General features: G+C 44.4%; 2 protein-coding genes across 9 annotated transcripts; both read right to left on the reverse strand.

Moving 5' to 3' along the window:
* Positions 1-22,818: 22,818 nt before the first annotated feature.
* PHKA2 (phosphorylase kinase regulatory subunit alpha 2) lies at positions 22,819-90,553 on the reverse strand. 8 transcript variants are annotated; one of them, XM_029929984.1, is made up of 34 exons: positions 90,385-90,553; positions 89,734-89,935; positions 72,275-72,433; positions 68,519-68,566; positions 67,238-67,406; positions 64,911-64,993; positions 62,342-62,422; positions 60,176-60,274; positions 57,795-57,941; positions 56,238-56,291; positions 55,508-55,630; positions 52,031-52,126; positions 50,286-50,393; positions 48,575-48,653; positions 45,897-46,031; positions 45,155-45,264; positions 43,832-43,976; positions 43,486-43,564; positions 40,359-40,546; positions 39,632-39,805; positions 36,557-36,645; positions 35,475-35,608; positions 34,904-35,060; positions 34,031-34,110; positions 33,722-33,800; positions 33,487-33,616; positions 32,814-32,915; positions 30,604-30,722; positions 29,852-29,881; positions 28,406-28,459; positions 26,475-26,645; positions 24,808-24,861; positions 24,000-24,200; positions 22,819-23,455 (listed from the first exon to the last, which is right to left on the reverse strand). In XM_029929984.1, the coding sequence occupies exons 2-34, from the start codon at positions 89,809-89,811 to the stop codon at positions 23,285-23,287; spliced, it is 3,726 nt and encodes a 1,241-aa protein (XP_029785844.1). In that variant the 5' UTR covers positions 89,812-89,935; positions 90,385-90,553; the 3' UTR covers positions 22,819-23,284. The 8 variants fall into 8 exon arrangements, with proteins under 8 accessions (XP_029785844.1, XP_029785846.1, XP_029785850.1 ...); XM_029929986.1 differs by having other exon boundaries at positions 40,383-40,546; positions 90,385-90,552; XM_029929990.1 differs by lacking the exon at positions 45,897-46,031.
* A 3,718-nt stretch (positions 90,554-94,271) lies between these two features.
* ADGRG2 (adhesion G protein-coupled receptor G2) lies at positions 94,272-163,583 on the reverse strand. The gene is made up of 26 exons (XM_029929620.1): positions 163,466-163,583; positions 138,148-138,183; positions 134,913-134,936; positions 133,466-133,504; positions 131,526-131,567; positions 129,201-129,254; positions 125,944-125,996; positions 125,052-125,107; positions 122,747-122,786; positions 122,225-122,262; positions 120,927-121,021; positions 120,341-120,407; positions 115,384-115,772; positions 112,827-112,998; positions 112,469-112,625; positions 111,692-111,835; positions 110,736-110,858; positions 110,034-110,079; positions 109,817-109,920; positions 108,917-109,038; positions 107,305-107,573; positions 104,103-104,202; positions 103,045-103,328; positions 100,716-100,817; positions 98,895-99,047; positions 94,272-96,009 (listed from the first exon to the last, which is right to left on the reverse strand). The coding sequence occupies exons 1-26, from the start codon at positions 163,581-163,583 to the stop codon at positions 95,831-95,833; spliced, it is 3,006 nt and encodes a 1,001-aa protein (XP_029785480.1). The 3' UTR covers positions 94,272-95,830.
* Positions 163,584-217,932: the final 54,349 nt, after the last annotated feature.

Genomic DNA, 217,932 nt, shown 5'->3' on the forward strand with positions numbered 1-217,932 from the left:
GGGGGGGGGGGGGGGTAGAAGTTGGTCACCATCTGATGGCAGGAGGCCTCGCAAAACCCGCCTTAACCTCACAAGGAGTTTTCTCAATTTAGTGAGTTCAGAAGTGGCTCCCAACAGTGGATGATCTTTCCATTGATGTAAGTAGAATGTTAAAGTCCCCTACTATTATTATATTACCATAAATTTCTCTTTATGTCCATTAATATTTACTTTATGTATTTAGATGCTCTAGTGTTAAGTGCATAGATATTTAAAATTGTTGTATACTCTTGTTGGATTTATCCTTTTATCATTATGTAATGTCCTGCTTTGTCTCTAGTTATGGTCTTTGTTTTAAAGCTTATTTTGTCTGATACAAGTATTGATACCCTAGCTTTCCCCCCCCCCATTTACATGGTAAATATTTTTCCATTCCTTCACTTTCAGTCTGTATGTGACTTTTTAATTAAATTTTTAAAATGTTTATTTTTGAAAGAGAAAGAGAAAGAACATGAACAAGAACACGAGTGAGGGAGGGTCAGAGAGAGGGAGACACAGAATTCGAAGCAGGCTCCAGGCTCTGAGCTAGCCATCAGCACAGAGCCTGACATGGGGCTTGAACCTACAAGCTATTAGACCATGATCTGAGCTGAAGCCTGATGCTTAACTGACTGAGCCACCCAGGGGACCCCAGTCTGAATGTTTATTTAGGTTTGAGGTGAGTTTGTTGTAGGCAGTATAGAGATGCATTTTGTTTTTTTTAATCCCCTTCACCACCCTGTGTCTTTTGATTTGAGCATTTATGTCATTTATATTTGAAGTAATTATTCATAGTCAAGTGCTTACTGCCATTTTGTTATTTGTTTTCTGGTTGCTTTTGTAGTTCTTCTCTGTTCTTTTTTTCTCTTGCTCTCTTTTTTGTACTTGATGAATTGCTTTAGTGCTATGTTTGGCTTTCTTTTTATTTTTTGTGGTTCCTATATTACATCCTAAGTAAATCATCTATGTTAGTTTAGTGCCATTTAAGTTCAAATACATTCTCAAAAAAAAAAAAAAACGCCAAAAACAAAACACAGAAAAAAGTTTTCTTTTTCCCCTTCTTTTCCTTTTTAATCCCTCCTCTGTTTTATGTATATGTTGTCATATTTTATATCCTTTTATTCATAATTTTTTGTTTAATTACAGACATTTCTTTTTCACTTAAAGAAATCCCTGTAAGGGCTGCTTAGGCGTGATAATCTCCCTCATCTTTTGTTGGTCTAGGAGAACTGTATCTCTTCTTCAGACCTGAATGATAGCTTTGCCAGGTAGAGTATTCTTAGTTGTAGGGTTTTTCCCTTTCAGCTCTTTGAATATATCTTGCCACTCCCTTCTGGCTTGCCAAGTTTTTGCTGAGAAATCAGCTGATGGTTATATGGGGTTGTCACTTGATGGTAACTTTTTGTTTTTTCTCTTGCTGATTGCAAAATTCTCTATCTTCAACCTTTGACATTTTAATTATTATGTATAATGGTCTGGACCTCCTCAGCTTCATCTTGTTTGGAACTCTGGTGCTTCCTAGACTTGGATGTCCTTTTCCTTCCCTAGGTTGGGGAGGTTTTCAGCTATTATTTCTTCAAATAAGTTTCCTATTCCTTTCTCTCATCTGTGCCCCCCACCCCCTCCCTCCATAGTGCAAATGTTGGTCTGTTTCGTGTCCAAGAGTTCCCTTAATATCCTCATTTTTAAAAATTCTTTTCTCTCTTTCCTGTTCAGCTTGGGTGCTTTCCATTACTGTCTTCCAGATTGCTGATACATTCTTCCACATCCGCTTATTGACTGTTAATTTCCTCTAGTGTTTTTATTTTTATCTTTTTTACTGTATTCTTCAACTCGGATTCTTTTTATATTTTCTATCTCATTATTGGAGGTCTCACTGAATTCTTACACTCTTCTCTCTGACACACAGAGTATATGACCTTTAAATTGTTTATCAGGTACATTTCTTTGCTCTGTTTCATTTAGTTTTTCTGAGGTTTATTTATTTATTTTTTTTGGAACATAGTTTTCTGTCTCCCTATTTTGCTTGACTTGCTGTATTTGTTTCTATGGCTTAGGTGGAATGGCTATTTCTCCTAAACTTGAAGGAATGGTCTTGTGTTTGGTCATCTCCTATATCAGCTGTGTGCGCTTGGTGACTTTTGCTGGGTGGCTGGAGCTGAGGCTGGCATGGGTCGGGGCCGGGGGGTGGGGGTTCCCTGTAGCAGGTGCCTGGTCAAAGCTGTTAAAACTGACATGGACGCATGCCGCAGCATCCAAGGGATCTGTTGGCCGAGGGCACTCTAGCAGGATAGTTAAAGCTGAACTAGGTACAAGCTGGAGTGTTCCATGGTGCTCCATGCAAGGGGTGTCTTGGTGGGGTGGCTGGAGCTGACGGGTGTGGGCTAGGCGTCCCTGAGCTCTCTGTGCAGAGGTGCCCTGCTGGGATAGCTGACACTAAAGTGGGGGCTAGCTGGGGGGAGCCCGGGGCTCTGCACACAGAGGGCACCTTGGCTAGATGGCAGGAGCCAAACTGGCTATACACCAGGGTGTTCTTGGACTCTGCACAGAGATGGCTCCGAAGGGGTGGCTGGAACTGAGGTAACAGGTTGGGAGGTCCTGGGGTGCTTTGCATGGGGGGTCCCCGGCAGGACAGCTAACGCTGAAATGGGCCTGCGCTGCTGTGATCCCTGGACTCTCCTTATAAAATGTGCCCTCATGGGATGGCTGAAGCTCAACTGGGCACAAGCCAGGGGGGTCCCAGGGTCTTTTGAGCAGCAGATGCGCTTGTTCAGCAGCTAGACCGGTACGGGTGACAGGGTTCCGAGGCACTCTACACAGGGGCACCCTAGCGGTGTGGCTGAAACTGATGCCAGCACAGGCCTGGGCCGCCCGGGCCGCTCAGTGCCGCTGGATCAGAGGCTCATGCAGCTGCGCTGTTGGGGAGCGCCCTACTTCAGGGGTGCCCAGCAAGCCCTCTGAAGCCAAAGAGGTGTGGGCCTGGAGTATTCCAGGGTACTTTGCGCCTGTGTCACATTTGTGTGAAGGCTAGGCCTGTAGTCAGTGCTAACCAGGGGTACCCCGTGTGCCCTGCTCTGTGGGCACCTTGGGGCAGCTGGCATTCGTGTCAGCTAGAGGCCCAGGCTTTGCTCAAGTGGCAGGCCAGTTAGGGTGCCTAGAGTGGGCATTGGTCGGTGCTGTCAAGGTAGAAGGGGAGTATAAACCATGTCCATGTCCGTGAGCCCTCCCACCCAGAGTGTTCCAGGGCTCCCCCACCATTGGGTGGAGCTCGAGGGCTGACTTTTATATGCTGGCTGCTCTTTTTCTTTCTTTCTTTTTTTTTTTTTTTTTTTTTTTTTTTTTTTTTTTTTTTTTTGAGAGCGAGCCAGAGCATGTGAGTGCAAGGGCACGGCGCTCTAGTGCCCGCAGGAGAGCAGGGGAGAGGCCGAGGGCGAGAGGACATCCTGAGCAGGCCTCCTGCGCAGCCCGGAGCCTCCCGCGGGGCTTCATCTCCTGACTGCGCGGTCGTCGTGACCTGAGCTGAGACGGAGAGCCGGACACAGCCGGCGGAGCCACCCCGGTGCCCTGCTGGTTGCTCTTCTAACTTGCGGCTCTTGAGAGAAAGAAAACAATAATTATATAATCAAAAAGAAAGAAAAAACAGCAAAACCAAACAAGACAAAAAACTCCTATGGCTTATTTTCTATACTCCAGCGCTAGTGGGGCTGGTGTGGGCTGGCCAACCTGGGTTATTTGCTGTCATAACTTCTGTAACTGCAAAGGGTCTCCTTCTCTCTAGATGATATTTTTAGTCTCTTGGATTTTCTTGCAAGATTTTTATTTTTTGCATTGAAGTTCTTATGTTCAGGACTTTGTTTTATATACTATAATCTATTGTTTATTTGTATGTTCTTCCATATAGAGGCCCCATCATTCCAGTCTTTATTGAATAGGCCATGCTTTGCTATTGAATTGATCACACATGTCATACACTAATTTCTCAAATATCCCAACATTCTAGATTTTCTAGATGTTTCCATTAATTTTTGTTTTCATACTAATGTTAAATTGATTTTTGTTTTTTACAGCATCCCCTCATTTGTGTTAAGGCCCCTCCACTGTTCTTCGCGTCCTTCTTAGCTCTTCTCATTGATTTCTCTATATGAACCTTAGGACAGCTTTATATAATTATAAGAAAAGTACTGTTAAGATTCTAATTGAAATTGAATGCAATTTATGTATTACATTTGGGAAATTTAACATTTTTAAGTATTCCTATCTAAGAACAATTCTAACTTCCCATTTGTTCATAAATTGTTTTCTGTCTCTTAATAGGGTATTCTAGGTTTTCATTTGTGGGTCTTCTGTGTCTCCTATAAACTTTATTCCTGAATATTTTATAGTTTTTTGCCACTATTATAAATGAAAAACTTATCCCCATTTGCATTTCTAGGTAATTATTGTTAGAGTAAAGAAAGCTGCTTGTTGTAATATGTTTGGTATCTAACCTTGTTACCAAATCTTGTTAATAGTTTTAAGTGTTTTAATAGGGTCTCTTGCATTTTCAAGGTAGATAGTTCTGTTTGCTGATGCTATAATTAACTTTTCTTTCCAGATTACTAGACATAGCAAAAAAGATATAGAATGCCCAGCTAAATACGAATTTCAGATAAGCAATGAATAATTTTTTCAGGATAAGTATGTCCCATGCAATATTTGGGATATACTTATCCTAGAAAATGATTCATTGTTTGGGGCACCTGGGTGGCTCAGTCAGTTAAGCATCTGACTCTTGACTTCAGCTCAGGTCATGATCTCAGGTCATGATCAGGTCATGAGTTTGAGCCCCAGGCTGGGCTCTGTGCTGACAGTGCAGAGTCAGCTTGGGACTCTGTCTCTCCCAAGATATAAATAAATTTTAAAAAATTATTCATCTTTCTTTCGAAATTCTGCATTTTATCTGGCAACTCCACTTCTTTCCCAATGATTATACCCACTCTTTTACTTTCTTATTTATTTAAAAAACTTTAATGTTTATTTTTGAGAAAGAGCAGGGGAAGGGCCGACAGAGAGGGCGACACAGAATGTGAAGCAGGCTCCAGGCTCAGCACTGACAGTGCAGAGCCCAAAGTGGGGCTCAGACTCAGTGGACTGTGAGGTCATGACCTGAGCCAAAGTCAGATGCTCAACGGACTGAGCCACCCAGGAGCTCCTATTTATTTTAAATGTTTATTATATTTTGAAAGAGAGAACATGCACACACAAGCAGGGGAAGGGCAGAGAAAGAGGAGGATAGAGGATCTGAAGCAGGCTTTGCACTGACAGCAAACATCTTGATGTGGGGCTCGAACTCAGGAACTGAGAGACCAAAACCTGAGCTGAAGTCTGATACTTAACTGACTGAGCCACCCAGGTGCCCCTGTTTTATTTTCTTTTCCTGTTGCATTTGTTGAGGCCTCTGAAACTGTACTCATTCTCCAAGTTGCGTATGAACATAAACCAGGAAGGATTATTTGTTTTTTGGGGTTTTTTTTTTTTTTTGGTTTGTCTTTTTTTGGTGAGGCCCTATGGTTTTCTTAAAAATTTTTTTTAATGTTTTATAAATTTTTTAAATGTTTACTGTGTTTTTGATAAAGACAGAGTATGAGCAGGGGAGGGGCAGAGAAAGAGGGAGACACAGAACCCGAAGCAGGCTCCAGGCTCCGAGGGGTCAGCACAGAGCCCGACGTGGGGCTTGAACTCATAAACTGCGAGAGCCTAACCTGAGCCGAAGTCAGGTGCTTAACCAACTAGGCCACCCAGGTGCCCCTGTGGTTTTCTTTTTAACAGATTTAGTAAAATTTTCTTTGTGGTCATGTATCTGATCTATTTCTGTAAATATTTCATGGAAAAAGTCTGTATTTTCGATTTTGAAGTCAGTCTCTTTATGTATTTGTTACCCAAAATTATTAATTGTATTAATCCTTTCATCTATACTCCTGCTGATTTTTAGCTTATTAGATATATCCAATTCTGAAAGAGGTGAATTAAAACATCCCTCCAACATTGTATTTTTATTCTATTTTCATTTCTAGAGGGTTTTGCCTTATGATTTTGGCATATATGTTGTTGAGTGCACATAAGTTTATGAATGTTATATTGCTTAACTATATTTTTATCGTATACAGTGTCCTGTTTGATCTTATTTAGTGTTTGGAGCATTAATTTTTCTCTTTACCTCTGTTTTTCCTTTCCTCTTATTATCATTTTTTGTATATCTTTTTGGTGTTTTATTTTCTGTCTTTGTCACTTTATATATTTCTTCTAAGCAGCATATATCTGGAGTTTTATTTTTTAGCTCTGAAAGCCTTTGTTTTTTATTGGGTAAATTCAGTTTAGCCAATTTTGGTGAATTGACTAATATGCTTGATTTTACTTTACTCACATTACTCTATTAAGCTGTTTGGAGTTTTTTCCCTTTATTTGTTCTAGTTGGATTAAGTTGCCATAGATTCTATTTCCCCCTGCATTAATAGTGACTATAGAGTTTTAATGGAACGTGTAGATATATAGTTCTCTTGTTTTTGTGTGTTTTTGTAAGTTGTTCATGAGAATTTTTGTTAAGTTTATTTATTTTTAAAGAGAGAGAGCATGCGCCAGGGAGGGGCAGGGGTGGGGAGACAGAATCCCAAGCAGGCTCTGTGCCCAATCTCATGAACCTCGAAATCATAACCTAAGCCAAAATCAAGAGTTGGGTGCTTGGGGAGCCTGGGTGGCTTAGTCCGTTAAGCATCTGGCTTTGGCTCAGGTCATGATCTCACAGTTCATGGGGTTCGAGCCCCACATCAGGCTCTGTGCTGATGGCTAACTCAGAGCCTGAAGCCTGCTTCAGATTCTGTATCTCCCTCTCTCTCTGACCCTCCCCTGCTTGCGCGCTCTCTGTCTCTCAAAAATAAATAAAAAAAAATTAAAAAAAAAAAAAAGAGTTGAATGTTTAATCAACTGAGTCACCCAGGTGCCCCTCACATGAGAATTTTAAGTGACAAAGTGGCAGAGATCATTCATGGAACTGAAAGTCAAACCAATGTCCTTGTAACTCAGTCCCAGTGATCTTCCCACAGTAGCAGGGATTCGGAGCCAAGCATTTCTAACTAAATAAACTGGGTTCATGTTTAGATCAGCTTATGGTCAGTCTGTCCCTCTCTCCTGGGGCACATTGGTGAGGGTCTCTAGTGAGCCAGAACTGAGTATCTCTGGTAAGAATGGCGGATCCTCAGTGCCGCACGGCTTCATGGGCCTGGCGCGGCCACAATCCAAGGCCTGTTAGCTTTGTTCTTCAAGGGGCCCTGTGGGAGGGGCCTGGACTTCCTGCCCCTTTAGGAATGTATCTTTACCAGTAGAGAGTTAATACCTTTTAATTCTGAGCATCTCAGGGCAGGGACACATGTTTGGGTTCTCCAGCGGTTCAGGGAGGTGGCATTCTGAGGGCCCCTATGGCTTTTAGCGCTATCCCCAAGGGAGGAAGGCTCTGACTCCTCAGAATGGATAGTCTCTGCCTCAAACACAGGCTGGAAGCCCTATTCCCTTCATTTAGGTCCCTTCCTGTCCTGCACTGCGGCCTCCTTGGGTCTTTGCCCAACCATTATCCCCAGGGAGACTGCCCTGGCGGAGTCAGAGCCCGTGACTCCCCTCCTGGTGTCCTTGGGCCTCCTGAGACGGCTGTCATCTTAATAGGAGTCCATTAGATGTCATTTTATAAAGCTCTCCAGAGACTGTTCATGGTGCTTCAGTAAGATATCTTGGGCCAACAAAACTGTCACATTTGTTTGCTTTTGGCAGGAGTCCCAGAGGCTCCTCAGCTTGGGAACACCATTTATCCTTGCTGAACAGAAGCTTCATTTGGCCATTATGTTGGTTTCCAATTAATAAATTACAGGAGAACAAATTGATTTACTTATCACTTGCTGCTTGGTAGATAAAATCCTTTCAAAACATAGGGAACATGGGGTGATAATAAAAACATCCCTGTTGGAAAAAAGTCGGGGATTCCTGAGGCCACTTGCATGTTGGCTCTGAGTCGATCGGAGAGCTGCCGCAGACTCTGACACAGGGCGGGAGCCAGCCCCCCGCCCCCCGCCCCCTGCCCCACTAGCCTGGGGCCGGCGGGAGGCCCTGGAGGAGAGGACCGAGTGGGAACTCGCCGTGGCCTGAGCGTGGGTGAGGAAGGCGGTCGTGTCATGGTTGCGGGGACCCTGCTGACCGAGCCTGGGGTGGCTCAAAGTGGCAGACGGTCCCTCAACACCCCCCTGCTCGGCAAGTCTCCTGACATGGAGACCCGCCGCCCCTCTCCAAGAATGGCAGAGCGGCAGGAGCCTCGTGAAAGAGCCCCAGATGGGGGTGCGAAGACAGTCCTGGTCCTGCTTGGCTGCTGTCACGAGGGACACGGGGCTTGTGTTTCCTCACCTGCAGCCAACGTGCCTGGGCCAGGACTGCAGGCAGGCCCCCAGCCTGTGGACGCTGCCGCCAGCTGTCCCTCGCACGGCTGTCCGTAAAGCTGTGGCTCTGCTCCCTCCATGATGTCACCAAAGGTCTGATGACCGTGGTGGCGGCAGTGAAAATGAAGGCTTGCCCACTTCACGCTTCCTCTAGGCCAAGCACTGTTCTAAGTGGCGCCTGCGTGTTACCCTGTTCACCTTCAGGGCCACCAAGGAGGTAAAGGCTGTTATCATGACTCCTATTTTACAGACGCAGAGACCCAGCCACTTGCCCGAGCTCATGCTTCTGGGGCGCCATGGAGAGGGCTGCCAGGCCGGCGTCTGCGTGCTCACTGGGCAGTGCTGTCTGGTAGCGGTCCTGGGAACCAAGTTAGGCGAAAACTACACAGGGATCAGGAAACTCCATTTTATTTTATTAAAAAAAATTTTTTTAATGTTTTACTTAGTTTTGAGAGAGCCAGACAGAGCATGAGTCAGGGAGGGGCAGAGAGAACAGGAGACACAGAATCCCAAGCAACTCCAGGCTCCGAAGAGCTGTCACCACAGAGCCCAATGCAGGGCTTGAACCCACAGACCACATGATCATGACCTGACCCCAAACAGGCACTTAACCAACTGAGCCACTCAGGTGCCCCAGGAAACTCCATTTTACCCTTGAGCTTCAACCTCTTCACTCTCACCAAGTTTTACTTCAAAACAAAACAAGACACCAAACTGACCCCACAGATACTAGCAATGGTGGAAATGGCTGGATTCCCCCTCCTTCTCTTTCCCGGGGGCCCGGAGGCATCCGCCCCTGGTGCCGGGGTGCCGGGGAGCGGGAGAGGACTGGCTCGCTGCGGCCCGGCCTCCGGCCCCCTCCTGCCGGCCCGCTGACCCCCAGCCCGCTTTCTCCCCACCAGGGAGAATGAATGCAGGGGAGAGGGCCCGGGATCTTGAAACAATGTATAAAGACCCCGAACGAAGGAGATCTAAATGGAAACTCTGAGGCTGTGTGATTCACTCGCCATCGTGACTCACACTCGGCTAAGGGTTCCGTGAACAATATGTTCACAGTCTGATTTAATTATAGCTCCGATTCCCTGCTGCCTCGGTGAGCTTCCAAGCGCACCCCCTGCTTCCCTCCGCCGCCGCTGCTGCGGCACGAGCTGCAATGCCTCCCCCGGGGGCAGGGGTGGGGGCACTGCAAACGGTTTGCTGCCACTGCCCGTGGCTCACATCCCGCGTGGTGGACAGCACTTGGGGGGGACCTCGGCAAGGAGGGCAGCCGCCTCAAACGAGCCGTCCAAGCTTCGTGGTTGGTCTCAAGCCCACTGGGGTGTCTGCCTCTTGGGCTTCCCCTTCTTGCAGAGGCTGGGGCTGGTGTGTGGGTGCAAGTGACGGACCGAGGGAGGGAGAGGATGGCGGGAAGCCCAAGGCTGCTGCCAAGCGCGGGACGATGCCTGCCCCGCCCCCCCCCCCCCTTCTGGGCTCTGCGCCAGCACTTGGAGCTTCCACATCTGAAGAGTATTGACTCACAAGCGGAGAGATGCGCCCCCCAGTTATAGCCCTGCTGCCCCTCGGGGTAACCAGTAGTCCTGTAGCCCCTACTCCACCCCGTCCGCCACCAAGCACCAAGGCCACAGGGTGCATTTCCGTGGGAAAGGAGCGTGTGCTCGGGTATCTGGTATTTCGAGTAATCAACACCCCTGGCGACTGCCTGCTGAGCGGGGAATGGGACGCAGGCCAGCTGACCCCAAGGCTTCAGGGCTGTCCGAGAAAATACAGGACACCCAGTTACCTTCGAATTCCAGATGATGCGAAATTGTTCACCCTCAGCACACCCTAAACATTAACTGGGAGGTGCTTACGCTCAAAACGTATTGGTTGTTTACCTGAAATTCCAATTTCAGTGGGCATCCTGTGTTTTTTCATTTGCTGACTCCGGCCACCCTACAAGGCCTTTGAAGTCCCACAACTTCTGCCTCTCTGCCACCAAGGGGCCGCGAAACTCTGGACAATTACTTGAGCTTTTGGAGCCCTCTGCGTCTTGTCCTGCAAAATGACAGTCACTCAGTGCAGAGCCAGGAACTGCAGCACAGATGAGAGGGTGCGCAAAGTGGCTGCAGCGACCGCTACTGGGAGCCACCCCCGTCCCTGTTGTGGCCGATGCGCCCACCCTCCAGCTTCTGGGACTGCTGGGTGCTGACCACTCAGCCGCCCCCTTTCTCCCTAAATTGCCCAAGGCTGAGAGGAGGCACCCACCTAGGAGGTCATAACGCCCCTCAGCTCCCCCCCCCACTGCACCCCCTGCAGCAGCCAGTGGCTGATGGTCCCAGCCCCTCCGTTCAAGGCACCACTGACCCTCAGGGCTCCCCAGGGGGTTACGCTAAAGCTAGTCTCCATCTCCATGCACATCCTTTCTCAGCAAATTGCTCTGTTCTAGTTTTCTTCTCTTACTTGATTACAGGTAGGTCTCCCCTGAGAACAAGCCCTCAGTATATCACTTGCCCAACAGTCTTCCACATAGGGCACCAGAACTACGGTTAGGCACACTGGTTAACCGTGTTTGCCTAACGCGGTGGCCTTTCAGTGCTAGAGCCCAGGGCTTGCTCAGGCCCTGAGCTTGGGGACATGCCGGGGGCACGTGGTTTGTGGCGTAGGGTACAGTGCTGGGCACAGCGAAGGCACTGGTCTCCTGGGTGAAGTCAGGAAATGGAGAGGTGGGCCTCAGGCTTGGAGTCCTCTCCACAGTGCGGGCAGGGGCCTTCCTGTCTCTTCTCTGGGAGCCAGGCTGAGGAGGCCACTGGCCCAGGGACACCTTGCCAGGACCTGATGACATTCGAAGAAGCGCAGGGAGCTGAAGGGCCCGGCTGGGTGCCCGTGAACTCCCATCTCTGCAGCACCGCCCCACCCCCCCACGGGCTTTGGCTGCTCTGCTTTAATGTTTTTTATTTATTTGTGAGCAGGGGAGGGTCAGAGAGAGAAGGAGATACAGAATCTGAAGACAGGCTCCAGGCTCTGAGCTAGCTGTCACAGAGCCCCATGCGGGGCTCGAACCCACAAACCTTGAGATCATGACCTGAGTTGCAGCTGGACACTTAACCAACTGAGCCACCCAGGCGTCCCGGCTGCTCTGCTTTAAAAAGAAGCCGTGGGAAGGCCAAGTCCTCAGGAGAAGGTGCAACGTTGTAAAAGAGCAAGGCCTGGCTCGGAACCTCCGCTCGGCTGCTTGTGTACAGGCTCCGGAATCCGGTTCGGTGCTCTGGCCGTCAGGTTCCCTCCTCCCCTCAGAGGGGGTGGTGGGGTCCGGGAGGCGTCCATCCCTGCTCTTTGGGCAGAAAAGTTGCTCTTCCAACATGAATCTCGAAATGGGAGGACATCATGGGGCCCATGAAGAGAGGGCCACTTGACAATGAGGTTTTACTTTTGACGTTTGGGATGCGGCTCCTTGCTGCTTTCACTGCGGCCAGGACTTTAAGGGCCGCAGGGAGCAGGCCTGGCCCCGGGAGCATTGGGGACGATGGTTAGGGCGCTGCTGGGAGATTTGGAACTCCGGATGGACATTGGGGGAAGCCAGAGTTTGGGGTTGGTGACCCTTGGAGCCCCTTCTGAGGAAAGTGCATCCTTTGCATGGGCGAGCAGCACAGGGCACAGAGGCAGGCGCCTTGGGACGCCCATGAGGTCCCTGGGGAGGGAGAGGAGGCCACAGCTGTCCTGGAAACTGTCCCCAAGGCTGCTGCCTCTGTCAGCGCCTCCCAGGGACTTGGCACCTGTGCCTCCTTGCTCTGCCGAGGTCCGTGTGGGAGGAAACAACCTATGGGTGATCGGTGAGACATCAGTAAGAGGACAGGGCGTCCAAGCCTGTCAGGGGGCACCAGCCGGCCTGGAAGAGCGCCCCCCCAGCAGCCCCTGGCCTCCTGACCCGGGGCCTGCCCATTAGCCACCTATCTGCGCGGCTCCCGGAGTCTGGAAGCGTTGGCCTGGCCACCCTGCCAAGCACAGGTAGCTTTTCTCATTCCATTGCCTGGTGTGGTACAGACTCAGCAGCCACTTCGTGCTCAGTCAACAGCCCGCTGTGGCTTCACACAGCAGCGCAGTCCCTTTTGCATTCAGAAAAACAGGCCGGGTGCCCATCACGGGCAAGCTGTCTGTCGACACACTGGATGAGTCGGAACAAGCAGATCCTTGGCTCCCAATTTCAAAATGTCAGTGACCTTTCTAAATGCGGACTGTGTTGGGGCTTCTCACTGAGTGACAGGGCAGCAATTCTGCTGGGAAATGTAGTAGGATCCTCATAAGGCCCCAGTGCACAACTCCTCCCCCCACTAGAGGGGCCACACCAAGCTGGGACACGGGTTGGCCTTGACATGGGTCCCAGTTCCTGTCAGCAGCCAGGGCCACATTGTCCTTCCAGCTCCTCAAGTGAAACCCCTTGTGTCTGCCCCACCTCATTCTTCACGACCCACCTTGTCTGTCCGCAAGTCATCTTGCCTCTATCTTCCATAGGCCTCCAGAATCTGACCCTTCTCACCAGGCCGTCGGCCACCACCCTGAGTCAAGGTACCATCATTTCTGCCCAGGATGACTGTGTCCCCTCTGACCAGGTCTCTCTGCTTCTCTCAGCCACCCAAGGTGACCCTCTTTAAAACCTAAGTTATCTTGGGTCATAGCTCTGCACAGAACTCCATACTGGTTTCTGGTTTCAGAGTCCAAGTCCAAGTCCTTGCAGTGGTCTCTAAGGCCCTAGGTGGTCTGCCCCCGTGGGCTTTCTGGCCTCATGGCTGCCGCTTCCCACTCTGTCTCCTTCCACTTGGTCACAACAGACCCCCGTGGGTCACTCAGCTCGCACAGTGTGTGCCCTCGCCTTCAGGCCCTTGCTCTGGCCATCTTCCTGGCTTGGGATGCTCTCTCCAGTCACCTCGTGCTGTCCAGCAATGCTTTCACAAATTTGCTCAAATCTGTCCCTAATGACACCTAACCCCGGCACCCTATTTGATACTGCAGCCAGACTCCTGTACTGTGGCCTTTCTCCTGTCTGTGGCTCAGAGCAGGCCTCCTTGTCTAACATACTTTATAACACTTCTTTTTTGCGATTATTGTTTATGGTCGGTCTCTGCTGGAAGTTAGGCTCCCAGAGGGGAGGAGCTGCCGTCTCGTTGGCTGATGCATCCCGTGTGTCCAGCCCAGTGCCTGGCACGTAGTGGGCGCTCACTAAATATGTGTCCAGTAGAATGACCAAGAAAACGGGCCTGAAGTGGTTCAGTAACCTGCCCAGGTCACACAGCTCCCTGGGGACAGAGCAAGGATTCAAGCCCAGAGTCTAGCCCAGGTCCAGGCCTTTAACTCTTGAACTCTACCGCCCACCCAGGGACATGCCACGTCCTTGCCAGGGTCTCAGCAGGCTGAGCCTGCACCCTGCAGCCTCTTCTCTGTCCTCCCAGGCTGATGTCTGGATTCTCCCTGGGGCTCCTGCTCCTGCCTGTGTCCCCTTGAGGAAGCAGACTGGGCTGTGGGCTCCCTCCGGCCGCTGCCCTGCGTGCCAGCCACCCCTCAGAGGTCAGGAGGCAGGCAGGCAGGCCTCCACAGTGACCTCTGAACCTCGGCCTGGCCTAGCTGGTGGCAAACAGCTATCGGGGTGGCTCTTGATGGGAGAGACATGTGCGTGCTTTTCTGCAGCTCCCTGTGGCCTGTCCCCTGGTCCTTGTACCCTTGGGCCAGTCCTGCCATCACCAGGCTCCTCGTCTCCGGCACTTAGTGTTGTATCAGGCGCCACACAAGAGGCATCACCTGCGGGGCCTGAGCCAGGGGAGCACAAGGCACCTCCCCCCGCCCCCCCCCCCCCAGCGGAGCCGCATCAGCTCTGTCCAGGTCCTAGAGTCTGGGCTGAAAGTGACCGTGGAGACAGATTCGTGATCTTTTCTCCAGTCAACCTGTGCTCCTCAGTGGCTCAGCGTGACCCTCTTGGATTGAATTCATTATTTAGCTATTTTTTACTGTTACCTACGAGAAAACCCACTGCCCCAAACAAAAAGCCAGGACCCCAATGGTAACTTTCCACCTACAGGTGGCTCCCCCCACTACGCCCTCCCATCTCCCCAGCCACGTGCTTTGTTCTCCACCTGCTTTTCTATCATATTGTGGCATCTGTAGGTGTTCCTAGAAAGCACACGTATATGTGATTTTATTTTATGGAAAGGGTGTTCTCTTGTCTGTGGTCATCTTGGACATCCTGCTCTCTTGCTAAGATTCATCCATGCATTGCATGTCACAGTGGTTCATTTGTTTGGAATCCCTCAGAAAATCCCACAGGAGGGATACGTTTTGTTTTTTTAAGTGTTTTATCTATTTAATTTGTACCCAACGTGGGGCTCAAGCTCACGACCTCTAGATTAAGAGTCACATTCCCTTGTGACCAAGCCAACCAGGCCCCTGAAGGGATGCATTCTTGCCCACAGATGGGTGAAGACCTCCTAAGCCTCGTCCTTTGTGAAAAGCAGGCCGTGAGCATGGCCGAGCCCTCTTCTCGTCTCAGTTGCAAACTTGCTGCCATGGAGTTGAATTTGCTGGTGTTCTTTTATTTATTTATTTTTTTTAACATCTAGTGTTTCTGTAGCACTGTCCCCCTTTCTCTCCATGATATTTTGAGCAACTCTGACAGACGTTTACCTATTTTGTTACTTTTCCTAAAAAGGTAACCTTTGGCGTGGTCCATCTCTTGTATCTTGACTAACCTGTGCTTATTTTTATTGTCTTTGGTCTTTTCCTAATTTCTTAAAATGGAAACCTTGCATATTAATCTGGAGGCTCTCATCTTTTCTAATGTAAGTATTTAAGGTTATAAGTTTTTCCTCAGAGTGCTAGGGTTTTGTATCTCACAAGCTTTGATACATAATAGTTTAATTTTCATTCACTTCTAGGTATTTTATTTTTATTTATTTAAAACTTTTTTGTTTATTTTTGAGACAGACAAAGCATGAGCAGGGAAGGGGCAGAGAGAAAGGGAGACACAGAATTTGAAGCAGGCTCCAGGTCTGAGCTGTCAGCACAGAGCCCAACGCAGGGCTCGAACCCACAAACAGTGAGATCATGACTTGACCTGAAATCGGAAGCTTAACCGACTAAGCCACCCAGGCGCCCCCAATTCTGGGTATTTTAAAGGCTTCATATGATTTCCTTAGTTTATGAGTCATTTAGCAATTCAAACAATATTTCCAAACGAATTGGCATTATTTACCTTTGTAAAGGTCAGAGATTGTGGCATATTTATTTATCTTCAACTAGTTCCTTATGGGCTTAGTGTGTAAACAAAATTCTACTGTTCCAAGTGTGCTTGGAGAAGCTAAGTGTGTATTCTCATATTGTTGCATTGGCCTGTCTACATGTCCAGTAGATAAAGGTTGTTAATTGCGTCATTTGGATCTTCTGTCTTTGACGACCTGGTGGTCGGCTTGATTTATCACTAGTCTCAAGACAGGTGTTCAAATCTCCCATTGCGAAGACAGATTCATCAGTCCCTCCTTGTAGTTCTCTTGCTGTTGCCTGTACGTATTCTGAAGTGGTTTTATTGGGTATGTACGCGTGTAAACCGGCAATCTCTTCTCGGTGAATTAACCTTTTATCCTCATGTAGTCCCCCTTCTCATCCCTAATACTACTTTTTGTCCTGAAGTCTGTTTTAGCTAATGTCACCCCAGCTTGCTTTTGGGTAGCATCTGCCTGACCAGGATTTTTTCACCCTTTTTCGTTCACCCTTCATGTTCACAGGCTCATAAATAGCACACATCTCTTTGTATTCATCCAATTGGCCTATCTTTTAACTGGTGGTCTGGATCGTTTGATCATCGCTCTCTCTAGCTGCCTCGGAAAGTGCCCTCAGGCTGCTTTCTTCTAACCCTTCCACAAGAAGAGTCTCTCAAAGGAAACACAGACAGACGCTGGAGTGAGGACAGAAGGGGAGATAAAGCATTTGGGGGCTGTTTTTAAACAGGAACTCATTGAGTGGTTAACCTTCATTACCTAATTTTTTAATCAAGCAAACATTCATTGAGCACTTCCTTTGGTGCCGAGGGGTGCCCGAGCCCTTGAAGAATGCTCCTATCATTAATCTCTGCAACAAGTGAATGAGGCGGAAGGGCTGTGCTAGCCCGGGTTGGCGGAGCAGTTGGGCCTGGCGGGCCAGGGCTCTGAGCCCGGCTGGACTCAGCTCTCGTGGTCTCGGGCAAAACAGCGCTGCGCCCCAAACCTTCTCTGGCTGCTGTCCCCGTGGGGCTGAGGGGAATGCCCGTGTGGCCCGAGGATCCGGGAGGCCCTGCCCCTGGGTGTGCTGCGCAGGGACATGCCTGCCTCGGGCGCTTTCTTCTCCACGGGCAGCGGCCCCTCTCCCAAGTAAGCCGTCGGGCTCCGGACCTCTCTATTTCACCAGGCCCTGGGTGACAGGTTCTAACAGGAAGAAGGAATTCAGAAGTAGATGAAAATAGGGCTTTGAAGATCGATCTTCCTCCTTCCAAAAGCACCATTCTCTTCCTCTGTCTACCCTGCTTCATCCTTGGTCCACAGCAGAACAGAGGATAGGAACCTTGACCTCTCTGGAGTGTTCGTAACAGATGTCTGAATTGAGCTAACCCAACGTTTCCCAGGTTGCAGTTCTGATAGACTGCTCTTGATTTTTTTTTTTTTTAAATTCTCATGCTCTAATTGTCAGTGGTCCTCCAGACTCGTACATATTCGTAAGCACCTGGGCTGCCTCCCATGGGGATCAGCAGTGTAGACCTAAGTGGGGGTGCCATCATAGCAGAGTGGGGGTGGGGGTAACTGTGACCGTGGTCTACTGTGCTTCTCCTATTCTCCAGGGGCTTATGTATGTTATCAGACGTTGTTATATCTATGTTTTTATTACATACTTTATCCAGTATTTGGTAATGCCCAGTGACAACAATTGATGCAATTCCCACCCCATTTCAGAGGAGGGAGCTGCAGCAACCAAGAGGCTGCATATAATGCAGGGGCACCTCCCTCTAAGCAGCAGTGTTGGGATCTAACTCTAGGCCCGACTCACCCCAGAGCACCTGGCAAGAGAAAGGGCCGCGGGGCCCAAGAGGTGGTCAAAGTGACGTGTGACACCTTAAGCCAAACACTGCCTCCCTTAAAACTTTGCAGAAGTCTGGCCATCTGGTCAAGGTCTCTAGGGTGGCAGGGTCTACATGAGCACATACTCGAGTTAAGAGCCTTGCAGTTTCCAAAGCACAGACTACATTTCTTCTGATTTGAAACGGAGCCCTAGAGAGAACGGAGCAGGCCCCAGCCTTCCCGCGTGAGCCGGGGAGCCACGGGCCCCGTAGTGGCTTGCCCAGGACTGAGCCCAGAGCGCCGGTGGTCCGGCCCTGACTTGGACACACACTCCGAGCGCACGCTGATGCCTCCTCGGGGGTGTGTGTCTGAGTCCTGAGTTGGGAGGGCTGCTTGGTGCGGCATCGGGCTGCCCATTTGCAACCGGGATTTGGATCATCCTAGGCTGCCTTGGGCTTTTTAAATCCCTTTATGCTAAACTGAGAACTCCTGTCCCCTGCCGTCCTCCCCATACGTACCATCCAAACCTTGTGTCACCCAAGGAAATGAGTCTCTCATGAGGTAGGTTTGTAAAGGCAGGGTAGTGTTCTTTGCCCACATATAGGTAAACATGGAGTCTTGAAGCACAGGCTTTAGTCTTGATCTAAAGCAAGAGGACATACGCAATTCACCTGTTTTTGGCCTCAGTTTCCTCATCTGTAAAATCCTGATGCTGATAACGGTCAAGTAGCCAAGCAAATGTACACTTAGTACAGGTTCGTTCTTTACTAACACCTGAGGGATGCACCGGCTCTAGTTTAAATCTCTGCTCGCGGCTTCCGTCTTTTCAGCGCACATGAGGTTAGCAGAAGTAAGGCCCTCGGAAGACAGTCACTTATTCTAGAGACTCCTCAGAGCTAGGCCGGTTGGCCTCAGCTCTTCCCCCCATATTTCCACTCTCTCCCCTTTAAGGTACCCGTCCCCCCCCCCCCCAGCCTCCTGTAACGTTCTCCTGACTGCTTTCTCTGATCAGGGAGCTGCTTCCTCCCGAGAATGAGTCACTACGTATCTTGCTTGCTCGCTTTCCACTGTGCTTTTTTTAAGTTCAAAAAAAGAAATGTGTCAAATTTGAAACTCAGCACAGCACATCTATTTAAAGTGCAGAGGAAGCAGCCTTTGAGCGACTTGCAGAACGTGAAGCCTTTAGAGCCTAGAAGGCCTAAGCCCCAGTCTTTCCTGTGCTTCCTAAATCTGGAAAGGCAGGCGAGTGCCCTGGTCGGAGCCCTCTGGGCTGGGGTGGGGAGAAACCTCTCTGCAGGGGCAGGCGATGGTCCCCAGCCAGTGCCCCTCTGCGGCCCACGAGACGCGGGAGTCAGGCCCCATCTCCGGAAGTGTCCCAGGCAGAGGCAGGCGACAGCTGTGTGCGCACATGTGCATGTTTGCTTGAAGCCGGTCTGAGGACCGCAGGGGGGCTGAGGCCGGCGCGGGGGTGGAGGTTTGCGGAAGGAACAGGAATAGCTCCTCGCAGTCATCTGACCGCCTCTACTTTCCAGCTTCCCTGATGCGCGCCCCTGAATGGTAGCAAGCGGGGGCTGCTCCAGGAGCTGGTTGGCATCTCAAAAGGAGTGGAGGAAGTTCAGTTCCTTCCCTCTGCCTCCCAGACACAGTCCCCCTGGACCTGCTGTACCATGAAACCCTCCTCCCCTCCGCCTGAGCTCCTGCCAGTGGCCCTGCCTCCCTCTACAGCAAACCTCTCGGAACTCACGTGCCGGAGACAGGAATGACAGCTAGCAGATGTCCTGGGGGGGCCTGTGCTGGGACTGTGTCCCAGCACGTTGGACAGCATCCTTCCTCGGAGGTCTTCACGAAGGAGAGGGCTTTTCGTCCCACCACGCTTGTCTGTGTTCCTGCGAGCCGAGCAATGCCTAGCCTGAAGTAGGCCCCAGAAAATGCTTTCTGAGCAGTTCATTTTTCACAATAGTTGACATATTGCAAGAAGGCAGAGGGACGCATCACATGACTGCAGAGTTCATTGGTTCCGATGATCCCACTCCTTCTAAGAAGGTGTTTTTGCCAAAAGTGCACATATGTTCCTTAAAAACACACATAGTTGTTTTCTGGTGGAATCGTTCCCTCTCCCAAACCATCAGACACTCCATGTGTTTGACTCCAGAATAGTCTCTTGTGGTTTCAGTTCTTCTCCTGCCTCCGAGAACTCTCAGTAACTCAAGGACGTGCCTTTTCCTAACCGGCTTTCTGAAGAGGGCAAAGGGACACTGGGCTCTAAGAGGGTGACAGCACCGTTCTGCTTTCCCTTCACAAGCCAAGGGGTCAGTGGCCAAGTCCCAGAGAACAGAAGGCATTCTGGGACCATGCAAAGTGCAAAGACACACAGAACAGATGGCAGGGACTTCAAAAGCATAAGAGTCACCTTGAAAGACAATGGCGCCGAGGGAGGGGGGAGACTTTGTACCCTCTGACAACAAGGAAGCACAGAAGACAAAAGCTATTTGCCAGACTTGCGTGCGTGTCTATAGAATTGAGGGATGCTTCTGCTCTAATTTACATCAAGGGAGGCCGAGCCTCCTGTCGTCTTGTCCAGAAATAAATGGTATCAATCAGCTGACAAACTGTTTCTCTTGCCTCCTGATCTTCTGGTCTTTTTTCTTTCTCCCCCCCCCCTTTTTTTTTTTAAACAGGGAGAATTTACATTTTTCTCTATCCAGGCAGCTAATGTGCAACAGTCCCCAGCCATTCCCTAGGCCCAAGACGAGTGGCAGAAATTTTTACTTCCTGACACCCCCCCACCCCCATCAGACACTGGCATGACCCAGAAATGCCCCTGCCCCCAGCCCTTGTCCTGGCTGGGGCCGCCACTGGGCAAATCTGGATTCTTGTGAATGAGGAGCTGCAGGTTGCAACTGCGGGAGGCTGAGACAGAAGAGGAGCCCCTGTGATCCCCTCACACTTAGCCCCGTGCCAGAGTGCAGGACTCGTGTGCATGTGACAGATGGGGAAACTGGGGTGCACAGAGGTGGGATGGAAGGCCAGTCTGCCTCGGGCACAGAACCTTCCTCCTTGCTGTTGGCTTCACCTGGGTCAAAGCAGGGCGAGCAGCAGGTGGGGTGGCCGACAGATTTTCAATGGATGTTAAAAGAAATGTTTGTTCCCGGCTCTGAAAAAGAATGCGCTAACCCCCCCCCCCGCCCCCCCATGCCCCGGCAAAGGTCAGAGCTGGCCTTTCTGCTCCGAGGAGGGATAAAGGAAAAGAGCAGCGGGGGCTGCTGGCCGCTCTCTCCTGGCAGGGCAACCCCGTGTGCCAAGGCCAGGATGGCGGTGGCTGGGGGCCTCTACCCTCCCCCTTGAGCATCTGTCCCTCACTGCTCGGAAGCCTGTTCTCCTTCTTTGAAGCTGACAGCTTGATGCCTGTGGAAATGCAATACTATTTCAGGATTTCATTTGAAAGAGGCTTCAAAAGATTGAATCGAAGTCTCTGCTGAACGGCTTTATTATGGGCCTGCTCCTGGCCCGTATCGCGGCTGGTGAGCCCGAACGCGGCATCTGTGGGTCTGCACGTCACATGCAGGCAGGTGATGTTCTAAATTAGCAGCTGGCTCATTCTGGAGGGCTGTAACTCTTCTTGAGCTTTCTCCCAAGAAGCAACCAGGACGTTCACAGCTGGTACCTTTCTTACATTGTCTGTTTCAAATGATTCTCTAGGAAGTCTAGCAGGTGAACCACACGATCCTTGTTTATGTCAAGCATGTCTTAAAGACACCGAAAATCAAGGCTATGAAAATGCTAGTCTGAAACCAGGGTGACTGTGGGCCCCCTCCCAACCCCAGACCCTCAAAGGCAAATGAGACCAAACAGGATTCCAGAAACGATGGGGGCATGGACAGCCAGCGCTCGGGGGAAGCGTGGCTCGAGGCCATGTGCCGCGTGGGCAGGAGTGGTTGGCCAGGCCGCCTGCACGGTCCCCGATCCGTGCCGCTGCCAGTGTTCTGGGCAGGCCCCACCTTCTGGTCCTATCCCGCGTTGTCTCTGTAACACCACCCCCGCCACCCTAAAGCGTGCTCGCCTTTTCACACCAGCCTGCCTTGCCGGGGTGAGGTCCTTGAGCACCGAGTCACGTCTCCTGCATCTTTGTGTCCCACACCTGGCACAGAGAAAGTGTTCAACATGTGCTGACATTAATAGGGAAGATAGGGAAGGGAACGAAGAGGAGTCCACTGAAATGGAAAGTGACAGATTCCCGGGCTTTCCTTTATGTAACTACACTGTGCCTGAGCAAAGAAAGTGTTGTGGTTTCAAGAACAGGAAACTAAAGTCGCAAAATGGCCTGTGCAGGGAGAACCCGCATAGGGAGCACGGAGACATGAGTTCCTAGACCATCTCTGCCCTAACCTAAGACTGGAAGGAGGCTCTTCAGCAGGACACCGTAGAAACCCAAAGCCACCCGGCCTTTCCTGCTTTAGGAACGACAATCAGCACTGCGTCTGGACTCTGTATGGGGCCGGGCACCCTGTGTCCCCTCAAAGCAGCCAGAGCATCGGCATTCCCACCGTCATGCAAACCCCTGAGCCAACAACCTGATGGCTGCCGTCACCCTCGGGAGGCAGAGCCGCCTCAGCTCTACCCCACTGCTGTCCAGCAGCCGGGGCTCACTGCTTTACCATCGGGTATCTGCTTGTCCTCCAAAGAACATTCTTCATGCAAAGCGTTCCCCTGGTGTTGCCCCCTCCACCCCCGCAAGGTAAGACGAAGCCTAGAGAGAAGCCCCCTTCACCAGAACATTGACCCAACACTGCGAGGCCCTGTCCTGTGAGGATGGGTCCTGGCTCGACATTCAAGGCCCCAAAGCACTCCTATGAGAGAGCTGAGCGGAAAATGCTTCCAGAAAGGCTCGGGTCAGCAGCCTGGCTCTCCACTAAGCTGGAAGCCCCGTGTACTCCTCGTGTGGCTCCCCGTCCACCGGCCAGGGCGGTCACCCCATGTAGGCGTGTCGGGGGTCCAGGCCTTCCAGAGGGACGCCCTGCTGCTCCACCCCCACAACAACAGTTGGCCCAGCTAGAGGAAGTCTGGCACCTCTCCTGCCCTTCCCACCCCCCCGCCCCCCACTATATTCCAGAAGATGGATTTTTTTTTTAATACAGCAGAAGAAATCTTTAAATCATAAGTGGCGAGGATAAAATCCTTGATAAAAATCCTTGGCCCACGAGCCAAGTTAACTGTGAGCAATTTTCTAAATCTCAGCAAGAGAGGTAGCTATGCCAATAAAATGAGGCCTAGAAAGAAAACAAGGCCTAAGAAAACCAAACTTGCATGGAAAGAGTTGTTCTATTTGGTAAGCAGTTTGGTCCACAGACAGGCTGTTACGATGTCCCCCTTGTCAAGGTCCACGCGTCCGGCGCCTGCTGCTTTACATGTGGCACTAGCACAGCTGACTCCTTCGGGAACTCTCGGTGAGAGCCAATTTACGCTGGCTTCTCTGTTCACACTGCGCTACAAACAGGCCAGTTCCTCAGGCCTCTTCAGACTCCCAGAGACCAGATGTTGTGGCAAATGTCACAAAGAAGTGAACCTAGACAGTGACCTGTAGCACTCCCTGGGGGAGCATAGGACCCGTCGGCTCTGTGGCTTGGACATGCACTGTTGTCAGTTCAGGCTGCCACCTCCTCCCTGCCAGGGTTTCTGATGGGACATGCTTTTGTGACAACACCGGGGATCTTGGAGAATGGAAGAATGAGGTTAGGGGGCAAGTGACAGACTCAGAGCATGGAGGCCCTACTGCATCTGGCAGCCTGAATTGGGCAGCAGTTCCTGCAAATGAGAAGCCACTGCCTTTGTCAAGTAAGTCATTGTCCCATAAGCCCCACTTGGAGCGCTGTCATAGAAAAAGTGGCAGATGCCCGTGGCTTGGTCTTTCTCCAGCGCGTCCGTCGCTCCAATTGACATCTACAACAGGAAAAGACACAGGCAAAGAATGAGGAGCACCCCACCTCCTGGCCCTATGGTGGCTGTGTGCTGGAGGCCGGCAGCCCCCAGGGAGGGGCGTCAAGCCCCAGGGCCAGAGTCCAGAGTGCCCGGGGACGGCCGGCAGCCTCTCCTCCATCGATCACCCTGTGTCCCCACACAGCCGCCTCTGTAGTGCATTGCGTCTCTGTAACGGGAGCGCGGTTTCTCCCCCCTCAGCTCTGCCTGCTGGGCAGGCAGTCTGCTTGTCTGGAGCAAGAGTGGTGTTCACACTAAAACCGAAGCCAAAACGAGTCTATCCAATTCCAAAGATCTTTAGATTTCCCAAGTGGCCATTGTGCCATTTTCTAACCAAATGGCTTTTTTTTTTTTTTTTTTTAAACCATCTGTGATGACATTTTCTTCGTTTGAGAATATTCTTTTCTACTGGACACAGAATCCTCCACCTCAACAGAAATAAAGGCCAGCCAGCCTGCCCCTTTGCCCCTCTCCCCACCTTGGCTGTGGGATGACTGGACACACCCACCTGATCCTGCAGGAACAGCTGGTTGGCCATCTGCACGATGTGGTCCACGTGGATGATGCCCCCAATGCTGCTCATGTCCGCGTCTGAGAGCAGCGTCAGCACCATGATGGCCTCCACCAGCAGCTGCCGGTACTCGGGCTGCGGCACGCGGTTCAGCACCGACTCAACATGGACAGCGAACTTGATCTCCTGTGGGGTCATCTGCCAAAGGGACCAGCAGGGGGTCAGGAGTGGCTGAGGAGAGACAGCCCTCCAACGTGGACTGCAGCACCAACTGGGCTCATGGCTCAGCTCCAAAATGCTGCCTCCTTCCCGGCCACATTGATTCCACCAGCTGGAACCCTCTGAAGCATGAGGCCGGAACTCTGCTGTGGGGGTGAGCTGGTCTTGTCCTAGCTCTATGTACCTATGCCACTGGACTGGGCCATCCAGGGGGCAGGCCCTTTTCTTGTTCCTCTTTCTTCCTGGTCACTCCTTGTACCATAAAGCATGGTGTCTTGGGGCGGGGGGGGGCGGGGATAGGAATTGAAAATTCAATTTGCAAAAGAAAGACTCAGAGAAAGGAAACCAGGAAGGTGAGTGTTCTCAGTGGAGGGGCTGGAGGAGTCTGCAAGAGCACTCAAGGAGGGGGTGAGCAGCTCTACTCGTTTAATAGCACTTTAAAGGGCAAATGTAAAGATCTTGAACGTAAGAACTGCGGTTTCTGAGGGGACAAAGAAAAAGTGATGAAAGCAGCGGGAGTGGAGTAGTCGTGGTCAGAGCCCTGGGGGGGGGGTGTGGGGGGCTAGGAACGGGGTTTCCATCATACCTCTCTTGTTGTGGAGGATGGGAGCACATAACCGTCGATGGACAGCCCGTGGCACTAGAGGCAGAACACACACAGCATGGTTCAGATTCCAGAAGCTGATCAGTACGGATGCACACACGCTTGTACACGCCAGACCGTCCGAGTTATTTTCAGAGAGCTCGTCCCCACTGCCCCCGGCGGCTCTCGGTGGAGCGGCTCTGGCGAAGCAGCAGGTGCCTGGTGCGAACATGGCCCCAGGGAGCCGTGCAGCCTCCTCTGCGGCTGCTCTGCCGTTCACTTAGCAACCAGGCCCCGGTGGCTGCGAGGCCCCCTCTGGGGCCGTATAAAGGGTGATTTTCACAGCTCCTGCTGGCGAAGTGATACTTCTGTGCCTTTGCAGGCATCTATTTTTGAGATTTCTATAATAAGCACCAATCACAAAAGACTTGAGCACATGCACAGACATGCACACGCACACCCATGTATATAAATATCCAGCGCCGGCTAACACAAAATGCTGCTTTTTCATAATAAAAGTGTCTTGGTATTGAACTAGTGGAAGTCTGGATGGAGTGGATGATGCCCCAGCAAGAATGGGGAGATTTTCTAGGAAGTGTGTTCTTATCTAACCGGCCACCTCCAAAGTCCTGGGGCGCGGGAGGACGGAAGACAGCGGGGCAGCACCGCCTGAGCAGACACCCAGGCGGGACCAGCAGCAGAAGGACAGGCCCCACTCGGCCCTCCCCGTCCACCCAGCAGTGAGGCGTGGCGCCTCAGGGAAGGGGGTGTAGTGTGTGCGCACTTGGGATTCCCTCCTCTCCTCTCCCACGGTGCAATGAATGAGCTCACAAAAATAGTTTGAATAAAAAGCCGGTCCTGCCTGTAGTTCTTAATTTGCACAGCTTTTAACCAAGGCAGAGTGCCGGAGTGCGAGGAAGGCCGAGGGCCAGGCTGCGGCAGGGGGAGTGGACAGCAGAGAGGCACAGCCTCCCCTGCTGATGCCCCTCGGGGCCAGGCACTCGGGGTGCGTGGCGCAGTCTGTAGCTCCACCTTCCATGTCTCTGGTGGCCTCTGCAGACACTTTCACACACTCAGGCAGCCAGCAAACGCAGTCCTGATGGCCACAGAGGGTTCGTGCCTCAGGGCAGACCCGGTGCTCTGCAGACAGGGTGCTCGATTGTGTGGCTGAACAATGGGGACAGCACCCTGGCTGGAACATGCAGAAGGCCACGGCCTGGGGGTGCCATTCCAGGCCCTCTATGTCACCGCATTTTCATCCAAAGCGTTCCCTGCCTTCCCCAGGTTTTGTCGATCTTCTGACTTTTCTATGTTCCTAAAATACACCACAGGGGTCCCCTAACACGTAGGCTGCTGCCTTATCTAACTTGCTGTGGTTCCAGCTGGCAGTTCTCAACCGGGATGACTTGCTGCGCAGGGGACACCTGGCAATGTCCAGATACCTCTGCGGTTGTCCCAGCTGCGGGTGGGAGCTCGGGATGCCACTGAGCATCCTGCATACACAGGACCCCTCCACAGATGAAGAATCGCCCTGTCCCAAATGTCAGAGGTGGAGAAACCCTGCTCTAGGCTGGGACTCCCCAAGCTCAGGGACTGGCCACCTGATCCCTGTAGGTGCTGCCATGCCTCTCGAAGCAGGTGTCCAGCCCCAGCAACAGGGCCAAGCTTACCTTCTGAAGGATCTTCCACACCTTCTGGTAGAATCCCATGGGGACCCTGTTGATAGCTCCGTCCAGCCGCCTCCTGCGTAGCCATTGGCCCTGCCGCTCCCCCCAGCCGATGTGATGCCCGCCAGAGTCTGACGATGATGTGCCAGTGGGCGAGGAGGGGGTGCTGGATCTCTGCAAGACAGACAGCACACGGCCTTCAGATACCTCAGCGCCAGTGGCCCCAGGGACTGCTGGCCGTCAAGTGGGGGGGACTCTGGGAGCTAGGTGAAATACCAGACCACGTGTCCAGAAAGGAACATAGTTCCATAATTTAACTTGGGCATTTCTTAAATGTAGATTTCCAGTACTAGTCTGGTTATGAGTCTCCTCCTGTGCGTTCTTTCCAGCCTTCAAGAGGTGGTATGGCACCAAGGACCCTACCTGATGGCGAGGCCGAGCAGGTAAGAGTGAGGGCTCCAGGATCAGGCTGTGAATCCCACTTGCCACAGCTACCTCAATTCTGAACACCTGCTCCGGGCCTCGGCTTCATCTGCACAACGGGCCACGGTGGGACCTGCTTCAGGGAGCTGTGAGCACTCACTGAAGACGCAGGAGACCCCGAGAGCACACCTGGCTTGTGGTAAGTGCTCCTAGGCGGCACCTGTCACCACCGAGGCCCTCTGGCACTGTTGTAGGAGAGCTGAGAGAGAGAGAGGCCGGGCTCTCTCAGAGTTGCTGTAGCCCAAGGAGAGAAATGCCCTACTGCCCACTGGTGCAGTACCACTGGGAGGCAGGGGTCCCCTCCCTGTACTGCAGGTGCCACAGAGAATGCAGCACATAACGTAGGGGCAGGGGAGAGGGATTGTTCTGGAGCAGAAGATGAAAAGTAAGGCTGGGATTCCATATTTAGTAGTGGGACCTCTGAGATCAGGGTATATCCACCTGGCCGTTGGCTCGCTTTGTCTTCTGCCTGTTCTCAGCCCGGGGTGGGGTGCTCCCTGGGGCTGTGATAGCCTCTGAGCCAGACCGCTTGCTGGGCGTCCTCCTGTTTCTTCCCCCCACACCCGAGGCCACTCACTTTGGCCCCCAGGAGGGAGGTGCTGGCACAAGGCCAGGGTAGGGCCCACAACACCACAAGGCAGATGCAGTGCAGAGAGGCTCCCCGGGGGGCCTGGACCAGGGGACTGGGGCCTGAGCACGGGGGCAGGGCCAGGCCGGGCCGGTCAGCTCCTACCTGGGCCTGCTTTCTGCTTCTAACCTATCTACAGGGCAGGAAAGGGCTAACCTCCATCCTTACACGTCTGGTTCCAGACTACCTGGCACTTTACTGCTCAACACACATCCCACTTCAAGGTTTCAAAATGAAGTCCAAGTGGTAAGTGTGCCAGCAGAGCGGGGGACACGAGTGTTCCCTATGTGCTCATTGTGACTCCATCAGATCTTATTTTGAAGAGGCTGTGAGGCTGGGTTATTCCACTGGGCTCATTACCGCCATTTAAATACTGCGACAATTAGATACAAATAAAAGTAATTACAGCTGCACTCATCAATGACTCAGCTGGTTTTCTCCTAGTTTCAAGAGGAAGATTAAGACTCACTTCTGCAATTAGAACATTTCTTAGTCCTCCACTTGATCTGGGGCCTCAAGCCAAGCTGGGGCATTATGAGTACAAGATGCTCATCACTGTGTGGGGCTCAACTTCAGAGCTCAAAAGAAAGGCACAGAACCAATGCCTCACAGGTTCCAGAAGTTCCTGGGTGAACAAAGCTCAATTCAAGAACTTCTTGGCTTGCTTTCTAGATGCTCCCCATAAGGACTATCAAATAAAACCACTTAAACCTGTTCAACTCTGTGGGCGTTAGGAACGCGGTGGGTGCACGACAAGGACAAGAGGACTCAGACACCACACACGAGGAGGCGGTGAGGACAACAAGTGGGGTGCATGGTTTACCGCAGACTTGGAGGAATGCGCGCTGCTGGACACGGCCTGGCTCACAGAAAAGAGCTACAAAACAAAGAGAGTCCACTCAGTCACGGGCAGGGACACCAAAAGGACACAAGCAGAGGGGGGGATGTACAAGGATCGGAAGGCATCCCGTGGGAAGAAGGTGCAGACGGCGTGGGGCACAGAAGTGCTCACTCACCATCCCAGCAAATGGCCCCAGATGCTGAGCTCTGGGGCTCCATGCAGTGGAGAACTGAGGAAATTCTCCTTTTCCAAGTATGACATGTCACCCAGTCTAGTCCTATGTGGATGTGCCTCATCAAGTTAGGACACAACTTATTTTCCAAAGTCATAACCACAAAATGCTAATCTTTTATGTGAAGGGTCTCTGCAGAGACCAATAAAATACCTACCCAGAACCAGCATTGAGCATCTGGCCCCTACTGGCATTAAATAGATATTTGTTAAATGAACAAATAAGATCAGGCTGACGACCTCTGGCCAAACAAGCATGTCTTCATTTAAACATCTATGTGTATCTGTAACTTGCAGGCAGACAGGGCCTGCGCACAAACGGTGTGGCCATGGTGTTCTTGCAGAAGCAAAGAGAAATTTTAAATGCCAGGACTTCTGTAACATTTTGGACAGAGACTATATTTCCTTGATGTAAGTGGCCAAAAATAAGACTTGTACTGGCTGAATCTAAACCTATCAAAGTGGATCATTTTGTCCCTGTAGGATGTAACGATGGTATTAACTGGAGGCAGAAGGAGCCACCCAAATCCCTGACAGTGAGCCACTCCTGGGATAGGGTGCCACCGAGTGGCTGGCAAAGGGAGGTTTCTGAAAACAGAGCATACATTAGCAGGGGAGACGACATACAGAACATGCATGTCACTATACGACTCCTCTAAGCTCTCTTAGCCACGCCCCTGAAATCAGGCACGTGCTTTCAACTTTCTGGAGGGACGAGCAGCAAGGATGTCCCAAGGGTGATGTGGAAGAGTGGTATCCTGACACTGTTTTCCTTCCAGGGTTCAATTCCCCCAGGCAATCTGGGGACAGGGACAGCAGTATTCTTTCTACTCATATAATCAAGGACCACATTTTACTTTTCCCTATTTACTTCCCTTTTTTGGAACAGAAACTCCTGCCAAGGCAGAGCCCAGAACCAGCTCTTTCACAAAGCATCCTGTAAAACCCAAGAGCTTGATAAATGGACTTTTTAAAGGCATGGGGCAATGCCATTTCTCCTGCACTCGAGTCTGGCACTCTGCCTGTCCCCAGGGCTGCCCACCACAGTCCGAAGAGTCACCTCCATCCAAGCGCATCTGATGGGCAAAACCACTCTCCACGCAATCACTCTCCATATTCTCAGCCTCGCCTTCCACTTGCAAGCCAGAAAGGACACGAAACACACACGAGCAGGACAGAACAAGACAGAGGTTTCACCTGTTCATCAGCACTAAATCGCCTAGTCATCTGAAAGTAAAAATACATCAAGAAATAAACAAAAGCCAGCTTTGACCCAAGGATGCCCTACCTCTTCTGTCTAGAAAATCCAGGGAAGTGTTGGCCCAACTGCTGGGTGTGCCCCATTAGCATCTGTGGACTCAGTCCTGTGAGTCACCATTTGAAATGGAGACGAAAACCTGAGTCCACTTCTCACTCAGGTCATGGTCAGAAGGAAACTCTCCTTCCTCCTATAGATCAGTCAAGTCCTAGCCCCTAGGTACCTGGCCCATTAGTACTAAAGAGCTGCTGCCTTGCGGTCCTGCGGCGTCAGTTCAGAAGGAATTTGCTATGAAATAAAAAGTGAACAAGGAAAAGACACCTGTAGATGGTGGCAAATACGGGTTTCAGGAGCATTCCATGCTATTTCTACATTCTTCTTGCTATTTTGTTTGAAGGACACATTTGGTGGAGAGGTGACTCGGTTACATTTCGCACAACTCTACGTTTGGAATAGCTGTGGCCCACCACTGAGAAACATGGTTCTCAGCAACACAAATATGGGTAAGGATGTTTTCTGGAATGTTCACCTAGTTTCTGGATGTCTGGGTACAGTACGTTCAGATTTTACAACAGAAGGGATCTCACGTCCTCTGCACTCTGCATGCCCTGGGTTTCCAGCACTTCCTGACGGGAGCCCAGCTCTGAAAACCTCTTCTTTCCCAGCACCGCCCCCAAGAGTTCTGTCTTACCTGTTTCATCTCGCTCCTCAGCCTGTTAATGCCACTCCTCTCGGTTTTGGTGACTCCTGTGTGTCCCACCTCATGGATGGAGATGGCAGGGCTGGAGGTGGAGGAATGGATGGGTCGCACTAGAGGGGAAACGCACACACAGCTCTTAGATACTGTTAGCATCCGCCCTGGGGGAGGAATGCATGCGATGTGCTCATTTTTATACACCTCTAGCCCATTTGATTCTAAACTCCATTAGAAGAGAGCTTCATCTGCCCTGGCCAGTGCTCTGTCTCTAGCACTTGGAACAGCACCTGCTCCCCAGGTGTCCAGCGAACGGGTGAAAGAGTGAGCATGGCTTGAGCAGCATGTAAAAACAAAACAAAAACAACCCAGCGGCCATAAAACCCTTTAACAAATTATTTTTTGAAAAAATAATTTCTTCTCCAAAAGCACACCTTCCTGTAGAAAACAGAGACCATTCAAATAAGGGATCTCGGGGCTGAGGGGGGGAAGGCCTGGGAGAACAAGCGGCCCGAGGGCTGCAAGTGGAGAAGACCTGGCCACCTGAGAAGCCTCGCACCCCTGCCATTGCAAGACAGGGCGGGGAGGCCTCCATCACCTCCCTTCCAACCTGCTGTAGCGGCCTCCAGACTCAGGCCTGTCTGTGCCCTGCCCGTCCCCGCTGACCAGTTCTCTGTGCTTCAGTCACAGCTATTATTGGAAAGGGCAAGTGTGATCATGTCACTGCACACTTGGAATCCTTCGAGGCCTAGCTCTATCTTCAGGACAAAGTCTGCCTGGCTTGAGTCCCACCTACCCCTCAGAGCTCTGCACTCCTAGCCGGGTAACAGTGTTGAGCACTTGTACATGCCTGCCTCCCATCCCACCTGCTCCCCTCTACCAGGCACACCTTCTCCTTCTGCAAACCCAGCTCAAAGGTCACTTCTTAGACTAGCTTTCCCTGGGCGCCCGGACACCAACATTTAAAGATAGCAAGAAGAGACTCACAAAGATTAATTGGAGAGTGAGGAAGGACACCGGGAGAGTGGAAAACAGAAGGGGTCTGGGAAGCTACCAGTAGGGCCTGTATAGGGTGAGCAGTAGCTAGAAGTATCTCTGCCATCTCAGAATTTAATAAAAATTCTAAGACTATTTGAGTTTCCTGACTTCTAAAAACTGAACTACGACAGGAGATAATTAAATGGTGTTAGATGTAAGAAGACGGACCTCTTCTGGCCTTGCTTGCAATTAGACATTTATAGCTTTCCAGTGACATTGCTCTCTTCTCAATTTTGTAATCATCTACAGCTTTGTATCTAGTAACAAATTTCAGTAATTATCTGCATCAAACCATGTATATGATTCTGATGAACAGAACACATAAAATATTTATCTCGCATATTTACATTTCAAGGACTGTGCATTTGAAAGAACTGGAAATGACTTTTGGAAAAGAATCTTGAGCACTCCTCCTTCAGGAAAGGAGAAAAGCGACCAAAACACATCTGATTGCATGATGCTGCCTTTGTTTGCTGGCTGGTGCACACTCGGGGGAAAAATACGAAGTACCCGATGTCCTTCTTATTAAATAAAAAGGATGACAACCCACATGGCATTTTTTTGGCGTGATGAAATAAATTTGCCAATGTGTCTGCAAATCATTTTGCTTTATTATGAGTAGGAGAAATGATAATTGCTTCAATTATAATTAGGGAGCATTTGAGAACAGAATTCCACTAGGACTCGGGTGATTACACTTCCTAGCACAGCAGAGCGTTCTGGTACAGATCAAAACTGAGTGATACAAGATGGAGTGAAGCTCACTCTCTCAGCAGGAAGGTACTGAGAGCCTGTGGAGGACGCTGTGCCCCTGAAGGGTAACGGGAGTCTGGCTTAGTGAGAGCGTGTCTACCCAAGCCCAAGGTGGGGCACTCAGGCGATAGCCCTTCCACCCCTATGCCCTGCTCACACCTGTGCATGGGCCAGCGGAAGGAGGGAGGGCACAGAGGGGTGCATGCCACACCCACACGTGACAACACTACTCTGCGCAAGCCTGCGAGGGGTCACAAAGGCCTACAAGCCCCCATCTTGAACCTAGGACTCCCTGTCTCCATAAAGCAGGAAGCCTACCCTCGTCTATGCCATTCACAGTGGCGGTCCTAGGCGACCCTGGCCACAGTCGGCCCACTGGGCCACCACCTCTGGAAGTGAACTGAGCATTTACTTACCGCTTCTTTCAACGCCAAATTCTTTTCCACTCAGAATATGGTGTAGAAGGTTTTTCATGTCAAAAGGGCTGAGGTTCATCAAACTTTCAGAAGCTTCTTCCCCTACAAACAAACATGTCTCTGACACAGGGCTGGTGGTACAGAGAGTCAGGTGGCCTTGAGGAGGGGTAACAAAGGATACTGTAGAGGCCTGCCCACTCAGGATGGCCTCACCACCGTGTCAGGGCTGAAATGCACTGCTCCTCAGTGATCCTAAACGCTGCAGTTTAAATTGTGTCTGTTTTTAACACTCGGACACATCATTTTTCACACTGTGCTGATTCCCAATGTTGGAATGCATCTTCTATTTACATATTTAAATTGGTAGGATTTCTCCCAACAGAGGTGTTATGAAATGCGGGATGATATCTCATCACAAGGAGCTACAGTAAGGAACTGAGCTATCCGGAGCAGGGCACGTGATTCTAGTACCCCCTCCCTGACATCTGACATTGAACGCCCTGTGTTGGCTGGCGTGAAGGAAGCTGCATCTAAATGAGAGAACCCGGCAAAGTGTGAGCACACGCAATGGCTTGGAAGCCCTGGTTCCAGAAGGCTTGGGCAGGCTCCCGAGGGGGCAGGGAGGGGGGTGCAGGAACCCCCCCCCCCACCAAGCCTAGCTGCATACATCTACCTGAGCAGTTCAGGCTCCGTGCCAGCTCCGTGGCCATCACCTGAATGATCAGTCCGATCCGGAGCCTGAGCATCTCCACGAAGAGGCTGGGCTGTGCCCTGACGTACATGGCCAGGTAAACCACGATCTCCTGATGCAGACACACATGGAGACAGCGTTTCAGAGACTGGCTGCTGGCAAAGAGGCCTGTGCACTCTGTGGAAGGCTGTGGCCCTGCCCCCCACCCCCCAGTGACCTGTGTGAGGACGGCGATGCTGATGTCCTGCCCACTGGCCTCATAGATGAGCTGTGTGAGCTCCTCGGGGGGGAGGGGCCTAGAAAGATGCATCAGGACATGAACAGTGTGAAAGGTGCCTAGGAGCGGGGCTTCTTCGCCCTCCACGTAAGAGCCTTATTTTCCTGCCAGAAGCTCCCGACTGACAGTGTTTTTAAAAAGACCCTGACAGTGTTTCTAAAAAGACTCTATTTCCAAATGGCGGGCGGCACTGATGTTTTCCCCACAGCCCCCCACAAAGCTAAGCCCCACACCAGGCTGAGGACTTACGCAGAGATGGTCTTCTCCCGGGGCTCCGGTGGCAGGCCCACTGTCAGCTGCTTCTGGTGCGACAGCAGGTCCGTGCAGGCCTTCTCATTTAGAGAAAAGGGTGAGGGCCACAGCAACGACAGGAGGAGGGGGGTAGATTAGCAAGGCTAGCAGGGAAAGGCCACTACCACTAGAATCATAAATTTACCTTTACAAACTTCATGACCCATGTTGTTCTTTATTTGAAAATTCATATATAGACCTCATACTGAACAACTCAGGCAAGGCTGGGTCCCTGTGATCTTTGTGGCCTGGGCCTGGCTCTGCAGGGCCCATTAGAGTATTTAATGCCTATCCACTGTGGCAAACATATTGGATCCCTGGCTACCCTACATGGGAGATGAGCTGTCATGAGTCCTAAGATACCAATGTTAAGGGTTAATGACTATTACAGTCTTAAGTTGCTAGTTTCGCCATTATTCACATAGAATAAATACCATCATCTTCCCATAACACTGAACTCTTAATGTCTTAGAAAGCAGTTCTGGATTTTGCAGGGCCTCAGGTTTAAAATGGTAATGATATTATACTGCAGACAGGCAGAAATAAGAAAGCTCTGTTTAAGGGTGCCAGGCCACAGAGCATTTTCATTTTATTTCTTGGGAAACCTTTTTCTGCAGCTAAAAAGGAACAAGACTAATCAACTTGAATTCCATTTCCTCTGTTTGCCTTCTAAGAGCAGTGGGAGGTCAGGAGAGGAGTGCCTCTTCCATCCATGTATTAAATAACTGGTTTCCTTTACAAATTTGAGGTGCTTGCCTCCAGCTTTCCTAACAGAAAGAGGACAGGGGGCTAGAAAGAACAAATGGACTGCCCAGGCGTGCTTGCTCTGACCTCTGCCAGGACCTCCACTTTCTTCCTGAGCAGGCCAGAGATGTAGCGGATCAAACCCCACTCCTGGTTCAAGCCAGCTTTCCCATAGAGCTCGCTGAGGAGGTTGTGAACGGTAACACCATGCTGTCCAGAGAGATTTGTGTCCCAGTTGGGGCCCCTGTCAGAAGATAGAAAGCCCCAGAAGTACGACCTGGAATGCTCAGAGCCTGGGTCCTCTTGTAGCACAGCTTACTTGGCAGGGAGGGCAATGAATCGCTGTATATTCTGCCAAGTTTTGGGGGCCCTCCCAGTGCCTCTGAGTCTCGCCAAGAGGGTTCCAGCTTACCAAAGCAACCCTTCTATTTGAAATAGAAGCCTAATGTAAGGAAACAGTGAGATCCTGGCCACACTCAGCCGTGGCATCCTGGGAGGCCAGAGCTAGGGGGCAGAGGAGACAGAAGTCTGTTCACGGTGGTCCTGGGTCATCTGGGTGAATATAATCATGACCTGGTTTGCTGGAAGGCCAAGAAAACTAAGACAAAGAGTCTAGGAGAATGGAGAAGGCTTGAGCTAGTGAAGACCATAAACTTACTTTATCACATACAGAATGTACAGCACGTCTGCTTGGTCCTGGAGGTTTGAACAATCTTTCAGCCGCTCCACCAGCTTGTCACAGTCCACATCACCACGGTCATCTCTGGGCCACTGGAAGTCGTCTTCAGGGGCCTGGGCATACAAAAACCAAAAACGAGGGAGAGGGGCTGAGCATGTGAACTTCCAGAAGACCAGGAAGTGACACACCAACTGCATCTTGGAACCCTGTCACGGCTGTGCTCCCGGGCATCAGTGAGTCTTCTGTGGCTTTTTATTTATATGTTTTACTATTTCTGATCAGTGAATCCCTGAGTTAGTCAATGTTTGCAAGAGTCCAGACCGAACAGATTAAACTGTGTGTGTTTTCTTTATGCAAAGTTCAAAAACAGGTAAAAACGAAGCCCTGGCATTTGAACGCAGGCTAGCAGCTACCACTGGAGTGGAGGGAAGAAGTAACTGGGAAGGCACAGAGGGTGGCGTTTACACCGGTCTCCGCACTCTGTCCTTTATGCCTTTCTCTGTGTGTGCTGTGCTGCGAGGAAAGATCTTTTTGAAAGCAAAACACAAAAAATATGTAAGTTTTAGACAACCTATAGTTGAAGTTAGGCTAAAATATTCTTCAGTGGACACTGAATCTTTCTATTCATATAGGAGAAAATCATAGGTAAACTCCTAGATAAAATGAATTATAGGAACTAGTGGGAACACCCTGACATTTTCTTCTCTTTACAGATCTTTTTCTAGTGTTGTACCCTGCTCTGCAACTGGCCTGGCCTTGGCTAGCTGCCACAGATAGGACAGGGCTAGGCAGTGAGCTAGTCTAGTGAGACAGATTCAGATGGGTAGGGAATGCAAAATATCAAGGTTTGCATCATATGCATTGTGGACACTAACATGAGGCAGACTGCAGAGAACTCAGTGAGTGGGTTCCCACTGAAACCTAGAACTTTCAATCCCAAAGGTCCGGGACATCAAAAAATACTCTTTTGAGTTCAACTTCAACCATGTACAAGAGTTCTTGGGAGTAACACCAACATCCAAAAACATTATATTAAAAAAAAGTGATCCTAAACACTTTACCTTTTTTAGGAGTGGCTGAGGAGAATCGACAAGATTCAGTGATTTACGGTGCACACTTAGAACTTTAGTTGGCAAAGTCATGGGAACAACTGGAAAACAAAAGAATAAAGAAAGCCCTTATGAGGAGGAAGAAGGATAAGGCACTTCTTTTGAGCGTTACAGCAGTTATTCCTTAACCAATACAACCTGACTAAAGGGATGATTACATATTTAAATGAATTTCAGCAAGAATTTACCATGTCGCCACATCATATGCTAGATCTGGGGACAAGAGGTGGGCAGGACATGGATCTTGCTTTTCCCTCCTGGAAAGGAGGGGAATGACACAGCATCTGAGGACTGGAAGGCGCCTTAGAAATGACAGAGGCAGACCTCTGTCCTTCAGATGAGGAAACTGGGAACGAGAGAAGGAAGAGCATGTGTCCAGGGTCACTGGTCTCCTCATAATTAAGGTGTCGGCTTCTGGGAGTCCAGTGTGCATTTCACGTTGCCAGTGCCAGATGTGACAGCTTCTGGTGTTTCACCACCTTTGGATGCCATTGTTACTAGTTATTTATTCATCAAGCCATCTATGTCTTCTAGGCTAGGTCATGTCATCTTGGGAAAATGGGAAGTTTTCAAGACAGAGATGGGGCATATTTATAAGGCAACTTATAGACCTCCAGCTTACACTAGTAAATTAAACACACATTTTAATTTTACTTCCTCTCAACCTACCACTCACCCTGTAGAAAATAATTGTTTTTTTAAAAAAGGACAAATCCTCAAGAATGAGGAAAAGCAGGAGAGAGAAGAGAGTAGTAAGGACATGTTGCAAGTGGGGAAGCTGATGGATGAGAGATAACTAACTGACTTAGCAGACTGAAGGCAACGAAAGCCCAGGCCTGTGGTGGGAAAAACCAACAGCCAGTTAGATCTGTATCAGAGACTCGTCATAAGTCTCTCTTGCTGCACTATATACGTCTGGAATTGGGTTCCAGAAGGCGGGGTCCAAACCTAAGGAAGACTGCAGAAAAGCCGTCTGAGAAGCAGTGAGCTCCCTGGATCCCTTCCTCAAGTCCATGCAGCTGGGCAACTGCCGTGCTCACACTGACACAAGTCTAGGGGGTATCAGTGAAGAGGTTAAACCCAGAGGTGGGGTATGTGGCACATCTAAAGGATGTGCACAGCCCTTAGGTGGAGAGAGTGACTATATAGCTCCAAGCATCCAGACCCTTACCTGTCAAAAAGGAGACTGAAAAAGGGACAGTGGAGTGTCTCTGGGAAATCTACCCAGCCGACACCCGCCAAGCCAGCAGGCCCCACCTACGCACTTAGACACTATCGGGCACAAGCTGGTAACCGGGGAGCACCCAACACTGGAGGAAACACTCGCATGTGGAAGATAGAAGCCGAAACAGGAAAAATTGACGTGGGGGACCGGAAAACCATTTAAGGAGAAGAAAACATAAAAACAAAACCTTTAGCCCTGCTGTTAATATTCTTAGAGGAATGAGAAATTGCATGCCTGAAACAAGAATGGGTGCAATTCAGAGAACAAAGACTTAAAACATGGTAGCAAAAGTGAACACGCTCAACTTAGGGGGTGGAACATAAAGTTGAAGCAACTGCCCTCAGAAGAGAGCCCAAGCCAGAGAACCGGAAGACAGCCAGGGAACGACAGACTCTGAGAGGGTGCCAGTGGGTTCCCACATGCGAGAGAAAACAGAGAAAATGTAAGGAAGGAAGCGAGTCAGGCCACTGTCCAGAAAAACTTTACAGGACTGAAAAACATAAATTCCCAGGATTGAAAGGGCTCCCTGAGCATCCAACACAGGAGACCAAAATATACCCATATCGAGGCACATCCCTGAAATGTCACAACCCAGGAACAAAGAAGATCCTGAAAAGAATTTCAAAGAGAAAAACAATTTATATTTGAAGGATCAAATATTAGAATGGGTTTGGATGTCTCAATAGCAACACTGAAAGCGAAAAGACAGCAAAGCAATGATTTCAGAATTCTGATGAAAAACTGATTTTCAATCTAGAATTCTATAACCAAACTCTCAAATGGATACACAGAATATGCGTAGATATTTTCAGACTTGCAAGGTCTTGACAATTCTCCTAACCAAGCAATGTTTCTCAGGACACTATTGGATGTCTTCCACCAAAATAAGAGTGTAAGTTAAGAAAAAGGAAAAGGAGAGATACAGGAAACAGGACAGCCGGCCTAGGAGACAAAAAAGTCTCAAGGAGCTCTCCAGGATTCCCACCAAAGGAAGACATCAAGAAGAACATGCCAAACTCAGGAAACAGGGAGGCCAACTGAAGATTAGATAAGCCAAGGAGATTCCCAAGATTACAGTAAAGAGAAGTCCCAGGACGCCAGGTGTGCAAAAGGCCCAGAGCACACCCAGGCAGACAGAGGAGACTGGGGGGCTCTGAGAAAAGTCGTCCAACTGAGAGACCCACAGACATGACTGACTTTGTGGAAATTTGTACTGTGGGCCATTGGAAGGTACAGAAAGGAAGCAAAGCAAATGGAAAACATAGAGCAACTTTGAATAAATAGTATTCGTGACTTTTAAAGTTAATAATGGTATTAACTATAGAATAACTAAAAACGGTAATACATTCACAATATGCTATAATGCGCAGTTCAGAATACCTGCATACGTACCTACATATATCTGCATACATACGCATAAAGACCGAATACTGATTAGACTAAACTTTAATACAATTACCAGCATGAGGCTATGGGAAGCGAAGCGAAAAAGTGATGATTTAACATGGCTAAATCCTCATGTACAGAAGAAGGAGCCAACAGATTATGAATAAAAGTAACACATCACATCAAGACAGCAGGATACACACATCGGTTTAGAAAAGAGGTCTGTAACTGCCAGAAGAAACAGCTACGAGTACAAAGTGGTTGCCTTGAAGTAGAAGGACTGGTCAATGGGGAGGCGGAAGGAGGCAGGAGATCTCTTCATTTTGTTGTCTTTTAGAATTCTGACTTCTAAATCATGCTCGTGTATGACTTCGAGAAGTAATTTTAACAGGCAGACAAGAGTTTTGATAACGTACATGGAATTTCCAAACCCTTTGCTTTTGCCATCACGGAAAGTATATCCCGAGTGGAGTGGATGGCACTGAAAACATGGCTGTCTTCTGTCTTCTTAGAAAGAGGAGGCAGATAGCACTTCGTGGATGTGCTTTGTAGGAGGTGGTTGATATACTGGTCAAGTTCATCCTCACTTTCTGTAATCGGATAGACGAGAGAAAGAGCCAGTGAAAAGAAGCTGCAGAAATATTCTAAATGTGTAACAGTGACATAACATGCAGCACCGAGGAGATTTCGTGGGAGATGATGTTCTGATCTTTTTTTTTTGTTTTGTCATGAGTGAGCTAAGCATTAGGGAATGCCCAGCCCCAAAAACTGCAGGTCCCTTCAACCCAAAACCTTGTTTAATTTGAAAAATGTTACATATTTAGGATTTCATCACTTATGTCCAACCAAATCTACAAACCTAGATCACCCTACCATTCTTTTGAAAATTCAAGCAGTGAGTTTCTCTCATTAGAATATATTTTGTGAAAAATCCTCATTCCTGAAACTCTTTGTCCCTCTAGGTTTAGAAAAAGCCCCACTTTTGCAAGGTTAGGTTTTTAAACCGGCATTTTACTCATTTTAATACACGAGAGAGTTTCCAAAGCCTCTTTTTTGTTGTGTTAATGACCGATCACTTGGTGTGCTTGAGTCTCAGGGCAATTTTATCACAATGCCAAGGTTTAAGTAAATTCAATAAACCACCTGCAGGGGCATTCCAAGCCACACCTTGACGATAGGTATCTTCCAAATATCCTCCCAAATCGGAATCAGGACTGAAGCTCCCTTCGGTGTCATCATCAAACAACTTCTCATCGCAGTCTGGATCCAGGAAGGTCAGATATGTGTAGAAAGACGTGGTAAGAAATTCCGAAAGGCTCCCTAATTTTACTCTGCCAAGGAGAGACTATGTTAGACATACAGGTGCGTGTGGACAAACTTCCACTATGAATCATGGGGGATCTTTTCAACAACGAGATGGTGCTTTTGCCAGAATCGATAAATACATCACTCTGCAGACTGCCCCACATAAGTAGTCAGTCAAGGAATTAAAAGGAAAACTCAATACCAAGTGTAAAGTGAGAGCACGTAGCATATTAAAAGCCAAAATGAATGATGCTGATTTCTTACTCCCAAACCCAACACAAAGAGAAATCTATTTTACTGAACCAACCGAACTTTTACAAAACAGACTGAGCAAACCATTTGTAACCAGAACCAAACCACACCTTGGGGGTGTCTCTGCCCTCAAACAGCTGGACCAGAAGAAAATCTACATGCAATATGCTCACGCGGGCACAGGTATATGACAGGAGAGGTAGGCTCAGAGACAAAGTTCCTTCTAGAAGGAATGCCATGGGGGACCATCCACAGACCAGAGCACATGCCCAGAGTGGCCTTATTTTCAGGCTGGGAAAAGTCCCACTGAAAACTGGAAGCTGGGTTTGGCAGTGTGGGGTCCCGGGCTCAGGGAGCACAAGGGAGGGGCCGCCCCCTGCAGAGAGCCATCACCGTGTGCTTCTTAAATTGTTAGCTCCAGAGGCACAAGACAGTAGGATCCTGGTAGCTACGAGCATCAGATTAGGACATCGGATCAGCATCAGCTTAGCAGCTGAAAGGACTGAGAAGAACGTTTAAGGAACACATTGAACTACAAGTGAATCATGGGTGCTTGGGGCTTCAGTGAACAAATGGATGACATTAAGAAAGACGGCCTGAGGGAAAGAAAGAGAAGCCTTTCTTTTAATAAAGTAAAATCCTTTTCCCACTAGGGTCTTGGGGCCAGCTCTAATGATTCTTTTGCCTTGAGATTGGAGCCAGGAAGAGGGGAGGTGGAGCATGGAAAGTTTCCCTCTGAGGAAGTTGAAAGGAGTCAAGTCAAAGGTAGAATGGCAGTAATTTTAAAAGGCATATGATTGCCAGCTACCCCAGGAGGGTCCAGAGGGAAACTCCAGCGTCCAGGGTGAATTCATCTTTTTTAAAGACACTCAGACCTAAAGGAAAAGCCAAAATGAGATTGAGTTTTAATTCTTTCCTTAATAGGAAAGGTAGCCTATGGAGCCAGGGCATTCCTGTTTCTTTGCACGGGTCTCTGAATCGTTTGCCACACTCTATCAACAGGCGGCCCTCCTGACTCTTGTCTGCCCTCGTCTGGTTCAGCATGAAGGTCAGAGTCTGGTTTCTGGGTTCACACAGAGCTTCTGCACCTATTCACCTCGAGCCCCTCGCTCTCTGAGCCTACGGCTCCTGGTAAGTAAAACAGGAATACAGCCCATGATACAAAGTGAAGACTAAATCAGACAGTGCATTCAAAGCAACAAAGAAGGCACTGCAAGTGAGCAATTAACTGCGGACGGTATCCTTTTTGACAATTATTAGATTTCAATTAAAGAGTTTATTTTGCAAAATAGTTAATCCTGAGCCTACGGTATTTTTGCCTGGCTATGATGCCGTACACCAGGTGGTAACTTCTCCAAACCACAGGTGAAGCCTTCAAAAGTGGGCGTCTGCTGTACTGCCAGCTCTTGCGCTGCAAATGCAGATGGCAAAATGCTGGGGATGGTCTCGCTGATGCTCCAGGAGAAGCTCTGAGAGGGGGCATTCAAGGGTATAGCCAAGCCTACCGCAAGCTCTGGGAGCAGAGGTGGCAACCCAGCACTGAGAAACACAGTGACCCAACTCTAAGGATGCGAGGCTAAGTGAAATCTGCCAGTTACAAAAAGATACTGGATGGATGAGTCCCGTTAGATGAGATACCTAGAGACAAAGCAGAAGTGGGGGTGCCAGGGGCTGGGGCAGGGAGAACTGGGAGTAGAGATCTTCAGTTCTGCAGATGAAGAGAGTCCTGGAGATGGGTTGCACAACAATGTAAATGTACTTAATGTTACTGAACCACACAGTTTAAAATGGCTAAGACGGTAAATTTTAGGTTATGTGCATTTTACCACAGTTTTAAAAACCACTGCAGTGGCAGCAGGGCCCCTAGTGTGGGGAGATGTGAGAAGGGCCGAATTCAAGCCCAAACACTTGGAGACTGGCATTCTATCAGGAAACCAACAGAAGACTCCAGAGCTCGGAAAGGGTCACACCTCACTAAGGGCCAGCTGTACAGTGAGGTTCTCCTGGAAGCCTTCTGGCATATTTCAAGGGATTTGGAGATCAGGGTATAGATGCTATAGAGAAAATTTCTGCCTTGTGACAGTCAGAGGGTACAATGATGGAACGGGTTTTTCCAGGAGGGAGGCCCTCCATCCCCCAAGATGCTTAAGCATCATACTTGGGGGCATCTGTCGCAGTGGGGGCCTGCAAACTGGAATGGGTATCACTCTGCTGAGGATGAGGGGACAATGGTCTAGGCAGGCCCATTCAGGTGCTCTGCTCTGAGGGCCCCCTAAGGAATCTGTAAAGTTCTAAGAATTAGTCTTTAGGTCATAGCACACTCAAGTCAATTCCAGGACTGTTCACTGGGCACCTGCTAGATCTTAGGCACTGGGTGCTTTTCCTCCAGGCCTTTTACTAGAGACAGACACTGCATTCTGTACATGCATTCCAAGAATACCACTTCAGAGAGACTCGACATGTTCACCTGTCTATGCCCCAGGCCTCCTGGCACTTGCAGAAGTGTCCCAAACACCCCCCGAAGCTGCTGTAGAGAGGATTCCACCTTCTCGTGAGTGAATGATTAAGTTTTAACCTCTTTTTTAGTCTAAAGCTCCATGCTTATACGTTCACTGATTCATAGGAAAAGTGGACAAGGGCAGCAAAAGACTCTTTAAGAAAGGTAACTGATACCTAAAAAAAAAAATAAATAAATGTAAAACCCACAAATTACCTGGCCCCTCCAAAATACCCATCTTCCAGTTTCCTGATTGTAGAAAGGACGGCAGGATGGATATCTGAGCCATCATTTGCTAAGGGGGGAGGGGAGGAAGAAAAGACCCATTAGTTTATTTAATCTGGGAATACTGTTTGGTTTTCTGGGCATGTGCTGAAATGTTTTCATCAACACCATCTAATTAAAATTCTTATGGCATAGAAGGCTCCTGACCTAAGAAAGCAAACTGCTGAGAACCCCCTTCAGTACTTAGCTTTGTCTGTGAGACTCATTTTAAACATTTTGAAAAGGGCCCAAACCAACAGTGGGACATGAATCAGACAGATTGAGTTCACGGAGTTACTGAGCATGGTGTGGGTGATGGGGAAGGTGAGCGTGGGTCTGCCCGTCATCCGCCAGCAGGTGCACAGGTAGGCCAGCTCGATCCTCAGCATCTCCACGATCATCTCGTTGTCCAGGGCCAGGTAGAAATGATGCTGGTCGGTAAACTGTAAGTTAGATCAGGCCAAGTAAAAAGCTGTCCTCCATTCCCTGGACACAACCCTGGTTGTCACTCATAGCAGTACTAATCCTTGCATTTTGTTTCCAGAGAAGGAGTTCAATCCTGGCTGTAATCCTCCCCTATCACGGGGCTGTCTCTGCAATCAGACAAAAATCGATCTGTCACCTGCCTGGGAGCTGTAGCTACGTGAGCACGGAAGGGAAAGGTGCGCGGCTAGATCCATTTATAGCTCCTCAGATGCGGATTTAAGCACCTGGCCCAATGCCACGGTCTCTGAAAGGAAATCAATAACTCCTTAATTCCTAGTCATTCTAAGGCTGCTGGGCTTGGAGAAGATGTCCAAGTTAGGGGAGTGAGGGCACTGAGAGCCGGTGAGATGTGGAGACTGTGTTTACCTGATAGACGGCCTGGTAAATGTGAGCTAAAGGCACTACGGCCTGGTGTCGCTGAAAAGCAAACTGTTCTCCTAGCCTCTGGCCCGGTGCACTCTCAGCTGTGGTCTGTAATTTGTTACCAAGTGAAATCACTCACAAGACTGAAGTGAACAACATGAGCAAGGGTGAAAATGAACAACTTGGGGCTACTGACCCATGACTCCATGGATGACAGTACACCCAGGTGGTGGGGTGCTGGGCCCATGGTGACAAAGTGAGCCCACAGCTGATCTTACTAGCTGGCCAAATGGATGAAAAACATTTGGTTTGGGTTCCACGGGACTACCTTCCTTTGTAAACTAAATCTCTGGAAAAGCAGCTCTGTAATCAGTATACTTAGGATCTCATCAAGTGGGTTGGGGCCTGAAAATCAGACTGGTTGTGTGCTGCACTGGCTATGTGCTGCACAGAGGGTCTAAGGACAACCTAAGCGAGGGTTAGGGACGATTGCAATTACGGGCACAAGGGCTGCAAGTCAAGTGACATGCCACTAGTGAATGTGGAAAGTGTAGTGAATTTCACTACTACTCATGACTGGAAGTGACAGCACACTCACTCACTGAGCACCTCCTAGGGATAAAGAATTGTACTAGGTACTCGGCGTCACAGCATCTACTTCTGTTTGAACACGTGCATGTACGCTCTGCCTCATTCAAAGCAGCTCACCAGGAAGAAGAGGGAACCTAATCAAAGGGTGCGTGTGACTTTGCTACTGGCCTGCTTTCCTCACCTGGGGTGTAAAAGTAAAAATTTGGTTCCTAATCACATATAGCTTAGATGTTCCAAGGACGCCAATGTGCCGATATGGTCGCCCACTCAATTTCATATTCTTATTTCTTCCTATTTGAAAAATAAGAGAAATCAGAGTTAGGACCAATATAGTAACATCTAATCTAAATGACTCTGGCTAAGACTGGGCTTATTTTCACCTTAACCCACTTTGTGGTTTGGCGTTTCTAATATCATCAATACTTCTTTAAAATGGGACAAGGATGAATTACAAACAAATCCCACCACCTTTTCATGCATGTATACAAATGGCACCAGATTCAGCATCTCCATGGAGTCAAATTATTGTCAGAACTTTATTAAATGCTTATTCTAATTTTAGTATTGAGCCATAATAGTAAGCAATGTTAGATTTTAGAAAAAGAGAACCCCCTCCCCCATTTTAATGGGTAAATGAGCATTTTCTGAGAATATAGATAAAAATCAGAACCACAGCAAGACACAGACTGTCCCAATTGCACATTTTCAGAGGCAGTGCCTTCTTTTCCAGTGGATCTGGTGAAGGGCACAGCCAAGTTCTGGCGACCTCTGCTGAGCAAGTTTCAGAATGTGCTTGTCTGCCATTCCTCTTCACCACAGCTCCGGTGCCTTGCACAATTCTTCACAATTCATGCCTACTTGTCTTCCCCACGCCCAAAACCTAGAAGCATGATGCCCCCAGCCTGCTATTTTCCCAAACCTACCAAGCTTGGCATATATGTGACTAAGAATCCGGCCTGGCCGGACTCGGACGGGATGAATGTCAGCAATACTCTGGACGCTCACCCCGTGCTTCCTCAACAAGTCTTTAATGTGGTGGTCTTCTGCCAGAACGGTAACTATGAACAAGAGCGTACAATCTGCATTAGACTGCGGCCCTGCATCTCTTCACATGGAGAACATATTACTGACCGGTCTCTTCTTGGGCCTATGACACATACGTTAGCATGCTTTCCACATCCCGGGTGGCTCTGAACATGACAGCGATTGTCCTGCCACTCTTCCTGGTTCTCTCTAGCCTCACCTCCTCAACCCCCATGACACATTTTTATTAAGTGCCCTCAATGTGTAGGAGTCTGACGAGAGACTTTTAGAAAGGGCCTTCAATAGGTCCCAAGCCAAATACCCCATCTCAAATGATGTCTTGCCTCCCTGTGGGTCTGCGTTTATTCTAAACTCGTCTTGTGTTCTTTTCACACGGAGTGAGACGTGGAACAGCTCTGCATGGGGGGTACCAGGAGAAGCCTGTGCTCGTGCCCTCAGAGAAGAGAAAAGAGCACTACTGTGGTGTGTGCTAGCAGAGGATGCGATGACCGAGGGAGAGGCAGGGTGGGGGTGGGGTGGGGGGGGTGTCTCCATCCAGAGAGAAGGACAAGTGCGCCCGCTGGTGGGCGGTGGTTCAGTCTGGCCCACCTGGACGCACAGCACAGGGTCTCGCTGGTGGTGAAGAGCCACCCCGGAGCTGGGCCTGTACCCCCAGGGGGCCAGCCTGGGCCCCATCTCTGGTGAGTGAGGCTGGACATCTGGCTTTCCAGCATGCAGGGAACTCAGAGTGCCTGGGATGTGGGGACCTGAGTGGGGACTCAGACCCTTGCACCTCTTGTACCAGTCCTGCTTTGAATGTGGCTTTTAGGAGAAGAGCAGTGTTTTGGCAAAGGGAAGGAGTCCCGGGAAGGGGATTTCTGGCCACCCAGTTGGTGGTATTGGGTCCAGCTGCAGCAGAGCCTGCTGGGAACTGGGGGGGTTGGGGGTGGCGCTCGGGCTGGAAGAAGACTAGATTACTGTTATGGTAGCCCATTGAGCCCCACCACTGTACCCACAGGCTGGTGGCACTGGAATGTACAATATACATAAATGCCACTGAGACCTGGAGGTCATGTCCTTATTTACATAGCACACGATACTTTCTCAAAGTATTTTAATATCTGTGATCTCATCTGAGCTTCACAACAAGGTCCTGTGGGGAAGGCTCGCACTAACTGGTCCACGGCGGCCAGTCCCGGGAAACGGCAACTTGAGCCATGCAGGACAGGGTGTGTGGCTTCCCTGAGCACATGTGTCTTCCGAAGCTCCCAACGCCACGCAGAGATGAGCAGCTCACCTGAGAAGCATGAGCCTGTGATTGGACACGGCTGGATGTGGAGGAGTTTCTAAAACTGTACTTGTGCTTCCTCTAGCCCAGACCTTCTGATATTTTCTATTCTGTTCTATTCTATTACCTTAAAAAAAACGTCACTGCTGAAAAGCCATCAGCGAGTCCCAGCCCAGCCATCAGCTGGCAAAGCAGCCGGTGGATATAAGGGCTCACTTAGCAGCATGTGTTGTAGTCAAGTGCAGACTGTGGAGTCAGGCTAGATCAGACCACATGGACGTGAGAGCAGAGTTCGTGCCTCCAGCCGTCTGCTCTGGGTCCCTGAGTGAGCTAACCTGTGGGCCTCGTGTGTAAGACGTGGATGAGAATCACAATCATCGTAATTTCTATGTGATCACAGTATTGTGACAGCTGGGTGTGTCCCTGGGGTCCTGGAGTACAGGGTCGAAGCAGGGCCTCTTGCTGCATCACAGGCAGGTGCACGGAAACCAGTCCATGGCCACAAAGAGGGCCGCCTTTCATCCGTTCAATGATTGTTTCTAACTGATCAAGTGACTGTCAATCAACACAGAAGCTGCAAAAACAATATGGGCCTTGTCCTGAAGAAACGTACAGTGTCACTGAGAGGAAAGGAGGCATATACATTGCGTGCTCAGACACTAGCTGGTACAAAAGTTGCTCTCTGAGGCATGCAAGCTCCCCACAAGTCCGCTCTGGGAGGGAGGGGGATTGGGGAGCCAGGAGCCCCACTGATGGCTTTCCTGGTGACAACTGCAGTGCATCTCAGGACCACGCTGTGAGGGGGCACCGCTTATGATTACCCCGAGGCACAGGGCGGTGAAAGCACGTGGCTCAGCAGAGCCAGCACTGTGGCAGTCCAGGCTGGCCTTCCACCTCTCTGCAAGAATTGCTGGCTGGACTGGAGGGGAGGCAGGTGAAAATATAGGCCCACAACTCTGGAGAGAAGTCACATCTCAAAGGAAGCAACGAGTGAACCTTCTGTTCTGAATTTTCACCAGGGTCATGTTCTACCTTTTAAAGAATTGCAGGAAGGAAAAATGATGTGCAGTGAATCACTTGTGTCCCAATTGCAATCAAGATTTAGAGTCAAGAAAATAACTGCTTTGTAGAAAGTAACTTTGTGGTTGGGAAGAATATTGTTGCTTTTTGGGAACTAGTGAGTTATAGAAGGTAAGTCACGGCACTGATAGATGCTAGAGCGCACATACATACTTTTTAAAAAGTGGAAGAGGAAACTAGGGAATAGGAACAGTAAACATGCTCACCAACCTTGTACTACAACATCAGGTTTGATGGAAGTGGAAAATCTTCTATTTAAGGGATCAATTTCCCCAGTGGCAAGGAATCCCTAGGAAAAGAGGAGAATTACTGCTATAAAATACAAATGAATTTCACCTTAAACCCAACTTTGAGAATGAAATCTTTTGGGGCTCAAAACATCCAGTATTTTATTCCTTTATGTTTTTTAAATCAATTGCTTATCTTCTCTGAAACACAGTATGCCACTTAGATGGCCACTGATAAACGTTAGTGTTTTCAGCATCCAGCTCTCTAAGCTAATCAGACACGCCAGTGTCTTGTGCAACTGTCAAGAACAATGGTGACTAATACTTCCCAAGTCCTCACTGCTCGCCGGGCCCTGGGCTGAGCCCCTCTTCATGCATGGCTACATTCAGACCTCCAAACAGGGAGGCTACTACGATGATCATTTTACAGGTGGAGAAACCGAGGTAATGCACTTAAGGGAAGTGGCAGAGAGGGGAACTTGGCCCTGGGGTGACACTCCTGAAACACAAAGCTCCTGTCCCTGCTTGCAAAGAGTGCTGTTTGTAAAAGGATCTCGTCACATCTCTACCAAGGACTGGAGCCCTCAGCAAGGGGATCCAGGTGGGCTGGGAGTTTGTAGGAGGAATCGGACCTAATGCGGGGCCTAAATGAAGGTCCCCACACGGAGGAGGAAGAAACAGCTGTTTGTTCCCCATCTCACCGACACAGACATAGGGGCTAGACAGTGATGCAGAAATGATCAAGCCCAACGTCTTCACTTTACAGATGAGGAAATCGAGGCTCGTGAGGCCAGAGAGCTAGTAAGAAGCAGATGAAGCACAGTCCCTACCCCCAAGGACGTGGCCATGGAATGGAGGAGGCAGTCACACCCATGACAGAGCGGCCTCACCTCAGCACTGGTAGCTCTGCTGTGGTATCTTTACTTTTGGTATTTGGCACACTAGGAACCTCAGTGGTATTGGACCCACTACTCAACCCTCCCCCACAACTTCTAGAGTCTGACAGAATACACAGGACTGGGCCAGCCTTACAGGCCTGGGCTCCTAGCTCTTCACCCTGGGCTCTTTCCTCCACACCCCTCCCTGGGGGCCCAGAGTACTGAGCTGGGCAGGAGCCTCTGAGGACAGACGAACCTGTCCAATAACATTGTCCACACATCATCTAAGCCTGGGGACAAGAGAACATTTAACAAGATGAAAGGAGACAGAGGCAGTAGACCTTCTACGTAAGGCTGTTGGGGGCTGAGGGAACACCTGACAAAAATTCGCCACAGAAAAACCAGCCCCTGCCCCTTCAAGTGGAGCGACTATACAGTCACGCTATGTCCTGTGTCCAGGACTGTGCCAGGGGTAGCTGGAAGCCGACTGCTCCAAACCTGTATCTTTCACACATGTGCTGATCCTGACTGGGAAGCTTCTAGTGTCCGGCTGACCGTCAACCAGGTTCCAGCCACAGATCAGGAATGTGAGGGTGGGGTGGGAGAGCCTGGCAGGCAGCGGAATGGGAAGTGGCTTGGCTTAGTCAACATGTGCACACAAGCCCCGGAGGCAGGTCGCAGGGCCCACCCAGTCCGGCTGCCTTCACAGCTCTGAGCTGCCAAAGTCATTCACAGCTACATGGGGCAGAGCCCATAAGAGTCCCCGCTACCTCAAATCAGATGGCTTCCAGTCGGTGAAGTCCCCAAGTCCCCTACCTCTGCCAGCAGCGAGCTGAGGATGTACAAGGACTGACCCCACAGATGGGGCAGCTTCCCCAGAGGAACTCTGTCCACTGTGTGGGGGTTCTTATACTCTTCATCCACCTGCCAGAGAGAAATCCCAAAGTCAGAATGTCCGAGGATAAGGAGGCCAGCGTCACTGTACACTAGGAAACACCACTCATTTGACCCCCCAGGCCAGTCCTGTGTGAGCGCTGGGACAGGGAGGCTGAGGGGCTAAGGTCTCTGTGTGGGGCCACATGGCTACACGCAGCCGAAGCGGAACTGAAATCCAGGCCTGACTCCAGGCCAGCGCCCCTCCCACAAGCACCCTGATGGCAGAAGGCAGAGGCCTAGACTGCCTTCCGTGAGCACAGCTGTGCGTAGCAGTTTCACAGCTCATGCTTACACTCATCTATACTACGGGTACAATGACCTGAAGCGCTGCCCTATCGCCACAGCAATGCATGGCTAAGTCACGTTCTGCCTGTCTCCTTATCCCCCGGGACTCACACTCTTGCGTGCCTATGCAAGATTACCAGAAGGTGGCACTGTTTGTTGAGGAAAAACAGTACTGTATTATGAGATTGCTAATTTTCCGTTGGGAATCAATAAGCGGGACCCACTGGGGGCTTCTGACTCATCAAAATAAGCCACAGTTTTTTTTCAGACAGACAGGGCTGCATATACATTGTACAACTTACCCTGCAATATTCTCTGTTGTAAACTCCATGCTGACCTTTGGATTTAATTTTTTTAAGTAAACTCTACCCCCATCATAGGGCTCACACTCACAACCCCGAGATCACGAGTCACATGTTCAGCCAGGTACCCCTGACCTTTGGGTTTTTAGCCATTATAACGCTGGTTGGGGGTAATGTTAGTGACCACGTTTTTCCTCCAGAAAACAAAGCAATCGAAGAAAATGGATTTCCCCAAAAATGGATTTTTCCCCAAAAGGGAAAAATCACACCACGAGGGGAGTCGCACTCTGTGGATTAATCAGTGATGTTATTAATAAATTGTTAAATTTGCTGCCATAGTAAACATTAAGAAAACCTTAAAGTCATAAACTGAACAGAATTAACCATGTCAGTAATCAAGCCAACAAGATCATAGTGTGGAAGTAGATTCTCCAAAATGTCAGAGTTATCTTTGGTAGAAAGTTTGGTTATCTTTGGGTAATAAGAGTAGAGATAAATATTTTCTTCTTCCTACAGATTCCTGGATGTCTTGCAGCGTACAGGACTGCTTTCACAATCAGATTGTACGTTAAGGCTATTTGAAATGTAAGTAGGGTTAAGAAAGACTGTAAAGATCTGGAATGAGAAACACTTGGTGCAAAGAACAGAAGGCAGAGTGTCTGGATCAAAGGACGGCTTGGCTCTGGCCTCCCCCCACCCATAGGCCAGCTTCTGCGTCCCGGTGGAGGTGTCACGTCTCTTGCCCCCTCTCCACCCCAGGACTCCTATCTGCTTGCGGGTCCTCTAACGCACTAGGTCTTTGCAGCGCCGTTCCCATGTCCACCCTCCATTCCCCAGACCAGCTCCGCGAGCGACCCCCCACTAGACTGCAACCCTAACAGAGACAGAGCTGGCACTGTACTGCTTTCTGCCCCGTCCCTAGCTTGGTGCTTTAGAAATCACCTCTGGAGAAAAGGTGTTAGGTCTGAAAGGGGGATGAGGAATACCAAAAGGTTAAGCATGCACTCACTTCGTTCGAGATAAGCAGCCCTTGGTTACCTTGTTGGGCGGGATGGCATACAGTTCTGGCACCAGATGGATCCCATTCTTGCCTCTGATTAATATTCCCTCCAGGGCCTCTCGGTACTCTTGGACCTGGAAGATAGTGCCATCCCCCAGCATGAAAGAGGCATCACTAATACCGTAACAGAAGTGCAACACAGAAAAACACCTCTCTTGGCAACAGATTATTAGTAGGACACAGGGCCGAGCAATGTGCGAATTCCTTCCGCTTCAGGAGTACAGGAGGAACTAGGGCTCTCGCTGACAGCGAAGGCTAGAAGGAGCTAAATGTGTTGAGCTTTTCAGTATTGTCTTCTCTCATGACTTCAATATTCCACCCTTAACTTCTCACATCGGTGAATTTTGTCTCACCAGCCAGACTGTATAAACTTATTGGAGTGGAGGCCAGATCTTAAGCAGGGCATCCTATTTCTACCTACCCGTTTGCCACTTTAAAAGCCCTCATTCAAACATTTACTGCTCAAGAAATACTTGTGAAATGAACCTGATGTGAGGAAAAGGAAATGTATGTACTACAATCCATGTACCTGATTCTTAGAGATGTACTGCTCAATATAATAAAAGCTGCTGATGTAAACATTTCCATTAAATTAAAAAGGCAGTGATAAAACACCTATGTATGAAAAGGAAAAAGATAAAAAGGTAAAAAATATCCTTAACCAGTCACCCAGTATTCAATACCTCTCATCTTTGGAAAGCCTAATCAAATGATTTCTAGATCTCATTTTCTTTACTTTTGGTATTTGTGGACAGCAAAGTCTGATCAGGGGTGTGTCACTTTTCAAATGTCATTGGGCAGCAAGTGGAAGAGACAGAATAGGTGTAGGAGTAGTAAATTCTATAAGGCCTAGAAAATAAGGTCCTAAACCACATTCTTTTTTGTCTTCTTGGCTTTTTGTTTCTAATACTGTCAGATTTCATCACAACTGAAATTCCAACTCAATTCTTTTAAGACCTTTCAATTCTGGGATAAAAAGACAGAAAACTTAAGGCCCAAGATAATCACCAAAGCATAACAGTAAGAATAAACAATGGGGGAACACTGGGGCTCCTGGGTGGCTCAGTCGGTTAAGCATTCAGCTTCGGCTCAGGTCATGATGTCATGGTTCGTGGGTTTGAGCCCCACGTCGGGCTCTGTGCTGACAGCTAGCTCCGAGCCTGGAGCCTGTCTTGGGATTGTGTGTCTTCCTCTCTCTCTGACCTTCCCCTGCTCACACTGTCTCTCTCTCTCAAAAATAAATAAAATATTTTAAAAAAACACAATGGGGGAACATTAACATTTCAGCTTATTGCCAAATTGGGAAGGAAGAATTTCCTCTGCCCTTCAAGGTCTTTCTAGATGGACTAAGAGTCAAATGGACATGAGACAGATTAACACGAGAAAATCAAATTTAATTACATATGTATGGGGAATCCACACAGACAGGAAATTCCAAAGACAGTGAGACAACATGAGGCTTATCTGACATCCTGAGCATGGGAGAGGGATAGGGGTCTAAGGACACAAGAGGAAGACCATTTGCAGGAAGGTGAGAGAAGATGTTTGGAAGACAAAGGTTGCCTGGCTACGCACATAAGTTTCTAAGGTAAAGAGGAATCTTTGTCAGTAGCTCTCTTCCTGGCATAGGCAGCTGAGAGGTAGATAAGAGTTTTTCTGTAATCTACTGGGTTTTGATTACTTTTCACTCAAAATAATGTTCATGCCAAAGTGGCCCATCTTGGGGTGGCCTGCTGTTGGCCCCTACACCCAGTTCTTAAACCCCTCTCAGAATTTCTGAGCAGAGACAGCTTTCAAAACTAAAATCAGGGGCGCCTGGGTGGCTCAGTTGGTTAAGTGTCCGACTTCGGCTCAGGTCATGATCTCATGGTTAGTAGGTTTGAGCCCCGCATCAGGCTCTGTGCTGACAGCTAGCTCAGAGCCTGGAGCCTGCTTCGGATTCTGTGTCTTCCTCTCTCTCTGACCCTCCCCTGCTCGCGCTGTCTCTCTCTGTCTCTCAAAAATAAATTTAAAAACATTTAAAAAAAAACCCTAAAATCAATATTTGGTTGCTCATTTCACCCCAAGCACATGTAGTCTGAACAGGTTAAGAAAACAGTAAGGCATCAGAGTTTGTCAGTCATTCACATAAGGTTCACGAGGATATGTCTGTTCTGCTTACCAAAGTGTGCACAGCAGTGAACCCGAAAGAAATCTGTCTTGAAGAAATGAATGCCGCATTAACAGATCTTTATTCAGCACGTACTATATAAACTAGGCACAGGGAATATATTAGTGAACTGGACAAAGACCACCTCTACCAGGGTGCTGTGACAGGTAAGAGGGAGATAAAATACAGTTACAGGTGCCATCGTGTTATAAGCACTGTGGGACATAGAAAAGGGGCCTTGATCCAGTTTTTAGGATCAGAGAAGGCTTTCTGAAAACACAGACCTTGACAATGAATCAAGTGAGGGAGAGAGGAGTGACTGGGGGAGAAAAGCAGGACCTGGGTACTTGAGAAGAGTGGAGATAGCACGGCTGTTCAAAAGGCAGAGAGGGTTTTAGGGCGCTAGCATCCCAGAACTCAAGAAAGTCAACAGTAAGAAATCAGTCTACAGTGTTTGAATATGAGGGCCAGATTTTATGAGACCCCACAAAAGATGTGATGACCTTGTACCAAGAGAAATCGGGAGCTTTTCGAAGCTCTTAGGCCAAGCAGCAGCTAACCTAATTTGTCTTTTAATAAGATGCCGTGGTAGTAGTATAGAGACCAGCAGGGAGGTAGGCTGGAGGCTGTTACATTAAATATGTTAGCAGAGCATACTCTTGCGCTAGAGCTGAAGGCAGCAGAAACCTAGGATGGTGTGAAAAAAACATAACTAAACCTGTGTGGGGGCCAAGGTGGTCCCCGGTGAACCCCGCCTCCCATTTCTCATGCCTTTGTGTAATCTCCTACCCTTGAATATGGCACGACCCTTTAAACAAGACAGTGCAACAACGGCAGCACTGCGGGTTCCAGGTCTAGGCCTTAAGAAGGCCTGGCAGCGTTCGCCTTTGCATTCTGGAGGAAGACGACCCCCATGGAAAAAGCCTAAGTGCTCAGAGACTACACTTCTGTGAGAAGCAACGCCGGGGCCCACAAGCCCAGCTGAGCCCACAGCCAGCGTCAAACTGCCAGCCAGGTGGGGGAGGCCATCTCGGAAGCCAATCCTCCAGCCCCAGTGGACCAGGTGACACCAAGTGAAGCAGAGACAACCCATCCCTGCCGAGCCCTGACCAAACTGGACACTCGTGAGCAAACAGACAAAGCAGTTGTTGCTTTAATTCACTACACTGTGGGAAAGCTTTTTAAGTGGCAACAGATAACTGAAAGTGTCCTCAGTTCTCACATAACCTTCTATTCTAATACTAATCGGCACACCAATGGAATGGAAATGCTGATTATCAACACAACACCCAGCATCTTCTCTCACCTGAACGGCATCACCGTTGAAGACCCCATCTATTATGAAATATGTCCAGAACACAGGCCATTCACATTCAATGTTTTCAAAGAGCTTGAGTTCAGCAGGGTCATAATGCAATCGGTTCGGGTCCTGGAATCAAAGAGGAAACTGTCTAAAAGGTGAGGTCAGACCGCATACATAACACCATCGTACCTTACTGGGTTTCCCTCACTTTCTGATTCAATGCAGCTTTGTGGCTGGTATGATTAGGAGCCTGCTATGATGAGGACATGCTATTTTTGGCAGTTTTCTGTGGAAAAATTTCAGGAAAGTCAATCATAAATGTTTACAAGACTCCTTACTAGTTTATATTAAGCTTCCCATTTCCCTAACAAATAAATAAAGAGCAACTGGCCGATCACGGTGCTCGGCAGACTATCTGTTTTATGGAAATCACTGTATCGGTCACTATGGCAAAGAAACTCAAGAGGGAGGCCACAGTTTCTCTTTAAAGCACTGTGGGAGCCATGGAACGGTTCGTCCTCCTCTGCAGGCTGGTTTGAAACCCCCAGCCTGCTGTCCTCCCCATGACCTTACTCTTCTTTTGCCTAACTCCAGTCTCGCTGTCTCCACAATGAAGACTTCCCTTTCCAATATTCCAACGTGTAATTTTATAATCAAGGAGGGGAGAACACCACAGTGGTGACTTAAATATGAAGCAGTTAAGGAACCCTTAGAAACAGTATTTAAATACAACCTCTCTTGGGGTTTTATAACCATCTCGAAGGAAGCGACAGCATCCGTAACGCCCCTAAGGAGATAAAGGGGAAAAAAAAGTGCATTTGATGAAACAGAAGAACTTCTTTGCCTTTCTATTTTGATTCATGTCAGCCCTTCACCCCCATTCCCATGAATCTTTTAGTAGTGAATGAAATGTGTACCAAGTGCTTTTTGTTTTCAATGCAAAAAGTATTATTTTTAAGTAATAAGCAAAGTAAATTCAGGTTTGACCAGTGCCAAGAAGGGAATGCCGAACCTTTCCGTGAGACTATCAGGGCTGGGAGAGTAATTACTGAGAGTTCACAGAGTGACCAGCCTTTCATTCTGGGTGGCTGTATCACACAAAGATGCAAAGGGCCCCACACTGCTTGCAAAAGCCACTAAGGGAGACTCTGGGCCTGGAGTACTTCTACTTGAAAGACTAGAAAGCAGAAAGGACATTTCAGATTCTTCACAATTAGGCTCAGGAGGCAAAGAAGTAGGGCAGCGATGTGGGGATGGGGTCAGTGGCGGGGTGGGTGGGGCTTCCCAGGGCTCAGGGCTGTTGCTGCCAGGTTTCCTGCTGCAGGCTCCGATACTGGTCCTGAGCTTCCTGGGTGTTAGAAAGAAGGGCAATGGCACGTGCTCTTGACACGCCTGCCTCCCTGATCCCAGGATCGAAGTGCTGGGTGCGTTCCCCAGGGGGTGCTGCGTTGGCTCCCTGCGGCCAGCTCCCAGCTCCAAACTGTTCTGGGAGTGGTGGGGAGGCCCAGCCCAGCACCAGGTCCCGTTTAAACACTCTATTCCCTTCATTATCCCCCTGACTACTGGGAGGAGCTACAATAGCTTCCTTTCTCTCCAGGAAACTGTGAGACAGCTTCTTTGGTGACGACTGGGGACCCTTTAACCCCTATGAATCCAAGGGGTAAAATCATTTTTACAGAATTTAAGCAGGATCATCAACATGAAGATTTTGGCTTAGGAAACTTAAACATTTTAAGGAAACTTACATTCTTCATCATTTTACTGATAAATTCAGTTGCCTGGACTATTTCATAACATTCTCAGTTTGGTATATTGTATCATAGTTCCTGCATTTCACCTCAGGGCAGGGATGTTTTTAACCTCAATTTAACCTGGGGATGGCCAAGTCCTCAGAAATCCTGTGTGATGTTGGAAGATACTGGGACATGAGCGTTTTTTTTTCTCTGGCAGGGACTTTAGAGCTTTCATGAGATTCTCAAAGAAGTCTGTGACCTCTAAGGGGTTAAGAAGCTCTGCTTTAGAAGTCCAGAAGAGATACAAATTGGGGTTCAAAGGTGTCAGCTTAGAGGTTTGAGCTCAAGCTCTGCTATCAGAAAAGAACTTAGATACTTGATCACTCTGAGCCTTTGTTTTCTCACCTGTAGACCTGGCTTTGGATGCTCTGAGTCCACTTAGATAAACCAAGCCACTGGCCTCATGGAGAACCAAGCCTGGGTGAGCTGCTCCATGCCATCATATGAAATGGGCACACAACACAGGCTGGAAGGGCACCAGCAGGATTAATGCTTACCTGGAGCTTGGAAATAATTTCATTTTTGGTCACATTCACAAGGTTCATATCTTCCACTGCAAAGGCCGGGAAAGAGATAATGGAAAGAAGTCCAGCATCAATCTCCTTAGACGTTGATGCTCTTGGCAGCATGGAGAACAGAATAGACTGAATGAGAAACAGAGAGGTGGCTTTAACCTGGGAAGCACAAATAGTTACTTACAGTATCTAGAGACCATGACCTTAGCCCCAAGGAGCATCCGAATGAGTTTGCCAATTTTGAGTAGAGCTTTTTCCTATCAATAGGGCCCCCGCCGGGGGACCTCACCTACCCAGCCAAAGATTCCTGTCCCTGTGGGAGAGAAGGGGCTTGGGAAGAGCACAGCACTGCCTGAAGCCCTTGCTGAGAACTCCTGGTCTCCCTCCCTCAGGTACCTTCTGCAGACTGTGCGGTGTCTTTAGGACTCACAGGGGAGGAACTAAGGGCTACTGTGTCAGCAGACCAGGGTGTGCGAGCTGTGAAGATAGAGACAGAAAAGAACACATATACAGGGCCCAGCATGGAGAAATGTCTGGCTTCTTTGGAATGTGACTGGGTGGACTGGGTGATCTAGAACCCACTTGAAGAGGGAATCCAATCCAAGAGACCACACAAACACTCAGGCAAAATGGTAAATAACAGAATTACTTTAGTCCTAGAACTAGGGTACTTAGTGGCACTATTATGTGGCCTCAATTGTAAGGTGGTTGGACTAGGCACTGTAAACTAAAGGAAGGTGAAATAGTAAGGAAAAGTTTGGGAGGGGAAGTTAGCTAACACCGGGATCTAACGTGAACAGGCATGGGGCTAGACCCCTGCGATCATAAGCTTACTAAATCTCATAACAACATGGTATGCTACACTAATTGATTTTTAGATGTTAAACCAATTTTGCATTCCCGGAATAAATCCCATTTGGTTGTTTAAAAAATATTTTTTTCTATTTTCTATTTGTTTATTACAAAAAATTTTTTTACATTTTTATTTTACTTTTGAGAGAGACAGACAGAATATGAGCAGGGGAGAAACAGACAGAGAGAGAGGGAGACACAGAATCTGAAGCAGGCTCCAGGCTCTGAGCTGTTGGCCTGAAGTCTGATGCGGGACTCAGACTCACAGACTGTGAGACCATAACCTGAATTGAAGTCAGACACTTAACTGACTGAGCCACCCAGGTGCCCCTCTATTTTATAAAAAAGGAATTGGGATACTGTGCCCAGGGCACACATGAGGGCTCTGAGACTCAGACACAGAGACTCATGTGACAGAACTAGGATTCCAACTGAGGCCCAGCTGGCTATAAAGCTCACACAGTTTCACTAGGGACCATGCATTATTAAGATGTATCATCAGCTTGGCTCTGTTAAACCGTTAGCTCAAGAAGTAGCAGATTCCCCATTTAGGACTACTGAATGTGGGGAAACAGAGTGAGCTGGAAGGTGGGTAAAGACAGGAGAACCTTCAGCTTCAGAATAAAGCTTCATTTTCTCAAGCGAACGGACCCCCAAGCCCAGTTCTGTAACCAGTCGCTTACTCCTAGGCTCTCTGCCTGGAAACACGGACTTTCCCCCAGAAGCTCTCTGCGTACAAGGTGATACTTCCACAGCCCTGGCACAGCACCTGGTACAGAGTGGGCCCTCACCTTTGCTGCCTGACCAGCAATTGGTGTCCTACTGTCTGCTTAATGGAGTCCCCTAATCTGCAACACATCACTCCTTTCTCTGACCTGTATTTCATGCAGTTTCTACTAATTTTGCCATTTCTCCTAACCCATCTCTTCTCCACTATCCATTCCCCCCTCCCCATCCCTCCCCAAGTGAACTACTGCTTGCTAGTCATTCAGTTTGGTGGCACCATGAAATAAACTTGGGAGAAAACCAGCTATATGCTCAAAAAACATTTTGCCTCCAGCGAAAGAAGGTTGCGGTGATTGTTGACCCCATGTATACATCTTGCGGCCATAGTGTCCTATGTTTACATAGTACTTTTTAGCGTATAGAGTGCTCTGGCAAACTAGGTTGATTTGCTCTCATCCTTACAACCACCTTGTGCGACAGGAGGGGATGGTGCCAGTATGCCCATTTTATGGATGAAGGAACTGAAACTCAAAGAAGCCAAGTAACCACCAAGCTGGAAAGGTGAGGAATGTGGGCTGCCTGGCTGGCTCAGTCAGTAGAGCATACGACTCTTGATCTAGGGGTTGTAAGTTCGAGCCCCATGTTAGAAGTATATTGCTTAAGAATAAAAATCTTAAAAAAAGAACAAGAAAGAGAGAAAGGTGAGGAATGTGACCTGGAGCCCAGGTCTTCCATTCCATCAGTCTCCTTCCCTCTTGTGTGGATGGAGAGGCTGGAGCTGTTACCTGGCAGTGCTCGACATCGTCCGGCAGGACGTGGATCACCGACTTGCGTCCTCCGTGGGCTCCAAAAAGGTCCAGTTCGTCAATTGCCTCAAGGGCTGCCTACAAGCACAGGCGTGAATCACTTTTTCTTCCTAGTAAACATACACTCTCATGTCGACCTTTACCATTAAGCAATCTAGCGTAAATGTTGTCCCCAAGGTGATGAAACATATCTTTAAAATTCAGCTATGGTGTCCTGTAGGCATGTCCTATCCTTATTTTCAGTGGAATCAGACCTTTCCTGTATGTTGCTGCTCTTTGTAGAAACAAGAAAGAAAAGATAGACAAACATTTCCTCAAATGAAGTTAGTATTTCACCAAACACACGAAATATTAATGAGTTTATAACATTGTGTGTGGGGGGGGGACACTAAATTCACAGACAGCTTTTCTTTCACCTGTTTGTGTTAATTTTAACATTAGCAAGTCTGCCACTTAAGAAACTTAATTCTTTTAGTATTAAGTATGCTTTTTGTCAGTTGACCATAACAGAACATATTTATCGTTGCTTTGAAAATTCTAGCCCTGGAGTCTTTATTCTATCTAAAAATATACTTCAGTCTTGAGCAAGGAAGCACATTAAATGTCTAGGGCATAAGATATAAACTTGTGACTAGCAGACTGAATCTAGCCCACAGATGTGTTCTGTTTGGCCTGAAGAAGTTTTATTATTATTATTATTATTATTATTATTATTTTAATGTTTATTTTTGAAGGAGAGAGAAGGGCAGAGTGTGAATTGGGGATGGCCAGAGAGAGAGGGAGACAAAGAATCTGAAGCAGGCTCCAGGCTCTGAGCTGTCAGCACAGAGCCCAACGTGGAACTCAAACACATGAACATGAGATCATGACCTGAGCTGAAGCTGGATGCCCAACTGATTGAGCCACCCAGGTGCCCCAAGGCCTGAAGAAGTTTTAAAAATGATTTTGACTGAAATACCTTTAGAGAAAGTTCCCAGTGTCTCTAATACCCCTCAACATTTTTCAACCTGGCCAGCTTCATTTGTTTATGTTACTTGCCCAACCTGATCCCACAGACTTTTGAACACGTAAGTCCTGTCCTACAAAGTGGTCATGTTCTTCACCCTCTTTCTGACCCAGAAAAGAAAACTGGACATCATACATCCAGATGCTGGGACAACAGCAAGAGCTTAGGCCTGTGGGTGGTAATAATGAGGAAGGAGGGCACTTATTTTCGGGCAGAGGCACATTTCAGTGTAAGAATCCTATATCCTTTCCCTATAATCTCAGTATGTGTGCCACTTGAATTTCATATTTTTGGCTGACTTTTGAAATATATGCTCATTAGATTAAATCCATCCCCCTCACACTGGTCAGAGTGGCTAAAATGAACAAATCAGGAGACTATAGATGCTGGCGAGGGTGTGTAGAGACGGGCACCCTCCTACACTGCTGGTGGGAATGTAAACTGGTACAGCCACTTGGGAAAACAGTGTGGAGGTTTCTCAAAAAACTATTAGTGGAACTCCCCTAAGACGCAGCAATAGCACTGCTAGGGATTTACCCAAGGGATACAGAAGTGCTGATGCATAGGAGCACATGTACCCCAATGTTCATAGCAGCACTTTCAACAATAGCCAAATCATGGAAAGAGCTTAAATGTCTATCAACTGATGAATGGATCAAGAAGATGTGGTTTATGTATACAATGGAATACTACATGGCAATGAGAAAGAATGAAATCTGGCCATTTGTGGCAACGTGGATGGAACTGGAGGGTGTCATGCTAAGCGAAATAAGTCAGGCAGAGGACAGATACCATATGTTTTCACTCATAAGTGGAACAGGAGAAACTTAACAGAGGACCATGGGGGAGGGGAAGGAGGCAAACCATGGGAGACTCTTAGATACTGAGAACAAACTGAGGGTGGATGGGAGTGGGGGAGAGTAGAAAATGGGTGATGGGCATGGAGGAGGCACTTGTTTGGATGAGCACTTGGTGTTATATGGAAACCAACTTGACAATAAACTATAAAAAAATTAAAAATAAAAAAATTTGTTGAAGCTTTAAAAAATAAATAAATAAATCCAACCCCCTAAAGATGAGTACCAAATCAAAGCAGTAAAAATGCACAGAATGAAGAACAAACAGGTCAAGACCATCACCTTGGCCATTCCTACAGAGCTTGCATTCAATTCCGGAATGCCCTGATTAGTCTTATCTCCGCGCTCCCACATTCCATAATCCTGAGGAAGAAAAAGTAATCAGAGCAGGGAAAAGAGGTATAGGCAGTGCTATGGAAACATAATTCTTTTACATAACCATAGGCAAAATGGCAAGAATATTCCTTCTCAAAGGTTACCAGATTCGTGGCTGTGCTCGTCCTCAATTTCACTTCATTTGACCTCTGTGGAGAATTTTGCAAGTAAATACTCAAGAGGAACAAAAATGCATGCAAAAACACTCTCAATTTTCTTATTCCTAAAAGTTATCAATTTGTAAGAAATTCTTGATTTGTAGTGAACAAAATGCTTTATTTCTCTTCAAATGAAATGCTGCCCCTCTATTTAGCTAATCCCTTTGAACTTAAATTGTAAGATAGAATAAAGAAACTTTAACAGATGCATTATAACTAGTTGAAGCCAACTAAACCATTTAAAATAATTTAATACCTATTTCTAGCATTACCTTTTGGGAAAAAGAGCTGAGCAAGAAACCAAAGCCAAAATCAAGTGAGGCACCGAATACTGAACTTTCCCGGTCTTTTAAAACAGATTAACATGAATTGACTCAGAACACGCCACCCACGTAGAGGCTGTGATCCATGCATACCTAACTTTGATAATTCATATTTTCACGTAAGAGATGCAAGCACTGGACATGGTTCTGAAATAATGCTACATGTGCTGAAAAGTGACAACCCATCAAGAACAGGACCAGTACCAAACTTTCAGCATTTATTATTTGATCTTCAAAGGTGAACATTTTCAAAATGTGCAAATTTAGGGGCGCCTGGGTGGTTCAGTTGGTTGAGTGTCTTCGGCTCAGGTCATGATCTCATGGTTCGTGGGTTCGAGCCCTGCACTCCGCATCAGACTCTGTGCTGACAGCTAGCTCAGAGCCTGGAGCTTGTCTTCAGATTCTGTATCTCCCTCTCTCTCTGACCCTCCCCTGCTCACACCGTCTTTCTCTCTCAAAAATAAATAAAAACATTTTTAAAAATGTGCAAATTTAGACTTAGACACACCAGAGCGCCTTTCGACCCTTCCCTGCTGGCACATCTTGTAGCTGAGCCCCAGGACTCCTTCCTTCAGTGCTCCTCACATCTGGACCTTTCCACATTGCCCATCATTCTCACTCCAAACCTGGAGCCAAGTGACTCATCCTCAACAACTGCTTTCATTAGTTCACTCCCCTGTGTAAGACTCTAAAATGACAAACCATTTATTCCCCAGCGGCTCATGGTCTATCCCTCTCTCTGGCTGGCGACACACCTGTTATCTGGTCTCTGCCCCCCTGCCCACCCACAAGCAGACCCTGCTTGTCTCCAATACTCTGCTTTCAAGCTGTCTCCTCCTTCCCCCTGAGCCCATTGTCCCCAAGGGCCCCTCCCACATTCAGAGCCCACTCCTGTGCATTGCTGCACATACCCTTCCCGCACCCTTCTGCCCATCTGAACCCCACCCACCCTCCCAGGTCTGCCTCAAGTCCCACCCTTTCCACAAGGACTTCTCTGGTTTCTTTAGACACTGGCTCTGGCTCTGGCGACAGTTTGAGTGGATCACGCTTTATTATGGTGGAAAGTTCAGCAGGATTCCTCACCTCCGCTCATTAGGTGCCAGCAGCCACCTCCCAGTGTGACAAGCAAAATTGTTTACAGATGTTGCCAAATGTCCCCTGGGAGGGGAAGACTGCCCCTTGTTGAGAATTGCCTCTTTAGACCCGGGGTACACCTTGGACCAAACCTAGTTTGCCACGTATTTTTGTAAACATGGTCTATGTGGGACACAGCCAAGGTCACATGTTCACTCATGCATGTGCTGTCTAGGGCTGCCTTTCTGCCACAATGGCAGATTGAGTAGAGGTAACAGGGACCGTAGGGACTGAAAAGCTGAAAATATTTACTGTCTGGCCCGTTACAGAAAATGTTCGCCAACACTTGCTCTAGACCATACTGGCGTTTTTGTTGTTGTTGTTGTTGTTTTTGAAAACAAACTCTCCCTTTTCTTTACTTCTCTTATATTCGGCTTTGCAGTTTCCTTGTTTGCTGAGAAGTGCACCAGGTGCTGCCTTCCACACCAGAGAGAAGCCTGGAGGACCTGGGATTTGTGCACTTTCACATCCAGCCTGGGGCACACATGTGGCACTGGCCCCTGGGTCTGTGTGCTGCGTGGGGCAGTCCCCACTGTGTGGCAGTTCCTCCCCGCACGGCGATGCTGCTGCCGTCACCCTGGGTCAGGCTGGCCCAGGACATGCCATGGGACATGTTTCAAACTTATTTCAAATAAGCATACTGGGTTCGAATAGAGCAGGGGCTGCATTCCAAATGCACCAAGTCCCCAACCACATTCCAGGACAAAATCATGCACTTTGTGTGCAGAGGGGATAGCCACCAAGCTCTCATCTTGCTAACCTTCTGATCAGCCCCAAAGAGTCTGGCCCTCCAAAAACGGTAAGAGTTTTATTATTGTTCTTAACTGGACACCTGAAAAAAGTACTGGGGTTGATACTTACAGCAACTTTATATGCAGCTTCTATGTAAAAAACAAGATTCTGTACGAAGGCCACCTCATCAAGGGTAAAAATAATACGTAAACCTAGTAGAGGAAAACAAACAACAAAGTTATGGAGTTATGTTGTGAAGACAGGGCTGCCAATTACCAAATACAAATGTCACACCAGGAAACAAATCCTGGTACCCTGATTTTCATTTTTCTTCCTAGGGCATCAAAAATCAAGTCTGTGGTATGGGGCGCCTGGGTGGCTCAGTCGGTTGAGCATCTGACTTCGGCTCAGGTCACGATCTAACGGTTTCTGAGTTTGAGCCCCACACTGAGCCTGCTGCTGTCACCCTATCAGCATCGAGCCTGCTTCAGATCCTCTGTCCTCCTCGCCCTCTGCCCCTCCCCCACTCATGTTCTCTCTCAAAAAATAAAACATTAAAAATATTTTTCATTAAGTCTGAAGTAAAATGAAACAGTTAATGCCTAATCTCAGAAAGAGAAAGGAAAGGAGGAGTGTGTGCCTACAGGTAGAAAAAAAGGAAAGAAAAGGTGTGGGGTCTTTGGTAATGTTGGATTTGTGCAAAGAAGTTTCCAACGAAACATGAATTTTAGCCCAGAGCAACCAGACACCATTCTCATCCTGGAGTGAGCCAAAGGGTGGGGACCTTTTCCCAGTGGCGGCCAGGGAGAGCAGAGCCTCCAACTTCATGAGACAGCCCTTACCCTCGTGGAAAAGTGAGCTCCCCGGACCTCCCCAGGGAGCTGTACTCACACACTGGCGCAGGCACTGACCAAGAGAGCTGGATTTTCACTTCGGCCCTTGAATGTTTAGTTGATTATGACAAATACACATACTTTTAAAGTATGAATTATGGAAGCTGGTAGAAGTATGGTGTGATAGAACGCTAATATCAATGGGGAGAGTTTAACTAGTAAACTGTCCTGAAAACAGCTTGGTAATATATAGAAGTAGCCTTTGAATGACACCCAACAGGGGTGCCTGGGTGGTTCAGTTGGTTGAGCATCCGACTTCAGCTCAGGTCATGATCTCCCCGTTCGTGGGTTCAAGCCCCGCGTTGGGCTCTGTGCTGACAGCTCAGAGCCTGCAGCCTGCTTTGGATTCTGTGTCTCCCTCTCTCTCTGCTCCTCCCCCACTCACACTCTCTCTCTCAAAAATGAATAAATGTTAAAAAAATAATTAAAAAAAAAGGAATGACCCGAACAGAAGGAAGCAAACAGAGAAGGGGTCAAAGTTGGTATTGCTACATTTGTTATAATAGGGGAAAAGGAAAAAAGGAATAGTTTGATTATAACATGTCCATTGATAAAGTCAGTAAAATTATGTTTATGAAGGGCTTGTAAGATCGTGGGGAAAATGCTTACGTTACAATGCTATATAATAAAGATTATTATTTATGCGAACAATAAGACCTTAAAAAAATAGACTTGGAGAAGACACATTCAAATGAAAATTGACAGTGAAATTTTTTTCTTTGTATTTTGTTATATTTTCCAAACTACTTATAGTGAATTCATATTAATTTTCACAGCCAAGAAGTATTTTTTATAAGTGCCTGGTTTTTTCACAAAGCTATGACAATATTATTTATGGGTTTCTGCTATCTTAAGAGTTTCACACTTGCAGCCTGAAGTACATGGACGCTCTACCTCCGAAGGTCAGTTCACTAGACTGGTGACGAGAACTTGGGGATGCAGCAGCTCAAGCACCTAGGCCTGGGGGCCACAGCAGCAGGCTCTGTCATGGGAGGGACCATCTGGTCGCTGCAGTCTGAAGCCCAGGAGGCCTGGTGTCCAAGCTGCCATGGAAGCCAATGGCCTGGGCCGAGGAGCACTGCTCATGGTCGGGAGTTTGGGGCCCGCTCCTGGCACGGGTGCTATAGACTCACCACTCAGGGCAGAGAGCCGTGCTCTAGAAATTACACTATTTGGATGTAACTCAGGTAAATGAGGGTGAATCTAGAAGGGGGTGACCCAGGTAGGGAGAGGAAAAGGTGAAGGGCCCAGGCCTGCTGATACTAGAGAAAATCCTAACAAGGAGGCTTGACACTGTCTGCAGATATTCAAGCTGTCAGAAGTAGATGTGATCTAGGCTGCTCCCGTAAATGGTGACAGCAAGGGAGCTTTGGGACCAACAGCCCTTTGTCCGACAGGTCCTTAGAAGGCTGGCTGTGAGCATGTCACAGAATCAATGCACATAATGTTATCAAGAGCATACTTTTTTTCTTTACAGAAATAAATTACTTTGAGTTCTGACCAATGCCTGTCCCGCCCCACACCCTTCTCTCTGTACAATGGGCTCAGGCGACCCTGGCTCACCAGAGGCAGTCATCTGGGCCAGGTACAGGAGGAAGAGGGAGGTGGCATCCACCTGGAGGTGGCCCCACTCGTCGTCCCCCACCACAGTGCTGCAGGTGGCGGTGTTGTACTTGGCGTGCAGGCTGTCCTTGGTACTCTGAGTGTGCTTGAACTTCTCCACTTTATCTACCTGAGGGAAAAAGCAAGTGGGCTCTGCACAGTTAAGGGGTTGACGGCCGGTGGAGGCCATACCCAAAGTCCATCTCTTGGTTCCAGATCTCTTATCAGCTACCTCTGGGAGCCAGCGCGATGGAAGGCAGCACATGTTCCCTAGGGAGCACCACGCAGAGGGGCTGTGTGCAGGATCCATCCCGTCAGCGCCAGAAATGGCCCAGCCCAGTGGGATTTTAACAAGCTCTGCGGGGCGATGGGTCAAACCAAAGGGCTTCTCTGTCTGCATATGCCCAGCAGGAGCTGTGACACACGGTAGGCGCACAATATGAGAGAGAGGGGACAGAGGACCTGTTTCAACTTCAACTTCTTGTTTCCTTATGTCCCGAGGAGAAGGGCAGCTAGGTCTTTGAAGATACACCAGGCAGATGCTGCTGAAGGGGGTGGGGGTAGTATCATTCACCTTGGGATGTGTGCAGATCCTAGTAGGATGTTCTGGACACAGTACAAGTTCAATTAATTGTTTTATTTACTCCTCACCGAAAATACCAGTAAATAGTAAGGTCAAGTTTTAAAAACTCAAGCATTTCAACTCAAATGAAAAGAAACCCTTTTATAAACTCAACAAAATAAACAGTACTACGTGGCTGTCTGGGAGTGCCTTTAAAAAACAATGATTTCTGGGGCGCCTGGGTGGCTCAGTTGATTAAGCATCCAACTCTTGATTTTGGCTCAGGTCATGATCTCATGGTTCGTGGGATCAAGCCCCATGTTGGGCTCCACGCTGTCAGGTTGGGATTCTCTCTCTCCCTCTCTCTCTCTCACTCTATCTCAAAATAAATAAATATTTAAAATAAATATATAAATAAAGGTTTCTTCCCCATTTAACAAAAGGGCACGTTCTCCTTCTACACAAGTAACTCTTCAAAAGAGATTGTGAGTAACAAGGCCCTTTGAGTCTGGGTCCTTAATGAAGGTAATTTAAAAGGACAAAGTAAGTAAAATATTTCCTATTTCTCTTCCACTTGAGAAGAAAAGCTCAAAATGCTTTAGGAATGTTAGCTGTCACCACGGAAGTGACAAAATACCCCCTCAGATGACCTGAAAACACATTTGTCATTTTCTGCGTACCTGTCTCATCATGCACTGGAGAAGACCCCGCATCAGTTTCACCACGTTCTGCAGAAATAAAGCAGCATGAGTGATGAGGCCGGCTTCCCAGCCCCACAAAACCACCTCCTCACCCCACAGCCGGTGCACCAGGGCTGCTGGACACGTCCCTGAGAAGGCACATCTGGACCGGATACATGTCTCTGGTGGCTCAGATTATCTCCAATCCAGCACAAAGAAAGAACATCTCGATGCAGCGACTCATCTCAAATAAAGGGGTCGGACCAGATATCACCTCCAGTCCTGACATCCATGGACTCCTCACAGGCATTTTAGCAAAACAGTGTTTATGAGCCTAGTACCCTGATGTTTAATTCTGATGTCACAATTCTCACTAATTCATTTTTGTTATGCTAAAGATGAATTAAGTCCACCATGCTTGCCCCAAAGCAATGACACTTTGCCAAAGAGGCATTTGTGACACCATCACTGGATTATTGAGTAAAGTTCTTACAAAATGCAAGTAGCCACCAAGGTTTCTCAATAATACGTATTGCAGCCAACTATTATAATTATCATTATAACCAATAACAATAGTACAATGATAATCAGACACTGTGTCCGGGAACTGTATAAGACGCTTTACCTGGATTTTGTGTAATTCTTGCAAAGAAGCTTATGAGGTGGGTGTCGTTATTACCCCACTGTATAGATGAGGAACCCAATGCTGACACAGATGAGGCGACATTGCTAAAGTCACCCAGCTGACAGGCGGTGGAGCAAAGACAGAGCCCAGGCCTCTGACTCTAGAGTTTGGGCTGTTAGTCAATACATTAATTTGCCTCCCACTTTCTTCACAGTTCAGGCCCATCAAAAGGCTGCTCTTAACATGTCCTATTAGAAACACTATAAAACGAATTCAAGAGTGGTTACAGAAGGGGATATTTTGTAGGTCAAAGTAGACTGGCCGGAAGAAGTCCCCACCCAGGACCGTGAGCATCTCCTGTCTTGGAGAATGTACATCGTTTGCAGGGGAGGAATGTAGTGAAAGGCTGTGAAAGTTAATTACCAGAGAAAAATCTGGAATTAATTATCCTTCAGATCCTTCTGCCGCTGAAATCCTAGGATTCTAGAATACACTTTCACTTTATGTCATCAACTCTTTTGAGGCAGAAAATGTTACCTCATGATAAGGTTATAACACATTGTTATAATTAACACTTCCTGCAGTGTATAGCATAAATATCTGTCAGCTGATTTCCCCTCAAGTAAAAAAAAAAAGTTATTTTCCATTAGGAAAAAGCATAGTGGTTCCCAACGGGGGTGGGGGGCATTCCTATCCTTCACGGGGGGGGGGGGATCTGGAAATGCAAGGCCAGAAGCATTTTTATTGTCACCAAGATAACGGTGGGGACGGCCAAAATTTAGTGAGTAGGGACCAAGGAGCCCAAGAGTCCTGCAATGCATGGGACAGTCTCACACAATGAATGACTGTGCTTCCTAAGCCCCAAATGCAATAGCATCCCTGTTGAGGATCACTGGAAGATCCCATGTTATCTTCCATAATCAAGGGAAATGTTTCTCTTTACTTATTAGCCACACTCAACAAAACAATGCACCCTATTTGTGCCTCGCTATCATCAGTCACAGAGCAGCAAATCTAGTCAACTCTAGGCTGCATCAGAATATGCTTATAGAGGGGGCGCCTGGGTGGCTCAGTTGGTTAAGTGTCTGACTTAGGCTCAGGTCGTGATCTTACCATTCATGAGTTCGAGCCCCACTTTAGATCCTCTATCTCCCTGTCTCTCTGCCCCTCCCCTACTTACACTGTGTCTCTCAAAACTAATTTTTTTTTGTTTTTTTTTTAATATTTTATTGTCAAATTGATTTCCATACAACACCCAGTGCTCTTCCCCACAAGTGCCCTCCTCCATCACCACCACCTCTTTTCCCCCTCCCTCCCCCTTTGCCTTCAACCCTTAGTTCATCTTCAGCATTCAATAGTCTCTCAAGTTTTGCATCCCTCTCTCTCCCCAACTCTGTTTCCCTCTTCCCCTCCCCCTGGTCCTCCATTAGGTTTCTCCTGTTTTCCTGTTAGACCTATGAGTGCAAACATATGGTATCTGTCCTTCTCCGCCTGACTTATTTCGCTTAGCATGACATCCTCAAGGTCCATCCCCTTTCCTACAAATGGCCATATGTCATTCTTTCTCATTGCCATTGTGTATATATACCACATCTTCTTGATCCATTCATCAGGCGATGGACATTTAGGCTCTTTCCATGTTTTGGTTATTGTTGACATTGCTGCTATGAACATTGGGGTACATGTGCTCCTATGCATCAGCATCGCTGTATCTCTTGGGTAAATCCCCAGCAATGCTATTGCTGGGTCATAAGGGAGTTCTATGGATAGTTTTTTGAGGAACCTCCACACTGTTTTCCAGAGCGGCTGCACCAGTTTACATTGCCACCAACAGTGTAGGAGGGTGCCCATCTCCCCACACCCTCAAAACTAAATATTTAGAAAATTGAAAAAAAAATTGAAAATGCTTACAGAGGAGAGGTACACAGTGTGTGTGTATGTGTATAGACAGGCAGGCTTTACTTTGATTTTGTCTCAAAGGAGGATGGGGTGTTTGATGAATATCCACATTAAATTATTACACTGCTAACAACGGCTCACTTACGTGATAGCTATCCAACTTCTTGGAGGAGCACTCGGTGCTTGCCGGGAACATTTTTTTACAACTACCTCTTGTCCTACCTCCAAGACTTGGTGATTTTATCGCCTCACACTCAGCAGTGTCTAGTCAAATCAAACCATCCTTCCCCTGCTCCCACAGACAGGCTTCCTGTCTTAAGTCTCCCCACTGTCATCAAGGCTGCCCAGCACTCCTGCCCACTTCGGTTGCTATGACAAGCACTGACTAGGCTGTAAGAACTCTCCCTGAATCTGACAATCTACTGGCTGGGAGGCCAATGGGGAACATATGAATCAAAAATAAATTCACGAGGGTCTCCTGCTAAGAGAACTACATGTCAATGCTCTCTACTTCAACGCTGTCACTCAAAATACTCTGAAAATACCTCCTGTGCTCAAAGGGCAGAATATTTTCTTACATACTCACTGATGGCAAATCTTTGCTTTGGTGAGTATGTCAGTTTCTGATTTTAGAAATCAATAAGAGAACTTCATAGTGCTGTATGGTAACATAGGCACAAATATTGGACAATACCAATGTGGTTCAAAATTAAAAGGTAACTATAAATTAATAAGACAGCTTTGGAACACCTCAAACTAGAAAGGGATTTCTGAAGGAAACTCCAGAAGTGTTTTAAGCAATATCAATACTGTTTAGATAAATACCCTTTCAACATGACTACTAGGGAGTATATACTTTGGAATGTATATTTCTGGTGTGCTGACTCTTTAAAAACAATCATTATATTAGTTTATGATGGCATTTTGTATATAAGTAGTATATATAAAATTGACACAGCATGTGTGAGAGAAATGTAGCTAGTTAGAAATTTGGATGCTTTCTTTTCCTACTGGGAATAGTATGATGCTTGTTTTTTTAAGGAAGGAATAAATCTCAAAGAGAAAGACCAATGAGAGGTTGAGGCTAACTACATGCCTCCCTAAAATATTCCATAGCAGAAATGGACATGACACGTACACCAAACTGTTCTATGCAGACAGCTACTTCCTTGTAGGCTTTCCAGTTCAGGGGAAAGGGGCTGAGCAGCCAACATGGCTGCCGTAGGCATTACCTGCTCCAGCTCGTAGGCCTTGGCCTTGTCCTCATCACGGTCAGCATTCTTGCGGTAGGCCATGCCCAGGCCCCACACGGCCAGAATGCTGTAGATGTTGTCCCGCACCCAAGCGTCCTTCTGTTCGTGACTGGCTGACAGCAGTCCTGTGACCGGATTCTATTAGAGAAGAGACACAAAACGACTGAGCGCCACCTTCCCTCAACTCCTGGCAAACGAATGCCTGCGCTGAGGGGACACAACGAGGGCTAGGATGAGGAGTGGACATCTATTAGTCCTTGCTCTGCCACCAACAGCATGATCTTGAGTGAGAGGTGACAAACCTTCTCTAGGCTTTGGTTTCCTCATCTATATAACAGAAACATCAGACTAGAAAGCCTCTAGGGCACCTTCTAATGCTGAAATTCTTGTTCTTGTGCTTTTAAACCAGATCATACTGTTGTGACAGACAAAAGAAGCACCTATGAGAGTGTTACACATCTGTGCACTGCAGGCTTTAGGTCTTCTTCTGCCTGCATGTTTCCACACCAGCTGGTGAAACACTGAACCTGGAGCAAGAGACCCAGATGTGGGGCCCCACTCCACCAGTCCAGCTCTGTGTGCCAGGGGAAGCTGCCCACCCTGTCTGGGCCTCCACGGCCTTGTCTGTAATCCAGACGTTCCACGTGCCCAATAAGGACACACTAAGCAAGAGGGGATCAAGGGTCCTATTTGGCTATGATATTTAAATTTTTTTTAATGCTTACTTATTTTTGAGAGAGACAGAGACAGAATGAGAGCAGGGGTGAGACAGAGAGAGAGGGAGGCACAGAATCGGAAGCTGAGCCTGACATGGGGCTCGAACCCATGAACTGTGAGATCATGATCTGAACTGAAGTTGGATACTTAACAGAGTGAGCCACCCAGGTGCTCTTAGATTTGATATTTAAAAGGGTAGCTGACTAAGAAGCCAGATCTTCACACACAAAAAAGTATACACAATATTCATAACAGCATTAGTCATAATAATCCAAAAGTGGAGACAACCCAAATGCCCATTAACTGATGAATGAACAAAATGTAATCCATACAATGAAATAATAGTCAGCAATAAACAGGAATGAAGTATTAATACATGCTACAGCATGGGTGAACCTTGCAAACATAATGCTAAGTAAAAATTTAAAAAAGCTGGTCATAAAAGACCACATATTGTATCATTCCACTTATATGAAATGTCCGGAATAGGCTAATCTGTAGAGATAGAAAGATTAGTGGTTGTCTAGGGCGGGGGTTAGGGGAGGGTAGAAGGAAATGGGGTGTGACTGTAAACAGATTCCTTTCTGGGGTTGATCAAATTGTTCCCAAATTGATCATGGTGATGATGCATGACTCTGTAAATATACTAAAAATCATTACATTGTTTACTTTGAATAGATGAAGTGGATGATAAGTAAATTATACCCCAATAAGGCTACTATTTTTTTTTAAAAAACTGGTGCTAATAAACTAGAAATACAATGGATAAGATAGAAAAAGAATCACATAAAGATAAAGGCTTGTTGACTTTACCTGAAAATATGCAAAGAAATACATATCTAATAAAATACATCCAATAAAATACAGAGCCTTGCCAGATTAAAAAAAATTACTCAAAAGGGGACTAAATTACTTAAAGGAGGCTCATGAAAAAACTTGGGTACTTTCAAAGTGACACTGCTATAGTTATCAGGTTAAAAAAAAAAAGAACAAAAAAAATACCAGAAGAGTTCCAAATTCCTCCCACGTGAGGAATTATATATTGGACTTTCTTCTTTAACTAACCTATGCCCTCTTTATAAACCTCTAAAACTCAACTGAAACCACCCACAGGGGCAACACCGTTTTGTATTCTGATACAGTTCCATACCCAACAATTACACAGCAATCATTTTACAGAACTGAAGTCTAGAAATGGCTGAAAGTACAAGTTTTATTCCAACACTGGACAACCGGAGTTTTTAAAAAAAATCGCTATGAACCAACAGCGTGTAACATAAGCAACTTTACTGAGGCCAGCTGGCTAATCCCAGGACAGCAGTCATCAGGAGAGTCAGAGAAAGAAATGAGCCCCTTCCCCAAATATCCATCAACTGTGAGTCCACAGAGACAAACAGCCTTCTGATGACACAGCTGTGACCACTTACACATGGTGCCAAGTGTGGTTTGGATTATGAAATGTCACTGTCCTGTTAACTGACAGTTACTTCTTTGGTTCTTTAGTTTGGGCCTGTTGAAGCGGATTAGTTTATCCCCACCCAGAGCTAGAATGTTTGAACCCCTCGTTTCACTACGGAGATACAGTCTGGGAGCCACGGTGGGAAAAGCTTTCTTTTCACAGAGGCCACCGCTCTAAAACAATACAGCCTGCGGCTGCCACAGGCCACCGCTGCCACCGCGTGGGGCGAGCCTGCCAGAGAATAAATAAAGCCCACTCCAAGTCAGAGAAGCCCGGGCAATGCAAAGAGACGTACTTGATCATTTGAGGTCCTGCTTCTGGCCACACCTGAATCCAGAACAATCCCTAGGACTTTACAGTTATTCGAGCAATAGGTTCACTTTTGTGTTGAAAGGTGGTTTGAGGCAGGTTTTGGTCATTTATGCCTGATAGAATCCTGACAAACACAATCACAAATGTTTACATGGCCAAAGTGTAACATTTATTTGATGCTATTAAAGACATCCAAGGTTGAGGCAATATCAAAGCACATACCTCACAGTACTTAACAATGTGCAATTCAGTTTCTAGCTGGAGGCCACAGAGATGAATGTGGTCTACGCACCAAAACTGGCGGAGTATAAATTCCCTCCTGCCCTACCTCTGTTCCACGAGAAGATTGGCAGAGCTCCTTACTCTTGTACTGCCTATTGTACTGCCTCTTGTACTGGTCCCTTCCAATCCATCCTCCACAAAGGAAGGTCACAGAAAGAACTAGAATCTCAATCACTGCCCTGCTCAGGATTCTCCAATCCTACAAAAGAGAATGCGAGTCCCTCAGACTGCCACATGAAGTACACCACACGCAGACTCTTCCTTGCACGTCTGGCCTAACCAATGTTCCTTCCTTCGCCCCTACCCCCAAGCAGTTTAGTTTCCTACAAGCACTCTGCTCTCACACTTCTGAGCCCCTGGGCCTATAATGCCCTCATGCCAAATGGCTTTCCACACACTTGCTCCTCTGGGAGGCCTCCCTGCTTGCCCGGGTGAGAGGCTTCCAGCTAATCCCTGCCCTCTGTCCTTTTTCCTTTAGATTAAGAATGGGTAAGGGCACCTGGGTGGCTCAGCTGAATAAGCGTTCGCCTTCAGCTCAGGTCATTATCTCACATTCATGGGTTCGAGCCCCACATCGGGCTCTCGGCTGAAAGCTTAGAGTTTGGAGCCTGCTTCAAATTCTGTGTCTTTCTCTCTCTCTGCCCCTCCCCTGCCCATGCTCTGTTAAAAAAAAAAAAAAAAAGAATGGCTAAGTACATGTCATTGCCTTGCTCAGTTCCAAGGAAGAAAAGTACAATTTGATTATTCAAATTAAATACCTAGAAGAAACTAGGACAAATATTGAAAATACATGATTATTCACTATCACTCCCCCCATCCCAACCTCATGTTGGAAAGCAAGAAACAGAAAAATTCTGATATAAAAACTCCAAAAGCTGGTTAAATTCATTTGTTGGGCTAATATTTTATTCTAGCAACTACCATTTAAAATATTAAAAGGGCTGGGGAAGGGCAATGCCTTGGACTTATGAGTTTTTTTTTAAAGTGGGAATTCCAATAGGCATGTGGGGTACCTAGCTAGCTCAGTCAAATGAGTGTGTGACTCTTAATCTCAGGGTCATGAGTTCAAGCCCCACATTGGGCATGGAACTTACTTAAAATAATAAATTAAAAAATAAAATGTTAAAAAATAAAAAAGATTACATCTCTAATTGAGACTACAGGCTGTGTAACACTTCTTTCTCTCTCAGTTTAAAGAATAGGCTTTGTATAATTTGATATGTAAACCTTGGGCATTCAGAGAATAATGCTGAAAATTTAAACTCTAATATGCAGCAGCCTCATGCTTTTACCTAAGGAGATCACAGGTGTGCAACTTTCACTTTCAATCCATGTCTTTTTCTAAATTTCTGCCTATCAGATTGTCCTCTCTGGGTTTACAAATAACACACAAGCTCAAGGTGGCCTGGGCCTAGGCATTTGCACCATCTCTTCTGACTGAAGGAGGGCTTAGAGGGAAATAAACTGGGTCAGAAGCCAAGTACTATAGGCACCCTCTTCAATCCAGTTTTGTTCCAGCTTCATTCCAGATCCCAATGCTCATCTCAAAACTTTCAAAACACACAGACACTGTCTGGGCCCCTTAGCTACAATGAACAAATGATTTTACCACCATCTTAGGATTTTTTATTTCTTTGCCTCTCTCGCTGATCCCTGTAGTAAGGTGGGGGATTATGGAGACATTAGTCCAGACCCAGTTGTGAAAACTGAGTGTACAAACACAGTGCGGTTGCTGGGATCCTCTTGGCCAACATCTGAAGCCTGAGGTATCAGGGATTGCCGGGTGCCATGCTAGCAATATTTTCCCCCAACACAAGAGTTGTGGGGCTCACTATTTATTTGCACCCCTTAGCCTGACTTTTATTCCATTAGGTTCAGGTCCAGAACACCAAGGTACCACAAGTCACTCCGAATCTGCACTCTCTGGAGGATCTACTAGGAGTTGACTGATGGGCTTTGGGGGACAGGGAGGTGGAGGTCCACGAGACTGCTGGAAATTCTTCATGAGCTTTTTTCTCAGGAGACAATAAAACATTCAGCTTTCATCAAATTCCCAAATGGCTCTGTAACTCATTTGATTAGGAACCACTACTCTACATGTATGTCACAAACATTAATTATGCTCTCTCCACCCAGTGTGAGGCAGACGTGATATTTATTTCACTCTTTTACTAATAGAGTGAAATAAATAAAACGCCTGCGTCATAGTATTTAAAGAAAGGGCCGATGAAAGTTTCACTATTTTACCAGGCAAAAAATAAGGAGAATGCAACTTTAATTGCTTTTCACAGAAATCTGGTTTATCTAAAGTATTTCTCTCCATTCCTCTCATCACAGGGCTGTCAGCTCACCAGAAGGATGGCCTTGAAAAATGTCCCCTCAACTCTCCTGGCTAAAGTCTTTAACTGTAAAAAGAAACTAGTTGATCTAACTAGATGATCTTTTGGATTCCTGCAAAACTTGAAACAATTCTAAATCTCACCCGTGCATGGGTTATTATAGTCCTCTATTATATGGAAGATTCAATGACTTTTTTTTCATTCAATTACTCAAATGTTTTTATCTGGCACTAAAATATTTAAAAGCTGTGCTGTAAAGGGCACAGCAAAAGCCCTCCCCCTGGCACCCAAAAACAGCTGAAGCAGGAGGTGGCAAAAGGCAGGGCCCTGACTTCCGTGAAGGAAAAGAGGTCATCCATTCAGTGCTTTCTTTCTCCAATCAACACACAGAGCAGACAACCATCTATCAGCCCTAAGAGGGCTCCAGGATCCTAAGGGGTCTGGGGGACCACACACCTGAGAACCGCTATAGTACTTCAAAGCACGAGTGGGTTTTTCCTGCCCATGTTTTAGAAATTCTTACAAGTATGTGTCCCTAAGTCAGGAAGAATATTATTTGGGGGTGCTTTTAAAGTTGTACATACACAGTAGCATGCCATACTTATTCTTCTATAATTTGTTTTCACTCAACTTTAAGTTTCTGAGGACTATCCAGTTTGATACATGTAAATCTAGGCCAGTCATTTTAAGTGCTTAGAGCGTGTGTGGCTATTGTGTAGCTAGATCTCTATTTGTCCTTTCCCAAGGTGATGAACATTTAGATTGTTTCTAATTTTTTCCTTTTACAAAAAAATGTCTCAACAAATGTCCTTGTACATGTCTCCTTGGGTAATGGGTAAGAGCACATCATTAGTATATATAACTACATATGGACCTCCTGGATCACGTGATATGCATAGTTTCAATTTCGCCAATAGCTCCAAACTGTTTTCCAAGGTGACTGTACCACTTAACAGTCTGTAACTTACATTCTAAGGCACAGACTCCTAGCTAATCACTAATTGGATTTCCTCTTCTTCTTAGGCCTTCAGCTATACTACATTTCCCATCTTCCCCTGTAGTTAGATGTGACCATGTGTTTGAGTTCTAGCCAAAGGAGTGTGAGTGAAAGTGAAGCACACAACTGCCAAGCCTTGGCCGTAAAACTCTCCCGTGAACAATCTTCTGTACTCTTTCCGGATCCCCCAGCTGGCGGTCAATATGCAGAGGGGCCTTAGGAGCTGCGCTCTGAAGATGGCAGAAACACTTCCCTAGATGACACCCCACTGACCTGGCCCCACACTGGGTTGTTACATGAGTGAGAAATAAACTTCTGTGCTTATTCAATGAAACTTTGGGCTTTGTTAGGTCTATCTTAACTAGTGCCTCTTCCCATGAGTGGTGCATGAGAACTGCCCCTTCTCTACAACCTTGTCAACACTTAGGATTATGCTTCCAAACTGCTGCCAATCTGTCAGGGTATATGGTTTTGATCTGGTCGAGTTCGAGACACTAGAGAGGTTGAGCCATCATTTCACGTATTTATTAATTTCCTCTTCTGTGAACTGCTTGTTTATATTAATTATAGACTACAATCACGGAAATAATATACATAAAATTTCTATAAATGAGAAAGGGAATCAATTTAATTAAAGGGAAACTGAAGCCGAACACTTAGACTTAAAATATTTTTGTTATTTTGGAACTTCTCTTTGTTGGTAAGAGAAATAATGAAAGGAGAACATTTACAAACACAGAAGCTAAACAATAGTGTCAACTGTTATCTAATCAAATTGAAACAAGCTCTATAGTAAAAACTGAAACATAAATCAATCAATTATAAGTGTCTGGTTCCCTAAAGACTCTTTTAGGATTAAGCTTCTGTATTCGTTATTTATTAATCACCCTAAAACTTACTCTAAAATTCAGAGAACTCTAGTTTGAGTAGTTTGGGGTTTCCTATGGCATTTATATCTGCAAATATCATCTCTATCCTGCTCATTTTTTTTTCACCTCTGTTATATGGGTCACAACTGCAGTGCTGAATAGAAGGAATGATAGTGGTGATCCTTGATGTACCTGACTTTAAAGATACTCTTCCCAATTTTTGCCAACATATCAGTTAGATTTGTAGATTTTTTTTAAACAATTGTCCTTTATCAGGATAATACAATTCCCTGGAAAGCCTAGTTTGCTAAGAGGTGTCTGTAATAAATCATTCCAGATGTTGAATTTTATCAAATGCTTTTCTACACCTATTGAGATGATCACACTGTTTTCTCCTTTAATTTATTAATGTGGCAAGTTGTATTAGATTCTCTTAAATTTTCTTGTATTCCTAAGTAAACTCCAGTTGATTGTGATGCATTTTTTAAACAAATAATTGGACTTTAAAAAAAAATATTTATTTTTGAGAGAGAGAGCACACAAGCAGGGGAGGGACGGGGGCGGGGGGGACAGAGGATCTGAAGCAGACTATGTGATGACAGCAGAGAGCCCCAGGAGAGAGAGAGGATGACATGGGGCTGGAATTCACAAACTGTGAGATCAAGACCTGAGCTGAAGTCAGACACTTAAACAACGGAGCCACCCAGGAGTCCTTGTGATGCATTTTTAATACATTGCTGGATTCATTTTATTAGTATTTTACTTTGTATTTCACATCAATATTCATAAGTGAATTTCCTCCATAAATATTATTTCTCATTGTCTTGTTTGCCTATGGTATCTTGGGATATTGGCCATCTAAGAGGAGTTAAGAATTACTCCTCTTTATCTTTCATCTGAAACAGTTTAAGATAGAAGTTGTCTGTTAATCCTTTGCACCAACCTCCCCTCACTCCACTGTATTCACTGGGCAAAGCCCCCCCCTCCAGTTAAATCTGACCCTTTGCCTACTCTGGGGGTACACCCAAGCAGCTGAATGTGGCTGGAGAAAACACAGCCATACTGACACAACTCACTGAAAATTAATGCCCCCCGCCCCCGCCAGTGCTGGCCAACAATCGTATTAGAAATCCCTGGTTTCCTTGAGAAGGAAGGACTATTTTATACCTGCTCCTCTCTCTTCAGTCCTCCAATAATTCCTCCCCATCTGTACTCTTGGCTGATGACCGTGCCTTATGTTTCACCAAGAAGGTAGAAACAATAAAAGAGAACATGGTACCCATGTACCCTGCCTTGCTTCTTGTTTTGGTGAATAAACAATCTGTGCTCCTCTTTAAGGTTACCCCCACGTGTGTGCTACACTCCAGCCCTCTCTCTCTCACTCAAGGACTTTGCTCCAATGCTTTTCACTCTGCCTCTCCCCAGTCTTCCTTGGCAGTTGGTCATCTTCTGGATCTCTCTAATTCTGTAAAGCTCCTCTTTGAACATCATCTTTTCTCTGTCTACACTCACTCCTGTAATCTCATCCAGCCTCACGACCTTTTAAACACCACATATATACCAATATAACTTCCAGATTTTTATGTCCACCTCAGACCCCTCCTTGACATATCATAGTGAAATTGGCAAAATATAAAGATAAAGAGAGAATTCTGAAAGCAGCTAGGGATAAAAGGGCCCTAACATACAAAGGGAAGCCTATCAGAGTGGTTACAGACCTATCTACTGAAACTTGGCAGGCCAGATCTTCAATGTGATGAACAGGAAAAATATGCAGCCAAGAATCCTTTATCCAGCGAGCCTGTCATTCAAAATAGAAGGAGAGATAAAGGTGTTCCCAAATAAACAAAAATTGAGAGAATTCATCACCACCAAGCCAGCCCTACAAGAAATCCTAAGAGGGACTCTATGAGAGAAATGTAGCAAGGAATATAAGTCACCAGAGACATCACTATAAACATGAACTCTACAAACACAATGAATCTAAACACACATTTTTCAATAATAACATTGAATGTAAATGGACTGAACGCTCCAATCAAACAACACAGAGTAGCAGAATGGATAAAAAACCAAAATCCATCTATTTGCTGTCTACAAGAGACTCACCTTACACCTGAAGACACGTTCAGATTGAAAGTAAGGGGATGGAGAAATATCTACAATGCAACTGGATGCCAGAAGAAAGCTTGAGTAGCCATACTTACATTGGATAAACTGGACTTTAAAGTAAAGGCAGTAACAAAAGATGGGTCTCTCCATCAGGAAGAGCTAACAATTATAAACATCTATGCACTGAATTCGGGAGCTCCCAAATGCATAAAACAACTAATTGCAAACAGAAACAATCTCATAGGTAAGAATGTGCTAATTGCAGGGGACTTTAATACCCCACTTACAACAATGGATAGGTCATCCAGACAAAAAAAATCACTAAAGAAACAATGGACCTGAATGGCACACTGGAACAGATGAAATTAATAGATATATTTAGAACCCTGCATCCTGAAGCTAGGGAATTCATCTTCTTCTCGAGTGCGCATGGCACATTCTCCAAGACTGATCACATACTGGGTCATAAAGCAGCCCTCCATAAATACAAATGAATTGAGATCATACCATGCACACTTTCAGATCACAATGCTATGAAACTTGAAATCAACCACAGGAAAAAGTCTGGAAAACCTCCAAAAATGTGGAGGTTAAAAACCATCCTACTATATAGAATGATTGGGCTAATCAGGCAATTAGAGAGGAAATTAAAAAATATATGGAAACAAATGAAAATGAAAACACAACAATCCAAACGCTCTGGGACGCAGTAAAGGCAGCCCTAAGAGGAAAGTTTACTGCAATCCAGGTCTATTTCAAAAAATTAGAAAAGGCTCAAACTCAAAATCTAACAGAGCACCTAAGGAAACTAGAAAGGGAGCAGCAAGAGCACCTCAAACCCAGTAAAAGAAGTGAAATAATAAAGATCAGGGCAGAAATAAACAAGATAGAATCCAAAAAAACAGTTGAACAGATCAATGAAACCAAGAGTTGGTTCTTTGAAAAAAATAAACAAAATTGATAAAGTTCTAGCTAGGCTCCTCAGAAAGAAAAGAGAAAACACCCAAATAGACAAAATCATGAATGAAAAAGGATCTATCACAACTAATCCCTCAGAAATACAAGCAATCATCAGAGATTACTATGAAAAATTATATGCCAACAAACTGGACAATCTAGAAGAAATGGACAAATTCCTAAACACGCACGCACTACCAAACTTCAAACGAGAAGAGACAGAAAATCTGAACAGACCCATAACCAGTGAAGAAATCGAATCAGTTATCAAAAATCTCCCAATGAATAAGAGCCCAGGGCCGGATTCCCAGGGGAATTCTACCAGACATTTAAAGCAGAGTTAACACCCATCCTTCTCAAGTTATTCCAAAACATAGAAATGGAAGGAAGACTCCTGGACTCATTCTATGAAGCAAATATCACTTTGATTCCTAAACCAGACAGAGAACCAACAAAAAAAAAGAGAACTACAGGCCAATATCCTTAATGAATACAGATGCAAAAATACTCAACAAGATACTAGCAAATCGAATTCAGCAACACATAAAAAGAATTATCCTTCATGATCAAGTGGGATTCATTCCTGAGTTACAGGACTGGTTCAATATTCGTAAATCCATCAATGTGATCCATCACATTAACAAAAGAAAAGATAAAAACCATACTTCTAGACTCATATATTCAATTGCCTACTTTCCATTTCTACTTGGATGCCGAATGGGCACCTCAAACTTAATAGAAACTCCTTATCTTCCTCCCCAAGTTTGTTCCTCTACACTCTTCCTCATCTCAGTAAATGGCAATTCCATCCTACCAGTTGCTCAAGCCAAAAACCTTGGAGTCATTCTTGACTTCTCTTTTTTCCACACACCTTACACCCAATCCATCAGTAAATCCTGTTGCCTCTACAAAATTTCCCCCAAATGCCACCACTCCCAGTGGTCTCCACTGCAACCACCCTTGTCTGGGCCATCATGGTCCAGCTGTAGAAGTTTCTCATATATATATATATATATACACACACACACACACACACATATATATATATACATACATATATATGTGTGTGTATGTATATATATATATATATAGTTTATTATCAGGTTGATTTCCATATAACACCCAGAGCTCATCCCCACAAGTGACAATTGCCCTCCTCCATGCCCATCACCCATTTTCCCCTCTCCTCCACCCCCATCCACCCTCAGTTTGTTCTCAGTATCTAAGAGTCTCTTATGGTTTGCCTCCCTCCCTCTTCTTAACTATTTTTTCCCTCCCTCTCCCCCAAGGTCCTCTATTAAGTTTCTCCTGTTCCACATGTGAGTGAAAACATATGGTATCTGTCCTTCTCTGCCTGGCTTATTTCGCTTAGCATGACACCCTCGAGGCACATCCACTTTGCTACAAATGGCCATTGTCATTCTTTCTCATTGCCATGTAGTATTCCATTGTGTACATATACCACATCTTCTTGATCCACTCATCAGTTGATGGACATTTAGGCTCTTTCCATGATTTAGCTATTGTTGACAGTGCTGCTATGAACATTGGTACATGTGCCCATATGCGTCAGCACTCTTGTGTTTTGCTGGGTCACAGGGAAGTTCTACTGTTAATAGAAGCTTCTTAATTGGTCACTCTGCTTCATTTCATGACCTCTCACAGACAATATTCTATGCAGGTGACAGAGTGATTCTTTTCAAACATTATCCAGGTGTCACTCATCTGCTCAAAACCTACTCATAGCTTCACTTCCCACTCAGAATAAAAGCCAAATTCCTTGGCCTTCAAAGATGAACGAATAAATAAACCTCTGAATGTTCCTCGGTCCTTGTGTGTAAACCCATCTTGGACTAGGGTATTTTTTATTTGTTCTATTTAATAGTTACAGATCTAAAATTTAATTTTTTCTTAACACAGGTAACATTCATCTAGAAAACTGTCCATTTACATTTGCAAATTTACTGCCAAAAATTATCCATAGTATTTTTCCATTTTCTCCTAATACTGTTTATTTGTCCCTCCTTCCCAGCTCCCATCAACCCTGCCAAAAGTTTACCTATTTGTTAGTCTTTTCTAAAATACAGGTTTTGGTTTTGTCAATCTTTATTATTTTATCTTACATTAATTTTTACTCCTGTATTATTTCCTTTCTTCTCTTTTCTTGGGTGCACTGTTATCTTTTTCTCAATCTTGAGTTCATTAATTTTCAAATCTTTGTTTTTTTAATAATGACAGGTGCCATACTATTTATTTATTTGAGAGAGTGTGTGTGTGCATGTGCAAGTTGGGGAGAGAGGCAGAGGGAGCCAGAGAGAGAGAATCCCAAGTGGACTCCATGCTCAGCATGAAGCCTGACATAGCGCTTGATCCCATGACCTTGGGATCATGACCTGAGCCAAAATCAAGAGTCAGACACTCAACCGACTGAGCCACCCAGGTGCCCCTCTTTCTTCTTTTCTAATATTTATTTCAGAATATAAATGTCTCTTCAAATTCCATTTTAGCTGTATCTCACCAATTTGTATCTGGAATGCTTCTGTTGTCATTCAGTTCTAGATATTTCATAATTTCCATTATAATTTTTTCTTAGCAAGATACAAACACACACACACACACACACACCCATGACACACATCTATGCATGAGCTATTTAGATGTATTTAGAAGTGGACCTAGTAAGACTCCAAATGTATGTGGAGGAGCTTTAGCAGTTGTCTGGTTATTGCTCTCTAACTTTCTTGCATTTTGGCTAAAGCTCTGGGGTGCACAGAGTTGATTGTTAAGACTTTCTTTATACCCAGGGCACCTGGGCGGCTCAGTTTTGCATCTGATTCTTGGTTTCAGCTCTGGTCATGATCTCAGTTTGTGAGATTGAGCCCTGCATCAGGCTCTGTACTGACAGTGAGACATTTGCTTAGGATTCTCTCTCCCTCTCTGCATACTTGTGTACACTCGCTCTCGCTCTCACTCTCTCTCTCTCTCTCTCAAAATAAACATTAAAAAAAACACTTTATGCCCTAATTTATCATCAATTTTTGAAAACCTTTGCAAGGTTGAAACAAATATGTTTTTACTGGTAGGGTGCAGAGTTCTAATTATGCACACTTGGTTGAGTTTGTTTCTTACAGTACTCAAATTTTCTATGTCCTCCTTTTTTCTCTGCTTGATCTATTAGAATCTTAGAGAGAAGAGTTTAAAAACTCTTTGTAGGTTAATGGATTTCTTAATTTCTACAATTAGGTCAAGTTTTGTTTTACACATTTTGAACCTATGTTGTTAGTATTCTAATTTAAAATTGCGTTATTTTCTTGGTGAATTATCCTTTTATCATTTAGCAATAACAGTGTTCATCCCTAATAATGAATTTTTTTTTAATTTCAAATTCTACTGTTTGATATTAGTAGAATCACACCAACTTCTTCTTGGTTCGCATTTGCCTATATATCTTCTCCAATTAAGCTACTGCCAACCTTTCAGTATCCTGTTTTAGGCTGTCTCTTATAAACTACATATATATTAAATTTTTTTAGTATTTTCTATTACCTACCTAATTTAAACATTTACATTTATTGTTGATTACTAATATAGATGGACTGACTTGTATCTCTGTTTGCCCTTTATGTTAATATATATTTTTAAGTTCCCTCTCTCCTTAAGCACTCTTTTTCTTCCTTCTCTTGGAGTGATTAAATTCTCCTTATTCTTTCATTGTTTTAAAAGTTATATATTCTTGGGGCACTTGGGTGGGTCTGTTGGTTAAGTGATTGAGTCTTGGTTTCAGCTCAGGTCATGATCTCATGTTCAGGAGTTCGAACCCCACAATGGACTCTATGCTGACAGCATGTAGCCTGCTTAGGATTCTCTGTCTATTTGTCTGTCTCTCTCTCTCTCTGCCCCTCCCCTGATCTTTCTCTCCCCAAAATAAAAAAGAACTTTTAAAAAGTTATATATTCCTGGGTAGGGGAAGGGCGAAAAAGGTGATGGGGGTTAGGGAGGGCACTGAATGATGCACAGAAGTGTTAAATCACTGTATCGTACACCTGAAACTAATATAATACTGTAAAAAAAAAGTTATGCTTACAAAAATTTTTAAAGTTATATATTTCCCTTCATGTTTAAGCATTACATATAAACTCTTGATTTAAATATATAATACCTTTCTCCTTAACGTGATAAGGGCCTAAGAATGCTTTAACCTACTTTCCACTGCTCTATGTTATTTCATAGTATTTAATTATATCTTTTTAAACTTGCCCCCAACTAGTCTTTATTATTATTATTACTATTTGTTCCCTACTCCATGTTTTGGCTATCCCATTCTTTTCATTTAAAATTCCAGTGCCCCTAAATAAACAATACTTAGTTATTGTTCTCATCTCCTAACTATCTGCTTTTTATACCAAATAATCTGCAGTTACAGTCACTGCCTTGATCACTTTTTCTTTCTAATCATATTCTGTTATCACTACTTTGTACTTAACACTTTATGAGTCTTCAAACAGAACTTATATTCAAGAGATGTACGGTTCGTATTTCTTATCTGGACCAAAATAAATCTTAAGAATTTCTTTTTTTTAAGTCAATAATTACTTGAAGATACTTCCTGCAGTGTATATTTATACACTGTGTATATATGAAATTGTATCTGCAAAAGGACCCTTCTTTGCCTTAAAAATTTAAGTAATATTTAGCAGCAAATAAATATGGCAAATGACTAATGGAAAAAGTTGTTCTCTTTCACAGATACAGGAAAAGGAATTAGCTGACACACCACGGCCTCTAACAGAAGAATGTAGTTTAACATATTTCACACTAAGTGATTTCTAACCAGTGAAATCAATTGAGAAAGCAAATCAGAAAGAGAATTCAGAACTACTAGCTGACACTGAAAAATACCTCATAATATCTCCATGTATCTACAGGAGATGGGGAGATACAGCTTAAATTTAGAAACCACTAGTCCAGCTCATTCATTTTTGTATTACAGTAACATATGCATTAAAATTGCCCGTTCATTTTTAGAGTGCTTAGGTGACCTAAGATCACTCAGAAAGATGATGAGGCTCTAAATAGGTTAAGGATCTACAACTATGAAGTCTAGCTGCTGGGGCAGGACAGGTTGGGGGCGGGGTGGGGGATGGTAAGGAGCGTGATTCTGCAAATGCAGACCCCTGGGATTTCCCAACATCCCTGTACTTGGAGGGTTCTGCTTAGCCACAAGAGTAAAGAGGGCAAATATGAGAACTTCTCACCAACTACCCCCCAAATAAATACAACTAAAGGCTAAGATAACTTTCTTTTAATCATTAATATGTTGGAGAGGAAAGTCCAACACTGAAAATTTGCTTTAATAAGGCAGTTCTTTTGCTCCTGAGAGAAGGCAAGCCTGGATCAACAGCTGGGTCAGAAACCACAGGAAGTATTTTATCAACAAGGATTTAATAGTACCTTCCATGAGCCTGGAACACCACTTAATACAAAAGGTACAAAACGGATGAGGCCTCTGTGCTTAAGGATCTCACCGCATCAATGGAAAGACATGATTACGTTCACAGACTAGAAAGCAAGTAGTAGTTGTATCAGGGCCTTCGAGAAAGGGAATATTATGGCCCAGGGTGGTGAGGTGAGGATGTGTGGCCTATGTATGTGTGGCGTATGTCAAAGTCATAATACCATCAACAGCACTATTTTCTGTTTGCCTACTGGATGCCGGGCAACATACCGGACACGAATTTTCTTCACAACACCTCAATGAAGGTTTGTGTTATTGTCCCCATTTAACAGATGCGGGTGTGGACTTAAGAGATGTTGAGTCAAAGCCAACACATGTCATTCAAGGTAGAGTGGGACACAAACACAGGTGTGACACAAGAACCAGGCTTCATCAGTTCCCTTATAGCCCCTTCCATCACAGTAATGAAGGGAAAAACCTTTCAATCTGAAATTTAAAACAATCTGTAGACGCAATTATACTATATTCCAAACAGGAAGGCAAAAAGTAACCACCGTTTTCTGGCCTATTCCTTCTTCAATTCTTGACCTGAACGTCATGTTTTCCAGGACTCCACCCCTGCTCCCCAAACTGGGCTAATCTCCCCTACATAAGGACCACAAGCCGTATGCAATTTTGAAAGCCAATAAGCTCTGAGAAAGCTCTGCTTTCATAAGTTTGCAGCAAACTTGGTGACAAAAGGTGACTTGAACTGATGTGAAACTATTTAAGTCTTTACTTTTCCTCCTCAGTGTGAATATTCACCTTCTGACACGAGAAAAATGGGTTTGATGAAAGGATGCTGCCCATTGCACTTACTGAGGAATATATATGTATATTACCTTTCTAAAATCCAAACATTTCTGACTTGCAAAATCTGGCCCCAAGGATCTCAGACAAAGGAGTCTGGACCTATACCTTATGCACAGATCTCATCATACTACAAAGATCTATTCTTTGTAAGCCCAGCACTTGACAGAGTGTCTTGCATATAATGGGTACACAATAAACATTTCCTGAATGAAGAAATAAGACTGAGAGACTGGCTAAGAAGGCAAAATGGTCAGGGGCTTGGGAATGATCACAACTCCGACTTGTAGGCTGGGCCTCTACCCATGCATGGAATGCCACTTCTTTCTCAGACATGGAGGTCCTATAAATAGTTGCTGCTGACTGAGGGCAAGGGACATAGCTGCTGTCTTCACTAGGAATAAAAATAGCCCAGTGGTCTTACATGAGGGGCCCACATATAACTTTAGCCCAGTAATAGGGAACAGCAGGCATATTCATACATCAGACCACATGGACAGCCTCACAGGTCCCCTTAAACTTGGGGAGCAGAAGACCTGCGTTTGGCTCAAACGGTAACCTTTTTGGCCTGTGGGTTTTCTCATCTGTAAAATATCAACCAGAGTAACCCCTAAGGCCCTGCCAGGCGGGTCTCTAACAAAGTAACTCAAGCAGCAGCAGCAGCAGCCGCCTCACTCTCTCCAGGCGGGAAGCAAACCTCAGGAGGTTCTTGGCTCCTGTCGACCGCCCAGGCAGTCCCGAGTTCCCCGTCCTCATTCACTGTGCTCTGTCCAACCTATACACGCCTCCTCTCTCACCCCCCACCCCCAAAACGACAATCAATGCAAAAAGACGCATTTTTGTGTCCAGGGTACCCGGGGGCTCTGTCTTCGATCCCAAACAGTGGTCAAAGAATCTGTGAAGAGTGGCCACAGAGCACGTCGGTCCCCTGAACGTGGACGGGGTGGAATGGAAGTGAGGGTGATCACGGGCCAGAAGGCATTGGATTTAAAGAGAAAAACCTCTTAAGTGCAAAGTCTCAGGACCCGGGAGGGGAGTGGGTTGGAGAAGAAATACCACGAGAGAGCAGTTTGGGGTGGTCCTTGCTTACCTGGTAGCACAGGATGGTTTGCTGTACCAGCCGCGCGTACCCATCCAAGCGGACCCCGGAATTGCTCCTGCTCCTCATCTCCGCGGGCTGCCAGCGACCCGGCGCCCCCGATGGTTTGCGCAGAGGTGGAACGCCCGGACTGCGGCCGCCAAGCAGGCCTGGTTCACGCACTCACAGCCTCGTTCAGTTCTCGGGATGGAGCCTGGCGGTGGGAGGTCGAGACTTTTTAAAATGAAAGAACCAAAGTACGACTGGAAAGCAAGACAATCAGAGTTTTGCTCTTCTGGAAGGCGCGGGGGCGGTGATAGGGGCTGGCGCTAAAGAGGCCCCGCCTTGACCAGGCCCGCCGCACGCCCGCCACCCGCAGGTCCCGGGCTGCCACACGGGAGACGCGGGGCACCGGGTTCGGGACGTAAGACGACGACGGCCCGTCGAGGCTTTTGTTGTCTTCCAGCGGTCTTGAAGAGGCCCGGGGCCGGGTAGCCAAACCTGTCCAACCCGCCTGCCGCAGCACCCTCGCCGCCCCGCCCCCGCCGCGGAACGCAACTTTCCGAGTCGCGGCTCGAGGGGGAAAGAAAATGGGGTGGTCCACGGGAAGAGCGGAGTACCTGGCTCCGGGCGGGAACTGGTTTGCTTCCCTGAGCCCCTTACCTCCCTGCCGGCCGCCGACGCCCGAAGAAACTGTAGAAACAGGCCCTTCGGCGGCGACCACCTGGACGTCCTGGGCCAGCCCCACGCCCCACCCCCCACTCCTGGACCCGCCTCCAGCTCCGCGCCCTCGACGAAGCGGAACGCGCGGAGCCGGGCTGCAGGAGCAAGGTGTTAGCGGACCACTTTGCCAGGGGCCCGGAACGCCTCCGCGAACGTCACTGTGGCCCCGCCCCTCCCTGAGAAGAGCGCAGAAGCGCGTTGGCGAGCCCGCCTTCCAGCCCCGCCCCGCCGCGGGGCGGAACCCTCCGAGTCCCGGGTTGGGACGGGCGCAGGGGATGAGCAGCCAACCTCACCGGAGGCGGGAGAAGTAGGCCCGCCCACCGCGGCTGCCTGAGCGCCGGGCCGCGGGCCAGGATCATAACTGTGTACCTGGTCGCGTCCTCGCCGCCCTGCAGAAGCCGTGTAGTGGGGCCCCTCAGGGAAGGAAAAGGGGGAGGTCGGGGCAGGGTTCCCCAGCTGCACCCCCCTCCGGGCTTCCGTAGCGCCCCCCCCCTGGTCACTGGCCTCTGGAAGTCAGCCCTGCAATCCGCCTTCCTATAGGCCTGCAACTTGAAATTGGCATTACAGTTTTTCATAGCGGCTAATGACCTACAGTTCACAGGCTTTGGTCCAGTGTTCATTTTCCAACAGCATCTATTCCACAGGACAGCTCGGATAATGTAATTTTCACAAGTCCTGCTAGTCTCCATGCATTTACTATATGCTTTTTTTATATGCTATATTTACTAGTAGGCCATTCCTCCCCCTCCTCCTCCTCTTCACCTATCTGAAGCCTAGCCTTTTAGGGCCAACTCAGTCCCGCCTCCTATAAGCCCTCCCCATTCTCTGAATTCCCATAACAATTTCTTTGTAAGAACTTAGGTCTTGGAGTCAGTTCAAATTAAATTCAAATTCCGGTTCTGCCATTTACAAGTGTGAGCTTTAGTGTGCCATTGCAGCTATTTGAAATTCAACATTCGCATCTGTAAAATGGGGATAATAGCACCTACCTCCTAGGGTGGCTAACATCAAGAGGAGGTTATAAAGCATTTTGCACCATGCCTGGCTCATAGAAAAGTACTTCCTAAATCATGGTTGTTCTCATCTATCATTTGACAATGTATTGCCTCATATTATTTCTTTTCAGATGAGGCATGCCTTTCTACCTGGATTGTAAATTACTCATTCAAACAGTCTTTGATAGCTCCTGCCATGTCTGGAACAGTGTGGAGCATGTAGTTGTGGCTCAGTGTTGAATGAATGAAAGAAAATCAGTCCTAACTGGATCCCCTGAACTGAGTTCACTTTAGAAATTCCATACCATAAATCATACCACTCAACCAAAGCACCAAAATCCTCATCATCTCACATACTTTTGTCTTCCGACTGGCTCTTAAATTATGCAGCAATCCATGCGATGTACCTCCTGGCAGAATTTGCTATGGTGTAAGGGTGAAAAGCGACATTATGTTGTTGCCATTCAATCTCTTGGAATCAGACTATGTACTCTTACTTAAACTCATGTATTTTGAATCAAAAAGCTGAGATCATTGCTTCATTGCTGTTTTTGTTCATATTGAATGCTTCTTCAAGAGTCCATTTTACAGCCGTGGGAGGAAATAACTGATAACCTTTGCTCATTATCTGGCATTTCCATCCAGTGTGGAAACATTTTCAGTTTATCTCATTCTTAGTAAATTCTTCTATGCACCCATATACCCCCTTTTGTATATGGCTAGTCTGTATTCTTAAGCTTTGGTCTATACTTTAAATGAATATTATCATACTAGCTATACTTTTCAGTAAGCTTGAAATCTAAGGATAAAACCAAGAAGGAAGGCTGCTACTTTTTACCTTTTAAATTTCTATGCAAATTTTGGACCATAAGCTATGCTATATAAAAATCAGACTCCTATCTTAGTATCCTATGTCCCTAAGACACAAAACCTCCATACCTTGGTTTCCATATCTACAGAGCTTTTCTCTGGCTGTGATGCAATAGAAACCTGGCTCCAAGTCATTTCTCAAATGTTTGTCAAGAATATGATATGGAATGTGATGGGGTATGTTGTTGTTTCTGAAGCCGATTCGTGATCTTCGTAAACATGAAAGCCCAAAACTGGACTCTGGGGAAGTATCACCTTTGACTTCTCTGACCCCATCCAGAGAGTCTGCCCCATTGTCCTGCCATAGGGGCTTAGGCCCATGAAGTTCCCAGAGAGCCACAGGTCAGTATCCAAGGGAGAAACCACCCAAGTTTCTTCTTGAAGGCTCAAGTTTTCCAGTCTAAAGAAAATCACTCCATCTTTGACACATAGAGGATCCATTCTGAATCAGTTTGCTGAAAATAGCCAATTTGCCAAATTTTGTGGGTTTTTGACAATTAAATTTTTGTTGACTGGAGGTCATTTTCATTGCAAAATTTTAAAGAATGTACAATTTGTCTCTGTTCCACATTCCGATAGCTAATTTGAGACTAAGAGGTAAAGAGTAGAAACATCAGGGACTATAAGATTTCTTCTCAGTGATGAATATATAGATTATAGTTAGAAGAATAGATTCCGAAAGAATGTATTCAATTTTTGTCTGCTCCAACTTTTGAATGCTATACCTCCAGAAAAAGAAAAAGAATCCACCGACAAGAATTCTGCTCATTCAATATTATGTTTTAATATCTACCCAGTCTTTCCTTTTTCCTCTCCTTCAGACTCCAACTGCATCAGCGAGGAGTGGAGACAGAGACATATTGAACAGTCCTTAAGATGCTGTCATGGAGGAAAAAAATGGTAACACACAAGTCCATTCAGAATATTGTTCATTCAGCAAAGTAGTCCTTTGTCAAAATGGCCTTCAAACTAACCTGCTTTCTAGGTAACCTCATTAGATACAACCTAGTATCCTAAATGAAGCCAGTTCACCATTTTTGCTAAGAACAGTCATGATGGTGCTCCCTGAAGTGAAGAGTTACTTTGTGGGATTCATGATGGCAGTGTGTTTTGGGGAAAAGACTTCTCAAACGTTCTGAGGAAATTCTTCAAATTCCCGTCAATGCTGTGACACTCTGAGCTTCCTCATACTGGCACTTCTCTCTCTTTCCACAGAATCTCAGACTGGGACACCAATTTTAAACTCAAAGGAGGATGCTTCTCAGCAGTTTTCTCTTTGCCATCCCTCTTACCCGTGTGAGGTAAAAAAAAAAAAAAAAAAAGGAGACAAGAGACTTTGGCTTGAGGCCAGCAGCTCAGACACAAAACACAACAGGAAAAAGAAGGGGGTGATGGTCAGGATCTGAAGAACATTGGGACTGTGTGTTCTTTAGTGTACACTTTGATTACACAATATGCAGGAGATTTGGTTTCTTGAGCTCTCACACCCAGATCTGGAGTAGCTCTCCACCTTCCTCACCACTGCAATCCTCCACATCGTTGAGGCAGCTGAGTGTCATAGGAGAGACTGCTCAAGACCTCTTGTGGCACTCAGGCCAGCTCCCCCCATTTGTGGCCCTCACATGCTAATCAGCTCCCCGGGAGCCCCAACTCCTGTCCTCACCTTCCTGAAATCCTACTGTTCAATGCTGAGGAAGCAGACGCCTTGGAGGAGATCCAAATGCAGGACTATACCTATTTGTTAAAGAAGGAATCTTAAAAGAGATTAAGGGGAAAATGAAAAAGCGACCTCAAAAGTGACTCTTGTGAGGAAGAAACTTGCTCTAACCCCACGGTGATGGTGTGTCCGCTGTTTGCCAGAAGACGTTACTGTCAGGTTCATCTTAATCAGGCCACTTGAACGCCACACTGCCAAGGAAAGTGAGCGCAGACGCCTTCTCTTTGTGAAAGCTTTCAAACTCAAAGGATTTAACTACAGATTTATTTTGGCGATTTTAACAGTGTTGTCAATTTTAACATAAATACAAGACAATTAAATAAATCAGAGAAGAAATAGTGCAGAGGCAAATCAGCAGTCACAGAAGTGTGTTACCTTATTACTGTGGTTAATCTGGAATACAACATTCACTTGAAATATATGCAAGGGAACCTTAGTGAAAGGCCTAACTAAAGGGTTTTGCAGTGTTCCTAATAAGGACATCCTTGAGCAGCTGTAGGTGGGAAGCAAGATACACCCTCTCTAACTAGGAACAATCAGGGTTTGGTACAGATGGAAACAATAGCACGGAAGGATAGGTCATGTTCCTGATAGCTGCTTCCCCTTGTCACTATACATTCGTTAAGACTTCACACCTTTTAAAGAATAACCATAGCTCTGGCTGGGCCAGAGGGTACCGGTCATGACAATTAAAAAAGCACGATGCAGTTGCCTTTTAAAGAACAGCAATATGATTATTTTCCCTCATATACACCTCCTTTAAAAAGTAATCCTACTCTACTCCCCTTTTCTGAAAGGCTCTGGGGATTTGAGAAGTGGCAGTGTTTGTATCTCCTCCACATTCACCATTTTCGTGACAGATGGTCTAGATTACAGTTCCATCCCTCTCTGTGGCCAAGGTACTAAGCTAAACATCTTGGTGCGGACTCCCTAATCTGGTGAGTAGGCATGAGGTCAGGAGATGGGTGTTGGTGTTGGGTGCCATATGCAGTTGCAGGGGTGGTATCCTGCACAAGGGTGCACCCGAGAGGACGAGTGAGGCGGAACTATGGCCCCCACTCTGTATGCCAGACTGTGAGCCCTTGGGGATGTGTCTGTCCAATGGGGGCACCTTTTTCCAGCCTGCTCAAAGGCTCTATATGAGCTCACTGTGGCACTGTCTGCTTACATTTTGTCCAGTCTGGCTGGCATCATTATTTCTTGATTTCAGCGAAGCTTCTGTATTTCACATCCCATATAATCTCCAAAGGGAGCTTTAGAATTCACTGAACCATCAAGGATTTTCTGAATTATCACATTAGATACAATAACACAACCACAATTCTACAAAGAAATAAATTTACACGGTAGAAAATAAATACAAAAAACATAGAAGATATCTGACGTGTGGGTCACTAGAATTTAGCTTAAATACAACAAAGGCATGTGCAACTACACTCACCAACGGGCTGAAGTCAACAGTTGCTTTCTAGGACGTTATCAAAGATGACTTAGCCTCTTAAAAATGTGGCTAGAAAGGAACGGCTTTGATTTTAAAGAAGTCTTACTCTTACTGTGTTGTTTAAACCCAATCTTCTTTTTAAAATGAAGGATAAAAAAACAAACTACAAATGTCTAAAAACCACATATAAAGTCTCGGTTTCCTCTTCCAATAACCATCGCCCTCAATTAGCAAATGCTTCTCCAGAGGTTGCCGAGGATAAAATCAGTTGATATTCATACATCTCACATTGTGTAAAAGATAAAATTGGACATTTTCACACGGTCAAGCATCATGCTTTGATTTTAGAAAAAGGAATCACATTTACTCAATAAAGTGTAAGCTTCCCCACTTTGAAGTCCTTCTGAGAGCCAGACGGCTCTTACCATTGCACGGATCTTCTTTCTCATTAAACATGTGCTGCTTTCCACTGAGATCATGAAGGCACACGTCTCCATTCTGAACACTGAAAGAAACCCCATTCTTCTCCGAAGACGCAGTCCCTATATAAGGAAAAACAAAATTGGTGTCATGAAATATCCACCGAGAGCAATTAAAAAATAAACAAACTTAAGCATCACTTTATTCTGAAGTAGGCACATGTAGGATGTTATTTTTAAAAATATATTTATCTTTTACTTCGCATTCCTTCCGTAAGGCCACTCAAAGTAAGCAAAACAAACTGGAGAATGAGTCAGAAACCAGTTCTCTGGGGCATTTATTTTTTTAATGAAATGGTCAAAAATGAAGCAAAGCAATATATTTGATTTGAAAAGGCCCATTTTCTAACTCTGATGGATTATTATTGATCATATGTATAGTGTATCAATCACATATTGAGCGTATAGGTATAGTATAACCTGTAATATTCTGGTCTCCCCCAAAAGGCTAAGGTTAACAGAGATCCCCATAGGTCCCCTTACAAGGTTCTTGGTTCCTCAAGATTCCTATGAAATAAAACCTTGTACCAGAGAAACCCATAGCAACAATGTCATGACCAAGAAAAAAAATCATCTCTCTTGGACTAAACCAGCCCCTCTGACTATTATACTATGGGAAGACAGTGGAGAAAGCTGAATACTTAGCCCATGTTTTCGTTCACGCCATAATTGTAGTAATAATGTTAACAGTGCCAAGAACTTTATAAGTATTATCTCCTTACACTACAGGTTGAGGGCTATTATTATCCCCATTTCACAGATGATGAAACTAAGGTTTCATAAATCAAGTGCTCTGCACAAGGTTATACAGCTCAAAATTGATGGAGCCAACATGGGATGTGTGTTTCAAACTGTGAGCTTGTGGCCCCACATACCTAATGAGATGGCTGCTGGCACCAAGCCTGTAAAGCGTAACTGCATATGTAACATTCACACAGACCAGGTGATGGGTATGGTTAACACAGCTCAAACAGGCCATGTGACTGTCTGAGGTAGCCACCCTGATTTAGGCATTTTGGTCAGGACATTTTGGCACTGGGACAATTTGACCTGGTATAATAAACCATTAAACTTCCAGCTTCTTTTTTCAAATTGCCCATCCCATCCCTCATTCATCCCAAATCCTGGTGCGTGACCTGAGGAATCACGGATGTCTATCTGATGAGCATATTACGTGGTTAAAAACTTGGCTGTTCTAGGGGTGACTGGGTGGCTCAGTCGGTTAAGCATCCAACTTTGGCTCAGGTCGTGATCTCTCAGTGGATTCAAGGCCTGAGTCAGGCTCTGTGTTGACGGCTCAGAGCCTGGAACCTGCTTCCAATTTTGTGTCTCCCTCTCTCTGACCCTCTCCCACTCACGCACTCTCTCGTGCTCTCTCTCTGTCAAAATTAAATAAACGTTAAAAAAAAATCTGGTCATTCAGATGACCCAAAATGTACCCCCACCTTCACTGGCAGCCATCAAAAACAGCTGTCTCAAATCAACCATGTCAAACAGCTGTGCAAAATGTGTCACTTCAGTCAAATATGATTCCCCAAAGGATGGCAAAATAGGCGAGGCAAATGAGGCTTCATCTCTGAGTTGTTTCGAGAATATGGAAAAATCTGGCTTAAGACCTCTGAACATTTTTGTCCAAGCCAATAGGCTTTACTGATATGTTGTGATTCTGAGGATTCGTGATGGCTTACCTCATATCTCTGATTTCTCTGCTTTGAACTTGCTTTCTCATGCTAACTCATTAACCAGCCCTGATCACTACTGCCCATGCTGTTTACCTACATTGAGTCATTCCTTATACAGCCATTTGGCCCAGAAGCCAGAGTTCTCACCCTGGTATATAGAGCACAGCAAGGAGCTAAGGCCATGGGGTAGCTGTTTCTCATCTTCTACAGCAATAGTTCCCAGTGAAGGGTGGGCGGGGTGTGATTTTACCCCTCTGGGGTGGGGACATTTCGGAATGTCTGAAGACATTTTAGGTTGTCACAACCAGGAGTGAGTAGGTGGGTGCTACTGGGATCTGGTGGGTGGAAACTAGCATGCTGCTAAACATCCCCAATTGCACAGGACAGCTCCCTCCCCCAACAACAGTTACCGAGCTCCAAATGCCAACGGGTCAAGGTTGAGAAACCTTGATAGAGAGGCATGCTATCATATTTTTGAATTCTATATAAACCAGCAGGACCTCCCATATTTGGAGGGTTGGAAAACTATATGGTATATAAGCCTTCTCACAAACTTATTTGAATTCATCGTGAAAATAACTAGTATCTGAAAATGATGAATAAAGGCAGAATCTCCAGGGAAGGAGAAAGTATACCAGCAGAAATGTAAGTTTTTATAAAAACGCAAAAGATGTATTAAGCCAAAAAAGATAAAAATACATAAGCTTTTAAAGTAATGAACAGCCCAATAGTATGAAAGAGAGAAAATGTAATGGAAATTTCAGCTAGAAATGTCTGAATTAGTATAAGATGCAGCAACAATACTCTGTTCATGTATCAGTCAAATACATGGTCACCAGTACCGGTCACAATTCATCCACACTGTGGAAAAGAATGAACAAACATGACAAGCAGAAAATAGGAAAGTCTGAAAGTGTTGAAGATATGTATGTATGATTCTAGATATACTAATAAATCAATGTGGTCTTATCAACAATTTTTGGTACTGCTTGCAGTATGTGAATCAGAGTTTGCAACATTGAAATTTTTGGATTGTCATCAAGTCCCATCATGAAAAACTGACTCTTAAAAAATAAAGGTTTTGGTATTTGCTCTAAAATGAGTAAGTCTGGATTAACAAACTTTCTCTTCTATAACGGAACCACATTTTGATCCACTGGTCCTATGTAATTTTGCTCTGAGCTGAGCAAAAATGTCATTAAAGGATAAAACTACTTTAAGAAAACAAACACTAGCTTGACAAATACTGCTTTGAGACATACATACCATTCCCGCTCACAAGGCCTAAGCAATCGCTATTCACCAGCAGCGTGGTGGAGTATGTGGAGTTACTGTTTGACTGTAAGGAATTTGAAGAGCTGGACACTCCTTGGTTTACAGTCTGCTTCTTTAAACCATTAGTAGCAGTTTTATTCCAGTCTATAGCAGAATAAACATTTCAGAAAAACCAGGGGGAATGGTGAAGCTCAAATGCAAGAGTCAAATCATTGCAGTAAAACCTGTCCTAGCAACTGATCTCACTTCCCTTCTTGCAAAGAAGTCACACATTTCACAAATGTATGATAAAATGTATTTTCGTTCAAGACTATATACATCTATCCTTTAAATGACTACCTGGTTAAAAGCAACCTATATTCTCTTGGACTAAAGGCCATGCTGATTTGATTGTGTAAGTACCCCGTGAATTGGGCAGTAGTCCAGAGCCCAGGACCGTCTTTGCAAGAGCACAAGACAACTGTGTTGTGAAGCCTGATGGCTCTTACATGGTTCAGAAGAACCGAATGAACTATACTGCCATTTTCTGAGTGCGGATCTCATGCCACCAGGTCTTTGCGATACTGCAAAGGTTGCGTTCATGGGTGCTATTCCTATAAAGGAATTTATGTTTTCAAACAATACTTTGTTTTTCTTATTTTCTTGAAAATGAGCAATTTGCTCTACAACACAGCAGAGCATACCTTCAGGTAACTTCAAAATAACCAAAGGCATGCTAAAGCTTGTACACAAAGTCCAGCCCACTAACAAATTAAACAACTGACCACTGGGACCTGGGGTAAAAAGGTTGAGCCAGGATATTTTTTTTTTTGCAAGAAAATAATATGCTTTATTAAAGAACCATAGAATTTTTAGAATGTTCTTATTTACAGTGTATATAATGTCAGTTTCAGGGGTACAATAGACTGAGTCATCACTTCCATCATTACCCAGTGCTCATCACAAGCGCCCTACTTAATCACGCCACCTATTTATCCCATCTTCTCACGTCCCAGGTTGAGCTAAGACTTAACAAGTTATGCAAGTAAATTTTAAAAATTACTTTGGGTAAACTGAAAGCCTGAGCTCAAAAGGAAATTCTAAAAATTTCACTCTTCTTTCATTTAAGAAGCAACAAGCCCATTAATTCTATTGCTCAGGAAGTTTCCAGACAGGAGCAATTTTTTTAAAAATAGTTTATTGTCAAATTGGTTTCCATACAACACCCAGTGCTCTTCCCCACAAGTGCCCTCCTCCATCACCACCACCTCTTTTCCCCCCTCCCCTTCTCCTTCAACCCTCTGTTCGTTTTCAGTATTCAATAGTCTCTTAAGTTTTGCGTCCCTCTCTCTCCCCAACTCTCTTTCCCTCTTCCCCTCCCCCTGGTCCTCCATTAGGTTTCTCCTGTTCTCCTGTTAGACCTATGAGTGCAAACATATGGTATCTGTCCTTCTCCGCCTGACTTATTTCGCTTAGGAGGACACCCTCGAGGTCCATCCACATTGCTACAAGTGGCCATATGTCATTCTTTCTCATTGCCATATAGTACTCCATTGTATATATATATATACCATATCCTCTTGATTCATTCATCAGGTGATGGACATTTAGGCTCTTTCCATGTTTTGGCTAGTGTTGACAGTGCTGCTATGAACATTGGGGTACATGAGGAGCAATAATTTTTTAATTCACTACGTTTTATTCCCTAATGTTCACAATTGGGACCTGTTCATTGATTTCCAGCTCACATGGCCTTTTGGCATTGATTGCTTGATAGATCTTAACTTCTATCTTATCCTCAGGATTTAAGAAGAGAAAAAGGTAAATGTTTACCAGAATTTTCAGCCAGCCGTAACTTTCCACAACAAAGAGACCGCCTCCATTGCTTTCTGATGTTCTCTTTCGCTACACAGTAAAAGATGAATATGAAAAATCCTATGGAGTAAAAAAAAAGGTAACATAATTCCAGACTAGGACCTAAATGTCATGAGCTTCCTTTGCACGAAAGATAAAATATTTGGTAGCTATAGGCAAAGTGAAATTTCGTGAATCGGGAAAAGAAAGTCCAAACTCCTGAGAAAGTTTGCTATTGAAAGGTACCCTGAAGGGACTCTCTTTGTAAAATAATAATTTAAAAAAAACTTACAAAAGCCACAACAACTCTGCATTTCCAAAATTAAACTGTCCCTCCTATCACACCCTGTCCTTGGCCTTCCCTATCTTTGGAAGTACAACCCACCCATTCACTCAGATGCCAGCTCACACCTAGGCTCCTACGTCCCCAGCCTTCCATATTTACCCATTTTCATGTTCTGTCAAGTGCCACATCCTTGTCTGTCTCAAATCCCTGACTCAATTTCTCTAGCCCACGGCTGAGTCCCAGCGTGGTACCCTGTGGTGCTGTCCTTGTCTGCCTTCCAGCCTCTCTCTAATCTGCTCAAGGAAAACTGTTCACTGGCGACCTGGCCGCCAAGAGAGCAACGCTACAGACCTGGAGAGGTGCTCAGGCTCTGCCTCCTGCCAGCCTTCTTCCTGGTCATACAGGCAAGGGCCCTCTGCTGCTACCAGTCCTCCAGGCTTTCACCAATAAATATTTGCTGAAGGAATGGACATATTCTGAATTCTCCCTCTCCTGAAGCCCCAATCGATCTACTTTAAAATCTTCCTTTTAAATATCAGGTTTGCTTCCAGTAGGGTAGACACGCCCATCCTAAAGACTGAGATCTTGACTACCGCGCACCTTTGTTTATTTGCCACCCTGAGCGGCTACCCTTGGCTGCCTAAGGAGCGAAACAGCCTGTATGGGAGAGACCAAAACGGGCCTACCTAAGTCCCAAATCAGAACCTACACACATCTCTCCTTTAATCAACCCCAAACCCCTGTGAATTAGGCATTAGTTCCTTTTCAGAAAGGAAACAATACATTCCTTTCATCCATTCCCATTCCAATGAGGAGACATTCTGGGGAAATGAAGACAAAGAGGCAGGTTTCTACCTTAATTTTCTGAGGATAAGTACCTTGTTTTCATGTTTGTGCTTAGTGCGATTTGGGCATATTTTTTTCTCTTTCAGCATATGCCATGATGGCAAATGAGGCTGTCCTGTTTACCACCATGTAGTGGAACACCTGGATGTACCAGTTCAGGAGCTGGTACACTGTAAGTCAAAATTAACAACTGGATGTAACCCACAAGCATATTAAGTGGCTTCCTCCAAATCAGACCGGAAAGCCAAATTAGGCATTTGAAGTCAATCATGGGTTGGGATTTCTTGGAAAACCAGCAAAATGATCTACTGCCTGACAGAACTACAGGAGGACACTATGGAGGCTAAAAAGCAACAGGAAAAGATGAAAACGAGCGGATGAGAATGCAATCAAAAGGCATCCCAACAGAGGATTTGGAATAAAAGGAAACCAAGAGACACGAATTATCGTTATTGTAATGTAAACCTATTAGGCTGCTTAGCTTTTAATGCCAAAGTACTTCCATTAAAAATTAATTACATCTGACAAGTCTTTTATAAGACTTGATCTAAAAGAGATAGTAATTTTGCTTTTCTAAACAACATAACCTGATGGGCACCAAAATGGCTGCAGTGGGGTTTCCGTAACAAACGGAACGCTGCCAGGGAACTCTGCCAAGGAGACGCTGGGAACCTGCCCCGTCCTGCGGGAGTGGCCCACTTCTCAGGATCAGCCACTGGGCCAGGCTGCGGTCACTTGGGTCTGTCTGTTGACTTCACATTTATCATTGCTTGCGAATCAAACACAGACCTAGAAGGCTGGAGTGGCATAAATGTCACAGGGACATTTACGGTATGTGCGCTCTTCTGTACGCAAGTTCTATCTCGATCAAAAGATTTTTTAAAAAAGGCAAGGAAACAAGTGAAGAAAGAGTGATTCCCAGAAAGAGTTCCTGGCAGGTTCCCCTCAGTATGTTGCTTCCGAGGAGACAATCTGGTTAAGAAGGAAAAAAGTACCCATTCCTGAATTTAGTGAACGCCTTTCTTCCAAGGATCTCAAAGCCCCCTACCTTGTCAAAGATCTGTTTTCCAGCAAATCAGCCTTAAGCTATGAAATAAGCCACATTGCAGATGCTCTTTTAGATAGTTTTAAGCTCAACTGGGATCTTTCATGCATATTTAGTGCCATAGAGCTTACCTTGTAGGGTGTTAAAGATGGCAAAGAGATACATGAAAGTGACATTGACTGGTCCCCAGGCAAAGAAGGCAAAACCCCAAGTAATGCCCAGTAAAAATGTAAGGCCGGCAACGCTCCTCAGATCCTGAATACTGGTTTTTCGCTGGGCTCCCAGTTGTTTCTTCTTTTTAATACGACAGAGCTGAACCAGGACCACTATGAACATGCTGATGTTCAGCAAAAATATCACACAGAAATATCCCACAACTGTAACATAGAATACAGCATTGTTGTTGATCCAGCAGCTGGAATTTGGGGGGAAAACAATGGGGAACGTATTACATACAGTGCTGCAGTACAGCTCAAGATGATACAATGAATCTCTATCATTTTACTGAAACACTTCCTAAAAGTCTGAGAAAAAAACGATAAAACCACTCTTCTCCAACAATCACTTAAAACTCTAGGGAAAAAAAAAATCTAACAGTCTATTTTAGGACACTTGGTTATTAAAAGTATTTAAAAGATATTCTTTGAAAACATTCAGGATTTTACCCCCTTTAAATACCAGTAACTATTCCACGAGTCTTTACTAATATAACATAGCAGGTATTTCATACGTATCAGAGGCCTAGAAAGTTATTTTCAAAATACTTTTTTTTTTAGAGAAAGCAAGCGACCATGAGCAGGAAGGAGAGAGGGGGACAGGGACAGGGAGAGAGAAAGAGGGAAAGAGAATCTCAAGCAGGCTCCACGCTCAATGTGAAGCCCAATATGGGGCTCGATCCCACAACCCTCGGATCATGACCCGAGCTGAAATCAAGAGTCAGAGGCTCAACCAGCTTAGCCACCCAGGTGCCCCACCAATTTGTTTTTTTAATACGTAAGTAGTAAAGTAGTAGCATGGCATTTCCAACTAGCTTATCTCACTACAGACATAGCTGTAAAGGCTGCTATAAATGTTATATGATTTTATTAGAATGAGCATCAGAGTCGAGACGCTGACTAGATCCTTCACTTTCTTGGAGAATTCTGTTTTTCAAGTTCACTTCACATTCCTTCAGGGGCTTCATACTCACAAGTCATCTGGGGAGCCATTAGGGAATTTCCCGTATGATCCAAGGCCATAGTTATTTGGAGATATAGCCAGGACGATGATCACAACCACAGCTGGTACCCCTGGAAGACGGGAAACATCAGTCACTCGGAGTTCTAACACCCAGGGTGGTGAGAAGAAAGACTAGAGAGCATGTGTCATTTTTGTCCAGTACCAGACTGGTGAGCTGTTCACCAAACCTAGTTTCTTTTCCTCCCTGGCACAGTGCACATCTCCCAGCCTGCTTTGAGCTAGGCATGTGTGGCCACGTAACTAGGTCTTGGTCAACGGGATATGAAGATTTGGTCCACCTATAGGCCTGCCCCATAAAAACTTCCTGTGAAATCCTCTACTCTCTTTTCTCCCAAATTCAGGGCAACTTTGGAAGTCCTGTCTTGAGGCAGAGTCTGCAGTAGCTGGGATCCTGAATAACTGCCAAGGCCAGAGACTTCTCCATTCCTGCTCACTGGGCTGTGTGGGAGAAATTGTTTTCTCCTGACATTTTTCGTCGCCAACAGCAGCTAGAGATTCCCTTACCTTACAAACATCTGGAATGTAATTTTGAGGCTCAGGTGGCAGGACTCCAAAATGTAAACCAAACAATCAACATATCAGAGTTACCAGCAACTCCTGGCAGATCTTTTTTTTTTAATGTTTTTAATATTTATTTATTTTTGAGAGACAGCATGCAAACAGAGGAGGGGCAGAGAAAGAGGGAGTCACAGAATCTGAAACAGGCTCCAGGCTCTGAGCTAGCTGTCAGCACAGAGCCCGACGCGGGGCTCAAACTCATGAACCGTGACATCATGACCTGAACCGAAATTGGTCGCTTAACCAACTGAGCCATGCAGGTGCCCCACTGGGAAATCTTTTATTATGAGTCCTAAATCCTCAGTTGATCATCTGGAACCCATTGTTGGACTGAGGAGCAGAGCTGGCTCTCTCAAAGGCCTGCTGGCACTGCCACAAAGAGAAAGCACGAGGAGACAGCTCTTCCCGGCTTAAAATGGCATTCGGCTGGGAAGGAATCCTTCTCATCCCCCATCCCATCACCTCTCACTCCAGTCCCCGCGAACATCACACACTCTGCACACAGACCGACCTGACATCCAATCTCAATGCTCTGGTAAATAAAAAACAATTCCTCCTCACAGGTTGGGGTGCCTGGTGCAATCTAACATAGTATTTCATTTAATTCTTTTATGTTTGTACCTTACAGAGACACTGACGTGTGATGGCTTCCTAAATGAGACACTTTCCTAAAAATAAATACTGGGGTTGTTGAGTTGGTCCAGGACCCTGAATGTGACTTTTTGGTGTTCCACAAAGATAGGATCCAGAAACAGGGACTTGTTTTTCTGGGAAGAAGTAACTTATCTTTCTGGAAAGGTGTTCTGTTATTCTTGACAAAGACAGAATGACGGGTGGGGGTACAAGGGCAGTAAATGGTCTGTGGTACTGTTGTGTAGGGGATATCTGAAGGAATATTTAGCCTAAAAAGTAGGAAGGAGTCTGGGCAGGATGGTGGCTCTAATTCAGTGGAAGGGACACGCATAAAGAATCAGGGAGCCTGGCTGGGCTGTTGTCAAGCTGTGTGGATTGCGTAAATCATGCCATCACTTGGAGCTGGTTTCTTCACCTGATGTTGGTAATAACGGCTTCATGCTAACCTCACTGACTTGTCTTTCATGGGGTTACTTGTGTGAAAATACACTGAAAAGTAGGGCATTTTTCATAATGTTATATATTACCTGAGGATTATCTACAGGGCTATTTGGTAGAGAGGTGTTAGCTTATTATTTTTCTGCCATAGACAGCAAGACCGCTGGGTGCCACCGGAAAGCCAAGGGAACTTAATGGCAAAGCGGAGCTGTAGGGCTTTAGAAAATGGTTATTGGCTGCCTTGTAAGGTATTAACAACAAGACAATGGGCCTATAATTGAGTCACTTATGCTAAGCCCCAGGTCAGAAACAGAGACTTGACTTAATTACAATTTCAGGTCTTCCAGAAATGCAATCTTAAACCAGTCAATCAGGAATCAGGTTATCAGCACTAGTTAGGTAATTTGCATGATAGACTCTTCTGTTATCCCCTAAAGGAGAATAACCTTGTAATAACCAGCCTGCTTTTTTGCCTCGCATAACTTGCTTCTTCCTGTTTCCTTCTGTCTATAGAAGTCTCTCATTTTGTACAGTTCCTTTCTATCTGCTAGATTGGATGCTGCCAATTCATGAATAACTGAATAGAGCAGCTAAGATTTTTTTTAAATGTCGGTTGAGGGGCACCTGGGTGGCTCAGTTGGTTAAGCATCTAACTTTGGCTCAGGTCATGATCTCACAGTTCGTGAGTTCGAGCCCTGCATCAGGCTCTGTGCTGACAGCTCAGAGCCTGGAGCCTGCTTCGGATTTTGTGTCTCCCTGTCTCTCTGCCCCTCACCCACCCCTACTCACCCTCTGTTGGCCTCTCTCTCTCAATAATAAATAATAAAAAAAATTTTTTTAATGTAGTCAGTTGAATTTTTTTTTTAACAAAGATAACAAGCTCCCTAATAAGAGAAGCGTTCAAGCAGAGGTTAGATTATCTTTAGTCAAGCATAAGTCACATTGAGGAGGCTCCTACATTTGGTGCAGAGTTGAATGAAGGAACCTGTAAGATACATGCCACGTCTAAGACTTTGTGATCCACCAATAGGTGCCATGATCTGAAAACTGTGTCAGGGTGGCAGTGAAGTTACATCAGGTTTTACCTGTACGTTCATCTCATTCTGCTCTTCTGAGTATAGTGTCACACATGTGTATAACATCTGGGACACACAGAACAGAGTGGGGCTAGCTGGGAGGTGGGCGACGGAGAGCTGGGCCTCATATCACTAAGCTCACCTCTTCAATGTATGGAGCACCTTCTGTGTGCCAGCTATAATTCTAGTTACTAGAGATACAGAGAGGATTCATTGCCCTACCCTCAAAGAGTTTTATGTTCCCAATCCAGGGTAATATACAGGTGTTCTAGAAAGAAACTGCACAAGGTTACCCTTTGGGCAGTGTGATGTATAAGGACACTAAAACTGTTTTAGAAACCTGCCAAGGGTGACCTGCTTTATCACTGTCTCGACCTGATGAAAAATCAAAATACTGAAGAAAACGCAGAGAAAGCCCAGGCAACATGAGAGCAAAATTATACGTACCCCAACCAACAACGCAGAATTTGAGGATGTATTTTTGGATGTAAGTATTAAACACTTTCACAAGGGCCAGGTACATATGGAATGCTTCCAGACCCATCCATGTGAATGAGACCAAGAGAAAATAGTGTAGAAACACAGCCACTGAGATGCAGAGGCCTCTCATGTTATACAGAGCAATCCACGAGTCCAAGAGAAACACAAGGTTCAGCAGGAGCAAGGCTGCACACAGCTGGAGGAGGATTCTGGAAGGGTAGTCCCTCCGAATCTTTCTAAATGGAAAGGACAAGGAAAGAATTAGCATAGCATTCTGATAGCCCTTATGTGAACATATCTAAGAAATTTATGTTTATTCTTTGGTCAACGTCTAAATGCATACATTTCTTCTCTGTGTGTGTGGGAGGGGCAGGCATTAACATCAACAACCATAACAACAACAACAACAACAAAATCAAAGTAGAATATCCTCAGTTGTAACAATATGGAAAATTTGTATTTATATTTCTGTGGGACCTTTTACATGCTGACTGTTGACCCATCCTTTTAAATAACTTGTAGTGGAATCTACCGAACACCCACCCTCATTTCTCCAAAACTATTTCTAGAAGCACTGCTGCCGCATCTCATACAATAGGCTCCTATGCTCAGATCTTCACAATGTAGCCAGGCTCCCCTATTATCTTATGTCATTAGTTAAAATGAGAACATGGAAAGAAGAGTTTAAACTATAGCTAAATGAAACAGGCATAGGAAATTATAGCTAACTGATGACATGTACACATCTATGTGTGTGAAATTAGACCTGGTGAAATCATTCTGAGTAATGGCTGGCCTTATGGTAATTTAGCCTCATTAATCATATTTCCAAAGGTGCACTAGAAGATGTGGAGTCACAGCTGGACCCAAAGCTTGGCACTGAAAGTAAATTTGTGCATTTACTGATCACTGTCCCAAATCTAAATCCCAGAATGTACATACTGTTTAGTTCAGTTAATGTGAAAAAAGTGCACATTTTCTTTTTTTCCAACAGAATTTGTTGAGAAACCCCACTCCTCCCCAAAGTGACCGAAGGGACCCTTTAGGTGAGCCAGGAAGGAGATGCTATTATGTGGAATATCATTCTTGCTTTGACTTACAAACTACACTTGTGGAATATCTGTATTTTTCAGTGAGACTTTATACCTTTTATTCTTCTTCATCCTCGCACCTGCTCATGTTTTCCCTCTTTTGTGTTTGTTCCGTGTAAGTTTGAAATTTAATAAATTAACCATAGCTCTTATGCTGTACACGAAGCTAAGGTCTATATCAGAGTATAAGCTCTTAGGTCTCAAGGTCTACATTTGTCTGTCACATCACACGTAACATCGGCTAGCTACGCGGCATCATTCTAGGGTACGAAGATGATTAACACACACCTCTGCCTTCAGCAAGTACACAGACTAGTAGAAGGAAGTGAGTATGTTAACCAAAAAGTCCCATTACGTTTTGCATATGGGTGGCACTACTAGACAGTATACAGGATGAGGAGGGCCAAGGAGCACACTTAATTAATACATTTTGGCAATGGAGGGCAGTACTGTGTCTTATAATCCAAGTTTCCAGGCTGGATACTCACTCAAAGGCTAAGTAGGTTATAAGAGTAACTGACAGAAAAATCGATGAAAGCCCACAACCAGTATATGTGATAAACGTCAGAGTCATCATCTGAGTGGGTGGCAAGGATGTTCGAGATAGGTCCTGGAAAATAAAATACTGCTTTCAAGACCAAATATTTTAAATAAGTAAAAGAGCTATGATTTATAGTTATTCAGTATTCTACGTATCCATCCATAGTTCATTCAACAAATCTACAACAGAGACACAATTATTATCATCAGGTAAAACTAATGAAACTGAGCCCCAGAGAGGTTAAATAATTGGCCCAAGGTCATATAACTATGAAATGGAGGAGGCAGGATCCAAATTCTGGTCTGACTCCAAAGCCCATACACTTGATCAGTTCATTATGATGGGCTGGAAAAGCACTGGGCTAGGAGCCAAAGACTTGAATATGGCTTCAGACTCTTTCTTAGTTCTATGACTGTGGACAGTCGCCGAACAAATGAGTCTTATTTCTAACTTCTTACAATGACGATAGAAACACCCATTCCACCTATCTTGCAGGGATGTTGGAGAGAATACAGAAGATAATTTATGTCAAACTGTTTTATGAAAATTCTTAAAAGTGCAATGCAAACTACACAATGTTTCTTACCCATTTTTATCTGAATTCCCTAGTCCTCGCTATTCAAAAAAGGAAAACTTATGTATAAAATTGGCTGGAAAAAATACTTCCATGTTCACGTGTTTTCTTTCAACTGCATTTGCTTATTGGAAGAGTAATTTCATTAGTCCCTAACTTTGCCACAATGTCATATCTGCTGATCAAAGTCATCCATCACATTAGACATGATGGCATGATGCCCAGCTGCCCCTCAGACCCAGAATCAAAAGCCAGATAATGTGGGGTTATTACCAGCAGGACGCCAAAGCTTGTAAGGTGGCTGCAGGTACAGACGGTTTCATTGGCTCTCCTGTCTTTAACAGAGCAGCCTTCGGGTGACCAGCCTCCTCTGCCACCTGTCGGCATTGGGAAGAGTATCTGTCCTATCGGCAAGGTCGTGACACCAATGATTGCCCCTCTCTTCCTCCCTCTGCCCCTGCCCACTGAAAAAGTTATGACTGGAACCTACCATTTCTGCCCAAGTCCCAAAATACACATCTCACTGTTAGGTCATCCTGCAGCAGAAAGATAAATGACAAATAAGTGGTTTACTGGACTGAAAAAAACTGAAAAGCAATCAGAAAAAAATTATGAATTTTTAAAATTTCAGTATTTCATTCTTGATTTTTGGAGAATTCTAATTTTATTCTAGTCCCCAGAAGCAAGTGGGTCTCATATAGGTCAGTACTTCTTAAACTCAGCAACTGTACATAGAAATCACCTTGAGGCCTTGCTAAAATGCACATTCTGATTCAGGGGGCCAGAGTGAGGCCTAAGAGTCGGCATTTCTAGCGAGCTCTCAGGTGATGCTGATGGTACAGGTCTGCAGACCACACTTTGACTCGTAAGGCTACCGATAATGCTCAATCTGACCTGACATAAGAAATGTTTTCTCTTTGGAGGCGAGAATCAGACCTGTAGCCCGAGATCTAAATGCACTAAAATTGGGCAATTGATAATAGCTAGCTTTGGCACCGCTCTATCTTGGAAATTCGGTGGCAAGTCATCAGGCATGCTAAGACCCATCAGAGCGGCTATGTGATTCTAGTCTTCCACACTGTTTGACTGAGTTTGAGGTCCTGCTGGGTCTCCTTTTGTCCCAACACCTCTTACAGATACGGCTTGCACAAGTGTATCCGGTCAATGAACAGACCAGACGGGCCTCTCCCACCTGGCTCGGATTGATGTGCTTTAATGTAACTGTCACATTTCTTGTCAAGTTCTTGACCGTCAGGTTTCCAACACTGGACGATATGACGTAGCTGATCAGAGAAAGGTTCTCCAGGGCAGGGTCCTAGCACACCAAAGAATCAACAAGATGGCAAGGGTAAAAATGAAACATCATCAGAGAATTTTAGAGCTGGAAGAGACTCTAAAGACCACGTAGTCCACAATGTTTGTTTTACAACCTAGGTGAGAAATTGAGGGTCACGAAGTAATGTGACCTTAGAAAGAGCTTGTTTGGGGCATCTTGGTGGCTCAGTGGGTTAAGCTTCCGACTCTTGGTTTCAACTCAAGTCATGATCTCATGGTTTGTGGGATCAAGCCCCATGTTGGGCTCTGCACTGACAGTGCAGAGCCTGCCTGGGATTCTCTCTCTCCCCCCCCCTCCTGCTTGTATGTGCAGGCGTGCTTGCTCTCTTTCTCTCTCTCTCAAAATAAATAAACTTAAAAAAATACCCAGGTGGTTCCACTCTACAATACTCTAAATACGAAGTTTCACAGACTGACACAACGGGGCCCTCATGAATTGTATAGGAAATAAAACATTAAGCCACTTAAACTGTGTGTTCTTGAGCAAGTTAACCTCTCGGTGTTTCCATGTCCTCATCTGTAAAATTGGGATAATAACTTAATAGTTCCTTCTCACAGAGTTGTTGAGAGGATTAGAGTGAACCTATCTAAGTGCTCAGTGTAGTGCTTGGCAATTGGTAAATGTGACATGTGAGTGTCAGTTATTGATATTTATCATTACCAATATCACTAGGTCCTGCTTACAAATACACAGCAGCTTTGAGTTGTTCATTTGACTGATAGGAGATGTAAGAATGTGTGAGGACTAAAAGAAATGAAACTGCTGCATTCCAAAATAAAACCTAAACCAAAAGCAGCTGGCACGAACTTTACCTGAAACAGGGCAGGCGTTTCAAAGAAGTTGAACTGAACCCTGGAAGCCAGCTCCACGTCATTAGCTGGTAAACTACTCATCAGTGAGGAAGGCAGAGTAATAATGCCGATACTGTTCTCAGGAGCCTGAGGTTCCAGAGAAACCTGAAAATCAAGTAAACCATACCAAAAATGCCTGGGGCTAGTATAATGAAGAGGCAGAAAACACAAGAACTAATTAAGACGGAGGATCCTGTAAAGGCATGTATTTGTGGGGCCTCTGTAAGACTGGCTGTTCTCGGTTCTCTGATTGCTATGAAATTAGAGAGGATGGGTAGTAGGGCGATGAGGCCTCAGAGCAGGAAAGGATACACAGAAACGACCAGAAAGTGAACACCTCACCCCACCTCAGCAACACTACCCCCCCTGCAAAACTCCCAATCTAGCTGCTCAAGGGTTGACACTGGGCACAAAGACCTCTGAGATCGTGCTCCAGTAAAACCAACGTCCTTTTTCTGATTCTGTGGTACCTCACTGTTCTAGATGTTAAATATTTTGAGTACCACCCCTGACTCTAACCAGTAATTGCCTCTGTCACAGAGACCACAGTTGGAGACAAATACTAAGCTCTACTTAATCCTGATAAGAAGTATTCTTGCAGTTAGAGGGTCTCCTCTAGGACCACATCAGGTCTCGAAGTCATACCTTTGGGCCACAGGCGCCAGCAAGGCAGGTGGGGAATGAAGGAGTTTGCTTCGTATACAAGCAAAGGTTTGTCCACAATTGATTAGAATGTACCTGAAGATTTGCACGGTCTTGGGCAGCAAAGGTAGTTGTATCGAAATTACTAGCATTCACTCTGATCACGGCCAGAGCCAAAGAAGGGGAGGTTAGAGTTATGGTCTTGGTTGAAAAATTCAGCTGTAAGCCAATGTCATCCACTATTTTTAGCAATCTGCAAAGATAAGTGGTAGTTCAAATTCAGCACTCCCATTCTGTCTTCCCCATTCTAAGCAGAACATGCAGTAGCAATTCAACAAGTCATTATGAACCTCTTCTGTTGGAGACAAATACTAAGCTCTACTTAATCCTGATAAGAAGTATTCTCGCAGTTAGAGGGTCTCCTCTAGGACCACATCAGGTCTCGAAGTCATACCTTTGGGCCACAGGCGCCAGCAAGGCAGGTGGGGAATGAAGGAGTTTGCTGACGTGGTTTATCATCTCTCCTGCGAGGTTAGGCGCCAAGCTGCCCAAGGACAGAGCCTTCTCCATCTGGGACACCTGGTTCTCAAGATCAGAATCACTGCTGCTGCTGTTGTCAACAATTTCTGTAACTGAGAGCCCATTCATTTTATCAACACATAACAGAGAAAATCACTAATAAAGAAACACACACAAACTCTATGACCTGGCAAACATACGCCTAGCTATTTGCCCCAGGGAAATGAAAACATATCTTAAGAAGACTTGTTCGTGAATGTTTATAGGGGCCTTTTCCCCAATAGTCCCAAACTGGAAACAACTCAGTGTCTGTCAAGTGAAGAATGGGTAAACTGTGATCCATCCATATAATGGACAATTATTCGGTAATTAGAAGATAGAAGCTACTTGCAACAGCATGGATGGATTTCCAGTTCTCCAAGGTATCATGTTAGTGGAAAGAAGCCAGACTCAACAGGCTACATATTGTATGATTCTCTTCCTAAGACATTTTAGAAAAATTGAAAGTATAGGAAAAACAAAACAGATCAATGGTGGTGGGGGACTGGGGGTAGGAGATAGGAGTGGACTATAAAGGGTCCTATAAAGGGACATGAGGGAACTTTGGGGAAGGTGGTTGTGTGGCTGTTGGGTGCTTAATCCAACCTCATGGAACCATGACAATTTCATCTATCCATAGATCTGGGTCGATTTTACTGTATGTAAATTATCCTTCAAGAAAAGTAACTCGGGTGCCTGGCTGGTTCAGTCGGTGGAGCATATGACTCTTGATTTGGGGTTTGTGAGTTCAAGCCCCACACTGGATGTAGAGATTAACTAAAAATAAAATTTAAAAAAAAACCTAACTGAACAAAATATAAAAGCACATCAATGTATTTAGTGTATATTTGTAGAAGTATAAATATACTTGTTTTTAATTTCTATCATGTGTACAGGATTTTACATGGATAACTAGAAGCTCTTTTTGCGAAAAAGATTATTATGAAATTAGTAGCTGGACAACCAGCTGTAAGTTGTTTTTAATCGTGTTTTTAATTGGGCAACAATGATACAAACCTGCCTAGCAATGAAAACGTCTCTTAATTCCACCACCTATCATCCTATTTCTTATTTTGCATATTCCCTCCATATCTCCATCCAGGTGTTACAACACATTGTTATAAACAGAGTGTATCAACTCCTCATTCTGTTCTTTTTACTTCACTCCAGACTTGGAAAATGCCCCCAGGCTTCCATTGAGCTGTTCCTGAGTGCAGCTGCAGTCAGTGAGCTCAGGGAACTTCGTTACTCCTTTCTTGTGGGACTGTCACGTCCTATCTATTTCTTAGCTACCAGGTAATTCCCAACACATCTTTTATATGTTTGTCACTTGGCTTCTGTTGCCTCACTGGCTGAAACCCCAGTCCCCGCCCCCAGGAGCACAGGCACAGCCAGCCACGTTGCTGACCTTCCCGGGAAGCCGGTTAGGTTGATTGTAATGGTCCCTGGGGAAAGCTTTGCAAAGGTGGGCATTTTAGGCCCAGGCTAACTAACTTAAGTGAAGCCCTGGTGATTTTATACTTTGGCCTAAAATTGTCATATTTATGAAAACAAATTGAGAGCAGTGCAAATTCAAAGAAATAGAAAGTCCCTTGGCAGATCTGGCAGAAGCTTCGGATCTCCCAGGACACTGGTGCTGTGGAGGAGGAGGCGGAGACCACCAGCTCTGCTCCAATCTCATGTCACCAAGAACTTGGTTTTGCCTCCTGCTCTCCCAAAATCTAGAGGACGGTCTGCTTCTTACTCACTGAATTGAACCAATCAGCATTGAACCAATTGAGCATCCAGAATTCTCCCTGGCATCTTTCGCTCTTGCCTTTATGTCTTTACCCCTAAGCCTACTTTGTGTATGGGGAGCCCTCTGCAGTTTCCAGGGCATTTCATGTAAACCGTCATCCCAAACCTAGTGCAACGAGTGTGATCATTTCCATCTTCAAGCGTCAGGAGGAGCTAAATGGCTTCTCCCAAATCACACTGCCCGAGGGGGCGCCTACAGACTCACGGCTGGGATTGTTTGTCCCCTCCTCACGGCAACCTGGGTTCAGTGCCACAACTGTCGCTCTGTGACTGATTTTCAAGAATGCAAAGTTTTTCTTTCGTTATCTTTCTAAATAGAATGACCGAATTTAATAGTTCAAGAGTTTTCTCTTTGGAATGTTGAAAACAGTGACCTAACAACCTTTCATAGGAGAAAGGAATCTGTAAAATAAGTCATCCCGATAAAGTACGCTTAAGACCTATTTGCCTTAGACCTATTTCTCTTCTCTCTTGGTCAAAACAATCAAACTCAGCCATTTCTATGTTCCGTGAAAGCCCACAGGGAAGCTCTCAACACCAAGCAGACATCGTAAAAAGAAAGGTTCAATGTGGTCTTGTTACAGTATCTTGATTTGGCAGGCTGGCATCTGCCAGATTGTAACGAACGTAGCAACAGCTCGACTCCTCATACCTACCTGTCTTGTCAGGAGGCGTGCTGGTCGTGATGACACTTTCAGGGACAGACGTGGTGGGAGAGGAAAGTGAGGATGTCACAGGTGGCAGGGTGTGGGATAGATCAGTTTGGGGCACAGGGGAAGAGACAGTTCCAGATTTGGGGGGCATATCAATGGCAGGGCTGGAAGCACTGAGAGCTGTAGGCTGGGGAGAAGGAAGGGGAGTCACTTGTGTCGGAGAGGCAGGGTGCTGGGTTACACGTGGATGATTCAGAGGTTCAGCAGAAGAGAAGGCACTGGAGACCTGGGATGGAATGGTGGCCTGAGGAGCAACTGGCATGGAATTGTTGGAAGAAAATGGTGGGCCGTCTGGATGACCAGCAAGACACACGACAGGATCCTGCAGGTCACTAAAGGAAAGAATCAGAGAGACGCACGTGAGACACAAATGAGTTTTAGAGAGGCTCATCTCCTCCTCTGGCCATCATCCAACACTAGCCCCGTGACCTGGCTCCATCAGCGACCTGCCACATCCAGCCTCTGCCACTGCACACCTTCTGTGCCCTTGCCACTGGGCCCCTACCCCTACCCACTTCTACCACTTCCTCCCCGGGAGAGGAATTAGCCAGGAGGGATGATGCTCTTTTATGAATTCCCAGTTCTGGCTCACTCACTCACCCGTGCTCTCGGGCTCTTGTGCCTTATCACTCAGTTGAAGACATCTTGTAACACTTCTATGTGCTCCTGGGGAGCTGTTAAATGCTCTTACCCAACTGTGGTTTTCATATATTAGGAATCTGTCTTTTATGGTTTTCAGGTTTTACAAAAATGTATTCTCCAAAAAGTAGAATCGTACCCCCAATCTGTTCCTAACATACTGAAAAGTTTTCTAAAAACTTAAATGCCAAAATATCATTTTCCTTTGGTGTTCCAATCCACATTGACAACACTGGCTCATCATTTTTAGAACAATTGATTTGACTTTGAAGCGAAAGCATGTCCATTTCAAGACTATGTGTGTCCTTAACAGATTCAGACTCTTGTATCAACCCAGTATTAACATGTGGTACAAAAGGGCATGGCATAAATTGAAAATCAGCTCTAAATTTATCAATACCAATAAAATGTTCTTCAAATTTTTCCTGTAGTTTTCGTGAAGTACATAATTTGGTCAATTACAACTACAATCTTCTCGCTATTGATCCATTATTAGAAAAATGTGGAAAAATCATTATTGATTTGGACAATGGAATTTATTTCAGCAAATTCTCATACTACTCTTAGTGAATCACAAGTGAGCCGTTCCTTTCCAGGAAACCTCAAATTTAGCTCACTCATATGCAGTGTGATATTGGCTAGGATAGGCAAATCACAGTGCCATTTGTTTCTTCGACTTACTGAATTTTGTCCCAAGAAAATCTTGAGGTGAGGTTAATAACACATAAGCTTTTGTGAAACCGATGAACATAGGAATCTGTCTGAATCAATTTTATACTGCTATAGCCTGGCATGGTGCTAACTGGCACATAGTCTAACTGGCACATAGGCAGTGAGCAGGAAATGTTTGTTGAATGAAAAAAAATGAAGCTGGGGCCATAAGGGTACCCAGCTTGTAAATCAGCTATGCCCTCCATGTTGCTTTAGCCCAGTGGTTTTCAACCTAGGCTGTGTGTGAGAACAACCCAGAGGACTTTTTAAAAAGAGTGATTTCTGGGGCCTATTCCTCAGTGTGTTTTTTCATTGGTCCTGGCGTGGGGGTGAGAATCCCAGGCCCATATATAGTTTCATGGCATGGAAGGTTGAGAAGACCTTCCCCCCAGTCTTGGGGTGGGAGGAAGAGCAAACAGAGGGGGTAACAAACTATTACCCAGGGAAACCTAGGATCCAGTTTTAGCTGATGACTTAAGAGCACCAACTAGACGTTCTTAGAGCTTCTGTTGGGTGAGAGGAAGAAGGAATATTAGGTTGAGGCACCTGAGGCAAGTCACACCCAATAGAGAAATGCCGGCTCAGTGAGTGTGGCCACAGCCCCAGTGGAGGCCTCTCTACACAGCCTGAAGTTCAGGATGGCAGTGTGAACAAGGGGGTGCCGGACACTCAGAAAGGCGATGAACTGAGAAGCCTTGGCTGAGGCCCTCTCATCACTCTCGTAGGCGATCGACCCAACTTGTCTGAGACTCTGTTCTCTGAATTGATACTGCAGCAACTCCTTGGGCTATGGCAAAGGTGCTCTGCGAAGTGTAAATCAAATTCCCCTCTTATATCTGGGGGTCTGTGGCAACCAAACCCCCAAGCATAGGGTTCCCACTCATGGGCTCCATCACAAAGAGGCCACCCTCTGTCTAATCCTCCCAGCACCCCTGCTATTCAGAGCCCTCCGTCCGCTGGGAGAGGCACACAGGGAGTGGCAGGACAGTGGTGGGCAATGCCAACTATGCATGAGAAAAACCTCAGAGTGCTTCAGCACCAGTGCTGGGGCTCCTTCCCCAGCCCAACTGAACTGGAATCTCTGGGGTGGGAACAGGTATCCATATTCATTTTAATATGCTTCTTCACTGAGGTGCAGCCTACCTACAGTAGAGTGTACTCACCTTACATTTAGAGCTCGAAGAATTTTTATATATGTACACACCTACATCACCACCACCCAGATCAAAACACAGTATTTCCAGCACCCAAGAAGACCGCTTTGACACATCAGTAGGTTTCAAAGGGCCCAAGGTGTTTGCAATGTGCAGCCAACCTTAGGAACCAATGTATCAGAAAGACCCTGAGCCATCACTTAATTCTAGCCCAGTGGTTCTCACATTTGGCTGCATATTAGAATCACCCCACCCAGGAATTTTGAGAAGTACAGAAGCCTGGGCTACACCCCAGACCAATGACATCACCATTTCTGAGGGTGGGAGGCAGGCATTGGTGTTATTAAAACTCCACTCCTCGAAGTGGGGTCCCTGAACCAACAGCGCTGGCTTCATCTGGGTACAGCACCAGAAATACAGAATCTCGGGCCATTCCCAGACCTGCTGGATCCAAGCGTTAACAAGACCCTCTGTGACTGATACACACAGTAACATTTGGGAAGTGCTGATAGGACTTACTTCCTCATTTTACAAAGGAGGAACCCGAGACTTATTTCTATTTATAAAGAAGCAACAGCTGGATACACAGCTAGTTGATGACAGAGCCCTAGCCAGACACTGAGTTCATGCTCTGCCTGCTTTTCTGTGTTTGGCTTCTTTTTTCTAACAGCTCTTTGAATAGGCAGCCATCAGAGGTCTGTGGGACTGCCTCAAAAGAGCTATGATATCTTCATCTAATCTAATACTTCTAGAAATTCCATCTCCCAAATGGGCTTCAACCCTCCAGCTTAATGGGGCATGTAAGGCCTAAAACTTAAATATTATTTACTTTTTATAACAGAAAATGCTATGAATCCTAAAGTCCTTCAGCTATTCCTCGAGGTCCAATGTTTAATATATCTCAGGAATATGGCCCACACAGGGCAGAAAGGCTATAGGTAGCCTTCTGTCCCCATATAAGAAGCTTTACTTTGAAAAATGAATGTCCTTTTGTTCAAACACAAATTTTACCTGATTGTAATAAAGTATAGAAAATGCTGCAATGAAAGAAAAAGGGAAAGTAAACAAAATATTGCCCATAATGACAGTAGGTAGGCCAATCACTGGGAACCCCTGTCAGTATTTTCTTTCATTCACTCCCGAGTTTTTCCTACGCATATTTCTATACACTTGTGATCACATCGTCCATGACTTTGGGGTCATCTGCTATTTTGGAGCATGTGACTCTCAGTTTCCCTCCATTGATGTGGTGAATTTAAGGCAGTGATTCTCAACATTGGTTGCACATTAGAATCACCAAGAGGGCTTTTAAAAACCTTAATGCTTAGGCTGTGTCCCAGACCAATTAAATCAGAATTGCTGAGGGTGACAGACTGGAAATAAAGATTTTCAAAAAAAGGTTTAATGGAATTAATTCTAGGCTTACAGAAAAATTGCAAAAACAACACAGTTCCATATCCCCTAACACAGCTTCCCCCAATGTTAACATCTAACGTCTGGAATCGGGACCAAATAGCTATCAACATTTGGCATATTACCAAAAGGGCCTCTCACATCACTGAGAAAAAGACTTTTTAATAAATGGGCACAGGATCACTGGCTACATGGTTTGGAAAAGATTAAATAAGATCCATTCTTCCCACCACACACAAGAATAAACTCCAAGTGGATTTAAGGTTAAAAAAAATGATACCTTAATATAAATACTAGAAAAATTCAAGGATGAATTCCCCTGTAACTTGGGCATACAGTCTTTCTAACTAAGACTCCAAATCCACAGGCAATAAAAGAAAATACTGGTAAATTTAGCTACATTAAAAAAAATGTAATTGGCTTGACAAAAACATAAAACAAAGTTGAAAGATAACTGACAAACTAGAAGAAAATACTTGCAACACATACCACAAACGATATTCATGTACTCAATATATAAAGGACTCTTAAAAAAGAATTAAATATCTAGTAGAAAAAGTGGAAAAAGACATAAACACACAATTAACAAGAAAGATACAGAAATGACCCCCAAATAGATGAAAAGCGTTCAGCCAGTTGTCATAAGAGAAGTGCAGATTGAAAATAACACTGAGACACTCTTTCTAAATGACCACACTGGCAACATTCAGTTGGTGAGGTTTGGGGGGGGGGGTCAGAATATTTGTAATGCTCCCCTGGTGATTTTAACTTGCAACCAAGATTGCAAACCATTGTTTCAAGGTAATGGTCCAAATGGAAACTTGATACGACAGAAAACTGCATTTTGCCTAAAACTGAAAGCCCTTCTTCACTGTCAATATTTCAAACTTCCTTAGCCAGCATGGTGATTAAATATTGTCGTTGTTGTGATTAGTATTCTTACTATTACTTTTAGGAAAGGGCTCAGCACGTTTACTACATACCACTGCAGCTTTTCTAACTCCTCCGGGGAGGAAGGGCAGGGTGTCCGAACGGCACAGCAGCACTGCTCTGGACGAGGCAACGGGAAAGGCAGAAGAAAATACATGGTCAAGAACAAGGCAAGATAGAAGTTCAGACCATCAAGTATTAGGATTCCTACACTGACATTTTAAAGAGCATTTGTCTAAAACATGAGAAAATAAACTAGATACCATTATATTGACAATGATCCATACATAGCAGGTGCTCAGAAATAGTTGCTGAGTGACTAATTCAGGGGCAGTTATACACCTGCAATATCAGTGGCTCTTCAGCAGCTTCCAAGAATTTGGAAGTAAATTTATCCCGGCAGCAATCAACCAAACACTTCCAAAGAGAAGTCCCCTTCTCTCGGTAGGGTTTGATCTATCATGTTGTCAAATACGGCAGACTGAAACTTTATTGAGAAAGCAGGAAAACCCACCTTTTAGAGCTCTCTAAATACTGCCCAAGAGGCATGTTTAAATGTATTGATTATATTTTCAGTTTTATGTAGAACACATCAGAGTCACATGAAAACAAATACAGCAATAAAGACAGATAACTTACCCATCGGTCGAATCTTTACTCTTTCCAAAGCCAACATTACAGCACATATGTTCATTGTTTTATTCATTTTTATTGTGAACGTGCAATTTAATGTGCTTTAAAAAGAAATATAAATAATCAGAATGTTATTAAATTGGAAACATACTTACATATTTGTAAATGCTTTTTCAAACTTGAGAGTGAGAAAAGGAGGCACTGACGCTAACTTGCAACATCAGCCAATAAGCTTGTGAACACCCACGACTCTCTATCATGAGACACTGATCGAGGTTTACATTCACAAAGGTTGCGAACCAGAGACCCTCTGACCGCACACAGTGCTGCTTCACTCTGCCTGTTGGAACTATGAACTATCAAAGACCAGCATCTTAACATCTAGTCTTAACCTCAGCTGGCTACTTGCTGAGTATCTGTAGGCATTTGAATTTCCATCATGAGAGCCCTATCACATACCAGCCTAGATGAACATCAAGGTCTCTTAAATCCAAAATCTCTCTGGCAATTCAATCTAGAATCAAATAACTGGCAATTTAAGATATTATCACTTTTTTAAAACTTCAGTCTTGGTTTACATGAAAAAAGTGCTAATGTTGCAAATAATCAAAAGTGATAAATGAAATGAACTAAGTATGTATAGTGCATAGAGATTCAGTCTACAATTTCATGGAAGAATTGCCATTATTTGTACCAATGAATAGCTTGATGAGCAGAAGCTGGCATTTTCTAGGACTTTTTCTCTCACAGAATGCTCAGGATTCAGATAGTGAGATTACTGACCTATAGAAGTCATTCGCTTATGCAGCCAAGACCATCAATGGACACACTTTAAAATGATCATCTGTGCGACGTCAAATAACTCCCAGGCAATTTCATATTCATCCAGGCACACACTTTTTAATTTCTTTTCTCTTTCTTTCCCATCTTTTCCTTCCGTCTCTCTCTCCTTCTCCCAAGCACCATATTATGTTCCTTCTCTGTCTGGGCTTCACTAGACTGGACCGCTGAGAGCCATTTCTTGGTTATATGGTGACCCTTGGGGCTAAGGACACTGATGACCCTTAGCGTCACAGAACCAGAAGCAAATGGTCCAATACTACTCACCCCTCTGTGATTCATAATGAAATGGGAAGATGGATGTGACAGAGGGATGAGTGTTTCAAGAATAAAAACATATATTCAAAATATCATTAATATGTATTTATTTTAGAGGAACACATGTAAATTTGCAACCTAAGACTCCTCAATACTTTCTCACGAGTAGAGAAATAATAGGTATATAAGTATTAAAAATGACTGACCTTTGGGCCTCTGCTGTAGCACACACTATGAAATAAGTCTGAAACAAACAAACAAACAAACAATATATATATATGTTACTTTGACAATTGAGAATGTCAGACAAAACAACCCTGGACTAATCACAGCATCACAGAATCTTAGAAACACAATAACGCCTAAGGACCGTCCAGTTCACATTCCTATCAGATTCCTGATGTATCATGAAAGCTATTCAGGGCATAAAGGCTCTGTCTGCACACTTCTACTGTCAGAGAACTCACTGCCACACAAGGGAGCTCATTCTGGAGCCCTCATTTTAAGAAATTTTTGGTTTTCCAGGAAGGAAAATCTACCCCCTTGTAACATCCATCAGTTGTGTCCAGTTCTGACCTTCCAGAGTAATGGAGCTAGTCTACTTAGTCTTTTTTACATGACAAATTTGTGAAAGTTTGAATACATTTCTCCTCAGGAATGCAAAACTCCATGCTTTCCCCCACATATAACAGTAATTACAAACAAGGTATAGGATGTACTATGATTACCTCACTTAAGGTTTGCAGGGTTTTGTTTAGTTCTGATCGTCTGTTAATGAGAGAAAATGACATGAAGAAGATCACTGGTGATGTGAAATTCAAAACAAGTTAGATTTTTAGCAATTAAATTAAGCCTATGGTATTTATTGCTTGCAGCGTTCACTTTGAAGCAACACTGGGTATAATGAGAGATTTCTATGTGAGGAAAATTAATTACTTCTATGACAAGGGAAACAGACCTGACAGAAGCTGTAGAAGTTCTAGCCACCAGCAAGATATAAATTATTGTTGAACAATCTTGTTACTCATTAGGCAGCTTCCTCTGGCAGAAGGAAAGAACTGGCCCAAGGGCAAATTTCTGAAAGGGATCCACCACTCATCAGGGGCCCCTGCTACCACACCTCTCATTTGCACCTCTCATTTCTTCCCTCATGTCTCCCTTGTTCCCTCTCCACCTGCCCCCTCCGGCCCTCTAGCACTCTCCAGCACTTCCTTCCCCTCCTTTCCACTCCTCTTCCAGAATTTCTCTCCTTCCTCTCCTGCCATCCCACTCAACAACACGTTTATTTCCTCAGTGTGCAAGAGCTTCATGGGAAGTTAGGATAACTTAGGTACTGAGAACATCTTTTGGTACTCTGAACAAGTCACATTCATTGTAGTGATTGTACTGTATAGTGATTGTACATGTTTGCATCATAGGTCTATCCTACCAGACTCTACATTTCTGGTTCTAAAAATGGACCTCATGCTAAAACCACCAGGGGAGCATTCAAAAATACCAGTGTCTGCGTCTCAGCCACCAAATACAGATTTGTCATAAACTGTGCCTGGGCATCAGGATTTAAAAAATTTTTTAAACATTTTTTTTATTTTTGAGAGACAGAGCATGAGCAGAAGAGAGACAGAGAGAGAGGGAGACACAGAATCTGAAGCAAGCTCCAGGCTCTGTGCTGTCAGCACAGAGCCCGATGTGGGGCTCGATCTCATGAACAGCGAGATCATGACCTGAGCTGAAGTCTGACGCTTAACCAACTGAGCCAGCCACCCAGGAGCCCCATCAGGATTTTTCAAAAGCTCCCCAGTTGATTTTAATATGCAGCCAAGATAGAGAACCATTGTTCTAGAACCAGTTTTCCACCATCAGAGTTGGGTTTATCCCCAAGGCCAAACACATGGTAGGTGCTCAACAAAGGCTTCACGGCTTTAAATGAACTCCTCTATATGTCAAGTCTAGTAATTAAGCTGTATTTTAAGTCTGTGAAGTTGTATTCTATTTATAAATTTGTGAGTTTGAAAAAATGTGTCTTATTATTGTTTCTCATCTCAAGTTTAAGATACATCAAGGACATTGATATCTTCTGCTTTATATTTCACATATATACTTTGAATGGCTAGGAAAGCTAAATTTTCTCAGGAGGTAGAAAAAACAGACATACAGGGCAGGAACGCCACCTCCGCCCCCCTCACTTCTCACTAGTTTAACTGTCTGCCACTGCAAACTCAGTAGAGCCCTCCAGATGTCTGCTATCCACCAGGCGGCCTGGTGTTCCTCTCCACCAATGAGTCACTGAGGCATCAGAAGCAGCCAGGCCAAAATGCTAACTGAAAGGATGACCCTTAAGAAGAGTTTTGTTTCATTTTGTTTTGACCTAGGGAAGGTTTTTTCCTTCAGGGTCATCACAGATAGTCCCCAGAGCTTTGGATTTGTTTCAAAAGTTTATGAAAACCTCATTTAAGAGATAGTAGCAAGGTTGAGAGCAGATGAATTCTGTCTCTGATGCCGCTTCCCTGTACGAGGGTGAAATCGGGCAGTTTCCCCTCTCAGTGACAGTCAGGTAAGACTGTCTCCGGGACTAGACTGACATTTTGACCTTTTGTCTAACTGGGAGCATCCATCTGTAATGTATTTCTCATTGTCTGTGCTTGTCCTTATAAGCTTCTAACTACTTAACAAAGACCTCTCTCTGCCTTTTGAATGCCTGATGCTTCATGACAGCATGAACAGACGGGATCCGTGGCATCCTACCTTGAACTCTTTCAACCTTTCTGGCTAGCTAATCACACTAAAACTCAAATAACAATTCAAATGGAGCTCTTACATACATTCAGATTATCAAAGAGAACAAAAAGCCTCATAAGGACCTTAGGTGATAACTGGTGATTACCAATGTTAATTGACTAAGAACTCAAGAACCAATTCTTTATAACCTTTGGGTCTATTTCCTATTCTCCGTTTCCAAAAGTAAAGGTAGCTCAACAAACATCTTTCCATAGTTGTTGTCTTAACTTTTCAATCAAGCAGCAGATTACTCACTTCAATTCACTTAGAGACAGGACTCCAGATAAGGTGCCATTAGCCAGATTTTGATTCTGTAGAAGCAAAAAATCATTAAGAATATAAAAAATACTGTTGTGTGTTTTTTACGCTCTCTAACAAGAAGTTGTTCTTCAGTTTCATTGGCCACCCAAAGAACTACACCCCAAAGACTGAATGCTACCTGCATGGAATATTGCCTAGCGAACGATCAAATCCATATTGACTGAGTTGGTTTTTGTTTCTTTATTTCCTTTAAAAATATTCTGAATCAGCAAGTCTAATGTGCTAATTAATTTCATTATTCCAAGGGTTCTCCCAAAAGAACACTATTAAAGGTCCCGGAGTTAAGTAAAAGATCCACTGTAAAAGGGGAAACTTAGTAGCAGCCCTCACTGAATTTGTAACACGTAGCTCATTGCCCAGCACATAGTAGGGGCGCAGGAAATATTCACAGACTGAACAATGTACATTTAGTTGGGATCCTCTGAACCAATCTAGGTTATGGGAAGTGTACGCAATAATCCTACTGCATCCAAACCTCCCATGGGGTGGAACAGGATCAGAATCAAAAGACTATTCTTAGATTCAATCTATTCCTCATTGCTAAAAGTTTCTAATATAATTTTAAAATTTAAAAGGCAATAGAATCCCGTCATATACACATTATACAGCAATCCTAGTGAAAACCAAAATATGATTTTAAAAAATACCATGATATTATGAAATCATACTGTCTTGACAAAGCTAGTGATTCAACAATGCATACTTTTTTTAATTTGGTCATAAAAATATGCCAAATACCATAAATAATCTCTATCTTAAATAAATTGTTAAAGGCACAAGTACTTGCTTTGTAAGTTAGCAATAAAAAAAAATCTTTAAAACGTACCTGGGTAACACTGCTTTCTTCATATTGAAACATTATCTCACCTCTAAAAAATGCTAAAAATAAATTTTCAAAACAAAATTTGAGACTTGCATCCTCAGAGCTTAAGGATTACTACAACACAGAAAAAGGATTGTCAAATTACTTTATTAAATGGTTTCATCAAATTCTTTGTAGTTACTCACAGTTACTGTCTTTTCTAGCAGAAAAGTTATTCAATGACTCGATCTAATTTTCAGAAAATGTGAACTATACATTTTCTGTGGGAACGCAGAAAGTGAAAAAACTTGTCTCCTTGTCAAGAAATTGTAATTCTACATGCTTCTCCATCAGAGCTTTGTTTCCCATAAAGATCCTAACTGGGGGGACTGTGGCTCTAACATTAAAACTCTGTCTGGGCTGTTTTCATTGCCCAGTGAAGGAGGGAGGGGAAAGTGTTTTTCAGCACTTAAGCAGTCTTGTGAAAATCTATTTATTTATTCCTTGCCATTTTGGTTTTTTTTTTCTTTTTAAAATACAGTACCAAATGCAATCTCTCTCGTAGGAACAAAGTTGAAATTTTGCTCTCGAAATCTGAATAGTGTGAAGGGAGAATCCTTTCTTTAGTGGAATACCTCATGGTGCCTTTCATTCCAGAAACACCAGAAAACTCTGTTTTTAAAATGCTCACTTAGGGAAATACAGAACTCATTTTAAGTCAGCTTGTTTCCTACAGAACATACTTGGAGGGGCTCAGATTCTGTCAGAAAGAAAGAAACTAGAGACTCCTTAACAGAAGTACATCATGTGCACTTCATAATTTACAGAGACAGAACACTGGCCTCGTGAGCAGGAGGGCAAAGAGGCCATATGAACGCATTTTTTTTTTGTAAAAGATCAGGTATATGAGGTTTTGTGGACCATATGTTCTGTCAGAACTACTCAGCTATGCATGAAAGCAGCCAGACAATATGTACATGAATGACATAGCTATGTTCCAATAAAACTTTATTTACAAAAACAGGTGGCAGGGTTTATTTAGACTATGGGCAGTGGTTTGTCGACTCCTGACCTAGAAGGTTGAATGCCTTCTAAACTCATCTTTTATAGCAACCCGAACTACAACTGATTCCTGTAGCCAAGCCGGTCCACTTCCACTTAAAATGGCTGACAAAGGAGCGGGGAGGGCGCCTGGGTGGCTCAGTCGGTTAAACATTCGACTTCAGCTCCGGTCATGATCTCACAGTTTGTGGGTTTGAACCCCACACTGGGCTCTGTGCTGACAGCTGAGAGCCTGGAGCTGCTTCAGATTCTCTGTCTCCCTCTCTCTCTGCCCCTCCCCTGCTCATGCTCTGTCTCTTTCTATCTCTCAAAAATAAATAAAAATGTTAAAAAATTTTTTAATGGCTGACAAAGCCACTAGCCCCATGATTAACCAGATTTATCTATTTTAGCCACTTTTCTACTGAGAGCCTCAACGTCTGCATATCGATATTGAAATCTCATTTGATGCAGTACATAATTATTAAAAGTAAAGACGCTTGATGTATACATAGAATTACTTATCCATTTTTGAAAAACTTCATAGCTCTTAAAATTTATTTCGTGTGTGCATGTGTGTGTGGCCGTGCTGACATCTGCAATTTCTCTCCTTCACCCGTCCATTCTCCAAGTCCATCCTCCAGGCTGGTGGGACGCGTACTCAATGTCATAAATGTGCTGGGAGCACAGCGGTAGCAGAGCAACAAGGAAGCCACCACCCATTGACCCTCGGCCTAACTCTGCCTGGTCGGCTCCCAGTTTTCTCACCAGCCCCCATTTCCCTTAACGAATTCAGATTGGAACCTACAAGAAGCAAAGGTTTCTAGTTTCTGGCAGGATATCATGGAATTTCTAGTGCCAAAAAGTTGGTTCCTTGATGAGGCTACTTTCACAGACACTAAAACAAATGGTCAATTCAGTTGCTTAATTGGGGAAAACATTACTCCAACCAGCTTCCTGGCATCTGTTATACAAGATGACCAGTTTTTTTGACTAACTGTTCAATTTTCAAAGTTATCAAACATTATGTAGACACAACACTGAACTAGACATTAGTCACCAGTCCAAAACACAGATGAAGCATAAAAATAATGAAATTATGGAGAATTCAGGAGAGTAGGGTAAGAGAACATGGAGGGAAGGAGAGAGAGAGTTACACAATATATGAAAGTGAAATGAATCTAAAAAGTTTTTTCCCCTTAATCAAAGCCAGATAATATTTTCCTACTGTATTCTACCTGGCACATACTACCAGCAGAAAGCTCATATGAGTAAATATCACATTCACACAAATAGAAAATGTTTGTGGACCATTCTTTGAATACAAAGTTTCCTTGCTTTCCAATACTATCCAACCTTAAGTCATTTTACCTGAAATTGTGCCCTATATTTTTTAAATAAATTATTAAACAGAATAAAAGGAAACATTCTTGGGAAAATTGTTTTTTAAGACTTTAATATTACAAAATACTTCGTTACCTCCCTTGTCTCTCTTCTCATGATCCAGTTCTGACCTGCCACACCATGTTTTTATGTTTTTCACATCTGCTTTCATTGGTTTTAATAAGGAAGGGAGCCCAGAGAGCCAAACCAACGTGAGAAAAATGGTTGTTTCATTCCTTCTGGCCCATGGCAGAAGGGAAAATATTCCCATTGCAAAAATAGCATGTTCTCAAGAGATTTCCATCTTAATTTTAAAAAATAGTGGACAGTCTGGGTTAAAGATGGCAAAATACACTATGGGCACTACTGGAACTAGCATCCAATTAAACTGGGTGTACGTGAGGTTTTCAACATGCTAGTAGAGCAGTTTATTTTATTTTTAGCAAAATAAGACACCTTGTTTCTAAGCTATAATATTTAAGGTTCTGTGGGAAAGCTTGAGGGATTTATATACCAGAAGTGGCTTTCAAGAATTAAGTTCACTATTTACTATATTTATAAATCAACCCTAAGGGTGTTAGTTATGGATTTAAAGCTCTGATGAAAACTCTTTGGTGTGGAGCCTCATGTTCTCATATTAAGGAAGTTAATCCGTCATCTCATTAAGCAACAGGAAGATAATTTCAGGCAGATGTAAAATTTGCTTTTGTTTTCATTTGGGACTTCTTTGCAGCCAGGCGGTATGAAAAGAGACAGATCAGAGAGGTACACATAACATACTCAACAGGAGACAAACAAACCTTTTCTCCCCACGGGGCTCATTCATCTGGTAATGTGTAATGTACACAAGCACTAACCTGAGTCATTGCAAATAGATGACAAATTGCAGATATTTCTCTGGGGTTTGACTCCTGTGAAGAAAACACAACCCAACCGGTTAAACATGTCATCACCTACACTTATATTGTCAAGAGAATTCACAAATGTAGGTATCAAACGTGGATAATGGACGAAAACTATTATAAGTTGGCTGTAATTGGCTGGATGAATTCCAAAAAGGCTAAAGAAATGAGTTTTCATTTCTTAGGTGGCCAGCTATATATAGAACGTCCTGCTTTACTATTCCTTAGTATGTCAGTGTCTGATCCCCTGCTCCTCCCTAATATTTCCTTATGCAAATGTATGTAAGAAATAACATCAGTGTCATGATATGATTGCACATAGGCAAAAACTACAAAATTGAAAAACTATGTGCTGAACAACTACCATATTCTACAGGCTTTGGGATGTTGCAGATACAGATCCTGCCCTCAATGAGTGTACAATCTAGGAAGTGAAACTGGAAAGTAAATAAAAAGTTATAGGGGCACCTGGGTGGCTCAGTTGGTTAAGCGTCTGACTTTGGCTCAGGTCAGGATCTCGTGATTCATGGGTCTGAGCCCCGTGTCGAGCTCTGTGCTGACAGCTCAGAGCCTGGAGCCTGCTTTGGATTCTGTGTCTCCCTCTCTCTCTGCCCCTCCCCCACTTATGCTCTGTCTCAAAAATAAATAACATTAAAAAGACAAAAGTTAGAGCGAGGGCAAAATGGAGTGACAGCCAGTTCAACAAACTACACAGGCATACAAAGGAGGCAGAGGTGAATGGGAGATGAAATAAGTCATGTTAGAGCAAAAAATTTCATATATATTCGCCTTAAAAACACTCTTCTTTGGTGAAAGGAGACGTACATCTTCTTTGATTTGAAAAGAGCTCAACGTTTACTCCCCTAAAAATCTTGCCTTCATTAATTTCATCCTTTTGGTGAAGAATAAGAAAACCATAGCAAATGTGAGGGGCAAATGCTCACAATGTATTGAGCAAAGTGCCAAGAGGGAAAGGTTGTTAAGGAGTATTTTACCATCCTTGTTAGGTCTGATTTGGTCAGAATTACATATACAATGCCTGATTGCTATTTTATTTCCATTGTACTTTATGAGTACTTAGTTCTTTCTTAAGAGAACTAGTTTGGACACAGACATAGATTACACCTTGTGTTAGTGCATGGAAATGGTTTCTGCCAGGATGATTTAGTTGACGCTTGGTGTATAGGCGTCACACTTCAACTACGAGTTGTGATTCTGTGAGCAAACTGAATTTAGGTGCCAAAAGTTACCTGACGTGTAGAATTCTATATTGTTTCACAGCTATGTTACCCACACCAAAGATAAAGATCTCCATTTAAGTATACCTGCTTTAGATGGAGGGTAGTAATGCTTTAAATGTTCTCTACAACTATTGGTCGTCTCTTCACTAAATTTTACATTCTATCATCTCTCATCTTTCTCTAAATTTTAGTGGCAACTTTGTTCCCAGTGATGTGTGTCTTTGGCTGCTCATTAATCTTGGGAATTTTCGTTCCCATTGCTAGGGCTGTCATCTGTAATTTCCCCAAAGTACATAGCCACTGCTCATCCTTTAAGTCATGAATGAGAAAACTTTGTAAAGGGTCAAATAGTATTTTAGGCTTTGTGGGCCATATAGTCATGTCACAACTACTCAACTCTCCTGTTCATTGTATTGAAAATTCACCATAGATAACATGTCAACAAATGGGCATGGCAGTGTTCCAATAGAACTTTATTTACAAAAATAGATGGTGGGCCATATTTGTCCCATAGGCCATAATTTGCCAACCCCTGCTTTAAATCAACAGAAGACTTTGCTAAGCAGATCATGTATTCCTACCCTTATACTAGATACTTAAAACTATATCCCTTTCTTGATTTCAAAAGAGAATGAGGTTTAGTCTTCTAAGAATCTTCCTCTCACAAATTATATCCTGATGATGACCACTAGCTAGCGCCAGCCCTTTTATGTCCCATGCTTCTTAACCATGTCAGAGACACCTGTGTAATAATTTGCTTTTATCTGCATACATGTTCATGTTAGTTTTCTGTTTGTTTGCCTGGTCTCTCCTCAAACTAGCAGATTCCTAAGGGCAGGCATTGTATCTGATCATGATTATATAGCCCCAAACACTTAGTACAACTTCAGGTACCCAATGCATAAACATCTATTCACTAAGAACAGACTGCATTTTTGAAAGGTAGGAAAAAAGAGAAAGAAAACATAAATACCAGCCATTTGTTTAATTTTACTTCGGTCATAAAAAAGAAAGTCTTGATATTGATAGTAAGTCATACCTGATGCATTGAAGGTTTTTACTATAGTGATTTTAGTTTTTTCTGCAAAGAAGCAATTTAAATATTAGAGCAGAATTGTTGCTTGCTTTTAAAAAAACAATTTGCCAAGAGTATCATTTTAGTGAAGTGCTAAGAAAATCATACTGTTCACACCTTTAAGACACTATTGGTCATCCCAGGAGCAGAATAAATGGGAATCGCATACACAGATCATACAGCATTGGAATAGGGTGGGTCTGGGATTTGGATTTCCATGTTTACCCAGTTATTTCACACCCGTTACACACCCCACTGCTTGTATAATTCTGCATTTTCCATGCACTGCTGCTAGACAAATCCATGCGGACTTGCACTTCAGAAACGTAGACTTAAGTAAGTCACTATCAGGACCTTCGAGCGACGGGTTGTAAAGAACCAGTGACGCAGAGTAAAAATTAATGGAAACACAAGATCTAAAATAGCGTATGCTCTACAGACAAGGTAGTGTCCTGCTATTTTCTTTAGGAGCTAATATAACATTATTGCCATTATATTGATAGACAAAAATGTTCTCAAAGTGGTTGAAACTACCGAACTACAGTTGTACAACAGGCTCAGAACGCAGAACCAGGACAGAACTTTTCAAACCACAGGTACTAACACACTCTGAAGAAGCAAACCTTAGAAATATCTTCCCAACACACTTTGGGAACAGAGTCCATGGTTCATTTTCCAGATAACAGAGAACAAGGTTCAGAAATCCTTGCTGTAAGGATGGCCAATTAGTAGAGGCTGTGCTGGGGCATAGATTTGCAAAGGTCTGTCTCTTAGGGTGAGTGGCAAATTCTGAAGAAAACACAAAGCTCAGGTCTTGGAGAAGCACTTAAGAATGATGACATTACACCAACAGTTTCAGAAACCTCCTTTGTGTTATGTGTTATCAATGAGTTTCCGTTTCACTGTGTGACTGACCCACGGGCAATGGTTGGTGGCAATTACAGAGGCTGATGGTAGTTTGCATTCTCATTAAGAATCTTTTAAATATCTTATTCTGTTTGCCCTGATACTTCCCTTCCAAGAGCAAGCAGAAACACATCTGTGAAATGAACTTTTGGTTCTAGTAACAAAAGTGCTTTTGGGGGAAAATGTTCAACCTCACTAACAATCAAGAATGTAAAACAGAACCTAAAGAATGAAAAGCATAGTCTCAGCTCTGAGCAAAGGCACAGAGACCCAGACAGTCTTGTTCACTGCTGGCAGGCATGTTGCTGGGTACAACCTTTCAAGAGGGTAACTGGCAACAGGTAGATCAAGGATCTTAAAATATTCCTCATGCTAACCCATTAAGTCCAATCCTTGGAATGCATCCTACAGAAATCAGGAATGAATGCAAGATGTTGGTACAAGGCTGTTTATTGCAACAATTTCTATTACAAAATTTAATAATGTTCAACATATGGTACACAATGGAATATTATTAAGTCATTCATAGTAAGGGACAATAGAAAATACTCAGAATTCAATATGAAGTCAAAAGGGCAAGACATAAAAATCCATAAAAACTATGACTATGTAAAAGTTATATATATAGTATATGTGTATATATGATTCTGAATGGAACTATACCAAATTATTAACAGTAATAGTCTTAAGAAAGTAATATTAGAGATGATTTTTATTTTTCTTTGCATTTTTTATATTCTCCATTTGTTATGAGCTAATACATACTATTATAATTTTTAATGTTATTTAAAATGGAGTGGAAGTTTGGAAGTGCAGGAACGTCTTAACTAGAATTACTGTTCAGTGTCAAAGTAAAACGAATAGTGACTCAACAAATGAAGGCACAGGAAGTAGGCAAGGAGATTACCTTTAGCAACCCAGAAGACTGACCACACAAGCGAGAAACCCAAGAAAGCAGAGAAGACAAGCTATTATATTTAGAAAGAACTTGATATTACCTGTTTTGTTTAAAGTGGATAATACACTTGAAGTAGCATCTGAAATAATGAAATGGAAATGAAGCCTAATTATTGACATGATCAACAAACACATGCATTTTCTAGGTTCCTTAAACATTTCACTTTTCCCCAAATCCTAGAGCAGTTAGAGTTTTGCGAAAGCCAAAGGACACTACCAAATGTATTTGCTGCTCACCCCACCACAATATCCATTCTCCAACCACCAGGCACCATTCCTGAGCAAGTGTTCATCCATTTAAAATGCATTTCTTGAACACAGGTGATGTTTCTAAAATACAGCAACACTCCTATAATTATTAGATTGAAACAATCCTATTTATGTTTAATATTTTGTCCCATTTTTTAAAGTCCCTAAGGGATATGATGTTTCCAGTTAATACCAAGTTTAAGATATAGCCCTGTGGATGCTTAATGGTACACTCTTATAAAGCAATCTTTAGGTGATTCTAGTTTAAAATTAAAGTTCTTGAACATTACATTTAAGTAATTTTTAGAAAAATCTCATTTTGATCTTCTTTCACTTAAAATCCAGTTGAAAATCTATTCTAATTGCTATTTATTTAAATAAAAATCATTCTATAATGTATTATTCTGGATGAAACTTTAGGGGCAGAAAGGCATGTATTACATTATCACACTTAAACACCCACATCCAGTGGGTTCAAAAACTACCACCAAAGGTATTTTGAAGGCGTCCTTTCACTCTAAAAGGTAATTAAACATAAAAATGTTTCCCATTGGACCGAGTTTGAATTTAAACTAGTTTCGACAGTGTGAGCTCCATCTATGACTAGTTAGCTCCTTAACCACCAACCACATAGTGACAGGTTTATTTTAACTGGGTAAGGGACTTTGAAGAGTGTGGGTATTTGACTCCACAAAGATGGAGGCTGTGTACCCACAGAGCAGGGCACACACAATGTGCCCTCCTGTCCATGTCCCTCACCACAGCCCAGTTCTCTAGCATGATGAAGAAGCCAGGTATTTTTTTTTTCATGCCATACTATTAACAATTGATAAAATCATCTGGAAAGGGGCAATCTTTGAACACTCTGTGCCTCCAAATCTATGTTGAAGCATATTGAAGTCACTGGATGTGCTTTTCACATTCAAACAATCTGCCATATAAAACATGCTGGCACTGTGTTGGAGAGCAAGTAAAACAGGGTACTCAAAATGTGATCGCTATTTCTTTTTACAGAACAGTCAGTGTAATAGGGGGCTGGCTTCCCTCCATGATAATAAGAAGGATATTTTCATTTAACCAAAAAGTTTAAGTTGCTCTCCAGGGTTGACCGTTTTGGGGGTTTGTTTGATTTGGGATGTCTTTTTTTTTTTTTAAATACAAAAACCTGCAACAGTACTCATTATACTTTTATTCGTATTAAGTGTTATCAATTTTCACTTGCTTCAGAAAAATTCTTACCATTTAGGCTTGTAGTTTCAACTTCTTTGGCCCCAAGGGAACAAAAAACAAGTAAAAAGTGTTAATTAAATCAAAACTTAACAAATTGGGAGAAATCTTGGTTTGAATTTTTTCAAAATCTTGCCTGCAGTAGTACCATTGGAGTAAGAGACAAAACCAACAAGAGATGATTCAGCTGTAAGAGGAAAAAAAAAATTTCTAGTTAATACTTTGAAACAATTATTTATTGAATTTTAAAGGAGTTAAAACTTTTGAGATAGAATTATACAAAGAAGTAGACAACATGCTAGCAGACCAATGTGAGTCTGCAAGCACCATAATCACTCAGAGAATTTACACTTAATCAGAGAATTGCAGAGAAAGAACCCAAGAAATGAAATGAGCACAGCTGTCTCCTTTTAGATGAAGAACTTGACACTCATGCCACAAAGCCTACTCCTACCTATCAAATATTATGGAAATGAGCTTAGAAACCACAGCAAAATATGTGACATACTACTTTCAAATCTTTTCAGCCAGAGAATTCTAGAAAATATTTTCTAATTTAAATATTTGTCAAACTACAGGGGTGCCTGGCTGGCTCGGTTGGTTAAGGGTGACTTCAGCTAAGGTCATGATCTCACACTGCATGGGTTCAAGCCCCACGTCGGGTGCTGTGCTGACAGCTCAGAGCCTGGAGCCTGCTTCACATTCTGTGTCTCCCTTGCTCTCTGCCCCTCCCCGGCGTGTGCTCAGTCTTCCTCTCAAAATAAAGACATAAAAAAATTTTTTAAATGTATCAAACTGTGAAATTATGAAACGTATCAGCAGATCGGCTCCAGTCAGTTATAATGACACCTGGCAACTCTTCCCATAGCAAATTGAGGATTTAAAAAAAATAAAAAATAAAACAACATTGCTATCACTCACTACTGTCCTACCTAATACAATTTCCTGGTAAGTTATTTTAAAATATGGCTGCTACTAAGACAATCAGTCAAGTTAGAAATTTCTCACTTATGCTAAGAGGTCAATCTACCACATACATTGTGCATGTTTAAATATTAAAAAGATCCAATGGCTTGACTTCTCCATGTACGCAGGAAAAGTAAACACACACACTTCACAAGGGATACAAGCTCTGAAGTCAGCGGCCTGATACCCAGCCGGTGCGGACAGCACTTGGGCGTGTCGGGGCGCCTGGCTGGCCTATCTGCTTCAGACTGCTCATGCGTTGGCCGAAACACACACACTCTGTCTGTCCGATATTATTGCTTCCATATTTTGTCATTTACTACATTTTTTTAATTGCCATGGATATTTCTTGAGAAATCAGACACTGCCTCAGCAAACAGATTCAAAGTGTGAATACGGAATCCTTTGCTCTTGGGGCAAAACAAAATAAGTGGCCAAAGCTGTTTTTCAGTTAATGAGGATTAATTCTGAAAGCTGATGAGTGGTAAGAAGAGGCCTGTGGGTACAACCACCTGTCAGTCCCTGGATGTGCACTGGCTCTTACCCAGTTAGTGCAGGACCCAGGTTGTGACTGGAACCAGTGGGTACGTGCAAAGCTCCCTACGCCATATTTTCATGCAAACAGGATTTTGCTAAGATAGCACCATGATTAAGTCTGATGTCGGCTATTGAAGAAAAATACAGTGGGTTATTTGACCCTAGCAGCTTAACAGCAAGGGGGCAAATTGGTGCAGTTAAAACAGTTTAGGCTTTGGAGGCTTGCAGTCCTGGGTTTGAATCTTTGCCCCATTACTTAATAGTTCATAATAATGAGAGTTATTATTTATTGGGGGTTTACCCTGTGTCAGGTGCATATGTTATCTCATTTCGTCTTCACAACTACCCTATGAAGCAGGTACTCTTATAGTCCTCGATTTACAGATGAAGAAACTGAGGCACAGAAAGGTGAAGAAACTTGCCCAAAGACACACAGATAGCAAGAGGCAGGAGGGTGGTGCGTAAGTTCAAACACAAGTAGTCTGGCTACACAGAATGTGTGAACATGAGCAAGTTTCATCCTCTATGACCCTCAGTTTCCTTATCTGACCCTGAATATAATAATTCCTATACTGCAAGACTGGAAACTGAATGAGACGTCTGAAGACTCCCAAGCATGTATATGTGCACAAGAAGTAACAGCTATCATTATTCATTTTCTTTATTTTTAATTAATTTATTTATTTTGAGAGAGAGTGCAAGAAGGGGAGGGGTACAGAGAGAGAGAGAGAAAGAGAGAGAGAATCTTTTTTATTATTTTTTAAATGTTTATTTCTTTTTGAGAGAGACAGAGTGTGAATGGAGGAGGGCAGAGAGAAAGGGAGACGCAGAATGCGAAGGAGGCTCCAGGCTCTGAGCGGTCAGCACAGAGCCTGATATGGGGCTCGAACCCACGGACTGTGAGATCATGACCTGTGCCAAAATCAAAAGTCAGACACTTAACTGACTAAGCCACCAGGGAATCCTTAATTTTATTTAAATTAATGAACAACAGAAGCTCATTTTGAGACAACTAAGGATAAAACGTGAGTGGACTCACCCCTTAGCACAGAAGACAGTTCCACAACATATGGCACACCAGAAAGAACACAGGAGCAGGAGGCAGAAGAGTCATGTGCTGCCTGAGCATACTGGGGGGCAGCGAGCTGCGTGACCTTAGATAAGATGGTGGGGGCTTCACTATCTCATCAACTAAGGGATGGGGCTGGACCACTTTATCCCTGAGGTCTGGCTACAGCCAGCAGTCTCAAATATGGGTTCTATTCCTGGTTCCTGCCATGACGGTCTCGTGAAAAACTTCTCTTCATTTGTCTTCCCATTCTGAGAAGTGCTAAGCCCTCGGAAGCCCTTTGAAAAGTATCTGTTTAGAGGCGACCGAGAAAGTGTATTTAAGAGAACATCTCATCCCACAAACATCAGAATATTCAGCAGGTTTACGCTATTGATGCTCTTCAAGAGACTGTGAGCTAGAATACTAACAGTAACGTTGGAGAACTTAACCAGCTACAGTAATGAAAACCCACAATTTATCCATAGATGTGTCCATAAATGTGGGGGGACTGATATGCCTGTCCTCCTGTCTATGTGTGCTATAGCCTTTGTAGGTATGGGTTTAGTGACAGGATTTAATTAACCTTCATGGAAAAAAGCGATGTTGTTATATCTGACTCCATGGCATATTTCATGGAAAACTTTTGGAATATTTGCCTGAAATTCCCCCAAAGTCAAGAAATAACAGTCTTACCAGATGGTGATAAAGAACTGAAATTACCAGCATTCTCTGTTGAGGAAAAAGGTGATTTAAAGTTAGTTTAGCTTGTGCATGAATGTGTAGATGAACATCTTTAACGGAAGTGAATGTAAACTGAGTTGCAAATTGCTACCAAAAGAGGGCAGTATATTAACTTACTATTATTTTCAACAGCTTCATCAGTACTTCTTTTCAAATTTCTACAGACATAACACTGGTGAAGCAATTCTTCCAATTTAACTGTTGACGGTGCTCTCTATATTCCTTTATATAATGATCTAGTGAATCTTAAACTGAAAACGATGACTAAGAACTTCAACAGTTGGCTAATATTCATTCGAATTTGTAAAACTAAAGATATCTATGTGCATAAGATGAACTTCCATTAACTGTGCTTTTTTATTATTTTTACTTTATTTTATTTTAGTATTTCAGAGAGAGACAGAGAGAGAGCACAGTAGAAGAGGGGCACAAAGAGGGAGAGAGGGGAGTGGGGAGGAGAGAGAAAGAGAAAGAGAAAGAGAGAGAGAGAGAGAGAGAGAGAGAGAGAGAGAGAGAGAGAGAGAGAGAGAGAGAGAAGAGAGATTGAGAATCTAAACAGGCTCCACACTCAGCACAGAACCCAACCAGGGCCTCAATCCTACAACCCTGGGATCATGACATGAGCCAAAATCAAGAATCGGAAGTTCAACCAACTGAGATACACAGTTGCCCCCCAACTGTGCTTCCTTTTGTACCTATTAGCACAGCCTTTATACCTATAAAGCCACTACTTATGAGTTAAAGTAGATCAGATGCCTCTGAGTTTATAAACTACAAGACTGTGTTGTTTATTTTGAGAAGATGATCGAATTCCTTAAAAGAAAAGTAATTCTATTTTTTCTCTGTGAAAAATATTGCACACTTATTGGAACAATTTCAGATAAATTACAGGTAAGAAAGAAAATTAAAACCACCTATAATTTCACCACCCAGATATAACTGACATTAACATTTTGGCATTTAGTCTTTGTTCTCTCTCTGTTTGTATGTATATCTAGATATATACCTAGATATATATAGATAGATATATAAATATACGTGTGTATATGTGTATTTATATGTACAAGAAAGATCATATCACATAAACTATTTGTAACCTCATTTTTCTCAAGACAGCATATCCTAAGCATTGTTCTATATCATGAAACAATTTTCCACAATACCACTTGTGACCACTGTATAGCATTTCATGGATTGGATATACCACTAATTTATACAGCAAATTTCATTTTGATGTGTATAATTTTTCATGATTATAAAAAACGCCTCAATAAATACTTTTGGCTAAATTTTTGCAAACAAACTTGGCTTTCTCCTTCAGAAATTCCACAATTCTGACTGCCAAAATGCCCTACAAAACACAAAGAAACTTACACAAGCCTGTGCAGTACACGAGTATCACGTCCCCAAACTCTCACCCACGTGGGGTGTTCTTTTAAATTTTTTAATTTTTTTAATTAAAAAGGAATGATTATTTCCATAATGGTATCTTGAAATACAATTTTTTAAAAAAGAATATGTATGTTTGGAAACGAAAATTGCACGGTGAGACATACCTGGTAGGCTCCAGAAGCCCATTTTCCTGAAGTGGTGATAGGGTAGGTGGGGTCAGTAGGGTGCTAGGGTAGGATTATTTTCTGGGATCATTAAAGCACAATTCTGCTTGAAAGCAAGACTGAATGAGTGCTCAAAGTTCCCATTACCCTGAAGCCAACAAGGCAAATGTACACAGAGTGGTTAGTGCCTTGATGCCCCAATTTAATTGAAATTGCCTCCTTTTAGTCTCTGTCCTCCAATATAATCCTCAGGCTACTTTAATATTCCACCAATTAGAGTCTGTTGAGTTAATGGAAGCTTAATTTTTAAAATACTCTTGGGAGCACTTAGGGCAAATCAGTCATTCACACCTCAGTATGAATTATTTCCAACTGGCTGAATTCTGATCCTGTAGTAAAGACCTACCATAATGGTAAAATGGTAAAATGTTGAAAAGTACTGGGAAGAATCAACATTCACTATGGGCTACTTACTCTGAGAATGACATTTATCAGTGTGGGCAGGTGAGGTGGAGTGGGCTGGGAATGTGGCATGGGCAGGAAAAAGCATGAAGGTGCTGAGGAAGAGTTGAATACCAGGAAAGAGAGATGGAGAGTGATGTTGAAGGGCAACAGAGACTTAACTGTTTCCTCTACAATGTTGCCCAGGGGCTGACCATAGCCACCGATGGTTCCAACCTTGTCCACTGCTCAGTCCTCTGACCCAAAGCCACAGCTGGCCTCTTCCATCTTGGAACCTAGAGTGGCTGCCAGCAATGACCTACACTGATGGAGGGAGGACATCTCGTTCATAAAAGCCAGAGATTTTTAAATTGTTATTGTCCACTTTTTTCTTTTGGCATTTTTTTTCTTCTAGGGGCCTGATTGCTTAGTGACTAACATTTTACTCATTTTTTTTTTCTCTCATTACAATCTTCCACATCCCTTCTCCCGGTCCAAAATAGAGATGTCCCCACAGGACTTACATTTTCCTGACTATCAGCCCATTTCTCTTGGGCTCTCTCCTAACTCACTTCCCATTTGTTATAACCAAAGAGGTGGTCGGCATTTCTAGTGAGTCAAATATGTGAGCCCCGTGCCATTCTTAGGAGACAAAACATTTCCATTGTTACAAGGATTCATAAACAAAGAAAGGAAAAACATTTAAATTTTTCAGATTTTCCTTTGGAAACATCCAAAGAGCAAATTTTAAAGCATTATTCATTTAGTGAAGCTTCAATTTAAGTCAATAAATAAAAATTATTGTGATATGTCTATAAAATTTACTCAGTGTGACTCTCTGGTGATGTTTTAAAACCAAGTCCGTATATTCCACTTATGAAGAGCAGGACCCTGGCATGCATACAGTTCGAATGGAAGCCAAAGACAGCAACTGGAGGCTCAAGAATCCAGCCTCCTCCATGGAGTCCCTTACCCCGTGTCACCTCCCTGGCCTTTAGTTTCAGTTACCGCCACTACCTCCTGAACCCCAATGCCACGTGGCCAGGGGCAGTCTGAGCACGGCCACGTGAACACCTTACTGGCTGTGCCTCTCCAACTCCATGTATCCTAAAAAGCATCCCTAATCACCCCACATCATTTCCATACCCACTTAGTTCTGAAATTTGATAGTATTGCTGGTAACATTGGCCAAATAATTTAAGGTGGAAAACTCAGTGTATTAGACTCCTGTTGCTGCTATAATATATTACCCTGAACTTACTGGTTTAAGACAACACCAATGGGTTAGATTAGAGTTCTGTAGGTCAGAAGTCCAATACGGACTCATCAGACTAAACTCAAGGTGTCAGCAGGCTGCATGCTTTTCTGGAGGCTCTAGGGGAGAATCTGGGTTACTACAGAATGCAATTCCATGCAGTCGTAGGACCAAGGTCCTCATTTTCTTGCTGGCTATAAATTAATTCTAGAAGCCATCCACATTTCTTGGATCATACCTCATTCCTCCATCTTCAAAGCTAGCATGGTAGGATGAGGTGGGAAGCCCCTTCACCTGGGGCATGCTGCTGACTCATTCTTCTACCTTCCTCTTCCATTTTTAAGAAACCCTAGGATTCTTTTTTCTTTTTTCTTTTTTTAATTTTTTTAAATTTATTTTTGAAAGACAGAGAAAGACAGCGCTAGCAGGGGAGGGTCAGAGAGAAAGGGAGACACAGAATCCAAAGCAGGCTCCAGGCTCTGAGCTAGCTGTCAGCACAGAGCCTGACGCGGGGCTCGAACCCACAAACCTTGAGATCATGACCTGAGCAGAAGCCAGACCCTGAACCAGCTGAGCCACCCAAGCGCCCCAAGAACCCCCAGGATTAGACTGAACCCACCCAGGTAACCCATAATAAGGTCCCCATCCCACAGTCCTTAACTTGAATCACAATGTGCAAAGTCCCTTTCGTTTTGTGAGGTAACCTATTTACAGGTTCCAGGCACTAGGACAGGGACAACTTAGAGGACCCATTATTCTTTCTGCCGTACTCAAAAATCCAGATTGGTTTTTTTTAATTATAAAAAATATGTATCACAAGGAATCACCCTCTATGGAAAACAAAATCCCCCAGGGGTTAAGAGAAGGGCCTGGAACTCCATACCCGAAAAACAAATAATCCAGTGACGAAATCGGCAGAAGACATGAATAGACACTTCTCCAAAGAGGACATCCAGATGGCCAACAGACACATGGAAAGATGCTCAGTGTCACTCATCATCAGGGACATACAAATGAAAACCACACTGAGATACTACCTCACACCGGTGAGAGTGGCTAAAATGAACAAATCAGGAGACTATAGATGCTGGCAAGGATGTGGAGAGACGGGCACCCTCCTACACTGCTGGTGGGAATGGAAACTGGTGCAGCCGCTCTGGAAAACAGTGTGGAGGTTCCTCAAAATATTAACAATAGAACTCCCCTATGACCCAGCAATAGCACTGCTAGGGATTTATCCAAGGGATACAGAAGTGCTGATGCATAGGAGCACATGTACCCCAATGTTCATAGAAGCACTGTCAACAATAGCCAAATCATGGAAAGAGCCTAAATGTCCATCAACCAGTGAATGGATCAAGAAGATGTGGTTTATCAATATAATGGAGTACTATATGGCACTGAGAAAGAATGAAATCTGGCCATTTGTAGCAACATGGGTGGAACTCGAGGGTGTCATGCTAAGCGAAATAACTCAGGTGGAGAAGGACGGATACCATATGTTTTCACTCACATGTGGAACAGGAGAAACATAACAAAGGACCATGAGGGAGGGGAAGGGGGTAAAATAGTTTGGGAAAAGGAGAGAGGCAAAGCATGAGAGACTCTTGAATACTGAGAACAAACTGAGGGTGGATGGCAGAGGGGGACACGGGAAGGGGGGTGATGGGCATGAAGGAGGGCACTCGTGGGGATGAGCACTGGGTGTTATATGGAAACCAACTTGACAATAAACTATAAAAGAAAAAAAGTAAAAAATTAAAAAGTAAATTTTAAAAAAAAAGAGAGAGAAGGGCCTGGAAACCCAGAGTTGGTTTCAGCAATACAACAACTGAGTGTACAAATCAAATGCTCGCTCTCTGGCCATTGCCCCTGACTCCTCCCTTCTCCAACCTCCATATCCAGCGTGTCCTTCTCACTGTAACCTCCTGTGCGTCCTTCTCACCATAACACGGGGCTACTGCGAGGAGTAAAGGGAGATGGCATATGTATGGTAAACAGCAAAATAGCAACAGTGGTTGGTGCTTCCTGTGAGGAAGGTTAATACTTCATACACGCTTTATTATTTAGCAGGCAACAACTCCATGTGATATGTGAATTCCTTAGCATCAGTTCATCTTAGTGCTTGAGAGACAGTCTGGGCAAGGTGCAGTGACTTGCTCAAGGCCCCACCAGGAACCCATTGTACAGCTGACATTTGAGCCCAGACAGTCAGACTTCAGAGCCTACCCTCTGAGCCTCTACTCGACCCTGCTTCCAATGACAAACTCTGTAGACCATAAACTGGTGTATATATATATTTTGTTTTTTATTAATGTTTATTAATTTTTGAGAGAGAGAGAGAGAGAGTATGAGCAGGGGAGGGACAGAGAGAGAGGGAGATACAGAATGTGAAGCAAGCTCCAGGCTCTGAGCTATTAGCACAGAGCCTGACGTGGGGCTTGAACCCAGGAACTGTGAGATCATGCCCTGAGTCGAAGTCAGACGCTCAACCGACTGAGCCACCCAGGTGCCCCTAAACTGGTATATAAGTGTAGGGGATTATCATTAATATTCCCTAATCGCTCTTTCGTCTATTCCTTCTTCCCACTGCTCCCTTCTAAGCCCAGGCCTTGATCACCTCATACTTGAGTGAAATATTAGAACCCCAGAATCTTCTAATTGGAAAGGATCTTAATGGTCTTTGCATTCAACTTCTCGCCCTTGCAGTAGGACATTGAACAAATGTGTACCATTGGCTCACGATCTCAGTTCGGCTCCCAGGCAAGTTCTACCTTGTGCATACAATAGGAATCGTGCTCAAGCTTTTGAAAGTTTGAATTACTTACCAACATTTAAAACTCAGGTAATTTCAAAAGAAATTCCAAATTTTCACCTTGCCAGTACTGGGAGTTTTAGATGACCTTTTTTAGGTCAGTGCTCTGGCCCTCTAAAGCATACTCTGGCTGCAAAAGCCAGTGGAGGTGGCTCTCTATTTTTATCTTAAAGTTTATTCCTTGACTACACCACTCACTTGGCACTGAATATGCCACTCACTTGCCATTTGTTGGGCATACACTGTTATTTAATTTTTCTACTGTACGTCTTGTGTTCCCAACTAGGTGCTAAGCTGCCTGATGCTTCATTATCTTCCAGGAAGCCGCTCCAGTGTCCTGTATCTGGTAGATGTTCAAAAATACTTTTGGATTGACCAATGACATTACAAGGAGTCTCCATCGGTCAGGGATCAGTCAGGGACCCATGACTGGTAGGTCAAGTGCAAGGAGTCAGGCCCCTGGGATACAAAGCACAGCAGGGAAAGGTAGGGAACAGATCTGAGAGCAACAAGGTGGAGTCCTGAAGGAAAGACTTGAGAGTATTTCTTAGACGGCTATGCCTCAGAATCTCAAGTTTGGAATACTAGTTGTAACTGCCAGTCACAGCAGACAGATTGTGTGACAGCCCTTACAAATGTGTGCTAAAATGGCCATTCAAATACATGTCACAAACAACATAACAAATTCAATGATCCTGACCCTTCACTGCCCATAGCAGTGACCTCAATAATACACCCTTGATTGGCTTTTCCTCTTTTCCTAATGCCCTTTTCCTATCCCCTCATTCTTGATTCCTGAAGTCACTTCCCCAACAAACTACCTGCACACAAGTCAGGCGTGGTCACAGCTGGCTGTCCCTGACATTTTCATTTTTCTGCCCATTCTGATGCCCGATGCCAGCGGTGGCTGGTGGTCTTAAATCTGGGACTATGGTAACACTAATGAGTATTTCCTTCCAACACTTTCACCCCAAGTTGAGTGGGAAAGATAAAGACTTCATCTTCAAGGAGTGGATCGAACCCAGATATGACTAGCCCCCCTTGCATGAATCTTTGAGACCCAGCTGAAACTTGGAATCTCGTGGCGGTCCTCCTCTGGACTGAATTACTATTCCATAGAGAGATGATTCAAAGCTGGGCGCCACGCCCAGGCACTTGTATATGGGAACCCCAAGCAAAACAATATTGTTTTGTTATTATATTGGCTCTTCAGGGCTTGGACAACAGATACTCTTCCAAGAACTGTATTTGCAGATTTTACTACATAACCAACAAAATGAATGAAAACAATTCTTTGGCACAGCCAAAAAGTGTTTACTTGAGCTGGGGCCCTCTCACGTCACAATACTCAATAAATACTCTGACATAACATTTTTATTAAACTATTAATAGTGACATCATTCGAGAAAACTTCAGCTGCTAGCTGATGGAACTCCCCAAAGTGCAAACGGCCACCAAGTCTAGGTGGGCCTTGGCCTTTGTTGAACACTTATGAGACTGGCAGTACACCCTTGCTTCTTCACAGAATCTCCCCCCCTCCCCCCGTTCCTGTGAAACAGATGACCTTCTAGCCCCACGTCTCATCTCCTCCTACTCTCCCCTCGCTCAGCCGCATAGGCCTCAGGCTTGTCCTCCCAACACAGTGGCCGTATTTGCACTTTGCACCTTCAGGTTTGCACCCACTGATTCCTCTGCCTGGAACACTTTCCTTTCCAAGAGCCCCTTGGCTTGTGCCCTGGTGCCTCCTTGGAATTTTGCTCAAATGTCACCTTCTCTGAGAAGCTGAGCCAGACCACTCTATTCAAAATCCCAACATCTTCCCCCTTTGCCTGACCCTTTCCATCCCTTGATCCCCTTTCCATCTAATAAGTCTGTATATATTTATGTATGGGTGTATTTTTATATTTGCGCGCGTGCACGTGCGCGCACACACACACACACACACACACACATACACAGCACTTAGATTGTGCATTTCCTAACATTTTATGCCCTAGATCCTTCACTTGCCTCATTCTAGTCCTAGACCTGTATCACTGATAAGCCTTTTTTTTCTGGCCTCCAAAAGCCAATTTTCACTCCTGTGGGAGCAATATTAGCCCTTGGAGAGAATGCATGCTCTAAGGTTACTTACTCCTGGAAGAGATACAGCTTAAGGAAAGCAACATTTGCTTGGGTGCCCCTCCCCTCCCTGATTATGAGTCCTGTATAGGATAATTCTACTGTTAGTTAGTTGACAAATTCTTTCATGCCAAAGCAGCTGTAATTCATGGGTCAGGGAGAGTTTCTTATGGTAGCTTTAAGTGCAGAAGCACCTGGAAATGTAGGGGTAGGGGCACTAGTAGATAGAGTTCAGAAAGTTTTCTAGTCTCTCTCTTTAAATTTATTAATTTGAGAGAGAAAGAGGGCATGAGTGAGGGAAGGGCAGAGAGAGAGGGAGAGAGAATCCCAAGCAGACTCTGTGCTGTCAGCTCAGAGCCTGACATGGAGCTCAGACCCGCGAACTGAGCCCTGATCAAGAGTCAGATGCTTAACCAACTGAGCCACCCAGGTGCCCCTCTAGTCTCTTTTATATCACCCCACTCTTTGCCAGCTCACAGTCAGGCAGTGACCCCCTTGGCATCTTAGTTTAGGTTCCCTGGGGGTGCAGAGCCTAGGTTAAGGACTTCGATGCAAAATAGACTCCCCACTCTCCCCTATCCCCAGTCCCTAGCACAAAACAATATATACTGTTTAATATAGCTATGAAATAAACGAGGAGGGTGATCGGAAGTGACGGCCAGAGAGGTGGCCACTGCGGTTGACTGGCCAAGACACGATGAGGGCTTGAACCTGTACTTGGGAAGCTGGCAGGAAAAGAGGTTCAACAGACACTTCTAAGGTAAAATGAGAGGATGGGGGTGTCACTGAGATGTCGGGGTTTGGGGGAAATCAGAGTCAGCCCAACAGCCCATGTGACATTGCTCTGAATCCCTCAAGTGTGATAAGTGGGCTAACAAACTACACTGTGAAACCCAGACAGCCTAGGTTCAGATCCGCCACTTGTTAATTTCGCACAACTTTTGTAATCCACCACTACATAACTTTGGACAACTTTCGTGCCCCACCCGCACTTCAACTTCCCATCTGGAAAACAGGGTGAATATAATCACAATAGGACATACTTCGCAGGTACTACTATTACAATGTTGAGGAGAACACACAGGAAATTCTGCTCATGTACGTAATTAATACGACTGTGCTCTATTCCTCGTTTTCCCAGTGACTTTTCTAAAAATGATTTCTCCCTTCAATTGAGCAAGATTTCCACTTTGCTTTCTTTTATCTTCATATAATTTGCTTCTGATTTTCAAACACATTCGGGATCACTTTGGAAACGTAAGGAAAGAGGCAGAAGTCAAAGGGTTTCAGGAGATCTGGTGACTGTAACTTATCTTTAAGTTCTTGCACAAAGTCAAGACCTGGCAAAATTTCAGGGGAAAAGTGAAAGGCACATCTGATCATGATGTTATTAGGTTGCCCTCTAGTGGGATGTGTAGTCGCCCTAGGGGTCACTGGCTGGTTTCTAAAAATTAACTTTAGTTTCTTTTCTAATTATAATAAGGAGGGCGCCTGGGGCACTCAGTCGGTTAAGGGTCCAACTCTTGATTTCGGCTCAGGTCATGATCTCATGGTTCATGGAATCGAGCCTCACGTCAGGCTCTCTGCTGACAGCATGGCACAGAGCTTGCTTGGCATTCTCTCTCTCCCTCCCTCTCTCAAAATAAATAAGCATTAATTTTGTGCTAAGGGCCCAGTTTCTGTAGGACACTCATACCACCAAGGCCACAGGTAACAAGAACTGACATGGGTATCAGTCTATTGTGGGTTCCAACTCATTCCTGTTGTCACCCATCTTACCGCCGCCCCTATAGCCTTCCCTACTGCCTCCCATCATAGATGTCAAGCTCTGGCATCAGATGTGAGGTCAACAGCTTTACAGAGACTGCTTAGCTGGCTCCCACAGGTGTATAATGTCAAATCTCTGTGACAAATTCCTGTGTGTGTGTGTCCCTAGTGATTCTCCTTCTGTGACTGAACCTGACTTATACAGTCTGAAACAGAAAAATTCTGAAGCAATTAGGACAAATTATCTACTGGTACACTGTTCACTATAGTAGCCACCAGCCATGTGTGGCTATTTAAGGTTAAATTAATTCAACTTAATTAAAATTAAAATCCAGGTCCTCAGTCACGTTTCAAGTGCTCATGTGGTTGGTGGCCGCTGTTCCAGACAGCACAGATACAGAATACTCTCATGATTGAAAGAACTCTCTATCACTAGGCTGGTCTCCAGTGACAATGGCTAGTATTGATTGAGTTCTTACAGTGTGTCAGCTGCACTGACGTGTGCCGTCTGCACAGAATTCTGTGAGAACGAATAAGAAAACTAAACCACAGTGATTAAACCCCTTGTTACAGTCAGAGTAAATAAATGGTAGAGGTAAGATTGACCCCAGGAATTCCACAGCCTGTATTCTTAACCTTATGCCAAACCGTGAAGGTCTGAGTGGTCTGGTTTGGCACAAAGCGAGTGAGAGGGTGGCTCCGGTGGGCCTCCTGCCATTAAAGGACTCTCCCCTGATTGGATGAGGAGCATCGCAAGAGTGGCCATAATAGACTCTGCCAGCCTGGACCTTAGGGACATGGGCTCTTATACGATCTCAAGAAAGAAAACATGCCTACCTCACCCCACCTTCCAATGGCAGAGTGAGATGTACCAACAACCCTGGGGAGAAGGGTCATAGATGTATTGTTTAAGGTAAGGCAAATTGCTGTAATCCTAAAATCTCGGGGCTTACAAAAATAGAAGCTTACTTTCTAGGTGTAAAATCTAATCAGCAGCCTATGGGGCACACCTAGGTGGCTCAGTCGACTTCGGCTCAGGTCATGATCTCGCAGTTTGTGAGTTTGAGCCCCGTGCCGGGCTCTGTGCTGATAGCTCAGAGCCTGGAGTCTGCTTCGGATTCTGTGTCTCCCCCTCTCTCTGCCCCTCCCCTGCTCATTCGTGTTCTCTCTCTCTCTCTCTCTCTCTCTCTCTCTCTCTCTCTCTCTCTCTCTCTCTCTCTCAAAAATGAGTAAACATTAAAAAAAAAAACCTCAAAGCCCAATCAGCAGGGTAGAGTGGAGGTAGGGTGGCGCAGAGAGAGGGGCATCTGCTCCATGCAGGCACTGAGGGGCCGGCGGACAGAGGCACTGCCATGTTCAACATGAAGATTCCAAGTGCCCTCTGCAGAACTACATACAGCAGGCAAACAGGGCAAGAGAGTGAGGGGAATCGGGGGCTTAATGGCCAAGGCTGAAAGTGGCAAACATCCTTTCTGCCCACAAACATCAGCCAGAACTCAGTCACATAGCCACTTCTAAGTGCAAGTGAGGCTGGGAAATACAGTCTAGCTGTGTGCCAAGGAAGAAAAAAATTAAAGTTTGGTAAACTGCCAGCCAGTCTCTGCCACATCAGATTTACGTTGAGCATCATGGAATAATTAATATCCATCAAACTAAGGATGGGACAAAATTAATGCTAAAATTACTCTCCCCAACCACCCTTTTCTCTCTTGTTCTTTGTCACCATATGGACAAGGTCAAAAGTCAAGGAATCAATATGAATTGGAGGAGGCAGAGGAGTCCTTGCCACTTTGAGGCTACTGAAGAATTCCCCTTCTTTGTGACTCCCCTCCCTAGCTTTGCTCCCAGCAAACATCCATATCGTGATTTTTCATGACCCTCAAGAATAGGATTCCCATGTGAGAAACCATTTCTGTAGACAGGTGCACACTAGTAAAAGCACTAACAAAAGCTGAAGTATGGATATTCCTCTTGCATACTACTTGGCTGGAAAAAATGTATATTTGGGGCACCTGGCTGGCTTAGTTGGTAGAGCATGCAACTCTTATTCTCACAGTCAAGGTCAAGCCCCACATTGGGTGGAGATATACTTAAAGGAATAAATTTTAAAAAAATTTTTAAAAGAAAAGTTGTATCGTGAGTTGCCTCTATCTTGAGGCCATGTAAAAAGCTTTGCTGTAGCACTTCTGGATAGAAAATCCTTAGCAGGCCTTTTGGCCTTTGTATGTTAGTGGCTGGTGTTCTAATGTCTTCGCCGTATATTGTCTTTGGCTTATTGCGAGCGTTGAAAGACTGATCTGGGATTCCTCACTTTTAATAATGTGTAAATCTTGACCTGGTAATCTCCTCCATCTGAATGAAGAGCCATGCTCATTTATTTCTAATAAATGAATGAGCACACCTCCTTAACCAAGCTTTAAATGTGATCAAGAGACTGGGCTGTTGGGGCACGTGGGTGGCCCAGGCACTTCAGTGTCTGACTTGATTTTGGCTCAGGTCATGATCTCACAGTTCGTGAGACTGAGCCCTGTATCAGGCCCTGCACTGACTTTGGAGCCGGCTTGGGATTCTCTCTCTCCCTTTCTCTCTCTCTGCTCTTTCCCCTGCTCATGATTTCACTCTCTTTCAAAATAAATAAACTAAAAAAAAAAAAAAAAAAAAAGACTGGGGTCTTGAGTGAGACTTACTTGGTTTCAAATCCTGGCTCTGCCTTGAGTAAGTTTCTAACATTTCCCTACTTGTATCTGTGCACCTGTAAAATGGGGGTGATTATTTTACATAAAATTACTTTACACTTATATTTTATCACAGTTCCAGCAATAAACTGTAATTATTAATTCAGACTCTGTGCTTCTGAATAAAGTTTACTTTTACGTAATAATGGGGTTTTTTTTCCTTTTAAGATTTTATTTTTAAGGAACCTCTACACCCAATGTGGGGCTCAAACTCACAACTCCAAGATCAAGAGTCACATGTTCTTCTGACCGACCCAGCCAGGCGCCCCCTGATTTTTTTCTTACGGCAAATGACATATCAGTAATTCATAGAGGGGCATTTAAAAAACCATGAATATGGTTTCTTCCCAATATTTGCATGTATGTTACTTCCATCTAACTATAAAACATTCTTATGTATTCACTAATGCTTGATTAGTAGGACTATCCCTTACAATACTGTCTAATTCAAGTTTTCGTAGCTTAGGATCATAGGAATTCATGTCCTAAAAAGACCATGGGCTCTATCTCTGCATCACACATCCAGAAACTGAAGTTCATAGAAATTCATTTCAGAGGTAAAGGAGACTTGAAAATGACCTAGTACAATTTTGTAAATCTAGAAAACTGGCAGGAGAGGCAGTCACTTAGATTATATATCATTATTTCAAAAAGTGTTTATTTGTCCATGGTAAGCTGCATCAGAAAATTAGAGTGTGATTTTTAAAAAATTTTTTAATGTTTTATCTATTTTTGAGAGAGAGAGAGAAAGAGAGAGAGAGAGAAAGAGACAGCATGAGCAGGGGAGGGTCGGAGAGAGATGGAGACACAGAATCTGAAGACGATCTCCAGGCTCTGAGCTGTCAGCACAAAGCCTGACGCAGGGCTTGAACCCAAGAACCGTGAGATCATGACCTGAGCCGAAGCCAATTGAGCTCAACCACTGAGCCACCCAGGTGCCCCTAGAGCATGATTTTTAAAAATTATAGCTACACTGGTTTTCTACTTCTGATCACAAAAACTGGATACAGTTATGTATGTCTTTACTCAACACAAAAATGAAAAAAATTATTAAATAAATCATTTGAAAGATACTATCTTTTAGGGCTTGGCGTTCAGTGGAAGAAAAGAATTACAAAATAGGTCATAGGTAGGGAAAAGACTAGAGACCAAACTAGCACACCCTCCTCACACTATACATGAGGAGACAAGCTCAGAAACATGAAGGGATTTGCCCAAAGTTTATTCATTTAAAAAAATTTTAAAGGCCTACTGCATATGACAGGGACTAGGGTTACAGCAGGAAATAACACCAAGCCCCCGGCCTCAAACAGAGCACGCATTTTAGTCATATTATGCAACTCACTTAAAAGTATTAAAATTCTACTTTGAAAATATCCTATAACTGGCATTTTTTTTTTTTTTACGAATTCAAACTCATCCCTTCCTGCCTGTCCACTAAAACCCCGAAGGTTAGACTTTACTATGAGTCTAAATCGGTGTAATAATAAATCATATATTAGGAGCAAGACCAAAAAAAGACTATACAGTTGAAATATAACACCGTACAATAAGAACTATGTGTTCAGATCTTATTCAATTAATAAGACAATTCTAAGCAATTCAAATCTATTCACCAAAGTGAGACTATTGCCCATTTCATGTTTTCCATTTCTCTCTTCTTTAACAAAATTCTATACTGAAATGAATACTATAGCAACAAGAGTAGCTTTTACTTCAAGCTATGTGCATTCCTAAAAGAAACTACCACAATTGCCATTACATCATTACAAAAGCATCCTCGATTTACACTGATGATTTTATCCTATGAACATAAGACTTCTTGCCAAGATCAACATGTTCCTTATTATTTCCTTGAAGTAAGGATACACCTGCCTCAAGGTTCATTTCAACAGCGTATTCCCTTGGAATATCAATTTACTCCCTAATAGATTAAATCATTGGAGCTATTGCTTTTATTCCTCGGATCTCTCTCAATCTTTATCCGCTCCTTTGGGAGTACAAATCCATTTCAGGACGGATGACTACAGCTAAGTTTCAGTCAGTCAAAGTTGAAATCAATCAGTCAGTCAAAATGAAAAACCATTTTCAACTGCTTCAGGGACTAAACACCGAGAAGTGGTTAAGAACACAGGTTCTAGAATCCCAGCACCTCCACTCTCTAGCTGTGTGAACTTGGAAGTGACTCAAACTATCCCAGCCTCAGTTCCCTCGACTATGAAATAAGAGATTAACACTTGATTGTTGCTATTGTCAAGACCAACTAAGGTTAACACATGAAGCATTTACAGGGACGTCAGGCATAGCACGGCTGACCCTTGAACAACATGCGTGTGACTACGTGAATCCACTTATGTGCAGATTGTTTTAATAAATACACGCCAAGGCTGCAAACATATTTTCTCTTCCTTATGATTTTCTTAACATTTTCCTTTCTCTAGCTTACTTTATCATAAAAACACAGTGTAAAGGGGTACCTGGGTGGCTCAGTTGGTTAAGTGTCTGACTTCGGCTCAGTTAGGATCTTGTGGTTTGGGAATTTGAGCCCTGTGTTGGGCTCTGTACTGACAGCTCAGAGCCTGGAGCCTGCCTCAAATTCTGTATCTCCCTCTCTCTCTGCCCCTCCCTCACTTGCTTGCCCACTCTCTCTCTCAAAAATAAATAAACATTAAAAAAATTTTAATACAGTATATAATGCATATGACATACAAAATATGGATTAATCAACTATGTACGCTATCGGCCAGGCTTCCGGTCAACAGTAGGCTATTAGCTCTTAAGTTTCTGAGGAGTCAAAGTTATGTACACATTTTTGACTGTACAGGGGTCAGTACCCCTAACCCCCGGGTGTTTTTCAAGAATCAACTGTAAACCTTTGAAATGTTAACTCTTATCCTGTTAGAATGTTTTCAGGGACAAGTCACAGAATACCCAATTAAAAGTACCATAAACATTAAAGACATTAAAGATATTCATTTAGCCCACTTAAGAAATCGCAGAGCAAACAGTTCTAAGAGGGTTCGTCCTGCAGCTCAGGGAGACCCAGGCCCTTTCCATCCTTCTGTTCTTTCATCTTCAGAATACTGTTCACTCAATACCTTCAAACTCTCAGGGTATCTCCATTTTCCACTGGCACTCACTACTTCCTCTCGATGTATTTAAGATGGCTACCACTGTTTCAGACATCAGACCCAGACCCAGAAACATCCAGATTCAGCACTATCTGACACAACTTCCTACAATGATGGAAATATTATGCATTTTCACTGTCCTGTACAGCAATCACTAGCCCCATATGACTACTGAGCACTTAAAATGTGGCTAGTGTGACTGAGGAACTGAATTTATTTTTTAATTTTTTTTTAGCGTTGTTTATTACTGAGAGACAGAGAGACAGCATAACCATGGGAGTGGCAGAGAGAAGGAGACACAGAGTGTGAAGCAGGCTCCAGGCTCTGAGCAGTCAGCACAGAGCCCGGCTTGAACCCACGACCCATGAGATCATGACCTGAGCCCAAGTCGGACGCTGAACCAACTGAGCCACCCAGGCACCCCAAGAACTTTTTAATTTCATTTAATTTTAATTAATTTAAATTTAAAAGCCACATGTGCCTAATGGCTATCATATTGGACAGAGCAGCTCCAGAAGAAAAAAAAAACTATTTCTCCTTGAGTCTCACGTTAAGAGTGGAGAAATTTTGGGGGCGCCTGTGTGGCTCAGTAGATTAACCTTCCAACTTCAACTCAGGTCATGATCTCATGGCTCGTGAGTTTGAGCCTCACATCGGGGTCTGTGCCGACAGCTCAGAGCCTGGAGCCTGCTTCGGATTCTGTGTCTCCCTCCCTGTCTGTGCCCATCTCCAACTTATGCTCTCCTTCTCTCTTTTAAAAAATAAATGAACATTGAAAAATTTTTCAAGGGGCACCTGGGTGGCTCAGTCAGTTGTCCGTCCGATTTCGGCTTAGGTCATGATCTCACAGTTTGTGAGTTCAAGCCCCGCATCAGGCTCTGTGCTGATGGCTTGGAGCCTGGAATCTGCTTCGGAATCTGTGTTTCCTTCTCTCTCTGCCCCTCCCCAACTTGTGCTCTGTCTCTCTCTGTCTCTCAAAAAGAAATTAATTTTTTTAAAAAAGAGTGGGGAAAATTTTCCTCAAAGTCCACCAGCAGATTTTCCCATGTGTCTTTTTTTTTTTTACTATTTTTATTTACATTTGAGAGAGAGAGAGAGAGAGAGACAGCGTAAGCAGGGGAGGGTCAGAGAGAGAGGGAGACACAGAATCCGAGGCAGGCACCAGGCTCTGAGCTAGCTGTCAGCACAGAGCCCGATGCAGGGCTCAAACCTATGAACCATGAGATCATGACCTGAGCCGAAGCCGACTGCTTAACCGACTGAAGCACTCCGGCACCCCAGATTTTCCCATGTGTCTTATTGGTCAAAAGGAAGTCATATGCCCACTCCTAAAATCAAACACTGGCAAGGAACAGCATCTCCACAGTTGGCTTAGAATAATTAGGATTTGCTCCTGAATCATGTGGAAAGGAGAGAGCACCCTATGAAGCCAGGGCTTGGCCAGCAAGTAAAATGTAAGGAATGGTTGTCATTTAAATCTGATCAGTAGTATGTGCTGTACTGCTTCTGCTCTAAATCGAGGATCTGTAAACTATAACCCCCTCCAGCTGCATTTGTAACAAACGTGTCATTGGTGCAAAGCCACACCTATTTGCATATTACCTATGGCTGCTTTGCCTACACCAACAGAGTTAAGTAGTTGCCACAGAGACTGTGTATCACCCATGAATCCACAAATATTTATTATCTGGCTTTTTAGAGAAAAGGTTTGCCAATCCGGGTCTAAAAGGACATTCCTTATGATTAAAATCACCATGGTTAAGGACGTTGGCTATAATACCCTCGTATGGCCGAAAGCAAGCACTTTGTGCAGGCTGGTGTCAAGGACAGAGTTCTGGAGAGCTGTTTTCAGGGCCCTGACAGCATTTCTTGCTGAGTAACTTTCAAAGTTACTCCACTGTTTTAAGCTTCAATCTTCTCAGAGCCACGTGGGATAATATGATTTTCTTTGCCCACCTCAGTGGGGACAGGGTGAGATGATGTATGCCAACGTGCCTTGTAAACCACAAAGATCTACAGAAGTATCCAGTTGGGTTGCTGGATATTTTATTTTAGTTTTAAAATAAAGTTTATTTATTTAGTTTGAGAGAGAGAACACGAGAGGAGGAGGGGTAGAGAGAGAGGGGGAGAGAGAGAATCCCAAGCAGGCTCCACACTGTCAGCACGGATCCCAATGCCGGGCATGAACTCACAAACCATGAGATCACGAACTGAGCTGAAACCAAGAGTTGGACGCTCAACCGACTGAGCCCCCCAGGCACCCCATCTGCTGCTGTTTTTCATGTCCAGTTCTATGAGCTGTTGCTACTGGATCCGACCAAGAGCCACTGGGCCTTTTCCACGAGGAGCAAGGCGAGCACAGCACTGGCAACTGGGGTATTCACCAGTCAGCAAAAGCCACTTCTGGATCTTTTATCAATTTAGAAATCAAGACCCTCATGGGCTTCATTGTAACTTTAAGAGCCTTTGAAATCATCTTACGTAAAAAAAATAATAATAAAGTAGTTTAAACATTATTTTAAATTGTTTCCAATTTCACATTAAGCATTTTGAATAGGAGAGCAGCTCTGAAATGAGAGGGCAGCCATGAGTGGTTCTCAGTTCAAAGCAAACCTCAAGGATCCCTGGTAAACCCAAGACAGTGAATTAAGAATCTAAAGACCGTTCCTACTGGGTAATTGAATGCACAGAATCTGAGAGTTTGGGGGAATCTTAACAGGTGATCAGCTGAGACCCTTCATCATACAGAGGAGAGGAAACCATTCTTCCAGAGTAATTCTCGCCAAGGAGTGGCCACATCATCGAGGCCTGTGCAAACTCGAGAGGAGAAACATAGGTTGTATCAGAACTTACTGGGCTCAGATGAGGGCACTGCTGGTGATGTAAGCTGAGGGGAGAGGCTCATGATGTAGAGTATTTCTAGGCTTTTGACCAGAGTCACAAATCAAAACCAGTTGAGTGACCAGAGTTTATTGAGCACTTACTATGTGCTAGGCTATGAAGGATACAGAGAAGAAGACATCGTCACTCTTAGCCACAAGGACCTGACTAGATATTTCTTCACACCTTCTGGTAAAACCAGAAGGAGGAGTAGAATTCAGGGTACGATGACCAACCTCACCGATCCCTAGCAAAGTGTTCTAACACATCTTAAGTGTTTAATATGTATTCATTTTGGGGGCCCCTGGGGGCTCAGTTGGTTAGGCGTCTGGCTTTGGCTCAGGTCATGATCTCACAATTTGTGGGTTCGAGCCCTGTGTCGGGCTCTGTGCTGACAGCTAGCTCAGAGCTTGGAGTCTGCTTAGGATTCTGTATCTCCCTCTCTCTGACCCTTCCATCCTCACGCTATACCTCTCTGTCTCTCAAAAAATATATATGTATTCATTTTGAAGTTAGTTTAAAATTTATACATAGAATTTAGACTACAAACAGTAGCAACAATAAACAGATAAAAAAAAATACCCAAGCTTCCTTTAACATCTAAGGTGGCTCCATCTTATTCTGGGGCCTCTATTCCAGAGGTTCAGGAAAAGTATTCTTAAACCTGATGATCCAAGGCAGCTCTCTCTTTTCCTCTAAAATGATCTCCAGTTACATCAATGTCTTTTGGATAAATGCACAATCTTTGTAGTCCCTCTTCCCTCCAGTAGTCAAGATGGCTTCCAGGCTGGGAATGGAGCACTAGTGTCCTTCTGGCAACAGGGAGAAGGGGCTTGGATCTATGAGCCCACCTCATGTCAAGCACTGGGTTCGCAATGGCCTCTCCAAAGAGCCCCCTCACCCTGTGGGGTTCCTGGGTATCCAGTTGGCATTCACTGCTGAAGGCTGTGTCGCTGGCCCCCAGGGTCAATTCTCTCAGTAGCCCACGCTGGCCTGCCGGCCCCTCTCTTGCTGACCCAGGCCCCCTCAGGTCCCAACACAGTGTCCGTCACACCCTGCACCTGGCCCCTGGTCTAAATTGTCCACACCATTGCTTTTGTGGCACTTCCCCTGCCCCTGGCTCGCAACACAGCTACCCACAAGGAACGTGAGGGCCAATTAGAATCTCTACCATGCCTCACAAGAGAAAAAAAAGACCTGAAAAAGACATTATCTCCAGCTTTCTTTCTGCCTAAGCACACTATGCCACCATTTCTGACCTCTACCATGGCCCCGTGTTGATGATATCCAGGTTGCTATGAGGAGTTCTGACCAGGAGTCTAAGTGGAAAGTCGGACACAAATGTCCTCTGCTTTCAGTTTCCTCCTCAACCTGTCCCGAGCCTCTACCATTCCCTGTCACCACTTCTACCTGACAGGGAAAGAGTCAGGGTCTACCAGCAGTGACCCATGCCTGCGGGGTTGGAGAAACTCGGGGGCCCCTAAGATTGGCAGAGCACCAGATCAACGCCATGGTATTTATAATCTCGTGTGCATGGATGGAGACCAGAGAGGAAAGGAGTGGAGCGCCCGGTTTGGTCCTGGGGGACTAAGTCAAACAAGAGAGGTTCCCTGCCTTTCAGGAGCATTGTAGTCTGCCCTCCTGCAGCTCTAACGGGCACAGCACAAGCAAGAACAAAGACCTGGACGGACAAAGCATGAGAAGGTAAGAGGAAACAAGACAGTGAGGGCTTGGAAGAGGGGAATTAGAGAGGAATCTACCATTGGAAATGCCTGCAGCACAGAAAGATGTAGGCCCAGACCAGAGAGAGAAAGTTGGGGATTACAGCTCATGAGCTCACTAAACTGGATCAAATGTGTAATTGTTTCCAAATGGGGAAGACAGCTCTGCAAGAATGAAATTATAACCATCTTCCACTATTATGTCATTTTACCCTCTGGAAAATAGTTGTACCTAAAAGAAGACCTCCTTCAAAGACAAAAAGAGAGAGAGAGATGGAGAGAGACAGAGAGAGAGAGGGAGAGAGAGAGAGAGAGAAAAGGCATTGGCACAGCCCAGGAAATCTAGAGGCTAGAAAGAAGTATGGTTACCTACCGAAGCTCATCTGGGATTCTGGTAGATCAAGAGCGATTCCCTCACACATGACTGAGTCAGACAACTGGAAGTGTTAAGGTCTAAGGATTCTGTGTGTTGGCCAGTAGCCTAACAAAGGAGTGTCAGACCTACCTCTCCTTACTGTTCATTAAGAGCTACTGAGTCACTTCTCAGGCTTCCAGGGTGAAGCTACCGTGTTTGCGATCCAGACCTCCCAGAGGCGGGGGTAATAATGGCTGCTCTCCGGCCACTTACCCCAGGCTCCCTCTCCATCTTCTCCCCACGCCTCACTGACACGTTCACTCAGTCTTCACACACTTACGAGGCAGCCTGGTAGCGTGTGAGCAGGATAGGCTCCAGATTCCAACAGGGAATCCTCCAAGCTATGAGACTCTGTGCAAATGACTTAATCTCTTTGATACTCGATTTCTTCATCTACAAACTGAGACTAAACATGTCTATAATGATGGGTTTTTGTGAGGGCTAAATGAGATGATGTACAAAAAGCGCCCAGCAGGGCCTGGCCCAGGGCAAGCCCCCAGTCTTCACTCAGTCGCCTCCCGTTAGTTTCCTACCCACCTCGCCAAACCCTCCTTCTCCCTTCTCACCCGGCACTGACGAGGCACTAAAAGGACTCGAGATGCAAAGGAAGTACCTAGTGCTGTCATATAAGGGGACAAGTATAAAAGGATACGGAGAAAGAGAAAACAGAGTGGCTCAGTCGGTTAAGCATCCAACTTCAGCTCAGGTCATAGTCTCATGGTTCATAGGTTCAAGACCTGCTTTGGGCTCTCTGCTGTCAGCATGGAGCCCACTAAGGATTCCCTCCCCCCGGCCCTTCCCCTGCTCTTGTGCATGTGCTTTCTCTCAAAAAAATATATTTTAAAAAAAAGAGAAAAAGGAGCACTGGAGAGAGAGATTTAATTCGTTTGAAGAGATCAGGGCAGATTTTATAGAGGTAGTGGTATTTTTGGCTGGACCTTGGAAAATTAGTGAGGTTCCAAGTGGGGAAACCCCAGGAAGCAGAGGGAGGGAGTAGGGAAGTGTGATAGGGAAGGGAGTAAAGCCCATAATGCAGGCATTAATGAGCAGGTCACTACTCTGGGCAACTGCAGCACAATCCAGCAATCTACTAGGTTTCTAGAACGTGCCTCAGCATTACCTCACCAAGGGACGAGGAAGCTGACACAGGTGAACACAAACTCTCATTCCTCACGAGTCTCGAGTGTTAGCTCCCTGGCACTTCTGGCTTATTTCACACACAGGCCACCCATGGTCCTCCAGGCACCCATCATTCTCAGTCAGAGAGACACGGGAGCCACCGGCCCTGCGTAAACTTTCCTGTTTACCTGCCCCATTTTCATCATTTTTCCATACATTTTTTCAAAAAGACTTATGTCTGCCATGCAGCTTTCATTTTGATGATTTCCCCCCCTTATGTTTTACTTTCCTTCCTCATTTCACTTCCCCATCATGGAAAACACACTGAAACCTGAGACAGAAGATCTAGTATCTAGTCTGGCTCTACCACTGCCCAACCACATCCCCGGGGACACATCCCCGGGGACATTTACTCATTAGTAGAGTGGGGACATTTGATTTCTGCTCTGCTGATCCCACAGTGATGCTTTAATGCCCCGAGAAGACGATGTGCAAGCACAGTTTATATGAACGTCACAGGCCCACGACACAATGTGTAGCCTGTGATCTCTATCTGGAGGAGTTTGCTCCCCATACGTATGTGATTTTTGCGAGCTGTGCAGGCAGTGTAGACTCTGAGCCAATCACATCAACATCACCTGGGAGCTTGTTAGAAATGTCAATTCTCAGGTCGCGCCCTATGCCTACTGAAGCAAAACCTGTGGGGAAGGGGCACAGACATCTTGGGAACCAATGTTTTCAGAGTTCGAGAACTCTGGTTTTCTGGTTATGCGCGCAAGATTCAGAGCTAGCCACAAATCCCAGTCAGCCACTTCCTTGAGGAACTTACTTAGTTCTCTGAGACTCCGTTTCTTGATTTGGGAAGCGGGGCTAAGGCTATGATCTCTCCTTCATGGATTTGGTTGAGAAGCTTAAGAGAATGGATATGTGTAAAGCACGTAGGAACCTGGCACGCTGTAAGCCGTCAGTACACATTTAGCTCTTGTCATTTCTTTTTGTAAAGTATGGTGGCTTGTTGACATGCCCCAGTGCCTAGTTTTCAAAGGCTGTCAATTGTGTTTTAGCCTGTTGGGAAGTTTTCCATTTAGTTTGTGTGTGCGTGTGTTTTGTACATGTGTGTTGTTTGTGTGTCATTGTTTGCTGCTCACTGATACTTGCTTTATCCAATGAAGGTTCCTCAGTCCTGCCACTCTCCTCTGAATAAGAAAGGTTATCTCTCTGTGTGTCCTTAAGACTTCTTCTTAAAGGGGCACCTGGGTGGCTCAGTGGGTTGGGCATCCAATTCTTGATTTCAGCTTGGGTCATGATCTCACGGCTCATGAGTTTGAGCCCCGATTGGGCTCTGTGCTGACAGGTGCAGAGCCTGCTTGAGATTCTCTCTCTCCCCCTCTCTCTACCCCTCCCCCACTTGCTCTATGTATCTTTCTCACAATAAATAAAAATACACTTACAAAAAAGAATTCTTCTTAAATAACCCCAGTGAGGATGCTTTCCACTTGCACAGCGTTGTATTCTTTTGGCAGTTGTACCCACAGATACTGCAGCCAGAATTTCTGGCCTTTTTGCTACCTGCTGCTTCTCCTTGTTTCATTCTAAAGATTGTCTTTTCTGAAAACCATGCTGCTTCCTTTGGCTAATTCTCTATCCACTTCCCTTAAAGTTTCCATGCAGAAGCGCCTTCGAGTAGATTCTTTTTAAAAAAAAAAAACAAATAAACACCAAAAATAGACCCTCATGTATATGGTCATTTGATTTCTGACAAAGGTACCAAGACCATCCAACAGGGAAAGTACAGTCTTTTCGACCAAGAGCTCTGTGAAAAGTGGCTATCACATGCAAAAGAATGAAGCGGGGCCCTTATCTCCAGCCATATGCAAAAATGAACTCAAAATGCATCAAAGCTCCTAAATATAAGAGCTAAAACTCTAAATCTCTTTGAAGAAACTGTAGGAGAAATCGTCAGGATGTGGCCATGGTTTCTTGGATAAGACAGCAAAAGCACAGGCAAAAAAGTAAAAACAGATTAATTGGACTTCATCAAAATTAAAACCTTTGGTGCATCAAAGCACACTATTAAGACAGTGAAAAGATAACACAGAGTAGGAGAAAATATTTGCAAATTATATTATCTGATGAAGGATTTAATATCCAGAATATAAAAAGAACTCTTGAAACTCAACAACAAAAAACCCCCAAACAACCCAATTCAAAAATGGGCCAAAGGTTTGGGTAGATGTTTCTCTAAAAACAGATATATATTATGTCCACTAAGCACATGAACGGCGCTCCCCAGCACTAATCATTAAGGAAATGCAAATCAAAGCCACAATGAGATACCATTCCATAGCCATTATGGAAACAGCAGAAAACAAGAAGTGCTGGTGAGGACCCAGAGTCCTTGTGTCCTGCTGGTAGGAGCGTAGAAGGGTGCTGCCACTGTGGGAAACGGTGTGGCAGATCCTCAAAAAGTTAACCACAGAATCACCATATGATCCAGCAATTTCACTCCTCAATATATGTACCCAAAATAATTGAAAGCATGGACTTATACTTGTACATCAACGTCCACAGTAGCATTATTTACAATAGCAAAAGGTGGAAATACTCCAAATGTCTATCAACGATGAATGGATAAACAAAATGTGGTCTACACACGCAATGGAGTATTATTCAGCCTTAAAAAGGAATGAAGTTCTTATCCATCTACAACATAGATGAACCCTGGAAGCATGCTAAGTGAACAAGCCAGACACAAAAGGACAAATATTGTATGATTCCACTTATATGAGGTTCCTAAATGACAAATTCACAGAGACAGAACAAAGGTTACTAGGGACTGAGAGGAAGGGGAATGGGGAGTCACTGTTCAACATGTACAGAGTTTCAGGTTGCCTGGGTGGCTCAGTTGGTTAAGTGTTCGACTTTGGCTCAGGTCATGATCTTGCGGTTCAAACCCTTCATCTGGCTCTGTGCTGACAGCTCACAGGCTGGAGCCTGCTTCAGATTCTCTCTCCCTCTCTCTCTCTCTGTCCCTCCCCCGCTTGCACTCTGTCTCTCTCAAAAATCAATAAACAGTAAAAAAAAAAAATACACTGAGTTTCTATTTGAGATGATGAACATGTTCTAAAAATGGATAGTGGTGATGGCTACACAAAACTGTGAATATATTTAAAGTCAATGGTTAAATGGCTAAAATGGTGAGTTTTACGTTATGTTTATTTTGTAGCAAAAAAAAAAAAATCCTAAACAAACACACATTACTGAGATAAAACAGGGAAAAAATGAAGAAAGTTTAAAAACAGCAGGCACCTTACCTTTCAGGGATGTTACCAGAACAACATGAAGACAAACGATGATAAGAAATATCTTGAACATCAGTAGAAGTTCTTCAGGTCTGCCAGCATGGCCACACTGCCTGCCCGAGAAAAGCATCCTGGAATAAAGTAAGGGGAACACATGACCATCATGGCACACCATAATCCCACCCCGGAAATACCCAAGGGGTCAGTTACTTAACAAGGCAAACTGCAATCCTGCTTCCTTTAAATTACTCTGTTCCACAGAGCTGGCAATGCCAGAAGTGCACTGGCTACAGAAAGCAAAACCTAGGTTTCTTATGGGAAGACCACCCAGCGGGATATCATGTTACATTAAAAATTATTTACAAAACAGGGGCAGCAGCGTGGCCCAGCTGGTTAAGGGTAGGACTTTGGATTTCAGCTCAGGTCATTATCTCACGGTTCATGTGTTCAAACCCTGCGTCAGATTCTCTCTCTCTCTCCCACCCCCTCCTGCATCGCTCTCTCTGTCTCTCTCTCAAAATAAATAAATAAACTTTAAAAAAATTATTTGAAAAACAAAACCCAGAAACAGACTCACAAATGCAGAAAACAAAGTAGTGGTTGCCCGAGGAGACAGATGAGGAGATAGGCAAAATAAGTGAAAGAGATAAAGAGGGACAAACTTCCAGTTATAAAATAAATAAGACACAAGGATGAAAAGTACAACATAAAAAATACAGTCAGAAATATTGTAATACATTTGTATGGGGTTAGATGGTAACTACACTTAACCGTAGCGAGCATTTCATAATGTACAGAATTGTCAAATCACTATGTTATACACCTGAAACTTATAGAAAGAATACTGTATGTCAACTATACTTCACTTTAGACCACAATTTTTACAAAAGATAGGCAAGATAGTCCCTGTGAACTTATGGAAAACTTCAACACATGCAAAATATTAAAAGAAATTAAAAACACAAAACACTGCATATGTAATGAGTAACACTATTTAAAGGCTGCTTACAAACTATGCTAAGAATTGGAAGGGATTAGAGAATCCTATAAACATTCTAGTCTTATTTATGTCTTATATTGTAAAAGGATTTCCTCTTTATTACATGTAAGTTCATTATCAATGCTTGCGTTGTTAGTGATCAGGAGGGCAGAGTCAATATTTTTTTAAAAACAAAGTTCAGAACAAAACTGAGTTTAAAAGCTCCGTTTACCACCCAGGTATTCATTCATCCGACAAATATTTATTACGGGCAATAGAAAGAAACGTACAGAGGGGGAGGCTGGCGCACTGAGAGGCTCGCAAGCCCGAAGCCCGGGTGTGTTCCCCTCACGGAGGGGGAGCTGGCCCCCAGAACCCCCTGGCGGGAGGCTGGGAAGAAAAGGCCAGGCAGGAGGTGACAGCCGGCCCACGGACACAGGCACAAGCACGCTGAGTAGACTCCGTCTCCACGGCCACGGGGGGAAGTGGCAGGGACAGGCCAGGCTGTATGCTCTCGGCGGGCAGAGATCCTGACCCCAGAGCACCAGTGACCCCGGCCACCGCTGCAGCTGCTGCCAGCCTGAGCTCAAGAGAGCGTGTATGCGCAGCGGTCAAGACCAAAGAGCAGGAGTTCAATGGTTCTGGCTCTGCCGTGCAACAGCAGGGTGACTCTGGACAAGTCATTTGCTACAGCCAAGCCTGCCCATCTAGCAAACTGTGATTAAAAGCGCCAAGAAAGGATGAAATCTGGCCATTGGTAGGAAAGTGGATGGACCTTGAGGGTGTCATGCTAAGCGAAATAAGCCAGGCAGAGAAGGACAGATACCATATATTTGCACTCATAGGTCTAACAGGAGAACAGGAGAAACCTAAGGGAGGACCAGGGGGAGGGGAAGAGGGAAAGAGAGTTGGGGAGACAGAGGGACGCAAAACCTAAGAGACTACGGAATACTGAGAACGAACTAAGGGTTGAAGGGGAAGGGGGAGGGGGAAAAGAGGTGGTGGCGATGGAGAAGGGTACTTGTGAGGAAGAGCACTGGGTGTTGTATGGAAACCAATTTGACAACAAACTACTTTAAAAAAAAAAAAGGAGCGCCAACCTGCCAGTGCTGCTGTGGTAAGTAAGCACTGGGAGCCACTGCAAGTGCTAGCTGTACTCTCCACTCGTTCAGTCAATGAATACCTATTTTGCACCTATTACATGCAGGGTGAAATAGTGCAGGGACTCTGTGGATGAGGACATGGAAAGATGGGGATAAACCACAATTTCTCAGTCTCAAGGGAAAGCTGTCAATCTTGAAAAATTCCTGTAATCCAACAGCCATCACCAATACCAGGGAAGTAATTCCTTCCTTGGACATGGCGTATTCATGTCTTAGACCAGGAGAGGAATCCTTTTCATTCCAAAGAGGGCTTACATTTTTTAAATCAATAAATTGTATTATATACTAATACACTACATTAATAAATTGTAAAATGTCTCTGGTTTGGCTCTCCTCTTCAGCACTTTTATCCTCTCTCTCTTCATAATGGCATATTATTGACCCTCCCAAATGAGTCACTCGAATCAGAATGTTAATATAGCTGTGCAAAGATGTAGCAATATCTCTCTACAGAACAATCTAAGTGTCTCCTGCGAAGACACACAACAATATTGATGAATCTCAGAGATAGGAAGTTAGATCAAGGGGCCAGACATGAAAGAATGCATACTATACAGTGTGAGGTACAAAAGCAGGCAAAACTAATCAGTGGAGCAAGGGGGTAGGGACAGTGACTATCCTTGGAAGGGGGTGGGGGTATAGTAATAAAAGTGGGCACAAAGGCGGGCACCTGGGTGGCTCAGTTGGTAGAGCATCCAGCTAAGGATCAGGTCATGATCTCACGGTTCTCTGTGCTGATAGATAGCTCAGAGACTGGAGCCTGTCTTCAGAGTCTGTGTCTCTCTCGCTCTCTGACCCTTCTGCTCACACTGTCTCTCTCTCTCTCTCTCTTTATCAAAAATAATAAAATATTTTTTAAAATGTTTAAAAAAAAGAAGTGGGCACAAAGGGGTGTCTGAGGTACAGGTAATATTCTGTGTGCTGGTTACAAGGGTGCCTTCAGTTCCTGAAACTCATCGAATTGTACAGTTATGGGTATGTCACAAAAAGTTTCATTTAAAAGTTTAAAAATCAACCTATTTTTTATTCCTGAATTCAGTTCCCCCTCCAGAAGCACTGCTATTAAAAGAAATCTATATTTAGTGCACCAAACCTCTACCAAAAAACTCTCTGTTATACACATGCCCTTAGGCTCAACTCTACCTAGAATTTATAGAACTCACTTAGAAAACTTACCACACAAGTATCTAATTTCAGTTCTGCAAAGAGTATCAGAGCAGTTTATTTCTATAAAGAAACTCAGAATTCACCTAGCCTCAAACCCTCATTCTACAGATGAAGAAAGAGGCCCAACATGCTCTAGGTGATGGGTCAAGGTCATCTGGCTGTTTGGTGGGACTCCTACTCCTCCCATCAGGCCACAGTGCTGTCCTCCTGAGGATCTGTGTCTTTGGAAGAAAACTGTTCTGAATCCACTAGGTCAAATGAATCAACAAATTCAAAACACTATTACATAATTTCACAATTTCTGCCAACTTATTCTTGAGCTTTGCCAACTCCTCAGGGAGGACCTCCTAAATGGTATATAAGATATGGTCAGGGGCGCCTGGGTGGCTCAGTCGGTTAAGCCTCCGGCTTCAGCTCAGGTCAGATCTCACGTTCGTGGGTTCGAGTCCTGCGTCAGGCTCTGTGCTGACAGCTAGCTCAGAGCCTGGAGCCTGCTTTCAGTTGTGTCTCCTTCTCTCTCTGCCCCTCCCCCTCTCATGCTCTGTCTCTCTCTGTATCAAAAATAAATAAAACATTAAAAAAATTTTTAAAAAAGATGTGGTCAAAGTTAAATTAGTCACAGTCCACAGTGACTGGTTATTATGTGCCGTAACTTGGGCCTCTGATCAAAAGAAACCATGCCTTTTCACTGAAGAGAGCTTGTACTCAACTCCCAAATGAGAGCAGGAAAGTCCAGAAGGAAGGGTGATTCCAACAATCGTCTTGAAAAGAGAATGTAGATCAAGAAGGACTTAAGACAGACCAGGTGCCACTGAAAAGACTGCCTTCAGTTGTCAAGCCTGAAATATCCTTCCTCAAGGCTGAATATACATTTCCTAATAGGAGATGTTTTATCATATTTAAAATAATGCAGCTCCTCTTGCCTTCTTTATAAACTAGAGAACACACTGCTAAGTCATAAAGTCCTAGGATCACTGATCAAAGAGGAAATCTGTAGATTTTGAAAGCCTTATTCATTATACATGAAAGTCATTTTTATCTTTTTGAGCTAGAACTTTTCTTCATTTTCTGGTGTAAGTTGGATTAGCTCAGTGCGATCTAGGCCATCAAGAAAGATGATTTGAATAGCCATTGATTCTTAGCACATGTTCAAGGTGCTAAAGGATGGCTGGTGAGATAGCATCAATTGCAAAGAAAACTATCTGCTAGCATTTAAACAGTAAAATCTAGACCTTGACACTAGACAACCACTCATTAAAGATTATCCAAGGGGCGCCTGGGTGGCTCAGTAGGTGAAGCATCTGACTCTTGATTTCAGCTCAGGTCATGATCTCACAGTCATGAGTTCCTGAAAGCATAGAGCCTGCTTGGGACTCTCTCTCTCCCTCTCTCTCTCTCTGCCCTTCCCCTGCTCATGCTTGCATACACGCACTCTCTCTCTCCTCTCTCTCTCTCAAAACAAATAAACTTTAAAAATAAATAAACAAAGAAAATAAAGATCATCCAAGATGCATCTTGGTCCAGGGTCCCCTTTTATGGTTGTGGACTCTGATGTACAAGGCGACCCTGGGGTTGTACTGTGTATAAGCTATGTGACTGTGTGCCATGGCCCTGCTGGAACCCTCCAAGAAATGTTCTACATCTCTTCAATTTATTTAAATATACTAACAAATATCATATTTTTAAAAACATGTACATCATCAGTGTAACTCGGAATGGCAATAAATGATAAATCTATCTTTATCTAAATATAGAATAATTAAAGAATAAGAATTAAAAGGAGGGGGGCAATAGCTTGAGACGACTGTAGGGCAGGTCTCCATAAGGGCTACTCTCTGTCACCTCTGGTTAATTGCCATAATTGGATTACACCATGGCTGCCACAATATACGCAATGATCGCTATTTTGGGACCTAAGTAACCACAGGTGTGATAATTGTTCAAGTCTCCTAGAAAACTTTATGCCTTTCAGATATTTACATTGAGTCATAAGTGTTTGCTAAACAGGCTTCCACAAGTGGAAATTTGAAAGGGAGGTACTGAAGAAGTTCTCAGTGCAAATTAAGCAATTGACTTGGATCATTCAACTGCGAAAGAAGTCAGAAAATCTCAAGGTTGCTTTCCCACACACACACCCCCAGAGTCTCTGGTTATATGTTTAACTACTCAAAAAAAACTATTAGTTTAAAACTATTAGTAAAAACATAACTAAATTGATTTGAAGTCTACTAAAAGACCTTGATTCAGCAAATACCTCAGAAAAAAATTTTCTTCAGTGATTCAAGAATATACTGGGTTCAGTTATTTATACCAAATCTTTTGCTGAATACAATCAAAAATTATGAACAAAATATTAAGAGCATTTTCTTAAATCTAGCAAAGAGCTAACAAGAGAGAAAAGAATCATTAGGCCAGAGATGAAGGGAAAAGCAGGAATTCAAGGGGGTAATGTAAACAAAGGAACCACTATTCATGAGGTTATGCGCCTACTGGGCATATGAGCTCCAGATATGAAATACAAAAGAAAAGCTCAAAGACATGGAGGGAAAAAAATGCAAGGTCTAACATATACTTAAAATTCAAAAAGGAGGGAAGAGTCAATATTTAAAATGACAATGATTGAATGACTCTAAACTGGTGAAAAACATCTATCCACAGATTCAAGAAGTCCAAAGAATCTCTACAATAAATAAAAGGAAATCTACACCTAGACACAAAATAGTGTCAAGCCAAAAACAAAGAGAAAACCTTGGAAGATGCTAGAGAAAACAGATAATTAACCTTCAAAGGAGTATGTGACAGACTAACATCTATCTTCTCAGAAGAAACAATGGAAGCCAGAAGACAAACAAAAACTGTGATATTGTTCACTGCCTGCAAATCCTCACTGAAACAAATCCTAAAAGATGTACTCAGGCAAACGATGTAAGATCTGAGGTACAACAAGGAATGAAGAAGAAGGAAAAATGGTTAATATGTGAACAGGCCCATTCCTAATTTTTGTGATATACAGGTTAAGAGTTTCAAAGGAGGTACGGGTTACCTGGCTGGCTCAGTCAGTAGAGCATGTGACTCTTTTTTTTTTTCGGTTTATTTATGTATTTGAGACAGAGAGTGTACGAGTGAGTAGGGGAGGGGCAGAGAGAGGGGGAGAGAGAATTCCCAGCAAGCTCCACACTGTCAGCACAGAGCGCCACGTGTGGTTTGAACCCACAAACCGTAGGATCATGACCTGAGTTGAAATTAAGAGTTGAATGCTTAATCAACTGAGTCACCCAGGTGCCCCACATGTAACTCTTGAGCTCAGAACCATGAGTTCAAGCCCCACATTGGACACTGGAGACTTAAAAAAAATAAAAGGAGGCCCAATTTGCCCTTATTCTTCCACTAAGGCTCCAACTCAAAACACAAGAGGCTTCGTGCATATGTATGTGGATACCCCAGCCTGTACATTCAAACCCCTCTCTCTCCCGGCAAGCAACTGCCCCTTGGTCACCCCGTTGGTCTAAGAGGATGTGCACCTGCAGCATGAAGAGGCCTGCTCAGGTCCTAGAAATAGGCACAGCATGATTGGATAGGGAATCCCAGGGTCCCACGTTCACGGTGGGCATCATTTCTTTGTGTCACAAACTTCTCACCCTTTGGAGAGGGTTAGGGAAGGTCCAGAGAGTAAACTTATAAAGCATGAGACACAGGCCAGCCACCTCAGCTGCCCAGAGCTAAGGGTGGCACTATATACTGGTAAATCCAGGTGAATGTTTGCTGTACAAAACATTACTATCTTGCAGGGATAAGTGAAACATGATAGCATAAAAACATGACAACTATATTATTTGCATATGCAGCATATAATATAGGATATATATATATCAATTAGGAGAAGAAAAAATGAAATTAAGAAGTTAAAGGCTTCTGGGGCACCTGGGTGACTCACTTGGCTAAGTGTCTCCCTCTTGATTTCAGCTCAGATCATGATCCCATGGTTCATGGGATCGAGCCCTGAGTTGGGCTCTGCACTGACAGTGCATAGCCTGCTTGAGATTCTCTGGCTCCCTCTATCTCTCTTCCTCTCCCCTATTCATGCTTGCTCACGGCCTCTCTCTCTCTGAAAATAAATATTTATATATATATATATATATATATATATATATATATATATATATATTCACACACACATATGGACTAAATGATTCAATTAAAAGACAAAGATCATCAGACTGGAAAAAAATCCAAATATGCTATTTATAAGGACAAAATAAGAACATAATGATACAGCAAGTTTGAAAATAAAAGGATGAGAGGGGCACCTTGGTGGCTCAGTCAGTTAAGTGTCCAACTTCAGCTCAGGTCATGATCTCACGGTTCATGAGTTCGAGCCCCACGTCGGGCTCTGTACTGACAGCTCAGAGCCTGGAGCCTGCTTCGGATTCTGTGTCTACCTCTCTCTCTACTACTTGCCCACTCACACTTTGCCTCTCTCTCTCTCAAAAATAAACATTCAAAAAAATTAGAAAATAAAAGGGTGGGAAATATATGCAATGCCAATACTAAGCAAAAGAAAACAGAGCACAAGTGGGGGAGGGGCAGAGAGAGAGAGAATTTATACTAATATCAGACAAATTTAAAATACTTTAAATAAACTTAAAATAAATTAAATAAATAAAAACTTTAAAGGTACATATTAGAAAAACAGAAAGGCTTAAAATAAATGAGTTAAGCTTCTTCTCAAGAAGATTAAAAAAGAAACCCAGCAAATTAAACCCAAAGAATTAGAACGAAAAAAATAAAAACAAAAGCATGAAATAATGATATCGAAAAAAGACATAAAATAAAGGTTAGTAACATAGCCCAGGTTGGTCTTTGGAAAGACAATTCTGGCAAAATTAAGAGGAGAGGAGGGAGGGAGGGAAAGGGGGAAGAAAAGAGACAGTATCAGCAAATAACCAATGGAAATAATTTAAAAAGCAACATAACTGAAAATGCTATAAACATACAAGATTAAAGGATCTTAGGAATAACTTTATTCAATAATTTTGAAAAATCTAGATAGAAATGGGCAAATCCCTATGCAAAACATATACTTACTAACAAGGAAAAGAAGAAATAGTAAACATGAATAGATGTATAACCATTAACAGTCTCAAAAATTTTCCCAAAGACAAAGCAAAGTCTGGTCTCAGATGTTTTCACTGGTGATTCTATCAAAGGTTTAAAAAACAAGAATTTCAGCCTCACAATAACTCCAAGAACAGAGAAAGAGAGTACAACCTAACCCATTTTTACCAGGCTAGGATAACCCTGATGCCAAAACCTGAAATCTTCACATTTTTACCCATTTTATAAATCAAATGAGACTATTTACAGAAGTCTCTGCAACGCTCACAGAAATGTCTAGCAGCAATTTCAAATCTTATAAATGGGTAATTTGGATAAATATAGCACAAAGGAAACCATTCCAAACTTCAGCAACAAAATGCTTTGAAAATAAAGTCATCAAGAACTACAGAAAGCAATGCTGTAGAAAGAGAAATGACCACTCATATGCCCCCAAACACCCATGTCCTAACGATGACAGAAACTCGCTTAACTGGTAAGTGCCGCGTATGGCCTCCAAAATGGCAGCTTTGTGTCTCACTTATCATAGCATGAAGTCAGCTCAGTGGGGAACCATACGGCATAACTGTAATATGAAGCTTTCACGTCTCTGAAAGCAAATGGAAGGACATGATTTGTTTGGTCTTTACAGTGCAAAATGATTTCCTTCATAAGCATTAAGTGCTTTCTAATGCAGGGGGGAAAAGAGCTTTATTCAATAAAACAAGGGAATCAATATCAGATGTGCAAGTTTAGAAATAAATTGTGCACTTAAAGTAAACAAATATTCACAAAACTCTGTGAAAGATGTCATACTTTTCAACTCCCTCAGTCATCTCCAAATTTCGCTACTGTCCTACCTGCAACCTACCATCCTCTTGATGACCCATGTGTGAATGACCCAAAGGCACAGAGAAAGCCTGCTTTGTCTCTCCCCTTATTCTTCAGGCTCCTCTCCCGGTGCACGGTAAGTATGTTGAACAGAAACATGCATGGTATAGAGCCAGCCGCCTGCCTTCGAATGCAGGCTCCACCACTTACAGTGTAACCTTAATCTGTTCCTTAAGTTCTCTGGACATAAATTCTTTATCTAAGGGTCGCCTGGGTGGTTCAGTCAGTTAAGTGCCCTGACTCTTGGTTTTCACTCAGGTCACAATCTCACAGTCCGTGGGTTCGAGCCCCCATGTCAGGCTCTGCATTAACAGCGTAGAGTTTGCTTGGGATTCTCTGTCTTCCTCTCTCTCTCTGCCCCTCCCATGCTCGTGTGCACACATGCTCTTTCACTCTCTCTCAAAATAAAAAAATAACTTTAGCGGTGCCTGAGTGGTTCAGTCAGTTGAGTGTCTAACTTCGGCTCAGGTCATGATCTCCCAATTTGTGAGTTCAAGCCCCGCATCAGGCTCTGCGCTGACAGCTCAGAGCCTGGAGCCTGCTTTGGATTCTGTGTCTCACTCTCTCTCTGCTCCTCCCCTGCTCTCTCTCTCTCTCTCTCTCAAAAACAATAAACATTAAAAAAATTAATAAAATAAAATAAGAACCTTTAAGATTTTGGAATCATCTACATTCTAGTTTTTTTATTTCAAATTTTTATTTACATTCTAATTAGTTAACATATAAATATGGTAAAATTGGTTTCAGGTATAGAATTTAGTGATTCATCACTTACATACAACACCCACTGCGCATCACAAGTGCCTTGCTTGGTACCCCTCACCCATTTAGACCATCTCCCACCCACCTCCTTCTATTTGTTCTCTGTCGTTAAGAGTCTCATATCATTCATCTGGTTTACAAAACTTTATTGAGGTTCTATTATATGAAAGGTACTACACTTGGGCCCTACAATACTACAATAAACAGGACAAATCTCCTTCCTGCCCTCAAGAACTCACAGCCACTATGCACTTGGATTCATTGGTCCCTGGTGTAGCCAAATAAATAGTGACCTTTTTTTTTTTTAACTTTCTCTTCATGGTCCATGCAACTGAACTTAGCCTAAAAACAAACACAAGGCAGCAGAATACAACATCCTCTCCTGTAGAGATTCGTCTCCACCCCCCACCCACCCCAGCAGCATGCAACTCCACCCACAGCAGGCCCTTAGAAAAGATTTTTTAATTGATTTAGTCTGGAATCCGTTGCTACACAATAATTTCACCAATAGGTAGAGGGAAAAATAGGAGATTCTCCTTAAAAGCCTCCTCAAGATGGTGATTTGCACTGAGAGATGGGGACAGGGATGGGGCAGAAGTACATGGTTTGGATCATTAGGAGATCATATTTGGGAAGAAGTGAGGTGCTAAGGAAAGCAAACCACCCACCAATATTCTGTGTCCTTCCTTGCTCCTGTCATCACACCATGCCAACTCCTGCTCCAAGTGGGCCATTTACTGACTGGATGACCTTGTTCGGACATTTTAACCTTATTTATAATAATATATATAATAATAACTTATCAGGATTTAACATAATAACTATATGTGTTATTTATCATTTAAATTATAATAAGATCATTATAATTTATGTTAATTGCAATAAATCATTGTATCAGTTACAGGAGTTCTATTGTTTATACCAGTGAAGAACCAGAAATAACCAATGTTTAGGTGTCTCAAGGGAAACAAGAAGCATCAGTCAGCAGTGGTTTAAAAAGTTCTGTGTAGGGGAGCCTGGGTGGCTCAGTTGGTTATGTCTCCACCTTCAGCTCAGGTCATGATCTCGCAGTTTGTGGGTTCGAGCCCCACGCCAGGTTGTGTGTGGACAGCTCAGAGCCTGGAGTCTGCTTCAGATTCTGTGTCTCCCTCTCTCTCGCTCTCTCTCAAAAATAAATAAACATTAAAAATTTTTTTTAAAGTTCCATGTAGAAGAGTTGGGGGCAGAAATTTGGTTGGGAGGTGCCTTTGGAAGCTTCATGGGCCCAGCACTTTAGGTAAGAAAGAGAATGGTCAGGGGCACCTGTGTGGCTCAGTCGGTTGAGCATCCGACTTTGGCTCAGGTCATGATCTCACAGTTCATGAGTTGAGTCCCTCCTCAGGCTCTCTGCTATGAATGCAGAGCCCATTTCAGATACTCTGTCCCCATCTTTCTCTGCCCATCCCCTGCTCATGTTCTCTCTCTCAAAAATAAATTTTTTTTAAAAAAGAAAGAGAATGTTCAGTAGTCCATTTCAATGCATGAGAAAAGCTACTGGAGACAGGGAAGCCAGTCCAGGGAGAAGGGGAAAACAGTGAAACCAAATCCCAAAGACTTCTCTGGAAATGATCGTTTTCCTTCCCCAGATTCTATCGCATCATATAACTTCAATATCTGTACCCATTACTGAAAGTTCTCAAAACACAACTGCATTAGCAAGAAGAAATGGGTCCACAATAGAATCCCAGAGGAAAAGAAAATGTCTGCAGAAGAAGGTTCCAAGTGAGAGTGAGGAGGACAAAACAAAATAAAACAAAAGAGAATACAGTAGTAAAGGGGATGAGGATTTGAAATGAAGGGAGGTCATTTGAAGAAAAAAACCACCACCACTAAATATGTTCATCATCCCTACAACATTATCACATATAAATAGCCTCACTCACCTGACAAGACGTTCAAAAAAGAAATATGGAGAGACTCTGCACAAATCTGAAAATGAAAAAAAAAAAACCTGATCAATGGAAAGTGGGTCTTCTTGGCATCATAACGCGTCAAGCTACCATCAGCCCATCTCCGTGGCCCACAGAACCCCCTGCTATGTACCAGGGCTTGAACTTGGAACAGAGTTAACAAAAGAAATGGAGGAAGCAAACCCTGCTCTTGAGGAACTCATTTTAACCTGGAAGAGCAGCTCAAAGCCAGTGCTGGGGCTGACCGTGTTAATGCTTGTGGTGGTTATTACTGCTCAGCCTCAGGCTTCATTAACGGCATCACAGGGGCACTGGATAATGAAGTGGCCGGATCTGGGGGCAGTTGGTTCCTTCTAGAGCCCATGCTTTGTTAGATATTCCTTCATGTTTTTGTGACTTAACTTCCCTAGAACATAAACTCCTTGATATCAAGAACTGGGTCATTTATGTTTCTTGTGCCCCTAAAGCCAGAGGCAGAATTCTTTCTCCACACAGGGGCCACATATATAACCCCATTGACTGTTACGTCTGGCTCAGCGTTGGAAGGGGGAGGTGGGGTATTGGTAATGATCTGAGTGAGGGACAAGGAAGGTGCATATCGGCAAAAGGGAAGAGTATGCCTACCCAAGGCAGAGAGCATTGTTGACCAACTGACTTGTATTTTACCGAGTATGCCATTATGCTTTACTTGGAAACCAAACCACTGGTATAGCTATGTACTTGAAGAGGACACTCATTTCACACAGTGGTATCCCCTCATGTGAACTACAGGCATAATGATTTTCAAATCAAGATTTGCAAGAGGAAACAATCTATAGGTAATCTTGGAACCAAATGACCTACTTCTGGCTTCTGTCAACAGACAGAAGTTCAATGCCCAATGAAGAATCCAATATATGAATTCAGAGAAGAAATAAGGAGTCATGATGAGTTTCTATTGATCATGATGTTTAAAAAAAAAAAGTAGTTCTTGGAACACCTGGTGGCTCAGTTGGTGGAGCATGTGACTCCTAATCTTGGGCTTCTAAATTTAAGCCCCACGCTAGGTACAAGAGATTACTTAAAAATAAAATGTTAAAAAAGGTAGCTCTTAATAAAGTCTGGTATGTCAGAAAAACTTCATTAAGCAATGTTAAAAAGACAAAAATGAAGGCCAAGCATGTCATCCTGTCCTAGGATGAACAAATTGCAAACACATGGCCTGATGCTCGATGTGGAATGAATGTAGGATTAACAACTGAAAAACATTCAGATAATCAAACAAAGACACAAATCGATTGTGACTTGAGTATGGAAATAATTTCACTTCACATTTGTGCAAATGAGGGTTTTCTACCTAGGGATTTGGATGAAATTTCACAACTCAAGCACATTGCCTCTTCAAAACCTTATCGATAACCACAATAAAGCACAAAGGTTTTTGGTAACCAAGTTTATTAATAAATAACATGAGGCTCTCTTTGCTCCTTTGGAGTAATTTCAGGTAGAAAAAGAAGGCAAATAACAATGGAGTTTGTTTTGCCCACTGTATGAAAAAATTCAAAAGGCTCGTAATATCCAAAGCTAGAGAGCATGTGGGGAAATGAACACTCATATACAGTGTTGGTAGAAACGTCAAGTTTGAGAGAATAGTTCAGCTAGGTTTTAAAATGTGAAGAGTGTACAGCTTTTGATTCAGAAATTCTAATTACAGAGGTTGTCTCTATAGAAATATTGATACATATACACAGAAAAGCGGTCACTGCAGCTTTTGGGGGCGGGGGCCAGGGGGAAGCCTAAGCATCCATCTGCAGATGAATAGTTAAATAAATGATGGTCCATCCATATCATGAAATATTGTGCAATGCTTAAGAAAATGAAGTTGACCTGCATGTATTAACATATAGAGAATGTGAATACATGTAAGCTGCAAGAAAAAAATCCAGTTTCCTAATAATACATATACTAGGATCTGGTAAGAAACAAACAAAGCTCTACACGTGCTAACTTATTTATGCAGTAACGAGTGAGAATGCACAGGAAAAAGCCGGGAAGGAAACCCACCAAGTCTCCACAGAAAGCAGTGCGATGGGGGAAAGGATAAACACAAGACACGCATTTGTGTATTACTTATGCAATTAAACATACTTCTTCTAGCTAAGAAAGTCAGAAGAGAAAGAGGGCCAAGACCTCCAGGTTCTCCAGAAAGAGTTCCCAAATCAAGCTCGGAGGGAGGGAGGCTAACTAGGCGGTAAAGCCATCACCGGCTCAGTGGGAGGCCATCCCCCCTGGCCCTGCCCTAATCCAATTAGAAAGGCCCCAATGAAAGCACAAAGATCCCTAGTCACAGAGCCAAGAAACCAGCTTCCCAGCCACGGAACGGGAACTCACTCGAGCAAGTTGTGGAAAAGAATGTCAAAAGTAATGATGTGCAATACGTGACGGACAGAGAGGACTAAGCTTCATGAAAGAACTCCACATCCTCCAGCCTCCGGGGCCCTCCTTGCCACCACTGCCTGACGCCCACCGTCCTTTATGTCCTGGAGAAACGAACCAGGAACCAGGATGCAGTGGGCACCAGCACTCCAGTAACAAAACACAGTCACTGCCGATGTTTGGGCTTCTTACATCACTGAAAGAGAAGGGCAAGCCACAAAAGGAACCGTATCGACTTATGTAAGACATGGCGCAGAACAGAGAAACTTCTCAGCGAAGAACAGCAAATTCACCAACGCTAGGATTAACTGAAACCTCCCACAGTTGCAGACTGCCCCAAAGTATGACATCAGGGAGGCTGGAAATGCATCCAGCTTCCTCTATTTCTCAAGCTGGCTAAAAGCCAGGGTAATACCAGTGTGAGTATGGAGAGAAAAAGGGTAAGCAGACTGGACAAGGAGTTTGGATGGGAAGGAAACGAGCTGGGTATATAGCTGCTCCAGGGTCAAGTAAGCTCACAGAGCGGCCAGCCACATCCAAGGATAGGGACTCCAGTGCTCACAGGCTGCTCAGAGGCCCTGGGTGCCGGCAACAGGACCCAAAAGTCCTGGGGATAATTGGCAGAACAGGCCAAGTACACAGGTAATGGGCAGCCAGCCCCAGGCAGCTCTACCACCGCCCTCTGGGGTAATCCGAAGCTGGTCCAGGGATCAATAAAAAAAAAAAAAAAAAAGAGGGGTGCCTGGGTGGCTCAGTTGGTTGGGCATCCGACTTCAGCTCAGGTCATGATCTCACGGTTCGTGGGTTCGAGCCCTGCGTCGGGCTCTGTGCTGAGCCTGGAGTCTGGAGCCTGCTTCAGATTGTGTCTCCCTCTCTCTCTGCCCCTCCCCTACTCATGCTCTGTTTCTCTCTGTCTTGATAATAGATGAACATTAAAAAAAAATTAAAAAAAGAAAAGGAAAAAAGTGCTGGTGACATATAGCCCTGCTGGAAGACAGCACTTCATTTGAAACCTAATGATTAATTGGTGGCCCAGACATAGATAGGGGCAGAGAATGGCAGACAGTTCCTGGTGTTGACACCACCATGGAAGAAAAGAACAGAGAACACAGAGCCTGTGCTACATTGGGAACAAGGGCAGAAATACACAAAGAGAAGCTTCTCCACACTCGCATGACAAGCAAACTGCGCTGTTAGAGATGATGGTGAAGGTGACGCTTGTGGGCACATACAGGAGAAGGTCAGGGACAGGCAGGTTCTTGACTGTAGAGTAGTAGGTATTACCATCGAGGAACAAACAACAGAGTGATGGCAGAACCGTGCACTGGCCCCACTGCTGATCAGTCCCAACCTACTAAGATCTTCACCTACATAGTTCGGTCCTGAATGCCACCACTCAAGAAGAGTTAAACTGCGAGACAAGGCTCTGGAAAAGTCTCAAGATAATTCATTCAACAAACACTGAATGCCAACTACATGCCAATAATGGGGCCATGTGCATGGCTCAGCGGGCTGCACCCTGCCCAAGGCTGCCTGGCCAAGAGGACCTTCAGAGCCTGAATCCAGAATATCAGGTTTTCTGCAAGTGCTGGACGAACTGGCTGCAGACTCCGTCACAGGCATGGCAGGAGCTCTGAGGAAGGACACTAAAGCAGTGCAGGGAGAGGCTGCAGGAACGAAACACCTCAAGGAGGTACCGGTCATGCTACATCCCAAAGGATCCCTTTTGCGTGAAGAAATGGGAAAGGGCGCTCCGGAGAGGAAATGGCCTAAATCAAGACATGAAGCCAAGGACTGGCACAGGGTGGGCAGGAATTGGAATCAGCTGATGTTACTGAGCATAAAGAGTGAAGCAGAGGATGGCCAGAAGGGACCCTGCAGAGATGGAGCAGAAAACCAATAGAATGAATTAAAAAATATCATGTGAACAGAGCATTGGGTGGCTCAGTCAGCCGAGCCTCAGACTTCAGCTCAGGTCATGATCTCACCATTGGTGGGTTCAAGCCCCGCATCGGGCTCTGTGCTCACAGTTCAGAGCCTGAAGCCTGCTTCATATTCTGTCTCCCTCTCTCTCTGCCCCTCCCCAACGTGTGTGTGCGTGCACACGCACGCGCTCTCACTCTCTCAAAAACAAAACTTGTTTTTAATCTCTAGAAATTTTTTAAAAATATGTGAACGGACTGGGAAAAATTCACACTGTATGTCCACATGGAGATTGTGATGGATTACAAATAGTAGCTACTGAGTATAAAAGGCACTCACAGGAAAAAAAATGGCAGCTAGATGCGCTCCAACTCTCCCACGGACAGAGGATGAGAAAAGGTGGCTTAAACCCGTAGCCCAAGATTTAAGTTAAACAGGAGGACGAATGTCCCGGTGTTGCCCACTCTTCTCTCGAAGTGACTATGAGAGCTTCTGGAATCGCATTCTGGAACAGCGAAGAAGACGACCTCATTGTGCCTGTGGTAAGTGGAACAGACCTGGCCAGGGAAAGTAGCTGTGCCCGTTGTGGGGCCCTACTACTTGCCGGTACATCCAACTCCTTCTTTTCTCTCCTCCCCTCTCCCCATCACGCGCTTCTGCTCTTCCCTTCTACAGGCGTAACTCGTAACTCGGTTCACTGTGCTTCGCTTCAGTGAGCTTCAAGGATAATGCGGGGGAGGTGTTTGGTTTTCCAAATGGAAGGGTTGTGGCAATCCTTGCATTAAGCAGGTCCATCAGTACCTCCTTTCCAACAGCATTTGCTCCTTTTGTGTCTCTATGTCACACTTTGGTCATTTTCACAATATTTCAAACTTTTCATCATTATTGTATTTGTTATAGTGATCTGTGGTCAGTGATTACAAGATGCTGGAAGCTCAGGTGATGGTTAGCAATTTTTAGCAATAAAGTATTTTTGAATTAACATGTACACGTTATTTTGTGCAATGCCATTATTGTACATTAGCAATTAACATGTAACATTTCCAACATAGTGTAAACATAACTTTCATATGCACTTGGGACACCAAAAAATTCATTTGACTTGCTTTACTGTGGTGGTCTGCACCCAAACCCACAATATCTCTGCAGTATACCCATATTCTCCTTCATTTTACAATGTCCCTCCTTTCCTTCTCTTCCCTTTCCTAGCTTGACACTTGCCAAACTACTCCAGGGCCTCCAATGTGGATGGTTACCTCTGTCCAGAGCTGGAAAAGCAATATGGAAGACCATGTGCTAAGAGACCCCCCCACGGAATGACTCCCTGATAATCACATCCAGCTCTCTGAGGAAGGCAACCACAGCCCTCCACAGAACAAGGTGCAATTAAAGGTGTTTCAAAACAAGGCATGACTTGCTTTAGGGTACAGATAACTACCACTTTAAAAGTCAATACATATGCAAGGATATACCAATTAGTTCTTTCTCGAGTGTTAGTTTACTGTTTCACAAAAGGAATACTTTTTTTTACTTTTTTAAAGTTTATTATTTTGAGAGAGAGAGAGAGAGCAAGTGAGCAAGCAGGGGAGGGGCAGATACAGAGAGAGAGAGAGAGAGAGAGAGAGACACACACACACAGAGAGAGAGAGAGAGAGAGAGAGAGAGAGAGAGAGAATCCCAAGCAGGCTCAGCACTGTCAGCACAGAGCCAGACACGAGGCTTGATCTCACAAACCATAGGATCATGATCTGAGCCAAAATCAAAAATCAGATGCTTAACCGACTGAGCCACTCAGGTGCCCCTAAAAGAATACTTTTAAAAAAAAATTTTAATGTTTATTTATTTTTGAGAGAGAGAGACAGAATGCAAGCAGGGGAGGAACAGCGATGGAGACAGAGAATCCGAAATAGGCTTCAGGCCCTGAGCTGTCAGCACAGAGCCCCACACGGGGCTCGAACTCATGAACCACAAGATAATGACCTGAGCCGAAGTCAGACGCTCAACCAACGGAGTCACTCAGGTGCCCCAAGAATACGTTTTTTAATACAAGTCTTATAGTAAACTATACATTCACACAAAGTTACCCAGAGGCGAACCATCTTCCATTTCTTTGGAAACATTTCACCACAAAAACTGAATTTAGGTAATGACCACAACCTTAAATCAATCCCATCGTCATACCTGGGATTTTCTAACTCTTAACTTCCCTTTCCACTGGGTAGCAACAAATTCTGGGCATTTCCCTCTACTTAATCTATGTTTCAATATTGTATTTTCAATAATGAGATAAAATACAATGAAAACATACATAAATGAGGATAAAAGCCAAACAATTGTGCGTGTAGGATGGACTCCACCAAGCAATTCGGAAAATCATCACGTCATTTGTTTGTTATGTTTTTGTTGTACGTTTGACACTATATTGGGGCTAAAAATAAAGTCTGGTGCATTAAAAATCTTTCTGTTTCCAAATTTATTTGCCAGCAGAGATGTACTACACGCTTAACTGTTCCTTAGTCCAATTCCGGGCAGTGAAAGATGAAGAAACCTTTGCCCATAAGGGTTTCACTGTTGCCTCTGGAAATGAGTAAGAAGTCACATTATTATCCAGCCATATTTGACTGATAAAGTGTGCAAGACAGGAACCTGGTGATTCATTAATATCTCTTCTCTATTTCAACGTGAGAGCCTTACCCTCACAACCTCTACGCTGTTGTGTCTCTGCCAACGGTGTCCACAAAAGAAATTTCTAGTCTGTCTCTTTGGTGGTAGATTGCAAAACAAGGTATACAAAAATTGTATACCATACATGCTTGCTATCCCAGTACGCTCGTCCATTTGCAAGGTGACTTTACAGGGCTTCCCATGAAAAGGTGGGGTCTATTTCTCCACCCCCTGAATGTGGGCGGCCTTGCCACTTGCATTGCCCAATAGGACATTAGCAAGTGTGACCGAAGCACAAGCTTGAAAAGAGCTTAAGCGTGGAAGTTTGCACTCTCTTGCCGCTCCTGGTGCTCTCAGCCCACCGTGTAAGCACACAGACAAGCCTGAGCTAGGCTGCCAGAGGGCGAAAAACAGAAGCCCAGTCACTGCCATTGCGCCAACCCCCGGGACGATCATCTGGCTGACTGGCAGCCGATTGCAGGTGCATGAATGAGACCTGCTGATACCAGCAGGGCCATCTAGCCAAGCCCAGGTCAACTGCAGACTCCAGAACTGAGACTTAATGAAATGGCTGTGGCTTTATTAAGCCACTAAATTTGGGGGCATTTTGTTACACAGGAAAAGCTGATTTACATACTTTCTTCCTTTCGCTCCTCTTCATTCTTTCGCTTCCTTCTCTCCCCTTCCTTCCTTTCACTATCCGCCCCCCCCGCCCCCACACACACATACACATGCCTCTTGCTTTCTTCTTTTCCTTCTACAAGTACTACAAAGTACCCATCCAGGGCCCACTTGGTACAAGAGGCTGGTCTGGACTAGTTCTAATTCACAGCCTGCCTCCTTGTCTTCTAGCCCATTCCTTGTGAAGCCCGCCAAGCAGACTCTGCAGAGTTTGCAAGGTCTATGGCCCCACTCAAAGTGATTCGGCAAGATGTTTCTGGAGACCAGCAGGCCATACGGCAGACTCTTGGCTGAGTTGGCAGCCCAGTCTGGACATTCGCTGGCGATAATCTCCCCAGGGGAGTCATTCGTCGCCAGACCTGTTGAGTGGGTCACAGAGGTGTTCTAGCTCTCCCCTTTGTCCACCAGTGGGGAAGTGTCATAAGAAGATGGACCTTTCAAGCCAAACACCCAAGGGTTAAAGGGCATAGCCCAAGACTCCTTCTCTCATGTGGCTACTCAGGCTAAGCAAGCAGAAAATATATTTATAACTCCAGGAAACAACGCACTGTGAATGGTAAAATGCTTAGATTTCCACTTGTTTACAACACGAATAAAAGACAATCGATAGGATCATCTTACTAATGACATGAAACCACTCAATACTACTCAGAAGCCAGAAGGTCATTTCTTAAAATGCTTTTCTTTCCTTTTCCACATTTAGAGTCTGCACTTTATTTCCTAACTTATTTTTTCCCCGAATGATGTTTTTTCAGACTTTTTAAAAGCTTACTTTTCCCTGGTGTCCTGGAAACCATTTGTTTGTGGTTACATTAATTTTTAGAAAGGTCAAATCAGATGTCAAGATCGGATAAATGTTCGTGTGTGCACCCGCGCACATGTGCGCATGCTTCTGGTGTTTTAAATGGGCTTCTCCCCCTTAGGATTCCTTGGAGAAGTTCTCTCCTTCTCTAGGTGCATGTGTGAACATACTTCAAAATTGACCACCAAAATGTCAGGTGGACAGAAACGTTAACGGCTTCCATCAACAAGTGTAAATTGGAAGAATACCCTCTGGTATACTTTTCTAAGATTCTTCTCAATTTCTGAATGCCATCTTGTTTTAAGTTTTTTTATTTATTTTGAGACAGAGGAAGACAAGGTGTGCACACACGAGCAGGTGGGGAGAAAGGGACAGAGAAAGGAGAGAGGAGAGAGGAGAGAGAAGAGAGGAGAGAGAGAGAGAGAGAGAGAGAGAGAGAGAGAGAGAGAGAGAGAGAGAGAGAGAGAGAGAGAATGCAGCCCAAGCAGGCTCCATGCTGTCAGTGTGGAGCCCAAGACAGGGCTTGATCTCAGGACCACGAGATCATGACCTGAGCCAAAGCCAAGAGTCGGTCGCTTCACAAACTGAACCACCAAGGTGGCCCTGAAGGCAGCCTTTGGCAGCGCAGAGGAAGAAGACTGCTTCAAGCATCTTCAGTATTTCCCTTCCTATGTTCTAAAACTGTCTACAGAGCCTCACCATTTAGAGAGAATTACTTTTCATCCTTCTCATCTGTTAACACTAATAACCTCTTCCATTAGTACCGTGGATTACCACAGACAAGACGCTTTTGTATACATTATCTCAGTTGAGCCACAAATGTCTGCCGGGCAAATCCTTAGCTCCAAATTCCTGTAGTGAGGATACACTTTGTAGTGGGCAAAGTAAGTGTTGCCTTCGGGAAGCTTATTATCTGCTGGGGAAACAAAGATGTGATACAAAAATTAATACCAAGAAATGCAAACCTGCAAATGTGGGTAGTGCCACCAAGAAAAGCATGTGGACCTCTGAGTGAAGACAGTGGGATTTGACCTGGGGTCAGAGAAGGCTTAATCACTGTGGAAATGATGCTAAAACCCAAAGGACAAGTGGAAGGAGTTAATCCAGAAAAGAGGCAGGGAAAGATCATACAAAGTAGATGCCGCATGTACAAAGGCACTGTGGCAGAAGGGAATATGACCTATGCAAAAAATTAAAAACATGTCAGAGTGGGCAAGACACAGAGGGGTGGGGGAGTACTCAGACATGAGACTGAGGACACAGACAAGACTCAACTCATACTGGCTCTTGGTGGCCAAGGTGAGGATTCATGTCTTGTTCTCAGAGCAATGGAAAGGCACTGAAGGACTTTAAACCAAGGGTGATATGTTCACATTTTGACAAGACTCTTCTGGCTGTTGAGTGGAAAATGGATTAGAGGGGGGCAGAGTGGAAGTGGGGGTTCCAGTTTGGGATTTCTACTCTTCATCTCAAACACTGCTCTGAAGGCTGAGCAATTCAATAAAATGAAAATCCAAAGTAAGATGTATACTCAAGGAAATGGAAACTATATTGTGTGTGTCCTACACACACAAATATAATGGAATTAAGAGTTTGGAAAAGGAGGAAGATTCAAAATAATTATACAAATCTGTTTCCCCAGGGCTGGACAAACTTGTTCTGTGAAGGGGCAGATAGTAAATATTTCCGGCTTTGATGGCTATAGGATCTCTGCTGCGACCGCTCAACTCGGCCACTGCAGCAAAAGGACAGCCACAGACAAAACGTAATGAATGGACACGGCTGTGTGCCAGTGCAACCTGATTTTCAAAACTAAGGGGCGGCTGCCCATGGGCAATAGTTGGCCCGGCTCCATACCAGTGGGAAAGGGATATGAGTATCTGAGAAGAGAGACACTAGATTGGCTGATGATGGTGATGAGATACAGACATATATGAGAAGTTTCTGGAAGGGAGCATTGATGGGCCTTGTGTCTGGATGGAATATTAAGGGTGAGCCAGTGGAAAGCACAGCCTCGATTTCAGTGAGGCTCTCAGAGAGGCTCCGAGGTAGTAAGCGGCCAAGTGTGGACTAGAACCCAGTTCACCTGACTTCTCCACACCTGCCTTTTGTGGCCACATATGATTTGTACAGGGTTAAGATCAATCCCCAGCTCCCCCTCCCTGACATCAGTCCCTGGGAGACAATGTGTAAATGAGTCAGGTGTCGTCAACAACAACAAACAACACAGTAGACAGTCAAGGCCTCACTGGGGGCTAGGACACAGAATGAAGAAACCAAAGTGGGGAGAATTAACCAGAGACCAGCTTTAAGAAAAGAAGCTCGGGGCGCCTGGGTGGCTCAATCTGTTAAGTGTCCGACTGTGGCTCAGGGCATGATCTCATGGTATGAGTTCAAGCTCCACACTGGTCTCCATGCTGATGGTACAGAGCCTGCTTGAGATTCTCTTTCTCTCTTCCCCTCTCTCTGTCCCTTCCCCACTCTCTTAAAATAAATAAATAAACTTAAAAAAATAAAAATAAAAAGATGAGCTTACAGTCAAGTGTGTCTGGTAAGGATGAAGAAGGGCAAACGCAGGAGGAAGAAGGGTAAGCCCAAATGTGAAGGACAGATGTGTGAGCCAATACTTCCTAATGCCACCAAGAAAGGGACATGGACTGCTGTGGGGAGGGCAGGAAACCAGTGCTGGCACTTTGAGCCCTGGGTACACAGGCGCTTCTTTTCTGCTCTTGCCTTCCAGCCTCATTGCCGCCCCCCCCCCTTACCTGTAGCATCTTAAAATTCTATCCTTGGACCTGTCCTCAGAGGTTACACAAACCCAGGAGGTCTCTGAAGAAGTAGAGTAAGAATTTCATCTTGACCCTGTGTCTCAAAATCTCTGGTAATATTTTTATTTAGAGACCCCACCTGGTCCATGGAGGCCAAGAGGTAATTAAAAGCCAAGAGCATAGATGACAGAAAGACACTCTGTGTTCCCCTCCTCCCACAAAGAAAAGTAGCTTCAAGGAGAATATATAAGTCAGAGAAGGAGGCCAACCAACGAGGGGAACTAGGAAACAGACAACTAGGTCCTAAGGCCTTCCTATTTCCATTATCAAACCACAAATGTGGCTCTTTGGTGCCCAGATAGAAAAATCAATCATATTCCATTCTGAACTCTTATCCATGAAGTGAAGAAAAAAGAATCCTTCAAGGTTGGGGCATCTGGCCGGCTCAGTCAGTAGAGTACGTGGCTCTTGATCTTGGGGCTGTGAGTTCAAGCCCCACGTTGGGTGCAGAGATTACTGAAAATTAAAATCCTTTGGGGTGCCTGGGTGGCTCAGTCAGTTGAGCCTCCAATTTTGGCTCAAATCATGATCTCACAGTTCATAAGTTTGAGCCCTGCATTAGACTCTATGCTGACACCTCAGAGCCTGGCGCCTGCTTCAGATTCAGTGTCTCTCTCTCCCTCTCTCTCTCTCTCTCTCTCTCTCTCTCTCCCCGCCCTCCCCTGCTCATGCTCTGTCTTTCTTTCTCTCTCTTTCAAAAATAAACATTAAAAAAAATTTTTTTTCAAAAAGAAAACCTTCAAAGAAGCAAAGTTTTTCATAAGCTAGTCAATGGAACCCACATAGGGGCTGGGCATACTCGGTCTCTCCACTTTCTTCTAGCCTCTCGTGAATGCATTTCAGTCAGGCTTTGGGGCTGCTCTTTATCAAGGTCACCCATGACTTCCACCTCGCCAAACCCAGCCTTCACTTCTCAGTCCTCCAAGTGTCCTGTCAGCATCCTTGGACAACTGACCACGTCATCTGTGGCTTCCAATTAAGATTCTTCAACATGGAGGCCAGTCTGTGTTTGCACAGGGAAAGGATAAAGGGGGATGTTCTGTGAAGGCAAAAAGCATCTCCAGTCAGCTCTTATGCGTGGATAAATGGTGTTCTACAATGTGCTCACAGTCCTGACAACACTGCTTTGAGGACACAAAGATGGGAGTGACTGATTCTATCATCTTTTTCTTTCATTGTTTTTTTTTTTGGAATATTACAAATTAATTTTTATTCTATAAGTAAATCCAAATATTTAAAGACAGATTAATCAAGGAAGTAATCTTATTCTATTCAGAATCTAGCCTTTATTATAAATGTAACTATACTTTAAAATCAGTTTTTATTATTTAAAAAAATCTTTCATTGTTTTTAAGTTTATTAATTTTATTTTTGAGAAAGAGAGTGCAAGCAAGGGAGGGGCAACAGAGAGAGGGAAACAGAATCCCAAGCAGGCTTTACACTGTCAGTGTAGAGCCCACTGTGGGGCTCGAACGCACGAACTGTGAGATCATGACCTGAGCTGAAATCAAGAGTCGGAAGCCACCCAGACACTCGATTCCATCTTTTATGTGTTTTGTGGAAGATGGAGAAACATGTTCTACATCAGAGGGACTGAAGATGATGGTGACCTAGAAGGGCCTGTTAAAGCTTGCTTAGAGTAGGACTCTTCTCCTACCCTAAAAGTTCTTTGTTTATTTTTTCAAAGAAAAGATTTGTTTAATGTTTATTATTATTAAATGTTATTTATTATTATTATTTATTTTTGAGAGAGAGACAGAACATGAGCAGGGGAAGGGCAGAGAGAGAAGGAGACAAGGAATCAGAACCAGGCGTCAGGCTACGAGCAGTTAGCACAGAGACCAACGTGGGGCTCGAACCCCTAAACCGCTAGATCATGACCTGAGGTAAAGTCGGATGCTTAACCAACTGAGCCACCCAGGCGCCCCAAAAGTTCTTTGTTTTTAACTGCTTTCCAAAAGACAACCTCTCAAGGCTTCTTTTTGTAAGGCAATGCAACCCATTAAAGAACCCGAATTTGAACTATCGTGGTCATTAACAGATAAGTTGGACTTATCTGATCGGGTGAGCTTTGGTGGTGAGTAGGGCCACCACAGGCATGGATGGCTGGGGAGGGCCCAATGGGGTCAGGCACAGACAACACAGGAGCATAGAAGTGGAAACCTGGGGTCAGGTTGGAGAGGGAAAAGAGAGGGGTGGGGAAGAGACCCCCAAGGAGGAGCTCTGCCTACAGCACAGGGCTGCTAGGCGGGGCCTCAGAACCGGGAAGCCAGTGCCACTCCATCAGCTCTTGTACATCCAGGAAAATCTCCCATTTCCAAATGACCTTGTTTTATTTTATTTCCTCCCTCGTCGGGATGTTCTCTTAAAGCATCAACACTACCTGCTCCTTTTGCTTATGCTGCCTTCAAAGGACTCCTCAGCTCCTCCGGAAGTGGAGTTATTTTTACAGACTGGGAGGCTAAGGCAGGGTGGGGAAAGCCCGAGATGGCGGAAACTCCTCTCTCACCAGAGAACCTGGCTGAGGCACCAAGCCTTGGTCTCGCGCCAGGGCAGGGCCATCCATTTTCTTCTTCTTTTTTTAGCACTAGCCTCTTGGACCCACCCAGTGCTGTGATTTGTCAGTGTGTTTTTCCGGGAGGGCTGGCGAACAACTTACTGGGTTCAATGATTTTCACTGACGGCCCCAGTGGAGTCCTGTGAAGACTGCAAAACTAGACGTGCAGACAGCCCGTAAAAACCCTACTTCCCACAAGTGTCTGGACGCTGCCTTTTCCCAAATGACCTTCCGGCACTAATGCAGCATGGGTGGCTTCACGGCATTTTTTTTTTAATGATTTTTCCAAAACTGAGGTGTTCCAAGTGATGTGGGAGTATTATTTTTTCCCCTTGCGGTAAGAGTCTCAACTTCACAGAGATTTGGGGGAAATGGGAACATAATTCATGAATGAAGTGACTCTCAAAGTTAATCACTGGCCACCAAACCCCAGAAGTCTCCATGAACCGTAAGATGCACTGGGCCTGTCTGTTAAAAGGTCTATAAGTCACTTTAATACACTGTGGGGAAAGCAGTGTGATAATACATGTGCCGTCTAGTTTGACCCTGAACTCTTACGAGGGGTCAGCAAACTTGACTGCAGAAAGGCTACCCCCAGAAGCAGCTCATCCATGTCCTTCTGCCATGCGGATGTTGACCAATAATCCACACTTTGCTGGTCAGCACATGGAGTGCCAAAAACATTCCACTGATAAGAGTGACTCAACAAGAGTGATGATGATGGATGTGGAGAAAAAAGCAAACATTATTTCTCTCATCTGAAGTATAACAGTCGCATAGGTTAGTCTTGGGGATGAATGAAAAATTTTACAGTAAAACAAAAAAGTGCTGGGCAAATATGAAACAAATATTTCAGTCTCCTGGGTTCATCTCTGAAAGGGTCAAGTCAAAACAAAATGGACCAGAATGGGGAAGTCAGGTTGCAGCTAGTGGGGTTTGTCAGGAATATTTACTAACCTCTTAACTCCCTGTAAACTGTCAAGAAATCTTAACCATAGTAAAGAAAGGCCACCAGGCCCACTCATGAAGTAAATGGCAGCTGTTTCAAGGGTCATGAGCGCCTGCTTTTGAATTCTGGCTGTGCTGCCTGCTGTCCCTAAAACCTCGGGCAAGTAAGTCAGTCTCTTTGTGCACCTCAGTTTCTTCATATGTAAAACAGAGAGGGTATCAATGGTGCCCATCTCACAGCTGTTGGAACACAAATGTGTAAATACATATAAAATTTGTAAGGGGCGCCTGTGAGGCTTGGTCAGTTGAACGTCCAACTTCAGTTCACGTCATGATCTCACAGTTCCAGAGTTTGAGCCACGTGTCGGGCTCGCTGATGTCAGCACAGGGTCCACTTCAGATCTTTTGTGCCCCCCTCTCTCTGCCCCTTCCCCTCTTACGCTCTCTCTCTCTCTCTCTCTCTCTCTCTCTCTCTCTCTCTCAAAAATAAATAAAACTTTAAAAATAAATAAATAATAAAATAAAATACCTAAAACAACTCCTGGTTCATAGCAAATGCTCAATAAAGAGTAGCTATCAGTATTATAGGTAGAAATAGAGACTGAAAAATAGCACTTGATGGGAAAATGACCCTGCCTGAATAAAGATGTAGTATGCTCAAGCAAACAAAAGCCTATGTGTGATATATACAAATGTCTGCGCTGAAACTCATATTCAGGAAAGATGTAGTTCTTCCTGTGGTTATTCTATGGTAATAATGCCAAATTATTGACAAAGTTGACCAAGCATTTTAACATACAGGATAGTGCGGAAAAAAGGGAGGTAGAGGGAGGTAACGCGATGCTTGTACTGAGTCGTGGTAAGAATGACCAGTATTTAACTGTAGCCTGTCACACGCTGCAGGGTGAGGTGGTCACGGGTTTATAATGCCTCTCTACCTCGGAAACCTTACCGATAAAACAGGGATAACCACTGCATTTGTTTTCTAAAGTGCTTGTGTGCAGGAATGAACAAGTACAGGCAAAGTGCTCAGTGTGGAGGCTGGCTCACAGCACATGCTCGGACATGTTAGTTCTCAGTGCTGTCACCGGTGGTAAGTGCGGAAGCGAGTCGGGCACTCTGCTTCGTTGCTTCACACGCCTGCGCTGTGGGTAAAACTGAACATGCTTCTCCGGAAGACACGGTGTCTGCAGTGAGCCCAGCGCCCCTTCTGCGCTCTTTCCTCCCCGGCTATCCCACCTTGTCCAGCCCCTCTTCGGCCTCCCTTCCCCGTGCTCTGCTCCTCATCCTCACCCTGGCACCGTCACCCTCACCGTAGCCAAGGTCCGCTCTTGCCCCCTGAGTGTGAAGGCTTAACAAGCTTTCTGTCTCAAGGCACTGGCACTTTAAACCAACTTGGATGGTCCAATTATTGACTTTGTCATTCGTTAAAGGCATCTGGAGACCAGAAGAGAAGGTATATTTGAGGGACCAGGGCTACTTTTGAGGACTCATTCACTTGCACCCCACGGGGGTGGTCTGCACCCTGACCGAGGTGGAGGACAGCCTCATGGCATAGAGGGTGAGTGCGCGCTGCCCTGTTGGAGCCTTCCCATTCAATAAATATTTAGTGAGCAAACATCATGTGCCAGGCACTACATGACACACTAGGAACACACCAGTGAGCAAGACAGATACAATTGCGCCCTTCTGGAACTTACATGCCAATGAGGCACTCAAACAAATAAAAACATAAATGGACAAATATATGAAACCACTACAAGTTTGAAAGGGCTGTGAAGGAAACACACAAGGAGATGAATTACATTCTTAGAGGAGACGGTGACACAGAAAGAATGTGCAACTTTCTCCATATTATAAACAAAGTCGGCAAAGACAAACTGAGTCACTGCATGATCATTTCTATTAAGACCTTCAGGTTGGCAGGAGTCAGGCAAAGCTTTGCCCATATGCCAGGAAACCCTAAACTCCCAGGGAGGGAACATTCCTTTTCACTCAGCTGCTTCTCCAATTTTTTTTCTTTACTTCTAGAGCCAGGATTAGGCCAGACCAGTGCTTTGATATTTTCTCTCAGACCAGTTTCACATGAAAATGTGGAGAAAAGTTTAAAGGAATCAAAATTATAATACGTAGAGAACAGGGTCAATCTTCATCTCCTTCTGAGCTGTTCAGCTAAATTTATAGGAACAGACTCGAAAATGCACTCTCTCCAGAGCTGGTGAAAACTTGCCTTCTTACTACACCTCAAAATGCCAACTCTGGGGGGAAGGGCGGGACTCGGGCTGAATTATATTTGTTTTGTTGCAGTTTTCTGGAATTTCTAAAATTTCAACAATAAAGATACATTTTTTTTAAACAGAAAAATAAATCTTACAAGCACAGCGTATTTGGGGTTTTTTTTTCCTATCCCAGTAATAGCAAAACAAAACTACACTAAAAACACTGTTAGCTGCTCAATAAAATCTGTATGCTATTGGTAACAAGTAGTAAGCAGAAAATCAAAGCTGGGAGGTGGATACAAAGCATGTGTCAGCGTAGGTAGATTTTTGAGAGGCGGCCTATGAAAGATGCCTGGAGGCTCACGGGGAGGTGCGTGAGAGCTGAGGATGAGCGCTGCAGGGAAAAGACTGCACTCTGGAAGAAGAACCCTGATCACCCACTTACCCAGACAAGAAAGATTACTCCTTATGTGAATCAGTCTGCACTTAATGGAACCAAGCAACGAGTTAGAGGAAAATTAAGTGATGGGGTGGCATAGCATTCGGATAAATGACACCCAAAGAATAGTAAATGCAGGCTATGGTCAGGCAGGATTTGAAGCGCTTTATGTGTATTAACTCAATCCTGGGGCGCCTAGGTGGCTCAGTTGGTTGGGCGTCCAACTCTTCATTTCGGCTCAGGTCATGATCTCATGGTTCATGAGATTGAGCCCCCATGGGTACACATATGTATATGCACCCTCTCTCTCTCTCAAAATAAACTTTAAAAAAAAGGAAACAGAGAAAGACTGAAGGAATGATATCTGAAAACCTAGGTGAACAAAAACTACCACAAAGGTACTCAAACTGAACTTTGTGATTCCTTGTAGGCAAAGGAAAACAGGATTACTACCCATTTCTGAAAGTTTCACCATTTCACTTTTACATAATGCTAACTGCTTCTCCCACATTCAGCTTTACACCATTTTGGTTTATAAAAGGTTTCACAGGAATGCTCTCCTTTTGGACAGCATGGGAAGCCCATATTTCCAAAACCAATTTCGTGGTTGTGAACATGTGGGAGAACTAAAGCCATATAAAACAGGCTCCAAAAGAACTGGTTGAAATCTGAATGAATTATTGACTTGATTTAGGTTAAGAGAACAGCTTGAGGTTTGTTGCAAGCTTAATTAACTGTGAGTGAATGAGTGTGTGTGTGTGTGTGCGTGTGCGCGCGTGCGGGCTCTCCTCTAAGTGCCCTCTTCTCGTCCCACCCTGGCAAATGGGGGCAGGTTCACTTGTTCACTGGGAGCGGTCTAGGGAGCAGGAAGGAATCACTTCAGTGGACTGTACAGGGAAACAGACATTTGTCGCTAGTTTGGTTCAGGTCTTGGCAAGTTGTGTTGTCACTTGTTCTACTTTTCTTCACAGTTCAATTCAAGCTCATGGTTAAAGCTAACAGCAAAATATTGCTTAACTGAATAGGCATATTTCTGTAGAGAGAAGGGTTCTTTGCCTAAGGTGCCAAGCTCTATTATGGCACATTCAGCAAGCTACCTGATGTTCACTGGAAGAAAACACTGCTTCGCTGCTACAAAAGCAAGTGTACATATCCAATGCACAGCTCACAACCTAAATGGTATTCAGCTTTCCAGGCACAGTGCTTGGCAGAAGTTTGGCTTAGCCCAGACAACACAGGCGAGATTCTTCTAAAGAACTCTGACGCCGATCCCCTATTCTGGTGCACTCGGCTTGATGTCTGAGTGCCTACCTCGAGCCAACAGGGAGTGAGGCTGAAGAACTTTGTTGTTGGCTCATGAGCAATAATTTCACTGAGTCCTTAACTTCTTGAAGAAATAAATTTCCACTTACTGACTGACTGACTATGGTAACTATAAAAAGAGCTGAACCTAGAGTCAGAAGACATGTATGAAGGACTGAAGGAATGAGGGAAGAGGAATAGAATGAAAAAGAAAATAAGATGAAAATGAAGAAAGGAAAGATGAAGAAGGAGAAGAACAAGGAATGAAGTTCTGGTTCATGACAGGGAGGACCTCTGAAAACATGATGCCAAGCAAAAGAAGCCAGAAACAGAAGGCCATATACTGACTGCGTGGTTCCAGTTATAGGAAATGTCCAGAGTCGGCGAATCCTTAGAGACAGAAAGTAGATGAGTGGTTGCCAGGGGATGAGAGTGGAAGGGAGAAATGGAGAGTGACTGCTAATGAGTCAGGGCTTCCTCTTTAAGGTAATGAAAAGTGTTCCAGAATTAGATGGTGGTGATAGTTACACAATCTTGTGAATATGTTAAAAAAACAAAACAAAACCATGAATTGTAGAGCGCCTGGCTGGCTCAGTTGGAAGAGCATGCTACTCTTGATCTCAGGGTTGTGAGTTCAGGCCACACAATGGGTGCAGAGATTACTTAAAATAAATAAATAAATAAAACTAACACACACACACACACACACACACACACACACACCGAATTGCACACTTTAAAAGGGTGAATTTTATGGTATGTGAATTATTTCTCAACCAAAAAAGGGGAGACAGAAAGGAAAAGTTACCAAAAAAAGGCCTGGCTCTGCTATGGACAACCTTTGCGAGCTGTGAGCAAGGCATCTAATTTCTCTAATGTGCTTCCTCATCTGAGAAATGGGGGTGATATTAACCTACCTCCCAAGTGGTTGCAAGATGAGGTAAGATTATCGATGTGAAAGTAATTTTGGAAAACATGTATAATGCTACAATTCAACATAATTTCACTCAAAGCTCAGGGAGGTCCTTCATGGAAATTCACGGTAATTCTAAAGTGTATATGTGAAAGCAAGTGGCTAAGACGACTTGACCAAGAAGAACAAGAAAGGAAGGCTTCACCTACCAGACACCAAGCCTCATTAGCGACAGCAATGGGGCGCCTGGGTGGCTCAATTAGTTGAGCATTGGCCTTCGGCTCAGCTCATGATCTCATGGTTCGTGAGTTCGAGCCCTGTGACATGCTCTGTACTGACAGTTGGAACCTCTTCAGATTCTGTCTCCCTCTCTCTCTGTCCCTCCCCTGCTCACACACTGTCTCTCTCTCTCTCAAAAAGTAAATAAACTTTAAAAAAAGAAAGAAGGGAAGAAAGCTACAGCATTGAAGGCAGTGTTTATTCTCTCACAGTCAGACAAATACAGTGGGAGAGTAAATGTGGGTGAGCCCAGAAGCAGCCTCACACACGTCAGGACACCTGGGGTATATAGTGAAACGCCAGGGCAGAAACAGCTCAGGAGGGCAAGGATCCTGGGACTGGTTTTCCACATGGACAAATAATCCAGATTCCTCTCCCTCAATTCCAATTAGACAAATTATTTCACAGGCCAACATTTAAAACTTTCAGGAGACAAAACAAAAGAATATCTTTAGGTCTTCAGGATAGGAACACAAAAAGAGGAAATCATAAAAGAAAAAAAAATTGACATTAAAAGAACTTTATAAAAAAAAAAATACCATAAAAAGTAAAAACATAAGCCACAGACTGGAAGTCACTGTCTATAACACATATCACAACATATTTGTTTCCAGAATATATAAAGGGCATTTACAATTCAATACAAAAAAATAGCGACAATCTAATAGAAAATAGGCAAAAAAAAAAAAAACTGGAACTAGAATTTCACAAAGAGGAAACTGAAATAGCCAGTGAACACTGGTACTCAGAGAAATGCAAATCAAAACCAAAAGAAATACAGTATCATGCCTACCATCTGTGTAATATTTAAAAGTCTGGCTATGCTAAGTGTTGGCAAGGATTCCGTTCCTTAGGAAAGCAATCTCACAATATCTAGTACATTTGAAGAGCAATATACTCTACCACCCAGCACTTCCATCTGTAGATATATAATCCCTAGAGAAACATTCATATAGCAGTACAAGTGAATATTTTCAAGGCTGTGCATAGTAGCTTCGTTTTTAATAATGAAACCTGCAACAACTTAAAGAAGAATGTATAAATACATATTTACATAATGGAATGCCACAAAGCAAAGACACAGAAGTGACTCAGAGCTACGTGTAACAGCAAGGACAAATCTCACCAAAAAATGTTTGAAAATGAAAATCGCAGAAAAATATGACAGTAAAAAAGACACCAATCATACAAAGTTTAAAAGCTCACAGGTAGCATTCTTCTTTGCTTAGGGAAGCATACATAGGCAGGAAGTATACATATGAGAAGATAAACACCAATTTCAGGAGAGCGCTTACCTTTGTGCACTTTTTTAAAGCTAATATATGGCCAAGGTTGAGGCTCTCCTGGTGACACCGCTGATGCAGCAGGTCCAGAGTCCATGGAGTTCTACGTACTTTCCTCAACACAACTGAACTGTCAGTGACCCACCCACAATGGGTCCCCGCAGGAGCAAAGGTCACACAGGGGTCACAGCCAGGTTCTTGGATGACCTGAGCCAATTATCCACAGGCAGCTGACTCACATGGTTAGGCATCCGATTTTCCTGGCTCAGGTCATCAGTGAGAGCCCCACATCGGGTTGAGTGCTTGAGCTCCATATTGGGCTCCATACTGTCAGCATGGGATTTTCTCTCTCTCTGTCTCTCTCTGTCTCTCTCTCTATCTCTGCCCCTGGCTCACACGTGCCCTCTCTCTCTCAAAAATAAATAATATAGGGGCTCCTGGGTAGCTCAGTTGATTAAGCAGCCAATTTCGGCTCAGGTCATGATCTCATGGTTCATTGGTTCGAGCCCCGTGTCGGGCTCTGTGCTGACAGCTCAGGGCCTGGAGCCTGCTTCAGATTCTGTATCTCCCTTCTCTCTCTGCCCTTCCTGTTTATTCTCAAAAATAAACATTAAAAAAATATTTTAAATAAATAATATATACATTTTTTTAAAGGCCACTCATTAATCCAAGAAAGCAGGGCCAAATACACAATTCTTTTATTTTAAGGGCTATTTTGCAGGAACTGATAAGAAAATAATTCTGAGGACTTGAACAGGCCTTGGTAAAATTAACAGACATTGCTTGGAGAAAACCAACTTCCTTTTTAGTATCTTTCTGTCCTCTAGGTGGATCCATTCCCTGGCGGTAGGTGTCCAGTGATCTCATGCTTTTTGAGCCCCTACCTGCTCTCAGAAGACCTCACATCAAGGCACATCAACCAAATTCTATGCCCATGTACATTTTAACAACACTTTAAACCAAAGAAAGACTCTCTAAATGTGGAATTTCAAGATTCTGCTAGATGAATAGAAGAAATGCTGGGGGTAGGGGGAAGCGAGGCACAGTTATCACTATGGACCAGCCTGTGTACCCTCAAAATTCTTATGTTGATCCCCTAACCCTCAGGTGACTGCATCTGGAGATAGAGTCTTTGCGAGGTAATTAGGCTAAATGAAGTCATAAAGGTGGGGCCCTAATCCAATTGGACTATGGCTTTGTAAGAGAAAGATATTTCTCTCTCAAACTTCACCCCACCCACACCCTACCACTCTATATTTGAGGATAAAGCAAGAAGGTGGCAGTCTGCAAGCCAGGAAGAAAGTCTAAAGTCACAGGGAACAAGTCACCTGGCCACCCATCCTTGAGGTTTTTACAGATGTTTAAAGTTAGCCCTGTTGATGTACTATGTACCCTTAAAATACTAAGTCTAAAGGACCAAGGGACTCCGATTAGGCCCCAAGAGGTCCAAACAAAGATGTGGGTATTCAGCCTGATAGGCGACATACTCTGGCAGAAGAGGTACAGCAAGACTGAGAAATCCAGTCCAGAGTAGCAGGCTACCCACCTGAACATTCCTGCATGGTGGGAGTTCCAAACATGCAAGGAACCACAGCAAGGAAAATTTCGCAGACAAGGTCTTGAGGGGAGAAGGCTAGGTCCTAACACACTAGTGAACATACAGAAGGACTAAGAACCCCAATGTTGGTGCAGGCAAGCCTTCAATGTACTGAGAGGCTCCGATCCACTTCCAGTCTGGGGAAGGCAGTCAAGATGAAGATGCGGCTGGGAGGGGCACTGATCCTTGATGCAAAGCTTGGAAAAGAGGTGTGGGTACCTCCTCGAAATTTAACATCAAAGGTCTTCACAGTAAATTGAAGGTCCAAGAAAGAGCTCCTTGTCACAAGGGGCTGGGCATTGAGCCCAAAATACAGAATTGCAAGGAGAGTGGCACAGAGTAGGATGCAGTCAGGGTGAAGTTTGTGGGGGTCACAAGATGTGGTCAAGAGCTCTGAGGCAGAACTCAGACAAACGCCCCACTGGGCAGGGGCCAGAAAGACCAGCATCGGCTCTGCTGAGGGGCCCAGAATATCACCTCTGGTGACATGATCCCCAAGCAGCCCAAGAACACATATGCATTCTCTCCGTGATTGTGATTGTGCATATTTCCAGCCTATTTCCAGCCATCTAAAAGGTTGTGTCATGCCAACAAAATAACAAGACACCAGGGAAGCCCCCCAACACAAACCTCATGGGGCTCCCATGTGGTTTTCTTGTAATGGAATTTCATTAAACAAAAATAATTCCTGACTGCTGGCCTCGAAAAATCCTACCATAGTTTGGGTTCCTCCAGAAGGTGACTCTGAGGAAGGATTTGAGAGCATGTAGTTGACTTAGGATGTGATCCCAGGGAACAGGAGAACGGGGAGGTGAGGCAGGAGCAGGAAGACCCACTAATATAGGCGTGTCACCCAGCCAGTTACCACTGGGGGCGACTGAAGCTCAGTCCTGGGGAACTCGGAAGGGGGCCACTGGAGAATGCCAGTCTGTCTTGTTATCCCACGGAGGGGCAAGGGACCTAGGCTATTTATCTACCAACCATCACGAGGCATTGGTTGAGGGCTGCTCTCATGGTGGGGTGCAGAGTGTGAAACCCCTTGCACTCCCTACCTGCCCCACGGATGAGCAGGGTGGGCTCTCGGGCAGCAAACTGCACAGCCGGAAGGGGGTTGCTGGGTACCTGAGTGGCCGGGGCCGGGGTGTTGAGATGAACACCTGGTCTGTCTGGAATAAATGAGGAAGCAAGAAATGTTGAAGCCAGGAGAGAAGAGGGTGGTTTCATGTGTACCCTGACTCCCTCCTTTCTTCAGGTGTGTGTGTGTGTGTGTGTGTGTGTGTGTGTGTGTGTGTGTGTGTCTGTTTGGCACCCGTTTGAGGAGTTCGGCGGTTTTTCTTCAGATGTCTGGAATGTTTGAGGTGAGACTAGGTAAAGGAGGTTGAAAGGAGTTTCTACCTGAGGGTAAAAGAAACATTCGAGAAGTACTGGCTTTGTCTGCCACTCTAAAGCTGACAGCCAGGGAGGAAGAGCAGAGAGGCACACGGGCAGGGGTGTTTGTCATCTGTAAAAGGTGCCACATAATCCCTGGCTGTGCTCTAAAGCCTTGCTAGTCAGAGTGCGGTCCCCCGAATTCTCCAGCCCGACCCCAGAGCTGGAGTCCACCTGTCCCGCCTAACACGATCCCCACGAGATGTGCTTGTACGACCAGAAGGCCCTGCTGAGAAAGGTGCTCACTCACGGTTCTCTGTATAGACGTCATTCAGCGACTGTGCCTCCCACTGAAGCCAAATGGATTTCAGCCTATATTCAGTCTATCCAGTTTGTGGAATAAACTTCAGATTTGCTGAATGGAGTAAATTAATGCAACTTGGGACAATGGAAGAAACTAGTGTCAACCTGCCGACCTGGGTGTAATCACAACAAAACAAAGTATGCATTAGTTTTTCAAGACTTTCAATTACTTCTTTCTTCTCTTTCTTCCTTTTTTTATTTGGCAAAATTAGGAACCAGGGCTTAAGAAGCCTGTACCATTCCAAGTCTATTCAGGTGGGTAAATCTCTGGCCTCAACATCTGCAAAACACATTTAACAGGAGTGTTTTTCACATCAAAATAATTGTGTGTGTGTGTGTGTGTGTGTGTGTGTGTGTGTTTTGCAGGAAAAAAAAAAGCAGACCAAAATTCTTAAGATATTCTTTAAATGACATTGGATATAGGTAGTTGGTAAAGGAATAAATTAGCATAGAACCAGACTTAGAAAAACATTTAGAAAAACAACTGATGCTAAAAGAGAATTCAAGTTATGAACAAAAAGCTTCAGTATTATATATGGATACAGATGTATGTCCAAAGGTGACTACTAATCCTAATTGCTTTCAGAAGAGAAAATAATTGACAACTGTGAAAATGATTAGAAATAGCTGCCCCTCGAACAATGCCAGGGTTAGGGGTGTTTGACCCGCTGCCCCTCCCCCTGCACAGCTGAAAATCTGCATATAATTTTTGACTCCCCCAAGACTTAACTACTAATAGTCTACTGTTGACCTGTACCTTTACCAGTAACACAAACAGTTTATTAACACATATTTTGTATGTTATATGTGTTATATACTGTATTCTTACAATAAAGTAAGCTAGGGGGAAAATGTCAAGAAAATCATAAGGAAGAACATATTGACAATACTGTATAGTAAGAAATCTGCATATAAGTGGACTCATGCAGGTAAAAAAACCCATGTTGTTCAAGGCTCACCTATGTATTTAAAGCATTCCTTTAGGTATTGAAGGGAAGCACAGAATAGTGATGAGGGAGCATAAGGCGGCTGAGGGCAAAACACAAGCTACTGCTCCATACACACACACACACACACACACACACACACACACACACGCCCCGCCCCAGGTGGGATGTGTGTGATATTCCTCAGGCACTCCTGGCTGTCCAAGGACAAATGAAAGGGGAAAACAAATGGTTAACCGATAGAGATCACAGTCCTGCAGGACTCCGGTCTCCATCAGTTTACGGATATCTTAGTAAATTATAAGATAAAGGCAATCTCCTCAATAGCGTAATCACCAGAACCCTGTAGACTCAGTTTCCTGGAGCCCCAACATCACCAACCTCTCATAGTGACCTGGGGAACAAAGGCAAGAAGGAAATGGCAGGTAAAAAATTAAATTTCCTTATAACCTGCAGCCCATCGACAGATAACTTGAAGCTGGCAGAGTAAAACATTTCTGCAGGAACTCCCCACTGTCTTAATGTTAATGCTTTGCTATAGGGAAAAACCACCTTAGCTTGACAATAGCTAGGCATCCAGTATCCTGTGAGTCTTCTTTACCATATGGAAATCTCTATGGAAACTTCCCCTTGACTTTACCTCCCCCAACTCCCAAGTATATAACCAATCTTTCCACAGGGTCCAGGGCAGCTCGTCCTAGCCACAGATCCTGTCCCTGTGCTTTAATAAAATCACCTTATTGTACAAAAGATGTCTTCAAGAATGATTTCTTGGCCCTCAGCTCCGAACCCCACAAACCCCACACCATCACTCTAAAACCTCATCAATAGAACACCCAAAATATGACTGTTTGGCATAAGGATTATCTTGAGGCTAATTATTTTTAAGAAACCACAGACACAGTAGGAGCTCTGAAAACCCAGTAGAAGTTACCCTTATGTAAGACACATTTACATTTGTAAGGGCAATATCAATTTGTAAGGGTGTCTCCCTTTGTGTACCAGGAGGATACCCCAATCTCTAGAGCTCTCATTGAGAAGAAAAGCTAGTAAAAACAAGATAGAAGGGGCCAGCCAGATGTCTGAGGCTGGACACTCCCCTTGCACACTTTGGGCTTCTGTAACCCTGCTTGCCTCCTGTGTCCACCAACTGCCCAATCGCCCCACTGATAAGTGCTCCTCCCCTTTTTCTTTGGTCTCTCAACCCCCTACCATCCCAGCCACAAAAGGAGGCCAATGCCAAGGTTCAGGGCTCAGCCTTTGGAGGTGACTCTCCTGGGCTTCACTGGTGCAAAATAAACAGTCTTTTCTGATTCCCTGAGTGCTTGTCACTTGTCTCTTCCTGGGTGCCTGGATTTGCTGTCACATTATCAATGGAGAAGGTAAGGACTTAGATCTGCACAACAACCTTACCCTCCTCCATTGTGGTCTTCCTGGTAACCTCCCATAACTGGCTTCCCACCATCCCAACATCTTCTTTTGTCTTTAACTGGAGATGGTATGTAAGGAGCATGTTGCACAATTTGGCGGAGTTACTCCATTTTCCTGGGTCTTTCCCATGCATGCAGGAGGTACACATGTTATCAGATTCGTTCTTCTCCTGTTAATCTCTTTTATTCTAGTGGGCGGGTGGGGGGGGGGTCTCAGCCAAGAACTTGAAAGGTAAATGGGAAAGTATTTTCCTCCCCTACAGTATTTACAGGGTAGTAATGCATACATGTGTTCATCAAAAGATATGTGCAACAGTGCTTCTCACAGCACTACTTATTAAAGCAAAAAACAGTAAACAAGCCAATGGCCTACCAACAGCAGAAAGGATAAACTACCACATCCCTGGCAACTGGGACTACACACACACAATAAAAATGAATGTCATGAACAATACCAAGTGAAAAAAGTCAAAAGCCCTGTGTGGAACCATATATATGAAATTCAAGAACAGGCAAAATGAATCTATGACATGGGAATCAGAATAGAAGTTGCTTTGTGGAAGCAGTGACCAGAAGGAGACACAAAGGGGGCTTCGGCCACTGCTCATGTTCTGATTCTTCATACAGGGGCTGGTTACAGGCGTGGACAGTTTGTGAAAAGTCACTGAGCTGTCCATTTGTAGTATGTGTAACATGTACTTCAAGAAATAATTTATCTTAAAAAATATAAGCATATACATTTAATCCACGTTCACAGATGAGTAAAAGATCCATGCAATGCTACCTGACACACTTGCCTACTTTCAGTAAAGATGGATGCTAATTAGCCAAAGAAAATGACTACCGATAATGCACAAGTTACAAACATCACAAGTGTGAATAGTGGCTCACAGCTCTGGACTCATGTGTGAACAATGAATACAATAAGCATTTGATTCCACTGAAAAGCATAAATCTTACTGGGTCAAGGGTAATAGTTTCTCCAAATACGTGAAAACATGTGATGCATTCTATAAAAAAGTTAATCATCTGTATAGCAAAACCACTAGTTGAGTTCACTTGCACTGAATTTTCCTGGAAGCTTTAGTACCATATAGAATCCACTACAAAAGTTTACAAAAAGCCCACAGCTAACCTTCACATAATACCTAAAAGGGAAGACTGTTAGCATGCATCCTCCCAATCTTTCTCTCTTTCCACATATTCAATTCATAAATAGTCATAAATACGTGTTTCTGTAGTGTAGTGGTTATCGTGTTCACCTAACACAATCAGAGGATTTAGGAAATTCACATGTCTAAATCCCAAGGGAAACATGACACTATTTTTATGTATCTGAGAACCAGCCTTATAGTTAGGAGGGCCAGGAAAGTCCCACACTGAAAAATGTGACACTTTTGATTCCTGGAATTCTAGCAGTTTGTTTTCTTGGTAAAGTAATTCCCCTTTGTCTGGAATCTCTAACTAGGATCCTAACACATAAACATGCATCTGTTTATCAAATCACCATTCTTACCAGAAGCTTCTAGACTTAGTCCCAGAGATTGTCACTCATTTTAGAAAAAGAACATTTTAGTGTCTTCCATGTGCTGAAAATTATGTTAGGCAATTTAGATGTTTCATTCATCAGATATTTACTGAATACCTATTACATACCAAATACTATTGTAGGCACCAGGGATAGCGGAGGTCCTGCTCACATTCTAGTTCAAGGAGAGAAGGAGAGGAAGAGGGGAACAATAAATATATAAATAAAGAAGAAAACTAATATAATGGTAAAGCACAGTGTTGAGAATTAAAATGAGAACGGTACAAGAGGGTGGCTTGTTGGCTATTTTAGATCAACTGATCAGAGATGATACTTAAACTGAGATATAAATGATGAGAAATCAGCCTTAGAAAAAAGGGGGAAGAGACAAAGAGAACATTCCAGGGAGAACCGTTAGTACAAAAGACCAAAAGGAGCTCCACCAGGAAGAATGTAAAGGAGGATAGCGGTCATCACCAGGGAGAGGTGAGAAGCAGGGGACTGACAGCCAGTTAATGCTGCTAAACAGACGCTCTAGCTGATGTGTGGACAGTGGATCATTGGGGGCCACTGAGACTGTCCGAGAAAGAGCTGGCGGCAAACTGACACCGGTGGAGGAGTGAAGATACAAGTGGGAGCACCTAGGAAATATTTGGGGCACCAAATTGACAAGATTTGCTGACGAGCTGGCTGCGGGGCAGGAGACTCATAGGCTTGGGGCGTGGGCAACTGGGGGGGATGGTGGTGCCACACGCAGAGATGGGTCTCACGGGATAGGGTCAGGCTGGCCGGGCACCAGATTTTGCTTTGGAAACACTGAGTGTGAGATGCCTCTTAGATATCCATGTGGATCAGCAAGTCTTTTGTTTCCAGATTTTTTCATTTTAATATTTACAAAGCACAAAATGTGGAAGAGCATGACTTTTCTTCTGTGCTTTCTTCCCCCTTTTTCTTTTCTAAAGCTCCCATTTCTGAGTCTTTTAATGATTCAAGTTTCCCCCAAAACTTTCAACATTCTTAGAATTGGTCAGTTTATCAACATTATTTTCTGGTAGTTCTCAATGATATTTTTGAGCCAGTATAAAGATCTCAAAGATATTTTTTGAGACCATGAGATCGACTCTACATTTTAATCTCACAGAGGTAGTGTGGTATGAATGCCATGCTAAGAAGGCTGGAGTTTACTTTTTATAAAGCAGTGTAAATGAATGAGTTCTAGAATCTACTAATGTGCGGCATGGTGACTCCAGATAACAATACTGTATTGTATACATGAAGTTTGCTAAAAGGGTAGATCCTAACTATTCACACACACACACACACACACACACACACACACACACACACACCCCAAAACAAAGGTAACTATGTGAGGTGGTACATGTTAGTTAGCTTGAATTTGGCGATTACTTCAGTGTATTCCTATATCAAAACAGCCAAGTAGGGGCGCCTTGGTGGCTCATTCCTATAAGTGTCCAACTCTTGATTTTGGCTCTGGTCATGATCCCAGGGTTGTGGGATTCAACCCTACCTACATCGGGCTCAGGCACAGAGCGTGGAACCTGCTTGGTTTTCTCTCTCTCTCTCTCTCTCAAAAAAAAAAAAAAAGCCCACAGCAAATTGTGCACCTTAAATATATACAAGTCCTATTTGTCAATTATACTTCAATAAAGTTGGGAAAGGGGGAGAGTAGATACAAAATTTTTAAAAGAATGGACTAGCAAGTCTTGAATGGTAGGAAAGGTTGTGGCAGCAGGTACTGGCATCTAGATGAAACGTAAAGCCATGAGACCGACGGGGTCATCTCAGAAGAGTCTGTAAGGAGAAGAAAAGGAGTCCCAGGGCCCTGGAGGGACATGAACCTCTGTAGGTTGTGCAGAGAAGGAGGAGTCAGAAATGAAGACTTAGAATAAGTTACGAGCAAGAGTAGGAAAGTATAGTACAAGAGAGTGTACAACGGAAGCCACAAGGAGAAAAGCATTCACAGAAGGAAGGAGAGACCGACTGTGTCAAATGCTGTCGCAAAATAAGTCAGAGAAGTGACAGCTGCTGTGTGGGGCAAGTGCTGTGTTTGGCAGTGTGGAGTTCATCAAGAACCGGCAAGAGCCTCAGGACAGGACCCGGATCAGATAGGGGAAGACTGTGGGGTGATTAAGAATGTGGGGTGATTAAGTATATGTGGTCTTTTAATGGGTTTCTCGGAGGAGTGACGAGTAATGTGGGGGCGAAGGAGGGGGACGTGGAACCAGTGGAGATATTATGTCTTTTAAGTTAATGGAAATGATCCAGAAAAGAGAGAGGGGTGCACTGAAGTGGGAAAGAAAGAAGGAAACAGAATTAAGAATTATGTTCTTCACAACATGAAAACAAAAATCCTTAAGTACAGTAATGAATTACAAACCACTGAAAAAATAGGAATTCATGAGTCCATGCTCATGCGCAGAACAAAGGCAAAAGAAAAACATTAAATTTCCTTACAACTTACAGCTCACGGACAAGTCCCTGTGACAGGCAGTCCTCTGACCGCCTAGATGTTGATACTTTGTTAACACATAAAAATTCCTTTGGAAACTTCCTTTATCTCCACCCCCAAATATATGTTCGCCATCCTCCTCTACGCATTTGACCCACCCACCAATATACATCTGAAGGGCCTCATGACTAAGGTTTTATTAGGCAGAAGTAAATGACCTTTTCCTAACAAAAGCTAGCCCCCTCAAAGTCCTGAAAACCTTGCTTCCAAAATTATCTAGAGACTTACATTCTCCCTAACCCCCTCTCAACCTGAAGGTATATAATCAGTGACCCCCACAACCCCAGTGCAGCTCTTTCTGCCCATGGGTCCTGCCCCTGTGCTTTCATAAAACCATCTTTTTGCACCAAAGACATCTCAGGAATTCTTTCTTAGCTGTCGGTTCCAAACCCGAACGTTTCAACATCATGTACAATACATCATGTATTAATAATAAAGACAGGAATAAAGAAATATACTGGGAAGAAGGAAGGGTTCTTGGTGAGGGCCAACTGGTAAATGTGGAGGGAATATCAGAGTTGGAAAATCATTATCAGGCAAAAATCACCACTGAATGCTAAATCTAGAGAGAAATACTGATGAGGAACAAGCTATCTGTGACTTCCTCCAGAATACTCTTTAGGAAGGAAGAAGCCAGTAACCCTGCAGTGGAGAAATTAGACAACACCTTGAGCAGGTGATCAAAATTCACATTGCCTATGAGAAAGAGATAAACATCCAGACACATGGGCCTCCAGATGTGATACCCTGAGACACATCATTATCTATGCAGTAATTGTGGCCCCAAATGCATAATCTGTATCTAATGACAAGAAACATCAAACAAACCCAAAATGATAAATACTCTCTTTAAAAGAGAAGGAGATTGATCCTAAATGCTGAAGTCCAGAAGCATTTGCCAGCCCAAAATTCACCTCTTTGGAATAGGATTATTTTAAACAGATTATTTCTTAGAAAAGCAGAATATCCATTAGAAATGACCCTTTTGTAAGAGACATTTACATGCATAAGGGAAATCTCCATCCGGAAGGGTGTCTTCCTCTCTTTACCAGGTATGAAGCAAAATCTCTTATCAAGAGAGAAGGCAGGACTTAAATTTGCATCACAACCTTATCCTTTACTGTGCTTTGCCAGGTAACCTCCCATAACTGCCTGGGCCACAGGGTCTTTAGCTGGAGATGACATTTAAGGCGGTGGTGTGGGCCATTTCAGGGAGTTTTGTCCTAGGTCTGTCCCGTGTATACAGGAAGTATACAAGTTATTAAATTTCTTTTTCTCTTGTTAATCTTTAAAAAAATTTTTTTAATGTTTATTTATTTTCTGAGAGAAAGAGAGCGTGAGCAGCAGAGGGACTGAGAGAGAGGGAGACACAGAATCTGAAGCAGGCTCCAGGCTCTGAGCTGTCAGCACAGAGCCCGACGCAAGGCTTGAACCCACGAACTGCAAGGTCATGACCTGAGCCGAAGTCAGACGCTTAACCGACTGAGCCACCCCAACACCCCATTAATCTTTTATCACAGGAGGAAAATTACTATTCCTTCCCCACACTGCCAATGTCATAAAAGACAAAGAAAGGCTGTGGAAATGTTCCAGACTAAAGGAGGCTACAAGACCTGACAACTAAATGTTAACAATCCTAGAGCAAATCCTGAGCTAGAAGGAAAAGATGCTGTAAAAGGTGCTATTACGTCTATTGTCGAACTTGGACTACAAACAGCAGATTAGGTAAAACAAACAAACACAAACAGCAGATTAGGTAACAGTATAATATCAATGTTAAGTTTACTGAAGTTGACAACCGTACTGTGGTTATGTAAGAGAATAAGAATATCCTTAGGAAATCCACACTGAAGCGCTTAGGAGTAAAGGCTATGATGCACGGCACATCCTCAAATGGTTCAGACAAATGAGCTGCATGTGCAAGAGTGCAGATGACAAAGCAAATGGGGTAAAATGTTAACGAGAGGAATCTGGACAAAGGTTATATGGGTGTTTTTTGTACTGTTTTTATTTTTGCAACTTATTTATAAAGTTTGAAATGATTGCCAAATGAAAAGCTTTTATTTATTTACTTTTTTAAGTAGGCTCCCCACCCAACATAGGCTTGCACTCATGACCTGAGATTAAGAGTCCCATGCTCTACAGACTGAGCCAGCCAGGCACCCCTCCAAATAAAAAGCTTTTAAAAAGGAGGGGGAATAAAAGAATATGTTCTTGAGAAGGCAAAGAGGGTAAAAGGTCCAGAACCCAGGAAAGCAGCCAGTCTTTGACACACTGGGAATGTTTCATTCCGTTTCACAGCACAGTGGGGGTGATGAGAGGTCCTAAGGCAAGCGGACAACCCACAAACACCCCACCCCCAGGTGGGATATGTGTGACATTCCTCAAGCACTCCTGACTGCCCAAGAACAAAGGATAGGACAGAAAACAAAATGATTAACTAATAGAGATCACATTTATGCAGGACATGAGTCTCTTATTGGTTTACAGATATCTTAGTAAATTACAAGAAAAAGGCAATCTTATCAATAGCCTAATCTCCAGAGCCCTATTGACACAGTTTCCTGGGGCCCCAACATCACCCCCCTCCATAGTGACGTGAGGAACTAAGGCAAGAAGGAAATGGCAGGTAAAATTAAATTTCCCTATAACCTGCAGCCCATTGACAAATACTTGAGGCAAATACAGAGTATAACATTTCTCCAGGAACCCCCTGTGTCATAACGTTGATGCCTCACTTAAAAAAAACAACCTGAGCTTGACAGTACCAAGGAGCCACAAGTATCTTCTTTAGCACATGAAAATCCCTTTGGAAACTTACTCTGGTCTTTACCTCCCCCAGCACCACAGTATAAATACCAGTCACTCTTCACCACCCCAGGGCATCTCTTCTGACCCAAGGGTCCTGTCCCTGTTTTTTAATAAAATCACCTTTTTTGCACCAAAGACATCTCAAGAATTCTTTCTTGGCTGTCAGCTTCAAACTCCCCTCACTCCAAAACCCTATCGGGGAGCACTGTAAGTATTTAGTGTTTGCACAAACGGAGGCATGTTGGGAATTTGGAATGGTGAGAATCTAAGGCTCTGGGGGCTCCCGTCTAAAGAGCCAGCAGCTGATGCAGGAGGGGCAGAAAAAATAAAAGAAGGTGTCAAACACCTGTTTTGGAGAAGAGAAAGGGAAGCTACTACACAAGCAAGGTAGGCTTGCTAGGCAATGCTGAGAACCCACTTGAGGTTTATCAAGGTCAAGCCCTGGACCTAGATATTAGTATTTATTCTGAAAACTCCCTGAATGATTTGAATGGACAGCCCGCTAAGGCGAGGTTTCTCAAGCTCAATACTATGGACTTTGGGGCCGGATAATCCTTTGTTGGGGAGTAAGTTGGGAGGGGGTCCTGTGTATTACAGGATGTTTATAGCAGCATCCCTGGCCTCTACCCACCAGACATCAGTAGCACCCTCACCTCTGCCAGTCACGACAACCAAAAATGTCTCCAGACATGGCGGAATGTCCCCAGGGGGGCAAAATCGTACCACTCTGTAAGGGAATAAAGGCCGTAAAAACTCCGTGTTTATAAAGATTAGGAATTGTGTAAGCTCCTTGTTACCATGAGCACTGTGGGTAAGAACACAGGCTCTGAAATCAGACGGTCTGCGTTCAAACCTTACATCCACTACTTACCTTTTGTATGACCTTACATAAGTTACTTAACCTTTCTGTGCCTCAGTTTCCTCACCTGTAAAATAATAATAGTACCTGCCTCAAGAAGTTGGTAGGATTAAATGAGTGAATATATGTAAAGCAGTAAGACAAGGGCCTGCTCATTAAATATTAGCCACTATCATTATTATCCCAGAATCAGAAATGTAGTAGATACCAGATGTCTCGTTGATTAATGAACTCTTTACCTTAAGATATACTCCATCCTTAACCAACAGAAATTTCCACACTAAAACGGAACAGAAAGACAGAGTACATTGAATCTTTTATTTATTTTTTTAAACTTACATCCAAGTTAGTTAGCATATAGTACAATAATGATTTTAGGAGTGGAATCCAGTGATTCATCCCCTACCTAGAACACCCAGTGCTCATCCCAACAAGTGTCCTCCTTAATGCCCCCTGCCCATTTAGCCCATCACCCCACCCTGAACCCCAACCCCAGCAACCCTCAGATTGTTCTCTATATTTAAGAGTCTCTTATGTTTTGTCCCCCCCCCTGTTTTTTTACCATTTTTGCTCCCCTTCCCTTATGTTCATCTGTTCTGTATCTTAAACACCACATATGAGTGAAGTCAAATGATGTTTGTCTTTCTCTAATTTCACTTAGCATAATACAGTATATAGAATTTCTTTTAGGATTAGTGTTCTGATTTCTTCTAGATTCTAGGCACACTCACTCATCCATTTGACAAATATTTATGGAGCACCTACTATGTCCCACTGTTCTAGGTCCTGAGACTACAACAGTGAGCAAGATACACGAAGTCCTTGCTCTCTCTTGGAACATATTCTAGCAGGGAAAAGAAGACATGGAACCAGTAAACAAATAATTAAATGATGTAACTGCAGATCACAGTCGTTACAAAGAAAACGAATGTGGGATGAGGGGATGGACAGTCACAGTGGTTAGCAGGGAATGCTGTTTGGGAATGCTGAAGAAACAAGGCAACAAGTTATGTGAGGATCTGATGAAATGGTGTGCAGCAAATGCAAAGGCTGGAAGGCAGGCAAATTTGGGGAAAGTGTGAGAATAGCAACAAAGGCCATGGAGGGCCTCAGAGGCTGCAGTGAGGAACCAGGGTCTTCGTCTCAGTGTGGTAGAGGTTATCAGAGGGTTTTGAGCAGTGCGTTTATAAGACTGCATGTACAGGCTATTCTACGGGGTTAAGGTGATGCTGGTTTAGAGGCTACACAGTAATTCAAGAGAGAAATGTGGGTAGCTAAGATTATCTCAAGGTATTATAAGTGAACTCACTTTGCATCATAGCAGGATCTGATATGAATCCGTCCACGACACAGTTCAGCGGTATGAGAAGCTTAGGAGCTAAATGAAAAGCTTTATGAAAGAATGGTTGAACCCATTTATAGGGTAACGATCATCATTTTTAATGAAATAGAACAGATGGAAGAAAACTGAAAATATAAAAATACATTGCACAGGGGCGCCTGGGTGGCTCAGTCGGTTAAGCGTCTGACTTCGACTCTGGTCATGGTCTCACAGTTTGTGGGTTTGAGCCCCACATCGGGTCCTGTGCTGACAGCTCAGAGCCTGAAGCTTGCTTCAGATTCTGTGTCTCGCTCTCTCTCTGTCCCTCCCTTGCTCATGCTCTGTCTCTCTCTCTCTCTCTCTCTCTCTCAAGAATAAATAAACATTAAAAATTTTTTAAAAAAAGAATACATTCCACAAAGAAAAAATGTATAATACTTTGTGAGATTCTATTTCAGTCATATATACATATGTTCATACTAGGTAAAGACATAAAATACACTTCTCACTATGGATGGCAGGCAGGAAAGTTTGAAAAACACTACAAAAAGCATCTTATTTATACATAAGTAGGTTATAAGCTGTCGCTTTATTGATTCCCTTTCTTGCTGTGCCTGGCATTCCCCCAAATGAGGACATTTATAAAAAGGTCCAAAGGTAGTATCTTCATAATCTAAAAAAAAACAGCTGACTTATTACTACACTATCTTCTCTTCCAGGGAGATCAAAATATGACCCTCCAAAGCTGGGAAGAGTGACTCGCCTCTAAACTGTTAGGCTTTTTCAATGGGAAAAAAAAAAATCTAAGCAGAACAAGAAATTTTCAAATTAAGCTTTAGCTGTTTAGAAGATAAAAATGGAAAGAAACCTCCTGAAGGTAGTTAAGAATAACTGCCCGGACTCTCCAGCAAGCATGACACCCAGTAGTAGTAAGGTATTAGAACCATTCCCACCCAAATCAGATACCCCTTAATGGTGCCCTAAAGGGAAGCCTAGCCACTGAGGTAGGCAAATAAAATGAGGGGAAATATTCGGGACTGGGGGACGGGGACCCGGAACCCCTACAGTATTTCATTTCCAGACAGTTTGATTGTCTACCTTAAAAATCCAAGAAAACTGACTGGAGAAATTTTGAACTAATCAGAGTTCAGTAACATGGCTTGAATATGATAGATCGCCAAAAAATTTAAATAGCCTTTCTATATAAGAGTATAGTAATTATAAAATAAAATGGGACTAAATGATACAATTTCTAAAAGCAATAAAAATTACACACACAAAACAACCTAGGAATTCACCTAACAAGAATGTGCACGAACTACAGCGTGGTATAGGCACAAGGATAGACATACAGATCAATGGAACAGAACGGAGTTCAAAAAGAAACACACATACACAGTGGATTAATTTTTGACAAAGAGGCCAAGGGGACACAAGGGGTGGGGGGAAGTACAGTCTTTTCAACAAATGGTGTTGGGGGGCGCCTGGGGGGCTCAGTAGGTTTCAGCTCAGGTCCTGATCTCAGGGTTTGTGAGTTTAGCTCCCACACCCCCATCAAGCCCCGCCCCTCCATGCATAGGGCTCCATGCTGCTGATGCAGGGCCTGCTTGGGATTCTCTCTCTTTCTCTTTCTCTCTCTCTCTCTCTCTCTCTCTCTCTGTCTCTCTCTCTCTCTTTCTCTCTCTCATTCTCTATCTCTCCCCCCCAATCCTTCTCTTCAAAATAAAGATAAATGAACTTTAAAAAAACATTAAAAGGGGCGCCTGGGTGACTCAGTCGTTTAAGCGACCGACTTGGGGTTCAGGTCATGATCTCACAGTTCATGGGTTCAAGCCCCATGTCGGGCTCTGTGCTGACAGCTCAGAGACTGAAGCCTGCTTCAGATTCTGTGTCTCCCTCTCTGCCCCTCTCCTGCTCACGCTCTGTCTCTCTCTTTCTCAAAAATAAACATAAAAAAACCTAAAATTTTAAAAATTAAAAAAGATTTTTAAAAAACTCAATGGTATTGGAATAACTGGCTATCTATATGGACAATAGTGAACCTTGACCCATACAAAAACTAACTGAAATGCTGTCACATACCTACATATAAATAATAAAACTATAAAATGTCTAGAAGAAAGCACAGTAGAAAACCTTGGTAAACACGAGGCAAAGATTTATCAGACAGTTTACTAAAACTGCTATCTATAGAAGGGGAAAAGACTGATAAGTTAGACTTTATCAAAATTGAAAACTTCTGTCTTCAAAGAAAAATCATTAATTCCGCTTATATGATGTAGAAGTCAAGATAAAATAGTCAAAGTCATGGAACCAGAGAGCAGAATGGTGGTGGCCAAGGGGTGGGGGCAGGGGAAATACGAGCTTACAGTTCAGTGGACATCAAGCTTCATCTGTACACCAATAGGCTCTAGAGACCTACCTGTCTAACGGGGTGCTACGGTCACCAGTTCTGTATTGTCCACTTATTTTTTTTTTTAATTTTTAACGTTTCTTTATTTTTGAGAGACAGAGACACAGAGCATGAGCAGGGGAGGGGCAGAGAGAGAGGGAGACACAGAAACCGAAGCAGGCTTCGGGCTTGCAGCTATCAGCACAGAGCTCAATGCGGGGCTTGACCCCACAAACCACGAGATCATGAGCTGAGCCAAAGTTGGCTACTTAACCGACTGAGCCACCCAGGCGCCCCCGTATTGCCCACTTAAAAGTTTAAGAGAATAGATCCCAAGTTAGGTGTTCTCAAAACACAATAAAAAGAAATAAAATGACAAGACAAGCCATAGATTAAGAGAAACTATTTGCAATACAGATATCTGACTTGCATCCAGATATACGGTTCAGTAAGACAAACAATACAATTTAGGAAAAGACATTTCATAAAGGAAGATATACAAACGACCAAAAAGCACACGAAAACTAGTCATGAGAGAAGTGGGAAGTAAAACCACAAAGAGCTGTCACCACGAACCCAGTGGAAGGGCTATAATAAAATAAACTGCCAATACCAAGGAGCATGCCAAGGAGCCGGATCTCCCCCACTCGGCTGGTGGCAGTGCACTGTGGTGTGGCCACATGGGGAAAGTTTGGCAATTTCTTCTGAAGTTAAATGAACCACACAATTCAGCAGCAATCCCACTTCGAGGTATTTACCTGAGTGAAATGAACATTATATTCACACAGGAAGCTGTATGTAAATGTTTATGTCGGCCCTATTCATAACCACTGAAAGTCAGTGAAGAAATAAACAAACTGTGGAGTATTACTCAGCAATAAAAAGACCAAACTATCGATTCACACAACACTGGTAAGTCTCAAATGCATTATGCGAGGTGAAAGAAGCCAGACTCAGAAGGCCACATCATGTATGAATCCATTCGCAGGACATTCTGGAAAAGTTCAATTTATAGCAACAGAATACAAATCTGTGGATGCCAGGGGCTGAGTGTGGTGGCGGATGTTGAATACAAAGGGTCAATAAGGAATTTTCGGGAGTAATGGAATTCTTCTCTATCTTGCTGATCTTGCTGTGGTGCTCATTACAGGAGTATAGGAATGTGCCAAAACTTATTAGAACTATACACAAAAAGAGTGGGTGTTATTATATGTAAGTTATACCTCAATTCCAAAAACATGGAATCAGTTCAAGAATAGGTAGATTCATAAAATGGAACAGTGTTCACAGAATCTTATTTGATTGAGACAATTTATTTTATGGTAATTTTTACCAAACGTTTAGCCCATTTCTTAACATCCAGTACCCTCATCTCATACCATGTCCCCAAAATAAGTTCCATGTGGATTAAAGACCCATATACTTTAAAAACGATAAACGTTTTAAAAGAATTTTTTCCCCTCTATCTTGGGGTAGGGAAGGTCTTTCTCAGCAAGGCATACAAACCAGTTCCTAGGTTTTTACTAAAGGCAGAATCTCCTTTCTATCTCTGGAATTATTAATATCACAAAAATACATTCTCTGACCACCTCCTACCTTTTTTTTTAATGGTGCTTCTCAGTGTAACAAGTATTTGAAAGAGGCTTGGCATTCTTTAGGCAGCAGCAAAATGGAAAAATGTGTTTGTCCATTTCTCGTGAGCAGTGAAAGAACCAGGAACCTATGTAGTGATGTCCCCCTCTGAGTCCCAAAACAGATTCAGGCCCACCACAACCACACCACAGCCCCCTCAGCCACACCAAAGCAGCCTCTTAACTGGCTCTCCATACACCTGAGCAAACGCACTTTGCCATGTCTGGAAGGCTAGTCATAGTACCAAAAGCACAGCAGCTCGCCTTTCCTGGCCAGACTTGCCAATGAAAAACTCCATTTCTCGAACTTTTTCTCCCTCTGCTGAACAAAATCATATCCATAATTAAAGTTCAACTTTGTGTTCTTTTCTGTGTTTCCAACAATTTTTTTTTCTAGAAAATTCACATATACCTGTAATCTGTGGGGTTTGGGCAAGAATTATTCACACAGAAAACACCCTGCAATTCTTCAGTGTTTTTCAGTAGCAAAATCTGTACTATCCCCCCATTAAGGAAAGTCACCTTGCAGGGATGTGGGAACGATAAGAGCAGAGGGAATCTGATCAGGGCCTGGCATCACGCTGAGGCCCTGTAACACAATATCCCTGAACAGCTACAAAATTTGGCCACTTTTTGTTTTCCAGCTTTGCATTTGAGCTCTGAAAGCAGCCCAAACCAAGCACTGTCCAGATCTTAACTAAGCAAAATTTTGAGACACTAAACAGGACTCCCCAAATCCTTTGGAAATAATGCCTACTTTGTCACTTAATTTACAAATTATCATGACATCGAACTTAATTGCACTGTTTTTTAAATAACTAAACTTTAATAAATTGTTAATTATTTATAGCGATAAAGCAATAAATACTGGCATACCATGTATAACTGAGGTTACACTCATAGGCTTAGCTCTTAAAATAGCCAAAGAGAAGCAGAGAAAGACGGAGGAGAAAGATGGGAGGAAGTGCAACATCGAGATAGACTTTGGCTTAACAAATCTCCACTCTCCATCACCCAACAGCTCCTAACCCTGATCAAGGAAATGGGTCCTTTGTCTGTGGTGACTATTAGGCAGGATCAGCTACATAATGTGTGGGGCCCAGTGTAAAATGAAAATGCGAAGCCCCCTGCTCAGCAGTTACTAAGAATTTCAACAGCGACAGCAAAGCATGAAAACCAAATACAGGTTTCATGCCCAGGAAGCCAGCTCTACCAACAGCTCAAGTATTCGGGCTAGTAAGCTGGTAAGAAAAGGAAAGCGTTTCGCTTCTAAATGAGTAGCAGTCGTTGCAAGTGTGTGCTTGGGGTGGAACTGGGATTGTAAAGTTTTACGACCTCCTCTCCCTGCCTCTCACTTTTCCGAAGGGTTTCAGCCTGTTAGACCAAACGTACTCCTGCGGTGCCTACCGTGTAAAATGTGGTCCACGGAGCCGCAGCATCACATCACGTGGGGGCTGGTTAGAAAGGCAGGCGGTCGGCCCGCCACCCCAGACCTACTGCGTTTTAACAAGATTCCCAGGAGATTCGTGTGGACAGTACTTCCTTAGTGTCACTATCGAGACGGCCACGGAAAACCTCTGCCGTCTGCCTCCTCTGCGCCGGCAAAGCCCGTCGGCTCCCCTGCCCCTCACCTTATACAGACATAGCTCCGGAGCCTCGAAAGGGCAAGTCCCTGTTGCTCTCACCCGAGACCTCCAGCCTCCCATTCCCCCCGGTGCTCACCCCCGGGCTCCGGGCGGCCGCTCGGTCCCGCCGCGCCCCGAGCCACCTGTCCGGGGTCCCGCCAGACAGTGCTGCGCCAAGCCGTTCGCGACCCCGGGCGCGTCCGCGCTCCGCCCGGAGCAGCGCACGGAGCCCCCCCAGGACTCCGGTCAGGAAGACCGCCCGTGCGAACAAGATTCGTGGCTCCGTTTCCCGGAGGGGTGGGGAGAGTTTGAGTCCTTACGAAGCTTGCGGATGCACACGCCGTCCCCTGACCCCTCGGAGAACGCGGCGCCGGAGCCCCCTTTCCCGTGGCGCGCACTCCCCCGCTGCCGGGGCGCGGCTCCCCGGTGCTCGGCCACTTTGCCTCTGCCTTTCAGGGCGGCCCCGGGCTGAGCCGCAGCCGAGCGGAGGGAGCGTTCGCCCCGCTGTCCCGTCGCCCTCCGGGTCCAGGCGCTCCGCTCGAGCTGCCCGCGCCCGTTGTCAGCTCCGGGAAGCTGGGTCTCACGAGCCCGAAGCGAACAGACTCTTCCCAGCGCCGCGCGCTTACCTGCCTGTCCCCTCAGACGGACTGGCTGCTGGCGCCCCGCGGCCCTCCTTCTTCTCTTTCCCTCCAGCCGCGTCCCACCCCCTTTCCCGAGGGCTGGCTCCGCCCACGCCCGCCGGGACCGCTCTCCCCCCGGCTCTCCGGCAGTGCAGCGCGGCGTGGCGCGTCCGGCGCTCGGCGGCGGCGAGGCTGG

This window comes from Suricata suricatta, chromosome X, assembly GCF_006229205.1.
Source record: "Suricata suricatta isolate VVHF042 chromosome X, meerkat_22Aug2017_6uvM2_HiC, whole genome shotgun sequence".
In the NCBI taxonomy this organism is placed as follows: Eukaryota; Metazoa; Chordata; class Mammalia; order Carnivora; family Herpestidae; genus Suricata; species Suricata suricatta.

Coding starts and splice junctions, on each gene's coding strand:
- PHKA2 (XM_029929984.1), bottom strand. CDS start 89,811: ATGAGGAGCAGGAGCAATTCCGGGGTCCGCTTGGATGGGTACGCGCGG. Junction 43,565..43,831: donor CATCACCCACACCATGCTCA/GTAACTCCGTGA, acceptor CTCCCCCCTTAG/CAAATGATGGCTCAGATATC. Junction 33,617..33,721: donor GCATCGCCGTCCTCACACAG/GTCACTGGGGGG, acceptor TGTCTGCATCAG/GAGATCGTGGTTTACCTGGC.
- ADGRG2 (XM_029929620.1), bottom strand. CDS start 163,583: ATGCTTTTCTCGGGCAGGCAGTGTGGCCATGCTGGCAGACCTGAAGAA. Junction 115,773..120,340: donor GAGTTAGAAAAGCTGCAGTG/GTATGTAGTAAA, acceptor TCTTTCCTTTAG/TGACCTGCAGGATCCTGTCG. Junction 104,203..107,304: donor ATTCTGCGTTGTTGGTTGGG/GTACGTATAATT, acceptor CCCGTCTTCCAG/GGGTACCAGCTGTGGTTGTG.